This window comes from Sturnira hondurensis, unplaced genomic scaffold (assembly GCF_014824575.4).
Source record: "Sturnira hondurensis isolate 20B ecotype Veracruz unplaced genomic scaffold, ASM1482457v3 Scaffold0017436, whole genome shotgun sequence".
In the NCBI taxonomy this organism is placed as follows: Eukaryota; Metazoa; Chordata; class Mammalia; order Chiroptera; family Phyllostomidae; genus Sturnira; species Sturnira hondurensis.
In genome coordinates, this window is record NW_028090067.1 from 2,334,304 (window position 1) to 2,608,885 (window position 274,582).

The following is a 274,582-nucleotide window of genomic DNA, read 5'->3' on the forward strand; positions in this document are numbered from 1 at the left end:
TCCATAGTTTATGTTTATGTCTTGTTGCACGTATCTTTATGTATTGTATTTCACAGTAAAAATGCATTTTAAAAAGTGTCTACTTCAATACCCATACATGACAAAACTCTTAGCAAACTAGGAATGAAAGGGTCTTCCTTAACTTGACAAAAGTTATTTTAAAAAACTACAGCAAATACCACTCTTCTTGGGAAAACAATGGAAGTGTTTCCTTTAAAGCCAGAACCAAAAGAAAGATGCCAGCTATCACTGCTTGTATTCGCATTGTACTAAAGGTGCTAGCCAGCACAAGAAAAATAAATTAAAGCCATGATATTGGAAAGGAAAAAGCAAACTGCCAGCATCTGCAGATAATATGACTGTAATTGAAAAAGTCTAAAAGAGCGAGGGTATCCAACCTTTGGCATCTCTGGGCCACACTGGAAGAAGAAGAGTTGTCTTGGGCCACATATTAAATACATTGTGACACATAATCACAAAAAATCTCATAATGCTTTAGTTTATGATTTGGGTTGAGCTGCATGTGGCCTGCAGGCCATAGGTTGGATACCCCTGCTATAAATTATTATACAGAAGAGAGAGCTCATCAAGGTGGTTGGCTCTAAAATCAGTATTGCAAATCAACTGCACTTCTATAAACCAGCAAAAACAATTTGAAATGTAATCTTAAAATATAACTTTTATCCTAACAGAAAAGCAATAAAGTACCTAGAAGAAATAAAACAGGAGATGTACATTATCTGTAGGCAGAGTATTATACAACTTCACTGAAAGACATTGAAGACCTAAATAAATGAAGAGATATCCCAAATCCATGATAGGAAGTTTCAATATCAAAAAGATGTCAATTTGTCTTGAGTTGGACTTTGGGTTCAATGCAACTCCAACCAAAATCCCATTGAACTTGACAAGCTGATTCTCAAGTAGAGCAATGGCCAAGAAGTGGCAAAATACTCCTGAAGAAGAGTATATTGGCAAGGTGATGTTTGCTCCAGGAGATAACTAGATTTATTTTAAATCTATATGATTTAAGAAAGTGTGTTATTGGTGCAGGTTTTTAAAAGCTGACAGAAAAAGATTCACATATATAAAGAACTTTGATATAAAACAATTAGCGAGGCAGATCAGGCAGAAAGGAAGGACTTTAATAAATGAGGCTGGGAAAACTGATTTTCTCTATTAAAAATGAAAAAAAACAAATAAAACTGAAATGAAAAATAGATCCTTATAGCACACCCTACACAAAAATGAATTCAAGATAGACTTAGGACTTAAGTATAAAGACCAAAAATTTTAAATCTTTTGAAGAATATATAAGAAAATATTTTTCTGACTAGAAGGGTAGAGAGTGATTCTTTTAAAAAATAATTTTATTTATTTATTTTTTAGATTTTATTTATCTTTAGAAGGGAAGAGAAAGAGAGAGGGAGAGAAATATCAATGTATGGTTGCTTCTCGTGTGTCCCCTGCTGGGAACTGGCCCCTGCTGGGGACTGGCTTGCAACCCAGGCATGTGCCCTGACTGGGAATTGAACCGCAATCCTTTGGAGAGTGATTCTTTTACACAAGAAATAAAAAGCACAATCATAAACTGCAGGGTTGGTAAGTATGCCTGCATTAGAATGAAGAACTTCTGGCCCTGACTGGTGTGGCTCCGTTGGTTGGGCACCGTATTGCCAGCGAAGGGTCGCTGATTCGATTCTCAGTCACAGAATCAGTGTTGCGAGAGGCAACTGACCGATGTTTCTCTCTCACACTGATGCTTCCCTCTCTTCCTCCCTCCCTGTCCCTCTCTCTAAAAACTGAATCAATAAAATTGTTAAAATTAAGAACTTCTGATAATCAAAATACAGATGGTCCCCAACTTACAACGATTCAATTTTTGATTTTTTAACTTTATGATCATGTGAAGGTGATATGCATTCAGTGGAAACTGCACCTGGAGTTATGATCTCTTCCATGGCCAGCAATGTGCAGTATAGCACTTCCTCATGATGCCGATGGCAGCAGCGACGGGCCGCAGCTCCCGGGCAGTCCAGGATCACGGGGGTAAACAACCAGTACTCCACTGTGTACTTACTGTGTTGCCTGTGTTTTTGGATATTGTGTTTTCACACTCCATCATATGTACAAAATGCCCATCTGTGTCTCTTGCTTCTGGTGAAAAGAGGGAGACAATTATTCTTGAGATGAAACCCAAGGTATTTGTCCCATTGCAGGCTAATGTAAGTGTTCTGAGCACCTTTAAAACTAGACTAGGCTAAGCAATGACATGCAGTAGGGTAGGTGTATTAAATGCATTTTCGACTTAACAAATATTTTCAACTTACAATGGGTTTATTAGGATATAACCCCATTGTAAGTCGAGGAGCATCTGTACATCATGAAAAAAGGCAGAGGACAGGTCCCAAATATCTCACAATGAAAAAAATATTTGCAGTACATAGAACTGACAAAAGACTGGTATCCAGAATATATAAAGAACTCCTGCGAATCAATAAGGAAAGCTCAAATAACACAAATAATTAGGCATTCCCAGAAGAGAAAATTCAAAAGCCTAATAAGCATTTGAAAAGATGCTCAGCTGCATTAGTAATTAGAGATATGCCAAATAAAACCAAATGAGATCCTATTATACATCTTTGGGGTTGGCAAAAATTAAGAAGTCTAAAAATACAAGTGTTGGAGAGAATGTAAATCAATGGGAACTCAAATATTGCTGGTAGGAGTGTACATTGAAAAAACAACTTGGTATTCTCTCTCAAAGATGATTTTTTCTTTTTTCTTTTTTAAAGATTTTATGTATTCATTTCTAAAGATAGGGGAAAGGAGGGAGAAAGAGAGGGAGAGAAACATAGATGTGTGAGAGAAACATCAATTCATTGCCTCTCACATGCCCCCAATCAGGGACCCAGCCCACAACCCAGGCATGTGCCCTGACTGGGAACTGAACCAGTGACCTTTTGGTTCATAGGCCAGCACTCAACCCACTGAGTCACACCAGCCAGGACTCTAAGGTAATTTTTTTTCATTCAATATTATTTTGTATTAGTTTCAGGTGTATAGCATAGTAGACAATCATATATTTTATAAAAAATGCTTATTCTTTTTTTTAATTTTAAGAAGGTTTTATTTATTTATTTTTAGAGGGGGGAAAGGAGGGAGAAAGAGAGGGAGGGAGATATTGATTGGTTGCTTCTTCCAAGCTCCCAACTGGGGACCAGGCCAGAGACCCAGTCATGTGTCCTGACTAGGGATCAAACTGGCAACCTTTAGGTTCACAGGCTAGTGCTCAATCCACTGAGCCACACCAGCCAGGGCAAGGTGTTTATTCTTATATTCCACAACCGAAAAGTCTCACTCCTCGATACATACTCTAGAAAAACTCACACATGTACAGGAGACAAATAAAATAATATTCATAGCAACAATGTTTATAATAGCAAAAAAACATAAATCCATCAACAGAATAGATAAATTATGATATATTCACACAGTGGCACATTATATTACAGTGAAAGTGTATGAATTCCAGTTACCTGCCACAATATGGATAAATCTTGGCAATATTATATTGAGTGAAAAAACAAACATGTACCAAGGGCTACTATAATATTATATAGCATATTGCATAATGTAATACAATATAATTTTTATTATATTGAAAATAAGCAAGACTAAACAACATATTTATTGTTCAAGCTCATACTCATTTGTGATAAAACTATATTTAAAAACAATGGAGGAAAAATACAATAAAAATTTTTTAAAGATTTATTTATTTATTTATTTATTTATTTATACACAGAGGGGAAGGGAAGGAGAAAGAGGGAGAGAAACATCAGTGTGTGGTTGACTCCTTGTACAGCCCACTGGGGACCTGGCCTGCAACCCAGGAATGTGCCCTGACTGGGAATCGAACCAGTGACCCTGTGGTTCACAGGTCGGGAGTCAACCCATGGTACCACACCAGCCAAGGCAAATTTTTTAAAAATAAAATAAAAACAATGGAATAATTTTGCTCTGGCTGGTATGGCTCAGTTGGAGCATTACTCCATAACCAAAAGATTGCAGGTTCAATTCCTGATCAGGGCACATACCTAGTTTTCATGTATAATCACTGATGTGGGCACGTCTGGGAGGCAACTAATTGATGTTTCTCTCCTTCTGATCCTCTCTCTAAAGCAATGAAAAAATGTCTTTGGGTGAAGATAAAAAACCCCACAATGGAATATTTTTAAAAATTGGGGAGGTAGTCATTCTAGGAAAAGGAGTCAGCAGGATGGTAGGCTGGGGACCACGTAGATGCAAGTTATTTGTAACTTTCTAGTCCTTGGGCTGGATGGTGGGTTTATAGATACTCATTTTAATTTCCTACTTTATAACTATCATATACATTAGTATCTTATGCATCACATTTTATATGTAAATCATATTTACATGTAACATAAATACATATTATATTTGTGTACATATATTTAAAGATATCAATGTTAAATAAAATGCCATACTAGCCAGATGTAGACATTAAAAAAAAAGATGACTTCAGGGTTTCCTCCCTGATCAAAGGGAAGAACTGAGATGCCATTTGTCAAGAGAGGAAGTGTGAAGGGAAGGGCAGGTTTGCAAGTCTGGGATAAGGGAAGGGGCTAAGCTAGAGATAAACATTTAGAAGTCATCTGTAAAAATAATATTCAAAGCCCAGACACTGAATGAGATCCCCTGGGGTATGACTGTAGATAGAGAAGAGAGCCGGGATGCGGCAGTTAGGGAGAAGGGGAACTGGCAAAGGAGGAGGATCCAGTGTGGGAGAAAACAATTCAGGGCCAGATAGCATGATAAAAGTCAGGTAAGAAAGTGTTTCTAGCTCCGGATGTTGTGGTTCAGTGGATGGAGTACCAGCCTGCGAACTAAAAGGTTGCTAGTTTGATTTCCAGTCAGGGCACACGGTCCCCAGTTTGGGGCATGCAAAAGGCAACTGATAATCAATGTATCAATCACATTGATGTTTCTCTCCCTCTCTTTCTCCCTCCCTTCCCCTTTCTCTAAAAGTAAATAAATAAAATAGTTTTTTAAGAAAGTGTTTCTAGAAGGAGATGTGATCACCTGTATCAAAGACTTCTGATCACCAAGTAAAATGACACTGACATTTGACCTTTGGACTTGGAAATATGAAAGTCACGTGTAGCCTTGAGAAAAGGGATTTCAGCAGGGTAGTTTGGGCTCAAGAGAGATTTGGGAGCACATCCATATGTCGGAATATAATGAGGCTGTATGAAAGAATGAAGAAGCTCCGTATTTATCGATATGGGAAGATGGCAAAGATACATTGTTAAGTCAAAAAGAAAAATGTAGAACAGTATACAGGATATACCAACTTTTACATAAAATATCTGGGCGAATAACATTGTATGTTACAGAGACTTCTGGCCAAGATGGAGGTGTAGATAGATACACTTTAACTCCTCACACAACAAAAGAAGGACAAGAACAAATTTAAAACAAAAAAATAGCCAGAACTGCCAGAAAATCGAACTGTATGGAAGTCTCACAACCAAGGAATTCGAGAAGAAACTGAATTCATTCAGACTGGTAAGAGGGGCAGAGATGGGCAGCCAGGGTAGAGAGGACTGGAGGCAAGGTGGCAGCTGGCAGACTGGGTGGTCCCACATTTGCCTGCAGAGAAACTGAGAGGGACAACTGGGGAGCAAGACAGACTGTGCAACCCAGGGCTTCAATGGGGGGAATAAAGCCTTAAAACCTCTGGCTGTAAAAACCTGTGGGGGCTGCAATGGCAGGAGAAACTCCCTGTCTCAAAGGATAGTTTGTTGGAGAGACTCACAGGGTCCTGGAATGTACACAAGCCCACTCACCCAGGAGTCAACCCCAAAAGGATGCAATCTGCTTGTGGGTAGTGGGGGAAGTGACTGAAAGCCTGTGGAGAGCCAAGCAAGCAGCACCCTCCAAGAGGGATCCAGTTCTCTCTTGGATCCCTCCCTTACATCCAGCGCCACATTGCAGTGACATGGGTTGCCCTGCTATGGCAAATTCCTAAGACTCTGCCCCTTACAACGTTACAGATGCTCCAAGACAAAAAATATGACCCAAATGAAAGAACAGATCAAAGCTCCAAAAATAGAACTAAGCAATGAAGAGATAGCCAACCTATCAGATGTACAGTACAAAACACTAGTAATCAGAATGCTCACAGAAATGGTTGAGTATAGTCACAAAATAGAGGAGAAAGTAAGGGCTATGCAAAGCAAAATAAAGAAAAATATACAGGGAACCAACAGTTAAGGGAAAGAAACCAGGGCTCAAACCAACAATATGGAGCAAAAGGAAGAAATAAACATTCAACCAGAACAGAACAAAGAAATAAGATTTCAAAAAAGTGAGAAGAGGCTTAGCAAGCTCTGGGACAACTTTAAACATTCCAACATCCAAATCATAGGGGTGCCAGAGGAGAAGAGGAAGAACAAGAAATTGAAAACTTATTTGAAAAAATAATGAAAGAGAACTTCCCCAGTCTGGCAATGGAAATAAACGTCCAGGAAGTCCAGGAAGCTCAGAGAATGACAAGAAGGTGGACCCAAGGAAGCACACACGAAGGCACATCATAATTACATTACACAAAATTAAAAATAAAGAGAGAATCTTAAAAACAGCAAGAGAAAAGGAGACAGTTACCTTCAAAGGAGTTCCCATAAGATTATCAGCTGATTTCTCAAAACAAAACTTTCAAGCAAGAAGGGGCTGGGAAGAACTATTTGAAGTAATGAAAGGCAAGGACCTACATCCAAGATGACTCTATCCAGTAAAGCTATCATTTAGAATGGAAGGGCAGATAAAGTGCTTCCCAGATAAGGCCAAGTTAAAGGAGTTCATCATCACCAAGTCCTTATTATAGGAAATGTTAAAGAGACTTATCTAAGGAAAAGAAGATGATCTAAAATGGGAACAGTAAAATGACAACAAACTCACAACTATCAACAACTGAACCTAAAAAACCCCCGAAAACCAAATTAATCAAACAACTAGAACAGGAACAGAATCACAGAAATAGAGATCACATGGAGGGTAATCAGTGGGGAGGAGGAAAGGGGAGAATGGGGGAAAAGGTTCAGAGAATAAGAAGCAAAAATGGGTGAGGATAAGGAAAAAAAGAATGTATATTTCAGCCCTGGCTGGTGTAGCTCAGTGGATTGAGTGCGGGCCTGAGAACCACACGATTGCGGTTTGATTCCCAGTCAGGGCACATGCCTGGGTTGCAGGCCAGTTCCCAGGAGGGGACTCATGAGAGGCAACCATACATTGATATTTCTCTCCCTCTCTCTTTCTCTTCCCCTCTGTCTGAAAATAAATTTAAAAAATATTTAAAAAAGAAGGTATATTTCTATTGGCTTGTGTATGCATAAAGAAACTCTGGAAGAGTACACAGAAGTTAGTCACACTGAGTGCAGGGATAGGAAAGATGGTGGGCGGTGGTGAGAATGAGAACTTTCATTATACCCAGGGTCTGGCACAAATAACGCTCCTACTTTATTACAAAAATTTTTATTACAAAATCATGAGCGTGTAATTTTGTAACATAACAATAATACACTCAAGCACACCATATGATATTTTAGGTGAACTGTTCAAGTTAAAACTATAAATTATTACATCCATATTATTACCCTACCAGCCCCACTCAAGCAGATGTTACTTCTGCCAGACTCTGTACATGTTAATATTGAAAACTGTTTTTGCGCCTGTGAATGTATTACCCATTCATACAATGAATTACAAAAATTAAATAGTTTACATTAATAAAAGAGAAAGAGAAGAAGTGGGAGGAGAAGTGGACGAGGTGGTGCATGGAGACCATCATCTGAGACGTGTTCCTGTAAAGGTGAACAGAGGAGGGCGGAGGCTGGAGGGGGACCTGGAGCTGAGAAGAGCTTTTTTTAAGCTATGAGAAATTACAGCGTGCCTAACTGGGCTGCTGGGGACCACCAGGTAGAGAGGAGCGATGCTGATGCTGCGGGAGAGGGAAGGGCAGTCCCTGGAGTGAAGCCGCTGGTGATTCAAAAGGCCTGGTATCTGCCCCCAGAAGGAGTGGTGGGGATGAGACGTGGTGGTGGAAGTGGGAAGTTCTAGCCCCGTCTGCTTCTATTTTCTCAGGAAAGCAGAAAGCACGAGCGTCAGCTGAGAGTGAGAAGAGTTCAGAAGGACGTTGGACATCGGAGGACAGGAAGCAGACAGAAGTCTACCCTGACAAAGACTGGCACCCCTCAGTGAGCGCAGAGATAATGAATGATAGAGACCACAGAGCCAGGCCCAGGGGATTTATGGACTGTGGAGTGTGGGAAGGTCCTCAGATTATCTGAAGACTCATTTATCACTGTATTTCATTGTCTCCCTCACTAGTCTAAATCACAAGAGACTGCGATAGCTTTGTTCTTGCTCTCCACTGTATCCCCAGGCCCTGGTTTAGTACCCAGCATGTAGTAGGTGTTGAATGAAGGAATAAAAATACTAGAAATAGTTGATAATGGCTCAAAGTTCTCAGTGTAAAAGACACTTATGCTGACAGTAAATGACCCACGCCCGTCACATAATGAGTCCTCTTACTGCACATCCTCAGGATGCACTGGGACTCACTGAGGCCCAGGATTTGGTGTGATTTGTGCGCCCTGGCTTACATGGCCCAGTTCACATCCGATGTGCACTGTTTCCCACTGGGAGACACGAGGCTCACTGCCTGCTGTTCTGACCTCAGAATGAAGGACTATCAGGGACAGGCAAGGTGGGGAGCAGCCACTGCAGATGCTAGTCAGAACAGCAGGCTTCCTTCCGGGAGGCGGGAGTGCAAGGCTAATGATAGTAATAGTGCAGGGGATGAAGGGTGACTGTCTGGAGGGGCGTGGGTGTGAGCCGACTCAGCCACAAAAGCATTGTGCACAGATGACAGGGCAGAGATCAGGGAGGCCAGGAAGACAGAGGAAAGGCGGGTGGAGGGCAGAGGAGAGAATGAAGAGTTCCACTGGGGAGGGGTCCCAGGTGAAGCTCACTAAGCAATGAATATTGTGCATATATATATATATATATATATATATATATATATATGTATATATGTATATATGCTAAGCCCTGAAGTAGATTACAGGGGAACAAAACAAATGAGATCTTTGTTTCTAGTATACGTGGGGTGGGGGGACAGACAGTAACCAGGAAACAAATACAAGATCATTTCAGAGAGTGAGAAGAGTTGGAAAGAATGAAACATATTGATGAAATAGAGTGGGTGGTTTAGTGAGAGGAAGGAGCCAACCTAGCAAAAGTGAGACTGAAGGGGGCCCAAAGGCTTCCAGAAACAGGGAATCAAAAGTGCAGGGGTGCTAAGAGAATGCTTTGGGGTGTTCTAGAACAGCAAGCAATCCAGTCTGGCAGGAACATTGTTTGAGCATTGAGGAGGAATACAAGTTGAAAGGCTTCTCCGAACAAGGAGTTCAGATTTACTCCAAGAACAGTGAAAAGGCACTCAAATATTTTAAGCAGGGAAGAGCATTCTGAAGACAAGTTTGTAAAGGGCAAGGGCAGGATCAAGGGGGCGGCTGGGAAGCTACAGCACCATTCCAGCCATCGTCTCATGTGGGGAGGATGTGAGCGACATACATAGTCGGAGAGAAGTGGATGGATTCAGGATATATGTGGGATGCAGAGCTCATGGGACTTGCTGGTGAAGTAGATACAGGGTGGGAATTGGTCAGAAAAGGGAAAGGGAAGAAGGACATTTCCTAGGTTTTTAGCCTGGACAAGTGGGGTGGGGAATACTGGGGGAGAAATGAACTGGCCAGGAGAGAATTCAAGACATGCATTTCAACTGCATTAGCGTCGCGTGGCTATTAGGCATCCAAGCGGCGATGTCAAGTAGGCTGTCGGATAAATGAGTCTGGAGCTCTGCACATAAATTTAGGACTCTCTGACATTTACATAGTGTTTAAGCCCTGGGACTGGATGACATCACTGGACAGAGAATGTGGAAAGACTCTGAGGGCTAAGGACTAAGTTCTCAGAAGCTGAAACATTTAGAGGTCGAGCAGAAAAAGACTGGGAAGGAAAAGCTAGTGAGGTTGGAAGGAAACAAGGAGAGTACGGTGCCCTAGAAGTACAACCCCAATAAAACCGGGCTGTGATAGAGAGGACTGGGGTGGGATGGGGTGAGTGTGGGGCAGGGGAAGCTGCTTCTGATAGAGAGGTTAGAGAAGAAGGCCTCCTAAAAGGTGACATTGGATGTGAGTGAAATATCAATGAAGAGTGAGTCATTGGTAAAAGCCAGGGGGAAAATGGTCCAGGCACAAGGAGTATCAAGTGCAAAGACCTTATGGCTGGTTAAAAGCGCCTCTAGTTCTAGAAAGATAGACCAGGTAGAGTGCCCCTGGGGCATAAGTGTTAGGAAAAGAAGTCGGAGAGTTACCCAGGGGCTAGGTCCCGTAGGGCCCTGTAAGTCACAGTAAAGAGTCTGGATCCCTGAGTGCTAGATAAACTGAGTGATGTGACTTGAACTACTTATTTTAAAGATAATCGGGTTGCTTTGGAGACAACGCATTGAAGCAGGGTCAGAGTAGAATCGGGGGATCCAGTTATCGGGATAATCCAAGGATGGTGCGAGGTCTTCGCTGCCACCCCCACCTTGCTCCCCACTCCTCACTCTCCACCAGGGATGAAGCAGAGTTGGAGACACAGAATTTCAGAAGCTACCTAAGGTAACCATAGCGTTGGGGTGACAGGGTGGAGAAGCCCGCCATCAAAACGCGGGGAATCAGACGGTCGCTCACCCTCCGTCGCCCTCTCCAACCTTCCACCTGGGACACAGCTGAGCGTGCCTCCCGTGGTGCGGCAGCCGGAGGGTTAAACCGTGTGGCCTACCGGCGGGAGGGGGAGAGGCGGAGACCGAGCGCTCGGAGGTGCCGCGCCGAGCCCCGCCGAGCCGAGCGCAGCGCGAGCCGAGCCGAGCCGAGCCGAGCCGAGCGGAGCATCTCCCGCCGCCGCCACCGCCGCCGCCGCCCCGCGCCCCAGGCGCCCGCCCCCACCCTCTCCAGCACCCCGCTGCCGGCCAACCCCCCCTGACCATGCCCCGTGCCCCACCTGCTCCCGCGACCCCCCAGCCCCGCTCATCCCTGAGCACCCGCAGCTGCCGCGCCGCCGCGCCGGGCTTGCAGGTGAGTGAAGGGGACCCCCACGCCCCCACCCGAGGGGGCCCGGCCCTGCCCTTCCGGACTCCGAGTCTTTCGCCCCCGCCTCTCCCCGCGCGCGGTCCCTCACCCGAGCTCCAGCTTCCAGCCCAGAAGCGCTCCTTCCCTGCCCTGCTCTTCATCCCTCCTTCGTTCCCAGCTCCATCCTGCCCTTCTAGCGCAGTGGTCACCGTCCCCGCGGCTGCCTCCGTCCTGCCTTCGGCTTGGGCTCCTGGCATCCTCCCGCTTTGGGCTCCCTGTCTGCTTTGGGTGCTCCCTCCCTCCGAATCCCTTCGCCGACCTCCTGGTCTTCGTCTTCTCCCCCACTCTCGCTGCTTTCCAACCCTGTGCGGGAAGCACGAGCTCGTGAGAAGGGTGGGCTGGGGCAACGCGGGAGACGGGGCCGGGATCCCCCACCCCAAGGTTCCCACCCCACCCCCCGCTCGTCTCCTGCGCACAACAGGTCCGTGAGGCGCGAGGAGAGGGAGGGGGTGGCGCGCCAGCCTGGGGACTGCGGGCTTCCTGGAAGGGGTAGCAAAAGGGGGTTCGGGCCCTGAGACTGGAGTTGATGTCAGGGGAAAGGGGTGATGCACAAGGCGGACAGGCAAGTGGGTCCGGGGTCAACTGGCCACAGATGTCCCTGTGAGCCCTTCTCCGCTTCACTGCTTCGCTCCCACACTCCCTCCCTCCAGCTTCGTTCCGTTCCCATCCCTCTCTCTCTCTTCTTCCCACCATGCCCCAATCCCTATCTCCTCCCGTAGCTCCACATCCCTTTACATCAAAAGAAACAATTTCCAACTCCTCCATCTTTGCTGTTCCAGTCTTCAGTGCCATCCCTTCCTGTTCTCGTGTTGTCCACGGTATTATGCGCCTTCCTTTCCCATTCCCTTTCTCCCCATCCCTGCTCTTCTCCACCCCTTTCTCCCTTCCCCTGTCTGATGAGACTCCTTTCCTGCCTGGACCTTTTCTTTCCTCTCCTGCCCTTCCCCCTTCTTCCCCTGTTCCCGTGACCCCCTTCACCCCCTGTTTTCCTCCCTGACCTTTTTAATTCATGGTGTTCTCCCTTCAGCATCCTCCACGCTTCCAGTCTTCTGTACCAACCCCTCTTCTGTTCTCTTGGGGGACTGACTCCTGCCCCTCACCCTGTGCCCTATGCTGGCTTCCTCTTCACCCTTCTCCCTTGTCACTCCCAATCCACCTTCGCTCTCTGGGCCCTTCACGAACCCTTCACATCTGTGCCCACTGCCCACTTCCCCATTTCCTTCCTCAGACTTTACAATCATATTCCCGTTATTCTCTGAGAGTACTTAATGTACAGATTTAGACCTAGAATCCAGAGGAGACAGGGTGTCATATCCTCATTCACTCTGGGGAGACTGCCCCCCACCCAGAACCCTCATCCCTGAAAACATGTCCTTCCTCTTTCAAAACCAACCATCCTGATTCTCCCGGGATTCTTTACCCAGGAGAGCTACATTTAAGGAGGTGGGTTTTCCCTATTTCTGTCTCCCTTCATAGGGCACCTATGCTTTTGGATGCTTAAACACTGAGCAAAAATTAGCCCTTCCTGGTGTAGCTCAGTGGATTGAGTGCCGGCCTGTGAACCAAAAGGTCACCAGTTTGATTCCCAGTCAGGGCACATGTTTGGGTTGTAGGCTAGGTTCCCAGTTGGGGGCATGTGATCTCTCACACACTGATGTTTCTCTCCCTCTCTTTCTCCCTCCCTTTCTCTCTCTCTAAAAGCAAATAAATAAAATCTTTTAAAAAAACATTGAGCAAAAATTATATTCTCCCACTCACCTGTCTCTTTCTCTGTCTCTTTCCTTCCAACCCTCCATCTTCTCTTCCTCTTCTCCTAAAGATGCAGATTCCTGGGGCCAATCATAAGAGAAATGCCTGGGACTACAAGTGGGGTGGGCAGGCTGGGATGCTTCCACTGCGCACACACCACACACACGTTCACAGACTCACTCGGATTGACTTCCTCTTCCCTCCCCCACTCTCAGATTCCCTCCCTAGCGGTAGGTACACAAGGAATCACAAGGTTCTTTGCTCTAAATTAAGATTCAAGAAAAGCTTGGAGCTGTGGGCAGCGGAAGTGAGAAGGAAGCCTGAGAAGTGAGAGTAGACCCTGGGGTGGGGAGGTAACAGTGACCTGGGGCGTGGTAGAGAGGGGCTGGGGTCTGGACAGGGAGCCACTCTGGGGGTTTTCCCCCCAGAGGATGCTCAGCAGCAGTGACTCCTGGGTGGCAGCAGTATAGCTGGCAGCCAGCAGCCTGGGAGGGGAGATGGGGGTAGAACTGGTGATGAATGAGCTGGGGAAGTACACAGGGCGGGGAGGGTAGGGATGTGACAGCCCCTTCTCTCTCCCAGTAAAGGCTGGAAATCTGGGTCACAGCTGAGGAAGATCTCGAACATGGAGTCCAGGATGTGGTAAGTTTGGCACAGCAGCGGGAGCTTGGGGGCCACTTTCCCTGAGGCCTTGGCCCTTTCCCCCCTAGGCCCACCAAGGGCCCACCATCCTAAGAGCTAGACACTAGGAAGACAGAAAATGAGGCTGTCTTCCCAAGGCCCACCTGCTTTTGCAGAGAGACCTGGAGAGAGGCAGCTGGGGATCTCTGGTATGAGCCTGTCCTCCCCACACATAGGCCCAAGATGGGCTTCTGTCTCACCCTCTTTTCTCCCTTTTTGCAGGCCTGCACTGCTGCTGTCCCACCTCCTCCCTCTCTGGCCACTGCTGTTGCTGCCCCTCCCGCCGCCTGCTCAAGGCTCCTCCTCCCCTCGAACCCCACCAGCCCCAGCACGTCCCCCATGTGCCCGAGGAGGCCCCTCCGCCCCACGCCACGTGTGTGTGTGGGAGCGGGCACCGCCACCAAGCCGATCCCCTCGGGTCCCAAGATCTAGGCGGCAAGTCCTGCCGGGCACGGCTCCCCCGGCCACCCCATCAGGCTTTGAAGAGGGGCCACCCTCATCCCAGTACCCCTGGGCTATTGTGTGGGGCCCTACAGTTTCTCGAGAGGATGGGGGGGACCCCAACTCTGCCAATCCTGGATTTCTGCCTCTGGACTATGGTTTTGCAGCCCCCCATGGGCTTGCTACCCCACACCCCAATTCAGACTCCATGCGGGGTGATGGAGATGGGATCATCCTTAGAGAGGCACCGGCCACCCTGCGGCCATTCTTATTCGGGGGCCGTGGGGAAGGTGAGTGGGAGTGGGAGAGGCTGGCAGGGATATGAGGGTGGGGAGGCTGGTCAAAGACCCAAAGGGCAGGAAGAGAGGCCTTGTCTGTAAGCTCCTTCCACAAGTGTTGTGCTGGCACGGGAGGCAGGGATGAAGATGCCTCTGATCCCCCAAGCTCAGGTCCGTAGGAGAAGACAGATGTGTAAATACTTGGGGATGTCAATGTAATAAGTGCACAGGAGAGGCATGTACAGCATGTTTTTAAGAAAAAAGAAGGAAGAGACTTCCTCTGCCTGGGGCTCAGGACACTTTCCAAGAACTGACATTTGAACTGAACTTGGAAAACAGTAGGAGTCCATGCAGAGGAACACCATGGGTGACAGGAACTCAGGGTGACAGCTCAGCTCCGGGAGTACAGAGACAGGGCCAGCGGTTTGAGGGTGACGCCAGGGCAGATGTGGAGGTTTCCACCCCCTGGTTTCCTCACAAAGGCAGGTTCTCTCTGACCTTGCAGCTGCCTTCTCACCACATGTATCCAGGTTTGAGAAAGTGGAGAAGGATTTGGGAGGAAAGGAGCTAAAAGTTCTGGGTAAAGCTGATAAGCAGAATAAAGGGGGTGCTTTAGAAAGAGCTGGGCAATATGGATTCACACCGGTAGCCCTCCTTAAGCTTACTGAACCCGCAACCCAGCTCTGTTTTCACTGCCTCCTAGCTCCTCCCACCTTGAGCCTCCCTGAAACTTTCTTCCCACCCCATCCAGGTGTGGACCCCCAGCTCTATGTCACAATTACCATCTCCATCATCATCGTTCTCGTGGCCACTGGCATCATCTTCAAGTTCTGGTAAGCTGGGGTGAGGAGGGTGCTGGCAGATAAGGGCTGAATGTTTGGCTGGAAGGAAGGAAGGAGCAAGGGCATCAATTTTGCCGGGGGTGGAATAGGAAGTGATTGATTAAAGCAAGACCTTGGGGGAAGGTAGTTAAGGATTTGGGTTGGGGCAGACAGTGAGAAACCAGGGCAGATCCCTTCTCCCAGGGACGTAAAAGGATAATGGGAGAGGTGGGGGATTATTTATGTGCACTAGGGGCTTTGGTGGCTATCCCTTGTCCCCATTTCTTCCAGAGAAGGAAGACAGAAAACTGACCCAGTCTGTAGAGCCCCTCCTTAGGGCTGCCTGAGAAGGAGGGAGCAAATCTGGAGCTTTCTCTGCATGCATTTAATAATGGGTCACTCAGTCCTTCACACTTTACTAAGAGAGTCGTTAGACACAAGCGTCCAGGTCATTAGCTGACTTTGAACTAGAACTAAACCTGCCAAAGCACATGCTGAGGAGAGACATGGTTCTTCTGGATATGCATGGGGGAGAAGGCAATTCTGGGGGACTCTCCCTGTTGGTGGGAAGGAAGTACTATTCTGTGGATCTGGAGCAGGTTGGGAGGGTGGTTTAGATCCCAGAGCCCCAGGGAGACAGGGCAGGAGAGGTGGTTTTATGGACACATGGTCTTAGAGGCCAATTTCTCTGCTGTAGGGTGTTAGAGGTGCCTGAGGGAGGCTGGGGGTGACTGGCCCTGCAGGTCCAGGATGGGGGCTTCTTAAATTCATGAAAGAACCTCTTCCCTTATGGTGCACCAGCTGGGACCGCAGCCAGAAGCGGCGCAGGCCCTCAGGACAGCAAGGTGCCCTGAGGCAGGAGGAGAGCCAGCAGCCACTGACAGACCTGTCCCCAGCCGGGGTCACTGTGCTGGGGGCCTTCGGGGACTCACCTACCCCCACCCCTGACCATGAGGAGCCCAGAGGGGGACCCAGGCCTGGGATGCCCCAGCCCAAGGGGGCTCCAGCCTTCCAGTTGAACCGGTGAGGGCCAGGGCAAAAAGATGGGAGGGTGAGGAGGGGAGGCCCTTTAGGTCTCTGGAACTGTGGTTGGGGTACTCCTTCTGGGTGCGTGGGAAGGAGGTAGGCCTGGCCCTCCCAGAGCCTGTGGCTTTTCTTCCCAGCCTGGCTCCTGGCCCCTCCCAAGGAGTCTGAACCTCTCCTTTCTGGGGAGACCCTTCCCTCTCCCCTCTCTGTGGATCTGTGTCCTATTCTCATGCTGCCATTTAACTCCAGCTCTGCCCTCTTAACCTTGATTCCCTTTGTCTTGGATTCCCCTCTTGATTCTGACTTACCCCTTGTTTCCTGACTGTGCCCTTTCCCTCTTCCTCTCAGGATTCCCCTGGTGAATCTGTGATGCCCACCAATGTTGGGGTACCACCAAGCAGGAGGCCGAGGGGCCGGCATAGCCACCGCCCCCACTGAGGGTGGGGCGGCTGTGGGACCTGGGCCGCAGGTGCTCCTGGCCCCTGCCCTTGCCCCCCTGCCCTGGAACACTCACTGGCCCCACATTCAGTCCTACCTGCTCACCCTCCTTTAGGTGGGGACCTCCCATATTTGTGGTTTTTGGTCCCCCATGCCTACCCTTGCACACTCACATGAAAGCCTTGCACACTCACTTCCACCCTCATGGGCCATTGCACACACTCATGCTGTTGTGCAGCCAGGCTTCTGCACCTGCTCCCCATCCACCTCTCTCCTCTGCTGACCCCTCACATTCTTCCTTTTGCTTCACAGTTTTCACACTCTCCTCTTCCTGCAGTCCACGCTCACCTCAGTCACTCAGTGGTCAGTGGGCGACTTCAGCACTTCCTCTCACGTGTATGTCCTGGCCCCATGTTGTGATGTTGCAGGTCGTGCCTCTCACAGAAACACCCACTGACCTAGTTTCTGTGGCTCCTGCATGCTGCCCAGAGGTTGGTGGGAGGTGAGCTGGGGGCTCCTCGCGCCCCCGTCTGTCACGGTCCCATCCTGTTCCGTGTCATGTTCCTCACTGTCCTCATCACCCCACTCCATGGGCGATCTCATTACCCTGAGGGCTCCCCCACAAGAAAGGAGGTAGTGAGGCCCCACACTTTTGCCCACCCCACTGCTCACTTCTGTTGTCTGGGAGATGGGTTTGGGGGAGTCACCTGCTGCACTACATGAGAAAGGGGCTCCCATTTGCCCTTCCTTTCCTCCTAAGTCCCTTTTGTCTTATCTGTCCTGGCTGTCTGTATGTGTGTCACTCTCTGGAATTCAAAGCCCCCTGAGCCAGTCTTCCTCTTCCCAGCCTCCCTCAGCGCCTCCTCATTCCACTGAGGTTGGCAAGGACTGGAGGCAGTTGGTTCAAGGCCATTGGGAGCTTTACCTCCCAATCTACCCCTCCCCTTCCTGGGCTCTCTAACATCTCTCCCTCCCTCCCTCCTTTGTTCTTCCACTCACTCCTTTTGCCCCCCCACTCCGACCCCAGGTTTGTCCCTACTTCTCATAATTTTTTCCACCTTCCTTATTCCTCTCTTACCTGGCTCCTATGCTGTGATATATATTTTTGTATTATCTCTTCTTGTGGTGATAATCTTGAATTCTTGTGGGATGTAAGTTTCAAAATTTTCAAATAAAGCCTTTGCAAGATACCCGAGTCTTCTGGCTCTGTCTTATGAGCCCTGCAGAATGGACGGGAGGTAAGGTGACGGGCAGCCAAGAGGGAGAAAAAGAAGGATGAGCAGAGGAGCCCCTCCGAATGACTCAGTGTGACCTGTGCTGCTCTGACCTGGAGTTGGGTTCAGGGACTTCACCTGGGGACTAGATGGAAGGAAGAGAAACTAAGGAAGCAGTCCTGAGCAAGAGCAGCCAGAGCAAGAGAAACTGGAAGAGTGGCTTGCCTTTTACTTGCCAGTGAAGGTCAAGAGAGACCATGTGAAAGGAGACAGAAGAAAAGGGCAAATTCCACAGAAGGACCGGCAGAGGAGCAAGCAAGAAAAGGAAGAGAGAACTGATAAAGACAGACAGAGGGTGAAGGATGAAAGAAGAGAAAAATGGAGCAAAGGGAAAGAGGCTGCCTTGCTTGGTTTATTTTCAGCCATGCTCCCTAACCTGCCCCCACCCGTGGTTGCCCCCCAAAAAGGTGTGCAGCATTGGAAGTTCTGTGGTTAACACTCACCAGCTTTCCCCACTCTGCCTTCTCTGATAGGGCATGGGGGTGGAATCAAGGGGTGTGTTTTCAGGGAGGGAACCCAGTCTGCCCAGCTGGGATCAGTCACCTCTGAGCTCTCCATTCTAGGTTTGCCTCTTGTAACAGCCCTGCAAAAGCCCAGGGAACACATCAGCCTCTCAGCTGTTGCTAGGCTCTGTTGCCATGGTAACCACCCAGGTCTCATTTCTCCCCCCACCCCCCATCTGTGCCCCACTTGCTCCCTGGAAATGGGGAGCTCCAGGGAGGAGAGGAGACTAGAATGTGTGAAAAGGCAGCCTGGGCTGCCCTGGGCTGTGGACGCCTCCATGTGTTTATCTTTGCAGCTCCAATTAGGAAAGTACATGAATTGGTAGATGTGTGTTTTTAGGTGTTGGAGCGCTTGACTGTGTCCTTAGGGAAGTATGGCTGAGTCCATGCAACGCCCAAAGGTGAGAGGGGAGGAGGCGGCATATTTCTCAGAACCAGAGCAATTTGTACATTCGGGGCATCAGACTTCCTAAGAAAAGACAGACTGCTACAGAAGAAAGAAGCAGAGCCAGGCTAGGGAGTGATGAACCAAGCAAAAGCAGAGGTACAAGGCAAGCAAGCTGCTGAGGAAAGCTCAAAAGCAACCCAGGGGGTCCTGAAGAGACCCCAGTGGGCAGTTGGTGGACTGGATGGAACCCGAGGGTGCAGGAAGAGGTGCTGACTGGCGAGGGCAGTGTTGGGGGCGGTGAGGGAGGGATCCAGGAGGATAGGAGAAGAAGACTCAGTAACCTTTCCCTTCTTTCCCCACAGGAATCTAGTCCTTGTTCTGGGTGGGGGAGGGAAGGGGAAGAAGCTCAAGTGCCTGGAGAGCATACCCCAGCTCTTTCACCTTCAGCAACTGTCTGCAAAGGGACAGTGTGACTCTGCAGCTCATCCATATGCAAAAGGCACACGTGAAGGCCCCGAATGAAGAGGAAATTAATTATTGCCTGATTAGACTGCTGTTTCTCTAAATTTAAATAGATTAAAATACATCAGCAGGACACTGGAAATCCTCACCTGTTCCCTCTCCCTAAATGCCCTCCTGCCCGTAGAAAGTCAGATGGGAGAGGCAGAGGAGAAAGGAGACATCTTAGTCTTCTGAGTTTTCTGAAAGGCATTACCCCATACTAAATCACATGGTCACACTAACGGGGAAGCGTCCTGAGGCCACAGGGAATGGATCCTAACCTTTTTCTCTCTGGGAGCTGAAACTGAAAATGGGGGCCTTGGGGGTGCTCAGAAAGCTGCAAGGAAGTGGTAGAGCATAGAGTCATTGCAAAGTGACCGACCCAGAGCACAAACAATGGCCATACTACTGTCTTGGTTTTTTGGAGGCCACACATCACAGACACTATTGGGACGAGTCTCTCTCATCACTATGCATCACACTGTCTTCGCCTCCTGAGTTGTGTAGCAAATGACTCAGCCAGGCTTCTCTTAAACATTTTCCTGGAATGCTTACCACTGTGGCTCAGACCAAACCAGGGAATGGGGAAGCCCCCCGGAGGAGGGATCTCCTGGGCAGAGCTCCGGGTGTGGAAGTGATTCAAGATGGTAACAGTGTGCCAGCTGGAAAGCCCCGGGCTAAAATTAACAGCCTTCCTCCCCCTACACCCCACATTTATCTCTCTAAAGCTATTCTCTAAGGAGTTCAAGGAACTTAAAACTTGCTTCTTATGGCAAGGGCAGGAGCAGGACTCAGCCAGAGACAATGAGGCCCAGAAGTGCCAGTTAATGTAAAGAGGAAAAGCACTAGAGGAGAGCCAGGACTTATAGTGATGACTACTGTTTTGCTCTCACTTTTCTACTTTAGCCCCAAAGTCAAGGTTTCTTGAATCATGGTTCTTCACCTCATATGAGGTAACTGGGTCTGGTCACATCTGAGCCCTTAAGACCTTTATCCTGCCTGCTGTTGCTACTGGGTTAACACAGACTGAGCGCAGAGCCCAAAAATATGATAAAAAGAGTAGATACTTAAAACAATAAAAAGATACAAACAAGCTCTGTTCTGGGGTGGGTAAAAAGTTTGTGGGTTCAATCCCTGGTCAAGGGCACATAACCTAGGTTTTGTGTTTGGTCAAGAGGCGACCAATCATGTTTCTCTCTCACTTGGATGTTTCTCTGTCTCCCTTCCTCTCTCTCTAAAATCCATAAATATATCTTAGGGTAGGGATTTAAAAAAAGATATGAATGATTACAAGCCAAAAACACGTATCTTCTTAAACATTTAATTTAAATGCTTATTTTTAGCTGCTCTTCACTACTTCCTTGCTGTGGCCTTGGGAAAAATCACTTAAATCTTCAGTCTTATTTTCATTATTGTAAAATGGGCATTATAGTTATTTCTACTAGGTTTATTTTGCTCTGTAAGCATGGGGCTGTTACTGTTGGTAGGAGGGGCTTCAATTCTGCTTCAGTCAAAACAGCTGCTCTGGCCCTATCAGGGTGCAGGGTAGTGGCGGCATTCATTTAATCAAGTAACGCATAGTAGTGCCTCCTCATCTGCTGGTGATAAGTTCCAAGACCCCCAAGGGGTGCCTGAAATATCAGATAGTCTGAACTCTATATATACTATGTTTTTTTCCTACACACACATACCTTTTTACTTAAAGGAAGCACTTCCTGGTTTTTCAATTGCCTATCTGAATTGCCAGCATCACTACGGTTGTGCTTTGGGGCCATTATTAAATAAAATAAGGGTTCCTTGAACACAAACACTCAATACCTCCACAGTCAATCTCATAACTGAGATGGCTACTAAGTATCTTGGGCAGGGACAGTGTACACCTTGGAGACATTGGACAAAGGGATGAGTCATTACCAGACTCAGCCCTCAGCAGGACAGCTGGAGATTTCATCATGCTATTAAGAATGGCACATAATTTAAAAGTTATGAATTGTTGATTTCTGGAACTTTCCATTTACTGTTTTTGGACCACGGTTGACTAAGAGTAACAGCAACAGCAGAAAGCGAACCTGTGGATAAGGGGACTGTTGTATAGTTATTTAGCATGTACTAGATGTTAAGCACAACAGTGGGAAGGATACTGTGTATGAGACAGTTTCTTCCCTGAGGAGCTGACAAGCTTGCTGAGGAGTCACATATATGAAATAGTTAAAATAGCAACAAAAGGTATAGACTAAATGCTGTGGGAATTAAGACATAGGGACCATTATGGTTTGGAACAATCGGGGAAGGCTTCCTAAAATAGTTCATATTAAATGTTCATAAACGTTTACTGATCACTAACTAAATCCCAGCTCTGAGGGCAAATACACAACTCAAAGTCGTTGCCCTCATGAAGCTGATATTCTCATGGGAAGAAATGGAAACAGTATGTCACGTAGTGATGAGGGTGAGGAGACAGAGATGTGGAGGAGGGCAACAAGACTGTAGCAGAGACCAAAGCAAAAGAGGCTAAGGGGTGTGATCAGGGAGGGATGGATTTTCATGGCTTCGAGAGGTTAACAGTTACTCTTTGGGCTTAAGTAGGAACCTCAGAAAACTGACACATCCTGTCCTTACCCGCATATTCAAAGCATTGAGAAATTCTTGAGAGTACAGTATAAGAAAAAAGAACAGCAACTTTTTTTTTACAATTTTTATTTTATTTATCTTTAGAAGGGAAGGGGAGGAGAGAAATATCAATGTATGGTTGCTTCTGGTGCATCCCCTGCTGGGAACTGGTCCCTACTGGGAACTGGCCTGCAGCCCAGGCATGTGCCCTGATGGGAATCAAACCCGATGGTGTGGTTCGCAAGCCCATAAGAACAGCAACTTTCTATATCAGCTTATTCCCCGGCTGCGGGAAGGGAAACGGGACCCTAGTCTTTTAAAATCCATACCTCCGCTGGTACCTTGATGCATAATTCATGAACTTGCCGGGATCCCACCCTCCTACTTCCCCAAAAGTCGCTTCCGGAAGCCCGAGGCCCGCAGTTCTGAAGACTCGGCTTCTGCCCTTAGCAGAACCCGCCTTCACTTCCGTTGCGGCGTCACATCCACAGAGGGTTCTACCGGGTCCCTGGGCAGAAGCCACTTCCGCCCCTCCTTGGCGTAACTTGCGGCCTGAGTATTCCTGGCGCTAGCGGCGCCGGATATGCTGTATCGCCTCCGGAAGTGACTCGACCTTTGCATTTACCCCCCCCTTCCCCATTGCCGCCCCCCAACATTGCCATTTCCCTCCCTCCCCCCTTTTTTCGTTTCCGGCGCTCCCGCCTTCTCTCCGCGGCGGACCAACTTGGAGCGTGTTTGGGGGGGAGGGAGGGAGGGAGGGGCCGTGGAGTAATTGGGGTTCTTGGGAGCACAAGCGGCAGCACCACTTCCGGGTGAGTGTTAGGGGAGGGAGGGCGGTAGAAAGGGGGCCACCCACTGCTTGGAGCCCCCGCCCTGCGGGTGTCTCGCACGCATTCTGTGCGTGTGAGAGTGTGGTCTCTGTCGCGCCTAAAGTGCGTGCTCGCGCGCCCGCAGTGCGCTCCCCCTCCCCTCGGCCCCTGAGGTCCTCCCACCCCAACCAGCTCCCTCCTCTCCCAGCCAACGCCGCCCCTCCCGCGCTCTGGCTCTGGCGCCGCCGCAGCCGTCGCCGCTGGGTGAGTCTCGCGCCGCTGCAGCCGGCGCGCGCCAAGCTCTCTGCTCCTCCCCCTCCCCTTTTCCCTGGGGGGGTGGGGAAGGGGGTGCTCCACGGTGTGACTGTACGTGTGTCCGTCCCGGAACCGGAAGTGGTTGTGGAGGAGCGGGCGATGGGGAGGAATGGGGGGGCTTAGGGGGCGGGTGTCTCTCTGGTGGGTGGCAGAGTTCAGCTCCCTGGTGGAGAAGGAGGGGCGTCCCAAGGAAGGGCCTTTGAGGAAGGGGTTGAGGGGGTGACATCAAGTGAAGGCTCCCAGGAGCTGTCTCAAGGGAGCAAAGGTTTTGGGGGACACCTGGGGTCTCCAGTAGATAGACTGCTGTGCAGACTGAGGGAGGTACTTCTTGGCTCAAGGCCTTGGGTAGGCAGGGACGAAGTCCTCCCAGAAGTGGGGAGGGGAGACCAGAGGAAGTGGCTGGGCCTGAACTGGCCCTGTGCCTGACACAAGGGTTTGTGCATCCCTCTAGTCCTCAGTTTTGCTCTCTGAGCCAGTCCTGGGGGCAGGGACCCTTCTCTTCCAACTCTTCTGTTCTCTGACCTCTTGCTACCTGTCGCCCTGTGGAAAGAAGAAGAATCAGTGTCTGAGGGCAAGAGTAGATAGAACCCAAACACTGGTGGTAGAGTTCATCTTAGTTTCTGAGACTTAGATTTATTTCCTTTGTCGCTACACTGGGGTGGCACTGCACTCCTGTGATCATAACCGTGCACCTTTGCATTCTTGGTTGGGGGTCCAGCCACCTTCCTGACAACTGACAGTCAAAGAATTCCTCCACAGTTCTCTGGTGTCTGCATCTTTACTGGCCCCTGTAACCCAGACAATTTGTTTACAGAAAGTTCAGGAGCCCTGGAAAGGAGAAAGAATAAAACGACAGGAGGAAGAGAGAGAGAGGGTAAGACAATTTTGGCTTAATGGTTTTTCGTGTTTGGGGGGATAAGGGGTCATAATAAAATAGGTTTTGGGGGAGACAATATAACAATTCTTCAGGTAATAGCGATTGTAATACTGGTGTTTGCTGTGGGAGAAAAATCAGCCTTTTCCTACTATCTCGTGGGGGCTCTTAGGAAGTTTTTGTGCAGAAAGTTGGCTTTGTACCCCGTCACCTTCCATTCCCACCAGTGCTCATCAGGAATGAATTATGAAATGTGCAGGTGAAATCACAAAGTGTTTCATTGTGTCCAAAGCAGAAACTTACATCTACTTTGGAGACAGAGGGGCCCTAATTGCTACTATATTCCTTGTGACATAGCTTTTGGAATTGCTTTCCTGTGTTTGGAACCAGTAGAGTTGAGTTTACAGTAGGGTATGTATCCTCGATATTACAGCTTGGTGTTTGGAATGAATCTGTTGAGTGATTGAATCTATGACACAGTTATTTGAATTCGATGTGGCAGGGTGAAGTTTTCAGGAAAAACTGGGTCATAGGTAGTTTGAAGTAAAGTAGATAAAACTGTATAAAGTAGGTCTGGAAGAATGGAAAATATAGACTTGATGGTGATAGAATTTTAGGTAGGCTGAAAACGACAATGTGTTGATCCAAAAAAATTTTAAATTCAGACCTTATAATCCTAGATCTCCTAGGAACCCATTCTGGGCTGGTTTATAATATGTATTCCCCATAAATTTATGAGCCAAATTGATGATTAAATATTAGGTACATATCCCCTCTTCTCCAGCCTTCCCCCCCCACCCCATGCCTCACATTGCCTAGGTCCATTATTTATCGTGGAACGGGCAGAGCAAGGGGAACCGCTTTGTTGTTCTTCCCACCAGAGACAGGGTATGATGGTCCAGACTGCCATCTGTGTGGTGGTAGTGGTCCAGTTGGCCTCAAACATGTGTGGTGTGATGGTCTGTACCAGTAAAATTGGGATAAACCTGTTTTGAGTTATTTTGTACTTGAAAGAGTTTAACAGGGTAAGAAGGCTCTAAATTCTATTGGGATGGTCCTTCTTGAATGTCCTTAGTAACTGAGAAAAAAACTTCTTTTTTTAAAAAAAAATATTTTATTTATTTATCTTTAGAGGGGAAGGGAAGGAGAGAAGAGAAATATCAATGTATGGTTGCCTCTCGTGAGTCCCCTGCTGAGAACTGGCCTGCAACCCAGGCATGTGAGTCCTCTGCTGGGAACTGGCCTGCAACCTGGGCATGTGCCCTGACTGGGAATTGAACCGCAATCGTGTGATTCGCAGGCCTGAGCTCAACCCACTGAGGTACACCAGCCAGGGCGAAAAAAACTTCTTACTGAGTAAAAAATAGTCTTCTGTTTTTTGATTTGTTTTGTTTTGTTCCTCAAATTCTTAACTAATATTGCAACTTTTCTGTAGTTGTGCATTGTGGAACAGTTTTGCTCAATAGAGTGTCTGAGATCCGTGGGTCAAGTTCTTTCTGTAGTTGGATTTGAGTTGATCTTTGCATCTCTCTTGTAAATGTTTCTAGTTGGTGATTACTAAGCTGGAGGCTATAGAACTGATACTTTGGGGTAGTTCCTTTGTAATTATGTGGTCTTTATGTAATTTTCACTAATTGTCACTAATAGGCCTCATCACATGGAAGTACTTCTCTTTGTTTCTTTCAGGAGCGCTTTGAGCATTTTATTCTGGTTTTTTTTGCTGCCTTCATCCCATCACACTATGCCTCATATATTTGTTTTAAGGGGTTTATTTTGCTCCATTGCTTACCCAAATAAAAACTTAGTAGAGTTTCAAGTTACTCATTTATCCACTGATGTAGGAGCTAAAATTAGATTCCAAAAATCTTGATTCCTAAGTCCATTTTCTAGCTACTTGATGTGGTTGGTGTATTTCATGATTTTCTAAAGGTAGGCTGTTAAGAGAATGTTATTTTCCTGAGGAAAAAAGTTACGCTTCATTTTAAAAAGAACAAAAAATTGTAGTAAGTACTGAGAGAGAGGTGGTTGTCTTCATCATGTATACAAAAACCACATGCTGGGGGCAGTGACATTATCATTTCTTGATGGCTGGTAGCACTGTGAAAGAATGGACAGAGCTCTAGTGCAAGAGTTCAAGTCCTACTATGTGTTTATGGATATTATGTAATACTGTCTTTGTTCACCTCTTCAGTGCTTCCAAGATTTCTTTGGAGATTGAAAAGGAAATAAGGCTTTGGCTGGTGTGGTTCAGTTGGTTGATGCATTGTCCCGTAGTCCAAAAGGTCATGGGTTCGATTCCCGATCAGGGCACATATGCAGGTTGTAGGTTCAATCCCTGGTCAGGGTGCCTATGAGAAAGCATCCAGTCCATGTTTCTCTCCCCCAGCCCCCCAAAAGCAATGAAAAAAAATATTCTTGGGTAAGGATCAAAAAAAGACCAATAATTAAATAGATAAGTAGTTCTTTAGAACTCTTGAAAGAAAAGAACTGCCTGATTGAATTATAGCAAACCTCCCTCCTTATTAACAATTGAGGCACAGTGCAGTGGCAAAGTTGAAATTAGAACCCAGATTTTCAATCTGCCAGTATACTTCTTTCTACTTACTGTGTTTTTCCTTTTCTGTTCTTCGGGGCTATAATAGAAACCTCAGTCTGGGTAAACCACTGCTTTTTTAGTGTATTAGCATTATTATCAAAACTGGTACTCTGTGTACAGATGAGATCTCCCCATAATATCATTGGGCTTCTCCAGGTTTCAAAATGTTGGTACATGCCTGCTTGGATGTCAGGGTGGTTTGGTGAGAATTCCTCCATGAAAGAGAGCTAAGAGGGTAAGTGGTGAAATGGACAGTGAACAGGTATTCTAGTGATCCCATCCCAGTGGCACCTGTTAACACCGCTCCGAGGGTGCCATTTGCCTGTATTTCTGGCAAGATCTTTCCTTGACTCTCCACAGTGGTATAGCATTTCTCAGGTGTTATTTTGCAGGCAAACATTGCTTCTAATTGGCCTACCGGTACTGCCCGTGTTCCCCCGTTTTGGGCTGACACATTTGTCAGGCGCCCACAAAGCACACTTACCACTGTGTCTTAAGACCAGCTGTAGTTCTGATCTTCAGCTTTGTTCTCTTAAAAACCAACGCAGAGTGACAGACTAGGTGTCCGTGGAAATAGAGAGGCCTGTTACTCAGTTTATCCCCTCTGGATAGTCTGGCCTTTTACTCAGAATCCGTGATTCTAAAATCAGTTATCTTGGTGGCCAAGTGAAGTGTTACAGAGAATATTATCTTTAACTACTGCCATCAGAATTTCAGTTTTGAAAACATTGGTGAGAACTACCCGAAAAATGTATAACCCATTCCTGGAAATACTCTAAATTGTGTGTTGTAAATCAAGCCACAACGTCAGAGAGTATGTACTTCATTTATATGGCTTCGCTCTCTTGTAGAACCACTTTCTCTAACTTGCTCTGCTGTTTACTGTTTGCCTTCAGTTTCCTCATTTAAAAAATGGAATTACGGTATCGAACTTCAGAGAATTATTGTAGGTATTAAATGACGTGGTAGTTGTAAAGTGCTTAGAACAGGACCTTGAACACAGTAAGGACATAATAGATGTTAATGGCGGTGGTGGCGGTGGCGATGCCCCCTTTATAGGACCCTACAGAAACTGCTTTGCCTGTGCCACCTGTAGGACAGTGAGAATAGATAACAATCTTGGGGGGGGGAGGAACGGGCCTTGTCACAGGAATATTATCTGAGGGCATTGCTATTTTCAGGCTCTCAGTTTCTCCTTAATTTTCACGTCCAGGATGCATTTACTTCCTTGACTCTTGAGGGGGTGTTGTCTTCTAGACCCTTTCTTCTCCTCTCCAGTACTACATTTCTGTCGTATATCACCACTCTTGTCTGTTTCATTTTCTCAGCTCGAAGGTTGGGCAACGTGAGGTCATGGGTTAAGGTTTGAACTCCTCACAATGTTTTCAAAATTTGTGTGTGGAGTCCACTGTCATTCATTCCGTTCATTCAATATGGAGTTGCTTCGGTGGTGATAAGTCCTGTCTTAGAGACCGTGGAGAGGTGCAAGATGTGATCTCTGCCTCCTAAAAAGCTTGGCAAGATTGGATCCCCATAAACTGCAGTTTGGTTGTTTCTCGATTTCTCTTGCCTGGGGAGGCCCCAAGACCCCTAATGCTGAAAGGCAAAGGTTAGCACCTGCTTTGGAGACTGTCTGGTTTGACTGTAACTTATAAGTCAGGGAGCAGAACGTACCTGCAGTTGCCCCCGGTCATTTAATACTGAGCCTCATTTGTGTGGAGCTGCTGTAGTCACAGATCTGGTTTGTTGCCTCTCTCCTTTGCTACTTTTTAGGAGAAAGGTTGAAATTCAGTTCTGCTTCCCTTTTTAGGATTTATGAAAATCGAGGGTGCTCGTTAATGGAGAAAAAAAATGTGATGAGACTTCCAGAGAAGGATAAGGGACAGGGTTGTGTTTAGAGAGAGACTCTTTCTGCTTGAACTCCTTTGTTGAAGCTCTTTTCTAGTTTCCTTAGTCATTACTTGAAACCGAGTTTCTGTGCTCAGTTTACCCTCCATCTCTTGGTATCTCTGGTGTCTGCTGCCAGTGTATCCTCAGTGGGACCTGTGGCTGTAGGTCTCAGGTCCTTCTTCCCCACCCGAATCTTGACTGCTCTTGGCTCAGAGTAACAACGTGGTGACCATGTTTACTTCCTGCTGTTCCTTGTTTCCCCATTCTACCAGTCCCATACTCCCTCTTCACCTGTTTTCTGCTGGGCTGGATCTTTCCTGGTCCACGATTTTGGGAAGCTACTCTTGACCAACATACTGCCAATTAAGCCTTTCTAGAAGTAATCAGAATGTAGAAAAAAGTGAGTGGTAAGATGCCTTGGTTCGTAGTCATCTGTGACTTGCTGTGTGATTCTGAGGGATTAATTTTTCTTGCTTATTCTTTACTCCCAAAGTTTTAAGTTTAATTATCATCTGTGTACAGAGAAGAACTCAAGTTCTCAAGTTCAAACTCTCAGAAGCCTGGTGTTTGGGAACTATAAAGCAGGAATCTAGTAATGTGGATGAGTTCCGGCCCTCTGTGGCCCTATTCTGAATCCCTTTGGGTGGAAGTCTGTGGTGCTGCAGCTTCTGCTGGTGCTAGAACCCTTTTTTTTAAAATATTTTATTTATTTATTCCCAGAGAGAAGGGAAGGGAAGGAGAAAGTGGGAGAGAAACATCAATGTGTGGTTGCCTCTCATATATCCCCTACTGGGGAACCTGGCCTGCAACCCAGGCATGTGCCCTGACTGGGAATCGAACCAGCGACCCTTTGCTTCACAGGCCCGCGCTCAATCCACTGAGCTACACCAGCCAGGGCCTAGAACCCTTTTTTAAACTGGTAACTCTTGGGTTCTCACTGCTCAGCCCAGTGTGTGTGGTAACCACTGTAGCACCATAGATGTTCTTTGACCTTGGGATCACTGGGATTTGGTCTCCAGATACAATATGGCACCAGAAAATACCTTGATTTTGCCCTGACTGGTATGGCTTGGTGAGTCGGGCATCCTCCTGCAAACCGAAAATTGCTGGTTTGATTCCTGGTCTGGGCACATACCTGGGTTACAGGCCAGATCCCTGTTTTGGGGGTGTGGTAGGCAACCGATTGATGTTTCTCTTGAGCATTGATGTTTCTCTTCCCTCCCTTCCCCTCTCTCTAAACATAAATAAAATAAAATCTGTAGGAAAAAACCCTTGATTTTGATTCCTGCCAATTTCATTCTTTAATATTCCTGGGCATTTCGTCTACTGGCCTATAACCTTTCCAAGCTGCATAGAACTATAGATGTATCATTTAGAACTCTTGGGGTTTTTTATTTCAAGGAAGGAGGATTTGAGGAATAAAGGAAAAGAGGAGCAGTGTTAGAAGGTGCCCTGCTGTTTGAAGCCAGTCAGGAGTGTATTTTGTGGGACTTCGGGCACGTCCCTTCCCCTCTCATGACTTTAGTTTCTTTTCTTGTCAGTAAAGGAAAGTAATACCAGTTCTGTTTCCTGGGGTATGGAAAGCATTCTGAGGGTAAATGAGATGTGTATGTGTTCTTTCAGCAGCCTCTTAACTAGGACTGCCTTTGTTGGGTGGGGATAGAGTGCTGAGTGGCTCTGACCTGGGACTAATAGGCTAGATCCTAAAGTCTTTTTTAAATTTTTTATTTGTAAAGATTTTATTTACTTTTAAGCAGAGGGGAAGGGGGAGAGAGAGAGAGAGACAGAGAGAGGAAGAGAAATATCAATGTGTGGTTGCCTTTTGCACAGCCCTTAGAGGGGACCTGGCTCACAACCCAGGCATGTGCCCTGACTGGGAATTGAATGGGTGACCCTTTGGTTTGCAGGCTGGTGCTCAATCTACTGAACCACACCAACCAAGGATAAATTCTAAGGTCTTGACCGCTGATTCCCAGCCATGTGGTCAAAGAAGAAATCAGGAACTCCTCAACTCCCCTTCTCCATTGCTAAGGTTCAGGTCTATTCCTGAGTGTGACGTGGTCTCTCTTTCTTCAGGTAGAATGGAAGAATCTCACTTCAATTCTAACCCGTACTTCTGGCCTTCTATCCCCACAGTCTCAGGACAGGTATGTGGGGTTTGCTTTTCTGCTCCTCTACCATGGCATGCTTTTTTCAACTCTGTATAGTAAGTTCTGTTACTGTGAAGACTCATGCAAGACAAACCACATGCTTTTTCACCAGGTCCCCGTCACTCAGAATTATATAGTGTTTCTGTTTAGCTTCTTTCTGGAAGCACAAAGATATTAACTACTCACTCCTTGATATCCAAGGAGGAGGACGGACAATGCTAAGAAAAGGCCACTCCCCTCCCCCTTCCTTTTAATTATTTATTTTTTAAATTACAGTTGACATATATTAGTTTCAGATATATATCACAGTGATTAGACACTCATATACATTAAGAAGTGATCACTACAATGTGTTTCTAGACCTACCTGGCATCATGCATAGTTATGGTATTATTGACTATATTCCTTCCGCTATACTATACATTCCTATAACTATAACTGACAGTTTGTTCTTTTTAGTGCCCTTCACCTATTCTGCTTATCTCTCACCCTTTCCCATCTGGTGACCATAAGTTTGTTCTCTGGCCATTCCATTTCTTCCAGATTGAAAACACGATGTTCATCAACAAGATGAAGGATCAGCTGTTGCCAGAGAAGGGCTGTGGGCTGGCTCCACCCCACTACCCCACCTTGCTGACAGTGCCTGCCTCAGTGTCCCTGCCCTCAGGCATCAGTATGGACACAGAGTCCAAGTCAGACCAGCTGACCCCACATAGCCAGGCATCCGTTACCCAGAATATCACGGTGGTCCCTGTGGCGTCTACAGGACTAATGACTGCTGGTGAGCAACTCTGCTCTTCTCCAATCTGAGGTGTTGATCTTCCATGATCAGTACCCCAGGCTGGAGGGCTCCAACAACATGGGGAGTGGGAAATGTGTTTGATTACTCAATCAGATTTTTATTAAGTGCCTACTGTGTGCCTAGCAATGTGCTAGGCATTGTGGGGGATACAAAGAAGTAGAAGATGCGGTCCCTGCCTTTGAGGAGGTGACATTCTTTCCTTCTCTGAATCAAGGAGTCTCCTGTTCTCAGAGGTGGAGAAGAGAAGGGAGTCAATCAAGGGGTAAATCTCACTGTTACCAGGGTTGGGGTGGGGACAGGGGTTAGGAGACCATTTTTTTTTCCTACAGGGTTTGGGGTATCCTATGTACTCTGGGCTGGGGGGTGGTGGTAAGGGGTTAATTAGACAATTATCTGGGGGAAGTTAAATAGGATTCAGATCAGGACTGGGCAGCATGACACCATCTCCTTTTTTTTCCAATCCTAGGTCCTGGTTTGGTAATCACGTCCCCCTCAGGCTCCCTTGTGACTACAGCCTCATCAGCTCAGACCTTCCCCATTTCGGCTCCCATGATTGTCTCAGCTCTTCCCCCTGGCTCACAAGCCCTGCAGGTGGTCCCTGACCTTTCCAAGAAGGTGTCATCATCCCTAACAGAGGAAGGAGGCGGAGGTGGAGGTGGAGGTGGCAATGTGGCTCCTAAGCCCCCCCGGGGCCGAAAGAAGAAGCGGATGTTGGAATCAGGGCTGCCTGAGATGAATGACCCTTATGTCCTCTCCCCTGAGGATGATGATGACCATCAGAAAGATGGAAAGACCTATAGGTATGAGCCATCCTGGGGCAGGATGGGGTGAGGATCCCTGTCTCAACTTCCCTACCCTCTCTCTGTCTTGTCCCTGATCAGGCTGTATGCTCTGCCAGCTTTCCATCTCAGATCCATGTGCATGTCAGGTATTCTGTTACGGGGCAGGAAGGTGGAGCTTCTAGCACTTTGCTGGTGCCTCTTCCCCCAGGATGCAGACCCATTTCACCCAGAGTCATCAGCACTGACTTATTTTTGCGTGGCATAATGGAGTTCTTTCTTATTAAGAGGCTTTAGACTGGGTTTGAGTCTCTGTCTCCAGCACCTTTTTGCTTTCTGCATTTTCCATTCCTATTTTTCCAAGAAACCTTTCTGGTAAGCGCCTCGCCAGTGTGCTGTCCACTGGTTCTTGGGTCATATTTGAGCATTGAGCCTGCCTGACCGACCCTGCATGGTTGGGATAACGGGAGGGATCTCTATAAAAAGGTGGGAGGAATAGGATACCTCCCTTACCCCCCGTGGAATATATGCTTCTAAAATGACTGCTCACTTTCTAATTCATGGAAGTCATTTTGATTCTATACTGTCTTTAAGTTGTCCATTGCCAAAAAGCATATTTGCATGTGGTACTGTACAAAAATAATTACATAAGTAAACTTCCCTGCCCTTCGAACATTGCAAATCTTTTTTGTTCCCTTGAGAACTATCAAGGGCCCTAGTGGGTTTGGGGAACTTGGCCCCATTATACAGAGTGGGATAACTACTGTCACAGCTTTGACACAGACAAGGGCAGATGTGCATGGCTGGGAGATTGGGTCTGTCCTTAGTGTACCGAGATGGGCAATGTTGTTCCCATTTTAGGAGCGAAGGGAACTGCGGCACAGGAAATGGACAGAGCCTTGGGCTCATGGATTCAGTTCCCGGCTCCACCACGAACTTGCTGTGTGACCCTGGGCAAGTCCTTTTCCCCTCTCTGGGCCTCAGTTTCCTCATCTGTAAAATGGGGAGAATTCTGTTTCTGCCTCCCATTTGTTGGGGGTACATATCAGATAAGATTTGAAATGTTGAGAACTTCAAAAGAGATAAAAAATAGCCATCACTTAGCATTTATTGTTTGTATTGTACACTTCTGTAGAGAGCAGCTACAGCTCTAGAGCATTGAAATCCCTCTCTGGGATTTCTGAGGGGAGTGTTGCTAAATGCAAAGTGTTGAGCACTGCAGAATTCAGTGTTTAGTCCGAAAGCTCATTGCAGCTTTATTATTACAGGTGTACCCCACTCTATACAATAAAAGTGTTCCGGGAAAATGTTTACATCATATCGTATTATAAAGGTACCTGACAAATTTGATTCATTTAAAGGCATTCATTTATATGTCATTTTGTGAATGAAAATCCCTCTTCGATGACTGTGTTGTAGAAATCTGGATTTTTATGTATTTGCTTAAAGTGAGGCCCTGGTGACATGGGGATGCGCCTACACAAACCTTGCTGTGGCGGGCGCGGTGGGAGGTTTCCCGACAGCCTGCGGAGCGCTGCACATGGGTCAGGGTCCTCTGGGTCTGCCAACATTTTCTTGTTCATTAGTGTTTTCAACCCACACGAAAGCTATCTCTGGACTTCCCAAACTGAATGTGGAAAGAAATGTTTATATACAGTTAGAAGGAAGCTCTGATGGGATTTTCCACAATCTCGATGTTTTTTGGAATTCTTGATAGGCCCCACGCCTAGGTGACTAAAGAGAACTCTGAAATTTAAGGGGGACTGATTACATACTAGGTGAATGGAATTTATTCAGAAACTCAGAACTCGGAAGTTCTAATGGAATCTTTTTCATCACAAAGACTCCCTCTTTCAATGCATGTGTGGGTCAACCACATCCATTCCTGTGGCGAGTGGTATTTGACTGTATATTGGGGGAATTGGGTTCTGTTGCTCTGGGCAAGTCCACTTATTTCTGACTCTTTGTTCCCTTCCGTAAAATGAGAAGATCAGTTGTGGCCCTCATCTGTCTTGTGGAAATGTTTTGATGGGAAAATCAGAGTATTTGAAATGGTTTTTGAGCATCTTAGGAAAACAATGGGATTGTAATTCATTGTGGTTATTGTAAGCAAGGTTATTGCACTGTTGCCCTGCACGCTTCCAAAGGAGCACTGTTCTCATGTGGATGTGAATGGTGCCCCCTCGAGCTGTGTACCCAGTGATAAAGGAGTGCTGGCTTTTCTGTCCCCCACTAACTGCTCCCTGCCACAGGTTCCTGCCATAAATCAGATCCCTTTTCAACCACACAACTCTTTGTATGAAAGAACTTACACTCCTCTCTCTGGCTTCATAAGGTTTCAGAGTTGGAGATACCCTAAGGGTCACCTAAGCTGCTGCTTCTCTATAGTTTTAGTCCCCTAAAAATTCCTGGAAGATGACTGTCTAGCCTCTCCTTGAATACCTCTAGTGTGAGGAATCTTAGGCTAGAATCACAGCTTTGTACTGAATAACTGTTTGTCCTTTGGCAAAGTACTTAACCTTTCTGAGCCTTCCTGTTTCTTTCTGTAAAACAGGGATAATACTTGCTAGCTTGTTGTGAGGGGTGGAAACACTGTGTTCAAAGTTCCTTGGCAATATGAGGCACAACAACAAATGGCAAACTTACTGGCCTCATTTTTGTACCTAGTACTTTTTGAGACTGCCAGTTTTGTTGCCAGTCCATTATTGATAACTTTAAGTTTTGTAGAGTCTTCTCTAGTTGAAAACTTTGATGAAGTTTTCCTCTTTTATAATTAATTAATTGCACTCATACACTAAATGCAATTTTGTTTGAGTTAAAATGAATGTGTTGTTCCATCTCTGAGAAATTTTAGCAACCAAGGGAAATTATTTTGTAACTTTAGTGCAGTTCCCCGTCCAAGTAACAATGTGTCCAGTTTCTTCTTTTTTTTTCCATCCTCATCAGAGGATATATAGGGACCAACACAAATAACACCCCTTTTTTATTACAAACTCTTTTATTATAAAATCCTAGGCATCTGCCCTGACTGGTGTAGCTCAGTGGATTGAGCACAGGCCTGCAAACCCAAGGATCGCAGTTCGATTCCCAGTCAGGGCACATATCTGGGTTGCAGGCCAGTTCCCAGCAGGGGACACACAAGAAGCAACCATACATTGATATTTCTCTCCCTGTCTCCTTTCCTTCCCTTCTAAAGATAAATAAATAAACTCTTTTAAAAAATAAATAAAAATAAAATAAAATCCTAAGCATCTAATTTTGTAACACAGTATCATACTTAAACACACTACATGGCATTTTAGGTGAAATGGTCAAATTAAAACTATAAATTATTACACCTATATTATTACCCTACTAACCACATTCAAGTGGGCATTACTTCTGCTGGACCCTGTATTTATTGATTTTAGAAAGAGAGGAAGGGAGTTGGGGGTGAGAGAGACACACATCGATGTCAGAGAGAAACATTGATTGGCTGCTTCCCATACATGCCCCAACAAAGGAACATCCCGTAACCTAGTTACGTGCCCTGTGCCCTGACCGGGAATCGAACCTGTGATCTTTTGGTGTACAGCACAGTGCTCCAGTCAACTGGCCCACCTGGCCAGGGCCAACATGTCCAGTTTCTAACTTCAGTCTTGGTGACTCATCCATGCTGATGCTGTTAACATTAATGCAGTTTTATTATTAGAGAATACTGGCTTACTTTAGACTGCCCTAGATATTTGCTGGCCTTTCTAGGGGCAGATATTTATCTGTTTATTTTATAAACCAGAAAATTGAGGTCTGGATTGATGCGCAAGCCTGTAACTGAACCCTGAGTAGAGCCCAGGTGTCTAGACTTCCTGTTGGCTATGTCCTTTGGACTCTGCTACCTATGAACAGAACCTCCTCACCTCCCATACAGTGGTTGGGCATCCTAGACAATAGCAATTGGTAGACAGGTGATTGCGTTTCTTCCAGAGTTATCCAGTAACTAGAGAAATAAAAATTGGTTTTAATGATTAGAATTTTAATAGAAGTGTTAATAGAGGGACCATACCCCGGCCAATAGTAATACGTTTTTCTCTGAGGAGCTCAGAGTTCTTGGTAGTCTTGCAGTCAGTTATTCTCTAAAAGTTCTCCTGGGATCAGAAAAAAAGTAGAAATCACCCCTCACGCAATCCCAATCACCTTTTATAGAGATAAGTAGGGAAACTCAAGAGATATTTGTCCCAGTTACCTGGCTTCTAGGCTGTTGCCCTTTCTACCAGCCTACACTGTACACTAGTGATTTGTTTAGGAATGCTAGGGTTCTGGCCCACATATAAATGGCTTTTACCTGATAAAGTCTGAATAGGTATGGTTTGTCCTGCTCAGAGGCCTTCTTAGTATTGTTGGGCAGTGTCGGAGTAGGAAGACTACCAACTCAGATGATGAGTGAAAGTGTATTCAGATGCTTTTGGTGTCAACCCAGGGTGCTGACATTGGCTCCATGTGCGAGGAAAGAGGAAAGTTTTAGCAGGGAAGCCCAGTGTTTTGCAAGTCTTTTTTTCTCCTAAATATTTGAGGGACACAACCTACTTTTAACAGATACCTTAGCTTGTTTGCAGAAATGGCTCTCACGTAATTGCCTGGGGGGTAGAGGTGGCTGGTGGAACTTCAGATACAGCTCGGAGGGCGGACATAATGTGATTTGGAAAAGCCCCTCCGAGTATTATAATTCTGGTACTTCCCCACCCCATCCCTCTAGGAATCCCTGGCAGAAAGGAGGTAGGAGAAAATCTGAGAGAAGGCAATTATCTGTGGAGACAGGCGAGAAGTCCTTCTGGGTAATCTAGTCAGTTTGTCTTCATTGTCGTTTCACAAGTTCGAGGAATACCTGAGTGATGTGCTTATATGTGGGAAATTGGAGGAAGGAGTTCTGTAAAAGTGTGAAATTAAGTTATAGGCAGAAGGAAAACAGAAGTTAGCTGATAATCCTAGCCCAGTGAGAGTCACATTAGCTCAGAGCCTGTAATAAGATGTTCCTGTCTTACCTCCTTGAGTTCTTGTTTTTGTGTACCCTTAGGGAGTGCAGTTATTCAGCAAACCTGTATTGAGTATTTATATTGTACTGGGCTGTGTTAGAAGCTTTAGCTATAAAAATAAATAAAACAGAACCTCTTCTTTCATGGGCCTTACAATGTAGTTGGAATAGGAAAGAGATTAGAGAGGTTGACTTCTTTGGAAGTAGAGGGGAGGGTTCAGCAGTGCCTTCTTGGTGGGAAGGATTTTAACCGCTGCCCTCACTTGGCCTAGGTGCCGGATGTGCTCACTGACATTCTACTCAAAGTCGGAGATGCAGATCCACTCCAAGTCACACACCGAGACCAAGCCCCACAAGTGCCCACATTGTTCCAAGACCTTCGCCAACAGCTCCTACCTGGCCCAGCACATCCGTATCCACTCAGGGGCTAAGCCCTACAGTTGTAACTTCTGTGAGAAATCCTTCCGCCAGCTCTCGCACCTCCAGCAGCACACCCGGTAAGGCTGCTCTTGGTTTTCTCCCACTACCTGGCCGTACTCTCCATGTTTCCTTTCCAACTTTGCCCTTTGGGAGCCTCAGTTCTCTCCCATTACTGTCTGTGAAAATTAAACTCTTATGTCATAGGAATTTGGGGGGCCTGGAAAATTGTGGTCTTCAATCCCAAAGTCTGGAACGATTTTTGTGGTTTCTCTCTGTGTCTGTGTTTGGAAATCTTCTGCAGAGCAGGCCCTGCTTTTTACTATATGCTTCAGTTCAGAGCCAAGGTGTGCGTTCAACTTCGGGTCCATGGGGAACAGGCGGTATTGGTCTTTGTTCAAATTACAGTTTGGAAACAGGGTGTCTGTGGTGAGTGTGTAACCTTAGAGCCAACGGAGGGTTGATGAAACAAATCTTTAAGGTTACCAGGAGCCAGGGGTTCCAGCTCTTCATCATCTCACTGCCATTTTAGCCACCGACTTAGGATCAGCAACACCTAGACCTTGGTGTCCTCTTCATTAGCCTCTCCAGGCCGGAGTGTGTTTGGGAGGAGGGAGGAGGGGGTGTTCTCATCCGTCAAGCAACGTCATTTCACCCAGCAGAGAGCTGAGCCCATGGTATCGAACTGCTTCCTCCTCCCCCCTTCCCTCCTCTCCTCTCCGGCAGGATCCACTCGAAGATGCACACGGAGACCATCAAGCCCCACAAGTGCCCGCACTGCTCCAAGACCTTCGCCAACACCTCCTACCTGGCTCAGCACCTCCGTATCCACTCGGGGGCCAAGCCCTACAACTGTTCCTACTGCCAGAAGGCCTTCCGCCAGCTCTCCCACCTCCAGCAGCACACACGGTAAGGGAGAGTGGCAGGCTACTGCCCCCGCCCCGCTGGCATGCCCTCCCCACCCCCGCCCCGGACACACACAACAACCCGCATGCGGGGGGCGGGGGAGAAACCTGGCTGGAGGAGAGACCTGGCTGGAGGAGAACACAACTTTCATCTGGGAAAAAGAACAAGTGACAACGTGGAGACACAAGTGGATACTCAGAGAGAGCCTTTCTGGGGCAGAAGCTGCATTGGGGAGATGCAATGACTGTGTGATGTTCCCAGATGCATGGGAGGAAGAGATTGACCTGGAGCAGAGACAACCCTTATTTCCCTCGTTGGCTTCCTTGAAAACACCTATGTACACATCTTGCAAGATTTTCTCCTTGATGCCAAAGCCAGAGCATTTGAACATGATACCTCTAGCCCTTAGGGCACCACTTACGAAGGGGAGATACAGACTAGCTGGGTACCAGCCTGCTAACACCTTCAGCAACAAGCAAGGCTCCCAAAGGATGCCAGGAGTAGAAAACAAAACCAAACATGTCCTAAACCTCAAAGAGCCAGCAAAAAAATGAAAAAAGCTCATACTTCATAAGGATGCCTACTGTTTGTCCCATGAATCTGGAATGACTAGGAGGAAGTGAATCTGCCAACCTGGAGAATTGATGTCCTTCAATGGTATCTCAAGTTGAACTAGAATCCACACTCTTACCAAACACCTGGCTGCTTCTGGATGTGGTGATATTCTTAAAGTGGTCAGACATTGTGCTTTGTGAAGAGGAAGAGTTGAGTTGGGCTTTCCTCATAAGGAGACATCCTGTGATGTTTTCAAGATTTTATGCCAGCGGTCCAGAAAACCAACCTGGTCTCAAAGATGGTCCTGAAGTTCCTGATAAGAAGCAGGTGTCCGTGCACCCTCAAGTCCTTGGCTCATCTCAGTGGAGGGCCCTGTAGAGTTTGGGAAACAGGTCAAATTGGTACTAAACTAGGCATTTCCTGCCATTAGGGGGCTGGACTGGGAAAAGTCTGAAGGAATTTCTGCAAGTATTCATATCACTGCTACTTTCCATAGTTAGCGTAACTCTGTGCTTTTCTTTGACACAAGAACTTTTTCTGGGAGTGGTACTCGAGGCAGTGGGTATAGTTTCTGGCTGGTTAGTGGGGGCCAAGGAAGAAGTGTAATGTATTTTTTCTTTTCCTTACTATTGTGTTTACCTTATGTTTCTGAGCATTCATCAGGGATAATTACTATAGGAGCTTACTTGTATTCCTAGTAATGTGACCTGCCTGTCCCTGGGCTGCTGAGCTACCAGCCCCTCCTTCCCCAGCAGGAGGAGCCCATCTTGAACTGAGAGGTGCAGGCAGTGAGCAGCAGTTGGGCACTACCGCCTGATGATCCGTGTCAGAGAGGAGCTGAGACGTCCTGGAGACCCGTTTCACACTCCCACTCCCGTGGGAGGACAGGAGTGGCCTTGAGGCTCGTTTAAGAGTCAGTCCCCAAGTGGCCTTGCTGACAGCCTTTCCCTTTCTTGTTTTCTCATCCCATGCAGAATCCACACCGGTGATAGACCATATAAATGTGCACACCCAGGCTGTGAGAAAGCCTTCACACAGCTCTCTAATCTGCAGGTAAATGTTCCTCTTTCCACATGGGGCCTTGACTCCAAGACTTGAGTCACAGTGCCATTTAATTAGTAAAGTAGTTCTTAAACTTTTTCAAGACCCCTTAATGTTTTTAATAATTATCGGGGAACCCAAAATGCTTTTGTTGATGTGGGTAATGTTTATCTATATAGAAATTGTAAACTGTTGTTTAAAAAACAACAAACCCATTATGTTAACACAAATAACATATTCCCCACTCTGGCTAGAGTGGCTTAGTGGATTAAGTGCAGGCCTGCGGACCAAAGCGTCACAGGTTCAATTCCCAATCAGGGCATATGCGTGGGTTGCCACGTCCCTCCCAGTAGGGGGCGTGTGAGAGGTAATCGCACATTGTTGTTTCTCTCCCTCTCTTTCGCCCTTCTTTCCCCTTTCTCTAAAAATGAATAAATAAAATATTTTTAGTAACATATCCCAAAACACATACCCACCAAAAAATTTAGTGAGAAAGATGGCATTGTTTTACATTTTTTCACATTTCTTTAAATTATGGCTTACCAGAAGATGGCTAGATCTTGTGTCTACTGTGTTCGGTCTGTTGCAGTATTGTGCATCATTTAATCTCTGTACAGTCATGAGAGAATGAAAAGGCAGACATTGTCTTACTACTATTTTGGAAATAGTTTTGATCTTGTGGACCCCTTGAAAAGGTCTTGGTATCCCCTGGTGATCCCCATGTCTCACTCGGAGAACCACTGGACGGGTGAGACAAGCACAGCCGTCATTCTTTCTTTCAGAATCTGGTCTGTGCTGCATGAGGTGTGCTTCTTCCCTTAGCCCGTGGTTCTTGAAGTTTCATTTGAAGCAATTTCTACTGCCTTTAGATGGAAAGAGAACCTGGGAGACCTAATACCCTGTTTAGGGCTTTCTGTTAAGGAGGCAGGAGGGAAAAGTTTAATATACTCATCCTTATTTGTACCACTTTTATCAGTCTCACAGACGGCAGCACAACAAAGATAAACCGTTCAAGTGCCACAACTGTCATCGGGCTTACACGGACGCAGCCTCGCTAGAGGTGCACCTATCCACGCATACGGTGAAGCACGCCAAGGTGTACACCTGCACTATCTGTAGTCGGGCGTACACGTCGGTGAGTGCTCGATACTTTCTCTCTCTTTCTTCATAGGCTCAAAGACTACAGTCCATTTTACCCCACTTTCTGGGTAAAGATGTGTTACAGTGAATTTCTTGCCTCCCTCGCTCCAACTTATAGTGTCAAGAAGAAGATAATCTAAATAGACCCATAGCTGAGGAATTTCGGGGATGTCTGATCCCTTAATCCTATAGAGATTGCTAAACAATGATTCCTCATTTTACTTGAACATAATGCAAAATAAAGCAACCTGAGAATTTGGGAAAAGAAAGATTTCAGTTAGGTGTTTTCCATTAGACTCCAGAAAAAGATTGTAAAGCTGTTCCATTCAAAGATCTTTCAGAAAATGACAGCTTTTCCTGTGCTGTCGAATGCCCATGGTGACTCTAAAGGTCCCCCTTCTCTCGAGCCAGGAGTGAGCCCTGGAAGTGGCACAGGGCGAACCTGCCGATGACTTCAGGACATTTTTGTAAAAGTATTGTTCTATTTAAAGCAAAGTAAGCCCAGGATGCTACTTACAAGTAACCTCTTTCCTTCTCTTTCCTCCCTCAACTCCTTTTCACTATCTCCCTCAGGAAACGTACCTTATGAAACATATGCGCAAACACAACCCTCCTGATCTCCAGCAACAAGTACAGGCGGCAGCGGCGGCAGTGGCCCAGGCTCAAGCTCAGGCTCAAGCTCAGGCTCAAGCTCAAGCCCAAGCTCAAGCCCAAGCTCAAGCTCAGGCCCAGGCCCAGGCCCAGGCCCAGGCCCAAGCCCAAGCCCAAGCCCAAGCCCAAGCCCAAGCTTCCCAAGCATCACAGCAGCAGCAGCAGCAGCCACAGCCACCACACTTCCAATCCCCTGGGGCAGCCCCCCAGGGTGGGGGTGGTGGGGACAGCAACCCCAACCCTCCACCCCAGTGTTCCTTTGACCTGACCCCCTATAAGACGGCCGAGCATCATAAGGACATCTGCCTCACTGTCACCACCAGCACCATCCAGGTGGAGCACCTGGCCAGCTCCTAGAGACCTGTGCTGCCACCCACTGGGAAGAGGGGAAAGAAATTCTGGTCTCTTCTTTCTCCAACTCCTTGGTGGGGGAAAAAGTCCTCTTCTTCCTTGACATGCCTTGGCTCCATCTCCTTGGACCTCAGGCGCGGACTTCCTTCACAGGATACCATCCTTATTTCCAGCTCCTCCTCAAAAAAGAACATCAGCCCTTCTGATTGGCAGAGGAATACTGAGCTGGTAGTGTAATCCAGCAGCCTCCCCTCCTAAGCATAGCTTTTAAAAATTGGGAGTTGGTGCTCAAGGGAGGGATTTGCTATGACCTCATAGGAACTTTCCCATTGTGGGCACTTATTCTCTCCTTACCCTCATAATCCTCAAAGTTCAGGCTGGCAGAAGACTAGAGGCTGGCCCTCCCAGACGCCAGAGAGTTGGGAGCCCTAAATGCAACCAGCCTCCTGTTCTGATCTTACCTGTGAAAGAACAGAGGTTTCTCAACGTGCCCTGACCCCTTGGGAGTCTTTTTCTTCCCCTCATGATCTCACTTCAGTTCTTTACCTAATGCTGGAGGAAGGGGATCTGGATGGGGGGAGTGGTCAGACTCCCTTTATTTGTAAAAGGGCATGGGCTGAGATGTGGTCCCCAAGGGGCCGGGAATCCCCATAATGGCTGAGGGTGGCTTAGAAGTGTGGGTTATGGTTTTCCTCGGAGCCCCTCCCCTTCTCTGCTAACCAAAATCCTGTACTGTCTCCCCGTCCCTTGGGAAGACGTAAGGAGGTGTGAGAGCTTTGTGTTCTTTATGAAATCCCGTAACAGTGGGGTTTTTGCAGAGAAGGGAGGGCTCAGGGTAAACATAAGGACTGGACTTAGCTCCCTAGGTGCCACGGTCAGTTGCCGGATATGGATTTATATATAAATATATATATATAAATATATATATACCCACTCATCACGGCCATCTTTGTTGTAACCATTTCTGTGTTTATAAATGCATTATATCTCAGAATTTTCATATTGATGTTTTGTTTATTTTTGTCTTCCCACCCTGTCTTCTGGCCAGTGACATTTTTATTTTCTTTTTTTTTATCATGACAGATTTTAGAGAAAAAATGAAAAAAAATCAGGAAATCAGTTGTTATAAAGCAATTTAAAATGAAGAAAAAACTTATGTACAAACCAAGGGGTGTTTTTAGAACCTTGTATAGAAATAAATTCATGTAAAAGGATCAGAGGCAGTGGAGCTGCTGATGTGAGCATGGGAAAAGCTATCTGGAGAGCTGTCCAAGGCGAGTGCTAAGGATTTACACTAGAGTTTGTATATGTAAAGAATGAATGTTGTGTGACAAGACTCGGTGTTTGTCTCCAGCCATAGAAGGGTACAGCTTTGATATTTCTGAAGTGGAATCTTGGTTGATAAGGATTTCTACACACAAATCTTGCCATGGGGACTGCATTGCCTGAACATGTGACAACAAGGTTCCAGTCATGTTAAAACCAATAAGCTTATCAAAGTATTGTAAGCATGGCCTCTTGAAAGGACCTGTGCTCTTGCCTGAGCATCAGTGGGCTCAGTGCTAATTTAACTGGCATGTGTGGACATACATGTATCTTCATTATACTGTGGCACCTAAGGTAGGTTTCCCGTGGTGGAAACCATAACCAGGATTGAGTAACATTGCAGGACAGTTGTGCAGAGGAGTAGAGGGCGGTCAGAAAACCTAGACATCAGCCCTGGCTCTACTATCAAACAGTGTTGGCTGAGATGCGTTTTCAGGTGTTAAATGAAGGGGTTGGGCTAGATCACCTCCAAGATTCCTTTTTGAGAATTTAAAAACAAATTTAAGCACTGAAAAAGTTACGACAAAGCTCCCATATCAGATAACATGTCTGTCCTCTGGGACTGCTGGGCCAGTGCTCATCACCCAGTGGAGTGTGGATAGTCAATGCAATAATGCCCCTTTGTGAGTGTTATACAAGAATCATCTGTGATATGGCACTAATGGAATACCACATGACCAAAAAATATGCTGGTGTTTGTTAGCTTCCCGAATGTTTAGTGCATTTCCCCCCTGTGTTCACCATCAATCTAGAAGGTGCTGACAGCCCTACCTTCATCACAGGTATTAAAACCGGAATCATTTTTTTATTACTTATATATCTTTAGAGGGGAAGGGAACGAGAGTGGGAGAGAAATATCAATGTAAGGTTGCCTCTGCCAAGGCAAGGACGACACAATGTATCGTGTGTCCCCTGCCAGGAACTGGCCTGCAACCCAGGCATGTGCCCTGACTGGGAATCGAACTGCAATCCTCTGGTTCACAGGTCTGCGCTCAATCCACTGAGCTACACCAGCCAGCCCGGAATCACTTAAAAAAAATTTTTTTTAAGTTTATTTTTAGGGGCAGGGAGAGAAACAGATGGGCTGTGCCTCGCTGGGGATGTGGCCCACAACCCAGGCGTGTGTCCTGATTGGAAATTGAACCTGCCACCTTTTGGCTTGCAGGAGATTGATTGTCCAATCCACTGAGCCACACCAGTCAGGGCTACTTTTTTTAAAAAATGGTATTCTCAAGGCCCTGGCTGGTGTAGCTCAGTGGATTGAGTGCGGGCCTGCAAACCAGATGATCTTGGTTTGATTCCCAGTTAGGGTACATACCTGGGTTGCAGGCCAGTTCCCAGCAGGGGATGCACGAGAAGCAACCATACATTGATGTTTCTCTTCCTCTCTCCTTCCCTTCCCCTCTAGAGATAAGTATTTTTAAAATATATATTTTAAAAAATAAAAATAAATAAAATGGTACGCTCGACTCATCAACAACCCTGTGAAGTAGGTACTGTTCTCATTTTATATGAAATAGGCGTAGAGCTTAAATTACTTACCAAGGGACATGGCACTTTAGAGTTGAAGCTTAGGTTCTATTATCTTAACGCTTGCTCAGTATACGTGGGGTTTCGCATTGTATTTCACATATTTGTTCTAAATTACGTGTTTGAAAACCTGTATCAAGAATGTGTGTTATGAGTGACAATGCTCTCCAAAACACTGCCTTACACCATGGTTAGGTTATGAGCTTTGCGTTGTTTTACCAATATGACGGCAGTCTGTCATGCACTCAATGGTATCCATCCTGGTGAAAAGCATAGTTTCTATGGTACTGTAGCTGAGGAGGGGGACAGTGAGCATCTAACTGGCAGAGTTGTGGCAACTTCAGTTACACGTCCTGGTGCTAGTTTACGTCATACATAAACTCTAATAAAAAGGGAGACAAAAACATGAGGGGATGGACAGAAGTACAGTGTCATTTTATGCAAGAATATATTGAATGTAAAAGGATAAGAATGCTGACAAAAGGTGTGTAGAATTATACTTACTGTGAAGATTACAAATTTATATTTATAAGCAAAGATGATAAACAATCCACTATTTCCATGTTAAAAAAATAATCCTGGGGCTTTGGTGTTCGTGTGAGTGAACAGAAATGCCGATGGTTTAAATCTTACAACACTAAGTTTGCCTCCCCAACTTCCTTAAGAAACTAGCTACCTTACATAAAGTCTTAATTCAGCTGGGATCAACTCTAGACATATTTATATTCGGCAAAAGAAAGATTCCTCAGTTGCTGAAAAGGGATATTTATGGGCTACAATCCAAGAGTCAGGTTTTGTTAAGGATTTTTAACATCATTACCGCACATTCCCGTTTTGGAGGGGAAAAAAGTTTGATAGAGAATGCAAAATGGCGACCTCCACTGACATCATGACTGCCGCTGTGGATTGCGTATGGGGTCTCAGTAAGGGCGGAAGTGGGGTCAACTCGCTTCAAGGCATCTCTACGGACGGTCGTGGACACTTCCGCAAAAGGATAAGGGTCAACATCATTGGCGGATGTGTCCCGGTGAAAAATTTACTGAGGGCGGAAGTTCTCATCTTAAGGGCAGAAAAGCCGTAACCCAAGAATAATAGCTTCAGCATCTGTCGCGTTTCAGCCACTTCCGGGGCGGATCGGAAGTTGCTTTGTTTTGCTTCAAGATGGCTGCGGGGATGTATTTGGAACATTATCTGGACAGTAAGAGCAGGCTGGAGGAGGGGGTCAGGGGTCACAGAATGGTGGTGGGTGGGGGTCGAGGCTGAAGAGATCTATGGCTCCGAAGTCCCGGTGGTTGGAAGGTTACAATTTTGAAGAGGTTCCGGGGAAGATAATATTGGAGGGTATGAAAAAAGAGGGGGCGGGGCAGCAGGATGAAGCCTCGCTTTTAGGGGTAGATGAGGGAGGGGCTGCGCGATGGGGCTCAGAGATGTTGCTTGAAGGGCTTGATGGGCATCCCCATATACATATCTATATCTATATCTATATCTTTACTATATATATAGTAAAGATCTCCATCTTTATATGTGTGTGTATGTATATATATGTAAATATATATATAACTAGGTAATTAATATATATATAGTTTTTCCCTCTCAAAAATCATTCCGAATCGGTCATTTTAGTATATCCCTCACTGCCATTTGGAGCAGCTTCAGAGAGATCTCGCAGCTTCTCTGCTTATTCTTTCTCAGAAGCGGCTTCTTGTAATGATGGGGGCTTTTAAGTAACCACTGTCAAATCATGACTTGGAACGCTTCTCTTCTTGCAGTAATGATCCGGTTCCCTTCAGATGTAAAGCTGGTGTTTTGTTTTGTTTATGCCTCTTTACATAACCCAGCCCTTCACAAAGCCTGTCACCCTATGTGCTGACATTAGTCTTAGTGTTGGGAGTCATTCATTCATTCACTCATTCATTTATTGAGGGTCTGCTATGTGTCAGACACAATGGTAGATAAGGATATAAAAACAAAAAATAAGACATAGCCCTTGGACTCAAGTGCTCAGTCTAGTAGGATTGCAACAGATTTTGCTAATAAATATAAAACAATGTGACAAGTGAAATACTAAAAATAGCTTAAAAGGACAATTGGTAACACTGGAGATACAGAAGCTAATTACCTGGGGATGTAGGTAAAGCTTTACAGAGGATGTGATGTTTGAATAGAGTTTTGAAGGTTGAGTGTTTGCCAGTGTGGAAAGAGGGAATTGCAGGCTGGGGAAGGCATGAAAAAAGTATTATGATGGGTTCGGGGCAACCTCAGGGGAAAAGTAAGGTCAGGGTATTTGATGAATGGGAATGAGAGAGAGAGGAAGAGGCTGGACCTAGACAGTGCAAGGTCTTTTTTTAAATTTTATTTGATTATAGATTGCTGATTTCTTTTTTTTAAAGACTTTATGTATTTATTTTTGAAGAGAAACAAAGGGAGGGAGAAAGAGAGGGAGAGAAACATTGATCAGTTGCCTCTCACATACCCCCAACTAGGGACCTGGCCTGAAATCCAGGAATGTGCCTTGACCAGTGATCAAACTGGTGACCTCTCAGTTTGCAAGGTGATGCTCAATCTGCTGAGCTGCATCAATCAGCCAGGGCAGTGCAAGGTCTTTTTTTTTTCAGATTTTTTAAACAATTTATTTACCTTTAGAGGGGAAGGGAAGGAGAGAAGGAGAGAAATATCAATGTATGGTTGCCTCTTGTGTTTCCGCTGCTGGGAACTGGCCTGCAACCCAGGCATGTGCCCTGACTGGGAATCAAACTGCAATCATGTGGTTCACAGGCCCGTGCTCAATCCACTGAGCTACACCAGCCAGGGCAGTGCAAGGTCTTTCAAAGCCAAGCTAAGAAGCTTGAACTTTAGTGAGGAACCAACACATTTTTTAAATAGGATGATTTTTGTAAAGGAAAATGACTGATGGGTGATAAATTGGAGCATGATAACCTTTGAAATAGATCAGTTAGTGGTAACAGTCCAGCTCAGAGATGAGGACCTTATCTCAGGGAATGACAGAAATTTTTGAGAGTTAAATATGACAGAACTGACTGACTGACTAAAGGGTTGAGACAGAAGGAAGGGTCCAAGGTGATTTCTTGATTCCCTGCTTGGGAAGTGAGGTAGACAGTATGTCATCAACAAGATAAGAAATTCAGGAGTAACAGAAATATCTTTAATTCAACTTAAACTTAAGGATAGAAATGGTAATTGTGCCCTGGCTGGTGTGGCTCAGTGGATTGCACACAGGCCTGTGAATCAAGGGGTCACTGGTTCGGTTCCTGGTCAGGGCACGTGCCTGGGTTGCCGGCCAGTTCCCCAGTGGGGGATGCACAAGAGGGAGCCATTCATTGATGTTTCTCTCCCTGTCTTTCTCCTTCCCTTCCCCTCTCTCTAAAAATAAATAAATAAAATCTTTTAAAAAAAGAAGTGGTAATTTTATCCATGAGAATGAATGAGATCGAGATCATTCAGAGAAAACAAGTGAGAAAATGAGAAGGTTAAAGAATAATCTCAAGAAAACATTCACATTGAAGGGACAGACTATGGAAATGTTAATGTGGGAACTACCAGTAAGTGATTCAGAATCCAAAGGGAAGAAAGTTACTCAAAGGAGAGACGATGTCTCCAGCTAGACAGTGAGACTTATGTTTTAGGATAGGACTGATAAGATAATTTGCTTTGATAAATCATTGGTGACAAGGTGATCTGAATAAACCGGTGGTAGCAGATCTGAGGTTATAGGTTAAAGCAGTGGAAGCATTTTAAAATTTGAAGTGTAGTCATGCAAAGAAGGTTTTTTAAAAATATTTTATTTATTTTTTTTAGAGAGGAAGAGAAGGAGAGAAATATCAATGTATGGTTGCTTCTCGTGAGTCCCCTGCTGGGAACTGGCCTGCAACCCAGGCATGTGCCCTGACTGGGAATCGAACCACGATCGTGTGGTTCGCAGGCCCGCACTTAATCCACTAAGCTACACCAGCCAGGGCAAGAAGGGTTTTTTTTAATGGGAGAGACTTATGTATTCATGCATTTGTTCAAGTATTTATTGAAGATCCTTGTATGCAAATCATAGTTTTGAACACTAGAGAAACAGAACAGAAGACAGGCATGCCCCACCCTTCTGGAAGGCTGGGGAGACATACCAAAAATACTGTTACTAATTACACAATTATTTAATTATAGTTGGATAAGTGCAAAGAAGCGTAGAGATAGAACAATTTGACAGCAAACTCCAGGGCACTTATTGGAGTCTGGAGAAATCAGGGTTGAGTTAAACGTTGAAGAATACACTGGAATTTAGTAGGCCAAGAGGTGTGTTGGCGGTGGGATGAGGAAGACCAGGTGGTGCATTCTCGGCACAGAGAGCAGCATGTGGAAAGCCAAGTAGCAGGAAGATTGCTCTCAAGTTCCAGATGCTCAGAGAAGGCCAGTGTAATCAGAGCAGACAGCACAAAGGGAGACTGACGTGCATTAAGGCTACTGTGAGGTAAGCAAGGGCCAGAAAGTGCAGGACAACATGAGAAATAGTGCTATAGGTTACTGGAGGGTGATAAGCAGGATAGTGATATGTTTTACTTTTTTTATTTTAAAATCCTCACCTGAGGATTATGTTTATTGATTTAAGGGAGAGAGAAAGAAACATCGATGTGAGAGAAACATCGAGTGGTTGTTTCCATACGCACCCTGACTGGGGATCAAACCTGCAACCTAGCTATGTGCCCTGACTGGATCAGACCCAGGACCTGTTGGTGTATTGGACAGTGCTCCAACCAACTGAGCCACCTGACCAGGGCCAGATTTGCATTTTTTAAAAAACATTCTGGCTGCTATATGGAGTGCAGATTAGAAGTTTATATGCGATGAGTGGTGAAGGATACCAGGAGGGTATTTGTAAGTCGAGAGCAAGGGGCTTAGAGGCAGAGATTGACTATAAAGGGAAGGGAAGAGCTGATTGGTAAAGTTTCTGAAGGGGGCAAGGTGGGGAAGCTGTGCAGAGATAGAGAGGCTAGTTGTGAAGAGAAGCAGACACTGGCACTTCTGAGGAAGGAATGATTGCTGTTCCAGATGCATCCAGCGGTTCAAAGGAGGGAAGTTTGCGACCCATTTAGGACCTGCACTTGAAAAGCAGCTGCAAGGCCTATGAAGTCCAGTTGGTCTCAGTTACTCCTCTTCTCCCTAGGTATTGAAAACCTCCCCTTTGAACTGCAGAGAAACTTTCAGCTCATGAGGGACCTGGACCAAAGAACAGAGGGTATGTACAGAATAAGGAGTCCCATGTGTATATTGGGTGTCTGTGGTCATTTCTTTTTCCGTTTGGTGTTACTGTATCATCTGATCTGATCTGGAGAACTTTGGCTTCTTTCTCTTTTTCACTCTCTTGCATTTCTTAAAAGGAAAGTAGTGATGATCTGCATTTCACTATCATCTTTCCATAATAAATGGAGTATGGCAACAGTACCTCAAGAATTCAGAGATGCTATGTTCTGTATATCTTCCTCAAGAATTCAACGAACCAAAGTCAGCATCAGAGTCATGTCTGTTCTCCATGTTCAATATATTTGTAGGAAGGCTAGAATTCTTCTCTGGATTAACCCTACACTGGATTGTTAATGCTACTGTCACCAAATTCAGCATGGCTTTAGACTGCACCTCACGCTGGTAGACAGGAACTTTGCTGTATGAGAAGTTCTTAGGAAAAAAGAAGGAAAAGCAGCAATTAACATCAGGATCTCTACACTGTACTCTTCAGCCTTACAGCAGCACTAGATACCATCTGTGGCCTTCCTTGGAAGTTGAACAAGTTTGGCTGCATTGAGGCATTCACTTGGAGCCTGAGGCTGCACTGCAATGGTCAGGTTGGTCTCTTCAAAGTCAGAGATGTCTGTTGGAGCTATCCCCCATACCTGCTGAAGGATATGTAGGTCCTACCTTCCATCCTTATACAACCATGCTCAAGACTGTAGTAAGATGGTAATGGAATACCTAAAATTGTGATTTAAGTTACTCTGGATAAGTTTACTCTTGAAAAGGAGATCACCTAAAACCCTGGACGTAGGCCATTGAGAACTGTGTGCTGAATTCTGAGAACCAGCTTGCTTTCTTTGTAATACAGTTCCAACTCGAGTTTATGCACAGAAAGGCCAGTTGGAGTTAATCAAACTACCTGCTTTTCCAGCTTCCTTCAAGGGCCTTGAAGAAGTGGAACGTAAGCATAGTGTGCTCACAGTCCTTCCTGTCACCTGTCACTGCACTGTGATACAGTCATGCTTCTGTCTCTTTCTGTCGATGTGTTTTATGATCCCTACTAAGTACTAGGCAGTAGACATCTGTAGTCTGAGTATCTTGGGACATTGCCAGCCTTCCAATATTAAAATGTTTGGAGCTATATATAAGATAGCAAACAGAAAAAAGTGCAGGAAGTTACCAGCAAATTGCAGATAATAAGCAAAATAGGGTGGGCAGTAAGTTGAAGAGTTACTTTGTCTCATTTTAAATGATGAGTTACAGATGCAGAGCCAGCAGCAGTGGATGACCCAGCCTTGTTTACACACTCAGAGCTGCTGTGGGATGTTTTTGCCACAAGAAACCAGGTGATTTTGAAACAAAATTCATCATTCAAGAAGCAGCAGCAAGCCCTGCAAAGAAGCATCTTTAGACAGCACAAAATCATACTTTGTATTAGTGCAGTGTGCAAAGGATCTATCATTATGTTTCAATAATTTAAGTTGCAACTCTGATAGCCACGTTTTCAGCACCTGAAGGAAACTTTAAAACAAATATTATGTATTACTTGAGTACATGGCACAATACCTATGAACATTCAGTACGTTTTAGTTCAGAGGTTGTCATGGTCGATGGAAAAGGTCCAAGCAACAAGAGGAAGAAACATATATCACCTAGCCACTCAGGGGCCATTGTGACCAGGCCTCTCTCTGTTGTAGACCTGAAGGCTGAAATTGACAAGTTGGCCACTGAGTATATGAGTAGCGCCCGCAACCTGAGCTCGGAGGAAAAATTGGCCCTTCTCAAACAGATCCAGGAAGCCTATGGCAAGTGCAAGGAATTTGGTGATGACAAGGTGCAGCTTGCCATGCAGACCTATGAGATGGTATGGCCCTGTTCATGGCTCCCCACCTACCTCCCATCTATTCCTCAGGGTCCTAGACCCCTCCTTCAGCTGTGTTGGGATCTGTTTTGGGTCTGGGAGATCTATAGAATCTCACTTAACCAATCTTTCTTTTACTGGCACTAACCTTGTACCTCTCCCTTCTTCCTTTCCACCCAGGTGGACAAACACATTCGGAGGCTGGACACAGACCTGGCCCGTTTTGAGGCTGATTTGAAGGAGAAACAAATCGAGTCCAGTGACTATGACAGCTCTTCCAGCAAAGGCAAAAAGAGTGAGGAGGAGGGTGGGCTGTGAGAAGCGGGTTGAGGAATCCAGGAGAAGAAGCCGGCTCTTCAGCTGTGAGGGAGGGGCACCAGGTTGGAAAGGGGGGGAAGCAGGAGGACTTAACCTGTCTTTCTCCCTGCCTTTGGGCTTTCCCCCTCATTCCTAGAAGGCCGGACTCAGAAGGAGAAAAAAGCTGCCCGTGCTCGTTCTAAAGGGAAAAACTCAGATGAAGAAGCCCCCAAGGCTGCTCAGAAGAAGTTAAAACTTGTGCGCACGTGAGTGTGTCAGGGAGCACTTTGCCAGATGACACACTCTTCTCTCCCATGGCCCCACTCCCACCCACACTGCCCCTTGCCACTTTCTCTGTCTTCTGTGCCATATTTCCTCTCCTTACCATCTTGGTACCTGCTGGACAGAGAAGAGAAGCCCCAGATCATTTGCCCCACCAAGATCTCCTTCAACCACCTCCAAGAGTCTCAAGTTCTAGCTTCCTTTTCTGCAGATGACACTTTCTCTTCCTCTTGGTACACAGAAGTCCTGAGTATGGGATGCCCTCAGTGACCTTTGGCAGTGTCCACCCCTCTGATGTGTTGGATATGCCTGTGGATCCCAACGAACCCACCTATTGCCTTTGTCACCAGGTTTCCTATGGAGAAATGATTGGCTGTGACAACCCTGATGTGAGAATCATTTTAACTAAGGGTGCTGGGTTCTGAGGACATGAAGTAGAAAATGAGACGAAGTAGAAATGAGATGCGGGGAGGGGGTGATGGTTGAATAGTGGGACTTCAGAGTAGGAGGAAGGTGACTGGAGCTGTTTGGCCTTGGGGCCTCAAAGAATTCTCCAAAGGGCTGGGATAAAAGAATACTCCTAAGGAATCTTGGGTGGGGGTGGGGGTGATTCTTTTCTTTCCTCTGCCCCACCCTGGTCTCACTTCTGCTTCTTCCATCTTTTCTAGTGTTCCATCGAGTGGTTCCACTTTGCCTGTGTGGGGCTGACAACCAAGCCTCGGGGGAAATGGTGAGTGAGAGAGCTGTGGTAGGAGCTGGACTGCCCCTACACTGAATGGCAGAGGGCATTCTCCCTATCACTCACTTTCTCTCTTCTCTGCTCTATCAAGTTGTTTATTTCTTTTTAGGTTTTGCCCACGCTGCTCCCAAGAACGGAAGAAGAAATAGATAAGGGCCTCATATTCTAACACAGTTTCTTCCACATCTCCTGACCTGGGCTAGTGGGGAGAGGAAAGCCGGTGCTGGGGCGAGGGGTTTCAGGGAGAAGTGAATGGTGCAGTGTTGTCATCCCTTCTCCTGCCTTGTGTCCACTCCTGGTGCTGAGGCTGCACCCAAATCCCGCAGGGAGGGGTGCCGCAGCCACTAAGGGTAGTGCTCTCATTTGGCCCACCCCCTTCGGAAGGAAGTGGTCTTACCCACTGTCCTTTTGCCTCCATGCTGAGGTTGGTGCTGTATTTCCAAGGGATGGTCCTCTTTATTCCCCTTGCTTTGTATTTAAGGACTGGGGCAGTAGCATGGGGGCACTCCCCCAACCCTCCTAATTCCCTCCACCCTGTGGTGGGGCTATGGTGTAACAAACTTTCATTGTTCTATTCCTGCTTTTCCCATGGAGGGGGCTCCCCTTCCTCTGTGCCAAGAGGATTCGCCCTGGCCTTGTGAATGGAAGAGAGGTCAAGGTGGAACGCAGATAAGCCACGTGTAAAAGGACTTGGGTAGGTGAATAAAAGCTATACCTGTTGGCCTGCTGTGTTTTTATAGAGACACCATTTTAGTACATGTGCTTAGCATTTTTTCCCCATCCTTTGGGTTCGATAAGAGGTGGGAGGATGACATGTCAAAAGTAAGACAAGACATGGAACCAGACGTGCACCAGAACTCCAGCTTCTCCATTTAGGAAGGACAAAACTGGCTGGTGGGGTTGGCGTGCCTCAGACCAAGGGTTTCCAGAACTTTTTAAATTGTACATCTTTTCTCCATAAAACATCTTCCACTTAATTTCCAATAAATACATATTTGTGTTTTATACATGTACTATTATAGTAAATGTTAGCTTGATTTCTTATTTAAACACAAACCAGAAAAACCCTACACCTGTGCATTGTCTTGCTCACTCCCACTGGGAAACCACTTTCCTAGACTGAGCCGTGTTTACACCTGAACTCCCCTGGTCGTTTCCCTTTTGGCTCATTTCTTACTGGGACAATTCCTCTCCGGTTCCTACCTAGGTAGCCCCTGACTTTGTTTTGTATATTCCGTGTCTGTCACTCGCCCCAGAGTCCTGCCTATACTCACATCTAGGCCTCACTGCCTTTTGGGCAGTTGGTTTCTTCAAAGCCAGTTTCCTCATCTGCAAAATAGGGATAATAATAATATCCAATATGGGATTCCCTTGGAAAAGAAGTAAGGTGATGCACATAGAAAATAATACATAGCCTACTCCATCGAAGGTAATCAAAAGCTTCCAACAAAAGTCATGGACTGGGTGGCTTCACAGATGAATTTTACCAAACATTCAAAGAACTAACACCTGTAATTCGCAAACTATTCCAAAAAACTAAAGAGGAGGCAGGACTCCCAAGCTTGTTTTATGAGGCCAACATTATTCTAATTCCTAAACCAGATAAAGACACTACAAAGTAGGAAAATCATAGGCCAATATCCCTGACGAACATAGATGCAAAAAATTTCAACAAAATATTAGCAAACCGGATCCAGCAATACAGTAAAAAGATCACACACCATGATCAAGTGGGATTTATTTTGGGGATGCAAACTTGGTACAGTATCTGCAAATTAATTGACATACGTCACATGAAATGAAGGGTAATCACGTGATATTAATAGATGCAGAAAAAGCATTTGATACGCCAGCACCTATTTATGATTAAAAACTCAGCAACATGATAAACCCATAGCCAGCATAATAATGGACAAAAGCTAACTGAGTTTCCCTTAAGACCAGGAACAAGATGAGGATGTCTGCTTCCATCATCCTTATTCAACACAGTACTGGAAGTCCTAGCCACAGCGATCACACAAGAAGTAAAAGGCACCCAAACTGGAAATGAGTCTCTATATAGAGAACTCATTTCCATATGAGTCTCTCTGTATATAGAGAACCCTAAAGATCCTACCAAAACTACTAGAACTGATAAGTGAATTCAGTAAAGTAGTAGGATACAACATAAATATCCACAAATGGGTTGCATTTTTATACATGAATAATGAACTATTAGGGAAACTAAGAAAACAATCTCGTTTACAGTTGCACCAAAAAAACACAAAATATCTGGGAATAAATTTAACTGAAGACGTAAAAGACCTATACTTGAAAATTATAAGACTGAAAAAATTGAAGAAGATACAAGTAAGTGGAAGCATATATTGTTTTCATGGATAGGAGCAATTAACATTAAAATGTCCATACTACCCAAAGTAATCTATCAATTCAATGTAATTCCTATCAACATACCAGTGACATTTCACAGAACTAGAATGAATATTCCAGCCCTGGCTGGCATGGCTCAGTAGACTGAGTGCCAGACTGCAAACCAAAGGGTTCAATTCTCAGTCAGCGTACATGCCTGGGTTGCTGGCCAGGGCCTCAGTTGGGGACGTGTGAGAGGTAATGGAGTCACATTGATGTTTCTCTCCCTCTCTTTCTCCTTCCCTTTCTCTAAAAATAAATAAGTAAAATCTTTTAAAAAATATTCCAAATTTACATGGAGCCAAAAAAGGACCCTGAATAGCAACAGATATCAAACTATCAATCATAGTACTGGCATAAAAGAGACATATAGATCAATAGAAAATAGAGAACCCAGAAATAAACCCATGCTTTTATGGTCAATCAATATTTGACAAAGGAGGCAAGAACATACAATGGGGTACAGTCTTCAGTAAATGGTGTTGGGAAAATTAAACAGATACATGCAAAAAAAAAAAAAGAAACAAGACTGACCACCTTCTTACACCATGCAGAAGAATAAACTCAAAATGGATTAAAGACTTAAATGTAAAACTCAAAACCATACAAATTCTAGAAGAAAACATAGCCAGTAAAATCTCACACACATCATGTAGCAATATTTTTTCTCCTCAGACAAGGGAAACAAAAAAATAAACAAATGGGACTATATCAAACTAAAATCTTTTTTGCACAGAAAAGGAAACCATCAACAAAATGAAAAGACAACTCACTGAATGGGAGAACATATTTGTCAATGATACATTTGATAAGGGGTTAATATCCAAAGTTTATAAAGTATTTATACAACTCAACACCTCAAAATATCCTAACCCAATTAAAAAATGGGCAAAGGACCTGAAGAGACACTTCTCCAAAAAAAAAACCATACAGATGGCCAATAAACATGAAAAGATACTCAATGTCACTAATCACCAGAAAAATGAAAAATTAAAACAACATGAGATATCACCTCACACCTGTCAGAATGGCTGTCCTCAATAAATTAACAAACAATAAGTGTTTATGGAGAAAAAGGAATCTTTGTACACTGCTGTTGGGAATGCAGATTGCTGCAGCCTCTGTGGAGAGCAGTATGGGCTTTCCTCAAAAAATTAAAAATGGAACTTCCTTATGACCCAGTGATTCCACTTCTTGGAATATCTGAAAAAAACCAAAACACTAATTTGAAAGGATATATGCACCCCCATATCCGTTGCAGTGTTATTTGCAATAGCCAAGATTTGGAAGCAGCCCAAGTGCCCATCAGTACATGAGTGGATAAAAAAGATTTGGTACATTTAAACAATGGAATACTACTGGGCCAAAAAAAAAAAAAAAAGAAGAAGAAGAAGAAGAAGAAGGAAATATTACCTTTTGAAACGGCATGGATGGGCCTGAAGAGTGTTATGCTAAATGAAATAAGCCTATGAGAGAAAGATAAGTATGATATGATTTCACTCACATGTGGAATCTAGTGAACAAAACAGAGACAGACTCATAGAACAGAGAACAGACTTACAGCTGACAGAAGAGAGGAGGATGGTGAAAAAAGTGAAGGGATTAAGGAAAAAGCTCATTGAAACAGTATGTGAACACAACAGGGAAAGTTGGGTGGGGGCTAGAAGAGGGTAAAGGGTAGATAAATGGGGGTGGAAAGGTAAACACACCGTACAATATACAGATGATATATACTTGTACACTTGAAGCCTATATACTTTTTCCCAATTTTTTATGTAATTATTTTTCAAGTACAGTTTTCTGTCTATTACTCCCATCCCATTCCACCCCCCTCCGTGCTCCCCCTCCCATTTCCACCCTTCTCAGTTGTTGTCCATGTATCCTTTATATATGTTCCTCTAAATCCCTCCCCTATTTCCCCTGAAATTCCCTCCCCTCTGGTCACTGACAGCTTGTTCTCTATTTCAGTGTCTTTGGTTATATTTTGCTTGCTTCATTGTTTTGTTGTTTAGCTTCCTGTTAAAGGTGAGATCATATGGTATTTGTCCTTCAACACCTGGCTTATTTCACTCAGCATAATGCTTTCCAGTTCCATCCATGATGTTGCAAAAGATAGAAGCTCCTTTCTTTCTGCAGCATAAAATTCCATTGTGTATATGTACCATAGTTTTTTGATCCATTCATTTACTGATGGGCACCTAGGTTGCTTCCAACTCTTAGCTATTGTAACTTGTGCTGCTATGAACATTGGGGTGCATATGTTCTTTGGGATTGGTGTTTTAGGGTTCTTAGGATACAATCCTAGCAGTGGAATTGCTGGGTCAAAAGGCAGGTCCAATTTTAGTTTTCTGAGAAAATTCCATACTGTTTTCCATAATGGTTGTACCAGTCTGCAATCCCACCAACAGTGGACCAGAGTCCCCTTTTCCCCACACCCCCTCCAACATTTGTTGTTTATTGCTTTGTTTATGATAGCCATTCTCACCGGTATAAAGTGGTATCTCATTGTAGTTTTAATTCGCATCTCTCTGATAGCTAGCGATATTGAGCATCTCTTCATGTGTCTCTGGATCCTCTGTATGTCCTCCTTGGAGAAGAGTCGTTCAAGTCCTTTCCCCATTTTTTAATTGGGTTAGTTGTCTTCTTAGAGTGAAGTCGTGTGAGTTCTTTGTATATTTTGGAGATTAAACCTTTGTCTGAGGTAAGGCCTATATAATTTTATTAGCCAATGTCAACCCAATAAATTCAATAAAAATTTTAAAAGATATTTGAGAAAATATATAAAACCTAGTTTCCCCCAAGACCAAGATAAGCACAATCTCTCTAAGACATTAGAACTCAACAGGCTGTCCAGCTTCATTTGTTCATCTCACTGCCATTTACTGAATGCCAGCCATGTGTCTGAATAGTAAGATCCGTCACCCCTGCCATCCCAAATCCCACAGTCCAGGAAGGAAAGACAACGTGTAAACAAAAAAGTGCAATAATATGTTGGTAGTACTGCAATACAAGTGAAAATAAAATGTATAGGAACATGGAGGAGAACGTGATCCTTTTTTAATGTTCCTGGAGACATTTAAGTTCACTCCTTTGGGGTCTCTTTTATTCACTGATATATCTGATACCTAAAAGAAAATGCCAAGCATTCATAATTAGTAGATACCTTGTAAATATTTGGTTTTTGTACTTACAAAAAAAAAAGAACAGGTCAATGCTACCACCATCAAGCTGCACCTGGCCGCGAGGACCCCCGCGTCAGTTTCCGAGGCCCCGCCCCGCTCCCTGTGACGTCCTTGGTCCCTCTGGTCCTCGGAGGTCGCCCGCACCCGCCCGCTCTCTCTGGCTCGGCCCGTTGGAAGCCGCTCTGGTCCGGGCAACGCGGCGGACCGTCTGGGGCCATGAGGAAGCTAGCTGCTGGCTTCCTTCTCTCACTCCTGAAGGGTGAGAGATTCCCACCTGCTCGGTGTCCCCGCCGCCCCCACCCCGCCCCGGCTGGGTCCTCCACCTCGCGAAACCGCCCCCTACCGTTTCGGAAAGGTTTCTCGGGGTGGCCATGACGGGCGTGATCCCTGGCTTCGGACTTGAACCCCTCCCGGACCTCCTTTAGGCTCGCCTTCGTCTCTGTCCCTGGCGTCCCCACCGGCCAACACCCTCGTGCCTGATCTACACGAGGCCCCGCTGGCCAGTCTGGGCCGGTCCCGGGCGCCGGGAGGCGGTTTTGGAGCTCGGCCCCGCCATCTGTCTGTTCCCCGCCCGCAGTGCTGCTCTTGCCTTCGTCGGCTGCCCCAGCCCAGGATTCAGCTTTGACCTCCACTCCTGGCAGCCCTCTCTCCACCACCGAATATGAACACTTCTTTGAACTACTGACCCCTACCTGGAAAGCAGAGACCACCTGCCGTCTCCGTGCAACCCACGGCTGCCGGAACCCCACCCTTGTCCAGCTGGACCAATATGAGAATCACGGCTTGGTGCCGGATGGTGAGGGCCCACCTAGCGGGGCAGCTTTGTACTCACTGGAGACGGGAAGGGTATGGCTGGCCCCTTAGGCTGCACCCATACTTTCCACTCTCCAGACCCAATGCTCCCAGTATCCCCCTGGGAGGGAGCTCCCCTTGGGTGTTCACCTTCTCCACCCCTGTCCCTTCTCAGGCGCTGTTTGCTCCGACCTCCCCTATGCCTCCTGGTTTGAGTCCTTCTGTCAGTTTACTCAGTACCGTTGCTCCAACCACATCTACTATGCAAAGGTGAGGCCCAGGAAAACGTGAATCTGGTGTCTCAGGACAAAGGCAGAGGCAGTGGCTGTAAGGAGCCAAGGAAGGGCTCCAGGAGGAGCATCCTTAGGTCCTCCCTCCATGCCACTTTGCCAGTTATGTACTCGGGTTGTGTATGCATACAGCCTCACCTTGGGCATTCGGACTATCAGAACACTTCTGTTCCTGCAAGAAGAGGAGGGAAGGGGCCAAGAGATAAGCCCTTCCCTGTCTTCTGTCAGTGCTTTCATTCAAATCAAACGCTAAAGACTGAAGGCAGGGTTGTGGCCAAGACCCAGAGTTTTATCTTGCAAGAATCCTTTCTCAGGGCTAGAGAGTTTCACCAGGGACCACATCACCTCGCCCTGCCCAGGAACTGTGAGAGAGGAGGCATGCTGGAAAAGCATAAATTGAAGTAAAAGTTCACCCTTCAGGAAAGGCATCCCCACATTTCTTCTCTTCTTGCAGAGGGTCCGATGCTCCCAGCCAGTCCCAATTCTCTCACCTAACACTGTCAAGGAGATAGACTCTTCCACTGAAGCCCCGCCCAGCACGATGATCTCCCCCGTGTCATCCCACATCACAGGTGAGACCCTCCCAGCACCTGGGAGACTACCAGCAACTCCTTTCATAAATCTCAGAGCCCAGGGTTTAAGGAATCAGTGGTAGAGAAATGGGAAGAATGTTGAGCGAGGGTGAGAGGTGTGGACACTCAGCTCCTTTTAGGTAAGGGAGGGCCTGTTTTTTAGGAATGCAAGTTAGAACCTTCCTGTCCCAGAATATTTTCTGGCATGACTTAGATGTCTGAATTCATTTTTTTATAGCTCCCCTAAACATTCCTGTGTTTGGAAGTTTTCTGGGACTACTGTAAGATAACATTTTCAGTCTAGAAAGGATTAGTTGCCAGCTGTTCAGAGTACATGCTGTTTTCTAAGTGAGAGGAACAACAGGTGGTATTTGAGGTGGTGGTTAGGGAAGAGGAGCGCTTGAAAGGGAGGTGGAAAGACCTGGTCCTTCCCCCAGGACCACAATTGCCATGGTAATACTATTTTGATATTTGTATTCCTCTCTGTGTCTTCTATACTTGAATGTGTGAATAATTATGATTTAGGCTGTTTTCTTTCTCCTTGGAGCTTTTACGTGTGTCCCTCTGTGAACAAAGACACTCATAGTTCAGAAAGTTAACTGTCCCTTTTCTTCTCTTTCTCGGTGCCTCCCCAGACCCTGCTGCAGCCACAGAACGGCAGGCGTTCCAGCCCTGGCCCGAGCTGCTCAACAACAACGTGGAGGAGCTGCTGCAAGCCTCCATGTCCCTGGGAGGCCCGGAGCAAGGGTCCGAACACAAGCAGGATCAAGGGAAGGAGCACAAAGCAGAGCAAAAACAAGGGCATAAACAGGAGGAAGGGCAGGAGCAAGAGGAAGAAGAAGAGGAGGAGGAAGAGGAGGCAGAGGAAGAAGAGGAAGAGGAAGAGGAGAAGGAGAAGGAAGGACAGGGATCCGAGGAGGGACTGAGGGCTATGTCTCGGCTGCAGACAGACTCAGAGCCAAAGCTCCAGGCCGATTCTTTATTTTCCAACCCTTTCTCCTTCACTGCCCGGGTGCGGGAGGCTAAGTCTACGCCTATGATGATGGAGAACATCCAGGAGCTCATTCGGTCTCCCTTGGAAATGGAAGAAATGAGTGATATGTATGATGATGACTCTGCTTGGAAAAGCCAAAGTGCTGGCAGGTACAGGAAGTTCTGACTCCCCTACTGGCCCTGCCCTTCCTGCTGCCTTCTCTGGGAACGAGAAGCCCACTTCCCAACTTTGGCCTGCAGACCCACTCTGACCTGAGTGGGCTTCATGTGCTCCTAGCAACTGCCTGCCTCACCTGTTCTGTGGCCATCAGGGATTTAAGTCCTGCCCATTTCCTATATGACATACTGAAATGAGCCCTGTACCTGGAGCTACCAGGCTTGGGTTCTGGTCTTGTCTCTGGCTTTAATGAGCATTGCAACTTTGAGGAAATTACTTCCCCTTTTCTGGACCTCCGTTCCTCATTTTTTAAAGGAAGCAGTTGGTCCAGAGGTCTCTAAGGCCCCCATCCAGTATGCTGAATGTGTGTGAGAGGAGGGGAAGAGAATGGATGAGTATTTCTGCCCCAGCCTTCTGGCCCATCCGCACCAACCAGGGGTGTCTCCTTGTAGCCTCTTGCAGCTGCCCCATGTGGAAGCCTTACTGGTGATGTGCTACTCCATTGTGGAGAACATCTGCATCATGACCCCCACAGCCAAGGCCTGGCGGCACTTGGAGGATGAAACCCTTGGCTTCGGGAGGAAGGTAGGCCCACTATGCTCTTTAATGGATACATGCTCACTGAGCACCCCCTGGGCCTGGTGCTGCACTACTAGGCCTTGGGGGTGGGGCATGGGCAGGGTACAGAAAGCATGAGGCATTGGTCGACATGCTCTCTTCACCTGAGAGGGAATCCCTTCTTTAGAAGGACGTCTCCATGCCCTGGCTGGTGCAGCTCAGTGGATTGAGTGCTGGCCTGCAAACTGAAAGGTTGCAGGTTTGATTCCCAATCAGGACACATGCCTGGGTTTCAGGCCAGGTCCCCAGTTGGGGGCATGTAAGAGGCAGCTGATCGATGTTTCTCTCACATTGATGTTTGTCTCCCTCTCTTCCCCTCCCTCTAAAAATAAATAAATAAAATTGTAAAAAGGAAAAAAGGACATCTCCAGCTCACCTTGAAGGAGGAAGGCTCAAGGCTAGTCTGGAATCCATTCAATCCTGAATTCATTTCTCAGATCTCTGAGTTGTTAGGCTTGACTCACCTCCTGATCCAGTTCACCATCTTCAATGCTTGGACCTGAGATGCAGCTCTCCTGTTCCAGGGATCTGTAGAGATACTCCAGTTTCAGTGTGTCCTCAGTACCCAGCAAATCCTATTCCAAGGAAAATATCCTTTAGGTTTTCAAATAATACAAGTTTAGCAAGAGTTGGTATGCTATCCATTCACCCATTTGTTCAAAAACCAGCAATTCTGAACCTGGTATTTGAGATATTAGCAATGAGTATGATAGATTGAATCATCTTGGAGCTCTTGAAGCTCAGTGGGAGAGATGGATGCAGAAACAGGCAGACCTGTGCAACAGGATAAACGCTGCGATGATAAGTACAAAGTGCAGAGAGAGTAGAAGGGGACAGCTGTCTGTTCTGGAGGATCAGAGAATGCTTAGACAAACTTGGAGAACCTCTTAGGAGAGAGGAGAAGTTAACCAAGCAAAAGAAGGGACTTAGTAGAAGTTTCCTGCTAGAAGGAATAGTATGTGCAAAGGCTGTGAGGCAAGGAAGAGATTTTATGAGGGACCAAGAATGAGCATATTGCTCCTGCCCTTAAAGGGCCTACGGTCCACAAGGGGTGGACAGTAATGCCGTGGCATCACCAAAGGGGTATGGTAGGTGTCAAAGGGAGGTTTTTAAGAGTAGGAAGTTTGGGAGTCATGGGGAGCCCACCAGAGTTTAGGGCTTGGTTAAGGGAACAGTAAGGAGTTCATTTTGCCTGGAGCAAAGCAAGAGAGAGAGTCAAACAGATAGTAAGGGTCATAATGTGAAACATCACAAATGGCAGTCTGAAGCATTTGTATTTAATTTGGGAGGAAAAGGAATTTAGTAACCACTGTTGAACAGGGACGTGGCAGTGCCTCCCTTAGGCGCTGTTGTATGAGCAACCCAGGTGACGTGGGAGATTCTGTGCACTGCAGTGTGCCATGCTCATAGGTGCAGCAGGAGGGGGGTGGGAGTGACTGCAGACCCTCCTGAGAAGGCTGAGGGAGCTCGGTCAGGGCGGAGAGTCTGGCCAGGAGGACGTCATCCAGGAACTTGGAGGCTTTGAACCTAGGTGCTCAGGTGACGTATAGGGTTTGAAGTTGGAAGAACTGAATCTAATCCCAGCTCCACCATCTATTAAGACATTTGGTTTTGAGCAACTTAGCCTCACTGAGCTTGTTCTCTGTCAACTAAATGGAGATATTTGGGGAGCTACATAGGAGCTGGTGTAGGGCTCCTATGAGGACTAAATGAGATGTAGCATTTATAGCCATGGTTCTTAGCCTTGTATCAAGTCTTTGTAAATGTTAGCATTATCATCAGCAGGGGAGAGAGAAAGTTAGGACCTAGTCAAATAGTCTAAGTTAGAGGTGGTTGTAGGTCACTGGGTCCCATGATGGATATCTGTCAGGCACTTGACAACTGAGGATTCGGAGTTTGGGAAAGAGATCAGAACCGATGATAAAGACCCGGTGTCACCTGCAGAAACGTTGATGACCTGGGAGTAGATAAATCGTCCAGGAAGAGGGTGAAGAAAGAGAAAGCTGAGATGAGGTCCTTGTGGAACCTTGGGGAAGGGGCAGGGAGAAAAGCCAGAGAAGTCTTTGGAAGAGCCTGAATGCAAAGGCAGCTCTGGAGGGCTGAGGAGTGGGACAGGTCTCAGCCTCAGCTCCTTAACTACACTCCTGTCCTAGGTCTGTGACAGCCTTGGACGGTACCATGTACCTCTGTGTCCCCTCTGTGACTTCTGCTCCCTGAAGCTGGAGCAGTGCCAGTCAGAGGGTAACCTGCAGCGGCAGCACTGTGACAGCTCCCACAAAACACCCTTCCTGAGCCTTTTCCTCTCATCGCAGAGCATGTCCATTGGCATTCAGGTACCTAGCTAGCTGGGCAGCCTGCAGTGGGGGAGGCCTCAGGCTCTAGGCCGATCTGGGCATCTGGAAGGGAGGCCTACAGGGGAAGCAGAGACGCACACTTCTCCCCTGTCCACTGTGCCACAGGTGGGGACTATAAAAGCGGGACGCTATTATGGGCTGGATTTTTACGGTGGGCTCCGCATGGACTTCTGGTGTGCCCGGCTAGCCACAAAAGGCTGTGATGATCATCGAGTCACTGGCTGGCTCCAGACTGAGTTCCTTAGCTTCCAGGATGGGGATTTCCCCACCAAGGTCAGAGCCTTTCCCCAAAGCTCAGCCCCACCTCACTCACTCTAGTTTCTTCCAGTTACTTACTCCAGGCAACCCTAGGATGTGGAAGGGGGCTTGGGCCTATAGCTTCTGAGAACCAGTCCTCACTGAACCTGCTGCCTGTCTCCAATAGACCACCCCCCCACCCCCGACACACACACACACAGTAGAGCGGGATTGTATTGTCAAAGAAGTAGGAACTAGAAAAGGTAGGGGAGCACAGGACTGGGTTGCAAGAGACAGAGGTGGTTCTGGTCCCAGCTTGGCCAGTTATTTCCAAGGGACTTTGGCCAGGTCACTTCTCAGAGGAGGTTGGGTGTGCTCAAGGTGGTGTGGCTGTAGACTGGGCAGGTCACTTCTCACTGTAGGCCAAAGTTATACTTATCTCTATAACAAATGACTCAGTGATGCCTGAGAGGCCACCCCTCTCCCCGCCATCCAGTACTTCCCTACCTCAGTCTGACGTTTTCCTTCCCTGACTCTTCTGGTGCTTTCCCTGCTCAGGGGCATCATTGTTACCCCTCTCTCCAAAGTCACCTCCTCTGTGGAACTACCTGTTGTACCTAAGTGCCAGTCCCCTCCTGTCTGTGGTTTAACAGGGAAAATCAAGACAAAGAAAAGTAGGGGAGCTAAGAAAGGGCTGGACACTGAGCGGAGGGCCCCCTGCCCAGGTCTTATCTCTGGGCCCCTAGATCTGGAAGGGGTCTCAGAAATCACCTCTGCTGTTCCCCTGAATTTATAGATGGGAGACAAGTTCCACCGTGGGAAGTGATTCACCCAAGGCCACACATTCTACCCTCCCTCTCACTTACCCGTCACTAGAAGGCTCCCCAAGGTGGACCAGGGCATGAAGGCCCAGTTCTGCACCCTTAGTGCCCCCCTGCCCCACTCCCCATTCCTCAGCCACTTTTCCAGCAAGCTGAATAGCAGGACAGCCATTTCCTATTCTCTGGCTCCTTGCTTCTTCCTGACTGAGGGTGGGACAGGAAAGGCAGAGGGGACAAAGGCTTTTTCCTTGGGGGGGAGGGTACCCAGCAGTGGAAGGTCTGGTTCTCAAGGGCCACACCCCTGCCCCTGGTTCTGCCACCTTGGGCACTAATATCTCCCTCCCTGCCCATCCCTGGCTCCTGGTTTAGATTTGTGACACAGACTATGTGCAGTACCCGAACTACTGTGCCTTCAAAAGCCAACAGTGTCTGATGAGAAACCGGGAAAAGAAGGTGAGCCCCTCACCATGCCCCTCCTCTTCCCATCAGCCCCTCCATCAGTCACCTTGGTTGGGTGTCCTTTCTGGGCCCCACCACCGCCCCTGTTCCAAACAGCAGGGATGTTTGCCTCTCAGAGCAGAGGCCTCCCTCAGAGCACTCACTCTCCTCCACTCGGGCAGTCTTAGAGTGAGCGGCCCCCCAGTCCCCCACCCTGCCAGAGGGGGTTGAGGACAGCGATGCTGCAGATGAGAGGCAGGGCCCTTGAGGGCACCCCAGGAAGAACCCCAGCTGGATTGGGAATTGGAGGTTGAGGCTGCAGTGTTGCCTCCCTGCTCTTACTCACCGAGAAGTCTGGTAAAAGTCACTTCCTCCCCCAGGCTCAGCCTCTGGATTTCTGAAAGGAGGGGGTTGGGCTACTTGGTTTCTCTTGCAGCTTGAAAAACCCACATCTGTTTCCTCCTTCCCTCTGCTGCCCTGTGCCCATGCCTCCCAGTCTCTGGTTCTTGTGGGACTTCTGACATCCCCCCACCTCCCCGCCTCTGGCTCCTTGCTCTGTAACTCGGACTGTGTGTGCCCAATCCCGGTGTAGGTGTCCCGGATGAGATGTCTGCAGAACGAGAGTTACAGCGTCTTGTCTCCAGCCAAAAGCGAGGAGCTCGTGCTTCGATGGAGCCAGGAGTTTAGCACCTTGACTCTAGGCCAAGCCGGATGAGCTGGAGTTTGTCCTGTCTCCACCCTACCTGACCCGTCCCCATTTTCCATTACTTTTAGACCCCATTTGTCATCAGTTTGCCTCCAGGCTGCCCCTTTTGGGTCTCTTACCTGGTCCCTACTTATGGTTTCCTTGGGTTGGGTCAGCAGTCCCGCAGAGGTCTGCTATGGGAACTCCACCCTCTTTAAAGAATGTCTTTACATAAAGTGTTTATTTTCAACCTGTGTGACCTATTTTGGTTATGATCCCATCCTCAGCACTGCCGCAGTGCCCCATGGGAATCGACTCTCCACCCTTCCTGCACCCCAGGGCTTATGGATCCATCTGCAGGTGAGATGATTTCATGGGAATGAAATTGTCAGGCAAGCAACCATCTGCTGAGAGAAGAAACCCTAAGAGATCAGGGACCAGGGACTTGGACTGAAGAAGGACTCAGCTGGGGCCGAGGGGTCCTGTGGGCCAGGAGGGTGTATGTGTCTTCACCTCTGAGGCCCTGGGCCCCAGGAGCTCAGATGTGAGTGTAGAATTGTCCCTCTGGACAGTGAAGGCCAGAGCCTGACTGAGGTCATGCCCAGGGGCACCAATACCAGGGAAAGAGGGCAGGGCTTGCCCTTTATCAAGAAGATGGAAAAAGCTGGGGCCTGGAGCTCAGGAAACCCTTGATTTGACATCCAGTTAAGGGCAGATGGCCTGAATGTTGAGGTGATTGTGTCTTGACAACATACATTGAGATGTGACTTCAGTATTGGCCTTTAATAACTTGGGATCTCCCAGAGTGTATTCTGGGGACACATATGTTTAGGAAGCTGTACAGTCTCTCTCTCTCTATAGGTTCATGGTGATCAACAACATTTTTTAAAGACACGGAAAAGTTAAAGCATGCACAAAAATAGAACAGTGTGATGCAACCGCATGCACCCTTTACCCCAATTCAGTTATCAGCTCATGGCCAGTCTTTTACTGGCACGTTCAAGGCTCTGAGAAGTGCTGTAATAGTTTTCTGTTTCAGCAAACATGTTTCAAACTCCTTTAACCACACTATCTTTTTTTACTCACCACTCAAAGACTTGAACTTGCTTTTGTGTATTGAGCAAGGACCACAAGCCCACCCCGGTTGATACAGAAGATGAAGGGCTTGGTCCAAGAGTACAGAAAAGCAGGGCTGTCATCGGAACTCTCTGTGAGCCCAGTGCCCCCAACCTCCAGCTCACAGCCTAGGGAAGAGAGAGGAGCAAGAAGGTAACTGCTGTGATGGAGAGGCTGGGCAGGCTCTGCAGTGAGAGTGGGCCCAGCAGCAGCCCTGGCATGCAGCAGGGCGCTAGGCAGGGTGAGGTGTACAGCTGGGAGTGGCAAGACCAAAATCACCTGAGGGACCTTAAAGAGAGACACCCAGGGGGAACTGGTGAGAAAATGGTGAGGCTGGTGGGTTAGTCATCACTTTAGTGGGTGGGTGTGCCTGTTAAGGTTCCCGGAAACTGTGGGGAGTGTGTGAGCAATGGGCGGGAGGAATCATTAGTGGGGCCAGAGTTGGGGCTGGATTAAGTGCCATTATCTGCTGGGGTTTCTTCTCTGGCCAGTCTGTGAAGACCGCTGAGGGTAACTGCTTCCTCCTTTCCCCCTGCGCTTGTGGGGTTGGGTGAGTGCAAGGAGCTGGAATCTGCTGAGATCTGCCCAGGTGGGTGTGTCTGTACCCGCCCCAGGAGCAGGTCCTTCCAGCCCAGCCCAGAACAGGCAGCAGAAGCCAGCTTGGGGCAGCGGCAGAGCTCAACAGGGACACAGGTATGGGGGCACAAGGGGCAGTACCCCTCTTTTAGAAATGAGGGACCTGGGTGGGGATGGAGGTGAGGGTGGGCCATGGGTCCTGGAAAATCTGTGTGAACAGTGTAAAAGCTACAAGGGGTTGCCTCAGGCAGAAGGATTTTACCAGACGGAGGTCACACCTGGGAACGCCCCTCTGAAGCTTGAAGCACCACATGGGGGAGCCTCGGGAGGCTGTATGCTCCCCTTCACTCTTTAGGCCCCACTGTCATGCTGCGCCCTGGGCTTCCCAAGGCCACCATGGAGGGTCCCCTGGGGATGATTTTCAGCCTTTCCTTCCTCTCAGCTAATCCTTAACCCCCCATAGCCACTCGCCTCCCAGGGCCAAGCCCTCTGCTAGACGACAGTGAACGTATCTGATGAAACACCATGAACGGGCTCACTGGTGCAAATGTGTTCTTATGGTGCTTCTTCCCGGCTAACCGGGAAGACCTAACCTAGTGTGTTCATCTATATAAGAGGATTAATTAGACTTAGACAAGGTGATTTCTAATGTCTCTATAGCTCTGGTAGGGTGTGTGGCTCCTGGGTGACAAGAGGAAGATGACATTTCAGATATTGAACGCGGGGGGGATATTTGAGGATGGGCAAGGCCTTGTGGTACCTTTGCATCACACCAATGAGGGGGGGCTCCCTATCACCTATGTCGATGGGGGCTTCCCTGAAAGAAGGGGATCTCCTACCTGATTGTACATCCAGCGGAAATTGTAGCCCTAAGGGGAGATGGAGGCAGGGATTGAGGGGGAAACAGAAACTTGTACCTCCAAACCTCACTTCTTGGCCACTCAGAGACACTGGAGACCAACTCTGTGTGTCTGTGCCTGATGCCGTCAGCTCTCCCCACCTTGCTGACCCCAGCACATGCTTCAAAATGGAAGCCTTGTGTACCCAGGCCCACAGGGAAGGAGACAACGGAAGGGTGAGGGCAGAAGCCAGCAGTACACACACAGTGCTGCCAGGGTTCACGGCAAGACCAACAAAGTCAAAAGGTTGCAGGAGACTCTCCCAGGCGGGCCTCAGCCAGGCCCCCCAGCGAGGTAAGAGGTGTGCAGACCTCTTGGAGCACAGGGCCAGGACAGCTCTGTCTGAGTGAGTTCTCTTGCTGGGAGTTTTATTTCCTGTTTTGCCAGCTCTTACACGCAAGACGAAGGGAAATGTTCAGGTGGGGTGATGTCATACCCACACTGGGGAAACTAATTATTGAGCTGCAGGCTGCCTTTGCTTTCTGCCTTTTCCCAGAAAAAAATAAATGGGAGAGATGAGATCAGAATACCTAGGGCAGGAGAAGACATGGCTGGGGATGATGTGGGAAAGGCAGCAGGAGACAGGCTCAGGTGGAGGGTGGAGACTGGAGTAGGAATTTTGGCTGGAGCAAGCACAGCAGGCCCGTATGACCTGGGATGACCTCTGGGGGCTTGCGCCAGAGAGATACCTCGCTTCGGAAAGAACATGGTCCCTGGAGCAGGACGAGGCCATCTGCTCACCAGGGTGACTTCACACTGTCTCCACACCACCACAGACTCCTCAGCCCCAGCACAAGCTGATGAGCAGGGTTTATCTACATCCCCAAAACAGGTGTGGGACAGAGCCTTTCACAAAGCCTTCACACCATGTTAAGCTTCTGCCAGAGGCTCAGCACAGTTCGAATCTGTTTGGGGAGTCCGAATATACAGGTATCAGGAGGTCTTTGTGAGTAGGCCGCCTGTGCACCCAGGGTGCACCCTCCTGGCAAGCGCAGCCGCAGAGGGAGTGGGCTCAGAGCGCGGCCTGGTGGGGACTCCAGAATCTAAAACGAGGTGGTTAATTGAACAACAATGAAGGAATTCATAAAATAAAATAAAATAAAATGAAGTAGCGATTATTCTAGAGCCGATCTCCTGGGGCAAGAAGGATATCTGAGATTCCTTTTTTTCAAACCTCTGAAAAATGTGAATTACTAAAAAGAGGAGGTGAGGAGCCCTGGCTGGTGTAGCTCAGTGGATTGAGCGCAGGCCTGTGAACCACACGATCATGGTTTGATTCCCAGTCAGGGCACATGCCTGGGTTGCAGGCCAGTTCCTGGCAGGGGACCCACAAGAGGCAACCATACATTGGTATTTCTCTCCTCTCCTTCCCTTCCTCTCTAGAGATAAATAAAATATTTTTTTTAAAAAGAGGTAGTGAGGAGAGAGCAAGGCATTTGATGACTGTGTAGAGGGGAAAAGGGAGGAGTTTGAGGAGAGGGTGGCCGAAGGAAAAGATAGGCAAAAAGCGGGCATTTCTCCTCCCTTCCTGCCCCCATTGTCCCAAATCACCCATTTCTTTGTCTTCAGCTCCCATCTGTACTGTTGGTCAGACGCCAGAAGTGTGGGCATTGCTGGCAGGTTGGACGGAGCAGAGAGGGAGTGATCATGAGCTAGCTTCCTGCCCACTTTTACTCTCTCATTCTCACTTCCCGCCTGTGGTAGAAGATTGTCCCGTCCCTGCAGCTTGTGTCAGCAAAGAACAGTGCCCAGTCCCGCTCAGAGGGCAATGGGACAGGTCTGAGAGGCTGTACAGACGTAAGGAGCCTAGGCCTGGACACTGAAGGACAGGGATGCGGGAGGAGGAAGGTGGCTGCACTCACTCCGGCGTGAGCGATGGGGTGGGCAGGTGATGTGGAGTGGCACAGCCCCGGTGCCCTGTGTGCTCGGTGCCTTCTCTGCCCTTATGGCTGCGTTTGCCCTTCCTCCTGGGCTGGTAGTCCATGCCTCCGTGCATCTTGTGTGTTACAGGGTGTGCAGCAACGTTGATTGACAGGTTACTAGGAGTCTGGTGTGCACATCACATACGGTGCCTACCTCTACCTCTGTGTCCCTGCATGGCCACATGTGTGGAGTTGGTATGCTTATGTTACCCCCTCTGTGTGTGTTGAGGTGACTAAGCCTATGCAGGCCTCCATGTCATGTCCCTCATCCTCCCTGGTGACATGAAACCCCAGCATCCATTATTTTCTGGGGTGGCTGCTGTTTCCTTACTTCCTACGTTTCCTCCACAACCTGACCTCTCCCTCAAGGCAGGGTTGGGGAGAGGCTAGGCTGCCCCTTCCCAACACCTAGAACCCTCCTTCCATTTCCTGTTTGCCTCCTTTTTGGCAGCTTTTTCCATCTTGCCATCTGGCCTGGCACTCTGCCTATTCAGCTCCACTGACGGGAGCCTCAGGGAACAGCGGATGGGGTGGGGACCAGGGCAGGGGCCTGGCAGCTCTCAGCGCTCAGCTTGGGCTGCTCTGTGTAAGGCTGTCAGAAACGGATGACTTTTTGACAAATAGGCCCTGCTATAAAGAAACTCAAGGACTTTAGTTTGGAATGAGAGCATTGCCATCTGCTTTCTGAAAAGATTCTTAACTTTACCTTCAAGTGACAGCTCATGTAATACATTTATACATTTTGGTCTATTTAACATTGTAACTTTGTGAACTGAAAAACTTGAAATTCTTGGAAAATAATTTTTCATTCACTCATTCAAAGTCTAGTATGTATGTGCCCCTTAGTTGTAACGTGTATTGATTTTCCAAGTAATGGTTAAGAAAGATAAAGTGTTACTGTAATTATAGTGTGAACTGTTAATGAAATTTTAATGCAGGCTGTTTCTAAATAGGCCTTTTTAAGGTACAGGATCTTTTACTAAATGAGTCATACATAGTCAGAAATGTGATAAGAAGTGGTTAGTTGTTGTTTTCCCTTATCACTAGTCCTGGGGGGAAGGTGATGGACTTGTGGTGAGAAGCCCTGTGGAGGAGCACAGGGCAAGGAAAGGAGGCCTCCTGCCGACAGACACACATTGTGGGGGGCAGAAGCCCCGCCCCTCATGCAGCCCTCAGATGACTGCAGCCACACAGGACTGCAACCCCGCAGAGTCATCCCCAGATTCCTATCACTCAGAAACTGTGGAGATGCTTATTGTTTTAAGCTGCTAAATTTTGAGGTATTTTTATACAGCAACATGTAACTAATACAGATCTCGATCTTTGAAGCATAAAATAAATAGATCAAAAATTACCTGTTCTACAAAATATTGAAAAGCACCCTGTCCTGATATGCCAAGGTTGTGGGTTTGATCTCCAGTCAGGGCACGTGTAAGAAGCAACCAGTGAATGCATTAAAATTTAAAAAAAAAAGAAAAGAAGAAGTGGTTAGCTGTAAAAAAAAAAACCCAAAATGTGGTTAGCTGACTGCATTGATACGAGATGTTGTAGCAGAACAGACTGGATGAGCATGGGGGGAGGGGCAGATATCCTGCCCCACAGCCAAGGAACACCACAGGGCCTGCTGAGCAGAGAGACTGGAGTGTGCATGAGCTTGGGAAAGAAAGCAGTGAGAGACGTGGTCCCCACCCCAGGATCCTACCATCTAGTAGGGGAAATGGAACAGACATAAAACAATCTGAGGAGTGTGAAGCAGCAAGCTAAGTGCTTACATAGGTAAGGTGAGCGGAACTCGTGAGGAGGGGTATAGTTGTGTGCATGAAAGGGAGATGAGCCTGTGTTACCAGTGTCTGAAGTGGGAGGAAGAAGTGAATTATTAAAAAGCATATGTTTCCATGAGACTAATGAGGAAGTAAAATGATTTCCCTATTAGCACAGGTTTCATACAGGTACCTGTAAAAAACAGGGGCTCTGGGCAGTGTCTGTCCTCATCTCCAGCCATCCACTCTTACTGGAAGTGGCACCAGACAGCTTGGACATTGGAGCCAGGAGGTCCTGGGTTTGAATCCTGACTTCACTCCTCACTGACTGAGCTCTTAAGCAGTTTCCTTTCCTGTGAGAATGAACATAAACACTGACCTCAAAGGGCTGTTGGGAGGATTAAAGATTATGCATATAAAATACCCTGGGATATGGCGAGTGATCAGTAAATAACAGCTATTTCACTCAACATTTATTGCCACTGACGTAGATGCTGGTGATACAAAGATGAGTAAGTCACAGTCCTTAGCCTCTCCCACAGTCTAGGTGGGGGGTGCAGATGAAGAACAGCTAATTACAATACAGGTGGGAACAGCTATGATAAATAAACCTGCGCACCAAGTGGGAGCGTCAGTGAGGGGACCACATCTGCCTTGGAGGGAGAGAGGGAGGGAGCTAGCAAAGGCTTCACATAGTCCTGAGAGATGACTGAGTTTGCCAGCTGGGGAATGAGAAGAAGTTCATTACAAATTGAGGAAACAGCAGGTGCAAAGGCAGAGTCCTGAGAACATAAGGTATGTGCAAAATTATTATTTTGGTGTAATTGGAGCAAAGGAGCATGGGAAGCGGGGCATGTGTCGGGAAAAGAGCCTGGTTTTATTCGCGTTTCAGCGTGCTTAAACCTCGTTTAGTGTCACTTTCACTGCTGACTTTGGTATTTTGCAGAGGCACTGTTTCTGTATTCCCTTTAACCGTTCTACCCCTTACAAGTCTCAAATTGCTGAGAGTTTTGGCTGTATGGAGGACAAATGAACAAAAAACCCACAGGAAAACTTGTTGCAGCCAGGTTCACAACTTGGTTCCATGTAAGAATTCAAGCAGTTTCTTTTGCATGGAAGAAGTCCAGTGTCTTAGGATAATTGCTCAGGGTCTCCGGACAACTTTGCTCTCTGAGGTGGTGTGGGTGTCACAATAGCCAACAGGTAGAAAAACCCAAGCAACCAGTGACAGAGGAATGGGTAACTGAAATGTGACATAGGAGTATATGTTATTCAGCTATAAAAAATGCCTGCTGTTTGATACGTGCTACACCATGGATGGACTTTGAAGCTTGGGAAATAAGCCAGATACAAAGGGACAGATATTACATGACTCCACCCATATGAGGCATCTGGAATGGGTAAATTCATAGAGACAAAGTAGAATAGAGGTTACCAGTGGCTGGCGGGTGGGGGTGGTGATAGAATGCAGTTATTGTTTCATGGGTATAACATCATCATTTGGGGTGGTGAAGAAGTTCTGGAAATAGTGGTGGCCGCCACATAACATTGTTAACACACTTAATGCCACAGTACATTTCAGGATGGTTACCATGGTAAATATTAAGTTAGATGTATTTCACCACATACGCACAAAATAAATGGCACCTGGGTAGCTCCTGTAGCCTTGTGGCATCAAGGAAGGTGGGCTTCTGAGACCATGTCCTGCTGTCTGGCTGCTCTACCTCCTAGCCATACCCTCCGTCTGCCAGTGGTTGCCTGAGGACTGCAGCTGCTGCAGTCTGCTCTCTCCAGAAGCCTCATCAGCATCCCTGGTACTTTCTCACCTCATGGCCTTGCTCTCTTGGCTTAGGGTCCCCTTGGAACCTTCACTCCCAAACCATCATCTCCCCTCTATCACAGAACCCCACCTGGGGAGTTCTCTAGTAGCTCAACCCACAGGTTTGCCCTGGTAGAACTCTGCTGCTTGTTTGATCAGCCTACAAGAGCCCTGTTATATTATCATCCCCACTTTACAGCTGTGGAAACTTAAGAGGTCAAACCAGCATGGTGAACTCAGGGCACTTTGAGCACAAACCCAGCTCACACAGGAGCAACAGTGGATGTGATGAGCGAGGCTGGGATATTGTACTGCACTTGGAGCTTGAACTTCATTCTTAGATAATGGGGAGTCAGCAGAGTGCCTGTTCCAGGGGAGGTGCTGTAAAGCACTTGTCACCACCTGACGTAATATCTTCTTTCTTGTACTTTATTACCTGTCACCCTCCAGGGGAATGAAAGTATGTGGGGGCAAGGCTTTTGTTTTGTTCATTGCTGTGAACATACCTGTGAAAGCCCAAATACTTTTCATATACCATGTCATTTAACCTAAAAACCTCATGAAGGAGCCCCCTTCTTCTTCCACCCCTCCCCCCAGGTAAGGAAAATTAAGTTCAGAGCAATTAAGTCACTCTTCTGAGGACAAAATCTAGGCAAATCGGCAGAGCCAGGATTTAAACCCAAGCAGTCCGGTACTGTGCTCTGCAGCCTTGCTGCAGAAAGCCACTCTGGCCAAATGAAAGGTGGGGAAAAGACTTGAGACTGAGAAAAGACTCAATAGGCCAGGTTTGGCTAGATAAGCATTGGCGTCTTAGGCCTTGCCCTTGCATAATTTTTACTTTGGGCTTGCCTTCCTATTCCAGGTCTGCAGATGATGAAGCTCTGACCAAAGGCATCCACCCGCCCTGGCAGCCATCTGCCCTGCAGCCATAGCCCACATTCTCATGCCCTGCCTCAGCTTGCTTTGGGACTGTCTCCGTGCAGCCTCCAGGGCTCCTGTTCTGGAGATAAAAGTGATGCCAGGACCCTGATGTGCTCCATAATGCCCCGAGCCTAGCTCCTCGGCACACTTAGGCACGATGTTGGCCAACTCCTTTGCCAACACTTCTACCAACAACTCTGAGGTCCCATGCCCTGACTACCGGAACACCCACCGCCTGCACATGGTGGTCTACAGCCTAGTTCTGGCCGCAGGGCTCCCGCTCAACGCGCTGGCCCTCTGGGTCTTCTTGCGTGCTCTGCGCATCCACTCAGTGGTGAGCGTGTACATGTGCAACCTGGCGGCCAGTGACCTGCTCTTCACCCTATCATTGCCAGTGCGCCTCTCCTACTATGCGCTGCACTACTGGCCCTTCCCGGATCTCTTGTGCCAGACGGCAGGCGCCATCTTCCAGATGAACATGTACGGCAGCTGTATCTTCCTGACCCTCATCAACATTGACCGCTATGCTGCAGTCGTGCACCCACTGCGGCTGCGCCACCTGCGGCGGCCCCGCGTGGCGCGGCGGCTGTGTCTGGGCGTGTGGGTGCTCATCCTGGTGTTCACAGTGCCCACTATGCTCGTGCACAAGCCTTCGCCCTGCAGCTCCCATGGCCTCCCTGTGCGCCTGTGCTTTGAGAGCTTCAGCGAAGAGCTGTGGAAAGGGGGACTGCTACCGCTCGTGCTGCTGGCTGAGGCGCTGGGCTTCCTGCTGCCACTGGCGGCCGTGGTCTATTCATCCGGTAGGGTCTTCTGGACCTTGGCGAGGCCGGACGCCACGCAGAGCCTGCGGCGGCGGAAGACGGTGCACCTCCTGCTGGCCAACCTGGTCATCTTCCTTCTGTGCTTCGTGCCCTACAACACCACGCTGGCCGTCTATGGGCTGCTGCGGAGCAACCTGGTGGTGGGGAGCCAGGCGGCCCGTGATAAGGTGCGCGGGGTGCTGATGGTGATGGTGCTGCTGGCCGGCGCCAACTGCGTTCTGGACCCGCTGGTGTACTACTTTAGTGCCGAGGGTTTCCGCAACACCCTGCGCGGCCTGGCCTCTCCTTTCAGGCCTGGCACCTCGGCCACCAACGGGATTGGAGGGACACTTGCCCAAAGGCCCTCTGAGAATACCAACACCACGAGGCCTGCTGCCGCCAACCAAGGACTGCTCCGGCCTTCCAAACCCCGGTCTCCCTTCACCCAATGCCCTGAGGATTCTGTCCTCTGAACGCACAAAGGGCCCTAGCTCGGTTACATCCATCTCTATCCCTTCACGCTTCTCACATTCGGAAGACTTGCAGGGTGTGCATACTTGCAGGGCGCATACATGATCAGACACATGTGTTTCTGCATAGCAACTTCAGCTCATAAATGCAGAAGGAGCAAAGTGTGGGAACAAGGGCCACAAGGAAGGAAGAGTGCTGGTGGAAATGTCTTTAAATTGGTGGTGAGCGGAGGGAAGACCTCTTTTCCAGTCCTTAGAAGTGACGCCGTGAGCCTGCCAATACAAAGAGAGGCAGAACCCTGGATGAAGTGCCCTTGGTGGAACTTGAAACACTGCTGAGAGCTGGCAGGTGGAGCAGAAAACCAGTGTCCTGGATTTAGACTGACCACAGGAATCTTAAGGCCATAGACGCTGCCCACATTCCATTTTCGCCTCAGCTTCCCCTGCCTGGCATTGAGGCCATAATATGAGAGTGTATTGAATACACAGAACTGGTTTCCTTTTTGTTTAGAGGATTGTAACAAGTTAGACCTGACCCCCAACACGAGGGGGTTGGTGGCAGGGCAAAACCATGAGAAGGTTGTTTTCCTCCAAAATCTTGGTCTCTCTTCCCTTTTCTAAGTCTTATCCTTAAACTTTAACCCCCTTCCAAGACCTCCTCCAATCTAGGTCCTAAGTCTCCCCGTCTCCCCCCACCCCTGCTTCATCTACAATAAGGAAACAATTGTTTGTACTAACGTGGCAGTTCTCAAGCTTTTTGGTCTCAGACCCTTTTAAAACCTAGGGTTCTAAAGAGCTTTTGCTTATACTTTACCACATTAGATATTAGATACTTACCATATTAGAAATTAAAACAAAGCTTTTAAAAAGAAATTCATAAGCACACATTTCATTAGTGCTGAGCGCAACGATATCATCGTTTGTATTTCATGAAGCCTCTGGAAAACCCCACTGTATCTTTGCGGGAGAACGAGAGTGAAAAGAACGAGTGACTGGCACAGTCCTACTGCTGTCCTCATTGGCTGCAGACCTCATCAAACCCTGTACTCATCGCATTTTGACGAGAAACAAAAACGCTTCAGCACTCAGCACTTGCTCCGCAGGACTCGTCGGTTTCGGCACTGTCACAGAGTTTTGGAAGGCATTACCGACGAGTACCAAGGTACAGTTGCATTATGAAAACAGTTTTGACCTTGTGGATTCCTCAAAAAGTTGGTCTCCATATCACACTTTGAGAACCATACCTGCACTAAATTAGAGTGATACAGTGTTAGAGCTCAGGAGTAGCTTGTTGCTAGGGCATTATGTATCCATTATCTTTCATGGGAGAGAGCAGTGCTCACCAAATCAATTGCTAAGTGTAGTCCTTAAGGCTTGGGGTTTGAGGGTGGGTGGGGGACAGTAGGAGCTGCACATAGAAAGGAACACTACTACCTTGGGCTTCCTGGAGCAGCAGCCCGAAGGCGGGGATGGAACTAATCACGCAAACACTCAAGAAGAGGGGTGGAGCTTCTCCTGGGAGGGAAAAGGGACTGTGCCACAGCTGGAAAACAAGGCTTCACAGGGCAGAGTGCCATGGGAGCACAGGAATAGCTGTTCCTAGCAAGCTAGAGGCAAGGGAAATGGAAAACTGGTTTAATGAGCCACATACTGCTTTCTTTCCTCTTTTTTCCCCCCTTAGGATTTTATTTATTTAGCCCTGGCTGGTGTGGCTCGGATTGAGTGCAGGCCTGTGAACCAAAGGGCTGCCCATCAGTTCCATTCCCAGTCAGGGCACATGCCTGGGTTGCGGGTCAGGTCCCCAGTTGGGGGCAGGCGAGAGGCAACCACTCATTGATGTTTCTCTCCCTCTCTTTCTATCTCCCTTCCCGCCTCTTGAAAAATAAGCTTTTAGAGAGGCAGGAAGGAAGGGAGAAAGAGAAGGTGAGAAACATTGATGTGAGAGAGAAATATCAATTGGTTGCCTCTTGTACGTGCCTCAAAGGGGACCCAAAACTGAAACCCAGGCAGGTGCCCTGACCAGGAATCAAACTGGTGACCTTTCTCTTTGGGGGACGATGCCCAACCAACTGAGTCACACCAGTCAAAGCCCTCTTTATTTATTTATTTATTATTTTTTTTAATAAGAGAAAGTTTATTTAGGAGATCACAGAGGTAGAAGAAATGGGCTCAGGAAACAAGTCACAGAGGCAAAAGAAGGGGCCCTTGGAGCTTAGGAGAGAGGCAGGTAAAGGTAACAGTGGCAGGGGGGAGAAGAGGTGGAGGGGAAGGGTGAAGGTGTGCTCCTAGGAGGGAGAGTGCCTGTTTTCTTCCGTCTTTACAGGAGTTAGGAGCTGGGAGGGGTTGCAGAGTTGGCACTGTGACATCTTGAGGCCCTGACATCAGTGAAGGAGTTATTGCCATTAATGTATCTTGTACGAATTTCTGTGCCTGTCCCTCTCAATATTGTATGCTTGTGTGTGTGCGTGTGCACACACACAGCAGTGCCAGGGTTCTCCTGTGGGTATCTCTGTTTTAGTTTGGAGTAAGCCTTTTGTGTGTCTTTATGTCACCTGTCCAGATGGTGATTTACAGGGATAATATGACCTCTGGTGGCCAAAGCGAGAACTGACCCAGATTCCTTAGAGACAGCCTTGAAGTCTGGGCCTTCCACCACCTGGCTGGAGGTTAGAGTCCTGGGCCTGGCCCTTACCTCCGGCTTCTCCAGAAGAGGACCGGCTCCATCGTGCTTCATCCTTAGAGTTTAGGACTCATGCCCTTCTAACCCTGGGAGCGCCAAACATCACTTAGTCCAAAGTCTCAGCACATTGCCCTATCCACACAGAACTGAACACAATTTTTAAAAATTACTTGACTATTTTTATATGCTGATACGTGAATGAATTCCAATTAAAACTCATGTAGCAAGTATCTTCTACATACTATATAATTTACTTATTCACTATAGTGTATAGTGTCTCCTCTGCCTCCCTAGGTAGAATGTGAGCTCCCTGGGGGCAGGGATTTTGGGTTGGTTCTCTGATGTACCCCTGACATCTAGAATGGCCCTTAGCACAAAAGAAGTGCTCAATAAATGTTTGCTGAATGATGAGTTGGGTCTTCCTATGAAATAGTTTACTATCTAGTGGGGACCAAAGAACAAATCAACAGTAATTACCATTTAAGACAGAGGATACAAGAATGCAGGATGAGGTGCTGGCAGTTAATTTACTGGGCAATGGCGCCTAAAGGTTTAAAAATTTTTTATTAATTGATTGATTTTTAGAGAGGGAGGAAGGGAAAGAGAGAGAGAGAAACATCAACCTGAAAAATCAACCTCAGTTGGTTGATTTCCGTATGTGCCCCAAATGGGGATTGAACCCACAACCTTAGCATATTGGGACAATACTCTAACCAACTGAGCCACCTGGTAAGGGTCCCTGCAGGTTCTTGAGTGAGGTTTTGCTCACCCTGACATACTGTGTGGGATAAACGATAGGAAGTCAGGGGAAGAGAGTCTAAGAAGAAAGGAAGACTGGTCAGGGAGCTACTAAAATAGTCCAGGCACAGCGTGATCATGGCCTGTGGAGGTGGATGGAGGTGGGTTGTCTCTGATGGGAAATCTCGGATATTTAAGTTCAGGTGGACTGTGTCTGCACATTCAGTACAGCCGCCCCTAGAATTTCCATCACAGGAAGAGAGAGGCAAAAATAGGTTAAGGACATGTGGCAGGCAGAGGAGCAATGACCAGAACCTGTCAAGTAACAGGCTGGGGAAGTTTAAGAAAACCTGTAGCCGGGGCTGTTATCACAGGATTCCCCAATTACTGAGTGGGCTGTATGATGGAGACAAGACATTGGGAATCTAAAGTCCATGTCCTTGAGTCACTCCAACTGAGGTTTAGAAAAATCCAAAGGAGGAAAACAAGAAAATCTTAAATGCAGGGAGAAGAGCATTAGCAAGTTTTTAAAATGCACTCTGGCCATGGCTGGTGTGGCTCAGTGGATTGAGTGCTGGCCTGCAAACTGGAAGACCACAGGTTCAATTCCTGGTCAGGGCGCACACCTGGGTTGTGAGCCAGGTCCCTAGTTGGGGGTGTGAGTGAGAAGCAACCGATCAATGTTTCTCTCATACATATTTCTATCCCTGTCTTCCTCCCTCCCTCCCCTTCTCTCTGAAAATAAAAAGTCTTAGAAATAAAATAAAATATACTTTGTATAGGATCTCAAGAAGGAGCTGCTCTTCATGAAGAACCCCGAGAAGGAAATAAAGGGTCTACAAAACCAGATTGCCACCTCTGGGTTGATAGTGGAGTTGGATGCCCCCAAATCTCAGGACCTCGGCAAGACCACTGCAGACATCCGGGCCCAGTATGATGACTGACTGGCTTGGGAGAACTGATAGGATCTAGACAAGTACTGGTCTCAGCAGATTGAGGAGAGCACCACAGTGGTCACCTCGCAGACCTCTAAGATGGGAGCCGCTGAGATGATACTCACAGAGCTGAGACATATGGTCCAGTCCTTCCAGATCGACCTGGACTTGGTGAGAAAGGCCAGTTTGGAGCACAGCCTGAGGGAGGTGGAGCCACACTACACCTTGCAGATGGGATGGCTCACCGGGCTCCTGCTGCACCTGGAGTCAGAGCTGGCCCAGACTTGGGCAGAAGGGCAGCGCCAAGCCCAAGAGTATCAGGCTCTGCTGAACATCAAGGTCAAAATGGAGGCTGAGATCGCCATCTACTGTGGCCTGCTGGAAGAAGGGGAGGACTTCAGTCTTGGTGATGCCCCGGACAACAGCCAGTCCATCCCAAAGACCACCACCTGCAGGGTTGTGGGTAGCAAAGTGATGTCTGAGGTCAACGACAGCCAAGTTGAGGTGTTAAGGCAGCAGAAGTGGGGCAACCCTTGAGCAGGAGGCCAACAAAAAGTTCAGAGATCAAAATAAAATATAATAATAAAAACACTTTCTGTGTGCCTGGATCTCAATCTAGTGCCTAGAACACATTATCTCATTTATTAAAATAACTCCCTAAGTTAGGAATGAGTATTACCCCATTTCACAGATGAACAGCCTGGAGAAGCTGAGCTCTTCAGGCTACACAGCCACTGAGTGGTGAGGCGCCCCTTTGGCTCCTAGACTTCTCCTGGATCTCCCCTTCCTGGCACTTCCCGTCTTTGCGTCACTGCCTCTTCGACATCCACCCTTCCCTCCTTTCCTTGCCCTTTTTCTGCCTTCCCCATGTAAGTCACCTCTCTCGAATGCCCCTCTCACCTTGGGTCTGTTCTCCCTTCTCGGTCCCCTTTCCCAGTTCTTCCCTCAGATTTTGCTCTAACCCTCTCAGCCTACAGCACCCGTCCCTTCCCTCTCCATTTGCCTCAAGCCCCCGTGCAGACCTCACTTGCTAGCAGAGTTCTGTCTGGGTGAGGACTCACCTGGCTCCTTTGCTGTCTTCCAAAGGAAGGCAGGACAGCTCAGCCTTCGTGCAGCTGGCGGTGGCTCCCCTACCCCAGTGAGGACGTGCCCAACATCTCCAAGACACAGCGCTCTTGACTGTCCACCAACTAAACAGAAGAGGAGACCCCCCCCCCCCAAGGTTCTCCACAAAGCCTGTCTCCTCTGTAGGATGGTCCTGCCATGCCTGGTGTATTCAGGGTGGTCGCAATCATTGGTCTTAAAGTCAAGTCAGGAGAACCAGGGCACAGATAAGGGGCCCCAAAGGGGCAGAGATGCTTTTCTCTTGGCCCTGAAGCATCCTGGGGAAGTCCTTGCAGGTCCCTACCTGGGGTTCTGTGGAAGAAATGGGGAGGGGCAGTTAATCTCACACCAGGCCCTCTTTTTCTTTCTTTTAGGAGACCCTGGTGACAAAGGAGGCTAGGTAACTCTCAGCCTGCTGAAAACATCCAGGGGCACACTGCAAGCATTAAGAAGTGAAGTTCCTCACATGGGTCTTGGAGAACCCCAAAGGCTTTCTGAACTTTGGCATCAGACAAACCTAGGCATTCATTTCAGACCTGACACCTCTCAGCAATGTGACCTTAGCAATTAAGTAACCTCTGAACCTCTGTTTTCTCCTCTGTGAAATGGGGAGCATGATACCTACTTCTGGATTGCTGTGAGGGTCAATGAGCTCACCTTTGAAAGCACCCGAGAGGCATCTGCAAAGGGGAGCTCTTTCCCACAAGAATGTGAGGAGAAAGTGCCATTGGCAAAGTCTGTTTGTGATGCCCAAGCAGAGGGCTTTTGGAAGACAGCAAAGGAGCCAGGTGAATCCTCACCCAGACAGAACTCTGCTAGCAAGGGAGGGCCAGAGGATGGGTGAACAGGGCAGGCTGGGCGAGTTTCCATAGTACCAGGTCAAGTCGACAGTTTTCAGGGGCAGTGACTGGCTCGTTGCCCTCTGGGGGCACTCTCTCCCCACTGGACCCAAGTCTACCCACTGACAGAGGAGTGGGTGGGAAGTGCCTGAAAGGGAGAGGAGAGGGGCCAGGGGATGAAGCATCAAGCAAAGGAGAAAGGCAACAGAGGAGGCAGGAGGGGAAGTCAGGGCCCTGGCAGGCACAGGGTGGGGCCCGGAGAGGGGCCCGGGGCAGGAGGGCGGGAGAGAGCCCGGGAGGCTGAGCGGCGAAGAGGGCGGAGGGAGGGACAGGGAGGGACAGGCAGACTGGCGGCGCTGACACAGCCTCGATATGTGGAACGGGCTGGGGTTTGGCCCACAGGTCAGGCGTCTGGCAATATTATGGGATGGAGAGGCCTTAGGAGACAGGGAGAGTATTATGGGCTGGAACAGCCTTAGGAGACTGGGGAGTATTATGGGCTGGTGAGGCCCGGCTCCAACTGGAGGCGGGAGGAAGGGGTGCGGGGCGGGAAGGGGGTGGTGGTGGTGGAAGGGAATATTATGGGCTGGAGGCCTCCTGCGACCAGAGGCTAGAGTATTATGGGTTGGCAAGGCCTTCGGTGGCCAGAGGGGGGAGCTGCGGGGGATGGCACCGGCTGCATGTGACTGAGGGGGGGCCAAGTTGGGGGGGTGGCGAGTGGGGGTGGGGAAGCATATTATGGGATAGCTCTTTGTACCTACTGCGGGGACTGCTTCTCCAGAAGATATTATGGGATGTTGTGTGTGGGAGGGGGAGGGGGCCTGGGGGGATTATTATGGGATGGTGGTGCAGAATGGGGAGGGCCTGAGAAGCTCTTCTCCACCCCCCAACCCCTTACTCTCTTGCCATCCTCTCTAAGGTCTGCCTTCTCTCTCAAACGACCCAAGAGGAACACCTGAAATCCACGCCCCTTACACACACACTTTAGGCACCTCAACCCATCCTAGACATCTCCCCTAACCAGCAGCCACCTCCGGGGACCTGAGGGGAAAAGGCAGCCCCTAGGGATGGGGAGAAAGCCCCAAAGCAGGGTTGTGGTGGCCAGTGGACCACACCTTCCACCTCCGCGGGGTCCCCGTGTCTTCTTACTTCCTTGGACCACTCTCCTTCCCCTTCTCCCTCCGTTCCCCAAAATGGGGGCCTTAGGTCCCCCTCCCCTCCCCCTCCCCTCTATTTCCTCTTCTGCTCCCTTCACAGCCTTAACCAGTAAAACAGGCGGCCAGCTATTATGGGATGGCTGCTCCCAGCAGCTCTGCAAGGAGGGGGCGGTCACCGCGGAATGTCTTTTGTGGGTGGCTATTATGGGATGGCCGCCTCTCTTTTTTGGGGGGGTGGGGGCTAGCAAGGAGAAGGATTATTATGGGATGTGTCCTGCACAGCTGGGTGTGGCTGTCCTGGGTAGGTGAAGCTCTGGGGAGTGGGGGAGGGGAAAGGGAAGGAAGAGGGCAGGAGCTGGGGAGGGTGGATGAGCCGTGGAGCCAGACCTGAGGCCTGGCAAGAGTAACTGGCTGGAGAGGTTCTTTAGTGACAGCTGTTTGAAGGGGCCCCTGGGGCAGACTAGAGCTAACCAACTCTGAACCCTGGACACCTGGGTCCTTGTAGCTCACGCAGCTTGTGAGCTGCAAGGTTGCTGAGTCCTGGGCCTGCAAGTGCTGCCCTGGCAGTGAAAACGCCTGGGTTACAACTGTATGGCAAACCAAAAGGAGCCGTGCTCCTGGGTGACCACCGTACCCAAGTACTCCTCTCCGTTTTTGCCTTCCTGGATTTGACCCTTGGAACCATAGCCGAGGTAGGGGGGTGATGCCACCTTGCAGTCACATCCAGGGAACAGAGGCTGGGTTGGGTCCTGAAGGACAAATGCCTAGCCCATCACTCCTTCCACCCCCACCCCCACTCCCCACCCCCAAAACTGCAGGACTGGCATCCTGTCTAGCCATCAGAATGCACTGTCACTGTGGCTTTTCTTCCCTGTGTTGTCTTCCCAAATCCTTTTTTCCAATAGAGGAGGAGAGCACTGGTCCCTTAGATCTCTTATAAGCAGAGTTTCTAGGGCTCACCGAGAGCAGAGATGTAGAAGGAGGAACTACGTACACAGCATGTGCCTAAAACTCCATGGACAATCACTCTTGAGTGTTATTCGAGGTTCTTCTGTACCACGGATGGAAATAGAACTCTAAGGTAACTGGCTAGAGAGGCTGTCCCCCTGGATGCATTAATCAGGAGATTATCCCACCCCTTAGTCCCTGTGGGCCAATCATGCTAGTGGTTTATTTATAATTTATCTGGGAGGGTAGCTTGGAGCCAGGGTAGGGAGGTGGAGCATAGATGCACAAAGACCACAGAAGCAATGTAGAACACACGCACATCCTAGCCCTCACTGGAACTTTCACCTAGAGGTGGGGAGGCAGAGGAGCAAGAGGGTACATGGGTAGAACCTGCAGAGATGGGAACCTGCATGAAAGGTACCAGTGTTTGTCATCACAAGCAAGAGGCTGTGACCACCCAGTTATAAAACTCTCTTCTTGGTTTATATTAGCAATCATTGTACTAATGTGGTATGTATAGTAGAAGAAAAGGGGCAGATGGAGATTTACGGAAGGAAATTTGAGGCCCAGAGGCGGACTAGATCCCCTGGAGAAATGGGAATAGAGGAAGACATAATAGGTGTCTGTCAGCTCTATGTAGGAAGGAGAAACTTCTTGAAAGGAGGTATGACCACACTATATCTTAAAGAAAAACTGCCTCATTTCCCCCAGGTGAGAAGCACAAGGCCCCTTCTTAGTACTCAGAATAAGCATGGGGGAAGGTTTGCACAAATGAATGGGGCCCAATCTTGAAGTTAAGAGGATTTAAATGAGGAAGACCATGGCAGCCTTGTGGAATGGGGGAAACAGCCTGCATGTCACAATGGATGTGGCAAAAAGGTGGACCAGGGAGTTAAGTTGGGCAGGAGCCACTAGAAAGACTTATCAGCATCACCGATACTCTGCTTAGAAGCAAAGGGATGGTGATTTCCAGAAGCAAGTCTTGTGTCTTCTGAACGCTTCTCCCTGCCAGTGCTCCATTCCTATGGCTCCCAGAGGAGAAGCGAGTCATTGGGCCAGGCCCTTTCTGTAGGGAAGTGAGATCAGAAGGGCAATGCAGAGATGGTAAGAGGTTCATCCCACCCACTTCTGGTCAGGAGGGGGCCCTCCTAGGGGAAAGTTCCGGTTTCTCTTCAACCTTTCCCACTGCCATAGGTCTTGGACTTGTGTGAAGACCTTGGGTTGGAGGGTGGCAAGGTGACAGTGCTGGGACATCGGTTTTCACTCAGGCCCTGGTTCTCTAGGGATCAGGAAAAGGGGGAAAAAGTGACAGCTTTATGGGCTCAGGTTCTCTGAGGGCCAAAGGATTTTAGGGTTGAGCTCTCCAGCTTTCTCAGCCCGGGTCCCCAAGGTGGCTGCAGGGTAAGGCACAACTAGGGAAGGGTGTGGATATGTTGAGAGACTATCTTGTTACTATAATGGAATGAAGGCATCCTGGAACGTTGGCTTGTATGTGTCGAGGGGAAGATGGTGAATATTATACAACACAGGGTTTTTTGGTTGGTGGAAAATGGGGCCTCAGTGAGGTGCACATGGGGCACTTGGAAGTATTATAAAACTTCAGGATACAAAATGAGAAAGAGGCTGAAAAATAGGAGACATTGAGGGTGAGCAGAACTTGGTGTTCAAGAATGAGGATAACAATCCTGGCATGTTGATGAATCACTCAAGAAGGAAGCATACAATGATATTATAGAATTTTAGTTTTAGAAATGCTGGATGGATGAACATTGCTTTTCAATCAAAATCCCTTAGTATGTAGGGAACAGATAGATTACCTTGACATTGATCCATTTTGGAATACCTTCTAACCTCTAGGAGAACCACTGAGGACCTCTACTGGGATGTGAACTCTCCTGAGGCCAGTTGAGATTTGTTTTATTCCCTGTAACAGGAAATTGGGAACTAGCACTCTATTGTTCTCCCTTGGTACCTGATATTCTTTCTGGTCTTGTAGTTTATTTGGTTGTTTATACTTGGAAGGAGGTACCTATGGTCCTTGCATTTCCAATGGTTCCCAGCTCTCTGCCTTGCTAGGTACTCTGTTAACATCTGTTAAATGAACTGGTAGCAGTGAGTAGAGGAAGAGTTAGGTCTAGGCTCTTGGTGTGTATGTAGCAGGATCCCCAGTTGACCTCATGATGGGATGTTCATCCATGGAAGTGGCCCAGGGGTGTTGATGAAGAGAACACCTGGCCTGGGAAGGTGGGCTAGAGTGGGGGGAGTACTGCTGGAATGTTGAGAAATAGTCTTTAGATGGAAGTTTGTACTTATTGTGGGGTGCTGGCTGGGGTGTGGGAGTGTGCGGATTAAACTTTATGTAAATAGCTTATCTGGCCAGCATGGTATTTGGTTGGTCTTACTTAAAATTTAAGATTTAGAGGTAAGTGTCTGGAGATAATCTGGATTATGGTGGCCTTGGGTGGGGCCCTAGATTGACTCTAAGTTTCTGAGTGTCTAGAAATGATGGGATGAGGGAAGCTAGGTTCTGTCCTAGACATCAAGAGGCTTTATTTATGCCAGGGTATTGCTTTGGCCCAGAAAGGGATGAAGTGTGTATGAGTTGGGGTGGGGACAGGGCAATGTGGGTAGCCTACTTTACTCTGGCTGCTCTAAGTGTTAGAATACACTGACAGCATCTGGAGATGGGGGAGGTATGAATATGAATATTATGGGATGCTGGATGGAAAAGTATAGGGGTGGTGAAGTGGAGATGAAGCATTATGGGATGTGATGCATTATGGTTTGTGCTGGGAATATTATGGTATGTTTGATTGACCATGGGCTCCTTGCAGTTATGTGTTGTGGTGGGGGAGTGGATATATTTCCAGTGTTAAAGGAGATTTGATGTCCATCTGCAGGGTGACGGTAAGGCTGCTGATCATTATGGGATATCTGTTTGACAGGATAGGGGTGATTATTATGGGCTATGGAGCTGGAGGGAGTGTGTAAGGTTGAAGGTGGAGGTGTGAGGATCTAGACCCTGGCCTGCAGGGGATGAGGGCAGCTTCAGGGGGTTGGTTATTATGGGATGTCAGTATAGAAAGTGGGAGAGTGATTATTACGGGATTTGTGTGGGAGGAGGCCGAAGTGTCCGTTGTTGTAGTTGTGTGGGGGGGTGAGTTTCTGACTATTATGGGATATCAAACTGGGGGTGGATGAAGTGTGGTTATTATGGGATGTCTGTGGGGGCTGGGGATGAGTATTATGGGATGTGAGGCTGAAGTGCTGGGCGGGGTGCTTATTATGGGATGTCCATGAGGAGGGAAAGGTGACAGAATTATTATGGGATGTTAGCATTAAGGCCAACAGTGAAGAAGTTGGCAAAGAATGGCTATTATGGGATGTCTGGGGGGGGCAGGGTTAGTTGCAAAAGGTCTGCAGCATTAGATGTCAGAAGCCCTGGATATGTGTGTATGGAGCGTGTGTGTATACGTGTATGTTGTGTTGGTGGTGGTGGTGGTAGGGGTGTCCGAGTGTATTATGGGATGGCCAGGAGGTGGGTGGTTGCCCGGGTGACAAGCGCGCGCGCTCAAAGGGGGCGTGGCCAATTGTTGCCTGAGCGACGAGGGGGCGGGGGTTGCCCGGGAGACCTAGGGAGGAGGGTGGCGGTAGTGGAGGGGGGGTTGGAGTTGGTTGAGGTTATTATGGGCTGTCCGTGGGGGGGCGGGGCCTGTGCGGTGGGATTTCCCGGCCGGTGTTTCGGGCCCTTTAAGAGGCGACGCCGGAGCAGGAGCCATTTTCCCCCCTTCGGCCGCGGCGAGGAGGAGCCGGAGCGGGAGTGACACCGGCCGGACCCTGCGAGACCTGCGGCGGCTCCGGGGTGAGGAGAGCGCGGGGTTCCCAAAGAGATGCACCTTTCAGCCGAGCCAGCCCCGAGGGTCATCCCACCACCCGCGGGTTCTTCAGGGTTCCCCAGACCCGCGGACCGCCCCTTCCCCAGACCCGGAGGAGCCGACCCTTCCTCTCCCTTCCCTGCAGGGCGCAACTCCCTTACCCCCCCGGCCTAACCCAGCCGGAGTCTGGCTCCCCTGAGACTCCCACCTCGGGCTTGGTCTCCCACAATGCCCGGCGCCTGCCCCGTGGCCCTCTGTTCACTTGCCCCCCGGGACACGTGGCCCGACCCCCTGCCGGGTGAGAGCCTCTTGCCCCCAAGTTCCTGCGTGCAGCCCCCCCAGAGCGTCCGAGCCTCCACGCCCCCTTGTCCCCCGCTGCTCCTCTGGAGAACCTGAGTTGTCCCAGAGGACAGCCTTTGGAGAGCTGCCCTGACTAGGGACTGGCCCCTCCCTAGGCGCAGGGAGGCGCCCCCCCACCCCCAAGTGACCTTGTGTCCCCGAGCGCTTCGCCGCCAGCCGCCTCCCTCGGCCCCCCCGCGCCGCGGCCACTCGGACCCTCCTCCCCCTGTCACACCCCACTCGGTGCAGCCCAGCTTCCCTCCTCTCCGAGCCTGCATCAGTCCACCCTCGGGGGCATCGCTGCCTTTCATCTGGGGGACTCCAGTGGGGGAGCCGGCTTCCGGGCTGCCCCGGAGGAGTGTGGAACTAAGTTCAGCCTGAGTGGTTCGGGTGCCCCGCTAGGGTGGCTGGGGTGGGGGGGGCGGTGGTGGTGGTGGGCGGAAAGAGCGGGTGGGGTGGGGGGAGGGGGACAGTGCACGTCACTGACTGTTCTCTCTCCCCCCCCCCCCCTCCCCCGCACAGTGACTCGGGCCAGTGTAGAGGGCCCCAGGCCGCAGGCAGGAGCAGCTGGGCCAATTCCCTGGCCGGGAGCGGAAGGGGATGGCGTCGGGCCTGGGCTCCCCGTCCCTCTGCTCAGCGGGCAGCGAGGAGGAGGATATGGATGCACTTTTGAACAACAGCCTGCCCCCACCCCACCCAGGTAACATCTTCCCCAAGGGCCCAGGGCAGGAAGGAGGCATTTGGGCCCTCCCCAGTGATTCCGGTGAGACCGGGCTTAGTTTCTCTCTGTGCAGAGTCGGAGGTAGAGGGCATCCGAAGGGAGTGGTTCCCTTCTGCGAAGCTCTTGTGGGAGTGGGGTGGAAGCCATGTGCCTCCTGGGCTCCTGGACAGAGATGGCAAGCTTGCTGCACTGCCTTCAGGAATGCTATGCAGTTTCCAGTTGAGGGAGCTCGCTGGGCTGGCAGGCATTACCTTGTGTGGGTCTTCGGAGGAATGCAGGTAGTTGGGACCCCTGGAGGCCGAGTGGTGGTGGTGGTGGGAGGAGGGGGTTGAGGATTGCCTTTTGATGAGACCAGCTGGGCATCTATGGTAGTTAGGATCCCGTGGTTGCTTCTGTGGGAGTGCTGGTTACTCTCTATCTAATTATTTTTAGCTTTTGATCGGTAACTGGTTTTCTGTGATTTTGGAAATTGTGTGAAGTTTGAATTGCACTCCTTGTTTAGCTGGAATCTGGAGTGCTTTTAGCCGGGCAGATGGCTCTGGACCGTTTTGAGCTGGGGAATGGTAGAGGCTAAGGGTAGGATATTATAGCCTGAATGATGTACTAAGAGGTGTGAAAGAAGGGAGATGACACCCTTCTTCCCAGGCAAACCCCTCCCCTCCTTCCCAGGCAAACGAATGTAATCCTGGCTTTTTTTTTTTGAGGTTTCTGCCCCTGGGCAGGTAGCCTTGGGTTTGGGCTGATGGTGTGAAGTGTTTGTGTAGGTGTGTTGGGGGTTGCACTGTGTTTTGGGGTGGCTCCTTGAACTGGCCAAACCTGTATGGTTATAATTACCCTGCTTTATTGGAGTAACCCTTGTCTACCCCCAAGTGATTGATGTCATGCTTCTAAGCAGATATCTCTTCTGCCTGCCTCTCCTTCAGAGCCCTCACCTAAGTCATCTTGTTTCCTTGACCTTTTTTAGTTATATTTTTTTCTGCATGCCATTTCTTCATTCTCTCCACTTATATTTTTCTTTTCGTTTTGGAGCCTGCCAGTCCTGTTTTTGTTGCCCACGGAACATCTTTCAGTTCTTCCTTCTTTCTCCTCAGCTCTAGTGGCAAGTTGAGGTGGTAAGGGAGAGAGTTGTTTCCACATTTGGTGTTTTCTAAGTTGGAAGTCTTCACTTCAACCTGAGGCCACTTAGGTCAATCTTTTTACTGAGTCTTCAGCTGTTGGGATAAGGAACTTAGGCTTGAGTCTCTTCGTTGTTGCCCCGGGTGGGAGGTGGGGTGGTGGTGGTGATAATGTGATCCCATCCTTTCCGTGAGGGGCATGAGAAGTGGTTGTGTTGTCCAGCCAATGTTGGTTGCACATCTTAGCTTCCCTCTGGCCCCTTGCTCAGCGTGAGGCTCTCCCCATGTTTGTTGGAAGCTGTGCAGGCTCCCCAGGTAAGCTCTGCCCCAAGCTGTAGTGTGACCCAGTTTCCTCACTTGCCATATCCTATTCTTGCCCTTTTCCCAAATCCCTGTTCCTCTATGTCTCAGCCAGTTTGCCGTTTGCCGTGTCAGTACCTTATCTGCCTGAGAGGTTTGGGGGGGGGTCTTAGGTAGATGGGAGGGTGTCTTCTCTGCCTTCATGGGTTTGTCCTTGTCTCCAGTTCCAGCATTTATGGAGGTTGTGAAGAAGAAGACCCCAGAGGTTGGCATGGAGGTGGAGATAAGGGGCTGGGAACATAGGGACCTAGGGATTGCTGGGAAGAAGCCCTTAAAGAAAATTATTTTTTTCTAGTGAGATCCAGACTGGTGTTCCATTCCCAAGGGAATGGGAGGGGCTTTCTTGTGCCTGGCCTGATCTGGGCAGCCAGGGGTGGGGGTTGGGGGGGTGCTGATAGTGCTTTGTCCAGCCTAATGTCTCATGTTCCCTAGTATCTGTCTTGCTCAGGAAGGGCGGAACCAGAGGCATTTTAGGGCTGGTTCTGGGGGTCAGGAGCTGAGAGCATGTGTAGGATTGAAGGAAACATTATTGTCCACTACTGTTGAGGTGCTATTCCTTTTTTTTACTGTGGACATGACTCCCAAGTGCTGGGTAGGTGGCAGGAGGTGGTTTACGATCTGTGGCCTGGACTCTGGGTGGGGAATCCGATGAGGGAACGGAGTTTCAGAGACATTTTGTGGGCTCCCATTCCTCATGATAAATCGTTTGGGTATCAAATTTGAGAAAGTTGTATGCTCTGACCACAGCTCCACTGAGTGTTTGTTAAAATCTTAGTTCTGGTGATTGAAAAAATGATTATGACTGAAGGAGTAAAGCAGTCCCTTCTCATAGTATTGCCTTCACGTTTGTCTTGGGTTTCCTTGCCTTGGATGTCAGGGTGCCCTCTTGAGAACTGTGTCATCCTTGAGGAGGTGTTAGGAGAGGTGACATTTGGACTTGGGGCTAGGTAATAATTTGGGAAGTCTTCTGTGAAGGTAGCCTTTCCCCAGCTACCTCTCTCAACCCTCCACCCCCTCCCCTGCCACTTCCTGTCTGTCCTATGTTGGCAGCTGGGTGCCCTGGGCTGGCTTCTGCGGTCAGGAGCCATTTTCCCTCTCCTTAGCGGGTGAGGCACTCCCTCCTCTCCACTCCCTTCTCCACTACCCCCCTCCTTGGGCGGGGGTGGCTTGGGAAGAAGGAGAAAGAGGAGGGAGGAGGGAGCTGGTGTGCTGGTGTGAATGTCTGTTACAAAGGAAGCTGCCTCCTGGCCTTCTCCTCCCCCTCTGTGCCCCTTCCCACCTATCCCTGCCCAGGAGCGCTCAGCATTACCCCAGGCTTTGTGTGTGCTCCCAGCCAGGGGAGGAGGTGGAGCCAGATGGAAGGAGGATTGGGGGGTGGAGGAGATGTGACAGCTGGGCTGATTTGGGCCCCTGGGGAAAAGAGGCTACTGACCCAGGAGAAGCTAGGGAGGAACAGTAGAGCTGGAGATGGAGAAAGGAAATTATGTTTGGGATTGGGCTAGCAACAGAACCTGGGACTTGGAGATTCTGGTTGTTTTGAGCTGGAATGTCTTAAAAGGGTGGGTGAAAGGTGAGGTTTCTGGGACCCTGAACTGATATTCTTCGGGGACTATGGTGAGGTGTATGGTGTAGTTTTTGTCATCTGGATAGGATATTTCATTCTCATTCCCTGATTTATAGTGTACTTGGTAGTCAGTTCTAGGAAGACTAGACTTTTATTACTCTGTTAACTAAAAGCAGCTTGATTTAGCTCATTGGAGATGAGCATGGAGAAGATTCCTGTTAGGAGTGAGGGAGAGGAGGCAGGGGTCTGGACAGCTGCCCGTGGTGGGTCTGGGCTAGCCTGGCAGTCCTAATTTGGATCTATACAGCTCTCTCATTGTCTGATTTTGTCCTGAGTCTCAGTTTCCTTCTGTGGAGAGGATAGCAGTCTCTTCAGTGGAATCTGGGACAAGAGGTGGGAGAATAATGTCTAAAGCCTCTAGATTAGGCTCTAACCTTTTGCTATTGATCTTTTCCCTGCTTTCCTGTCTTTGCCAAATTATATGTAGAAAACGAGGATGACCCAGAAGAGGATTTGTCGGAAGCAGAGACTCCAAAGCTGAAGAAAAAGAAAAAACCCAAGAAACCTCGGGACCCTAAAATCCCTAAGAGCAAGCGCCAAAAAAAGGAGGTGAGCTAGTGACTGGATGCTGTGAGGAGCCGGAGGAAGCAGGGAGGAGCTCTGAAAAGGATGGAAGGGCTGGGGGTGTCTGTTTCTTCCTCTGGAGTGGCGGGCCAGGTCCTGGGGACAAGCCTTAGGGCTGTCCTGAGGTCAGCATGTGTGTAGCATGTGTGTGTCTCCCTCTCCCCCCCTTCCCTGCTCCAGCGTGTGCTCTTATGCCGGCAGCTGGGGGACAGCTCTGGGGAGGGGCCGGAGTTTGTGGAAGAAGAGGAAGAGGTGGCTCTGCGCTCAGACAGTGAGGGTAGCGACTATACCCCTGGCAAGAAGAAGAAAAAGAAGCTTGGACCTAAAAAAGAAAAGAAGAGCAAATCCAAGCGGAAGGAGGAAGAGGAGGAAGAGGAGGATGATGATGATTCAAAGGTATCTAGATCTCCATTCTCCATTCATTAGTGTTTGTTAACACCTGTTCTTTGTTTCCTGGACACTCTGCTGCCCTTTAGAACATTTTATCCCCACCTATTTCTGAAGATTTCCTTTTAGCTCTCTTCCTTGGGTCTTGCAAGCCTTTGTTACAACTCAGTTCCTTTAGCTGGTATAGGCATTAGGAGTCAGGTCTTTGACCTTGCTCTCTCTGCAGGAGCCTAAATCATCTGCTCAGCTTCTGGAAGACTGGGGCATGGAAGACATTGACCATGTGTTCTCAGAGGAGGATTATCGCACCCTCACCAACTACAAGGCTTTTAGCCAGTTTGTCCGGTAAATAGGCGGGTCTTGAGGGCAAGGGAAGGAGAGGGCATCATTAATCTCTTCTCACTTCTCTTTCCCTCTCTTATTCTTAAACTTCCTGCTTTTTTCTGTTCTCATCCATTTCCCTACCAGACCCCTCATTGCTGCCAAAAACCCCAAGATTGCTGTCTCCAAGATGATGATGGTTTTGGGCGCAAAGTGGCGGGAGTTCAGCACCAACAACCCCTTCAAAGGCAGTTCTGGGGCTTCAGTGGCAGCAGCAGCAGCAGCAGCAGTGGCTGTGGTGGAGAGCATGGTGACAGCCACTGAAGTTGCACCACCTCCTCCCCCTGTGGAGGTTCCTATCCGCAAGGCAAAGACGAAGGAGGGCAAAGGTAAAGTGGGCCTTGATGAGACGGGTGACTAGTGTGGGCTTAGGATGGCGAAGACAGACAAAGCGTGGAAATGCTGTTCTGTCAGCCTGAAGATAGAAGGTAGGAGGGACGAATGAGTATTAGATTGAGGAGGGAAATTTGGGAAGTTGATCATGGGGAAGCCAGCTTTGGTGGAGGAAATTTTCATTATTGAGTTGGCCAAAAAGTTCGTTTGGTTTCCCCGTAAGATGGCTCTAGTAACACTTAGTTGTCTTTAACTTCATTTGAAACAGTTTTGTTAGCTGTCTCATCAATGCACATTAAAAAAAAATCTTATCAAAATTGGTGAATTTTTGTGCAGCCATTATAATATTGAAGATGGAAGAAAATAAGCAACATTTTGGGGATATTATGCTTTGTTATTTAAAGAAAGGTAAAAACACAACTGAAATGCAAAATGATTTGTGCAGTGTATGGAGAAGGTGCTGTGACTGATCGAACGTGTCAGAAGTGGTTTGTGAAGTTCCGTGCTGGAGATTTCTCGCTGGATGATGATCCACGAAATGGTAGACCAGTTGAAGTTGATAGTGATCAAATCGAGACATTAATTGAGAACAATCAACCTTATACCACGCGGGAGATACCCGACATACTCAAAATATCCAAATCAAGCCTCGAAATCATGTGCACCAGCTTGGTTATGTTAAATGTTTGATATTTGAGTTACACATAAATTGAGCAAAAAAACCTTGACCCTATTTCCACGTGTGATTCTCTACTTAAACATAACAAAAATGTTCCATTTTTAGAACAAATTGTGACGGGCAGTGAAAAATGGATACTTTACAATAATGTGGAACAGAAGAGATCGTGGGGCAAGCGAAATGAACCACCACCAACCACACCAAAGACCAGTCTTCACCCCAAGAAGATGATGTGTATATGGTGGGATTGGAAGGGAGTCCTCTATTATGAACTCCTTCCGGAAAACCAAATGATTAATTCCAACAAGTACTGCTCCCAATTAGACCAGCCGAAAGCAGCACTCAACAAAAAGTATCCAGAATTAGTCAACAGAAAACACATAATCTTCCAGGATAACGCAAGACAGCGTGTTTCTTTGATGACCGGACAAAAACTGGTTACAGCTTGGCTGGGAAGTTCCGATTCCTCCAACATATTCATCAGACATTGGCACCTTGAGGTTTCCATTTGTTTCAGTCTTTACAAAATTCTCTCAGTGGGAAAAATTTCAATTCCCTGGAAGACTGTGAAAGGCACCCGGAACAGTTCTTTGCTTAAAAAGATAAAAAGTTTTGGGAAGATGGAATTATGAAGTTGCCTGAAAGATGGTAGAAGGTAGTGGAACAAAACGGTGAATATGTTGTTCAATAAAATTATCAGTGAAAATGAAAAACGTGTCTTTTCTTCATACTTTAAAACCAAATGAACTTTTTGGCCATCTAGGTGGTATAAAGTTTTTCCCCATTTTCTACCCAGTGATATGTATTTGGTTTATATGGTCTAACTTGCTTGCTCTGTCCTGAATTTAGGTCCCAATGCTCGGAGGAAGCCCAAGGGCAGCCCTCGTATACCTGATGCCAAGAAGCCTAAACCCAAGAAAGTGGCTCCCTTGAAAATCAAGCTGGGAGGTTTTGGTTCTAAGCGTAAGAGATCCTCGGTGAGAGCCCAGCCCATCCCTTTGGTGGGGGTGTGATATCTGATAGAGAGGATGTTATTACCTTATTTCAGATCTATCTAGCCTATGCGGTAGATGCATAGAATGTGGGGAGATTGGCTGCAGAACACATGAGTAGGCTCTGTGTACAACAGTCCCTTTTCGAATACCAGTGCCCCCAGTAAGAGAGGGATTCCTTCTCTACCACTCTCTTTCCCCTTGGCTTGAACCTCTAACCTTATTCCTTTTCATTCTTCCAGAGTGAGGATGACGACTTAGATGTAGAATCTGACTTCGATGATGCCAGTATCAATAGCTATTCTGTTTCCGATGGTTCCACCAGCCGTAGTAGTCGCAGCCGCAAGAAACTTCGAACCACTAAAAAGAAAAAGAAAGGTGTGTTTCTTTTCTGAATCTATATGTAATTGGGTGGGATGGGAATCACTGGGGAATAATCTCTCTAAGGAGGTAGGGGCCAGGTTATTTTAGGGTGGGGTGGGGGGAGGTAGTTTTTTTCTAATAATTGGGCTTTCCCTCTTCCTTGCCCAGGCGAGGAGGAGGTGACTGCTATGGATGGTTATGAGACAGACCACCAGGACTATTGCGAGGTGTGCCAGCAAGGCGGTGAGATCATCCTGTGTGATACCTGTCCCCGAGCTTACCACATGGTCTGCCTGGATCCAGATATGGAGAAGGCTCCTGAGGGCAAGTGGAGCTGCCCACACTGTGTGAGTACCTGGCCTCTGTGGCCCCTTTGGGACCCTTGAGAGGAAGGGCGGGATGATAAAGCTCTCTTGGGCCTGGGTGGGAGTAATGGTGGTATTGCTGGTGTGGGCTCTGGGAAGTCTTCAGTAGAAAGATGAGTGTGGTTTAGCCTTGGGGGGGGGGGGATAATCTGACTGTTTCTTTACTGCAGGAGAAGGAAGGCATTCAGTGGGAGGCCAAAGAAGACAATTCTGAGGGTGAGGAGATCCTGGAAGAGGTTGGGGGAGACCCCGAAGAGGAAGATGACCACCATATGGAATTCTGTCGGGTCTGCAAGGATGGCGGGGAGCTTCTCTGCTGTGACACTTGTCCTTCCTCTTACCATATCCACTGCCTGAACCCTCCACTTCCAGAGATCCCCAATGGCGAGTGGCTCTGTCCCCGTTGTACGGTGAGTGACTTCAACCAGGGTGAGGGATGTGGGAAGGGTTTGGAGAACGATAAACCTTTAAGCCCTGAGACAGGCATTTTCCTTCTTCTTGTAATCTTGGGATACCTTTGTTCTGAGAAAATGTATGACTGACTTCAAAGAGGAGTTGATGCTTCGCCAGCTCTCTTGGGAGTGATGGAGTAGAGTAGTATTCTAGTCCACAATATCCATCCCTGTCTTGCCACCCAGACTTGGGGTCTAGCTAGTTTAGAATGGTGTAAAAGGGTCACTTATTGCTTTGTATTGCATAAGAGAGGAATTCTGGGCTCTAGGTCTGGAAATTTTCTGGAATTTATTGTTGTGGGTTATTTTTTTTAATTGGTAAGTGAGGGGAGAGACACACAGACATTGATTTGTTGTTACACTTACTATTATGCATTCATAGATTGCTTTTAGCATATGCCCTGACCTGGGATTGAACCTGCAACTTTGGAATATTGAGATGATGCTCTAACCAACTGAGCTACCCAGTCAAGGCTATTCTGGGTTATTGTTGAAGTCTAGCTGTTAGCCCTGTTAAGTAGATGGGAGTGATCATGTCACACAAGTCCTGGATGAAGTCTGGAAATGGAGAGGGAATGCTATTATTCTTTTCCTAGAAGGGTCGTGGGATTAGCTTGCTCTTGCAGTGAGATTTTAATAATTCTTGGGTGAGGTTGAGGCTGTGGGGGCTGTACTACTTCTGCTCCATGGTAAAATTTAGTGTTGGATTATTTTTTTTCTCTTAGTGTCCAGCTCTTAAGGGCAAGGTCCAGAAGATCCTAATCTGGAAGTGGGGTCAGCCACCATCTCCCACACCGGTGCCCCGGCCTCCAGATGCTGATCCCAATACTCCCTCTCCCAAGCCCTTGGAGGGGCGGCCAGAGCGGCAGTTCTTTGTGAAATGGCAAGGCATGTCTTATTGGCACTGCTCCTGGGTGTCTGAACTACAGGTAAACCTGGAGAGGCTAGAGATGTGGGGGTTACAACAAAGAGGCTAGTGAGAACACCGTCTCACAGGTGGAAGGGGTGACTCCAGCTGCTTGATGGCTTCTTTCTTTCTGCTTGCAGCTGGAACTGCACTGTCAGGTGATGTTCCGTAACTATCAGCGGAAGAATGATATGGATGAGCCACCTTCTGGGGACTTTGGTGGTGATGAAGAGAAGAGCCGAAAGCGGAAGAACAAGGACCCTAAATTTGCAGAGATGGAGGAACGCTTCTATCGCTACGGGATAAAGCCTGAGTGGATGATGATCCACCGAATTCTCAATCACAGGTACCGGTGGAGATGGGCCAGACTGTGGTTATCTTGGGCATACAGAGGGAGACCATTGCCAAAGGTATTATGAAAATGGACGTCACCAGTAACTTATACTTGGAGGAGACATTCACTGTTGTTGTTAACTGACTAAATCTTGGTATTTGAGCCATAGGAGACTGTAGATTAGAGATAATTTTTGGTCCAAAGATGGGTATAGTAGAGGCTCTAACTACATGTCTGGCCTACCTAGAGGTTCGGTTTGGAACATATGTTATCAGCAGTTTTTGAAAGCAAAGCTGACTTGGGAGGACATGAGGTGGCCTTCTGGCTCTGAGGGTTTTCTCCTCTTAATCCTATAGTGTGGACAAGAAGGGCCATGTCCACTACCTGATCAAGTGGCGAGACTTGCCCTATGATCAGGCATCCTGGGAGAGTGAGGATGTGGAGATACAGGACTATGACTTATTCAAGCAGAGCTATTGGAATCACAGGTGAGTGACTTTCATGAGGAGTAGAGTTGCTTCTTACTGAGAAGGATCACAGACAGTGACGTGATATCTGTCTCTTTCAGGGAGTTAATGAGGGGTGAAGAAGGACGACCAGGCAAGAAGCTCAAGAAGGTGAAACTGAGGAAGCTGGAGAGGCCTCCTGAAACTCCAACCGTTGATGTGAGTTGGGCAGAAAAGGGAGAACACCAGTTACTGCGTAGACAGTGTCTCGTGTGCTGCAGTCTAGTGACGGTATGAGTAATAACTTGATCACTGAGGCTGCTTCATGAAGTCTGCTTGCTCGCCACATCTCCATAAGTCAGAGAAAACACTGGGATTACTTTCTCTTCTCATTATCAAAAACAAAAGCACAGGAGGTGGTGTTTTATGTGATGGAGGAAGTGTTACCTAAGGAGGGGAGAATCATACAATCAAACTTGTATGAAAAATTGGAACCTGGGTTTTCTGAACCATAATTCATACAATTTATGGCTCAGTTCCTCTTTTTTTTGTCTGTATGTGTAATATAAGGATGGTTAATGTTAAAAAGATGAATCTTGGGGGCAGCAGTGGGATGAGGAACATAGGATTATCTACCTGATAGATCGTGACCAGCAGAATTGATGTATTGCTGGTGAGGCTGTGATGTGTCTTTCCTTAGAACCTTGAAACCACAAGACCTCTGGCTGATAGGTTGTTAGTTGCCTTGCTTCTTGGAGGATCCCTAGTCAAACGCAGTTAGAATAACCAGCGAGGACCTTTCCCCCACAATTTCTTGTGGCTCTCCCAAGGGGGATCTAGTGGAAATGTGTGAGGAGGAGGCCACCGCTCAGTAATGAAGGGAAGGGAATTCCTTGCCAGCTCCTGACTTCCTTACTTCATCCTTCAGCCAACAGTGAAGTATGAGCGACAGCCAGAATACCTGGATGCCACCGGTGGAACCCTGCACCCGTATCAAATGGAGGGCCTTAATTGGTTGCGCTTCTCTTGGGCTCAGGGCACAGACACCATCCTGGCTGATGAGATGGGCCTCGGGAAGACTGTCCAGACAGCAGTCTTCCTCTATTCCCTCTACAAGGAGGTAGGGAAGCTGGGGCTGTTGGTTTTTGTGGGCTTATTTTGTGTTCATGGTCTTCTCTTACACTCTGAGGAGAGAGGCGGGGGTGGGTAGGGGGGGAAAAATTGATTGCTAACCTTGAATGACACTGATTGATACACGTATACAGAGGAAGATTTGGGGGAATGGAGCCAGGAGTAGGATTAGTGGTGGGTGCATAGAGCCTTAGTGTTGTGGGATGGATTTGTGTTGAGATCAGTGAACTCTGGGTGGAATTGGTATGAGAAGACTTAATGGAAGAAGTAAGGTTTTGAGTTCCCTGCAGTGTTGGGGATGGCTTTGTGGGAAGGACTGGGCAGGGTGTTTTCATGTGCAGAAAAGGTCAGGGTGGGGATGCCAGTGCATATGCCAGTCCTCAAATAGCTGTTGGCAGCGGGTAGAGGTGGGACCTGGGGTTGTAGCAGAATGGGCTCGTAGTCTTTACTCTGCTGCTTCTCATCTTCCTCAAAGGGTCACTCCAAAGGCCCCTTCCTAGTGAGCGCCCCTCTCTCTACCATCATCAACTGGGAACGGGAATTTGAAATGTGGGCTCCAGATATGTATGTGGTGACTTATGTGGGTGACAAAGACAGCCGGGCCATCATCCGAGAGAATGAGTTCTCCTTTGAAGACAATGCCATTCGTGGTGGCAAGAAGGCCTCTCGCATGAAGGTATCTTAGTGCAAGGGAGACTGCTCTCGAGGGGGAGTTGTTGCTATGGGCTTGTTTGCCTCCTTGTGACTGGGTCCCTGGGGTGAGGCAAAACGATGCCAGATGGATGGAGGGAAAAGCCCCGTAAGTCCCTTGGGTTTACTGACGCTGGAGAAGTTGAACATTAGTGACCAGGGTGCTGTCTTCTGCAGAAAGAGGCATCTGTGAAGTTCCACGTGCTGCTGACATCCTATGAGTTGATCACCATTGACATGGCTATCTTGGGCTCTATCGACTGGGCCTGCCTCATCGTGGATGAGGCCCATCGGCTGAAGAACAATCAGTCAAAGGTGAGGGGAAAGGAGGGAAACTGGCCTCCAGTGTTAGCTCTTAGTATCGTCCACTCATTAAGCGGAGACTTAGGAGGAGAGGAAGGGGAGAGTGGTCTTTGCTTTTTTTGTTGGCCAGGCTTTAAAAGAGAGATGGAGTTGGGCGGGGGGGGGGGGGTGGTACCTAAGTGTTGGGCAGTGAAACACTTGGAGTTCTGCAGAGGTGTACTGGAGCCCTGTTTTCATTGCATTTAAACTCTCTCTCTCTGCTTCACCAGTTCTTCCGGGTCCTAAATGGTTATTCACTGCAGCATAAGCTATTGCTGACTGGGACTCCGTTACAAAACAATCTAGAAGAGCTGTTTCATCTGCTCAACTTTCTCACCCCTGAGAGGTTCCAGTAAGTTTGTTTATGTATAATCTCATAATTCTGCTGCTGTTTTTCCGGCTGTCCACTTACATCCCTTTCCTTTCTCCATCTCCAACAATGTTTCCCTTTCTCTTTCTGAAGCAATTTGGAAGGCTTCTTGGAGGAGTTTGCTGACATTGCCAAGGAGGACCAGATTAAAAAACTGCATGACATGCTGGGGCCTCATATGTTGCGGCGTCTCAAAGCCGATGTGTTCAAGAACATGCCATCCAAGACAGAACTGATTGTCCGTGTGGAGCTGAGCCCTATGCAGAAGTACGTTGGGAGGGACAGAGGTTGACTCCATTTTGCAAATACTGTTAGATATCTCAGTGGAAGGGAGCCAGTCTGTGAACTGTTTCTTAACTCCTCTCCACACTCTGCCTCAAGGCATCTGGTGTCAGGAGCAAGCAAGGCCTAGAGACACCTGATGCCCAGGAGCTGGAGCTCTTGGTGGTTACGGAGTCAGTCATACCTTACCTTATTTAAAATGGCGGTGGTAGTTGTTCAGCTTTAGTCCCAAAGTGAGATATGTTGGAAGGGAGGGTTCAGATCTTAGGACTGCATTTTGAGTCAGTGTGAAGACTCTTGAGGCTGACTTACCTTCCTCCCTTGCCCATGCAGGAAATACTACAAGTATATCCTCACTCGAAATTTTGAAGCACTTAATGCTCGAGGTGGTGGCAATCAGGTCTCTCTGCTGAATGTGGTGATGGATCTTAAGAAGTGCTGCAACCATCCATATCTCTTTCCCGTGGCTGCAATGGTATGTGTGCCTCCTCTGGTTCGTCCTGAGTTAGAACTGCTCTGTTAGGCTTGCTTTCAGTTATTTTTTTCTTCTTCCCTCAGGAAGCCCCTAAGATGCCGAATGGCATGTATGATGGCAGTGCCCTAATCAGAGCATCTGGGAAATTATTGCTGCTACAGAAGATGCTCAAGAACCTTAAGGAGGGTGGGCACCGTGTACTCATCTTCTCCCAGGTATCATGTGGGCTGGGAGCTTTAGGGGATAGCAGCAGACAGCCCTCAGTGACATGAGGGAAGGGAATATCACCTGACTTTCCCGTAGTTAAACTTTCTCCTTTTTCAGATGACCAAGATGCTGGACCTGCTAGAGGATTTCTTGGAACATGAAGGTTATAAATATGAGCGAATTGATGGTGGAATCACTGGGAACATGCGTCAGGAGGCCATTGACCGTTTCAATGGTATGTGAGGGGAAGTGGCTCCCATCCAGGGAGCCACTCCGTCTTCATTGGTTGTGTCTTTGGGTCAGGTGCCTGTTCTGCTGGTGCGTCTGCTTTTCTTCATCGTTCTTGTGGGTCTTTGTCAATTGATAATGGAAGAGTAAAGCTCCAGAATGCCTCCATTGGAAGAATGTATTAGACTGTTTCTGGGAGATTTTTTTCTTTGAAGTCTTCGTTCTTTTGCTAGAAAGAAGACCATTTTCTTTACTGCTCCCCATCCTGTATCTTGAGGCCCAGGAGGGACCAGAACTTACTCAAGTGCATATCACAAGTTAGTGGCAGACTTGTCTCAGTAGCCATTACCTTTTCTTTTTAAAAAAAAAATACTAATTTTGGCCCTGGCTGGTGTGGCTGAGTGGACTGAGCACTGGCCTGTAAAGCAAAAGGTCACCACTTGGATTCCCAGTTGGGGCACATGCCTGGATTGCAGGCCAGGTCCCCAGTTGGGGGTATGCGAGAGGCAAGCAGTTAGTGTTTCTCTCAGACATAGATATTTCTCTTAGAAAAAGAGAAAAGAGTTTTCTGCCTTCCTGCTCCTCTGTAAAAATAAATATCTTAAAAAAATAATTTTGGATTGAACAAAAAGTTGCAAAAATAATGCAGAGAGTTCATGTATTATATTCTTCACCCAGCTCCTCAACACTTTTTATAACCATGGTACAGTGATCATAACCACGAAATCAGCACTGGCGTCATACTGTTAACTAAACTGTAGGCCTTAATTGAGATGTTACCCCTAGAGTCCTTTTACTACTTTAGGGTCCAGGCCCAGATCCCACATTGATTGAGTTGTTGAGTCTCTTCCTATCTGTGACAGTTCTTCATTCTTCCCCTTCATTCTTCCCCTTTTTTTCATGACACTGATACTTTTGATGATTACTGGTCAACGTGTACTGTCTCTAAGTTTGTCAGTTTTCTCATTATTAGATTGAGATTAGGCATTTTGGGCAAGAATACCAGAAAGTGACGCTGTGTCCTTTTCAGTGCGTCATTGTTCTTGATGTTAACCTTGACTACTTATACAGGTAGTATCTGTTGAGTTTCTCCACTGAATGGGAAGAAAGTTATTTTCTACTGTAATAGATAAGTATCTTAAGAGATATTTGAGACTACGGTGATACCCGTGTTCTTCTTAAACTTTCACATTGATTCCAGTCTCCACAGATGGACCTTGCTTACAACGATTATTACTATGGTATAACTCGTGAGGTTTTATATTTCTAACATTCCTTCTACATTTACTAATTGGAATTCAGAAGACACTTCTAATGGTGTTTCTGATTCTTTTCCTAGCACCGGGTGCTCAACAGTTCTGCTTCTTGCTTTCCACTCGAGCTGGGGGCCTTGGAATCAATCTGGCCACTGCTGACACAGTTATTATCTATGACTCTGACTGGAACCCCCATAATGACATCCAGGTGAGCAGAGATAGCAGCCTATTACTGAACTTACTAGAAGTGAGGGCTCCACCATCTGGAATTAGTTCTTTTCAGGGGAATACAATTGATTTTTTTTTTTTTTACGTCTTTCACTATATTGTAAGCCAGAGAGTTTGGGTTATCTGTGGTTCTACTTTGGATAACATGATAAATGTGTTGGTGGGCAGGGATGCAAAAGGAAGTTTTGTATGAAGACAGGTTGCAGCTCCTGTATAGTGCTGGATATTTGCCTCTAATGTGGAAGTTTAGGCAAGAGTGAAAGCAGGAAAATATGTTATTACATCAATTTCCGGCTTCATTTTGTGCTCACCTCCAGGCCTTTAGCAGAGCTCACCGTATTGGACAAAATAAGAAGGTCATGATCTATCGGTTTGTGACCCGTGCATCAGTGGAGGAGCGTATCACACAGGTGGCAAAAAAGAAGATGATGCTGACGCATCTAGTGGTTCGGCCTGGGCTGGGCTCCAAGACTGGATCCATGTCTAAACAGGAGCTTGATGACATCCTCAAGTTTGGCACTGAGGAACTATTCAAGGATGAAGCCACAGATGGAGGTGAGCTGGTCTAGAGCTTGTTTTGGTGTACAGCCTGGCCTCTCTAAAGGGAATCTTTGATCCCTGGGGTCCTGTAGAACTTGCTTTTTCTGCTGCAGCTGCCAAAGCTGACTTTGTGTTTATGGACCCCTGATTCTTTATAGGAGGAGACAACAAAGAGGGAGAGGATAGCAGTGTTATCCACTATGATGATAAGGCCATTGAACGACTGCTGGACCGTAACCAGGATGAAACTGAAGACACAGAATTGCAGGGCATGAATGAATATTTGAGCTCATTCAAAGTGGCCCAGTATGTGGTGCGGGAAGAAGAAATGGGGGTGAGTATGGGTCTAAGGCATTACTTTGCTTGGTGATTGGTTCAAAAATTGGAACTGAGACTAAGATGGTATTTAAGACAGGAGGAAACTATCTCTAGGCAAATGAGTAGGTTGATGAGTTGATGTGTGTCTTTTTGAAAATAAATACTGTAACATATGACTCATCACATTTTCTTTGCCATGGCTGTCAGGAAACCCACAGCAAAATTTCACACTCAGAACAGTTATATTCTTTATCAGAATTTCATTTTCTCTTAGGTATTTTAGTAAACTTTGTTTGCTAGTTCAGGTCTCCTTTGGGGAAAGATAGGAAATAAGATATATACCTAGAGAGCCTGTTTCCCTATACTTTTTAAAACAGAGTGGTTGTTTTTTCTTTTTTCCTCTTCCCTTCCTTTTTTTGGTCTTTTTTTAGTAAAGAAATAGAAAAAACACTGAAACAGTGATAAAATATGTGGCTTCTGTAATAATTTTTTCTCCAAATGATAAAGTTCGGTATAAAATTTTAAAAAATTGTTTTCATGTTTGTTTTTTTAAAGATTTTATTTATTTACTTTTTAGAGAGGGGGAGGGAGAAGAGAGAGAGGGAAACATTAATGTGTGGTTGTCTTGTGCATGCCCCCTCCTGGGGACCTGGTTGTGGGCCTTGACTGGGAATTGAACCAGCAATCCTTTGGTTCACAGGCCAGCACTTAGTCCACTGAGCCATACCAGCCAGGGCTAAAATTTGCTTTCTCTTTTGGTCTTCTTTAAACTACTCAGCTAAGAGTTCTTTGAATTGACTTAAGTTACTGGTGGTTTTTACCATCTTTTCTCATCTTTCCAACTTAGAACCATCTCTCTCACTGTGTTTTTTCTGATATGTATCTATTACCTTTGTTCTTGAAGGTGATGCTACTAACCTCAGTGATGTATAACTGGCTGGAAAGTCTGACATAGGTCGCTAGACTAGATTTCAATCAAAACTGCTCTTTTGAAGGTGCTCCCTGTTCCTGTCAAGGCAGTGACTGTATGTAGAAGTGACTGACTGGCAGCATGTGCTTAGAGTGTGTGAAGGGAGGGCTGGTACCCCCCCCCCCCCCCCGCCTTGATAACCTCTGCTAAGGATTACACAGGTATAGAAATGGCCCTCTTATTAGTGGCTGTAGCTGCTGTTTATAATATTTTAAAATTGTATGTTTTTGAGTAGATAATTCACATGGTTCAAGATTCAAAAGATACAAAGGTAATCTCTTCCACCTCTGTCTGCTTACTGAGTGCCCTCCCTGCAGATGACCAGTGTTTTCAGTTTGTTGTATATCTTCCTAAAAGTATTTTATGTATGTACAAATTACTTTCTATCCATACACAGACACACATGAACATACACACAAACGTGTGTTTTTCCTACTTTTTAAACCCGAAAGTAGTTTCTTATATATAATGTTCTCTACCTTGCTTTTACCTACCTAATAAATCTTGGAGATACAGTCTAAATCAGCACGTAAAGAGCTCCCCAATTTTTTTTCTGTATAGTATGTCCTTGTTTGGAAGTACCATGATTGATTGATTTTTATTTTTTTAAAGCTTTTGTTTATTTATCTTTAGAGGGAAAGGAGAGAGGGAGAGAAACATCAATATATGGTTGCCTCTAGTGCGTCCCCTGCTGGGAACTGGCCTACACTCAATCCATGATTTATTTTAAAAAATTGAGATATAATTGACATATATCATAATGTTAGTTTCAGATGTATAGCATCATGATTTGATAATTTGTATTTTTATTATAAAATGATCACAGTAAGTCGAGTTAACATCTATCACCATATAGTTACAAGTTTTTTTCTTAAGATCTACTTTATTAGCAATTTCCTGTATATGTAATACAGTATCATTAACTGTAGTCACCGTGCTGTACATTATATTCCCATGACTTATTTCTTTTATAATTGGGAGTTTGTACTTTTTAAGCCCCTTCATCCATTTTGCCTACCCCCAATCCCCAACATTTATTTAATTAGTTTAATAATGATGGACATTTAGGTTGTTTTTAATATTGGCTGTTAGAAGCAGTTTAATTCTAATATAAGGGAGTTAGAATCAGTTACTGGTTCTGAAATGTCTGAAAACAGTAGGAAGACTTTCAGAGGAGCATAAACATTATAGGAACATAAGGTGTATGTGTGTGAATACACACACATGTAAGGTTTTTTCCACACAAGGGCTTATGGCCCTTCTACTTCGTCTGTTTTGTAGGGTGTCAGAAGCGGCTCCATTGTGCCTTGCTAAGGCTCTGACCTCTGTCTTGTACATTTGTTGTTTTCCAACTGTGTATGCATCAGTACAAGGGGGTAGAAGAAAACACACTATCTCTTCATCCGCCTCTTGTGATAATGGCTCTCTCCCATATTTTTCTTTAGTTATGTTGACTGCTGATCGATACGGAATTACGAAGAGCCATGTTAATGTTGATTGAGTTTCTTTCAAGTTCTTAGGTCCAAGCAGGCACACCAAGTATATGAGTCCCATCATGAAAAGGAGCTAGTAGAATGGGAACTGTGAGGACCAGGGGTAGCTGGTGGTGCTGAATTCAGCACCCCTGAGTCCTGGCCCTCCCTCTGTCCCAGGAGGAAGAGGAGGTAGAACGGGAAATCATAAAACAGGAAGAAAGTGTGGATCCTGACTACTGGGAGAAATTGCTGCGGCACCATTATGAGCAGCAGCAAGAAGATTTGGCCCGAAATCTGGGCAAAGGAAAAAGAATCCGTAAACAGGTCAACTACAATGATGGCTCCCAGGAGGACCGAGGTGTGTGTGGCCGGCCCCGCCCCCCACCCATGGGCCGTTCCACTAGAGCAGTGGGCCCCGCTCATCTGCCCTCTCTCCCTCCAGATTGGCAGGACGACCAGTCCGACAACCAGTCCGATTATTCGGTGGCCTCAGAGGAAGGTGATGAAGACTTCGATGAACGTTCAGAAGGTGAGGGCTATGCCTTTCTGCTGGTTGTTTAAATATTTCTTTGTCTAGTACCTTTACTTGTGTCACTCATGCATTCCTTTTTCTTGCAGCTCCCCGCAGGCCCAGTCGCAAGGGCCTGCGGAATGATAAAGATAAACCATTGCCTCCTCTGTTGGCCCGTGTTGGGGGGAATATTGAAGTAAGTGCCATATGATTCTTAAGAGATGTGGGTGAGTGCCAGTGTTGGGTCTTTGGAAAAATTAGACCTGCTCCTTCTCACCTAGGTTCCTTCTCCCCCTAGGTACTTGGTTTTAATGCTCGGCAGCGAAAAGCTTTTCTTAATGCAATCATGCGATATGGGATGCCACCTCAGGATGCTTTTACCACCCAGTGGCTTGTGAGAGATCTACGAGGCAAATCAGAGAAAGAGTTCAAGTAAGTTGAGAGATGGAATGGGACTGATGTAGAGCAAGGGCTGCTTCTCATCACTGGGCATTTCATTGCACTAGTCCAGGCTGAGCTGGGACTAGTGGGTTCTTTCCTCTGATGAAATTGGCAGATGAAGCTCCTAGTAGTAGGGTTCTTTGTGTGAGGACCTTGGGCATGGCGTGGGGTCCGGAGACCAGTCTTCACTGCAGTGGTGGGCCTTACCTCAGGGTGGAGCCATAGTAGTCTGGGATATACTTGACTGGGGGTGAGAACGAATCTGATCTAGGAATTGGCATGACTTCTGTTGAACTCATTTCTCTATTTCTTAACTTACAGGGCTTACGTCTCTCTTTTTATGCGGCATTTATGTGAGCCAGGAGCAGATGGGGCTGAGACCTTTGCTGATGGTGTCCCCCGAGAAGGCCTGTCTCGCCAGCATGTCCTCACTAGGATTGGCGTCATGTCCTTGATTCGAAAGAAGGTGAGCCCTGAGCCTCTCTCCATTGTTCAGGTTTTAGAGAAAACTGGAGAGCCATGGGAAAGGAACCTCGAGCTGGAATTGGTCTTCAACATCTTGTCCTGTTGCTGTAGGTTCAGGAGTTTGAGCATGTTAATGGGCGCTGGAGTATGCCTGAACTTGCTGAAGTAGAGGAAAACAAGAAAATGTCCCAGCCAGGGTCCCCTTCCCCAAAGACACCTACACCCTCTACTCCAGGGGACACACAACCCAATACTCCTGCACCTGCCCCACCTGTTGGTAAGTCTGCCTGGCACTGTCATTTCTGCCCCTTTCTTTGTCCTGGCCTATGCTTTCTTTGCTCCCCTGTGCTCAGTTGTGTAACAGGGGAGTCTGGCAGGACACACAGCAATCTCCCTCTCAGTTTAGGAGGGCCGTCCTGAGTATAGGGCTGGCTCTTAAAGGCACGAGAGGACAATGAGATGAGACAGATTGAGGAGGCATGACCTTCTTTCTGATCCAGGAACTTTTTCCTAATCATTAGTCTTCTATTGTTTGCAGAGGATGGGATAAAAATAGAGGAAAATAGCCTCAAAGAAGAAGAGAATTCAGAAGCAGAAAAGGAGGTTAAATCTGCAGCCCCTGAGGCCACTGTTGAGGTAAGTCATGGAGGTGACTGGATGCCATACCAAAGGCAGATGGGTAAACCTGTTCTTCCTTTTTGATGCCAGCCTCTCTGCTTCAACTTTTTTTTTTTTCCCCTTTGAAGTGTCCACAGCCCCCTGCCCCTGCCCCAGAGGATGAAAAGGTGGTTGTTGAACCTCCTGAGGGAGAGGAGAAAGTAGAAAAGGCAGAGGTGAAGGAGAGGACAGAAGAACCTATGGAGACAGAGTCCAAAGGTATCCACATTTTCAAGCACTGCAGATCCCTGTGTAAACCAGATACTCTTGGACCTCCAGCCAGGCTGTAGAGATGATCAGGAAGAAGTGACACACTAAAGAATCCTATACCCTTGTTTAAAATTGTGGGTGTGGGTGTGGGCCCCATCCCACCCCCGCCACTCCCTACCCCTACTCCACTTTAAGACATCTTTTGAGACTTGAATCATAAAGATTTCGGTTTAGGATTGTTCCAGTTGGATATAGTCTGGAACAGAGGAGGCCATTTTTCTTTAGATACACTCTTAGTGTGATCTGTTCCCTCCAGGTGTTGCTGATGTGGAGAAGGTAGAGGAGAAGTCAGCAATGGACCTGACTCCCATTGTGGTGGAGGATAAAGGTGGGTGTTTGGAGAAGCTGACTGTGGTTTAGAAAGATTCTAAAACTAGAAGCAAGGACTTTATCTCTGGGACACCCCCCTTCCAACCCCCAACCTTCATATCCACACTCATATAGCCATTATAGCAAGTTAAGACTCCTATTTGTCCCCACACTTAGTTGTCACTGGGCTGGTGGCACCTTTTCTGGGTTTGAGAAACACCTGTGTGGAAAAAGGGTGGAAGTGGCCCTGGCTGGTGTAGCTCAGTGGATTGAGCATGGGCCTGTGAAGCAAAGGTTGCTGGTTCGGTTCCCAGTCAGGGCACATGCCTGGGTTGCAGGCCAGGTGCCCCAGTGGGGGGCACATAAGAGGCAACCACACATTGATGTTTCTCCCCCACTCTTTCTCCTTCCCTTCCCCTTTCTAAAAAATAAAACATTTTTTAAAAAATTTTTTTAAAAGGGTGGAAGTGGATACCTTATAGCACATAGTGCTGCGGATAAGGGCCACAGTGTCTGGAGCTGAGATTTTTCTTTTGCATATCCTGTAGAAGAGAAGAAAGAGGAAGAAGAAAAAAAAGAGGTGATGCTTCAGAATGGAGAAACCCCCAAGGAGCTGAACGATGAGAAGCAGAAAAAAAATATTAAACAGCGTTTCATGTTCAACATTGCAGATGGTGGTTTTACTGGTATGAAAATGAGGGGCCCATTGGGGTTAGAAGGACCTGAGGTAAAGTTACAGGAGTTGTTAGAAACCAGAGTACAGAGACCTCAGCTAGAGGAGGGAATGCCAGGCTGACTGCATAGTCCTCTGGGCTCCACGTTAAAAAGCCACAGGCATACTGTTAAAGTGGTATTGAGGGGCAAGAATGAACAGCATGTTGAATTCTCACAGTTGTTTGCCTTTCTTTTTCTCTTCAATCTTCCCGAAATTCCTCTTTAGAGTTGCACTCCCTTTGGCAGAATGAGGAGCGGGCAGCCACAGTCACCAAGAAGACTTACGAGATCTGGCATCGACGACACGACTACTGGCTGCTGGCTGGCATCATAAAGTATCCTTTGCCTCCGTCTGGGTTGTGATTCTTGGTGAAAGTTTCTGAAGGTTGCACAGATTGAGGCTTTTACTTTCCTTGTTTTGTTTTTCCTGAGCAATTTTCCAATAGTCATGGCTATGCCCGGTGGCAGGACATCCAGAATGACCCACGCTATGCCATCCTCAATGAGCCTTTCAAGGGTGAAATGAACCGTGGAAATTTCTTAGAGATCAAGAATAAGTTTCTAGCACGAAGGTTCAAGGTGAGCAGGGTCAGAGGGGATACCATGTTGAAGTAACAGCTCTTAAAGTACAGAAGGGTCTACAAAGGAAGGAGTCTGTGCATTCAGTGTTTTATTTATTGTGTTCTTCTGTGTACTTAATTTTTTGTGTTCCATGAAAGGTTTTGTTCCCAAGTATCTTCATTATTAAAGGTCAAGACATACAGACTTGGAAATTAACCAGCTGTTCAAGGGGCTGAAGATGACTGACTGATGAATGACACAGGCTCTAGTTTGGGTGTGTTGGGAGAACATTGTAGGTTAGACTTCAGAAAGATACAGAGGTGGGCTGAATTGGATCTCTGAGATGGTAGGGGTGCCAGTGGGCTAGTGATACTTTTTCCTGAGTCTGAGAATCTGTGTGGATAAGGGGTGGAGTGGATGCAAAAAGGACATGCAAAGGTAGAGTTTCATTTTCAGAATAACTAGGGCTAAGAAGCCCAGAGCTGAAGGGACTCTTTCTCAGAAGTTCAGCAGGTATGTATTGAGGGCACTTTGTTTGCAGACCATCAAAATAGGAAAATGGGATGCCATGAAGGGGAGACAGACATGTGGCTCTAAAGCCAGATGCAATCGGGGGAGTAAAGATTGTACACTAATAAACCTTCAAACACTATGTGCCAAGCGCTGGGTGGCACAAAGATACAAAGACAAATAAGGCATAGTGCCTGTTCTCAAGGAGCTTTCAGTTTAGAGGCAGATGTGTGATAAAATGAATGCCATTCTGACTGCTGAATCCATAAGAACGTTCTCCAAAGGGAATCTTAGAAGCTGGGAGAGAGTTCAAAAATGGCTGCGTAGGGAAGGTGGCATTGGAATTAAGTTTTTATGAATGTAATGAAGATTGTTGAATAGAAACAGAATGCTGTTTGAACTAACAGGGATTAAATTGGGCAAAGACATAAAGGCAGCAGAGCTTAGGGTGTTTGGAAACAGCAAGTTAGCCCAGTTGGGTTATAGAAAACACTTATGAGAGATTGGAGAGTTAAGAGCTAGAGGGTAGTAGTTGGTTTCTTGGCACCAGATAAGAGCATGGACTTCACCTTATAGTTAATGGGTACTATTGAAAGTTTATGAAGAGTTTTGATGTGATCAAGGGGAATGGGAACAACACTCATGAAATTAGAACTGTCAAGTAGGCAGTCATGAGGTAGTCAGGGTTGGGCTGTGATGCTGGTTGGGGAAAATGAAAAGGATAAAGGAAAGGAAATAAAACACCAAAGAGTTTAAAGAATTTACTTACTTATTGTAGGGGTCAGCAAACCTTTTAAAAGGCCAGATAGTAACTATTTCAGGCTTTGTGGGATATATGGTCTCTGTTACATATAGTCAGCTCTGTCACGTGAAAGCAGTCATAGGTGATAAATGAATAAGCACGAATGTGTTCCAGTAAAACTTGATTTATCAACACTAAAGTATGAACCTTGTAATTTTTTTTAATCCTCACCTGAGGACACTTTTTTGTTGCTTTTAGAGAGAGAGGAAGGGAGAGAAAGAAACAATTTGAGAGAGAAACATAGATTGGTGGACCAAACCCACAATATAGGCTTGTGCCCTGATGGTATTGAACCCATAATCTTATGGTTATGGGACAAGACTCCAACCACCTGAGGTATGCTGGCCAGGGGTATATAATTTTTATTAAGTGTTACACACTATTCTTATTTTGACTTTTTTAAACCATTTTAAAAACCATTCTTAGCTCTTTGGCCATACAAGAACCGGGAGCAGGCCAGATTTGGCCCTTAGGCCATAGTTTGCCAACTGGACTTCTGGATTTGAGATGCAAAGGAGTAAGACTTCATTGAAGCTTTGAGCCTGAATCACTGAGAAAATTTAATTACCACTGGCAGATCAGGGGAGCGAGGAGAGGGAACAGTTTGTAGAAAAGAGCAAATTCAGTTTAAGGCAAGTCATTTGGTGTTTCTCACAAATAAACAAACTTCCCAGTATCTCTGTCACCATAAACAAGTGAGATCAAAGAAATGATCATACATGAGTGGAATCAGAACAATCAGTGCTTGATCTGCAGGTTTGAAAAGCATCAAATTGTTTGCATATAGGTTCTGGCTGACCTAGAAGAGGAAAGATCTTTTGGGAGAATGCTTTCAAAGATTAGCAGCTCAAGCCAAGGTCTGATCCAGGAGAAGGCTCATAGTTTAGGGCAGGAGGGAGTTGGTGAAGGAGATGGTGTCTTGAAAGTAGATTTTTGGTCTGTTTGGGGGTAAAGTAGTAGGCTACAATGGAGCCAGATCTTGTGGAAGAAGCAACAGCCCATTGTCCTCACACCGTTCTTTTTCATGCCCCCCTTCATAGATTCTTTTTAAGAACCAGTGGATACTTGAGCAAAGTAAGTCTCATAACTTGTGAGTCAGCATTCTCCCTTTTGAAATCTATTTCAAAGAACTTTTTGCACAGTTCTATCAGACAATAGTAGAAGAGTTTGTTGCAATATAATTTGTGGTGTTGGGGCCTAGAGGCAACCTAGATGATTGGCATTGGGAGTGTAGATAGATAAATTGTGATTCACATCGTGGAGCACTGAGCAACCACTGAAGAAACAAAATACATGTGATACAACAACATAAATGGATCTTTAAGAAGATAGGTAGTAGGGAAAGGAAGAAAATTTTATATAAAGACTCAGTAAACACACATTAGAAGGGTCACTTATTGGTGAAGGAAGGGAATGGGAGTGAGATAAGGAGACAGGGGAAACAAAATAATTTTAAAGAGTAAAACAACTTAAATGATAATGATACCGTAGGTATAGCCACAGGATGGACTACTGTGCAGCCATTAAGAATTGGTACGCCCTGGCTGGTGTGGCTTAGTGGTTGAGTGGTAGTCTGCGAATCAAACGGCCACCCGCTGGTTCCATTCCCAGTCAGGGCACAGGCCTGGTTGCCGGCCAGATGTTTCCAATAGGGGGTGAAACGAGGCAACCACACATTAATGTTTCCCTCTCCTTCACTTCCTCTTGAAAAAAATAAGTAAAATTCTAAAAAATATAAAAAATTTGTAATAGCTCTGGCTGAGTGGCTAAACTGGAGTGCTGTGCCATATACCAGACTGGGTTCAATTCCTGGTCAGGGCACATACCTAGGTTAAGAGTTCAATGCCTGGTTGTGGTTGAGGCAACTGATGGATGTCTGTCTCTCATTCATTGTTTCTGTCTCTGTCCCGCCCCCCTGCCCGTCTGTATCACCCTCTCTTCCTCCATCCTTTCAAAATCAATAAAGATATCCTCAGGTGAAGGTTACAAAGTTTTTTAAAAAGTGCAGTTAATAAGATGCTTACTGTGTAACTTTGAGTGAAAATATCTGTACATGTAACTTCAATTATATAAAACATCTATGGACAGAAAAACTTCAGAATGTTAACAGTATCTCTAGGAGGTAGGTTTATTTGTAATTTTAATTTTTTATATTCTTTATTTTCTGAATTGAGTTTTTATCACTTTTGTATAAGGGAATCAATAAAGAGTAGTTTTAAAAACATGGACCTGTGAAAGAGTAAAAAAAAAAAAAAGGAATATGCAGTGGTGAACTGCTTGGGTGTGAAGGAGCAGTCAGTAAGATTTTTAATAGGTTCTGAGGGGCCCATCAGAAGTAAGTGAAGTATTAGTCCAACTCCCGTCTCCTTTTTATCCCTTGTCCAGCTCCTAGAACAAGCCCTGGTGATTGAGGAGCAGCTGCGGCGAGCAGCTTACCTGAACATGTCAGAGGACCCCTCTCACCCTTCCATGGCCCTAAACACCCGCTTTGCTGAGGTGGAGTGTTTGGCAGAGAGTCATCAGCACCTGTCCAAGGAGTCAATGGCAGGAAACAAGCCTGCCAATGCGGTCCTGCACAAAGGTAGCCAGTGGCTCCCCTGCCTCCTGCTGACTCCTTTCTCCTTTGCCCCTCCCCAACACACATTTCTTGTTCCAAAACCTTTTTCAGAATTGTTTGGGAGTTTAAGATGTCCTGGGGATCTGTACCTTCCTTCTTAGAGGCAATCAAAGACAGTTTTCTTTGCTTCTTTTAACTCTTAATATATTCAAGTTCTTAGAAGTGGAAAGCAAACCATAATAATATAGTGTCATCTGGGATACTTTAGAGAGGTGATTTAAGATCCAGTCAAATTCTAGACCCCTTTCATTATTTTGTTTCTAATTAAAGTTGAAACATTGTGAGGGAGGTGGAGGTTGAAATGTGGAAAGGAAAGCTGTTTTAAAGGAGAGGAAGATAAATCCAAAAGGTGGAAAGATAATGAGAAAGAAAACAAAGGAATAGGCTGCTTTCAAGAAAGTAGAGACATAGAGACAAAAGGACATTGAGAGTAGGTGACTTTAAAAAGCATAGATAAAACATGGTCATGGGGGTGTGAACTACAGCACAGGGAATAGTCAGTTATACTATAACAACTATGTATGGTGTTAGTTGGGTACTATACTTACCAAGGGGTTAGCTTTGTAAAGTATTATTGTTTAACTACTACACTGTATACCTGAAACTAACAATATTGAATGTCCACTGTAGTTGAAAAATTAAAAATAAGGCATAGAATGGGCAGTTGCAACTACAATGTGAGGAACAGAAATTTGAGGAATAGGAATTTGAGCATGGTAGAGGCCAGGTCAGTTGACTCTGATAAAGGACCATACTCTAGCACTCCAGTACCTCAGTCAGCTTGGTCACTGAGAAATCACAGGCAGGGCACAGGTCGACTGTGGTAAAGAGGAGCTTGGTCCTGACCACCACACTCACCACGTTTTTTTCTTCCCTCTGCAGTTCTGAAACAGCTAGAAGAACTGCTGAGTGACATGAAAGCTGATGTGACTCGACTCCCAGCTACCATTGCCCGAATTCCCCCAGTTGCTGTGAGGCTACAGATGTCAGAGCGTAACATTCTCAGCCGCCTGGCAAACCGAGCACCTGAACCTACTCCACAGCAGGTGGGATCATTGTCTTCTGGCCCCCATTCCAGCAGAGCCATTCTGGAACTTGTAACTCTTTCTCTAACTGGGCAGGTGGGGCTGACTTAACAGAGTTCTCTTGGGATCTGGTGAATACTTTCAGTCTGCAATTCTGACTCTCATGGCTCTCTTTTTCCATAGGTAGCCCAGCAGCAGTGAAGATCCAGATTGAGGATTACCACCTCCACCACTGAGCAGTGACCTTCCTCACTTTCCCTCGCCCAGCTTCTCCCCTGGGGGCCTGAGAGACCCTTTTCTTCCTTCTGCCCATCTTCCACGTTGTAAAGGAACAGCCCCCAGTGTACTGGGGGAGGCGGGTAGTGAGGGGCAGTGGTGCCCTTCCTGCTGGAGAGACATGCAGCAGTAGCGCCGGCGCCATCTGCAGGGAGCTGGCGGGCTGGCTGGCCTTCTTCTGGGCCCTGGCTTTCCCCACCGTAACAGCTGTTACACAAAAACTGTTGTGGGTTCCTGCCAGGCTTGAAGAAAACGATCTGAATTTCTTTGTTCTTTTGGTTTTGTTTTGTTGATTTATTTTGTGTTTTCTTTTCTCCTTTTTTGGGGTATTCAGAGTGGGCTGGGCCCCTGGGTGAGACACAGCTACCTCTGTTGGCATCTTTTTAATACCAGGAACCCAGCGGCTCCAGTCACGGCTAGAATTAAATAAAGTGGAAAGAAAAAAAAAATAGAAAAGAACCAAAAGCATAAAAATAAATCCACAGCAAAATTTCTTGATGAAAATTGAAAATAAAAGTTTCCTTGTATTTTAGTGCTCTGGTTCAGTGTGGGTGTAGGTGCAGGTGGATGAATGTGTATGACTGGAGTTCTGGGAAATGTGTAACTGAAAACTAAAGGTTTCCTTATGTTCTGAGAATCGACAAAAGAGCCATCCAGTATGTGCATGCCCTACGTGCTCTGGACCAAGGAAGACGGCTAGTTTTCCTCCTGTGGAAAATAAGAGGTTCAAAAAATTACCTGGCTTTATATTGTATACTACCATTTAATGGCTGAGGAAGTGGACTTTTCTGGGCTGTGGATTTCTCATAAAAATATCTGCCTTCTAGAGTGAGTCAGAAAGGTAAATCCAATAAAGGGCTTGGAACAGTTTTTAAACAGCTACTAGGCACTACCTTAGTATTTACCTGAAGGCTGAAAATTTTTTCTTGGTCACTTGGGTGAAGTCAGGATGCAAGATGTCCTTCCGGCCGTCCAGATCTGAACCTAGGCAGAGAGAAACCTTACCTGACAGGCTGAGCAGGGGTGTTCGGGGTCAAGAAAGGGTTCTCTAATCAAAGAGTTGGGAGTTATTGGTAAGGGGTCCCGGGATTCCGTGGTCAGAGATTGGAAGAAGGGTGGAGGGTGCCACGAGGAGGGCCCTGCCAATACGCCTTGTTTTCAGGTGAGGGGGTGACTTTCAAGTACAGTTCCCCTACTGAAAGCTGCACTGAGGCCAAACGCCAAGGCTACGAAGTATGGGCGAGGAAGCTGAAAACGCCTCCCCCATTGCCTTTGTCCTCTCCAATTTCGAGTAGAGCGGTCCGCACCGGAATTTTCCCCGGCCGCACCGCAGGCAGCTCCACACAGGTTCCCAAGGAAGTTATGTTCCGCTTACTGCCGCGGGCCGGAAGAGGCGGGGCTACAAGGATTTCTTGGCGCCTGCGTAAAACGTTTCCCGTGGGAGGGTGGTATCCGAAAGCTAGTGTTGGACTGCACGTGGAGTGGTTCCGGTGGTACGGAGGGAGCGTCTTGGGCCTGGGCCTGTTCTCAGGTGAGCTGAGGCTTCGGAGGTTTGTGGAGGACATTTGAGAAGGGAGCACTAACTTGGGCCATATGTCCCTCCCTATGTCCCATTGGGACGTTGTACAAATGGCGTGGGGTCCGAGTCTCTTCCTAGAATGGAGTTTGGTCAGGCCTGGAGGGCATGTTGGGGTTGCTGAGTTGAGGTTCTGGTCGAGGTGATACCTTTTTCCACTCTAATACGCCAAGACTGCGGTCTTCCTTTCCATTTCCAACACGCGCGGCTCACTTCATCCCGTTTTTGTTTTACCCCAGTACCATGGGGCGCAAGTTGGATCCTACAAAGAAGGAGAAGCGCGGGCCGGGCCGAAAAGCCCGGAAACAGAAGGGCGCGGAGACTGAACTCACCAGATTCTTGCCTGCAGGTAAGGGTCAGGCATGCTTTCTGATTTCTCCAGCGTTTATGCCGCTTTTTAAATTTGTATTCATAACCCCTTCAGTTTTTTAGTCTCTGTTCACTTACTGTTGTTTGGAATTTTCCCTTTATGAGGTATTACTAGTAAGTATGAATGAAACACTGTCATCAGCGTTTAGAATTTAGGGAAGATGCGACAGGGACACAAGTACCCATACAGGAAGAGGTGTGGTTTAGCATTGAGTTTAAAGAAAGGGAGGAATCCCGTGCAGCTAAGGTCACTAGAACGTAGATTAAATTTTAAGAAACTGGGTTTTGAAAAACGGGTGGTACTTAAGCAAGTGGAAGTTGGGAAGGAGATAGTCCAGTCACTGAACTGCATTGTGGAGGAGATGGAGCTGAGAATGCATAGATCTGTTTCCCACATGGCGTGTAGCCAGTCTATTGCATGGAAGACTGGGTGGGAGAGAAGAGTGGACAGGTAGTTTGCAGTGCATATTGGATAAAAGATGCAGTTCATTGAGGTACACATTGTATTCAACCTTTTGGACACATTGTACCACTTTATTCTCTTAATGCCCTCTGAGAAAAGCACTGTTAAGGAAATAGATGCTGAGAGGGTAAGTTGCACATAGTTACTAAATGATGGGGCTAAGATTTAAACCTTTTATTTCTTGGAGAATGTATGAAAAATAGCAGTTGTAGAGGTAAAATCTGCACTGGTTGGTAACCAATTAAATCGAGAGTAAAGGGCCGTGGCTGGTGTGGCTCAGTGGATTGAGTGCTGGCCTGTGAACCAAAGGGTTCGAACCAAAGGGCCGTGGCTGGTTCGATTCCCAGTCAGGGCACATGCCTGGGTTGCAAGTCAATTGAGAGTAAAGGAAAAGACAGACAAAAAGGTAACTTTTGAATATGTATTATCGGAATGGTGATGATGTTGTTTATTGAAATCAGAAGTCTTGCCCTGGCCAGGTAGCTCGGTTGATTAGAGCTTTGTCCCAAAATGTAAGGTTGCAGGTTCCATTCTGGGTTAGGGCACATACAAGAATCAACCCATGAATGCATAAATAAGTGTAACAACAAATCGAGGTTTCTCCCTCCATCCTTTCTCCCCCCCCCCAAATCAATTTTAAAGAGGAAGCAAGAAAAAAAATCAGAACTTTGGAGGGAGGCCTATTTTGGATTTGGTTGCTGAACAACCAGGTGGAGATCATCTCCTTTACATTTCTTATCCATCTCCTGGTAAAGCACAGTGCAGTGAACTAGAATCAACTCCCTTTCATTAATGTGCTCACTCCTTCCCCCCTTTTTTGGGGGGGCATTTATTTATTTATTTATTTATTTATTTTAGAGGGAAGGGAAGGGAGAGAGACATTGGTCAGTTGCCTCTTATATACACTTCAACCAAGGATTGAACCCACAACCCAGATATGTGCCCTGAACTTTCATTTTGTGGAATGATGCCCAACCAATTGAGCCACACAGGTCAGGGCCCTACTTTTTCTTTTTTAATCCTCACCAGAGGATACATTATTGTTGATTTTAGAGAGAGGATGGGAGAGATAGAGAGTAAAAGAAAAATTGATCAGTTTCCTCTTATAACTGCCCCCAGACCCAGGATCCAACCTGCATCTTAGGTGTGTGCCCTTGACTGGAGATTGAACCCACAATCTTTTGGTGTATGGGACAATGTTTTAACCAACAGAGCCACCCAGCTAGGGCTCTTTCCCGCTTTTATTTCCTTTTCCCTTGCTTTTTTTTTTCCATGTCCCCTATAATCTGGTTTTGCCTCTTTTTTTTTTTTTACAGCTGATGATGAAAATTCTAAGAGGCTGTCTAGTCGTGCTCGAAAGAGGTGAGTGTGCCTGTCCAGACTTATGTAGATTAAATTAATACTTTTTTGTCTTCAGCCACGTGGTGTTATATGATCATGCTGATAAAAAGGGCTGTTTGGGAACTGTCAGGTTTCCTTGTGATGGGAAGTGGCAGAACCTGGGAGTATGCTCCATTCCTTCACTCCTTGTATCTTTTCAGGGCCGCCAAGAGGAGGTTGAGCTCTGCTGTAGCCCTTGAGATGAATAAGTGTCCTGGGGCCAAACCATTGCCTGGAAAGCTACCAAAAGGTCAGTGAAAATAGGAGCTGGATGCTTCTTGAAGAGTCCTGTGGGTTCTGGGTAGGGAAGGGTTTGTTGAACATGTCTGGAGTGGAAAGAACACTAAAGGACATTCCTAGGGGTAGAAAGTACTGGCTCCATCAGTGTGTGACTGCCATCAGTCCAGGATTCTTTAAATTCTTAGGGATCTCTGCAGGAGCTGTCCAGGCACCTGGTAAGAAAGGAGCCCAGTCCTTATTTAATAGTGCTCAAGGCAAGAAGCGCCCAGCACCAGCCCATAACAGTGAGGAGGAAGAGGAGGAGGAAGACTCTGAAGAAGATGGTGTGGGAAACCAGGAGGACTTCTGGGGCTCTGAGGACAGTGATGCTGATATGGTTGATGACTATGGAGCAGGCTCCAACTCAGAGGATGAAGGTGAAGAGGTGAGTTATCTTTCTGGGTATTCAGGAAGGGATCTTTGCCTTATAGACTTTCCAGATCCTCAAGACAGGGATAAGCCTGAGTGGAGAAAAGGGATTTCAGTGTTCCATCACTGTTTTTCTCTTACCTTATGTCCTTTCAGGGTACAAGGAAGTTTAAAAGAGCTGTAGAATAGAGCATTTTAAAACACAAGAATACTCAGTGCTGATAAGGATGTGGTAAGGTGGACACTTGTTTGCCAGCTGATGGGAATAGAAACGCACACGTGTTTTTTATAAGGCATTTGGTATCTGAGAACTTTAGAAACTTTTTCTTAAAAAAAATAAAGATTGTATTGATTTATTTGGGGGGGGGGGGCGAGAAGGGAGGGAGAGAGAGAGAAACATCAATATGTGGTTGCTTCTCACACACCCCCTACTTGGGACCTGGCCTGCGACCCAGGCTTGTGCCCTGACTGGGAATTGAACCAGTGACTGTTCGGTTCACAGGCTCCCACTCAGTCCACTGAGCTACATCAGCCAGGGTGAAACTTTTTCTTAATCTCGCAGTTCCATTTAGGATGTGATCCAAAATGTGGGCAGATTTGTGTATGGGGGTGTAAGAAGTTACTTACGTATTCCACAATTTGTATATGAGTATGTTATTAGAAAAGTTTAAGGCATGCTCCCAGGAGCATGCCCATGGACCTTCCCCCTCCCCCTCTTCCCTGCCAGGTGCATAACTTTCCCTTTCTCCCCAGCTCCAAGGGCCTTTCTTCTGCCTGTGTAACTTGTTTACTGAGCCTGTGCAGGCTGACTGGCCCAATTCTGTTACCTCCGTAACTTTGTAAATGAACTTTCTTTTATAATTTGAAAAAAATTCAAGTAATATAGAGTTGTGTAGAATAAAAAGGGGTGCAAATCTTCCATTTGCACCCCTCTCCCACAACCCCCCTTCTCTCTGCAGAGCTCCTCTTAGGAGATTTTCAGCCACTGTGTGAACTTGAATACCAAAAACTCTGGAAAATTCCAAAACACCGAATAGGCATAAGTAAACTATGATTTATTCATATGTTAACATTTGGCCATTATGTCTGAATATGCTTGTGGTCTATGAATGAGAAAAGGCAAGAAACAAATTTGGAAATGCATCATGATTTTAACTATGAAAAATAGAGTAAGTCTGGAATATGGCAGAAAAGGTGTCCAAGGGCAGTTTTTGTCCTTTGTGTATACATGTGGGTGTATACACCTACATGTTTCAAACAACCCTTGGCTTTGTAGGATTCCCAGCCAACTGAGTCATGCCAGTTAGGGCTGTTTTAACTTTTTGATAGAAAGAGGAATACAAAAATAAATAGAGCAGTATAATAAACATTTAAACTCATTATTTAGTTTCAACAGTGGTCAATATTGTGCTAGTTTTATATTTACTTCGGGTCTGTGTCACCTTTTGAGAGCAAGTGGTACATTTTATTTGGGGGGAAAATAAAGATAGAAAGTGCTAGTGGGTTGGTGGGAGGGCAAGCTTTGCATCACCAGCTCCTTGTATCTTTTTTCAGTTGCTGCCCATTGAAAGGGCTGCTCGGAGGCAGAAGGCCCAGGAAGCTGTTGCTGGGTGAGTTTTGGAAATTTCAGGATGGAAAGTAAGTTAGTAGCTGAAATGGTGAGGGAGAAAGGAGGTGTGTGTTTTGTTCTTTGAATCACTCTGTTTCTGAACCTGTTTCTAGGGGCCAGTGGAGTGAGGAGGAGACTGATGAAGAGGAGGAAGAGGAGGAAATGTCCCCTGAGTCAGGACCCCAAAAAGACAAGATAGATGAGGATCTGCAGATCAATGTGGATGAAGAGGAGCTTTTTGTGCTGCCCCCTGATGGAGAGATGGAGCAGGATATCCTTCCAGTGCAGTGGGATAAAGGCTGGGGAAAGGTGCTTGCTAATGGAGAATACCAGGCCCTGGGACATCATGGGACAGATCCTTGACAGGTTCACATGCCCAGACTCCAGACTTGCAACGAGTTCACAAGCGCATCCAAGATATAGTGGGAGTGCTGCGTGATTTTAAGACTCAGCGGGAGGAAGGTCGGTCTCGAGCTGAATATGTGCACCGGCTTCAGAGGGATCTGGCCACTTACTACTCCTATGGGGACTTTTTGCTTGGCAAGCTCATGGACCTCTTCCCGCTGTCTGAGGTACTGAATTGCTGGTTTAATGCCCCTTGTGCTTTCCTTTCGTCACTTCTCTTTTACGCTGTATAGGGGAGGCAGGCAGCTCCCTTGTGCTTTTCAGGTTGAACTCCTTGGCCAGCCTGACTTGCTCCCTGCCATTTTGCTTTCCCAGCTGGTGGAGTTCTTAGAAGCTAATGAGGTGCCTCGGCCCATCACCCTCAGGACCAACACCTTGAAAACCCGGCGCCGAGACCTTGCTCAGGTGAGGGGTGGATTTTGAGGTTTGCTTATCTCTGGGAGGTACTGACTTCTGTCGACCACAGAAGCTCCCTTATCCCACCCTGACTGCGTGGGGTCTTAGTACCTTGTTGGTATAGTGTGATCCCAGGAGGCAAACGGGTATAGGCCTAGCATCATGCTGGGTGTGTCTGACTGGCTCAGGCCCTAGGGTTTCTGTGAAGTGGGAAACTAGTTGAGACATCTGGATCAGCATAAAAATGCCACGTCAGAAATCAGAAGGAGTTGTTTGCCATTTAGATTATTGAGAAGCTGGTGAATCATTGAGAAACTGTGATTCCTGCTTCCAGAGAAAGACACCGCAGGTCCTGACGGGGTAGCTCAGTTGGTTGCAGTGTTCTCCCGATGCGGTGAGGTTATGGGTTTGATCCCCAGTCGGGGCACATACAAGAATCAACCAGTGAAGCCCTGACTGGAGTGGTCAGTTGGTCAGGAGTTGTCCCACAAAGCAAAAGGTGGCTGGTTTTGGTCCTTGGTTGGAATGCGTACCCAAGGCAACTGATTGATTTTTCTCTCTCACCCTCACTTCTCTCCCTCTCTTTATCCCTCCCTTCTCCTCTCTAAAAATAAGTTAAATCTTAAAAAAAAAATCAACCAGTCAATATGTAAGTGGAATAACACATCGATGTGCCTGTCTCGCTCTCCCCCCTTCCTGTCCCCCTCCCTTCTCTTCCAAAAATCAATAAAGAAATTTTTAAAAATACACCATACACGCACAAAAAGTGGTTTAATGTCACTCTTTCCAAGGGTTCAGGGCCCCTAGTTAAAAGACCCCTGTGTCTAAAATTCAGTTCATCCATGTGTTTTGTATCTCCTGGTGCAAAGATAAGCTGGTAATTATCTTTATTATTACTATTTTTTTAAAGACTTTATTTATCTTTAGAGGGGAAGGGAAGGAGAGAGGGAGAGAAGTATCAATGTATGGTTGCCTCTGGTGTGTCCCCTGCCGAGAACTGGCCTGCAACCCAGGCATGTGCCCTGACTGGGAATCGAACCGCGATCGTGTGGTTCGCAGGCCCGCGCTCAGTCCACTGAGCTACACCAGCCAGGTATTATTACTATTTTTAATCCTCACCCAAGAACACGTTTTTATTGATTTTAGAGAGTGGAAGTGGAGGGAGAGAAGCATTGATGTGAAAGAGAAACATCGATTTGTTGCCTCCTATATGCGCCCCAAGTAGGATTTGAATCTGCAACCTTTTGGTGTATGGGGCAATGCTCCAATCAGTTGAACCACCTGGCCAGGGCTTGATCATTATCTCTAATGTATTCTAACCAATAGGATTAAGTTTTGGTTTTGTAAGGGGACTAAGTCTCTTGGAAAATCAGCATCCACTTCTAGGAAATAACAGAACAGGTGCTGGCAGTCTGTGTTATTGGAATGGAGTTCAGACCTCGAGTTAGAGTCTAAGGCTAAAGCAAAGGACACCAGGTGGGGTGGGAGAAGGGAAGTTGCATTCAGTGAGTCTGTGATGACTCTGTTCTGAGAGCTCTAGGAGTTGTGCCATGGACTTCCTGGTAGGACTGGGTTTCGTATTTCCATTTGTTTTCTGGGTATGGTAACCTACAAGGTTTTAAAAGTCTTCATTCTTCTTATCTTAAGGCACTAATCAATCGTGGGGTTAACCTGGATCCCCTGGGCAAGTGGTCAAAGACTGGATTAGTGGTATATGATTCCTCAGTGCCCATTGGTGAGTGTTCCTTGCCCAGTAGTCCTTGCGCCCCTGCCCTGGTCCCAGCTTGTCATGGACAGGTCCTCTTCTACAGGTGCTACTCCCGAGTACCTGGCTGGGCACTATATGCTGCAAGGAGCCTCCAGCATGTTACCTGTTATGGCCTTGGCGCCCCAGGAACATGAGCGGATCCTGGACATGTGTTGTGCCCCTGGAGGAAAGACCAGCTATATAGGTATGAGGAAGACAGGCAAGGGTAGGGTTTGTTTGGGTCTTAGCTTTTGGAAGTAAGTGGGGTTGGTGACTGGCTAGCACTCAGGAGACAGTGAGCAGACAGCTAGCAGAGTGGTGAGGAGCACAGACTCTGGAGTTGGCTGAGGTCCAGCCCTGTGGGTACCACTTAGGACCTTGGGCAAGCTCTTGATTTTCTAGTCACCTGTAAAATGGCATGGTGATTGTGCGTGGGTTGACTGTTACATTATATTTGGGTTGTGGGGGTTGAGGTGCGTATATCAAGGTCCTTGGCATAGTAATCAGCCACAGCAATAACCATTTTTGATTAAGCTGTTATCACTTGAAAACAATAATCTGAAGGACCAGAGGAAAACACATGTTCATGAGCTTGCTCATTACCAGGGGTCAGTGCAGAGTGGGGAGACCCCTGCAGTAGGCAGTAGGCAGAGCTTATTAGGAGTGAAGTTTTTCTTGAGGTGCTGAGGCTTTACCTGTGGATTCCTGGACAAGAGCGTGGCTAGCAAGTGTAGGGGCAGAGGAGCTGGCTGCTGAGCACTGTACCCTCCCTCCCCTCAGCCCAGCTGATGAAGAACACGGGTGTGATCCTTGCCAATGATGCCAGTGCTGAGCGCCTCAAGAGTGTTGTGGGAAACCTGCACCGGTTGGGAGTCACCAACACCATTATCAGCCACTACGACGGGCGTCAGTTCCCCAAGGTGAGACTCCCCTCTGTGCATCTCTCCTGAGGTGTCTTCCAGTTCACCTGCCCTCTACCTGACACAGCATGTTTAGACTTGATGCAATATAGGTGACCATAAAAGCTGATTAACCTTTCCTTTTTCCCCAGGTGATAGGGGGTTTTGACCGAGTACTGCTGGACGCTCCCTGCAGTGGCACCGGAGTCATCTCCAAGGACCCAGCTGTGAAGACCAACAAGGTGAGGAGCTGGGGTTGGGGTGGGGTGGCTGAGAGGCCTTGGCTGGGCCTTGTGGACCTGGAGGGGCGGTGGAGGGGCACTCTGGGCAACCAGTAGGTCACTTGTCTTTCTGAGGCTACTTTCTGAAAATCTGACCCCCTTGTGTCTCCTACCTGGAACAGGATGAGAAGGACGTCCTGCGCTGTGCTCACCTTCAGAAGGAGTTGCTCCTGAGTGCTATTGATTCTGTCAATGCCACTTCCAAGACGGGAGGCTACCTCGTCTACTGCACCTGTTCCATCATGGTGAGGCCTCTGCTGTGGCAGAGCTTCGGGAGAGAGGGGCTGGAAGACGGTTTGCCCCTCTCAGGGAGCTCCCTTCACCTGCAACTCTGCTTTTCCTTCTGTTGTTGTCCCTGACATATCCAGGTGGAAGAGAACGAGTGGGTGGTAGACTATGCTCTGAAAAAGAGGAACGTGCGGCTGGTGCCCACAGGTCTAGACTTCGGCCAGGAGGGTTTTACCCGCTTTCGAGAAAGGCGCTTCCACCCTACTCTGCGCTCTACCCGCCGCTTCTACCCTCACACCCACAATATGGATGGTTTCTTTATTGCCAAGTTCAAGAAATTCTCTAATTCTATTCCCCAGTCTCAGACAGGTACGTAATCTACTGTCCACCCATCATCCCTGCCTTTGCTCTTTTTTTGCCTTTCAAGAGACCTTTGTAGTGTGACTCCAGGGAAGGGAAGAATTTCTGCCTTCCTTGTCTCCGCCTTTGTCTGCTTGGGTATGAGAAGAGCCTCCTCACATCCCAGCTAGACTTGTTCCTGAGCTTGGACCCCGTTGGAGTGTGATGGAGCGTTCCTGGGGATGGGGCCTTTCCCTTCCTTCTCCCGTGTTTGAGCTTGTTTGGCACTGAATGTGTGCCCAGTGTGGGTTGTGGTTTCTCTTTCTTCTTGGCCCAGGGTTGTCTCGCTGTTAATGCATCTCTGCTGTTCCAACATTGTCAGCACAGGGTTGGCATAAGACTCCTCAGAACAATCAGTTCTCTGAGCCCATCACACTAATTACAGATGGTTTTCTCAGCCATCTTGAGGAGTCTGCCCTGGGTCTCAAGGGGAAGGGTGCAGTTTTCTGAAACAGGCTTAGAGCTCTGTATGCTGGGAATGTGACCTGGGTGTAGTTGGGAGAGGGAGCAGTGAGTGTGTCTGGATGCAAACTGCATGATTTATTGAGTTGACTTTTTCCTTTATAAGGAATGCTCCTTACAAAAGTCACATCTGAATGTTAACAAGAACCTGAATAGTTAAAGTTTGTTGTGACTTTATTTATGTTTTTAAAGATTTATTTATTGATTTTAGAGACAGAGAGAATGAGGGGGAGAGAAACATTGATTTATTGTTCCACTTATGTATGCATCCATTGGTTGCTTCTTTTATGTGCCCTGATCAGGGATTGAACCCACAATTGCCATGTTTCAGGACAGTTTAGACCAATTTAGCTGCCTGGCCAGGGCTGTTGTAACTTTGAAAGTACACATTTAATATGTCAGTACTCATTAATGTCTTACTAGCTTGTTTCTAGTTGTGTGAGCCTTCTTATTTTCCTGTATCTCATCAAAGTCCACCAGGAAAAAAGTCCTTGATTTAAAAAAACAAAAACCAAAAAACCTACCAAAAACCAGTGCTTCAGATTTACTCAGGATTTATCTCAGAGTGTCTGGCTACCTGCTGTCCTCAAGGGGGCACAGCTTCCTCTGAAACCTTTTGGCCCAAGGATGGGTAGTAAACCCTTCTCTTTACTGCAGGGTTCAGACAGGACTTGAGTGAAGGTCTGGCCATGTTAGACCATGTGAACCCAGGTAGTCTGCTCTGAGGCACTGCTGTAGTTGTATGGAGCGCCGGCAGTGCCCAGTGTTCCCAGGCAGTTTGCTTATTTTAATGCCTCTACTCGTCTCTACCACTAATGATCAAAATCCAGTGATGAGGCCCTTTTTCACAAAACAGTCTTTAATTTTGGCCCCAGGAAATTCTGCAGCATCCACCCCTACAAACCCAGACTTGCGTGACCTGAAAGGTCGAGTGACCCCTGAGCCTGAGAGCAGCAGCCAGCCTGCCACGAAGGCCGAAGTGGCTGTGAAAGCAGAGCGGCACTTGCAGAAGCGGCAACGCCCCAAGAAGGCCTCTTTCCAGAAGCAGAATGGCATCCCCAAAGGGGCAGACTCTGAATTGTCCACTGTACCTTCTAGCACAAAGGCCCCAGCTTCCTCCAAGCTCCAGGGTAGTAGGCAGCCAGCTGAAAAGGCCGAAGTGACAGTAGTGGCCAGGAAACCAAAGGTGACTGGGATAAAAAAGCAACAGTCACCCAAATTGCAGGCTTCCAAGAAAGTTCCCTCCCTGAAGCAGAATGCTCCTCCCAAGGGAACAGATGCAGAGATACCTGCTGGTTTTCGTCTCTCCCAGACTCTGGCCACTCAGAAGGCTGAGAACTGTGTTCAGCCCTTTGGGAAGACCCAGGGGGCTAAGAAGGAAAAGCAGCAGTTGCCACAGAAGACTTCCAAGAAAGTTGCCTTCCCAAAACAGAATGGTACCCCCAAGGGACCGAAGACTCCTGCCATGTCCTCCCTTGGTTCCAGCCAGCCCCCACCAGCAAAGAGGAGAAAATCTTAGTCCAGGTGGATGGTTAAAACTAGACTGGGCTGGCTCCTTGCTGTTGTCACTGGGTCAGAAACCTTACCTCTGTGAGGATGGCTTTCCCACTATGCCTGTGAAATTTAATATACATTTTGCAATCTCTGGTCACTTGTATTTTTTTTGAGGGGACTGGGTACTGGCTTTGCTGCTTTAAAGGTAGAGATGGGAGGGTGGGACAGGGATCCTCTTAAGGGGGAACAGTGTGGTATACTGAGAAGCCAGGTCGGTTTTAGGTTCCTGGGATCTCTGGGACTCCCGGGGGACTCAGGAAAGGAGAGGGTGAGTTGGAGGTAGGGTGGGGAGTGGAGGGCAATAGGTATACAGGGAAGATGGGCTACCCACCACCGGGATCCATGGCGCACTGGAGAGCCTGTACTTTCTGCCACCCTGACTGGATTCTGGGCACAGGCTGGGGTCCGGCCTACTTAGAAGAGCTCACTGCGGCTTCACTCAGCTCAGGATTCTGCCCCAAACCCGGGAAAGTCCACTTGGCAGCCTCAAATTGAGCCATTCATTGGCTTCCTCTCTGCCCTCCCCCGCCCCCCTGACCTCTGCCCGTCTTGTCGAGCTGTTTGATTGGTTCTCCCACATCCCCCGGGCGCTCCATTGGTTCTTCTCATCCGCCCTGCATCCCTGCTCCTGCACCGGTCTCCATCTCCCAGCAGAAGGCGCAGCCATGAATCCGTTATTCGGCCCCAACCTCTTCCTCCTACAGCAGGAGCAGCAGGGCCTGGCTGGGCCGCTGGGGGACCCCTTGGGAGGTGACCATTTCGCCGGCGCAGGAGACGTGTCCTCGCCACACGCCCCTCCCGGTCCTGCTTACTCGCCGCCTGGGCCGGCCCCAGCGCCCCCCGCCGCCATGGCCCTCCGCAACGACCTGGGCTCCAACATCAATGTGCTCAAGACCCTGAATCTCCGCTTTCGCTGCTTCCTGGCCAAGGTGCACGAGTTGGAGCGCCGTAACCGGCTGCTGGAGAAGCAGTTGCAGCAGGCGCTGGAGGAGGGTAAGCACGGCCGGCGGGGCCTGGCTCGCCGGGACCAGGCTGTGCAGACCGGCTTCGTCAGCCCCATTCGGCCCCTGGGGCTGCCGCTGGGCGCCCGGCCGGCCGCCGTCTGCACCCCATCGGCACGCGTGCTGGGCTCCCCTTCGCGCTCGACAGCCGGCTCCCTCGCTCCCTCCACCGCTTGCCACTCGTCACCCTCCACCTCCACCTCTGCCGCCTGCTCTTCCACCTCCACCGCCTTCTCCTCGTCGGCCCGCTTCATGCCGGGCACCATCTGGTCCTTCTCTCATGCCCGCCGGCTCGGGCCGGGACTGGAGCCCATGCTGGTGCAGGGGCCTGGCCTGTCATGGGTGCACCCTGACGGGGTGGGCGTCCAGATCGACACCATCACCCCCGAGATCCGCGCTCTCTACAACGTGCTGGCCAAGGTGAAGCGTGAGCGGGACGAATACAAGCGGAGGTAGGGATAGGGACCTGGCAGGTGGGGACATGGCTCAGTGTCCCCCCACACTCAGGGCCATGATGAGTTGTGGAGAGGAGGGCAGCTGGGCCCCAAGAATCAGGGAGAAATAAAGTTCTTGCTGTGTAAGGAGGACCTCGGAAGTGCAATAATGGAATTGGGTCCTGCAAGACGGAATCAACAGAAAATGCAGAAGTCAGACCCGTGATGGGAAGGAGACTGGCAATGGAATACTGTGGGCAATTCACAGCTTTCCTCTGGCTTGTCTTTCTGTCTCGTGTAGGTTTCAGTGTTTGGATAAAAGTGTAACTGGGTTTTGTGAGGTGTGAAAGGGGCAAGGGTCACCTCTCGTATCTCCACCTGTCTCAGTCCTCCGGCTGTTTTGTGATACAAGCTCCACCTGCTGATCAGAAGTGAAAGAGAGATGTACAACTTTAACTGGGGAATCAAGTGAAATTAGAAGAGAGTGGTGAGAGAGGGCCACATTGGGGGGTGGTTAACCCACCGCTGCATAGAGCTTCCCCAGGCAATGTTGGGGATGGAAGCTGGGTATCCACTCTAGTTTCAAATGAGGGGCTCTTGGGACCACAGGGCATTTTTGGAGTAGGTCAAAAACATGGGAGAAGAAAGAGTAAAGGGAATTCCCTAGGGAATGGGGAGGGGGGCCTGGTAGTTATCATACGGCCAGTGGGAGTGGGGAATATGTGAAGGTGCAAAGAGCCAAGGGTGGAGGCCTTGTGATGGGAGCCAGCAGCGGGGCCCAGTAGGAGAAAGTTGGGAATGTGGACACACCCTGTGAGTAGGAGGCAGCTGGGGGACAGGTTCAGTGCATGCTGAGACTGCAGATTCAGATTTTTGTGGGGCACCTGGCAGGGCAGCACAGAAGGCCCTGTGAAGGGATATAATGCAGGCGTGCCGGCTGCAGACCAAGTGGATGCCTTGTAGGGTTGGTCAGCAGGCTGTTAGGACATGAGCAGGGCACAGCCAGCACTCTGCAGACTCTGTGCTGGATGCCATGGTCCAAGAGGAAGATGGCAGGTCAGAGGGAGAATTTGGCTTGGGGGGCCTTCAGGTTTAACCTCTTAATTAGCTACTCTGACCCCTTGTGGGCAGGCCTGGGAATTACCCTTGCAGCTCAGTATAGCTGAGATTTGTGTGGTGGGGCTTGGCTGAATGTCCTGGTAAGTTACTGCGTGTCTGGGATGACCTTCAGGTATTTGTAACCTGCCAGAGTCTAGCAGATCACAGATCAGCAGGTTTTCTGAAGTTAAGTTCTGTCCTCATGCCAGCTTCTCTAGGCGTAGTCTGTGTTATGACTGTCTTTGGGAATCCTGGTTATCCCGAAATTATCATTCACATGCCACCCAGCCCCACCCCCAGTCAGAGTTAATTTGCACAGTTAACAGTGGAACATGGACACCTCTGGAGTACATTCATAACCACAGGAACAACTGCTGTTCTTGGGGCCATTTTTTTTTAAACGGAGAGTGTGTTTGTCCTTGGCCCAGCTGTCCAGGGCAGCAAAGAGTTATTCCTCGGGGACTGATGAGCTCATCCTGCTGCAGCACACTGCTGTGCAGGGGGCCCCGCAGCTTGGGCTGGATGGTACGTGACACTGGCAGTCGCTCATCCTTCCACACCACATCCCCTGCCCTCGTTCTGCTCCCTTTCGAGCAGCACTGTAGCTCCTGTGTGCAGCCCAGAAGGCCCGGGCCCAGCCTGAGCACCGAACTGGGAAGGTGCTCCCGGGGAGCCTCCCGGGGTCTGTTCTCAGTTCCCCTTCCTTGTGTGACCTTGGGTGGTTCTCTTTCCTGGCCTCAGTTTTTCCCGCATAGGAAGGGCCTCCGCTTCCTCACTTCACTCAAGGATACCGTTTATTTGGAAGAGAGGTGGTTGGTAAACGTAGAATACACAGAAATTGCTAAAATGCTACATGTTCAGGGAATCTCCTAAATGGGACCAGATTTGAACGGAGGTCAAAATGAACCTATTTGTGGAAAAGTCTGACTGGAGTACAAATAGAATTCCAGTGAGCTTCCAGATGATTTCTTTTCATACTTTTTTTACCCTGTAAGATTTTATTAGTCTTAATCCTGACATAACTTCCTTCCTTAAGTTTCTACCTGAATTTGTTGGGTGTACTGTCAAACGGTGCTTCCTACCTTCCTGATGCCTCGTGTCCAGGGTTATTGTCCCCTTTCAGTCTTGCCCTCTTCCCCTAGGGACCCATGGGCTCCAGGGACACGAAGGTACCACGTCTCAAGCCTTCACGTTGTAGATGAAGAAAACAAGGCCTAGAAAGATAATGATCTTGCATAAGAAAATATATAACTTGATGCCACTAGGGCCCGTCACTGGCCCTGGTAGTCTGAATGGGAAGGCCAGAGAAAAGGGGAAGGACATGGGGCAGTAGGGAGGGGTGGGCAGGGAGCCAGGAAGGCTTGGCACTGGGCTGCGTGATGAGCCATCGGGGTGGTGGCTGGGCTGGCTGCCTCCTCGCTGCCCAACTGGGAGGGGCAGCCTCGGTGATGTAGAGGAGTTATTCTTAGGAATACTGCAGTGCGGCTGTGAGGGAGGGACAGGAGAGCGAGGAGAGAGGAGACTGGAGGGAGAGCCAGGGAAAGGTGCGGGGCGAGATGGGACAAAAGGTGGAGGGAAAGGGAAGGGAGGATTGAATCCTGCGTCTACAGAATCTGTTCCCTTGGGTTTTCATTTTCTTGCTGTCCTCTTTGCTACTTCCTAACCACCTTTTTGATATTGAAGTTTCTTTCTTGGTGCAGTTCCCCTCCTTTCTCAGACTGGAAGAAGCCTTTCCAGGATGTAGCAAAAAGTGATAATAGGCTGTGTGAGTGGGATTTGAGAAGTTTCGCTGTTCCAGCCAACCTTGTAGTAGAGTGCGGTATTGCACCCCCCACCCCGCAACTATCTTCCATCTCTGTGGTGTACCAGACCATGCCCCGGCATGCCATGGAGTACCCTGTGTGAGAAGCCGGGCCCTGGGACAGAGACCCCGCCTGTGGCCCAGAGTGTTTGTTAGCCTGCTCCTGGGCTTGGTCTCTGAATTCTGCGTCCCAAGAGATGCCACCTCTGGTTCTCACCCCCCAGTTCTCAATATACTTTTTCATATTCTGGTTTCCCTTTCCCCCTGGGTTTGAGTGCCTAGCAGTCCCAGGCTCCTGCTTTCCACTGTCACCTCCCTGGCTCACTTAGCAGGGGCCCTGGGTGGGCAGTTTCTGGAGCTTGTGAGGGTGGACTTTGAGTGTCTCCTCCCAGTTCTTGAGCAGCTCCCTGGACACGGTATGTGTCCTGCAGCTGCTTTTACAGGGTTAAATGGCACCACACGAGGCAGGGCAGCAGGCTAGAGGAGGGCTGCTCTGATGCAGGCAGCAGGCGGTGGACCGGATCTGTGCCGCTGAAGGTGGGGGACTGGGCCGGTGTGGGCAGGACATGGGGGACAAGGCCAGCCAGCCAGGCAGCTGCTGGGGCTGGGACCTGAGCTGGATGGGCACTGTAAAGGACCAGAGCAGCTGCAGTCCTCTTAAATATAACTGCTGGTTGAGGCCTGGAGGTTCTGGGAAGGCAGCTGGTGAGCTCAGCACTGGCCAGGAAGCGTGGAGCCACCGACAGCTGCAGCTGGCCAGACATTCCTGTCCACAGCTCCTCCCAGTGCAGGGAGCCAGACCCAGGGGCTTAGGCCTGAGCCAGACAGGTGGGGAGCAGGAAGCCTTAGGGGCAGGGAAGGACTTTGCACCTATGTTCTTTCCCTTCTTCCCGTGTCTGCCAGGTGGGAAGAGGAGTACACGGTGCGGGTACAGCTGCAAGAGCGAGTGAATGAGCTCCAGGAGGTGAGGGCGCCCCACTGCCTGGGCTTCCCTCAGTCCTCCCTGTCGCCCTTCAGCCCTGGAGCTGGCTCCTTGTCCCTCCTTGTCTTGTCTCCCTCCCACACTGGTGTTGCCACTAATATCAGGGTTTTCTGCTTGGTTGTAGGAAGCCCAGGAGGCTGACGCCTGCCAAGAGGAGCTGGCAATGAAGGTGGAGCAGTTGAAAGCTGAGCTAGTGGTCTTCAAAGGGCTGATGAGCAACGTGAGTAGCATCGGCGCACCCCTCAGGCTCTGCCCCCGCGGGCGTATGTGCAGGCTGTCTGCAGCCCCAAAACCAGGCAGAGCAGGCCTTGCTAGGTGTGGCCTGTTGATTTCCTGTCTACCACCCCTCCCCCTCCTTGGCTCTGCTTCCATTTTTTTCCTTTGCCACCCTCTAGTTGAGGAGAAAAAGAAGGAGGACAGGTCCCTTGTGTTTGAGAGGCAGCGTACCTCCATCCGCAGTCAGTGAAGAACACAGGTCCCAGCCCCACCCCTCCCAGCGGTGTGGCCTCGGGCAGATTCCTTAACCACTCTGCCCCCACGTGCTCCCGGGGAAAGAAAGAGTGAAGGCGTATACTTTGCAGGATGATTAGGAAGATCCTAATGTACTGAGGGTGGTGCTGGCACATACTTTGTGCTACATAAGTGTTCGCTATTGTCGTCCTTGTTACACCACGCTCTCCACTCTAGTAACTCCCAGTGGTCTCTGTCGCTCTCTGGGAGTGTAAGTTCCGAGAGTTACCCCTCCTGTCAGAGGCACTGGGCCACGCCCCGTGGGGGCTCCCCACCTGACCAGCAGCCAGGTGTATGAGCGGGGCGCTGTGGGGAGGGCACGCAGGAGGGACACACGCTGCTTGGAGGAGTTGGCGACAGCTTCATGGGGGAAGCGACGGTGACCAGAAGGGTGAGGAGGATCTTGCTAGGGCCTGTGGACCCTTATGTGGAGTGCGGGTGCCTCCTCACTGTTCCCCGTGTTCCCCGGACAGAACCTGACAGAGCTGGACACGAAGATCCAGGAGAAGGCCATGAAGGTGGACATGGACATCTGCCGCCGCATTGACATCACCGCCAAACTCTGCGATGTGGCTCAGCAGCGCAACTGCGAGGACATGATCCAGATGTTCCAGGTGAGGGCCGAGGGCAGGCTTGGGCCCGGCCCCCCGCCCACGTTTCCCCCTGCCCGAGCGCCTCAGGAGGGTTGGGGCAGGCGAAGAACCTTCCGTCATCGCTGGCCTGGAACCAGAGCCCGTCTTCCTTCTTGGGGGACTCATTTAGCACCCAGGGGCCCTCAGTGGGACTAGCTGGGGGGCCAGGAGGAGCCTCTGAAGAGAAGTTCTGGAAGCTGTCTCTAACCCATCTCTCCCCCCTCTCTCCTCTGTCTGCTTCTTCTTCTCTCTCTTCCTCTCATCTTCTCTGGCTTTCTCCACAGAAGAAACTGGTTAGTTTTGCTCTCACGCAAGCTTATTAATGTCCCCAGTGCCTGTTTCTAAACGACCCAGGCCTCGGCCATCGGTTCTGATCTGCTGGGCTTTTCAGCGCAGATTTCTCCCCCTTTTCTAGTTTTCTTGCTGTTTCCCCCCTTTTTCCTCTCTCTTTTCCTCTCTGCTTCACTTTTTCCTGTCCCTTCTCCTTCCGGCTTCCCAGACCTGGGTGTGTGACTCAGGCGCTCCTTTGTGAACACCGTGCCCTCCTTGCAACCTGAAGCTTGCTTTTTTGTTCAGTCGTTTCATTAGAAAGACCTTCTTTAGAACAAAAATCTTGGTTAGCCGTTCTGCACATCTTCATGTGGTCGCAGCAGGCCACTGCCCCCCTCACCTCACAGCTTTGTTTTCCATGTTTCTCCCTGTTCTCCCCTCTCAGTCTGCAGCCTGTCCCCATCTGTGTCTGTCTGCCTGTCCCTCGGTAACTCCGGGGTTCTGTCCCTGTCATCGTAACTGTGTCTTCTCTCTCTGCCCGCCCCACCCTTCTGCTGGTTCCTGCTTCTCCTCCCTCCCGGCCCACTGCCCGCTGCCCCTCCTCCTCACGCACCCGGCCTCGTCTCTGTAGTCTTTGCACTTGTCTCCCATTAAGGTCCCATCCATGGGGGGGCGGAAGCGGGAGCGCAAGGCTGCCGTCGAGGAGGATACCTCCCTGTCGGAGAGTGACGGGCCCCGCCAGCCCGATGGGGATGAGGAGGAGAGCACAGCCCTCAGCATCAACGAGGAGATGCAGCGTATGCTCAACCAGCTGTGAGTCCCGCAGGCCCACCCTCAGCAGCACCCCCACAGAGGCCGGAGCTCCCACCCCGACCAGTCCCCTCTGCCAGGAGGCAGGCCCCACCCTCCTTGACACCTGGGCTCCCTGTCTCTAGGAGGGAGTATGATTTTGAGGACGACTGTGACAGCCTGACTTGGGAGGAGACTGAGGAGACCCTGCTGCTTTGGGAGGATTTCTCAGGCTATGCCATGGCAGCTGCAGAGGCCCAGGGCGAGGTAACCGCCCCTCCCGGCCTCAGGGCCCCAGGGCCCCAGTTCTGCCTCTCCAGCTCACTGCCGGTGCCCTCCCCTCCTTGCTGCCTCCCTCCCCTCCCTGCTCTGTTTTCCCTCTGTGGCCATCATCCTTTACCTGCTTCTCCCCTTCTACTTTGTCCCTTTTCTTTTCTTTCTTTGATTTCCTTTAATACAACTTTCGGTCTCTCTCTCTCTCTCTCTCTCTCTGCCCCTCCTTGGCCCCGTGGAATGTCCCCATCCCATCCCTTCCCTGGCCCCCTCCCCCAATCCTTGCTTCTCTTTCTACTGCAGCAGCAGGAAGATAGTTTGGAGAAGGTGATTAAAGATACCGAGTCCCTGTTCAAGACCCGGGAGAAAGAATATCAGGAAACCATCGACCAGATAGAGGTAAGGATGAGAGGAAGCTGAGGAGCCCGGGTCCCAGTGGGGCCGTAGATGGAGCGGTCCTGTCCTGCACACGGGCCCTGTGGATGGGGAGGAGTGGTCGCCCAGCGGTTGTACCTCCGGTGGGTTCTTAAGATCTCAGGCTCTGGAGGGAGGCAGAGAGATGTGGGTCTGCTTCTCAGCCCTGGCACTTAGTTACTACTCTGACTTTCCACGTGCTTCCTACTCTTTCTGAGCCTGGAGGTGGGAGTCTGAATACCGCCCTCACAGAGTTGTTTGAAGATGAAATGAAGTAGCACCCATGGAGCTCAGGGCAGTGTCTGTCTCACAGTAAGCATAAGCATGCCATCTGAGAGTAATTGTCGTTATCGTCATTATTGTCGGTGCTATAGCGAGGCCACTCAGAGGTGGACTTGAACTTTATTTCTTCTTCAGCTCAGCCTTTGAACATTGATGTGTGAGTGAAACGCCTATCGGTTGCCTCTTGTGCGCTCCCAACTGGGGACCTGGCCCAAAACCCAGGCATGTGCCCTGACTGGCATTGAACCAGCGACATTTCAGCTTTCAGGGCAGTGCCCAACCCACTGAGCCACACCAGACAGGGCAGGATTTCTATTCTTAGCTCCTAGTCTTGAGGAACCTTCTAGACACAGCAGGTGGTGCTGGTGCTTCAACTTCAACTGTAGACTGTCAGGGGCTTCAGGAAGGATTTGGGGCACCCTGGATGGAGGGAACTGCGGGGGTGGGGCAGGGAGGGGTTGGAGGTGGTCCCCGTGAGGCGGCCCTTCCCTGAGCACCCTGACTTGGGGATGAGAGGCAGACTTCCATAATCCTCAGCCTCCCTCCAAGTCCACGGGGTACGTCGATGCCTTCCCTGCTCCCCCACATCAAATCCTCCTGCACATCCAAGCTAAGCCTGCTTTTGGTCTTTGCCTCGGCAGACAAACGCCAAGTTCTAGAGGCACGGGCAGATTGATGCTGCTCGCTGAGGAGCCGGGAACGGGGAGCTAGAACTGACCTCTTTCCCATGTACACCGGGCTCACTGCCTTCTGTCTCCTTCTCTGCCCTCTTCCCTGACTCGCCTCCCTCTTTCCAATGGTGGATTTAAGGTTCGATGTTTTCATGGTACCTTCAACCAAGCAGTGGCCTTGGAGTAGTGATCTGGGGCTGCGGTCTCTGCCTGGTTCTTCCCTGGGACAAGAGGGGCTTAGTTTAAAACATGATGTGAGCCCTGGCTGGGCAGCTCGGTTGGGTAGAGTGTCATCCTGATAGGCCAAGGTTGTGGGTTTGATCCCCAGTCAAGGCACATTAAAGAAATAACCAGGGGAGGGGGCATATAAGGGGACTAAATGGTAATGGGGAAAAATATAATGGAGATTATATATTTAAAAAAGAAATAACCAGTGAATGTGTAAATAAGTAGGACAATAAAGTGGTGTTTCTCTCTCTCTCCCTTCCTCTGTTTCTAAAAAGCACTACAAATTTTTAAAAATGATTCTATTATAAAAAAAGAAGTAAAACATAATGTGAAAAGAAAGTCCTAAATGGAAACATGCTTCTTAAGGTTGTTGGTGAGCCATCCGATCCTTCTTCTGTCCCAGTGGAGTGACACTGAGGATGTTGGGAGAGCTGACACGGTGGCTCTGGTGGCTCTGTTGCTCCTGGTGACCCATCTGGGCCACCCAGGGTCCTTCTGTCTTTGCGACCTTTGGTCCCTCAGGCTCACTGAGATGGAGGCAAGGACCATGTCCCATTATTGGATGGTCAAGCCGAGGCCCGGGGTGGAGGGTGGGAAGGAATGCCTGCGCCCCACCTCCCTTCCTGTCTCCGTGCATCCCCAGCCTGAACTGCCCCCCATCCCGCTCACCCAGTGAGGCTCGGGTTTCAGTGGAGGCGGTGTGGCTGTCTCCATTATAGTGTGTGTTCGTCTCTGCTCGAGTGTGTGAATTCGGGGGCACATGCGAACATGTAGAGACAACTGGTGGCAGTCCTAGCCTTCTGCTGTGACAGAATATGTACTGGGGATGGAATGTACAGGGGTGGACAAAAGTAGGTTTATAGTCATGAGAACATGGGGCAGAGTTTATTCTTGTACTATTACTTACGAATTATTGTATCATTTTCCATAAACAACTGTAAACCTGCTTTTGCCCACCCCTGTATTTATTTATTTTTAACCTGAGATATCTTTTATTAGGCAAAGGGAAGCAGAGGAACTTGCTTCCATTTTTTTAAAGTATATTTTATTGATTATGCTATTACAGTTGTCCCAATATTTTTCTCCCCTTTATCCTTCTCTGCCCTGTACCCCCCACCCCCACCCAACCCTCCTCTATTCCACCCTCCCCTTAGTTCATGTCCATGGGTCGTACATGTAAATTCTTTGGCTTCTCCATTTCCCATACTATTCTTAACCTCCCCCTGCCTATTTTGTGCCTACCATTTATTCTTCTTATTACCTGCACCCTTTCCCCCCCTTCTCCTCCTCCCTGTCCCCACTGATAACCCTCCATGTGATCGCCATATCTGTGATTCTGTTCCTGTTCTAGTTGTTTGCTTAGTTCTTGTTTTTGTTTTTTAGGTTCAGTTGTTGATAGTTGTGAGTTTGTTATCATCTTACTGTTCATAATTTTGATCTTCTTTTTCTTAGATAAGTCTTTTTTAACATTTCATATAATAAGGGCTTGGTGATGATGAACTCCTTTAACTTGACCTTATCTGGGAAGCACTTTATCTGACCTCTTCTAAATGATAGCTTTGCTGGATAGAGTAATCTTGGATGCAGGTCTCTGCCTCTCATGACTTCAAATACTTTTTCCAGTCCCTTCTTGCCTATAATGTTTCTTTTGAGAAATCAGCTGACAGTCTTATGGGAACTCCTTTGTAGGTAACTGTGTTCTTTTCTCTTGCTGCTTTTAAAATTCTCTCTTTGCCTTTAATCTTGGATAGTTTAATTATGATGTGTCTTGGTGTGTTTCTTCTTGGATCCAATCTCTTTGGGACTCTCTAAGCTTCTTGGACTTCCTGGAAGTCTGTTTCCTTCAACAGATTGGGGAGATTTTCTTTCATTATTTGTTCAAATAAGTTTTCAATTTCTTGCTTTTCCTCTTCTCCTCCTGGCACCCCTCTGATTCAGATGTTGGAGCATTTAAAGTTGTCCTGGAGGTTCCTCAGCCTCTTCTCATTTTTTTTGAATTCTTGTTTCTTCGTTCTGTTCTGGTTGAATGTTTATTTCTACCTTCTGCTCCAGACTGTTGATTTGAGACCTGGTTTTCTTCCTGTCGCTGTTGGTTCCCTATGGATTTTCCTTCATTTCACTTTGTATAGCCTTCATTTCTTCCTTCATTTTATGACCATACTCAATCAGTACTGTGAGCATCCTGATTACCAGTGTTTTGATCTCTGCATCAGATAGATTTTCTATCTCCTTGTCGCTTAGCTCTTTTTCTGGAGTTTTTTAATTTTTTAAATATTATTATTATTTTATTTTTAAAAGATTTTATTTATTTTTAGAGGGAGGAAGAGAGGGAGAGAAATATCAGTGTGTGGTTATCTCTCACATGTCCCTCAGAGGGGATCTGGCCTGCAACCCAGGCACATGCCCTAGACTGGGAATCGAACCAGTGACCCTTTGGTTCACAGGCTGGTGCTCAATCCACTGAGCCACACAAGCCAGGGTTTTTCTGGAGTTTTGATCTGTTCTTTCATTTGGGCCATATTTCTGTCTCAGTGCCTCACCCCTGTATTTGGTGCTGGGATACATTCCTCCTTGTCCTGCTGAGTGATGGGCTCCAGAAGCAGCCCTCTCCACCCTGAGTCTCCCGAGGTGGAGAAATTGGGGCACAGATGGCATCACGTTCCCTTCCTAGACTGAGCAGGCAGCATGTCCCGCTCCTCTGGCTCGCCGCTGTGGCGCACCAGCTGGAATCCCAGCTCTGGAACCAAGGCTGCCACGTGAGCCGCACTCACCCACGCCACCCTCTCTCCCACATGTCAGTGTCGTGACCATTTCTTTTGTCTGCCCTGTGACCCACTTCTTTCTGTCCAGTTCAGATTAATTATGGGTGGTTTCCTCTGTCCAGTTCAGATTATTCACAGCTAGTTTCCTCCCTTTTTGCTTTGCTCTCAGGCAGTCAAGCATATCACCTCCAAGCAGTTTTGTTCTGCCTTCGCTTCTGGCCCCTGTCCTTTGCACCCAAAGCAAAGGGAGGCAGCAGATGGTCTCTGGCCAAGACCTTTTACCACCTCTGCACCACTTCTCAGCTCTGCCTCAAAGCCTTTTTCGCAGAGGCGGGCTCTAGGAGGGAGACCGTATTTCCCTGACTCTGAGGCCTGGCACAGTCTTGGCACAGGGCCCATTTAGCAGTGCCAAATTGGGATACATCTTATAACCAGTAGGACATTTATTATGGCAAGAGGTCCTTCTGTTAGTGTCTGAAATGGCTTCCAAGGGAGAAAGTGAAATAACAAGGAGAAAATGGATGGTAAGAGAATCGAGCCCCTTTCAACAGTGCAGACAGGTGCCCTGCTTTATGCCGAGTCTTGTAGATAGATACCTCACAAAGTTAACAGTCCATTTCCCATCCAGGTGCCTGGCATGCACACGGGTAGGTGAACAAGGCCTGTGGCCAGTGCCTGCAGGAGTTCCCACTTTAGTGAGGGATGCAGACTGGGTGCTGTGTTGTGGGGGTGTAGGGGTGAGCCAGCCATGCGGGAACCCCGGGCAGTGCGTGTGCAGACAGTGCCCCTGCTCCGGGATGCCGTCCTCTCCCTCCTGCCCCAGTAAGCGTTCCTCTCCTGGATGCTCTCACCAGCCTGTGGAAAGAACGCAGGCCTGGGCAGATACATTGGCATTCCTCTGTGATACTGTTCCAGGCAAAGATTGCCAGGAAAGCCAGAAGGAATGGTAGGATATCAAGTGCCTTCCGCCTTATTCTGATTTATTTTTAAATCTGAGCCCTTGGCCATACTGCCTGGGCCACCTGCCCAGCAGTGCTCTCGGGGTGTTTTCCTCCTGGGGGTTGGGAGCAGGGTCCCTGCTGATTCGGCAGCCTGGCCCTGTTCTTGCCACAGCTGGAGCTGGCCACGGCCAAGAATGACATGAACCGGCACCTGCACGAGTACATGGAGATGTGCAGCATGAAGCGGGGCCTGGACGTGCAGATGGAGACCTGTCGCCGGCTCATCACCCAGTCTGGGGACCGGTAAGAGCCTCCCCAGAGTGTAGGGCGCTGCCCACCTCCCTCCCTGCTTCCTCCAAGGGCGCATGCAGGGAGGGAGGGGTGGACTAGAGCCCCTTGACCAGCAAGCCCTGGAGACCCCTCACAGTGACTTAGTCACATCTGGATGTGGGGCTCTCATTGGAGGTCACCTGGTACGTGTGGCCCAGCTGCATGTGCATTCGTGGCTGGACAGCTTGCACCTCCCAATGCCACCAACTCTGGTGGTTCCTCTGGTGAGAGGCAGCTAAAAACTGACAAGGAACAGAAGGGGTGTGGGCGCCGATTTTTATCTAAAATCAGAGCCGCCATTTGTGCATTTGACCAGGAAAGCAGCACTGCAACAAAAAATAAATTTTAAAAAACCACAGAAGTGCTCAAATAGACATAAAGCCGGGCCCTCCAGTGGTGCGCTCGGGTTCACCTGGCGTCTCTTCAGAGCCTTCAGATGTTTCTGAACTCTGAGCCTCCCAAAGGCCTCGAGAGATAAGGTGGGGTCGTCTCCCCATTGGTGTGAGGACAGGGAGGTTTCCTTCTCCCCACTCCTTCAGCCAGCACCCTCCTCACCCCATGGTCCTCCTGCCCTTGCCTGAGAAGTCGTTCATCCGCCCGCCAGAGAATAAGGCCAAGGGAGAGGATTGCCTGCCTCATCAGGACTCCTGTCTGTCCCAAGGTGACAGGTGGTGTTTTTTTCTAGAAAGTCTCCTGCTTTCACTGCGGTCCCGCTTAGCGACCCGCCGCCGCCACCGAGCGAGACTGAAGACTCTGATCGGGATGTCTCATCTGATAGCTCCATGAGATAGGGACCTGCTCTGGTCCCACCCTGGTGGGAACTCACCTTTCACCTCAGCAGAGTGGGGGGTTCGCAGAAGGGGCGCTTCATTTGTCCTGCTGTGCCAAGCCTGGCCACTGGGGACAGGGCTGCTCCCTCTCGGGCCTCCTCCCTCGGCCTCTCCAGAGTTCTCGGGCGTCTGGAGCAAGGCTTGGCCTGTCTTTCCCAGCTGGGGCTCCTGCCTTCATGCGTGGGTGTTTGCCACCCCCCATCTTTAAAGTGCTGCCAGTGTGCTCATGGCCCTGTAACTTCTCCATTGAATGAAGGATGTGATTGTCACATCGTCCTTGCCCCCCTGCGGCCTAGAGCCCGCTTGTGTCTGATTTTGAACTGGTGCTAACTGGCTTGTGCAGCGGGGGAGCATGAGAGGCCCCTCCGTGCTGCAGGTGGAGGGGAGCAGGACTGGGCAGGGCACTGTGTCCTCCCTCCGTTGTCCAAGGGCTCTGGTCACCTGCCTGTGGACAGTAAGGATTGGCTGAGACCCCTTCCCTCGGGGAAATGCCATGCACCGAAGGTGCCCCAGTACCTTGGTCTAGGTGGCTTCTGGCTCTGACTGGGTGCAGTATCATGGAGGGAGATCGGAAGCTCATCTCCCAGTCACCGCTGAGGAACACAGAAAAAGGCGAAGCTACTTGGGTGTGTGCACATGGATGTGTACGCATGTGTGCTCAGGGTCTCCGTCTCTTCAAGTGTCAGCTGAAGATGTGCCTCCTGTGTGTCGTGTCTGTCGTACACTGAGACCAGCAGGCTGAAAAGATGTCTTAACTTGGGAACCTTGGAGAGACTGGGGAGATGTGATCGAGACCTCGGCTTAACTGCCTGGGGGTGGATGTGTGGAATCTTTAACAATGAAACTGGCGAGTGTTTATTGAATCCTTTGTGTCACTGTCTGAAGCACTTCATTGTGGCAGCTACACAACCTTGAGGCGTGCATTATTTCCTCTTCGTTTTACAGACACATCAGGTACAAGGTGAGGCCCAGGAAGCTAGAACTTGCCCTGTCTCAACCCTGGTGATGGGTACCAAGCCTGTGCCACCCAAGCCCTGGTGCATCACCTCCTGTCCCCTTCACGTCCCAGGTCAAATGGTGCTCACTGTGCCCTGGGTGAGGTGTGAAGCCGTGTGCAACCCACCTGGTGGCTGGACTGCAGGGAGAAAAAGGCCTGGTCCTCTGGACACTTAACAGCTGGAAACTTGGTGGGGAAGAGCCAAGAACATGTGTTCTTCACACTATTAGCGTGTAGGCACATATGCTTTGTTCTTTAAGCCTATGGGAGTTTTAGTACCAGCCCAGCTGCTTTCCCCTTTGTCCTTGACCCCAAAATAAGATAAAGCAGATTTGGCTGGGTGCAGTGAACTTTATTGATGGCGTGTGACAAGGCAGGGCTCCCTCAGCCCCTCCCCTCTTTAGGGGCTCTAGGATGGAAACTGGAGGTCAGGAGATTCTCAGTGTGTTGGGGGATCGATTTGGGGCAAGGACTCCCCAGCAGCTGAGGGTCTCTTCCTGTCGCTGGGGCTGGTGGTCCATGAGGCTCTTACTCCTTGGAGGCCATGTGGACCACAAGGTCCACCACCCTGTTGCTGTAGCCAAATTCATTGTCATACCTGGAAGGGGAGACATAGTTAGGGTTATATTTCTGATCTAGCCACCAGGTGGCGCTATACCCCCCAATCAGTTTAAACCCTGTCCCCCAGGGCAGCCACACACCAGGAAATGAGCTTGACAAAGTGGTCATTGAGGGCAATGCCAGCCCCAGCATCGAAGGTAGAGGAGTGGGTGTCACTGTTAAAGTCGCAGGAGACAACCTGAGGAAAAGAGAAGGGCAAGTGTGGGAATCCAGTTTTGTTCAGTGGGGCTATGTGGACACCAAGCTCCCCATCCTATTAGTACCTGGTCCTCAGTATAGCCCAGGATGCCCTTGAGGGGGCCCTCGGATGCCTGCTTCACTACCTTCTTGATGTCATCGTATTTGGCCTAACAAGGTGAAATCAACATGGTTACTGAAGTTCTGGTATTGCCACCATCCTACTGGAGACAAGCCCCCAGCCACCAAAGCTGTTCAAACCCACACTTACAGCTTTCTCCAGGCGGCAGGTCAGATCCACAACTGACACATTGGGGGTGGGGACACGGAAGGCCATGCCAGTGAGCTTCCTGCAGACAGAGAAACAGGGTCAGCACTAGCTCTCGGCTCCCCTACTCCCCTAGTCCCCTAGTCTAGAAATGCAGCAAAAAGCCTCACCCATTCAGCTCAGGAATGACCTTGCCCACAGCCTTGGCAGCGCCAGTGGAAGCAGGGATGATGTTCTGGGCAGCCCCTCGGCCATCACGCCACAGCTTACCAGAGGGCCCATCCACGGTCTTCTGGGTGGCAGTGATGGCGTGGACTGTCGTCTGGGGACATGGAGGACGGAATGAAGGCCTTGCACAGTGCTCATTGCCTGTCCTTCAACCTCCCTCCCCACCTCCGGGAGACATAAAGGGGATGCCATGACCTGAGCCAATCTTTAGGGACCCACGTTTCCCACAGCCAGCCCCGCCCAGGGCCGTGTTGTGAGGAGGGGTGAGAAATGAATGTGCTCTGGTCACTTCCCCCACCTTACCATGAGTCCTTCCACGATGCCAAAGTTGTCATGGATGACCTTGGCCAGGGGGGCCAAGCAGTTGGTGGTGCAGGAGGCATTGCTGAAAAGGGAGAGGCAGGTGAGGGGCAAACAGGCCCTCTACCTGTGGCACCAGCCAACCTCATCTCCCTCCCTCTGCCATGCTCACCTGACAATCTTCATGGAATTGTCATACTTGTCCTGGTTCACACCCATCACAAACATGGGGGCATCCGCAGAAGGGGCAGAGATGATGACCCTCTTGGCTCCACCCTTCAAGTGAGCCCCAGCCTTCTCCATGGTGGTGAAGACACCAGTGGACTCCACAACATATTCAGCACCAGCATCACCCCATTTGATGTTGGCGGGATCTCGCCTGCAGGGAAGATAGGACAAAGTTCAAGGACATGAGTACCGTGTACCCTACAGTGGTCACCCCATCTTAGCACCTCCCCCCAAACAAATTTCTTCCTCTCCTTCCACTTACTCCTGGAAGATGGAGATGGACTTTCCATTGATGACAAGCTTCCCGTTCTCAGCCTTGACTGTGCCTTTGAACTTGCCGTGAGTAGAATCATACTGGAACATGTAGACCTGGAGGGACAAATGAGGGCATCAAAGGACTGCTCACCAGCCAGCCTCTGCCTCCCACACCCGCCATGAAGGCAACACACACTCACCATGTAGTTGAGGTCAATGAAAGGGTCATTGATGGCGACAACGTCCACTTTGCCAGAGTAAAAAGCAGCCCTGGTGACCAGGCGCCCAATACGGCCAAATCTGAGGGATAGAGAGGCAAGAAGGTGTTGATAATTCTCCTGGGTCTGTAAGTAGCCTGTGGCCCACTCACCCTCTTTCAGGGGGAAGATGGCACATCCCTGCCATCAGAAAGTCCCCAAAGATCTACTTTATCGTCCTCCAGCAACCCTACCGGGCCACCCTGAGTTTTCAAGAGGCAGCAATCCATAGCACGGCCAAAAAAAACAAAGGCTATAGTGTCTGAATAGTGATTAAGCCCAAAGATTTGTCTGACCTCCTAGTCCTCTGAAATGTTTCAAGTGACAGTGCAGGGCACTGCTACAGCCACCCACATAGTAGGCGCATGCCATTCATCACCCCCACTCTGTGCCCCAGGAATGCTTGCTCCTATTTTACCCAGCTTCAGGCCACACCCCTTATGGAGCAAAGGCGTGTACACTCAGCAACGCGGAGCTCAAAGGGCAGAGAGTAAAGGTCAGAAGACAACTGAATGGGGAAAGCCCATCCCTTTTCTAACTCCCTCCTACAAAAGGGAAGGTGATGGGGGAAACTAGCTGTTTCCACCCTCTAACCCCAGGGGGTTCTAGTTGCCAAGCCATCTGTCCTTCCTAGTTTCCTTCCAGAAATGTGTAGGAGCCACACTTGTGTGTGTACAGGGAAGGAGGTGGGAGCATGGAAGCCAGGCCCCCAGCTGCAGAAAGGTCAGGTGCTATATTTAACCCCAGATTAGGGTAGAGTCGGGATCTGGTTTCTGGTAGACGGAATAGGGAGAAGGGCAGGGATCCCAAGGCTCCCCCGGACATCTAATCCTCCCAGTGACCTTTACAACCCAGTCTTTAGGGGTTGGGTGAGTTCTAGGCACCCACGGAAGGCGTTTCAAGGGAAGCTGGTGTGGAGGGGCTGCTGCTACAGGAACCATTTTATGGTGAAAATTTCTAACTACCATGACTCAGCTCCCCAAGCCACAGCTACCATACCACCCCAGGAAAAGAAAAAAAACCCCAAAACCCATAAAGCCACGTTGTTTGATTCATTAGAGGATCACCTATGAAAAACAACCCCTCCGAGGGGGAATCTGGATGGCGGGTTAAGGATGGCCTTGTCTAGAGTGAATGTGGCCCGGTTCTGAGGTCCTGCTCTTGGGAGAGCAACACCGGGAAAGCCTCGCCTCACCAGGTTTACCGGATAAAGGCGACTCCACCCCACTGAGGCAGGAGGAGGATTAGTCATAGTTCAGGAGGGAGGAAGGCTGGAGAGCTAAGTAAGTGAGGTTACCTAACGGTGGTTCATTCATTTCCTTCCCGGTTGCAACATGGCGGCTAGGTTACCGCAGAGCAGCCCTCCCGGCTGCGTGCGCCTGTGCGCAGCTGTGCCTCTTGCAGCCCCTACGCTGTGGGGCCAGGTGGGGCAAAGGGGGCTGGGGGAGGGGCTCCTCCCCAGCACGTGACCCCGCGGGGCGCGAAAGGAAAGAAAGAAGCCCCAGCTAGGGGACTGAGGGGATGGATCCAAAGCCAGAACTGGGGACTCTCTTGCTTATCTGGGGCGGGTGGAGAAGGCTCCGGGTGAATCGTCCCCGCAGGGGCGGAGTTATAGGAGACGCAACAGCTGGGGGTGAGGGACTAGAGGCCCTCTGAGAGCCTCCGCCGGGTCACAACTCTCTCTGACCTTGAGTTCTCCTTGGGGGAAGGGTACGATCATCCCCACCCACGTCCCTCCAGCGCTCACAGAGGCCCTGTCAGGGTAAGACCTGCAGACCCCTAACTCACCCGTTCACTCCGATCTTCACCATCGTGTCTCAGGGTTGAGGCTTCTGGGAAAGGAGGGTGAGCATCAGGGTACCAGGCTCGAATGCGGTCCTCTCCTCCCCTCTCCCCACCTTCCCCCGTTCTTCTCCTCACCCCCCCTCATATCTTGGCCACCATCCCTTCCCTCGGTCTCTGCACGTCTCCCTCCGCCTGAGGCCCCAGCCCCAGAGGACCGCATCCCGCAGCTGCGCCCCCCGGCCCGCACGCGCCCGCAGCTCCTTTGTAATGTCTCCGAGGCCCTCGTGGCGCCTGCCTGTTTTCACTTTTACCTGGCACTGCGCAGTAAGACGCGGCTGTCTGTTGAACAGGAGGAGCAGAGAGCGCTAGGGGAAGGCTGCAGTCGCAATTTATAGAAACCGGGCGTGGCCGGGGCGTGGGGAGGCGGGAGCACCTCCTTCCCGCTTGCCCAGTCCCAGCCCAAGGGCGCGGAGGCCTGAGCTACGTGCGCCCGTAAAACCTCGAATAGCCGTGTCCCTCTTTTTCTTTTGGACCCGCCTGATTCTTCGACTGTGCACGCCCCGCGCGTGCGGGCTAGGGACGGAGGTGGGGGTTGGACTGAGTGATCGGTATGGTGCGGGGGGACGTGCCTGTAGTCACGCTGCAGACGGTGGGCTCGAGGACCGGGAGCCCTTGTGAGAATTGAGGACGTGCAAGAGCTAGGAGCGTTAGGTTCGCAGCACGGATGACACGGGAGAACTGGGAGCACGTGGGATGTGGAATTGGAGCTGGAGCCCGGGGTGGCGGGCGGCTGCTCGCAGCCGCCCCTTCCCTTTTTCTTTTACAAGCTGAGAGGCGGGAAGGCTGAGGAACTTCTTGAGGCTCTTTGGTAGTGACACAGGAAGAGCCGAGAAAAAGGCCGGGGGGAGGGGCCCGTGCGCCTCCGGGGAGGGGGGCCCTTCCTCAGACCCCTTCCCCCGCCCCCTCTCCCGGCTTCGGGCCTCTCTGGCTTGGGGGCCTGTGCTGGGAAGGCCCCACTGAGCAGTGGGGCCGGGAAAGAAAGGAAGTTAAGGCGGAGGCGTCTGCTCTGAAGGTCAGTCACGCTGTCCTGCAGCTCGGGACGCCGGGAGACCCGGTAACTGGGGCAGAGAGGCCGGGCCCTGTGCGCCCCAGTGGCTCTCCCCCAGGCCTGGCCCGGGCCCCAGAGGGAGGATGGGATCACTGCTGGGAGCCTCCCACAAAGTCGCTCCTGAGAAACTTGAGGGCAGCACCACCCAAGCTGGGAGACAATGTCCCTTTCATCCCCTCCAGCTCAGGGCAGAGAGCGGGACGTGAGGGCGGAAGTCCCTCCCCATCCGGGGTCCTGCTGGCCAGCCCGGGAGCCAGGGACTCGCCTTCACTGGCTGTGCACAGATGTCGGGGGCAGGGCGAAGAGTCCAGAAGAGGGAAAAGATTGGGAGGTCTTGGGTACCTGGTGGGAACAGGCCCTCAGCCCCTTCCCACATGTGAGGCAGAGGGAGGGATCCACAGCTGTGCCATGTTTGCGAGCTGAGGATGGAGGGAGGGCTGATTCTTGGAAGAAAGAGGGGTTTAGAGAGGGGTGGAGTGAAATGGACATTGCCTATCAGCAGGTGCGCCAGCCGGGGATCTGGGGCCTGTTTGCTGGCCCAGCGTAACCTGACACCAGCCCCCTTTTCTAGCTGAAAAGCCTGTGGCTAAGTTTAGCTGGTGATAACCTTTGCTTAAAAGGCAGAGAGCAGGCTGTCCTGCACCCCGACTCCAGCCTCAGTCCCTTCCCTTTCTGGGATAGCCCTCCCTTGTTGGTGCGGACTTTTCACAAACAGCAAGAGCAGGACCAGAGGGCACCTAATGTTGAGAGGAGGTGGGAGGTGCCCACCCTGCGGAGTGGGCTGGGGAAGTGGAGGACAGGTGCAGCTGCTAGCGGCCCATTAACCCTCTCCCTGACCAGGGCTGTAGGAGCCCCTCCAAACTTTTGCATTACCCAGAGCATGTGTTCGAAGTACTGGCTGCCTCTTTGCCTCATGCTTGTTATTTTTCATTACTGTCCTCTCACAGTCAAAACAAAAAACTGCCCCCCAAAACCTTAGCTCCCACTGATGCAGTCTACTGTTGTCAGGACAGCAGGCTGGTCTCTCCTGTTTCAGGTGACTCAGCAGAGAGGACTGGGAGAGGTGGAAGGGGTGATGGGCTTCAGGTGGCTGCACACTAGCAGCCCCTGCACCTGAGGGGCTGGACTCCCTGCAGCCCCCATAACATGGTGGAGAGACCCTGGTAGACAGACACTGTCTAGAGCCAGAGGGGATCATGGCCTGAGCTTCCATCAGGCAGGCCAGTCACCTGTCCAGAAGCACAAGTAGGGTGAAGCTAGGACAGTGGAAACCAGCTTTTGGTCTACAGCGGGGTTTTTTCAAGCTCATACTACTTGGCATTTGGGATTGAATAATAATGTTGGGAGGCCTGTCCTGTACATTGTAGATTATTTAGCGACCTCCCTGCCTCTGCCCAGTAGATGCTGGTAGCATCCCTCCCCTCTAGGTTGTGACAACAAAAAAAGGTCTCCACAGGTTTCCAGATGCCCACTAGAGGGCAAAATTGCCTGCAGGTTAAGAAGCACAGATCTGGAGACTCGACACTGCATAATTCTCCACAGTGGAGCAATCTTGTCATGAGCAGGGTGGGGCAGGGGGAGGCTGAGAAGGATGAAGCACTGAGTGTGCAGTTATCGTTCTGAGATGGGTCCCAGTTCTTATGGGCTCATCCTCTCTTTCTGGATTAATAACACTATCTGCCACCTGCATCTGGGCTAACGTGAAAGATGGACAAAGATAAGCTTAGGTAAGATATCTAAAAATAGATAAAACATTTATTCATTAGAAAACAAGCAGAAAATTGGGACATCTATAAGAGTGTCAACAAAAAAAAAAAACAAGGACTGGCAAACATTCTAGTAAAAGCTCAATTCAGTTCAGTTAGGTTGGTTTAAAACAAATGTCTTCCATTGTACAGACAACTTGTATATTAAAAACCCAGGGAGACAGGCAAACTAGTATTTTACAAGGGGAGTGGAATTCAAGGTCACCCCACGAGATGCCCTGCACAGCAGGGACGGGAACAGGCAAGCCGAACTCCTAGGACCTGTGCCTACGAGTAGATGCTCGGCGGATGGGAGTGATTTTCTTCGGTGTCTCATCTTCTGTCATCTCTGCTGAAAGCTCTATAAAGAATTCGAGGAGTGAGAAAAAGCTGAGTCACAACGATGGGGGACAATAGATCTCAGAGAACAAATGGGACAGGCCCAGACCACACTGCAGAAATAAAGCCCAAACTGTATAGGGAGGAAGATGACTGGGGGCGGGGGGGGGGGGGAGTTAGTGCAGAGAATCTGCACAGCAGGATCCCATCAAAACCAGCCCCCCACCCCCCGGGCTGCATTCCTTCTGGGCCCGCCATACCTCCCTCACTGGACTCATCACTTGAGAAGACAATTTGGGGTTTCTTTTTCTTAACCAGCTGCTGGGTGTTTGGATGTCGACGGGCAGTGCGGCGGGGCTCTGGTGTGACAAAGTCACTGTCCGAGGCTGTAGAAGCCATGTGCTGGTGCCTAGAGACTAGAAAAGGCAGAGGACATGAGTCCAAAAGGAAGAAAAGAACCTATTTCTGACAGGAGGGCTGGTCTGGTCAGTCCACCCATGGGGCTGCCTCACATACCAGAGGACTGTTTCCTGGCTGATGGCGTTTTCAGGCTATCTCCTTGGCCAAGCTCAAGTTCCTCTATTGCATCCAACCCTCTTGTGTGACAGGCCCGAAGCTTCTGCTCAAATTCATCTATTAGAGCCTGGCGGAAAAAGAGACCAAGACAAGGCTTGGAAATACAGTTATTTCTATGATTAAAAAGAAAACAGGCCATGAAAAGACACGGTGGAAACTTAAGTGCACATCACCAAGTACAAGAAGCCCATCTGAGAAGGTACATGCTTTATGACTCCAACTATATGACATTCAGGAAAAGGCAAAACTGTGGAAACAGTAAAATGATCAGTGGCAGCTGCCAGGGTTTGGGGGGAGAAACGGGTGAATGGGGAGCACAGAGAATTTTAGGGCAGTGAGACTATTCTGCATGGTACTATAAGGCACACAGGTCATTACACATTTGCCCAAACCCATAGAATGTACAGCAGCAAGTGAACCCCCATGTAAACTATGGACTTTGGGTGACAATGATGTGCCCATGGAGGTTCATCGATGGTAACAATGTGTCTGTCACCTTAGTGGGGATGCTGATAATGGGGAAGGCCATGCACGTGTGGGGGCAGAGGGGACCAACTATATACTTCCCACTCAGTTTTGCTTTGAACCTAAACCCGTTCAGAAAGGTCTGGTCTTAGGTCCTGGCTCCGTGATGCTGTTAGGCTGGGGATGAGTAGGGCGGGAATGTGGATGTGGAGCCTCAGAACACTGCAGACTGCAGACTGAGAGAAGCGGTGTGGAACCCAGAAGGCGCCGCTCACCTTGCCCTCGGGCTTGGCTCCCCGCCGCAGCTTGCCCACAACTGACAAAAAAGCATCGAGGATGGACTCATCTGACAGTTTATCTCCAAAGCATTCGAAATTGTCCAGCATCTTACGGAGGCCTCGCTCTGTCAGAGGCAGCTGTGACATACAGTAGGCCAGGTCCCGATACTGCCGCTCAGTTCTGCAGATTGGAAGGCTTTGTGAGGAGTAGCAAGAGACAGGAAGTAAAGGCCCATCTTCCCTTAGTCTCCTCCAGCCCCAGGATGCTTTCCCCTGCAGGCCCCTCAACACAAGGAACCCGCAAGGCAGGCAGCATACCGGGCTGTTCGGAACCGCTGACACAGCTTCTCCACCAGGCTCTCGGTCTGCTTGTCCTTGGTGATGTAGGAGAGCAGCTGCCTGCAAGGAGGTGGGGTGCGACACGCCATGGCTTGGGGCAGCTCCAAACCCACTACCACCAGCCCCCGACCCTCCCCTAGCACCAGGCTTCTGTCGATCTCGTGACTTAGAAGCATCTTCTCTGCCGTGGCCCATGGCTGCCTCACTATTCCTCTATGTCTCCCACACGCCAGAGAAGGGCCCACCCACTCTCCTGGGGTATTTCCACTGTGAATGGAAATTTGTAACAAAAACAGCTATCATCTAGAGAATACTATGTGCCTGCCACCATGTCAGGAACTTTGACCATATTGAATCTTCTCCAGAACTAAGGGGTATACATTATTGGCCTAATTTTATTCTATTTTAAATTTTTTTAAAAGATTTTATATATTTTTAGAGAGAGGAGACGGCGAGGAGAAAGGGAGAGAAACACCGATGTGTGAGATACATTGATCCGTTGCCTCTCGCACACCCCCAGTTGGGGACCCATACCGCAACCCAGGTGTGTGCCCTGAGTGGGAATTGAACCAGTGACCTTTTGGTTTGCAGGCTGGCACTCAATCCACTGAGCTACACCAGCCAGGGCTTGCTTCATTTCATACAGGGGAAAAGGCAGAGAGAAGTTTAGTTATTGCTGAAGGCCATACAGGTAAAAAGTAGCAGAGCCGAAGGGTGGCTAGTTTAGTTTCCAGTCAGGGCACATGTCTGGGTTGTGGGCCGGGTCTTCAGTTGTGGGTGAGAGAGGCAACAGAACAATGTATCTCTCACACATTGACATTTCTCTCTTCTTTCTCCCTCCCTTCCTCTCTCTCTAAAAATAAATAAATAAAATATGAAAAAGCAGCAGTTAGAATTTCAGTACCGTTGTGACATTCTGGTGGACTGCATGTATGGTGGTGATCCTGAGTGATTATAATGGAGCTGAAAACTTCCTGACACCCAGTGAAGTCACAGCTTTTCCTAACGTTGAAGTGCAATGTGTTACCCGTGAGTGTGAGTGTGTGTGTGTGATGGCGCTGGTGTAAGCCAACCCACTGTGCTGCCACTCGTATACAGTACAGGCCATATAATTGTGTTCAGTGCGTTTTACTTGATAATGGCAATAAACCGACTGGTTTATGTATTGAGTGTATTATACTTCTTATCATTATTTTAAAGTGTACACTTTTCATTTACTAAAAAAAGTTTGCTGTACAACATTGTGCGGTGTTGCCTTGGCAGCAGCCTCGCCCTCTCGTGGGCACCACGTGTCTTGACTGCGCCCTTTTCACTTGTGCCTTATGTCCCCTCCTGTGGTTCTGCTCGACAACGTGCTATACAGGCTGTGGCCAGGGAGCAGTGGGCTGTCCCGCACGGCCTAGGTTTGTGTAAGTGTGCCCTGTGGTGGTCGCATGGCGATAAAGTTGCCCAGCAACACATTTCTCAGATAGTGTCCCTGGTGAGCAGTGCGTGACTGTACATGTTCATTTGACTGCTAAGCCTGTGCCAGGTGAAAAACATGCCCCAAGGCCCAGGGAGCCATACTTCATGATGATGTGAAAAGGCTGTTCCTCCACCCCTCCCTCGGGGTCTGACAGGCGGCTGATGATATCTGGAAGGAGGTTATAGACGGCATTGCCCTGTAAGACAGAATTATGTTGAAGACACGTGGTGACCCACATCCTCCCTTGGCAGCAAACCCTAAGCTGCCTCTCTGCCTCTCACCTTGTGGGAAAGCTCATTGAAGAAGGTCTTGGCCAGGGCAGCGATCTGCGGCACGGGGTCAATGAGCAGCACGGCCATCTCGCTAACCTGGCCTTTCACCTTCACCATGTCCTTTAGGATCAGGTGGGTCATCACTAGCCCTGCTGTTTTCCGCACTTGCTGAGCTGGGTCGCGAAGGCTAGGAATAAAATCTCAAGTCATTGGGACCAAGGCCACGGGCTGTACCCTGACACTAGCAGGAAAGGTCCTCGGCAGGAACTAGCACCCTTCTTATATGCCATTTCAGAGGCGGTTAGAAGCGGAGATTGAGTACAGAGGCCACGCTTTATCCAAAGTTTAGACAGTTTGGCAATAGCTTTGGGGTCATACCTAGCCAGGGCCTATACAGGTCAAGTACTAAGCAGATGTACAAAGGTAATCCTCAAGAGTGGGAAAATACGACCTCAGTAATTCTCAGAGTGACTTAGTGAGACTCTCCCTGAGCTGGCAGGGACTGCTAAAGCATTGTGGAGGATCTCTTACCGAGCATAGAGATGGGGTGTCCAGGGGTCCACCAGGTTGGGGAATCGGATGGCCAGATCCCCGATAACTATCATGATGTTAGACCGGAGAATGGGGAGTGAGGACTTCTCTAGCATGGTGAAGAGAAGACGAAGCTGGGAGTCACAGAAAGTGGCACTAAGGGCAAGGAGAGGATCGTCAGGGAAATCACACTGTCTCCCTCCTTGAGAAGGTGGTACCGACCCCAGGGCCTACCTGATCATGCAGAACTTGCCAAGGGTAAGCGATGCAGCAGCACACAGCTCTGGGTTGCTATAGAGTCCAGGGTTGTTGCAGACTTTAAGCAGCAGGGGAACAAAGGCAGCTAGTATCTGTTCACCTGTTGGAAGAACAACTCTAGATTTGCGACAGGTAACCTCAGTTGGGGAGAAGGTCACTGAGCAATTCTTACCACCTAACAGTTCCACCTCACAGATGCCTCGGATCAGCTCTGCCTCTGTGTCATCAGCAGTGGCCCCGACCAGCCCCATCTCCTCCTCCATGGTGGCCTCAGTGCTCGTGTTCTAATGGGAAGGGAGCCAGAGATCAGGTGTGATCAGAGACAACTGTTCTGATTCCAGCCTATCCTTCACTTGAAATGAATGGATCTGGGGAAAGGCGAATTCTGCAAAACCATTCATAGAACTGTTAAATGTGTCCTGTAGAAAGGAAGGACTCCTGAATTAAAGAGGAAGAGAACTAGGTAATATATTTGTTTTTAAGTTGCAAAGCATAGTCCTACATCTCTTAACTCATCCTCACAGAAGTAAATAATTTCCTGTATATGGTAGATTGATCACGCCAGACAATGGTTCAAGATCATAGAAAAGGCTGAACCTTATCCCATTGCTGTTAGGCTCTGTGTCTCACATACCTGCAAGACACCAGCACCCCTGGTGGAGAGAGCACCAGGTCCTGTCAGGTGGCAGGCCCAGTCCCGAACGCTGATGGGTGTGTGCGTGTTCTAACAAACGCTGCCTCAGGCAGAGCCTCTTTTTTATGTGGAGGTCTTTAACTAAAAGCTCTGTATTTACCTAAAACTTTCCTTCTTGGGTGACCATGGACAGACTGTTCCATCTTTGTTCTTGCTAATCTTTCCCAGAGCAGTAGCAGCAAGGAGGCAGAGTGTCGTCTTCATGTCATTTAATGGTCGGGAAGAAGCACAGATCCCCAGAAGGAAATGTGAATGACCGGAAACAACTACGGGACACGCCTGGGACACAAACCCAAGTGCCCAGCACCCCATTCACCTTCTCCTTGGGCTCCTTAGTTTTATTCTCCTGTTCTTCCCGAAGAATGCGGCGCCGACAAAGCTCTCCACTCACGGCCTGTTCCAAATGCACCAGCTGCTGCAGAGCCACATCCCCAGCCAGGGACAGCAGGTTCATCAACAGGAAGGTGGAGAGCATGGGGGTCTCCTCTGGAGGGAGAGGCAAGGCAAGGAGAGAAAGACACAGGCAAGTCTCACAGGACCTGTGATCTGTTTCCACTGATCTCTTTGCTCGGGGACTACACAAACAACCGAAGAAGCCAGAGACAGGGCTGGGGGAATGGCAGTGGCGACTGCCCAACCTCAGTGACAAAAATGTGACAGTGTGGGTTGGCGGGGGGTGGGGGGTGGGGGCGGCAGGGATGTTGCAGGAAGTGGTGGTGGCAGTAGCTTCTGGCCTGGCTGATGCCCACTGGTCCCCTCAACCCTCTCGCCCACGTACTTGGGTCACCCTGGGGGGTGCTCTTCTCCACTATCTTCTCTAGGGCCTGCTTCGCACATCCCTGCAACATCTGGGCACAGATCACCTCGGGGCCCTCTGCCAGTTGGTAAATGAGGGTCACGGCCACCTCTTTGAAGGGGATCCAGAGTGGGTCTGGGTGGACAAAGCCTGCGTAGGAGAGAGAAGTTGCCCACTGCAGACAAAGGACTCACTTCTGCCCAAGGCCCTTCCCGAGAGCTCACCTTTTGTGACCATCTCCTGTAGTCGCTCAAACAACCTATGTTCCTGAGGCAGCCGAAAGGGAGGGTGACGTTTGCCCAGAGAAGGCTGTCAAAAACAGGAGAGACAGCATGTGGGTGTGTGGAGGGGGGATCAAAGGACCCCTACCTACTCTCCTTCGTTTTAATGGAATCATCCCACATACCTTTCTCCGGTCAGAGAGGTTGGCAATGGCGTGGCACACCTGCTGGGCAAGCCTGTAGTCCTGCAGAAACTTTTCATCCAGCCCTATGCTCACCAGTGTGTCTAAGTTGCTTCCCACAATTTCTGGTTTTCCTCTAGGGGAAGGAAGCCAGGGAGTTAAAGCACATTCTGGGCAGGACTCTGTGTGGGGATGACTCTAAGGGGGTCGGTAGGTGCCTACACCCAACACGGGGCTCCCAGAGCCTTGGAATACTCCACACAGGCTCTGACACAGGGACGCCCCTTGGAATCCCTCTTTCTCTTTTGCTTCCACTATTTTTTTCCCACAATGGTTACATTATTTATTTTTACCTGTATTCGAGGACATGCTTATTGATTTTTTTCCAGAGGGAAGAGAAGGGAGGGAGGGAGAGAGAAACATTGATTCATTGCCTCTCATATGTGCCCCAACGGGGACCAAACCTGCAACCCTGGCATGTGCCCTGACCGGGAACTGAACCCGCAAACTTCTGGTCTGTGGGATGATGCTGCAACCAACTGAGCCACACTGGCTACAGCTTGATTCTACTCTTACTCTAGGCAAGGGGTCCTGGTACTTTCATGTTTCATCTCCCGTGTAGGTAGCCCGCTCAAACACAGGGCTCAGCTGGGTCTGACGGCTATTATTGAAGGACAGGGAACCTTCTCAGAACCTTCCTTTCCTCTCATCCTACTGCCCGTCTGGGTTTGGGCCTCACCCTGCCATCATTCCCAGAAGCATGACGGAGGAACAGCGCTCCAGAGGGGAGCAGGGGACCTTCTCAGTTGCCCGCTCCCAAAGCAGCTGGGTCACTGCTGGTTTCAATTCATCCTTCTGCACGAACTCACAGAGCTGGAGAAAAAAGAAAAAAAGAAAAACAGGCTAGGACTTCCGCCAAGATGGAGGCGTAGGTAGAAACACTGTGCCTTCTCCCACAACCAATTTTGAATACAACAAAGGTTTGGAGAACAAAGACACAGCCAAAGAACAGAAAATTGAACTATACGAAGTCCCACAACAATGAACCATTCAACCAGACAAGTAAGAGGGGCGGAGCCAGCAGCATAGCGGGAGACAGGCAAGAAAGATCTCCCGACCCCAGGCGCCCAGGCAGCGGTCACACATTCACGCGCAGATAAATCAGCAGGGGAGTGAGCAGTGAGACCGACTGAGGCTGCACATTTGCGCGCAGTGGGATGGACCGAGCGGGCCAGTGGTGGCCCGGGAGGCAGCAGAGGGGCCCCGCCCCTACATACAGTGTCACAACCCAGCAAGCAACCTGGGTTACCCTGCCCTAGTGAACACCTAAGGCTCTGCACCTCATACATAACAGGCACGAACAGTCCAAAATATTATGGCTCAAGAACTCAAAGCCCCAGAGCCGATAATTCTAAGTGACCAGGAAATAGCGAACCTCTCAGATGCACAATTCAAGACACTGGTGATCAGGATGCTTACAGAACTGGATGATTTTAGCCACAAATCAGAGGAACATATGAAGGCTAAACTAATTGAAATGAAGGGAAATGCACAGGAAACCAATAGTGATGGAAAGGAAACTGGGACTCAAATCAAGGGAGTGGACCAGAAGGAAGGAAGAAATAACCAAACAGAAAAGGAGGAAGAAACAAGAATTCAAAAAAATGAGGAGAGGCTCAGGAACCTCCAGGACATCTTTAAACGTTCCAACATCCCAATTATAGGGGTACCAGAAGGGGAAAAGAAACAGCCACGAGTGGAAAACTTATTTGAACAAATAATAAAGAACTTCCCCCATCTGGCAAAGGAAATAGACTTCCAGGAAATCCAGGAAGCTCAGAGAGTCCCAAAGAAGTTGGACCCAAGAAGGAACACACCAAGGTACATCATAATTACATTAGCCAAGATTAAAATGAAGGAGAGAATTCTAGAAGCAGCAAGAGATAAGGGGATAGTTACCTACCAAGGAGTTCCCGTCAGACTGTCAGCTGATTTCTCAAAAGAGACCTTACAGGCAAGAAGGGGCTGGACAGAAGTATTCCAAGTCATGAAATCCAAAGACCTACATCCAAGATTGCTTTATCCAGCAAAGCTTTCATTTAGAATGGAAGAGCAGATAAAGTGCTTCTCAGATAAGACCAAATTCAAGGAGTTCATCATCACCAAGCCCTTATTATATGAAATGTTAAAGGGACTTATCTAAGAAAAAGAAGATAAAAAATATGAACAGTGAAAGGACAGCAAACTCACAGTTACTAACAACCACACCTAAAACAAAAGCAAAACAAGAGGACAGCTAGATCAGGAGTGGAACCATACAAATGAAGATCACATGGAGGGTTAGCAACAGGGGAGTGGGAGGAGGAGAAGGGAGGAGAAGATACAGAAAATAAGTAGCATAGCCCTGGCTGGTATAGCTCAGTGGATTGAGCTCAGGCCTGCAAACCACATGATCGCGGTTCAATTCCCAGTCAGGGCACATGCCTGGGTTGCAGGCCAGTTCCCAGCAGGGGACTCACGAGAAGCAACCATACATTGATTTCTCTCCCTCTCTCCTTCTCTCCCCCTCTAAGGATAAATAAATAAAATCTTAAAAAAAAAAAGAAAATAAGTAGCATAGATGGTAGGTAAAAAGTAGGGCGGAGGGCAAGAATAGTAGGGGAAATATAGAATCTAAAGAACTTGAGACCTGTGGTCATAAACTAAAGGGGGGGAAGGGTAGGGGAGGGGGTATGCAGGGTGGAGGGGAATGAAGGGGGGAATAGAACAACTGTAATGGTATAATCAATAAAATATATTTTTAAAAAAAGAAAAAGAAAAGCAGGCTGAGGCTAAAAGTTAACAACTGCCCTGATCCTGGGCCCACTTCTCACAACAGACTATTGAGAATCTGAAATAGGTCAAAGCAATACCTGGGAATGGGAAAGAAAGGAGGCTTAAAATGTAAAGTAGGGTTTGGGGAGCCACTCCATCCCTGCTGCTGTTCTCCTCTCATGCCTTCAGAAGTACGCTCACTAAGGTTACGAACCGAAACTGACCTTGCTTAGCTCCATGTGGCGCTCCAGTTCTGACCACATTCTGGAGCTTTCTAGTATGTTTCCTTGCTGTTACCACAAACCTAACAGTTCTCAAATGGAAGTCATCGGCCTCCCTTGCCTTTTAATTTAGCCAACGGTAGATACCAACAGTCTCTTAGTCACATGTGCTTAAAATTTCACTGTTACCTATTTTTCTATGAATCAGTCACTTAGTCCTACCTCTTCTTCCTTTAACACTTGTCGTCCATTAAGCGAAATTCTATAGCTTTCACTTCCATCCCGAGTCCAGCCCCATCCCATCGTGGCACACCTACAGCAGCCTCCAGGGTCTTTCCTGTCCCTAGCCTCTGCTCCTACGAATTTGTACGCTACTGCGGAATCAGTTTCCCAGATACCTACTTTCTCATGCCACACCGTGGCTCATCAGTTAGAAACCTCTCTCATTTTTCTACTACAGGAGCGTGGACCAAAAGGTAGAATATGGGATCTTGTGGTCAGTCACCACACCAGGCTCTTCTCTTGCCCAGCCCGGAAAAAACTGGCTGACAGGAATGTTCCTGCCGGTGGAAGCTCGTGGTCAGCGCCACCACCTTTGCCTCCATAACCCAAATGCTTCATTCAGTGCAGATCTGCCTAAAATGCTGGCGTCCCTGGATAACAGTTAAAGTCCTACACTTCTGAAAGGCACCCAGGGACTTCCCAGTTTAGTTCCAACTAAATCTGGGAGAATACTCCCTGGTTAATTATCTTTTCCAGATAACAATTTTGAGCCAGACATGAATCTGCCTCCTTCTGTAACATGGGCTATGCTCCTTCTTGAAGTCCCGTCTGAAATGCTTTCCCTCCTCTCTTGAATTCTCTAAACCCTACTCATCAAGACCTATCGTAAGTCCTCCCACCTTCGGGAAGCATTCCTTGCCCATTACACCTCGCACTGCTCTTTCTCCCACCCTGTGCTCACCAGTATAACATACAAGGTAAGAGTGTGTTTTCTGAGCTCTTCTGAGTTCAAATCTCAAACTCTGCCACTGTCTGTAACTAGCCGACTTTTTAAACTTTTCTGTGCCTCTGATTTCTCATTATAAAATGTTTATAATAGAATTACCCACTGCACAGGGTTGTTGTGAGGATTAAACACATCGATATGAAGAAGTGCTAAGAACAGTGCCCCGCATACGCAGTGTCATTACATTACTGTTGCTATTATAACCATCACCTGGGCCCCTTATTCCGGCACCGAATCATCTATCTCGTGCATTGTTCGATGTTTTGGTTTTTTTGGTTACGAACTAGACTGCTGGTTTCTTTTAAGATGGTAAATAACCTTACCCTTTGTGAGGCTGAGTAAATTGCTGACCACAGAGTAGTCAAGAATACTTGTTGAATGAATGAAAAAAGAGAAAGTGAAGACACTTACAATTTCCTGAAGACACTGAATAGTCCCAACTGAGGCATCCACTAGCAGCAAGGAGAGATTCTGAATCAAAACATGGGCCTTGGCTCTGTGGGAAGAGCAGAGAACGGGGGTCATCAGGGGACTGACATGGTGAGGCCAGCAAACAGGTGGTCAGGGCTATCCCCACAGGGTCAGACGCTGCTTAGGGCGGGTTTTACCCAAAGTCCAGCTCCACATGAGCACCCTATAGACCTACTACCTACAGGTTCACAACTCCTCTAGAAGGATGCCCCCCAATTCTTTCAGGAGACTAGAAACGTCCTAAGAGAAGCTGACCTCAGAACAGTCAGCAAAGGCAAAAGTACCCCACCTACCTGGCAGAGTCCCCTTTGGGGTTGAGGTAAAGTTGGCGGTAGGCATTAAGCACAGCTTCCCTGACACCATGCTCCTTAGACCAGATGAGAGGCAGCATGCGGCGTACCCCGTGCAGGGCCTGAGGTACCCCGAATTGGAATGCCATCACAAAGAATTCAATCACCTCCTGTACCACTGAGAGGACAGACACAAACATCACCTGTCTGCTTGGCAAACTGCCCCCTCCCAACTCAAAGACAGAACCTTTCTTGACACAGCAACATGCCAGAGGCCCTTCTGATTTCCTCTGAGTCTGTTGCCTCCTATAATGCCCTGCCAGGAAATACTATGTACATTGAAATAGGTGAGCTCCACGGGGCTATACAGAGCAAGCAGAAAAAAAGGATTCCTCCCTTTTAAAGGAGCAGCTAGACATCAATAAAATATGGACAAGACTGGTTTCCCAACCCTGAGACCCAGTCCTTACAGAAAGGGACTGTGGCACACCACACCTGTGCTTGTGTTTTCATACATCATCTTGCTGATCATCCCGATGGCCTCTGTAATCTTTAGCGAAAAGCTATAGGCGTCCTGCAGATACTGCACCAGCATCTCCTGCTTCACCAGCGCGTCGTTTCCCCCGGACTGCTCAGGCGGTGGCACACTGGGCTTGTCTTTGCAGCCCGTCTGTCCTGGGCCCATGTTCTCTGCGGACCCCTGGGGATTCTTCTCCTGTGTGGAAGCTCCTGGACCTAGGAGTTAGAGAGTGTCCAGGATGGGGAAATCCAACACTTACAACATCCCTGCATATTTCTTTCCACAAATAAAGATATAAATTTAGAACCTGTTCTAAAATATCCTGGTTCATTTCTCAAGAAAGATTCCTAAAGTTCTCGGCGGTTTGGAAATACCCTGTCACACCCTGTGACTATCAGTCTTAAGGCCCGTGGGCCGCTTCCATTCCAGCACAGAAGCGCTGCCTCCTCCCCTCTGGCCTCTTTTGGCACCAGGCTCTGTTAGCCAGGCCAGGGTCTGGCATAAAGCAAATGGTCCATAAGGACTAGCTGAAATGTTTTGTTTGTTGACTGAAGAAGGAAAAATAATTACCTTTGAAGATAGTTCCTAAGAGATTCAGGAACCTGGTTTCCTCCACCTCCTCCAGGTCGGTCTGACTGAAGGGTTCTGATTGTTGGAAATGGCCCAGGGCTTCTCGAGTGAGAATGATGGCTTGCCTAAAAGAACATCAGCCCGTCACCAATTCAACACCCAGAGAAGTGTCGCCACAGACTTTAAAAAAAATTGTGACGGACATACCAGGGTGTCACAGTAGACTTAAGCGAGGATACCCAATAACCCCACCAAGTACCCAGACCGCTGGTCCCAAGGAAAAGGTGCGCTTCTCCCGCTGAAGCACCAGCCAAGGGTGGAGCTCAGGTACTTTTCCTACTTACAAGGCTTAACTATAGTTTTTTTAAAAAAAATATTTATTTATTTTTAGAGAGAGGGGAAGGGAAGGAGAAAGTGGGAGAGAAACATCAATGTGTGGCTGCCTCCCAGGCATCCCCCACTGGGGACCTGGCCTGCAGCCCAGGCATGTGTCCTGACTGGGAATCGAACCAGCGACACCTTGCTTCACAGGCCCGTGCCCAATCCACCGAGCCACACCAGCCAGGGCTTAACTGTAGTTTTCAGAGCACTCAAATAAGGCTTTTAAATTTTTAAAATCACAATCCCATTCCAAACATTTGTTTAAAAACTTTGCCAAGTGAAAGTTTCAAAAAACTAAACTTTGAATAACTGATTAGTTCATGGTACAGCCATCCAATGGGACCCTATGTAGTCATAAAAAATACTGAGGCAGTATATATTATATACAAATATCAAGAAACACTCAGATACACAGCTGAGTGAAAACCGCAAGGCGGCAGATCAGTGGTAGAAACTTCTATCACTTGTGTAAAAAGAGGGGACAAGAAGAACATGTGTTTGGCTGTATGTCTCCGTGCTATCTCTAGAAGGACAATCAATAAACTGTGCACTGCTTCCCCCTGTGGCCAAGTGGCCGGGGACAGGTTCCGAAGGCACTTTTCGCAGCATGTCCTTGTTGAAATTTAAAATTCCACACCATGTGAATTATTAGGTATTGTCTAATTTTTTAAAAAGTAAATTTCTGCTTAAAAAATCCCCAAAAGCTTATTAAAGCCCCGCCTGGGTAACTCAGTTGGTTAGAGCATCATTCCAATACACCAAGTTTGAGAGTTCAATCCTTGGTCAGGGCACATACAGGAAGCAACCAATGAATGCATAAATAAGTGGAACAACAAATCAGTGTTTCTCTTTCTCTCAAAATCAATTAGAAATAATTTAAAAAACTAGTTAAAGTTATTTTTAAAAGTTTTAGCAAACAACGTCAGTCACTAAGACCTAAACCCAGCATTGACTGCTGAGGATTTCTAAAAGATGAGGTGACATCTTTAACATGAGATGAAACCTCTGAAGTAAATAATTGTGGCTGAGTTTTAAGAGTACCTGATGACAGCTCTAAGGGAATTTTTTGCCAAGCTGCTCCAAAGTTTTTGAGTCACAAAAACACTGGGAGAAACCTATTTTCTAAGATCAGAATTTATACTAGGTTAATTTAAAGATTAAGGTAGCATTGATACTATTTATTAGTTCACAGAATTTAGAATTAAAAGCCATTATGAATCATATAATCTAATCAACTTAATATTGAGAGGAAAGAGGGGATGGAAGGAGGGAGAGAGAGAGAGACAGATAGACACTGATTTGTTGCTCCACTTATTTATGCGTCACTGATTGATTCTGTACATGTGCTGACTGGGGATCAAACCCACAGCCGTGGTATATCAGTACAATGCTCAAAACAACTGAGCTACCTGGCCAGGGCCTAATCAACTCTTTCTTTTACAAATAATGAAACTGAGGCCCAGAATAATTAAGCAATTTACTTAAGGTTATACAACTAGAATTATACTAATGGGCTTTCTCCTTCAATAGAGGACTTTTACCATCTTTAACATAATACAATTTACACTTAGTTGTTTTAATAATTTCTTTAAACATCTGTAGCCCTCACTGGTGTGGCTCAGTGGGTTGGGCATCATCCCACAAACTGAAAGGGTGCTGGTTCTATTCCCGGTCAGGGCACATGCCTGGGTTGTAGGCCAGGTCCCCAGTTGGGGGTGTGCAAGAGGCAACCACACATTGATGTTTCTCTCCCTCTCTTCCCCTCTTTCTAAAAATAAATAAAAGGACTCATGGACATGGACAACACTGTGGTGATTGCTGGTGGGAGAGGGAGTGTAAGGGGACTAAAAAGTAATGTTAAAAAATACAATAAAGATGAAATAAAATACAAAAATAAAAATAAATAAAATCTTTAAAAAATCTGTAAAAGCAGAAAAGCGTGTTTAATTGTGGACTGTTCCTTTGGCATCAATCTGGCGTTCAGACGGTTATTACAGTGAAAACACCCCCCATCACCTGGTGGCAGCACACTCTTGTTTCCCAAAGGTTAAAGTCTGAGCCTAAACAGGTCGTTATAGAATACCTCATTCTTCCACATACTTGTAACTAGCTTTGGCAAGCAACCGACGGATGCGTCCTTTCACCACTTCAGTGGTCTCTGTAGAAGCAATTTCCTCAGGAATCTCTTCCTCCGGGGGAAGTTTCAGCAGCTGTTGCAAGGTAGACTTCAACTCTGGCAGCATGGCTTCCCACTCCTCCTCTGGGTCCAGCACTGCGGCTGAATGAGAAAGTCTCAGACTCTTTCACTTGAGTTTCTGCTGCAGGGAGACGACTGTCTGGGGCGGGGATTCCTACACAGTCACTACTCACAAGCAGCTGCAGGTTGCCTCTCAGCCCTCATCTCTTGTAATTTCTGAGTTTCCTTCTGCAGCAGTCCGGCAAAGTCGGCATCACTGAGCTACCAAGGTAAAATGAGAGTCAGGGTCGCTAAGTCACATTACTCCATCCCAGTTTCCATTTAATTCCTTTTTTTTTGGATGGCCCAAGTCTACTTACCTTGCAGGAAAAGGGATTGTTGGCAAGAAAACTGGCCAGCAGCTGGATAGCATTTTTACACACCAGCACCGACTTGTCTGCCAGACGTCCCACTGCTAAGGCCACCACTGCCTGGAAACGTGTCAGGGGGAGAGCCTGTGCAGGACAGAAAGAGAAGAATCCGCTCACAGTCCACATCATCCTTTCTGCTCAAGATGATCTTGAAGTAAACTCTAAATGATCTACCCATTCATTCCAAAGAAACTTTTCTATGGGACATAAATTAGTTAAGGAGGCCCTGGCTGGTATAGCTCAGTGGATTGAGCGCAGGCTGCAAACCAAAGGGGTGCCAGTTCGATTCCCAGTCCTGGCACATGCCTGGGTTGTGGACCAGGTCCTCAGTGGGGGCCACGTGAGAGGCAACCACACATTGATGTTTCTCTCTCTTTCTCCCTCCCTTCCCCTCTCTCTAAAAATAAATAAAATCTTAAAAAAAAAAACAGTTAAGGAGTACTCTGTAGTGGTTAGGACATGGTATAGTCCTTTGGAAGATGAAGACCATTATTACTGGTAGTAGCAACCTGAATTCTAGGTTGTTTCTTCTTTGGGACATTTATTTATTTCTTTTTAAAGATTTTATTTATTTATCTTTAGAGGGGAAGGGAAGGAGAGAAGGAGAGAAATATCAATGTATGGTTGCTTCTTGTAAGCCCCCTGCTGAGAACTGGCCTGCAACCCAGGCATATGCCCTGACTGGGAATCGAACTGCAATCGTGTGGTTTGCAGGCCCGCGCTCAATCCACTGAGCTACACCAGCCAGGGCCGGGACATTTATTTTTGACAATGGATATCTCTTTTCTTCAGTCTGTACTTAGAATGGTACCAATGTCTATCACGTAGAAGGCTGTTCACCTTCTGCTGGACGATCCGGGTGAAGAGTTGCAAAACACGGCTCCGCACAAAGGAGTTGACATCATGGCCATGGGCCTGCAGGGTGTCCAAGAACTGGTCTCTGGTGTCTCGGGCTGCTTCCTCCAGCTGATCACCATTCAGAACCTGGAGTACCATCTCTGCCATGGCTGCGAGCACAGCATTGCGCATCATGTAATTCTGAAAGAGAGAGAGAGATGAAGTTGGTGCAAGTCTCTGCTCTCTAATACTAACTGTCCCTTTCTTAAGTTCTTACACTGGTCCAAGCACAAAGAAGGGGCAAGACCTTTTGTTAAAGTGTTTGTCTTAGCTATACTTTTCCTGGTCAACTGCCTAGGTGTTCACCCCTGAGGTCATTGAAAAGAGCTGAATCTCAGAGGGGCCTTTACTCAGAGGAGAATGCAGAGTCAAAATAAACAAGAGCCAAAATCCGTTTTGCTCCTAAGGTTCACGCAGGTAATCGTGGTAGCTGAATGTGAAATCATACCTATCCACCAATATACATTTGAAAAGCATTAATTACTACCTTTTACCTGAGGTCTCAACACCTTTGATCCGTACTAATAAACACCCTCTTCCTTCCCACTCCCCTATTTTACTGACAGAAAATGAAACACAAAGAAACAGATATCAGTTCTATAGTCTCAGCAAGTCCATTGCGGGATCTCATGAAGAGGGTTTGGGGTTTTTCCTAGGCCAAGAGCCAGAGAATGGGGTCTTGCACAAGAGGTTAAAGTAAATTAGATGAATGAGTGGCTTGTCTTTGTCCTTGATATTCACCTAGGAGTGCCCTGCATCAGTCTGGGATATGGCCAGGCTAGCATTCAGGCATACTAGAGAACTGAGAGATGACACAGGTTGATTTTGGAAAGCTTATTGTATGGAGGAAGCAAGGTGAGTCAGACGGTAGGAAGAAGCTTTATCCTAAGAAATGGGTGAGACTCAGAATCACAGCAGAGTCACCCTCACTGAGCTTAAGCTGTAGAATTGTCATCTCCCTTACCAGACATGGATAAAACCAATGTGATATTGAAACAGGCTCTTCTGGCTCAGTGGATTGAGCGCTAGCCTGCGAAGCAAAAAGTTGCTGGTTTGATCCCCGGTTAGGGAACATGCCTGGGTTATGGGCCGGGACCCAGTTCGGGGCGTGAGAAAGGCGACTGATTAATGTTGTTCTCCCTCTCTCTTTAAAAATACAATAAAATATCTTTAAAAAAAAGAAAGAAATAGGCTCTTTATCCAATAAACTTCATCTGCTTCTCTACAGGAAGGAACTGCCACAGTGACAAGTCCAGACAACCTGCCTCCAGGTGAAAGCTTCCTTCTTGTTAGGAAAGAGCCTCTCAACAATGGACTTACAGCCCCCAGGGGGCCACCTACCTCTCCGTCAAGGTGGTCGAACAAGATGCACATGCTGCACATCAGAATGTCTGGGACGCGCTCTGCCAGTTCTGTCAAGAAGGCGGCAAAGCCCTTTGCCGCCGAAGTGTCCCGACTCAGCTCCAAGGGGCACTTCTGTCCAATCTCTCTGTGCAGGAAGAAAACACAGCCAAGCAAGATAATTCAGTTCTCAGCAAGAGAAAGTCAGACTGGTACCTAATAGCTGAAGGAACCCAGTGCTACACAGAGAATATACCGTATTTCCAATCTTTCTTTATCCTCTCCCTGAGAGAAATGAGAATTAGAAACTCAGAGGTGGATGAGTTACCTCACAATCTCTCCCACTATGCTCTTCATTCCATAATCAGTCGCCCATAGACTCACAGCCGCCACCAGCACAGGAGCCAGGTGTTCAAAGTGCTGCAGCATCTGGATGATCTTCACAGTGGCACCTGGGGAAGTTCTGAACATGAGACATTATGGGCAAAATGAAAAAGTCGGGGCAAAGCAAAGGACTGACTTACTGAGCATATGGTTATAACGTGTCAAGGCTACACCAAGCAGGTGTGTTATGGCTTCTCGGGTAGGACGGTTCTTCTGGTGACTAATGGTGGGGTTCTCCAGAAGGCGGTAACAGCACCCAGTAACCAAACTGAGAAAGGAAGAAAGTGAGATGCTGAAATCAGTCGTCTGGACTCAGTCACACTGGGACGCTGCCTCACTCATTCTATTTCTACTGCCCCCAAGGCGACAGTCTTCTAGTTTTCTTGGTTTTATCTACCACCTTCTACACCAACTCGCTTTGCTGACCTCAGATGGGTACGTGGGTCTTTAAGGTTACCAACTTTCAACCAGTTATGGTCCTGGTACAGAACCTGAATACATGGTTGGGCAAAAGAAGGTTTAGAGTCATGAGCATGCAGAACAGAGTTTACTCTTGTGTTACTTATTAATTATTGTATTATTAATCTTATGAACAACTGTAAACCTACTTTTGCCCCACCTCTGTATATAAGAGGTAGGACAAAGTCACCAATGACTTCTCATTGTTCTTTTTTTTTTTTTTTTTAAAGATGTTATTTCTTTATTTTCAGAGAGAGGGAGGGAGAAAGAAAGGGAGAGAAAAACGTCAATGTATGGTTGCTTCTCATGCACCCTCCACTGGGGATCCGGCCTGCAACCCAGGCATGTGCCCTGACTGGGCATTGAACCAGTGCCTTTGGTTCACAGACTGGCGTGCAGTCCACTGAGCCTCACCAGCCAGGGCTCATTGTTAAATATACTGGTCAATTCAGTCCTCATGACTTTTCAGCTCCATTTGACATAACCGATTACTCCTTTCTCTTTGAAACATGCTTTGTTTGGCTTGCAGAATGCCAGACTCTCCTCTCAGTTTCTTTGTCTGGTCCTTCCTCATCACCCCACCTTCTTAATGCTGGAGTGCCCCAGAAATTTCTTTATCTTTGGATTTCTGCTCATTTTGTTTGAGTGCTGGCCTGAGAACTGAAAGGTCACCGGTTTGATTCCCAGTCAGGGTACATGCCTGGGTTGTGGGCCAGGTCCCCAGTGAGGGGCATGGGAGAGGCAACAGATTGATGTATCTCTTGTACATTGCTGTTTCTCTCCTTCTCTCTCTCCCTCCCTTCTCATCTCTAAAAGTAAATAAATAAAATCTTTAAAAAAAAAAAGGCAAATCTAGCAAGAGAGCCCTCATTCCTCAAAGCTCAATATTACCTGTAGTCATTTTAACTGCCCACCTGACAAATTCCTCTTCAATTATTGAGTGGTTCCACAGGTGACGAATGTCCAGCTGGAGCAGCTGTATTAAAAGCTGAAGGACTGGTTGCCTCTTTTCTTCCCACTCAAAGCCATGGGCTGACTTGGCCCGAGCTTTCTTGCTCTAAAAAAAGATCACATATACATTTAGGAAAAAATAAGAAAAAAAGTGAGTCAAAATCTGCTAGTCTGAGTGGCTAAACTACTCAATATGGAGACAAGGCAGACGGTCATACAGAAGTATGACAAATTCCAAAACATAAAGGAACTGCTTGTCATGGAAGGGTACGTTGTGATACCTGTGGGCACTTCCTCATAAACCCTAAATAAGAACAGAAAGGAGTCTCGGAATCGTTGGATCCCCCTCTTTCCTACCAATTCCTCCACCCTTCCGGGCCCCATGTCAAGTGAGCCAGGCACTCCCACTCACCTTCCCCGCAAGGTCCAGGTCCATGAGACCCGTCTGGCTGGTCATGGTCTCAAAGGATTCCAAGAGGCGTATCAGAGCATAGCAGTTCATTTTGAGGGCATTTAGGTGGGCGCATCTATCTGCTACACTTGAAGCTGCATCATCCAGGATAGCCGGAAGCTCCTGAGCGTGGCGGGATACCACTGCGAGGGGCAGAATCTGGGGTTGGTTTCATTCACTTTCCTCAAAATACCCCGACTTCAAAACACCCCGCACTAGCAGCCATCAGATTACCAAAGATCTGTGTTTCATCTCTCAGTGGCCACAGTACAAGCTAAGTCCTTTGGGACCTCTGACTCTGATTCCACGCACATGCCCTGTCCCTACTCTCTCACTCCAGTTACCATAATTTCTTCTTGGCAACTGGACAGAATCACCTCTATGAAAGAGAGGTAGTTCAAAAGCAGGAAGAATTTCTTGTCGGTCTGCCCTTACAGTGAACACACACAACTCTGTATTGCCCACCAAGATTACAGACCTTAATAGGTCAAAGGTCCCCGGGCTTAGCCAAACCAACTGAATCACCACAGCCTTGATATCATCATGTGGCCGGTAAAATGTAGTAAACAAACAACAAACACCTTCCATCCCCTACCCCCCCGCGGCCCATAAACACCTTTTATCAAGAATTCCAGGGCATCTTCCTTGAGGTCAGGATCTATATTTCGAAAGTGACTACGAGGGAAAGAAAAGTGCAGGGGTGAGACAGGAACCTGCAGAGCCCATTCTAACAGGTCAGATCCAACTTGAGTCTAATGGCTAAAAAGGCACGTGAAATTGCTCAACTGAATGAATATGGTGGCAAATTGGTGTAAATGCTCATCAGTGGAGATATCAGCACCCAGAACCATTTATTGGTGAACTATAATTTGGAATTTCAGGGCTAAAGTACAAAGTTAGGTCAAATAGCCACCAGTTCTTTCTAAAGTGGCAGCGGGCACTTTACTTACTGTAGAATGCTGTAGATAGTATCAAAGTGCTCCAGCATAGCCAAGGGCCCCTTAGCTCGGAAGGCAGCCTGAAATGCTACAGAGATGAAAGAAAGAAACTGATCAATACAAAGGGGAAAGGCCTTTTTGGTCAATTCTATTCATGGCAGAAAATTGAGTTATTTGCTTTTATGGGTAGAATCACAAAAGAAATAGCTGGTTTCAGTGTAACCTACACAGCACCTTACACTTTGTCCTATATTTACAGTGAAAGCCTTACTAGAGTTTTACCATGTCTCTGAGTTAGGCAAGGCAGACAGTATCATGCCTATTTGATGGGAAAAGAAATGAAGTCTCAGAGTAGTTATGTGGCTTGCCCAATTTAGAGCAGTAGTGAACGCAAACTCAGATCTTTTATTTTTTAATTTTGAAATTACAGAAGTGGCAAAACTAGTACAGAGTTCCTGTACTTTCCTCCCAGATAATGTTGACATCATAATAACATAGTATAAAGACCTATTCTAAATCAAGAAAATTAACATTAATTAATCCGATGCTATTAACTAATCTACAGACCGTACTTGAATCCTGCCAGCTGTTCCACCTGTGCCCCTTTCTGGCTCACAGTCCAGTCTAGCGACCACAAAGCATTCAGTTGTCGTGTCTCCTTGGTCTCCTCCAATCTTTCTGTCTTTCATGATCTTAGCACTTTCGAAGTGCTAAGTTACTAGCCAGTTACTGTATGGAATGTCCCTCAATTTGGGACTGTCTGATATTTCCTAATGGTTAGATTGAGGTTATTCATTTTTGGCAAATTACCATGGAAGGGAGGTTGAGTCCATCAGATGTGTCACACAAAGAAGTATGTGATGTCGATATCTTATTACTGATGATGTTCACTCTGATTACTTGACAGTGTTTGCCAGGTGTTCTATACAGTCACTATTTTACACTTCACAATTAATAAGTACCTTGCAGGGAAATACTTTGAAACTGTGCAAATATCCTGTTTGTCCTCACCTTTGCCCACTAACCTAAGCATCTATTAGTGATTCTTACCTGCCACAATTATTACTGTGGTACTCATTACATGGGGACCCTCCTGTCTCCATCTTTCCTTGTACACTTACTAGTGGGAATGCCACTATGAGGATGAGCTGTCCTGTTCCCCTCATTTATTTATTCAATTATTTTTATATCAGAATGGATGCTTGGATATCTCTTTTGTTCTGCCTTAAGCTGCTCCTATTGAATCAAATCATTCCAAGAACTTGATCACTGGGACCTCCTTCAACTTGGCCTGTCCTAATACACCCCCTTCACTTGTATTATCTTAATTTCTTGGACCACAAGATGTCCCCGCTCATCTATCCTTTCCCTGACTGTGTCCTGGCACCAGCATTCTCCGTGGAGCCCTGGCTCCTTTTATGGGAGAATGGTGTGTAGAAACCAAGTTCTAGGCACTAGTTAGGGTTACTGCTATTGGAGTATCATTGCTTTCAGGCCCTCTCAGGAGAGAAAAGTATGATATAAATGTATGAATACACACACCCACACCCACACACCTGTATCTACTTTATATATTAAACACGAGTTCATAGTTCATTTATGTACTTGCTTCATCCTAGTATACTCATAAAACAGTTTCAGAATTGCTAACCCACACCCCTATAAAAATAAATTCACTACCTACCTTGCAATAATTGCGTAAAGATCTTTTGTATATAGTATATAGTCAAACTATGCTTTTTGAAGTTACTTAGGTTAGTTCCTTCCTTCTCTATTCTTTTGGGGTGATTATGCCAAACATTTGCAATACATTTAGGTTTGTTACTACCTGTATTTATATTTTGAAAATCTAGCATCTTTTGATTCTCAAACTCAGTGCTCTTTTCATCCTGATTATCTAGATAAAAACTTCGGCATAGAGGTGAGTAGAGTCTAATTATGTCTTACAACATGCAAGAGTGGCAAGGAAGTATGGGAGTTGGGATCAATTTTTGAACCAGGTTGTATACCTAACTCTTTCTGTGTGGGAAAGAAGTCCACTAAACTCTGCAAAACTGATTGGTTTGCCTGGAAAATACAGCTTGAACTTGAACCTTGTACGCCATTATCACTTTTGGTGTTGACCTGATACAATACAGTGCTGTGTTGTACACCTGGTTCTCTGCGATTTTAATAAGGTATTTTAAAATTTCCTCCAACTTTAGCCCTGACCAGTGGGGCTCAGTTGGTTGAAGTGCCATCCCGTAGACTGAAAGGTCAGTTCCCAGTCATGGCACATACCTAGGTTATAGGTTTGGTCCCCCGGTTGGGGTGCATTAAGAGGCAATCTCCCCCCACCTCTCTAAAATCAATAACATGTCCTCGGGTGAGGGCTAAAAAAAAAAAATCCCTCCAATTCCAAAATAAATTAAAAAAACAAAACTTCCTCCAATTCCTACTACTCCCTAGTACTATACTTGAACCATCTTCTTTCTTTTGGCTTTTTCTTACCCTTTGCCTCCCTTCCTCTAGCAGATTGATTGCTTTCTACTCTACCAAAAAGAATGAGACCTAAAGCATGGGATCCCTCATGTTACCTACAAATCACTTTGCCAACATCTTCCCATTCTTCACCGGAGACAAGTGAAAAGATTTTCTTTTCTAAAGCTAACCTAACCCATCTTGCTGACCCAAAGATTTATCTCCTCTCTTTCACTTTTGGTTTTATCCTCTCGGGGGAGCTCTGCTCTTGTCCTGCCAACATGCTCAGGTCTCTCTTCTTTAAAACAAAGAAAAAAACTCAATGCCTTTTATTTGACCTTATTTTTATATCCTTATTAATTTTTGCCTAATCTTTCTGCAATCTAGTTTTTAAGATTTACCAATCCAACAATGATTTTCTCAAACATTATCAATCACCTAATTTATTTTATTTTATTTTAGTTTTTCATGAAAAAAATCTATTTAATTCTTGTTCAAGTAGTTTTCTGTCTTATATTCCCAGCCCTGCCCTACCAGTGCCCCCCACCTCCCTCCCATTTCCGCCCCCCACCTTAGTTATTGTCCATGTGTCTTTTATACTTGTTCATGTGAGTCCTTCCCCTTTTCTCAATCACCTAATTTTTAAATTTTATTTTATTACAACCAGTGATTCTCTTGAACCATATCCCTCCTCTTTACTTCTCTGAAGCATTACCCACTGATCTACTCTAGGGTCATACTCCTTTAGGCTTACATTTGGCCTGAACATTTACTAGGCCAGGTTACTCAGCGTACTAAGTCTCAGTTTCCTCTTCTGTAAATAAATTGGGAATAGTAACAGATCACACCTCACAGAACTTTTCAAAGTTTTTGGTAAAGATTTAGTGAGATAACCCATGTGAAGCAATAAGAATAATACTCAGCACATGAAGTAAATCAGTATAGGTATGCTTTTACCACTCTTATAAACCACCATCTGTAATCTAGAAAATACAGAAAAATGGAAAAGAAACAAGTACTGCTAACATTCGGCTAATTTTCTTCATTCTGTTTTCTATGCACAGTATTTCTATTGTTGAGGTCATCTCACATTCACTCCTGTTATGCTTTTAAGACTTAATATTGCAGTAAGATTATAAAACATTTATAAACAATTTTAATGACCATATAACATTCCACTGAATGTATGTATCTGAATCAACAAACTATTCTGCTATTGTTAGACATTATGATATTTCTAATTTTTTCCCACTAACACATTTACACCCCTGGCAAATCTGGATTAAGTCCAGCTGACTGCTTACTCCACTTATGTAACCACACAATTAAAAACGGCTTTAAAAAACACATGGCCATGCTGACTATTCTCACTTTAAATTTATGATTTAGTATTTTCTGGTAAGCCTATTACAAATTCCTAGGCCTGTTTACTTTCTTGTAGGCAATTTTCCACACCTTTCCTCTGCTCATTACATCAAGACCTTCTTGCCCAAGTCACCCTCAGTTAAAGGCATCGCTTCTTATCTCACTGAGAAAACAGAGCTGGGCAGAAAAAGAACTTCCAGCTGCCCCAAGTTCTGTATTTACCTGCACTACCTGCATCTTTGCGCATACATTGACTTCTCTCTACCTCTGCAGATAACTTGTCCACACTCGAACAAAACCATTTCCTCCCCCTCTGCCCCACATCACACACTCTCACCTACTTACTGAAGGATGCTGCTTCAACAAGTTTCCTCTTCGTTCTGCATCATCAGCTTTTCCCTCTCTGATCATTCCCATTCATATAACAAAATCCCCCCTTGAATCTACTTATCACCCCATTTCTGATACTTCTTAAAGCAAACCAGACCACCATCTCTAATCTCCCCTCTCATTTCCTTGAAAGCCTATTTCATCACTCCCCTGAGACAGTTTATATCATGGTTGCCAGCAATTGTCACATTGCTAAATCCAGTAATCTTAATTTGCAGTTGGTCTCTCCCTTCCTTTTTCAAATACTCTCTTACTTTAGCTTCTTCATCCACTTTCTGTCTCAATGACTGATTGGTCCTTAGTTTCTTTTACTGGATCTTTTTTTTTTTAATTTATATAATTTTTATTTAATTCTTGTTCAAGTACAGGTTTCTGTCTTATATTCCCAACCCTGCCCCATTCTTTTACTGGATCTTTCTCTCTCCAGCCTTTAAATGCTGGACTTGTCTCGTCCTGGCTGGTGTAGCTCAGTGGATTGAGCACAGGCCTGCGAACCAGAGGATCGAGGTTCAATTTCCAGCCAGGGCACATGCCTGGGTTGCAGGCCGGTTCCCTGCAGGCCAACTCCCAGCAGGGGACGCACAAAAGGCAACCATACATTGATGTTTCTCTCCCTCTCCCCTTCCCCTCTAAAGGTAAATAAATAAATTAAAAAAAATAAATGCTGGACTTGTCTCAGGTCTTACGACTTCAAATTGCTTTTCTTCTTTATCTACATTCACTCCAATCTCATGGCTTTACATGTTCTATATATGCTGAATATCACATCTCAAATATCTCTAGCTGGGACCTCTCCCCTGAACTGCAGTCTAAACCTGCTCCTCTCATATCTTCGACTCAGTAATGACAACCCCATTCTTCTAGTAGCTCAAGGTCAAAAAGCCCTGAAATCCCAGATTCTTCTTTTTCTAGCCTTATAAATCCAATCTGATCCAACAACAATGGCTCAACTGTTGGCTCAATTTTCAAAATACATTCAGAATCTAACCTTTCACAATCCTCTCCATTGCTATTACCCCAGGCAAGCTACCTGGTATTGCTGTATTAGCCTCTTACAGTCTCTTCAACAGAGTAGACAGTGATCCTTTTAAAAGGTTAAACCACGTCACCATCATGCTCAACACCCAATGGCTTTCAGACTCACTCACATTGAAACTAAAGTCTTTTCCACGACTTACGAGACTGTGGACCAGTGCTTCTCCAACTTGATGTGTATCTGAGTTACCTGGGGATCTTAAAAAATGAACTTTGATTCTGTAGTTCTGGGATGTCTTCATCCAGCATTTCTAATTTGCTCTTGAATTTTGATACTAATGCTGCAAGTCCTGAAGACCACACTTTGAGGACAGACCCTGGAATGATCTGTACTACTTGCCACCTGACCACTTTCTTCCTAGCTTACTCCACACTCCAACCATATTGGCGTTTTTCCACCTTAGGGCCTTGGCACTGGCTTTTCTGTCAGCTTGGTATGTCCTTCCTTGAGATCTACATAGGTTGCCCCCTAATTTTTAAGGTCTCTGCTCAAATATCACCTATCAGCAAGCTTTCTCTGATCATCCAACATAAATTGCCAGACCTTACCTTGGTACACTGTATCTTTTTTTATATTGTTTTATTTTTCTTGCTGATACAACTCCATATTTATTTATTACTTGTTGAAAGCCTTGAGAGCACTTTGTCATCTTGTCTGTTTTGTTTGCTGTTGTGTTGCCAGGACCTAGAACGGTGCCTGGCACATAGCTTATCAACAGCACACACTTGTTGAACAAATAAATGATTTGATCTTATATGTTTATATAACTTGTATGTAGGACTTTAAACACCAAAAGCAATGCAACTGTTATAAAAAAAAGACTCTTAAACAGAGTGATCATCCATTAAAAGAAATAATGCACTACAATAACTGAAGAACAGTTTGCTCCAAGGTGTGGCATGTGCAATTGGCAGTGTGTCAACCCGTACAATAAAGGAGAGAACAGTCCACCTATGACATTGTTGGCTGGCCACTGATCACTTGATCTCCACACTCCACCTTATTCTTTGTTTACCAAATGGTAAACAGGTTTAGGGAGTGCAGGTTTAGGGAAGCTCCTAGATAATAATTTTAATCAATTTAGCCAATCAGGGTAGTTCTATTTCCCTTACTAGTAACTAGTTAGGGAAATAGCACACAATCCAATTCTGGCTAAATCTGTCGAGAAGCTTCTGGTAAAATTTTTAAAGAAAAAGTACAAGATAGAAAATCCCTTTTCTACCTCTGGACATGAGAGCAAGGAGTTGCCATCTGGCAACCACGATGGGAAGGCTAAGAAGAGACAAGCTGGAGTGAGATTAACAAGCTGCTGTGTTAACTAACCCTTTTTGCTGTAGGAGACTGGTTATTATTCTTATCTTTGTAATATGAGGAAACTGAAGCACCAAGAGACTAAGTGACTCGTTCAAGGTCAGAGTGGTAGAGTCAGGATTCAAATCTAGGGAGCTTGCCTCAGAGTCTTCGTGTATCTCTCCAAAGCAATGCAACCGATATAAGACCACTTTCAATAAGTACAGTGACATTATGGGGTCTTGCTTAATACTAATAATGCATAAATTGTCCTTGCCTATCTATAGGTTTGAATGGGTAACTGCATTGTACATATTTTACAGTGTTGCAGCTGTACATATATATTTTTTTCATTATTGCACACTCTTGGAAACAAGAATTCTAGACTAAAAAAAAGTGTTATTTGAAGCAAGTCAGGAAAATCCCAGGCACTCTGAGAAAGCTGTCTTCTGTAACTCTTAAATCCACCAAGGCTTTATTTCGGCATATGGTAAGAGGTAATAATTTTTCCCCATGTACACTAAGACTGTTCGCTGAATAACAGAGATAAGGTGGTCAGTGAGCACACTCCTCCCGTCATGCATCCTACTATGCAATGTAGGGTGACAACATTAGGGAACACAAAGGACATGTCCCTTGTCCTCGTGGAATTTAGTGGGGTAGTGGAACAGACAGACAATAGAATTATGTGTGAGATGGTTGTTTTGAAGGGCTCAGCTCAGTGGCAGCTATGGAGTCTTACCTTTAAGCTGTGATGGAAGATTTCTGATGGACAGTACCTCTTGCACAACATACTGATTCACCCCTCCACTTTTCAACAATTCTTCTGGGGCTAAGGGCAGATGGAACTCATACAGTTGGGAAGACATCCTTCTCCCACTGGCTCACAGGGCTGGAAATCAAACAGAATATAGGTCACCACCTATATCTAAGGTTTGTCTTTTCTTCTGGTTCTATTATTTCCCCCTTCCAATATATATAATGCTTTTTAGTCTTACATCAAGCTGATAACATTATTTTAGAAGATATGAGATCAACCCTGGAGTAGAATCTAGTTTTACTCATGACTCTGCCACTTGGTCATGCCATAGGCCTCATCTGTAAAAGGGGGTTACTAGTTTCTGATTACTTTACATTGTTGCTCTGAGGACCTAAGAGCCAAGGGGTATTAAAGTGTGTAAAGAACTGCAAAGTGGCATATTAATGTCTTATGTTTGCATTATTATTTGCTTTTATGGGCAAACCTTCTTGTCTCACCTAAGGACAGAACAGTGGCCTGGCAAGAGCAAGCGGGTTTCCTGGCTCCAGAATGGAAAACATTAATATTTATTGCCTGCTTACTGTGTGCCAGGTTCTGTTAGGCTATTTGAATATATCATATCTGATCTATTTCTCCAAATCCCACTCTCAAGGAGCGCATAATACTGCCCAATTTACATATGAGGAAAATGAAGCTAAGAAAGCTTAAGCGATTTGCCCAAATTCTGCTGACCTATCAGACTTGTTTCTTCCACATCGTACCCCAGGGATATACCCACTAGACATCCCTGCCTCTCCTATGCTGTCTAACACCGCCTCATATAACCCCGCACCCTATTTCCCCAGTCTTTCAATATCTGCTCTCCCTTAACACCACATCTTCCTTACCCGAGAATCTCACCGGGCCGTTCCTGGGACTCGGGTTGTGGACCAGAAATGAGGAAAAAACAGGGCGTGCGCAATACTCACCAATCAGCGGTGCAGAATTCAAGCGGGTAGAGAAACCGGCCAATCCTTGGCAAAAGAAGGTAAAAACGTGCCCGCGCGTGGCGCGGGCAAAGCAACAATTGTGAAATTTAAATTCCAACGGCCGAAAAGGGGCCAATCGCGACTTCCGCTGATGAAACCGGCCAATCACAGCGGATGACCCGGAAAGCCGCACCTAGAGAGGGGCGGAGCCTAGATTTAGGATCTCGTCCCCGGCCCCCCCCCCAACCCGGTCCCCCCAGCCCTGCGGTACCCGCATTCTCTATGTGATCCTTTACTCCTAGTCGGTGGGGATAAGTCCCAGACAATGTCGTCCAGAGATACCGAGTTTTTACCTGGGCAGTGGTAGCGTCCCTGGGCTAGTGACCCACTCAATCAACCCCAGGACAGGAGGCAAGTCCGAGCCGAGATTTAGAAGGTTTAGACTCCAGTCCAAGTTCCGCCATTTCTTAGCTAAGTGACGTCCAGCAGATCACTTCACTCTCTGATCCCAATTTCCTCCACTGTACAATAGGGGTGATTTTAAAAAGAAAAAAAAACAACAACAAAAGCAGGCGGCAGCGTAAAATTAGCGTGAGGAATAGAGAAAGGACGCTCCGGGTTCCGGGATCTGGACCTCCATCTCCCTCACAGTCGAGGGACCACTAAAGAAATGAAAGAGTGCGTTTTTTTGAAGCTCAGTTTTAGGACACCCTAGACACGAAGTGAGTGCCTCAGCTGTTCTGGCTCCCCAAGGATTCCCGTCCGCTCAGCGGAAGCGCCTAGGAGGGGCGGGGTGTGAGTGACACCCGGTGGCCTCAGTGCGCCAGATCCGGAAGGCGGAGCTTGTGGCTGGGGAAGGAGGAGCCTAGGAGGTCTCTGAACGCAGAGCTACCTGGGTAAGGCCCAAGACGGCTTTCTCCAGGTAGTACCCATGTGAGGCTCCCGAGGGCTGTTCTGGTCATCCCCTTGACAGTCACGTCTGGTCAGCACTTTGTGCTAGGGGGTGTGCTATTTAGAGGAGAGACGAGAACAATGGCAGGGAGCCTCGCTCTGGGTGCAGGAAGGCGCCTATGGAGCTGGGTGCCCCTGGCCTGCAGAAGCTTCTCTCTGGGTAAGTGGCGAATGTAGAGAGACGCTCTGGGAACTGCTTCTCAGTAAAGCGGCCCCGGATTCAATCTTTTTCTTCCTCATCCCTAGGTGTCCCTGGAATGTATTTTGTAAGGGTCACGGTCCCGCCCCGCAAAGTGGTTGATCGTTGGAACGAGAAGAGGGCCATGTTCGGGGTGTATGATAACATCGGGATCCTGGGTAAGACTCGACTCCACCGTACAACGTGTAAGAATGGCAGTTATGCCGCAACGACTGCTTTTTCTCACCTGTGGAGGAGTGGTACCCTGCTCAATAGAAGAGCAAACACTTACGTGGCTATTTACGCTATGCTGGGTATTGTTCTGAGTGTCCTACATGCATATAACTCGTTTAACCCGCTTTATAACCTTTTCACTTTACAAGTGAGGAAACAGGCACAAAGAGGTTAAGTAATTTTTCCGACGCTGGTAAATGGCAGTGCCAGAATTTAAACCCCAAGAAATCCGTGCTCTTGATGCGGTAGTGTGATGTGTCTTGTCTGTAGGTGCTGCTCAGAAAGACGCAACTGTATGCTGATGGCTTAGCTGGTCAAGACTGTTGTCGTGGAACTAATACGTTCTCTCACATTACACAGGAAATTTTGAAATGCACCCCAAAGAACTAATCAGGGGGCCCAGGTGGCTTCGAGGCTGGAAAGGGAATGAATTGCAGCGTTGTATCCGAAAGAAGAGAATGGTCGGAAATCGAATGTTCTTTGATGACCTGCACAACCTTAACAAACGCATCAGCTATCTCTACAAACACTTTAACCGACGTGGAAAGTTCCGGTAGAGGAGAAAGCTGGGGACCGTGGAAAAGGCATATCTATTAGAGAAGGGAAACAGCACTTTTCATTGCGTGGAAGGGGATTTGTGTGCTCTCCATAATAAAATGGGGCTTCTTTAAAATCTGTTATCCACACACTTTATTTTTCTTTTTTTTATTTGTTTATCCTTAGAGGGGAAGGGAAGGAGAGAAACATCAATATATGGTTGCCTCTTGTGGGTCCCTGGCTGGGAACTGGCCCATAACCCAGGCATGTGCCCTGACTGGGAATCAAACTGGGATACCCTGGCTCACAGTCTGGCACTCAATCCACTGAGCCACACCAGCCAGGGCCACACACTTTGTTTTTCTCTAGATGCTAGGTTTACTCATTCATGTAGACTTATCCCATGTAGTCTTAGATTTGGACTTTACCACTTGCCCTTTGCAGTCTAGCCGTACCTATGGCCTTTAAAAAATAAAAATTATTGTTGGCACTTTTTGACATAGAGATTTCATGTATTGAATGTGGTAATTTTTAGTTGCCCCATAATACTGAACGTTAAATATATTTTTGAAAACCCTTTCACACTAGAGTTAAATGCAACAAAAATGGAATTATTTTCTGTACTAGTCTCATCAAAAATATTTATTGGGTACTTTTTCTGAAATGAGTATTGTAGAAGAAAGAAAAAAGTGTATTATATCCTTCACCCACTTCCTACAAATGCTTTTCTAGTTAGGATATAAAGTTAATGGTCTCACATGTACACTTTAATATGAGGCATTAAGTACCATATGAATGCTTTGCCTGACTGATCATCAGAATCATCTCGGTAATTTAACAATTTCCAAAGCCTGGTCCCTGTCCCCCCAAATCTGTGATCTGTGGAGCTGAGCTGAGTCTTATGCATCTGTGTGTGTGTTCAATAAGGAAAAAATGCAAATTTAGAAATTACAAAAGGGTAATCAGAGGAAACGTTCTCATCTGATTTTTTGTTGTTGTTCCTTCACGAGGGCAACCACTCTTAAAAGATTCTTATTCTTTCACATATACTCTGCATGTACAAGTTTGTATTAAAAATTATCTTTTTTAAAAAATTGGATTTTATACACAGTTCTGTGCCTTGCTTTTTTACTTAATATAACTTGGATATTATTTTATATCTTCACATTCTATACCACAGTGATTTAGTCAGTCCCATTTTGATAGACCATTTTTTCTGTGCTTCTGTTTTTTTCAAAGTATGACTCTAATTTTAGGTAATTGTAATCTTAAAAGCCCTTCGGTGATTTTAATTACATATATTTGGAAAACACTGATGTGGATGGTAAGTGACTTAGATAAAAATGTATTATACCTAATCAGGAGAGGTTTTATAGAAGAGGTTGGGTTTTAGTAAGGAGAGAAAAAAGTGGTAGAACATTTCAGGGGGGGGGAAGAAAAACGATAAGGTGCACCATGAGAGAACAGTATGTTGAAAGATGGCAAACTAGGTCTAGCTGTAATGAACTGTATGACACTAGGGAAAGCATTTGCAGTGTTGCTCTTAAAGAAATCTATGTGAATTAAAAGTACTACTGTGTTTCCAGGAGGGGTTTTGGGTTGATTAGCATAAGGTCTCTGGTATAGACTATTGATTAAGGTCATAAGATTTGGAGTCAGACAGGTCTGGATCTAAACTCTACCATTCTATTTGTGTGGCCCTAGATAAAGTAGTCAACTTCTGTTAGGCTAGTTTTGTTTTTAAGCCTGTCAAGTGGGAGTAATATAATACTTTCTTCATAGGGTTGTGTGAGGAATGCAAGTATGCATGTAAAATATTTAGTACAGAGTTTGGCAAGTGTAAATGGTAATGATAGTCCTCTGAAATGTATGCATTTGTCAATTAGAAAAACCTGAAGAAATGAAGGAAATATGTTTTAAAAAATTACAGATAAAAGTTTGGATTTGAAGATAGAGAAATTAGGATATTAGGTCTCTTATTTGATCCAAATCCTTTCAAGTAAGTACTTGCTTCAATTATCATAAATAACAATCCACTCCAAAACGTAGTGACTGAAAACAACAATTTACTAATTCATACTCTCTAGGTTGGTTGGGATCGGTAGGGTCATTCTACTCCATTTGGTGTGGGTTGAGGCCAGTTATGTTGCATTTGGCTGGGAGCTTGGTCAGAGCTAGAATGTCTGAGATGTCTTCACTGGTAAGTCTGGTGACTCAGCTAGGGTGGCCGAGATGGTTTTTCCACGTGATCTCCTTATTCTGTAGTCAAGCCCAAACTTCTTTACATGGAGGCTTGATCCCAAAGTTAAAGATGGAAACTGCAAGACTTGATAGGCACAGGCCAAGAAGTTTCATGATCACTTGTGTTCCATTTTAATGGTCGAAAGAAGTCACAGGCTAGCCCAGATTCAAGGCTCTCAGTGATTGCACTCCGTATTTAGATTGGGAGCGGCATGTACTTATACAGGGGTTTGAAGAATTGTCAACAGCCTTGTTTGCAGTCTACCTCAGTAAGCTTTCATGTCTTTCTTGGCACTTTTTCTTTTGGTAGGCTCAACAGAAGTGAAACTAGATTAACAACTGCTTGTTAAGTGAAAAGTGGGTTTCAGAGAAATGGATTAATGGGTATGTGTGAACATACAACGCTGGGTCTTATGGAAGAGTTTTCAAAAGGATGACTGGAGAGAAGCTAGATACAAGAATGGAGAGGTTGGTGTGAAATATGAGTGGCTCTGGAATACTTTATGTGGTTTGGTGGGATTGGAGAAGAGAAAGTCAAATATTTGATGCTGTTGAGTGCAGGGTGCTCTGAAGAATTACATGTACATGTTTTATCAGAATATGTGATTATTATTGAAGAGAAAATAGATAGTTCAGCTCAATGGGCTAAACTGAATGCTTCCTGCTGTGAAACTACAAAAGGTCTTGTTTTCAAGGACAGAACAGTCTTGTTTTAGGTGTGAACAGTATGTAACATTTTCATTCAATAAATACTGAACCATTATGTGCAAGGTTATTTAGAGTACCTAAATCCCTAAGTCAGGATTGATTCCTAACTCAGTAGCTTTCATTCTAGTCGAGATATGTATGTAAACTATGAATTTGAATATGGTAATTACATAAGAAAATTAGAGACTTCTATGAGAGTTCTTTTTTGGCTGGGGGTGGGGAGTAGTCAGAAAAGGTATCTGTTGAAAAGATGATGTTTAAACTGAGTCTTGGAAGAGTTCAGCTGATGAACATGGGAAATGAATGTTAAGTATGAACAAAAACATCTGTGGGCAGGAGATTTGATGGATAGAAAATAAGTCACGTTGGTGAGGGAATGGGGGGGCAGCCTTGTCATGGGAACATAGATGTGTGAACAAAGGTGGGAACTATTGACATAGGTTCATAGAACTAAATTCTCATAAGTTAATGACCATTAACACATAACTAATCTTTTACTAATAACAGGAAATAAGTTTGATATATATATATATATATATATATATATATATATATATATATATGGGGTTTTTTAAACCCTGTAGGCCAGAGCTGTTCACTCTTGGCTACATGTTAGAAACTTCTCAGAGCCTTTAAACTTTTTTAAAAAATATTTTACTTATTTATTTTTAGAGAGGGGGAAGGTAGAAAGAGAGAGAAATATCAATGTGTGGTTGTCTCTTGTGTGCCCCCAACTGGGCACCCATTTCACAACCCAGGCATGTGCCTTGACTGGGAGTGGAACTGGCCACCCCTTGGTTAACACTCCAGCCCTCAGTCCACTGAGCCACACAAGCCAGGGATCAGAGCCTTTTAAAAAATGAATAAAAGAAAATAAAAGACTAGGACCCATCCTAGACCAATGAAATCAATCTGAGGTACGGTCGTAAGCATTCATATTTTTAAAAGCTCCCAAGAGGTTTTATATTGGGGTTGAGTTTCACTGCTTTGGAAAATGGAAGGAGGCAAGGGATCGTTTTTCTAAGGTCCTTTTACTTTGATTTGTCTAAGTCTCAGGACTCAATATTTTTGCTTTTTTTAAAAAAGATTTTATTTATTTATCTTTAGAGGGGAAGGGAAGGAGAGAAATATCCATGTATGTTTGCCTCTCGTGAGTGCCCCGCTGGTAACTGGCCTGCAACCCAGGCATGTGCCCAGACTGGGAATCTAACCGCAATCGTGTGGTTCGCAGGCCCGGCTCAATTCACTGAGCTACATCAGCCAGGGCATATTTTTGCTTTTTGACTTTGCTTGGTTTAATGTGTAATCGTGTCTGTCTTCCCCATGAGCTAAGCCTCATCCCCACTGAGGGCAGGGCCTGTCTTGCACATACTCGATTACTGCAGTTAAGTCTAATATCTGGAATATTAGGTAGGTAACTTTTTATATGGGCCATTCTGCCTTGATGGATTCGACCTCCTCAAAGCGGGCCAGGCAGGCAGGTGGCGGGGAACGCCGGCAGGTCTGGACGACAGGGATGTGCATAGACGGACCACCACTACCTTCCCTAGGAGTCCAGAATCCCGGCCACTGTGAGCCGGGACCCACTCGCAGCTCTTGGCGGAAGCAGCACGATTGCCGGCAGCTGCAGGCGCTAGGGTCTGGGGCAAGCCCGGACTTCGGAAACAGTTCAGCGATTGGCTGGGAGACACCAAAAAAAGGCCTAACCCAAACTGTTGGAGTCGCCCTTCCAGAGGGCAGGCGCGTATTTCCTCTATGCCGGGTCCTTGGTTAGACAGAGAAGCCAGCTCTAGTTTTGGTCAGTGAATGAGCTTCCCAACCGCTCCTTTCCGGAGTGCAGAGGAGAGGAAAGCTTTGATTGGCTAGTTTGCTCGGGCTTCGCTTCGGACTGGCGCTTGTCCTGGGCGTGGATTGGGCCGCAGTGTTGTCAACCTTTTCGGGAAGGCGTGGCCGGCACTAATAAAGACAGGACCTGCACGACAGCCGCAGTAAATTCCATCGCAGCTAGACCTCCGGGTGGTCATCTGGACGCGGAGGTCTGCAGTTCCGTCAACTTCAGCCTCAGCGTTCCCTTCGCTGGGTGTCTTGCCGCTTCTTCCAGAGAGAAGACCGACCCTCCCCCTGTCAGAGAAATGTGAGTTGACTCTCGTGTGGGGGGCTTGACATTCCTTGCCAACTCTCACTGATAGCGCCAGACTCTGCGCGATGGAAAATGACGCATTGCAGCAGCTGCAACGACGCGGGGAACCACCACTGCGCGTGGACCCCAGACCTGACCGCCCGCAGGGAGGGCGGCAGTACCCTTCTCCTTGAACCAGCCATAGCCAGCATCCCACGGACGGGGCAGGGGCGCGGGGGTCTCACATTCATTGCATCCTCTCTTCTTGCCTGAGGGGCGCCTCATTCAAGTCTCAGTATAGTGGAGCCCGGGAGAGGGCGAAGGTGGGGCATGGAGTCATTGGGTAGGGGGCTCGAGGCTCGTCCATGTCTGATGAATCTGTAGGTAGGGCCTCTGGAAAGACAGTCATGGGCGCACCTGCCAGTTAGTAACTTGGGTTGCCCTGAAATCTCTGGATTTGTATATGCCCCTCACCCCAACTGTGATGCGTTACCCCACTCCCACCTTGGCAGTGAGAAAAGCTTAGAAACTTATTTGCTAGTTCTCTGGCTCCAGGTGAGCAGCTCAGAAAAGCTAGAGGGGTAGTGCCATGTGATTTCAAGCATCCGTTCATCCCAGGACCACACTGAGGTGTTTTTCTGTCATTGAGTCTTAGCCAAGTATTTGGAAGAGACATAGAGGCGTCTTCCTCCAACACATTAAGTTTAGTCGCTGACCATCTTCAACATCACCCCATCCTAAGATCCTGAAGGAGAACCATGGCTATGCGAAATCCGTCCGTCAAGACCACATATGTTTGATAGAAAAATTTTTTCTTATTGCGTGAAGTCCTGGTAAGGTTCAAGATATATTTGTGTTGCTTCTCCTAGTAACACACACACACACACACACACACACACAGAAGACATTTAATTATAATACATAAGGGTTGTAACTGTTTCGGATATTTTACTGTTGAGCATTCCCAACTTCTAACAACTAATAAGTGGAATGGTCCCTTCAAATGCTTTATAACCATTTTACTTTTTCTCTATTTGATTTCTGCAGTTTTAACTATGTGACATTCTGTGCATTTTGGCCGAGTCCTACGATTCCATTTGTTTTCATTTTGGTAAGGAGGATCCTTTTCATCTGACTGGTTTCCAGTAGCACCCATGTGGGATGAACAGGAGATGGAGAAAGTGTGGTGACTAGCAGGGCATCACAAGGTCTCTGACTTAATCTTGTCATTGGTGCCAACATTCTGGACTGTTTCCAAGACCAAACAGTGGCTTCTGTGTACTCATTGATTTTTTTCCATCTTCAGTCAGAGAACTGGATTGCTTAGTTCAGTAGTCTTGTGGCTTCCATGGCTTTGTATCTTTCCTTTGCTACCTTTGTGCCTTAGAAATTGGAAAGCGAATCCTTAAATGGGGATAAATTGGGTGTAATCTGCTAGTATAGCCTTGCTGAGGTGGTGTTCTCTAACTTTTTAGACTGGAAGAAATTCACTTAGGGAGGAAGAACTTCTGGGTATTAGTTCTATTGTAAGTAGTCAAGGCATTTCCTTTGTGGTGCTTTTGTGATAGTTTAATCCCTAGATCATTTATTCTTAGACTACTTCTATGAGGTATGTTTTTGTGAGATTAGGTCTCTGTTTGAGGAGTTCTTATTGTAATTTCTATTCTCTGTCAAATTTGAGAGATCTCCCTCCTGCCGGTGGATTTTTCCTTGGGAGAGAAAATCTCATGCCTTAGGTTAGACTTCTGGGAATACTTTAGGAGGTGAATTTAGCCTGCATGTTTTGGGACATAAAAAGGAGTTTACTTTTAAACTTCATACTAGGTAAATCCCTTCCAAGGCTAAGAGAAAGAGAATAATCATTGTAGTAGTGTGAGCCAAGATTTCTCTTTGGGACATAAGGAACTACAGTAGGCTCCGGAGACATGTTGCCAAATCTAGAAAAGGAAGGGACCGACTGTCTACAATGCATGTACATTGAGGTCCATCTCCCTTATTTTTGCCTCCTGTCTATGCTCTTGGAACAGTTTGATAATTAACATAATTGCTGCTGGCCTCAATTCTATCTAAGCGAAACCCCCATCTTCTCTGCCAAAGCAAGCAGACTGTCCTGACTCACTCCACTTTGGTGATTCTCCAAGTTGTCCTTACAGCAGTCCCAAGGTACTAATTATTGTGTGGAATATAACCAGTAAGTGGAACCCCTTAAGCAGAGTCTGTCAGTTTGCTCTTTCTTTTTAGATTTAGGTTTGGGAAAAAAGGGGGGTGCGGCTCTTCTGTCCATAGCTTTGTCCTGAGGGTTTAGTCTTTCATACAAACTTCTTCTAACCTGGATTAGAGGTTTCCAGTTTGACTTCATATGAAAGGCTTCTTGACAGTCAGGGACATGCCATTTAGGTCAAAGCTGGCACATTATCCCCTGTAACCATTGTGTCAGAGGATATGCTTGAGATTGGGCAGAGGGTGGCCCAAATAAGATCTTTTGATGCCACCCCAGATGTCCCTAAGCCCCATCTAAATCTTGTTACAGAATCTTTCATCTTTTGCTTCTTGACCCTGTGCTGCATCTCCTTACTTGGTATTTACCAAGGAGCTGGAACTCCTAATTGCATATAGTAACCTAATTGCTGTGAATTTGATGGTGTGGGATGAGAATGCATGTGATTCCTTTCCTGTTTTGGATACTTTGTGCACTCTGTCCACTTCTCTCCATAGGTCTGCTCCAGCTCAGCCGCCTGCTGAAGGGGCAGAAGGGACCACCCCAGGTGGGGGTCCCCCTGGCCCTCCCCCTAATACAACCAGTAACAGACGACTACAGCAAACCCAGGCACAAGTAGATGAGGTAGGTGGAGAGTTTTTTTCTCTGAGAGTTTCTAAATCACAGAAGCTTAGAAACTTTTATTTTTTTCTAGACAGATAGCTAAAGGCTTTGGAAGGCAAGGCATCCATTAGAGCTTCACAGGGCAAACCTGTGATCTGGTTGGTTGATCTTTCCCCTGTCTCTAGTGGGGAGCTTAGTGGTTTTGCTTCTGTGCCCCCTGCAGGTAGTAGACCTCATGCGTGAGAATATGGACAAGGTCCTGAAGAGGGACGAGATACTGTCACAGCTGGATGACCGAGCTGATGCCTTGCAGATGGGAGCATCACAATTTGAGAGCAGTGCTGCCAAGCTAAAGAGGAAGTATTGGTGGAAAAACTGCAAGGTGAATTTTCTTGTCCTTTCCCCCTTGTTTTTCTTGAGCTGCAACTCATAGAAGGTAAGAAAACCCCGAGGTTCTACATTCCTTCCCTTTAGCGGTATAGGGTTTTTGCCTGGCAGAACTCTTCTTGGGAGGAAGTCTTGAGAGCCGCCTTGAGCTGCATTACCCTGAATTGGCCACCAGAGTAGGCCAGAGTATTCAGACCCTCCACCCTGGAGCCAGTAATACCCTGAGGCCCCTAGAAATGGTTAGTCAGGCTGCTTCCCCCACCCAGCTGCTGCCCCCAAAGGACCTCTGGAAAAATTCTCACCTGGCCCTTTCTCAGACACTCCCGACATTTACACAATCACTTGGGTGGGTAGATATTTAAATACCTGCAGCTTTTAGGAATGAACCGAACACTTCACAATGAAACATGAATCAGCTGACTAAAGATTTAAAGTCTGCACCTCCATTGCAGTTCCTTTCAAAGCAACAGGAACTAAGGAAAAAGGAGCAAGCTGCAAAGTGTCTGATGGTTCTGAGGAGCTTTGGCTGTGGAGCAGGGGTTATTTTCTGAGGGGGAGCATGAAGGTTGCACCCTCCCCAAGAGGCCTGCAGATCTCCTGGGTGATGTGTAGTTTCTTGCACCGTCTCAAGGACAGAGGAAGCTTTGTTCCCGTATCTCTAGTCCTACCCCCTTCTTTCCCAAGTCCAACGACCCATTTTTTGTCAATGTTTCCCCAGATGATGATCATGCTGGGAGCTATCTGTGCCATCATCGTGGTAGTTATTGTAAGTAAGTATCGCTGAGGTTGCTGGTGGGGTGAAGAGGTGGGAAAGTCCTGGAATCTTCTCCCAGCCCTGCCTGCCTGCCTGCCTGCCTGGGGAGTGGGGCTGCTCTGACTGAGGTATGGAGATCACTGCTGTGGGGTCATCACCTGGTTCGGGAGGGCAGGGTGTCAAAGACAAAAGACTTTCTTGGTGGACAAGGCTTCCCTCTGCAAGATGTGGTGGGAAGATGGTCCCTCCCGTTCTGAGGAAGTGGGGCTGTGCTGTTTGTCACTGTCTTGAGTCACAGGGAGACATGGGGATGGGACGCCTACAACGGAAAGACCTGGATGTCTAGTAACTTGATGTAATTTGTCCTCTTGTTTTCTCCTGTCTCTCTCTTTTCCATTTGGAACTTCCTGATTCCTGTGTCCAGTCTACTTTTTTACTTGAGAATGTGCCACCCCTTCCCTATTCTCCATTGCCATCCAAACTCATGTTCCTCTCCTTGTTTGCTCTCTCAACAAACTTTCCCATCTACCTTCTTCCATCCCAGCCCAGGCTTCTCCATCGGCCATTCCTCCTTTTCTGTTGCTTCATTTGCACTCTGTCCCTCAACACTAGAAATGCTGCTCGTGGTGCAGTCTTGAGTAACTTCCTGAAGAGCAACCGCTGGCACCTTCTCCCTATCTGCTTCTTCTATACTAGCAAATTCCTCTAAAGCCAAAAAGAGTTGGAGGCTAAGGGAAGGGGTCGGAGCATAGCTGTAGTGACATGTCCAAGAAAGTGTCAAGACTGGGGGAGGAAAAGGGTATCGGTGTCCATGGTGCCTCCAGGGAAATCCAGGCCACTGGCAGGAGGAAGCCACGAACACCTGCAGAAATGGTGGCTCACTCAGGCCTGCCCTGGTGGCTTGGAGCTCATCTATGCCAGGCCCGAAGAGAATCCTGGGTGGGCCCAAAGTCCAACTTGGTCCTGGTGCAATACCCTCTTACATAGTAGAACTTGTTTTTTGGAGTTATTTCTAATCTGTTAGTCCAAGATTTTCTACGTCTTCAGGGATCTTAGAGCCTTTTACGTGGTTCTCCAGAGACCTGGAGAACACATGTTAATTGTGAATATACCAGAACTCTCATTGCCATCCTTAGAAGCAGTCTCAAGCTCATGAGTGGAATGAGTGGAAGGGTCTGTCTCTTGTCCACATTTTCTGCAGCATTCTGTACTGTTCATGAGAGCACCAAATAATTTTACGTAGCCCAAGTCTGGGACTCTCAGTTATTTTAATTGTTGGCACAGATAAAGAGAAAATGCCTATTAGAAACCGTGAGGACCTAATTTGAAAAGAACAAGCTCAGAGGAAGTCACTTCTTGCCCTCTCGTTAAGGAGGGTCCTGCTCCTCCCTTCCTGTTGATTAAAGAGTTTGAGGGTCCTTGGACTTTCAGGGACTTCCCTCCTTACACCACATCTATGTACTTGCCAAAGACAGGGATGAGGCAAGACGTCCTTCTGAGGCCTGGCCGATTCTGCGTATTTAGAGAGGTCCAGTGTACCCAACTCGGTCTCAGGGTGGGAGGCGGAACATTCTGTAGACAGTCTGTGCTGTCATGGGCCCTCTCATCTAGAGCCACCTCTCTGTTCTTCTTGCAGTATATGCCCCTTCTGAAAATCCCACCTGAATTCCACTTTGCCTCCTTTCCTTTTTTCCTCTTTGCATGGTTTATGGGTACAGACAGTGGAATCCGAGGATGGGAGCTACTCAGCCTGTCTTGGGCGCCACTGCTGGACTCAGGGTAGTGTATTGAGTGGGTTAGACTCAGGTGTGAGGGGAGGCTGGCAGGCTGGGAACAGAAGGGGACACACCTCTGCTCCTATATTCTGTCATCTGGTGCATAAGCTGCAGGAGGCTGAGGCTGGGCTGGGCTGGGTCTGGATGCTCACTTTCCATGCAGCAGCATTTCATTGCGCAAAACCATCTTTCCTCTCCCTTTGCCCCTGTTGCCCATGTACCCTTCGTCCCACCCCAGGGTGGGACTGAAGAGCTGGACGAAAGCAGTCATTGTACCCTCCCAACGATTCCCCTGGAAGGTCTCCACTCTCCTCTGGGCTCCTCCTTGCCTAATGCAGGGGGTCACCGCTGGACAAGAACCACCACTGTCCTCGATGTGTCCCAAGCCTGGAGCAAATTCACCCCTTAGCCCGCCCATCCATGCCACGGGAATTGTTTCCTGGGTTTATTTGAGGCTCACCAGATAGAGTTGGCTTTGTCTGTCAGAGATGTTAGCCCTTCTACTTTCTTTCTCATCCCACCCCGTATGCCCTTTTGTGTCTTTGCTGTCCCCCTCCCTTCCTACCACCCATGTGCATGAGCAGTTACGCAACCAAACCCTGGGACTTCGCAGTCAAATGAAGCCGAGCTTCCCACATCCCCTTCAGTTTGCCATGAGATGATGTGGGGTTTCCACTGCGTGTCTGTCGTCACCTCTTTGTCTTTTTTTCCTAACCCTGGTCTCATACTTGTATACAATAATACCAGTTGTACTTCACCAAAGGCATGTGGCGTATTTACCAATTTCATGTATTCTGAACGAAGGCAAAAAAATACAAATTTCTACCACTACACTGACTTGGTTGTTGTTTGGGTTGGAGGACCTGAGGAGAGGGGGAGGGGAGGAGAGGAGTGCTGTTTATTTCTAGTTGTCTGATGTTGCTTTTGGGTGGAGGGGGCGCTTCTGTGTGTTGGATGGTCTCCTCGAGATTAAAGATCTGTGTGTCGGCAAAGGAAGTGGTCTCCGCTCTCAGCATTCATGTTTGAAGCAGCCCCACTCTTCCAGGTGCTCGTGGGAGGAAGTGACAACAGGAAATTGAGTGGGCATCTCACACTGGCAAACAGCTGCAGGTTCCTCAGAGACCTGTCTGCCTGCTTTCCTTGTGCCGAGTTCCACTGGGTTGATTAGGCAGAGTTTAGAAAAGAAGGACAAGAGAAATCTCTCCCTTGCAGCTGAGGGAGTGAGGAGTTTGTAGGTATCCTGAAACACCCAGCACTGTCTAAAGGAGTAGAACCTTAATCAAGCTCCAGGTTACACAGAGCAGCTTGGACGGAGCCCCGTGGCTGCCTTTGAGGGCCTTTGGATCATACCTTGAACACCTAGGCTTGGGGATACAACTCTGTTGGGTCCAGCGTGGGGAAAGACAAGAAAGGGGAAAAGCATTGCCTCCAAGGACACAAGGGGCTTTTATTTGGACAGAGTTCAGTGTCTGTGTGTGGTGGCCCAACCCTGACCCCTTGTCCCTCTGTCCTGCACTTGCTTCCTTCTCCGTTTCTTCCCATTTTCTTTTCCTACCACTGCACCTCAAATCTGGCTCCAGTTTGAACCTCCACCCAAACTTCCTGCTGCCCTCTCACCTCTTCGCTTTACTCTGTGTAGCCAAGGGACACGATGAAGGAAGGCATAGTCCTGCACATATTCAGAGCCAGTGGCCCCATGCTCTGTGCTTTCTTCATGCTTTTCTTGGGGTCTTTTTGGGCTCTGGGTCTTGGCTTTGAGTCCTTCTGGGAGAACGTGACTACTCTTTCTTTTTACTCTGAGGCAGTAGACTGGTTACCAAGAGGGCCTTGCAGTCTTGGGTGACTTTGGGTGAGGTAGCTAGGAGAGAACAAGAGGAAGATTGGTTTCAGCTGGGGTAACCTCAAAAGCTGGGGATTGTAGTGGGGGGCTGGCTGGAACTTGGATGCTTGGGCTTCATCCCTGGTCTGGGTGGGGAGGTGGTTAGTGGGGGCTGGTCTGTGAGTGAGGCGGGTTCAGGGGCAGAGCCGAGGGTGGCCGGGCTCCTACCTTTCCATCTCTGAAGCCCCAGGTACAACAGTGCAAGAAGGAAGAGACTGCTGGCAAAAAGGATTTTAAAGGCCGTCCTCTGCTCTGTGGGTGAGAAGGGTGGAGGCAGGAATGTGTGTGTGTGTGAGTTCCTCATCCAGGAGCTCACATCAAGTGTTCCGCTCTCACGCAGGAACTGGGCACACAACGGCGTTCTACCTGCTTAAGGCTGTTGGATGCTTGTATGACAATTACACTAGAATTTTATAAATATTGGGGAAGTGACATGAGCTGAAAGAAAACCCTGGTTTGGGGGAACCTTACTGCTTAGTGAACCTTACTATAATACCCAGTGCTCCTGAATGTTTGCATCCTAGATATGGATTCTTCCTGTTTAAAAACTTTTAATAACACTCTCTGGCTTCAGGATGAAATTCCAGCTTGAAGGCCCATCGGGATTGGCCACTAATACAGTGGAGAGTTTGAAGCTCTAGGGTAACCGGGCTATTTTTCACATTTTACCTTTTACCTTTTATTACGTAGGTGACTTTGGGCAAATCACTTAACACCTGTCAGTGCCAGGGCACTCATCAACGCAATGGGAGTCATGATTATACATGAGATCATACATTTAAGTGCTTCCTATAGTGCTCGATTCATGTAAATGCTCAGTACATGTAGTCACCTCTCAAGCTTTAGGCTGCTTCCCCCTTTTCCTACATGCCCTGGGCTCTAACTGTGCAGCCCCCAAAATCCTCCTTAGGCTGCTTTATATTTGGCCTTCATGCATGCTGTTCTTTCTGTCATGGTGTTTCCTTCCCCCCTTGAGCTAGCTAACTTGGTTTGCATCCCCCTTACCCTTCCCAGGTCACCTTGCCTGCCTGGCTAATCGGTCCCTCCAGCTGGACCAAACTCAAGGGCAGGATCAGGAATTGTTCAACCTTGATCTCCAGCACATTGCCGGGTGACCCGGCACCTGGGTGCACTGAAGTCTCAGCATGTGTGGTAGCAGCTATGGAGGCTGCTACCTTGGGGAAGAAGAAGCTGGGACTGTGAGCAAAGCCTGGTGGGAAGCAGCACAGGACCAAAGATGAGCCGGGGGTAGGAGAGCCATGTGCCCAGGATAGAGGTGGAGAGAGAAGGGTACCCCAGTACCTGGTGGGGCAACCCAGACCCTGGCCTCAGTGGGCTTGTCCAGGGAGACGTGGGTGACCTGACAGGTGTAAGTGGCACCTGCAGAGCCAGGTTCTGCTGTCAGGGAGGAGGAGATGCTGTAGGTGCCTCCTGGGCTCTCCCGGAGGCTGGAGAAGGAGGCACCAGAGACTGGGATTGGGGCTCCATCTAGCTCCTCTCGGGTCCACGTCACAGTCACATCCAGAGGATAATAGCCCACTATGCTGCAGATAAGGGTGGGTGGCAGAGCTTCATTTGCCAAACGCAGTCGTACTTTGGGGGAAGCTGGAAGAAAGAATGAGGAAGATTCCAGAGGGATCAATGGGACAGCACAGGAGCCTGAAGTCTCCTGTTCTTGCTGAGAGTGAGACAGGTTATGGAGGCTGAAGTTTCATCAGTGGAGTGCCAAGGGATAAGTGACGGGTCCACCCTGGATGCAGGCCATAAAGGGGTACATCTTCCACAGGTAACTGAACAATGGTAAAACCAACTAAAGGTTGGCTTGCTTCTTATCACTGCAAGCCAGTGATTTCAAAGGGTCTCAGTGAGGGAGTTCTCGTCTGGATCAGGACCAGCCCCGCTGCCCCTCCTTGGTTTGCTGCTGCTCCTTTAGTGTATGCGATCCAGGCAGCCAGCCAGGGCAGGGCCACCGGAGTCCGGGCTGGGGAGGCTCTCGGTGGACTTCCATAGTGTGACAGGAGACAGTCTGATGCTGTCTGCACTTACAGGATGGAGGTGGCCTTTAGGTTGTGGGGACGTGGCTGCCTCTCGGGAAGTACCCTTATATTTGGATTCTACTCTGGACAACTCCCCCAGGAAGCATATCCTTTCCCCTCTTTCCCAGCTCAGCGAGTTCTGGCCTCACCTTGGATGTGGAGCTGGATGATTTGTTGAGCCTGATGCAGAGAGGTGGTGACCTGGCAAATGTAGGCCCCCTCGTCCTTCAGAGTGAGGCTGGGTAGGTTGAGGGAGGCATCCCCGGCCATGAGGAGCTGCTCAGTCTCCAGGGTAGCACCCTCTCGCTTGGCCTGCCCCTGCCCCGTGGTCCAGCTATATACCAGCTGGCCATTGCCCCTATGCTGTAGCCGCCACTCCACTCTGGTGAGGTCCAAGCCTGGTGCCATGGAGAAGCCGCAGTGCAGGGAGGCTGAGGACCCCAGCAGGAAATTCAGGGATGGGGTATGAGTTGACACTTGCAGCTCCACTGTGGTGAGAGAAAGAGGGATGATGGCAGACAGCTTCTGCCTGAGGCCACCCGATCTCTCAGTGGTGGCATACATCCACTCCTGCCACCTTTCCTGGACAGTGAGGCCAGGTGAGCTCATTTCCCATTAGATGGAACCCCAATGACATGGGGCTTTGGAAAGGCAGCGTGGCACATGTGGTAACGTTAGCTATTTTGGAGTTGCCTCTGGATAATCTGATGAAAGCTATGGACTGCTCGCCAGGAACGTACACATGCAAAATTATGGGTTACTATCACTCTCGGGCAAGAACCACTGGAGTAGCAGAAAAAAATCTGGATCCCTGGCTTTTTCATTTTATAGTTCTGTGACCTTGGACAAGTCACTTAGTGTTGCCAGGTTCACCTACTGAAGGCAAGGCTGCTGGGAAGACTAAGGAGTAAGAGTGTAAAAAAGCACGCAGTCAGAGTATTTGCGCCGGCCATGCTGAACCTAAATCTAGTGAGGAAAACAATCAGACAAATCCAAATGGTGGGGGCCTGGGCTCTTCAAAAATGTCAGGACCATGAAAGACTGTTCTGGGGTAAAGGAGCTAAAGATACAAGACACCTAAATGCAAGGCATGATCCTTGTTTGAATCCTGGACTTTAAAAAAAACAGCCCCCAAAATAGAAGGCTATAATGAACATTATTGGAGCAGTTGGAGAATTTTGAATTTGGACTTTATATTTGACAATATTAATGTATTAATTTTAAAATATTGATACTTGAGTATGATGCCCAGTAGTGTAACAAGCAGTAGGTTGGGGGAGATGGGAAGAGGCTGCCCTAGCAAATATGTTCTTCAATTCTCCATACACTGCACCCCCTTACTGTCTGTACCATGGGAGACCACTCCCCACCTTGGTCTGCTGAGGTGATGGTTCTGTGATTATGAAGGAGAATAATCTTGCCTTTGGTTGTAAGCCAAATGCTATACACCACATGCTGTACATGACAGTGTTTGGGGGTGAAGTGTTGGTATTTTTGCAACTTTCAATGAGTTCAGGGGATATGTCTATCTAGAGAGAATGTGGCAGAATATTAATAATGGTGGACCTGGCTGAATGCTCCATGGGTGTTAATTATATTACTCTTTCACCTTTTGTAGGTTCAACCTACCCAAAATAAAAAGGGAGTATCAGGTTGTACCAGGGTCCTGGTTTACACTGGACAGACATGAGGCCTTCTCTTTTCTGACGTAGCAAAGTTAATTTAGGTTGGACCACAGAAAGGTCAAGTGTTCTGGGGCTTTCTGATGATAGGTGGGTAGTTCCCTAATCTTTGGATTTGGTTGTCTCTTTTTGGAGATAAAATACTGGATTCAGTGAACCCTGGAGAAACCTATCATGTGTTCTCAATTTCCTGTGCCCTCTGGGGTGTAGCGTGTTGAAGAGGGCAAGAACTGGGTTTTACTAATAACGGGTCATGAACAAATTCTGTGTCCCTGTGCTTTGCTCTAGTCAAACACCAGACCAGACTGGAGTTGCACTGGGAGGAAACTGGTGTCTGCTATGAATGGTGCACATGAGTAGAGCACCACAGGTCTTATTCCTCAGGCAACGCAGAGAGGAGAAAATCATCCCCATTTTGGGTCTTTCAGAAGAAAGGACCAAGGCCAAGGGGACACCCTGAGATGACTGATTGGGATGGAGGTGGGCTTGTTCCCTTCCTCCTATCCTTCCATCTCCGGATACTCAACAAAACAAAACTTTCTGCTATTTTTTTCATTTTCTCACCTGCAGTCAGCACAGTCCCCTGGGGGCTCTGGGGTAGGTGCACTGTGGGGTGCAAGACAGCCACATTCTCAGCATCCCTGAGAGTCCTCATCACTATGGAGACACTGGGTCCCCCTCCAGACACCTGCATGTTGGTGATGAACCAAGCTGCTGTCTCCACAGCGGCCTCTTGTCTGGCCTGGGGAAAATAGCGGGAGATCTCACAGGTCACCTCCATCTCGCTGCAGTCGGCGTGGAGCAAGGCCTCTGCATGGGGAATCTGTACCAGGTTTGCTGGGTGGGAAGGGTGACACAGAGGTTGGACCAGATTGAGCCCACGGGAAGCAGATGTAGGTGGGTGTGCTGAGAACTGGGCTGTTCCAGTGGAGGGAGCCCAGAGGACTGGGACACTGGGTGGAAGCTCTTACCTGAGGCCTCAAAGGTAACAGGTGGGCTGTCTTTGGCCAGTGTGCTCAGTTGGAAATCAGTGAAGCCTTCCAGGGAGCCATCATCCAGCACTGGCACCTGTCTCAGCACCAGCAGGGCCCTCACCATGTCCTTTCTGCTGGCAAACCCTCCATGGTGCTTGCCCTCCTCTCCCAAGAAGCAGTCCAAGACCACGTCCACTGCCTGCCATTGCTTTTCTGCTGCAGGGCAAAGACTGGGTTGAAGCCACACCTTCCTACCCAGAAAGCTATTTTCTGTGCTAGCTCCCTGTGCCCACCTATGGAGCCAACAAGGGTGCAAACTGTCCTCCAGGGTCCCAGCTATCTCATCTCTTGTGACCCTCCAATCAGCTTTCTGGGAAGCACCTGCCATTCCAGGTACACACTTCTCGGTGTGAATTATTTAGAGTCCTGGATTTGCCTTGCTCAGACAGGTTTATGTTTTTACTTTTATCTCCAACCATCGAATGAGAAACTATCTTTAAGCAAAGGAATTCTCCCCAAAGCATATAAGTGAGCAAAATTGCCACTGGGAGAGAAGTAGGACATTTGTGTTGTCCCAGGGTGCTGGCGGCCATCTTCTCAATCTCCAAGCACACCCACAGGTACTCTGCTTTCTGCCATCACCTGTGGCCTCCCCCTCTCCTGCCTCCGGGTCACCTTCCTGGTGATTTCCTAGCTGGGGAGCCCCTTCCTCTTCTGAAGCTATTCCCTCTCCTGTAGGTCAGCCGCTCCCACCGCATTTGCTATGAAAGGCCCCCCTTTTCTTCAGTTGACCTTATCCCCATGGTTCTCAGTCTCCCTCCCCAAAGTGGTTCCTTTGTCAGCCACACAGCCTTTCCCCCATTGGGCTGGGAAGCGATTGGCACCTTTCCCCTTCTGGTGCTTCCCCAGCCCACCCTTTCCCTCCTGCCTGCTCCCCACTCACCAGTGTCTGCCGCTCGGGACAGAGCCACGCAGAGCAGCAGGCACCACCCCTTGGCGCCCATGGGGGCTGCTCTGAGGCCCCTCCTCCTGCTGCTCCTCTCCACAGCTGCTCCCCACCGGAGAAGAGGGGTCTTTCCAAATACACCTTGGTGGCCGACAGCCTGTGGGTTTCTCTTCTGTCCTCGGCCTACTTTCACTTTCTCTTTGAGGAAGCAGCACTGCTGCCACCTCTGCCTCTGGGTGAAGCCATTTCTTGCTGGTGCCAGAGTGCTGTTCACTGTTCTCCTTTCCACCCCGCCCCCAGAAATCCCCGGGTGGTTTCAAGACCTGACTTCACTGCATACACCCTTTTGCTTCCCAGCAGCCCCAAGAAAGCAAGAGGTGCAGGGAAAAGGAGGTGGGGAGAGGAAGGGAGAGACCGAAGCTAGGAGCAGGAACCCCCATAGTGTGAAAGCCTTTTTTGATAATCTATTAGTACCACACCTCTCCCTGCTCCCCCGCTGGGCATGCCCCAACACCAGTCTGCAGGGGAGGAAGCTCCTCCCACAGATCCCTGGTCCAAGGGGAGGCTGAGCGTGGCCCGTGTAGTAAGCTTGGAATTTCAGAGGGAGGCAGTGTGCATCAGTTGTCACTTTATTTTGCAGAGGTTCCAAATACAGCATGTGGGGCTGTTGTAGGCTTAAGTGTGCTTTACAACTGGAACCCCAGGCCCCCTCCAGCACCGAGAGGAAGCTGGCTGGGCCAGGACACATCCTGCTTCCCACCCTGGTCCTGTCATGGGTCCTCATCACTGCCAGTCTCAAAGGCGCTTTCTCAAGTCTGCACACAGGAAAGAGTCCTCATGAGAGCATGCTACTGAGATTGGGAGTGCCAGGTGTCACTGCTTCTGGATGGTCAGTTCGCTGTGCTGGAAACTAGGCCTTTGTTGCTATGGCGACCCCTCTCTGGGGACTGCTGGCTCAGAGGTAGGAGGCAGGCTCAGGTTTTCGGTAATCCTCCTGGATAGGGATGGCTTCACCTTCCTCTTCCCTGGGACAGCTGTAAGGACAGGGCTCAGCAGGCACCCCCGGATTTTCTCCTTTGTCTGCAGAAACAGAAGCAGATGAATCTTGGCCTATGGTCAGGATGGGGTGAAGGGAGGAGAGACGAGCAAAGGAGGTAAGCTGGGGGAGGGCTGTCAGGAGGGCCTCGGCGGAGAGGAAGACTAGGAGGGAACGAACCAGGATTGGTAAAGACGGAGCTAAGGAGGCTTCCATGAGGTCCCAGGCGTGGGTGGCAGGGCTGAGAAGGTGGGGTAGGGTCAGGGACAGGACTGGAGACCTGTATTTTGTCTCTTACTTAGTCCATATTTTCTTTGTTGATGGAGGAACAGGGCTCCGACCACGGTGAAAACAAGCAACATTCCAGACAGGATCACAAAGACGCGGATGCATTCTGAGCTGCACTGGGACCTCTGGGCTGTGGTTGGCAGGGGCCACATGAGAGTTTTGGGGGAGGCCTACCCTTTGACTCCCCTCAGCACAGCCCTTCCATCATCCCTGCCTCTTTCCTTCCCCCCTTTTTCTGCCCTCTCCCCCACCATTGCGCCAAGCCCTTTCCTCATCCCCAGACTCTGCTCTTCCTCTTCTTATCTGCACTCCTAGTTGCTGTCTGGCTGGCTTCTCTCTTGGACTCTCCTGTATGCATTCTCTCCTGGGGTGGGGAATGTGGAGAAAACTCACGTGGCCAATGAGTGGAGAGAGCTGGAGCAGGTGGGCTGAAGTCAACCAGAGTCTGTGCATGCCTGTCTGTCCTGGCCTCCAGCACTTCTGGGAAAACAGAGACTGGGTGAGTCAGGAAAAGACCGGGCTGAAGGTCGAAGAGGCCTGAGAAGCACTGGGTGTGATAGAAAGGCAGAGATAGGCCAACCAGGCAACTCATGGGGGTGGGCACCGAAGTGGGGGTGCTCCTGAGGGTTACCCTTACCCCAAGTGACTGGACTTACTTTTCTTGGAACTTACTTTTGGCATAAGGTAAGTGGGTGGGTTGTGGGTGTGGGTCTGGGGGCCGTGATAGACGAGGGGTCAGTGAGGGGCCCGGAGCGGGGTCACAGTCGGTGCACTCCTTGTCCCTGCACTCCTGGCCCTTGGGGCAGGCACACACGGTGTTGGCGGTGAGGGTGCAGTTTCGAATGACATGACCTGGGGATAGAGGAGGCCAGAGGAACACAGACACTCAGGCCTCAGAGACCTGCAAGGTCTACTTGCTCAATCTTCTCTCCCAGTCTCCACCTAGGCCCACCCCAGCCTTGCAAAGGCAGGCCCTCCCTCACCATCACCCAGCACCTTTGCCATTAGTATTACTGTTATTAAGGGAAAAACTTGGGCCATTTAGAAAATTCATGGTTCAGAAATAGACACCATGAAAAGTAGAAACAATTTACATGATTTTTCTCTTACTTAGACTTTTACCATTGAATTCTAGTATAGAGAGCTAGACTCATTGCAAGTGTGAAGTTTGGGAAATTGGTACCAGTCAAGTGTAACCAGTGCCAGGTCAGACGGAAGGTCCGTAACCAGTAGTGTGATCCCTTTCCAAGGACAGCCAGTAGCCTGATTTCCTAGCACCGCAAATTCGCTTTGCCTGTTTCGTTTTGTAGTGTATACGTGGAATCATGCACATGTACCCCTTTGTGTCTGGCTGCTTTTACTCAGCTCTTTTGAGACTAACCCATATTAGTGAGTGTAACTGCAGGTCGTTCATTCTCATTACTGTGTAGTGTGAATGTTGTATGAATATACCACATTTATTCCTTCTCTGTTCTACTGTACTTAAAGGGTTTTTTGTTTTTTTTTAAATTTAAAGAGAGAGGAAGAGAAGGAGAATGAGGGGGAGAGAAACATCAATGTGAGAGAGAAATGTTGATTGGTTGCCTCTCCTACTCACATCAGCTGGGGACTGAACCCACAACCCAGGCATGTGTCCTGACCGGGAATTGAACTGCTGGTTTTTTCTCTACAGGGTGACACCCAACTGAGTCACAGCAGTCAGGGCTCTTCTCTTCTACTGTTAATGTGCATTTGGGTAGTTTCCGGTTTTTTAGCAATTAGAAATAGTGTTTCTATGGTCCCTGATAGGTTTTTTTCAACTTCACTAGAGAATAACTTGATTACTGACATCCATTGCCTTTAAGCATGCATTTTATTCAAGTGTAGAGGTCAGGTGCTGGGTGGTTCAATTATACTGTGGGGGTTGGTGTCGGGGTGCTGGGCTGGGTTGGGCTCACAGGGGGTCAGGGTTGAGAAGAGGAAGGTGATCTGGAGGAGACAACGACACTTGGGCAGGAGCCTGGTGGGGCCTTAGAGCAGCGCATTCGTGGGGACCCAGGGAAAGGATCCCTGACAGATGGAAGAGGGGTGCTGAAAGGGAGGTTGGGGGGTGCCAAAGACGGCCACCAGCTCTAACAATCTGCCTTAGTGTTTGCCTTTTATCAGGAAAGAGAGAGGGACACAAATTCCTTCTTGTCATCCTTATGCCCTGCTGGCTTCTTTTTTCTAAATTCTGAATCATTGCTTCTAAAATTTGGTTTCCTGTGGCTTGCCAGGAATGGTGAGCCCCCCTGGACAAGGATCTGCAAGGGGAGAACAGGAACAGGGCAGTGGGGTGGTGGTGGAGAGGGAAAGAGGCAGGCAGAAGAGTAGAGAACTGAGGAGGGGGTGGTCACGAGGGTGTCTGCCAAAGGGAGAGGAATGGCTAAAGAAGGGGCTGGGATTGGGTAAAAGTGGACGAAGTGCCATTGTTTCCAGTGATGAGTGTCCAGAGACCTGAGAGTTCTTTACACCATGTATAACCTGTGCACAAAATTCCAAGGCTGATATCTGGTGCGTCTCCATCTTACAGATGGGAATACCGAGGTGGAAGAGAATCAAACTCATTCAGTCTCCTCCCAGTCTACCCGCTCAACCCTGCAGCCAGGTGCTGCCTGAGTGCTCTGGGGAACCTGTGGGCTGTGTCTCACAGAGAAGGGTCATGGATCGGGCTGCTTGGAACACACCGAAGGGGGTATAGACTGGCTCAGTACTGGGAAAAGTCTTTCTGGTGGAGCCTGCAGAGTGAGTGGGGCAGGTTTCGAAAAAAAAATTTTTTCCAACCCTGCTGGGCTTGCTGTCAAGAAGGGAAAAACATCCGTTAACTATCATTTTTTAAGTTAAGTAGACTGAAGAATACTTCTTGTACATTGAAGATGTTGCGGTTTGATCTGCAATGCTAAAACCTTTTTTGCTAGTTAGTTTTTTAAAGCATACAGTACTAAACGCCTACTGAGACCAAACATTTTACAGCCAAGGACTGAAGTAGTTCTGTTAAGTAGTCCTCAGGTGTGTCCAGCTGCCGGATGTTTGTTCAAAGGGTCCACTTTAAAGTCTGCTCTGTACACTGGCACATCATTTCTGAAATTCTAGCTAAAATGGGGAACTAATAAAAGGATTCATGACACAGCCCAGATTTTATACTTCTTTTAAAAAATGAAAGTACAAAATAAGAAAAATACAAGCCACATGCACATGCATTTTCCTCAGTTGACTTTTGTGCAAGTAAAGGTTGTTATGCACTGGCTAGTATATCCCTAGAAAGATGTATTCAAAGTTCCAAACAAATGTCCACTGCAAACCCAGCCAGTTCAAGTGTGTGGGGGGGGGGGAGGAGGGGGGCAGGGTGGGATGGGTTGTTGCTTGGCTGAAATCTGGGATCCTAAACCTACTTCCCCCTTTTTATTGCCTTCATGCCAGCCTTGGACTCGTTCTCAGTAGTCCCTCAACTTTTGCTCACCCCTTCCATGAACACTAGAGTTCTCCCCACCACATCAACATACCTGCTCCCAGGGCACTCCATTTCCCAGTATTGGCTCCGCTTGTAGCCTTGAGGCAACTGACACTCTGACTCCCCCCCCCACACACACACACTTTGCTCCTCTGCACCCAGCTCTGCCACCTGGCTCCCCAGGTGCTCTCCCATCTCACCAGAGTTACAGTGCCGACAGTTTTCACAGTGGGGCCGGGAGTTGTGGTCTGGTGAGTAGGAGATCCCTGGCACACACGGATGACACTGAGCAGCCTTTCTGTCCCCATCACAGTGCTTCTTGAGGAACATTCCTGTGAGCAGAGGTCCAAGGTCAAGGCTTAAGGGAGGCTGCTTTTCACCCTCTGCAAAAGTGGTGCCTCAGGCACTGCAGGATTCCTTGTGGAGCTAAGACTCACTTTCTGCTCCCCTTCCCCCAAACCCAGTCCTCTCCCACACTCAGCCGGCCCCTGGCAAGGCCTCCTCTCTTACCTGGCCCACACATCTGGCAGCACCATTTTCCCTGAGCCCAGTAGTGCTTCTTCGGGCAGCCCTGAGAGGTTAGGGTAGCAGAGAGCCCCGCCAGGGTCACCAGAACCCACAGCCAGCAGGAAGGCAGCCAGGTCATGGCTCCTGCCCAGGGAGCGCTTTCTGTCACTGACTGCTGGCCTCAGTGCTGGGTGCTGTTTCCTCCTCTTTCACCCACTGGGCAGCAGCTACAGGTTGTTGCTGTTGCTGTGCTTTAAGTGGCAAGCTAACCTTTGATGGCAGTTGAAGCTCTACTGTGGCTCTTTTTTTTTTTTTTTCGCAACAACTTCTTACTCCCCCACCCTTTCCGCGTGCTGGGTGCTGGGTGCTGGGTGCTGGGGAGAGTTGTTAGAGGCCAACGCTGTCAGACGACCTGCTGCTCTTCGAAGTCGGCCCCTCCAAGGCGCAGCTTCTCTGTTGCTGTCTCTGGTGCTCATGAAGAATTTAATTCTCTATGCCTGCCTCTTTTATAAAGTGTTGTGTGCGGTCACCCACCTCTCCTGTTCATGCACTTGTACACGAGATGCCCACACTACCACCATGTTCACAGTGTCTAAGTTCATTGGTGTGTCCCCTCTTTCAGTCACCACAGAGATAAGCTTCTTATTTCACAGGGACAAGCAGTTTAGAGAAGGAAGGGAAACCAGAACTGACTGCCTGAAACAGGGTCAGGTTTTATTTTTTTTATCCTCATCAGAGAACTTTTTTTTTTCATTGCTTGTAGAGAGAGAGGAAGGGAGAGAGAGTAACATCGATGCAAGAGAGAAGCATCCATTGGTTGCCTCCTGTGCTCACCCAGACCAGGCATCATAGGCGCCCAGTCCTGGGATCATATGCGTCCAAACCGGGGGTTGAACTCGCAACCTAGGTATGTGCCCTGACTGGGAATTGAGCCCACAACCCTTCGGTTATGGACGATGCTCCAACCAACTGAACCATATTGGCCAGGGCCTGGGTCTGGTTTTAGAATTTTTCAGATTTGGGGAAGAAACTAGCACCACAAGACACCTTCATAGGGCTGGGGTAGCAGTCACAGTCCAAGCACATCTCTGCAGCAAAACTATTGGATATTTCAACTACGTGGAGTGAGCAGTGACTATAATGAGCCTTACTTTGCATCAGGTGAGGTCTGGTTTTACAGCCAAAAGAGCTTGCTAAGTCTCTTGTTAGAATGGTAGACAAGGGACTTAAACGTGTGGCACGCTCTGCGCTAGGAGATCACGTATGGTCTCATTTAGTCTCCCTGCCAGTCTATGATACAGGTACTACCCTCTGCCCATCTGTCCTTCCCTCCCCACCCCACTGTCACCTTTATTTTCCCCTTCCTGCCTCTGGCTGTGTCAGTCACTGATGTCCTGGAGCCCCCAGGGCATCTCCCCTACAAGACTTGGGCACTGGGATTAAAGGTCAATGCCAGTGGGTCATCTCTTTCCTGTTTCTATTCTTTTATTTATTTAATTTTATTTTTTATGCTTACCCAAGGACATGCTTGTTGATTTTAGAGAGAGAGAGAGAGACGAAAGGAGGGGGAGAGAGAGGGAGAGAAACATCAATGTGAGAGAGAAACATTGATCGGTTGCCTCTCATATGTGCCCCAACCAGGGACCAAACCCACAACCCAGGCATGTGCCCTGATCAGGAATCGAACTGGCGACCTTTCTGTCCATGGGCCGATGCTCCAGCCAACTGAGCCACACTGACCAGGGCTCATTTCTTCCCTATTTCTATGGTGTTGAGAAGAGTGGAAATAACTGGACTTTCCCCTCTTTGAGTTCTGGAACACATGGGTCAGATGGCCTCCCCCTCCTCTTTCCCTGAGGATTGAGGTGTGAGGTGGCTTACCTCTTGGGGCTATTTTTCGTTCAGGGGTTTTGCAGTTGTTTCCACAGGGCTCATAAAATGTCACACCCCGTGATCTCACATGTCAGATCTGTTCTCTATCTCACTCTTCAGTTTCCTTTCTCTTCATTTTTTCCACCCTTCTGCCTTAACCTGACCCCCTCTAGTCTTCAGGTGGGTCCTCTCAAGTGGGAAGCCACACATGGGTGTGATTTGAATAGTTATTTAAGCAAAACCATCCTTTTCACTGTTGGTCAGGGTGCCCGAGTTCCCACCTCAGAGTGTTAACTTTGGGATTTGAGCATCTTGCTGTCACTGACAGTCTGCCCCATTCCCAGGTCGTGGTCATGTCTCCGCTGTTAATCTTAAACATCAAGGAGGCCATGGAGAGATGGGCTCCCCTGGGGATGGATGGGACCCTAGAGGAATGATGGGGAGTTAGGGACCTTTAAGGAGAAACTTGCTGAAGCGGGAATTGGAGGATTCAGAGACCTAAACCTTGACTAGACCCTGAGCTGCTCACCCACATGAGGCCTGTGTCCTCTGTCCCATGTCCCCTCTTCTACTCATCACTCGCCCATGGGGGAGAGGGTAGGAGCAGGGTAGGCCTGGCTCTCCCTCTGATCAAGAGGAGGAAAGCCAGGTTCCTGGGCATTACTATTCTCCCACCTTCTGTGCTGTTTGCATCAACTTATGGTGAGTGTTGGACTCAAGGCTGGCTTACTGGACAGTGCCGTCCTCTTGTGTATAGGCCCTGTGAGAGCAACCTGTTGACCTCTCCCTCAAAATCTTCCATCACCTCTTTCTCTTTGAGGCTCAGCTTCTCCCCATACTTGTCTGGCACAGATATGAGGTGTTTTCTCAACAGTTCCCTCCTTTTCTTGCATCTCCAGAGACAGGCCCACAGAAGCTTTTCTTTTGACAACTTCCATTACTTTTGACAGGCCCTGACCAACCCTGAGTCTGGAGCAGTGACTGTAGCCTGAAAGTCAGCTGGGGTCACCTGACTCCTTAATACCTGCATAAGATACTCCTCATTCTCCAATGAGGGCAGGGCCTGGGAAGTTTGGAGGAGATGGGGCTGTTGAATGGTGCAAATCCCAATGGGTCCAGTGTTATGGTAGCCTCTAGTTCTGCTTCTTCTATCAGCTGAAATCTTATTTTTCCTTCTCTGCTCCTGGCTGTTCCCTTACCTTTGCCCTGCCACAGGCCCCAAATTTTGGACACAGGCTTGGGTTTTCTGAATTTTCCTCCAAACCAACTGTAAATAGAAGGCTGTTAAGTATGACAAAATTTTTACTGAAACTTTATATATCATAAGAATACAACTTAACATTGCATTTTGCATATTCTTGTTCTTTAAAAAAATTTTTTATTGTTCAATTACAATTGTCCCCATTTTCTCCCCATTACTCTCCCCTGCCCCCTCCACCCCACATTGTCTTTGTCCATGGGTCCTTTATACATGTTCCTTGATTCTTCCCTTTCTTTCCCTCTCCCTCCTCTCCTCTGGCCACTGTCAGTTTTTTCTTTATTTCCATGTCTCTGGTTCTATTTTGCTAGCTTATTTTGTTGATTAGGCTCCACTTACAGGTGAGATCATATGGTGTTTTTCTTTCACTGCCTTGCTCATTTCACTTAGCATAATGCTCTCCAGTTCCATTCATGCTGTCATGAAGGATAGGAGCTCCTTCTGTTTTTCTGCTCTGTAATATTCCATTGTGTAAATGTACCACAGTTTTTTGATCCACTCATTTACTGATTGGCACTTAGGCTGTTTCTAGCACTTGGCTACTGTAAATAATGCTGCTATGAACATTGCAGGGCACAGGTTCTTTTGAATTGGTATTTAAGGATTCTTAGGGTGTAATCCCAGCAGTGGAATTGCCAGATCAAAAGGAAGTTCCATTTTTAGTTTTTTGAGGAAATTCCATACTGTTTTCCAGTGGCTGCACTAGTCTGCATTCTCATCAACAGTGTACTAGGGTTCCTTTTTCTCCGCAACCTCGCCAGTACTTGTTGTTTGTTGATTTATTTATGATGGCCATTCTGACCAGTGAGAAGTGGTATCTCATTGTGGTTTTAATGTGTATCTCTCTGATGGCTTAAGATGCTGAGCATCCTTTTGTATGTCCCTGGGCCCTTTGTATGTCATCCTTGGATGACATACAAAGGGTCTGTTCAGGTCCTTTGACCATTTTTTTAGTTGAATTGTTTGTCTTCTTGGAGTGGTGTTGTGTGAGTTCTTATTATATTTTGGAGATCAAACCCTTGTCTGAGGTATCATTGGCAAATGTATTTTCCCATATGGTCGGTCCCCTTTTCATTTTGCTGATGTTTTCTTTAGCCATGCAGAAGCTTTTTATTTTGATGAGATCCCATTTGTTTATTCTTTCTTTTACATGCCTTACTCTAGGGGACATATCAGTGAAAATATTGCTGTGTGGGGTATCTGAGATTTTCCTGCCTATGTTCTCCTTTAGGACTTTTATGGTGTCACAACTTATATTTAAATCTTTTATCCATCTGAGGTTTATTTTTGTGTATGGTGTGAGTTGGTGGTAGAGTTTCCTTTTTTTCCCTGTAGCTGTCCAGATCTCCTAACACCATTTGTTGAAGAGTCTATTTTTTACTCCATTTTATGCTCCTGCCCCCTCTGTTGAATATTAATTGACCATAGAGACATGGGTTTATTTCTGGGCTCTCTATTCTATTCCATTGATCTATGAGTCTGTTCTTAAGTCAGGACCAGACTGTTTTGATTATAGTAGCCTTGTGATACAGTTTGATGTCAGGTATTGTGATCCCTCCCATCTGTTCTTCTTTCTCAAAACTGCTGAGGCTATTTGGGGTCATTTATGGTTTCATATAAATTTTTGAAATGTTTGTTCTGTATCTGTGATATATGTCATTGATATTTTAATAAGGATTTTGTTGAATCTGTAAACTGATTTGGGTAATATGGACATTTTGATGATGTTAATTATTCCAATCCATGAACATGATGCATGCTTCCATTTAGTTGTCTTCCTTAATTTCTTTCTTCAGTATTGTGTAGTTTTCTAAGTACAGGTCTTTTAACTCCTTGATTAGGTTTCTTCCTAGGTACTTTATTTTTCTTGTTGCTATAGCAAATGGGTTTTTTCCCTAATTTCTGTTTTTCATATTTCATTGTTAGTGTACAAAAATGCCTTCTACTTCTGAATATTGACTTTGGACCCTGCCATTTTGCCAGATTCACTTATTAGGTCTGATAGTTTTTTTGTGGAGTCTATAGGGTTTTCTAGGTATACTATCATATCGTCTGCAAACAGTGGCAGCTTTACTTCTTCCTTTTCAATTTGGATGCCTTTTATTTATTTTTCTTGTCTGCTTGCTGTGGCTAGTACTTCCAATACTATGTTGAATAGAAGTGGTGAAAGCGGACACCCTTGTCTTGCTCCTGACCTTAGTGGGAAAGTGTTTAGTTTTTGCTGGTTGAGTATGATGTTGGCTGTAGGTTTCTTGTATATGTCTTTTATATGTTGAGGCATGCTCCCTCTACTCCCATTTTGCTGAGTGTTTTTATCATAAATGAGTGCTGTACTTTATCACAAAGTGTTGCTTGACACTTGTTCCTTGACAGTTCTAGCCTGTACTTTATGATCATGTGATTTTTGTCTTACCTTTTGTTTATGTGATGTATTATGTTTATTGATTTGTGAATAGTGTACCATCCTTGCATCTCTGGGATGAATCCCACTTGATCATGGTGTATGATCTTTTTAATGTATTTCTGGATGCAATTGCATATTCTTGTTCTTAATGGTCCTTCCCACCCCTGGGATTGATCAGTGGTCTGGCTACCCTACAAAAGCAGTGAAGGCATTGACCATCTTGCTGACGCCTCTCTCCCCTTCACCCCTATTTTTCTGTCACAGATTGACTTTCAGAAATATGGCAGGTATTATATCTCATCTCTCTTTAGCCCCTAACCCCAAAATTAATCTTGGTTCTTTATGAATCTATAACCAGGGTCAAAGTACTCCATGGAACTAAACTCTCTCCAAAATTTTTTCTTAGAAGGAAATTCTCTTATATTACCTAGATGTCAGAAATCACTGTTTGTGATTCTATCAACTAAACCCCTTGTTTTTCTAGCCATTTTGTCTCTCACTCCATTTCTTTTCTTTCTTTTTTAAAAAAAGATTTTATTCCTTTCTTTTTAGAGAGGGGGGATGGGAAGGAGGGAGAGAAGGAGAAAATCATCAATGTGAGAGAGAAACATCAATTGGTTGTCTCTTGCACACACCCTGCTGAGGGACCGAACCCATAACCCAGGCATGTGCCCTGACCTTGAATCGAATGGGCAAACTTTTGCTTTGTGGAATGATGCCTAACCAGCTGAGCCACACTGGTCAGGGCTCCCACTCCATTTCTTATTCTTCTGCTCCTACTTGGATGACACCCACCTACTCCTGGTCCCCCACTGCTTTAGATCTTCCTTCCCAGGGAGACTTTAGAGAGCAGCTGAGCAGGACAGTGGGTGGGTTGATTGACAAGGGACTGGGTATTCACATCCTCATTCTGTAATTTGCATTCCTGGGTCCCAGGGGGCTCACTAGCTGTGGGCATTTCTTCCCACCTCTGATTTTTTTAGTATTGCAGCCCCAGTCCTAGTGTTTCCTACCATATAAGGTACTCACTAAATATTAGATGGTCCAGCTTCAGCCTTGTTCCTTGACAGTTCTAGCCACAATTATAAAATCGAAATTTCAGGGAGTCCAAGGCCACATTGACCTTCTAAATTCTACTCCTCATTCATTTGACAAGTATTTTGTTGCATGTCCATTCTGTCCCAGATACAAATTAAGTAATAGGACACAAAGATGAAAAAATAAACATGTGTTCTGGCCCACATGCCTTGGTTGGTTTGATTGTTGTCCCTGCACCAAAAAGTCATGGGTTCAATTCCCAGTCAGGGCACGTACCTAAGTGTCTGGCTCAGTCCCTGATTGGGGCATGCATAGGAGGCAACTGATTAATGTTTCTCTCTCACCTTGGTGTTATCTTTTTTTCCCCCTCTCTCTCCCTCCCCCACCTCTCTCAAATTAATAAATGTATCCTCAGGTTAAGATTTAAAAAAAAAAAAGAAAAAGAAAACAAAAAAATAAACATGTGCTTTCTCCCCTCATGGAGTTGACCCACCAGTGAGAGTTAGACATTGAGCAAATAACCTCAAAGACGAATGTGAACTTATTAGTAATGGTCATTATTGCAGCACCATGAAGGGGAGTCAGGGTGCGATGCAGGTGTCTGTCCACTAGTAGGGGAATTTGGGGGGGCGGCAGTGCATCTACCAGGAAGCACAGTTTGGCTGAAATGTACGGGGTCTGACAGAATTTAGGTCCTTTGGCAATTTGTTACAGCAGCCATAGAAGACTAATACATATAGGTCCTCTGGCATTTGTTTGAGATTTACTATGTGGCCTACATAGTATGTGGCTGTAAATGTTTTATGTGTGCTTGAAAAAAACATGTAATACTGATTCAGTGGTCTCTCAATGTCTTTGATTTGGTATTGTTCTTGATTGACAAAATGATTTTGAACATGTATCCCCAAATACATACAACATTTTAAAATAAATTATATTTATAGATTATATATTCAAATATAAATTCTGTGTATGTATATATAGACATTAAAAAGGACAAGCTACAAGTACATAGTCACATAAAAATATAGAAAGGATGAGAAAAAGTTGGGGAAACAGTTTTTAAAAATAACATTATTTTTACTTATTTACAACATAAAAGATCATTTTGCTCTCACTAAAATAATATATAACAACATTTTGTACAATATAACAATATACTAGTAATAATAAATTTAGTAACAGCAATGAGCAATATAATTTAATGTTTTATTATTTTTAAAAAATCTTGCTTCAGTCTTTTATTTGTAGTGACTAGTAGATTTAGGTCTGAGTGCAAATATTTGGTTTTAATGGCTGACTTAGATGAAAAAGGTGCTCTGGGTCAAACCATTTCTGGGATGTTTTCTTTTCTTTTTTTCTTTAAGATTTTATTTATTTATCTTTAGAGGGAAAGGGAAGGAGAGAAGGAAAGAAATATCAATGTATGGTTGCCTCTTGTGAGTCCCCTGCCAGGAACTAGCCTGCAACCCAGGCATGTGCCCTGACTGGGAATCGAACTGGGATCCTCTGGTTCACGGGCCCACGCTCAATACATTGAGCTACACCAGCCAGGGCTGGGATGTTTTCTAATTTGGAATTGCAAGCCCATCTTCAACAAGGCTTGCATTTCTGGCTTCTAGATAGAACTAGTCATTGTGAGCCTCTGTCTTACTAACTCTAACCAGCATGGGATCCAAAACTAGCAGAGCTGGAAAGAAAGTTTCTGATCCTGTGGGTCTCTCCCCTCATTTTACAAATGTCGTAACCCCTGGTGAGGAGGTGAAATGACTTGCTCTTTGTGGCAGAGTTGGGAGAGAAGCCAGGTCTCCCAAATCCCAGCCCACTGCTGACTAGAGCACTTTCAGAGCCACACATATCAGGCACTCAGTGCGTGCCTCGAACCGAGTTTACACATGACAATACCTCCTGAGCTCAGCCTGCAGACTTGTCTTCCTGTAGGCTTGTCTTGCCTACAGGCTGCTCTTCCTGTGTCTTTTTGCTGCCTGTCTCACACAGACTGTTCCCTGAACTTTCACGCTATGAAACCATCTCAATGTTTATCTTTGCTTTTCTTTTTCTAAATTGAAATTTAATTATTCAACTAATATATTTATATCATCTCTTTATGAAAAATTCAACCAGTGAACTCCATCATTTCCGCCACCAGCTATATACACTAAGAATTCTTGCATGTGTGCCCCAGGAGCATTGTCCTGACCTGTCTAGGTCGTGGGTTTGATCACTGATCAGGGCACATGAAAGGATCAGCCAAGGAGTGCATAAATAAAGGGAGCAACAAATTGATGTTTCTTTCTCTCTTTCTCTCCCCATCTCTCTCTCTAAAAATCAATTTAACAAATTTAGAAAAAAATAAAGTCTATTTTTTCTATTTGCCTAGGACTTCAGTCTGGCAGGCAGAATTCTCCAAGGGCTCCAGCACACATGTGTTTTGGATTTTTGTTTTTCTTTGTTTCCTTTCATAAGTAATATCTGTCCTGAAACTGTTCTTTTGCACAAAGAACAGTTTGCGTGATATCGATGTAACCTGGTAGCCAAGGAGAATGGACTGGAATGTGCATGCATTCCACATTCATCATGAATAATGACGGTTTCACTGTGCTAGTCAGTGGGGGTGGTACATGCCATTGAGTGAGCATGTGTACTGTGTGGGTGTTGCTTTCAAAATGACTGAGCAAATAGAGCAATGAATCTGCATCGAATTTTGCCTTAAGCTTGAACATTCCTCCATGGAAACTATTTGGATGATTCAGTAGGCTTTCAGTGGTGATGCGATGAGTGAAGCACAAGTAAAAATGTGGCACAAACACTTCAAAGATGGTCGAGAATCTGTTGAAAGTTATCCACGTTCTGGAAGGCCTGCAACAAGCAGAACACCTTAGAATGTTGAACATGTAAGGGCTTCAATCAACAAAGATTGGTGACTGACAGTGTGAGAACTAGAAGCTTATCTGGGGATTCTAGAAACTACTGTGTCTGAGATTTTGACACATGATCTTGGCATGAAACATGTCATGGCAAAATTTCTTCCATAGCCTCTGTTAACCAGAGCAGAAGGAACATCGTGCTGCAGTTGCTAGTGACTTGATTCAAACCTCTTCCACTGAACCAGATTTCCTCAAGGAGGACATAACTGGAGATGAATCATGGGTCTGTGGCTGTGATCCCAAAATGAAGGCTGAGTAGTCCCAATGGAGGTCACCTGGTTCTCCATGCCCAAAGACGGCACGGCAAAGTCACAGCAAGATCAAGACCATGTTCACTGTGTTTTTTGATTGGGAAGGTGTTGTCCATCATGAGTATGCTCCTTCAGTCCAAACAATTAATAAGGAGCACTGCCTCGATGTTCTTCATCAGTTGAGAAATGCAATATAATGAAAACAGCCCCAGCTATGGGCAACTGGTGCTTGGCAGCTTCATCACAACGGCCCGCACACTCACACATCACGTCTTATGCTGAGTTTTTTTGTGAAACATCAAATCACGCAGATGACTCAGCCTCTCTACTGCCTAGATTTGGTGCTCTTTGACTTCTGACTTTTCCCAAAACTAAAATCACCTTTGAACAAGAAGAGATTTCAGACCCTTAATGAGATTCAGGAACATATGGTGGGGCAGCTGATAGCAACTGGGAGAACTAGGTGAGGTCCCAAGGTGCCTACTTTGAAGGGGACTAAAGCATCATTGTCCGTGTACAAAGTTTCTTGTATCTTGTATCTTGTTCAATAAATGTCTCTATTTTTCATATTATATGGCTAGATACTTTCTGGACAGACCTTGTATATCCTTCTAGAATTTGCTTTTTAAATCCAATAATATGTCTTGGACATCATTTTATGTCATGCAGCTAAAAGTAGTCATTTTGTTAAACACAGAATGAATTAACATAGTTTTTTAGCCAGTCCCCTATTCACAAATTTATGAATAATTAGGTTTTTTCTAACATTTCATTATTACACATGCTATCACATAAATATATTTCCCCGTGCATGTGGGAGTGTCACTTTAGAATATATACTGGGCATTGGAATTGCTGAGTCATAGGATATGCATATTTTTCACTTTGTTAGATGCTGGTGAGCTGCTCTCCAAAGTGGCTCTACCAGTTCACACATGTACCAGCAGTGGAAAGAGAGCACCTGTTTTCTCACATCTTGCCAACCTCTAACCATTTTTGACAATCTGTTGAGGGAAACTGCTTTCTCATTGTTGTTTCGGCTTCCATTTCTCTGGTGACCAGTGAGGTCGAGCATCTTTCCATGATCACCGGCTGTTTGTATTTGTTCCTTTGTGACAAATGTCTTTCTATCCTTGGGTCACCACCAGTGTTCTAAAATCCACTCTTACAAAAATCCTCTGTCTTGTGACCCAGCCTGCAGGGCCTGGGCCAAGCCTGTGGATCCCTACACGTGTTTGCCATCTGCTCTAGGGGCTGAGAAAACCCTCATTACGGCAGGAGAGGTATCCTGTCACCCTTTTACAGACCTCAGGAGACTTCATACCTGTGGGGGGTGTCCCTCACCTCATTTGTAAAATGGCATTTGGGACTTGAGAGACCCCTAAACCCCTCTGCTTCAGACCTGGATGCCTCCTTAAAACTACACCAACCTCCAGCCCTGATTGAAGGGATCTTTTGTACATGTTGACTTTTTAAATTGAGATAAAATCCAACATTTTAGCCATTTTATAATGTGTAATTTATTGGTTTTTAGTATTTTCACAATGTTGTGCAAATATCAGCCACCATCTAATTCTAGAACATTATGATCTGCCCTAAAAAACATCCTCATACCTAAGGACTTCTGGTCAAGATGGAGGTGTAGGTAAATACACTTCACCTCCATACACAATTACAGCAAAAATTGCAACTAGACTATAACACAGATATCACCCAGATTCATCAGGAAATCAATCAGTATGGAAGCCCAACAACCAAGAATTTAAAGAAGTCACATTCATTCAAACAGGTAGGAGGAGTGTAGACACAGAGAGGTGCAGAGAGGTGGCAGAATGGGTGGTCCTGCAATCTTGTGCAGTAGATAAAAATTGGGAGGGATACCTCAGGAGAGAGAGATCCCAGCCCCAGACCAGACCACACAGCGCAAGATTCTAGTGCCAGCAGGATAAGTCCCCATAACTTCTTGCTATGAAACCAGGTGGGGGGTGGAGTGGTAGAAGAAACTGTAGGTTTCTCAGGGGACTCTTCTTAAAGGTGCTGCAAAAGTCTCAGGACTTATTACCCAGACCCACCCCCTCTAGGATTCAGCACCAGGGCAACGGTTGGAAGGACACAAGTGGCATATGGGGAAAAGGGGAGAAAATGAAGTGACTGGCAACATGGCAAGTGCCAGGAGATACCTTCCTCCTGGGCAATCTCCAGAGGCCAGGCAGTGGTGGTGTCCTCTTTCTGAGTGTTCTTCCACAAAGAGCTAGTCACAAAGCAGAGAAATGGGTTGCCCTGCCCTGGTGATTATTTAAGCCTCTGCCCCACATGATTTGCAGGTGCCTTTCCTACATTAGACCATGCTACTAAGACAGGGAGTCAAAGCAGCACTACCTAACACACAGAAACAAACAGGGGACTGCCAAATTGAGGAGACAAAGAAATATGGCACAAATGAAAGAACAAAGCAAAACCCCAGAAAAAGAACTAAGTGAAATGGAGATAAGCAACCTATCAAATGCAGAGTTCAAAACTCTGGTTATCAGGATGCTCAAAGAACTCATTGGGTATTACAATGGCATAAAAAGGACCCAGGCAGGGCCCTGGCTGGCGTAGCTCAGTGGATTGAGCGCGGGCCTGCGAACCAGACAATCGCGGTTCGATTCCCAGTCAGGGCACATGCCTGGGTTGCAGGCCGGTTCCTTGCAGGCTAACTACCAGCATGGGAGGCACAAAAGGCAACCATACACTGATATTTCTCTCCCTCTCTCCTTCCCCTCTAAAAAATAAATAAATAAATAAATAATAATAATAATAAAAAAAAAAGGACCCAGGCAGAAATGAAGGTTGAGTTAAGTGAAATAAAGAAAAATCTACAGGGAACCAACAGTGGAGGGGGTGAAGCTGAACAATTTGGAACATAAGAAGAAAAAACTTTTCAATGAACAATTTGGAATATAAGAAGAAAAAAGTTTTCAATCAGAACAGAAAGAAGCAAAAAGAATTAAAAAAAAAACAAGGATAGTATAAGGAGCCTCTGAGACATCTTCAAATGTACTAACATCTGGATCATAGGGGTGCCAGAAGTAGGAGAGGAAGAGCAAACTTATTTGAAATTTTATTTGAAAAAATAGTGGGAGAAAACTTCCCTAATTTGGTGAAGGAAATATACATACAAGTTCAGGAAGCACAGAGAGTCCCAAACAAATTGGACCCAAAGAGGACCACAACAAAAAACATCATCATTAATATGCCAAAGGTGAAAGATAAAGAGAGATCTTAAAAGCAGCGAGAGAAAAAGAGTTACTTATAAAGGGGTTCCCATAAGACTGTCAGCTGATTTCTCAAAAGATGCTTTGGAGGCTAGAAAGAACTGGCAAGAAGTATTCAAAATGATGAAAAGCAAGGATTTACAATCTAGATTACTCTATTAGCAAAGATATAATTTAGAATGGAAGGGGAGATAAAGTGCTTCTCAGCAAGGTAAAGCTAAAGGAGTTCATCATCACCATGCCATTACCATATGAAATGTTAAAGGGAATTATATAAGGAAAAGATCAAAACTATGAACATTAAAATGGCAACAAATTCACAACTATCAACAACTGAATATGAAAAACAAACTAAGCAAACAAGCAGAACAGAAACAGAATCAGATACGGAGATCGTTTGAAGGGTTATCAGGTGGGAGGGAGAAAGGGGAGAAATGGGGGGAAAGGTGCAGGGATTAACAAGTACAAATTGGCCCTGGCTGGTGTAGCTCAGTGGATTGAGCACAGGCCTGTGAAGCAAAGGGTTGCCGGTTCAATTCCCAGTCAGGGCACATGCCTGGGTTGCAGGCCAAGTTCCCAGTAGGGGATACATAAGAGGCAGCCACACACTGATGTTTCTCTCCCACTTTCTCCTTCCCTTCCCCTCTCTCTAAAAATAAATAAAGTATTTTTTTTAAATTTAAAATACTTTAAAATACTTTAAAATTTTTTAAAAGTATTTTCTTAAAAAAGAACTACAGATTGGTAGGTACTAAATAGACAAGGGGATAAAAATAGTATGGGAAATGGAGAAGCCAAAGAACTTTCATGTATAACCCTTGGACATGAACTAAAGGAGGAGATTGCTAGAGGAAATGGGGATACCAGGCAGAGGCGGGGAGTTGGGACAACTGTAATAGCATAATCAATAACATCTACTTTATTTTATTTTATTTATTTATTTTTAGAGAAGGGAAGGGAGGGAGAAAGAGAGGGAGAGAAACATCAATGTGCGGCCGCCTCTCACACACTCCCCACGGGAGACCTGGCCCACAACCCAGGCACGTACCCTAGACTGGGAATCAAACCAATGATCCTTTGGCTCACAGATAAGCACTCGATCTACTGATCCACACCAGCCAGGGCAATAAAATCTATTTTTTAAAAAAGAGACCTCATAACTAAAAGTTAGCAGTCAATCACTTCCCCACTCTCCATTCCCCCTTGCCCAACCCCACTAATGTATTTTCTGTCTCTATGGACTTGCCTCTTCTGGACATTTCCTATAAATGGAGTCACATAGTATGTGGTCATTTTTGTCTGGCTTCTTTCACTTTAGTGTAATATTTTCAAAGTTTATCCATGTTGCAACACATATTATCAGCATTTCTGTTCTTTTAATGGCTGAATAATATTCTGTTGTATGGGTATACATTTTGTTATCCCTTTATCAATTGATGGATGTTTGGGTTGTTTCCACTTTTTGGCTATTATGAATAATCCTATTAACATTCATAAGTTTTATGTGAACATATATTTTAAATTTTCTTGGGTACACTCATACTAACCAGTGGAATTGCTGGCTTGATGTTTAACTTCTTGAGGAACTGAAAACTGTTTTCTACAACTGAACAATTTTGCTGCCCGTGGTACATGGAGGTTCCGGTTTCTTTGTGTGCTTACCACTATTTGTTAATTTCTATTAAAAGATTACAGCCACGTGAGTTGATATAAAGTGGTGTTTCACTGTGGGTTTTTAAAAAAAATATTTTATTTATTTATTTTTAGAGGGAGGGGATGGGAAGGAGAAAGAGTGGGAGAGAAACATCATCGTGTGGCTCCCTCTCATGTGTCCCCTACTGGGGACCTGGCCTGCAACCCAGGCATGTGCCCTGACTGGGAATCCAACAGCGACCCTTTGCTTCAACAGGCCTGTGCTCAATCCACTGAGCTACCCCAGCCAGGGCTCACTGTGGTTTTGATTTGCACTTTCCTAGACTAATGATGCTGCACATTTATCTTTTCATGTGCACAGTGGCCATTTGTATATCTTCTTTGAGAGAGGTCTGTTCAAATCCTTTGCCCATATTTAAATTGCATTATTTATCTTTTTTGTTGATTTCTAAGAGTTCTTTATATACTCTGGATACTAGAGCCTTAGCAGATACATGATTTGCAAACATTTCCCCATTCTATGGGTTATTTTTTAAAAATTTTAAAAACATATTTTATTGATTATGCCATTACAGTTGTCCCATTCCCCCCTTCACTCCCCTCCACCCTGCACACCCCTCCCCCACCATTCACCCCCTTTTCATTCGTGTCTATATGTCACAAGTTCTTTAGATTCTGTATTTCCTATAGTATTCCTGCCCTCCGCCCCTGTCTATTTTCTACCTACCGTCTATGCTACTTATTCTCTGTACCTTCTCCCCCTTCTCCTCCTTCTCCTCCTCCCATGCCCCTGTTGCTAACCCTCCATGTGATCTCCATTTCTATGTTTCCACTCCTAATCTAGCTGTCCTCTTAGTTTGCTTTTGTTTTAGGTGTGGTTGTTAATAACTGTGAGATTACTGTCCTTTCACTGTTCATATTTTTTATCTTGTTTTTCTTAGATAAGTCCCTTTAACATTTTATATAATAAGGGCTTGGTGATGATGAACTCCTTGAATTTGATCTTATCTGAGAAGCACTTTATCTGCCCTTCCATTCTAAATGAAAGCTTTGCTGGATAGAGCAATCTTGGATGTAGGTCTTTGGATTTCATGACTTGGAATACTTCTTTCCAGCCTCTTCTTGCCTGTAAGGTCTCTTTTGAGAAACCAGCTGACAGTCTGATGGGAGCTCCTTTGTAGGTGACTGTCCCCTTATCTCTTGCTGCTTCTAGAATTCTCTCCTTTTTTTAAAAAATATTTTATTTATTTATTTATTTATCTTTTTAGAGGGGAAGGAGAGAGGGAGAGAAACATCAATGTATGGTTGCCTTTTGTGTATCCCCTGCTGGGAGTTGGCCTGCAGGGAACTGGACTACAACCCAGGCATGTGCCCTGACTGGGAATCGAACCGCGATTCTCTGGTCCGCAGGCCCGCGCTCAATCCACTGAGCTACACCAGCCAGGGCTCTCTCCTTCATTTTAATCTTGGCTAATGTAATTATGATGTGCCTTGGTGTGTTCCTCCTTGGGTCCAACTTCTTTGGGACTCTCTGAGCTTCCTGGATTTCCTGGAAGTCTATTTCCTTTGCCAGACTGGGGAAGTTCTCCTTTATTATTTATTCAAATAAGTATTCCACTTGTGGCTGTTGCTCTTCCCCTTCTGGTACCTCTATAATTGGGATGTTGGAACATTTAAAGATGTCCTGGAGGTTCCTAAGCCTCTCCTCATTTTTTTGAATTCTTGTTTCTTCCTCCTTTTCTGTTTGGTCATTTCTTCCTTCCTTCTGGTCCACTCCCTTGATTTGAGTCCCAGTTTCCTTTCCATCACTATTGGTTTCCTGTGCATTTCCCTTCATTTCAATTAGTTTAGCCTTCATATGTTCCTCTAATTTGTGGCTAAAATCAACCAATTCTGTGAGCATCCTGATCACCAATATTTTGAAATATGCATCTGAAAGGCTGGCTATTTCTTGGTCACTTAGAATTATAGGCTCTGGGGCTTTGAGCTGTTTTTGAGTAATATTGTTTTGTCTGTTCACACCTGTTATGTATGGGGGGCGGAGCCTTAGGTGTTTGTCAGGGCCGGGAGACCCAGTTGCTGGGTTGTGACACTGTATGTGGGGGCGGGGTCAGAGGGGGAAAAAATGGTGCTTTGCTCTGCTCCATTCTCTCTCAGATTTCTGTGTCCTCTGCTGCTTCCCACAAGCAAATTGGGCCCTTCTGGTGCTGGCTCCCAGGTGTGTGGGCCCATGTACTCTCCAGGACCCTGTTGGTCTCTCCAACAAACTGTCTGTGAGCCTGGGAGCCTCTCCCGGCCCCTCGACCCCTAGAGAGTCTTTCCAGTTGGTGCTTTCAGGCTCTAATTCCCGTCACTGAGGCCCTAGCCTGTGTGGTCTGTCTCACTGTTCGCTCCTTCTCTTGGTTTATCTGCGTGCAAATGTATGATCGCAGTCAGCCAGCCACCCTACACCCTCACTGGGTCTGACAGTTGCCACCCCATGTCTGGGATCCACCAACCGCCTCTGCTCCTGGGTCGGTCAGACCGAAAGGTCTTTCCAGCCCGACCCCACTCCGCCACTCACTCCGCCACTGACTCTGCCCCTCTTACCGGGCTGGCTGAGAGGTTTGTTGTTGTTGGACTTCCATACAGTTCAATTTTCACTGTTTTGGCTGTGTTTTTGTTTCTAAAACTTCGCTGTCTTTAAATTTAGTTGTGGGAGGGGGCACAGTGTTTCCACCTATACGTCCATCTTGGCCAGAAGTCCTCTATGGGTTATTTTTTAAATTTTCTTGATAGTGTCCTTTAATACAGGAAAGTTTAAAATAAAAAAAACCTTCACCTGAGAATATATCCATTGATTCCAGAGAAAGAAAGGAAGAGAGAAAGGAAGGGAGAGAGAGAGGGAGGGATGGAGAAAGGGAGAGGTGTGGGGGAGAGAGAGAGAGATACATTGATGTGAGAGAAATATTGATCAATTGCCTCCCATATGCATCCTGACCAGGGACTGAACCTGTAACCTAGGCATGTGCCCTGACTGGGAATCAAACCTGCAACCTTTTGGTTTATAGGACAGTGCTCCAATCAACTGTGACACACCAGTCAGGTCAAATTCTTCCTTCCTTCTCCCTCCCTCCCTCCCTCCCTCCCTCCCTCCCTCCCTCCCTTCCCTTTTCTCTCTTTCCTTTCTTTCATCTTTCCTTTTTTCTTTTAAAGAAACCTTTTGCTTATTCTTTTTTTTTAAATTTTTGTTTTATTTATCTTTAGAAGGGAAGGGAAGGAGAGAAGGAGAGAAATATCAATGTATGGTTGCTTTTGGTGCATCCTCTGCTGGGAACTGGACCCTGCTGGCAACTGGCCTGCAACCCAGGCATGTGCCCTGATGGGGAATCGAACCGCGATCTTCTGGTTCGCAGGCCGGTGCTCAATCCACTGAGCTACACCAGCCAGGGCCCTTTTTTCTTTCTTTCCTTTTCTGCTTGTGATTTTGTTGTCATATTTAAGAAATTGTTGCCTAATCCAAGGTATCACAGATTTACACCTGTTTCTTTCTAGTAGTTTTGTAGTTTTACCTCTTAGATTTATTTCTTTGATCTATTTTAAGTTAACTTTTGTATATGGTTTGAGGTAGGGGTCCAATATTGTTAGGCCAGTACCACACTATTTTGAGTACTGTAGCTTTGTAGTAAGCTTTAAAATCAGGAAGTATGAGTAGTCCAACTTTCTTATTTGTCAAGATAATTTTGGCTATGCTGTGTCCCTGGCATTTCCATATCAATTTTAGGATTAGCATGTCTGTTTCTGTGAAATATGGCAGTTGGAATTTTGATAGGGATTGCATTGGATATGCAGATGCATTGGATATGTAGAGCTCTGGATGGGCGTTGTGGAGGCCCTGGGGCTGAGGAGACCCCGTCAGGTTCATGCCAAAGTAATGGGACAGGCTGGCTGGGGACAGCTACAAGAAGCAGGCGATTGCCATGCGTCTTGGCAATCGGTTTGATATTTGAAGGCACAGGGAAAAAAAGGTCTATGCATAGTTACTGACATTTTAAATATTAGTTGATTGAAATAATCAATGTAAAAATCTAGTTTCCTTTATGTTTTTAAGTTCAAATTATAAATTGTTATTCTATTTAGAATCCAATAAAGTTTTAAAAATATTAGTTATTGTTTCTCTTTCATTTCAACCTATAGATTTTGTTTGACTACTTATAATATGGTAAAACAAAGAAAATGATCTTCAAGTTTTGGGGGGGGCATTTTTTATTGTGGTAAGGCACGCATAAACTTTGTCTATTCCCTTAACCATTCAGTTCAGTGGTAACAAATAGTCACATTTTTGCGCAACCATCACCACCACCCATATCCACAACTCTTTTCACCTTGGAAAACTGGAACCCCACGCCCATGAAACAGGATTCCCCCGTTTTCTGTTCTCCCCAGCTTCTTGTACCTGCCATTCTGCTGCCTGTCTTTGTGATTGGACTGCTCTGAGGGCTGCGTGTAAGTAGGGTCACCCAGTATGTGTCTTGTGATCGATGACTTCGCTGAGTGTTCTCAAGGGTCATCCATGCGGTAGCATATTGTAGAGTTTCTTCCTCTGCAAGGGTGAATAACATTCTGTTATGGGTGCATACCACATTTTGCTTATCTGTTCTCTGTCAGAGGACGCTTGGGTTGCTTCCATATTTTAGCTATTGTGAATAAAGCTGCTGTGATCATTGGTGTAAAAATATCTCTTTGAGACCCCACTTTAGTTATTTTGGGTGGATATCCGGAAGTGGGATTGCTGGATCATGTGGTAGTTCTATTTTTAATTTTTTGAGGAGCTGCCATACTGGTTTCCTTAGTGGTGGCAGCATTTTACATTCTCATCAACAGTGCACAAGGTTCTAATTTCTCTGCATTCTCACCAATACTTTGGTTTTCTGTTTTTTTTTCTTTTTATAGTAATTGAAGATTTCTTATTTGATCCACTGGTTGTTTAAAAGTATGTTGTTTAATTTCACAATTGCATGAATTGTCCAGTTTTTTTTGTTATTGATTTATAACAAAAATGATTTATAGCTTCATCCTGTTGTAGTCAGAGAAGATACTTGTGTATGAAATCTATCTTTTAAAATTTACTGAGACTTCATTTGTGACCTAACATATGGTCTATCCTAAAGAATGTTTTCATGTGCACTTGAGAAGAATGTATCTTCTGGGTTTTTTCAAAGATTTTATTTATTTATCTTTTAGAGGGGAAGGGAAGGACAGAGGGAGAGAAACATCAATGTATGGTTGCCTCTCATGTGTCCCCTGCTGGGAACTGGTCTGCAACCCAGGCATGTGCCTGACTGGGAATTGAACCACGATCCTCTGGTTCGCAGGCCCATGCTCAATCCACTGAGCTACACCAGCCAGGGCTATATTCTGGTTTTGTTGGGTAGAGTGTTCTGTGTATATCTATTATTTGGCTTATTGTGTTAAGTCCTCTATTTCCTTACTTTTGTCTGGTTGTTCTACCCATTATTTTCAGTGGAATATTGAAGTCACCAACTACTATTGTAGAACTGCATATTTCTCCCTTCAATTTCATCAGTTTTTGCTTCATATATTTTGATGGTCTGTCAGTAGGTGTAAATGTTTATAATTGTTAAGTCTTCTTGCTATATTGAAACTTTTATTTATCTATAATGTCCATTGACTCTTGTAACCTTTTTTTGATTTAAAGTCTATTTTGTCTCATATTAGTACAGCAACTCTTGCTCTCTTTTCATTAATCTTTTGCATGGAATATACTTTACATTTAACATCTTAAAGTTATAATATTCTGGTTTGAATTTATACCAGCTTAACTTAAATAATATACAAAAATTCTGCTTCTTTACAGCTCCATCTTCTTCCCCTTTCAGTTGTCGATATCACTGAATTACATTTTATACATTGTGAGCCCTGAAACATAAATTAATAATTATTTTAAATGCATTAATTCCTTCAAATATGTAGACAACAAGATTTGGAGTTAGAAATTTAAAAAAATATTTTATTTATTTTTAGAGAGAAGGGAAGGGAGGGAGAAAGAGAGGGAGAGAAGCATCAATGTGTGGTTGCCTGTCATGTGGCCCCCAAATGGAGACCTGGCCCACAACCCAGGCATGTGCCCTGACTGGGAACTGAACCAATGAACTTTCAGTTTGCAGTCCAGTGTTCAGTGCACTGAGTCACACCAGCCAGGGCACACATTGTGTTCTCGACTTTCTCCACATCTTCCTTTTGCCATGGAGATGCACACAGGACTTGCTTTTGCTTCAATTCTGGCTTTCAACCTTTCAAATCTCATACACATTTCTCTGTGGTCAGCCCTAACCTGGAACCATAAAGGGAGGGAATTCCAAGATGTAGTTTCATCTCAGCTAAGCTAGCAAAGTAAAAAGCCACCATGATAATTCCAAACCTTCCTGGAGTTAAAAGGATACTTGTCCACTATGGAAACAGTTTTACTATCTCAAGTGGACAATGTATGACCATGACCAGTGATTGTCATTTCAGGAAGGCTGAAATTCTCTATTTGCCAGAGATTTGATACTAAGATGCCAGGCCTGGGGTCCACATATGAGTCTTCTTGATTGAGTAAGTTCCTATAAATGTTCTGGACTCTATAAATTTGATGTTTTTGGTTTTGTCTAAGTCCATACCCTTCTGATGGGTGTAGACTTGCACCCTGACTTCTGGATCTAAGTTGCACCCCCACTAGAGTACAAGGCAGTCTGGGATCCCCAGCCAAGATGTAGCTACTCTTAGTGACTCGGTCTAAGTGAATACCGAATCCTTTCCTTATTCTTATCTGAGTGGATCGCAACTCTAGAGATATTCCTATGACATCCTCTGCGTACCTCTGCAGGGCTCTGCTCACAATCCTGAAATCATGCTAGTGACTCCGAACAATGGGTGAGGACACTGCAGGGCCCCAGAGTAACTCCCGCAGTGGAGACCAGTTGTGTATGTGCTACATGTGTGTGCTGGGGCCAGAATCTTCGCAATTTAAATTACATTCAGGGCAGACTCTAAGGAGGAATGTGGGGTTCAGGTACCCTCCAGCAAGAGGACTGGATCTAGCAAAAACCATATACAAACTTTGGACTAAAAAGAGCATTGAGGCCCCTTACAGGGCACTGGGTATGGGGTAGAAGGGCTTTGGGGCCAGGCAATACCAGGTTCTTCAAGTTTTGGCTCAGTGTGGGGTGGCGGGGAGGAGCTTCTCGGCTCTCCAGTCACGTGCTTAATTCCAGTGGAGGCAGGATGCTCAGTGCACTGTCTGGGCTTTGGGTGCCCTCTGGTGGCAGAATAGTGATTCCGGTTTTCAGAAGATCTGCACTCTCTGGAACCCAATTTTCAGTCTCCAAGGCCATTACAACTTTTGAAACATAAAAGGGTGAGATTCCAGACGTCCAACATCCCCTCAAAGCTTTCCCGTATCTGCAGAACAGGTTAGATTTCAGTCAGTCCAGGGACTGGCCTCTGATATGGGCAGAGGGACTCAGTCCTAAGGACTCCAGTCTGGCCTTTGAGCAGTCTGTCTTTCGGATAATCCAAAAGAATGCACCACAGCCTTATCTGATCTTAGCTCCTGTACTTTCCAGGTTATTTTAGCCCAGACTCTAGACCAGTGGTTCTTACTTAGCTTTTGGGGGTCAAGTGGCTGTTCTGAGGATCCGAAGAAAACTGGTTTTCCTTTAGAAAAGATACATGTACACAATGCTGTGAATAGGAGTTCAGGAAAATAGCAGAACTCTTTGGGGACCCAGGGACCCATGTAGTTTGTAAAAACCTCCCACTCTAGGTCTCTACTTCTATTAGTGTCTCAGAAACTTGTCCTTTGGAAGATATGCTGCCATTCTAAAGGGATTGACAATGTCCACTTAGGGACAAGATTTCCAAGGCGGGCAGAAGCACCCAGGGTACAATTTCTCTTCATGAGAGAAGTAACTTTAGCCTCTTTGAGGGTAAAAAGCTTTCTTTCATTGAAAACAGTCATTCCTTTGGGGAAAATACCTAAGAAAGACAAATAACAGAAATAGGTAATCCACACAATGAGGCCAAAGGCGAGCCATTCTCCGGAAGGCTTCCCTAAAGCAATTCTTCTTAAACTCTATTTCAGGTGGTCTGAAATGTCTCTGAGAAGTTTCCAGAGGCAAGGCAAAATATCAGTATAAGAGATTCAAAAAACTCCTACTGGCCTGCTTCCAGAAGAAAACAAACAAATTGATTTGTTTAAAGGTATCTTGTGGTTGGGTGCATATTGTTTGTTCACCAAATATTGACTTAACGTATGTTGGAAAATAGAATTTTAAAGTTGTTAGGAACTTCAGGAATCTCGTCATCTGATTTCTTTATTCTCAGGCAAGCAACATGAGGACCAGAGAGTTAAAATGTCACTCACTCACTCACTCACTCATTCATTCATTCATCCATTCATTCATTCAAGCTTCTCAATTACTTCTTATGTGTCAGGCACTGGGCTCTGTTTGAGGAATAAAAAAAGAAAAACACTGAAAATAATCTAATGTGGTAGAGAGGTATGTAAGCAAACAACCATAATTCAATAAAGATAATTGCTTTAATGGAGGCTATTCAAAAAATAGGGGGAGCTTAGCGGGAAGGCCAAATACATCTGCTAGAGCAAGGTGTCTTAGCAGAGGAGGTAGCATCTGAGCTGTGACATGATGGATGAGAAGGAGTTTGCTGGGAGGGCTAGCTGTTTTTGTTCCAGGTTTTGGAAGTGGTATGCAGGCTGGTCAATGCAGTATGGTGCTAAGCCAATGGAAGAGTAAGGCCAGAAATTTAGCTGCCCCTCACTGGGAGGAAAAGGCATCTTTACCTAATTTGCATGAAGGCACACTATAGGCTACCAGTCCTGAATGTGGGCAAATGCATAAAAATGTACAAGAGCAAGATGTGTTCTGAAAACTATTAGGTCTGACCACCATTAGCTCAGAATTGCTAGTGTAAAAGCACAGAATGAGAGGTGACACACATGGACAGGTGAGGCCAGGTCATGAAGAGCTTAGTCTGTGACCATAATGCCAGTAGTGGTAACGTTGGGGATGGAACCCTGGTGTCTTTCTTCCATACCGTTACTCTTTCTGCATCACCAAATTGCCTCTAACTGGGTTCTGAGCTCTGTGCTGGGTGCTGATGAGGATACAGTGAGGAATGCACACAGTCCTTGCCCTGGGGTTTACAATCAGGGAAGAGTGTGCCACCTATGGACAAAGAGTAATAATAGTACAATAAAATGTGACAAATAGCAAATAAAGAAGGAGCACAGGGCAAGAACTCAGCATGCAAAATGGTATAGCCGCTTTGGAAGACAGTTTTGGAAATTGCAGATGTGATTTGCGTCAGGCCCCATGTCCTAGGCCAGGATTCAAGGTCAGGGCTGTCTGACTTCAAAGCCTTAAAAATGTCCACACTTTTTAATTCAACAATTCCACTAGGAATCTATCCTAGAGAACGAAAATGAAGGTATGTGCAAAGCTTAAGCTATAAAGATCTGTAAAAAAATTTTTATAACCAATTTTTTTAAAGAAAAGGAAACAATCTAAAAGTCCAACAAAAGAGATCGGATAGGTGTATTGTATTAAAAATGATGGGATATAAAATACATATTAAAATAATGTTTTAAAAGTATACTTATTAATAGGGGGAAGATATATTATTGGATGAGATGAGCAGATTAAACCACATACTGCACAGTGCTATTTTTTTATCCTCACCAAAGGGTATGTTTATTGATTTTTTAAACAAATACTTTTAAAAGTATATATATATATATATATATGTGTGTGTGTGTGTGTGTGTGTATGTATGTATGTATTTATTAGAGAGAGAATGAGAGAGAGAGAAACAATGATGTGAGAGAAAAACATTGATTGGACAAACCTCCACCGGAAACGGAACTTGTAACCTTTCACTTTGCAAGAACTGCCCAACCAACTGAACAACACTGATCGCGGCTATTTATTGATACTCTAGAGAGAGAAGGAGACAAACGTTATCAGTCATCTCCCATATGTGCCCAGGAAGCACGAAGCTATGTTTGCTGAGATAGCTCCTGCTTGTATAACCCGATAAGGTCCAGTGGCAGCCTGAGCGGATGTTGCTCTGGGAGACATTCTGCTCATATGATCTGACAGTGAATTGCACCAACTGTTGATGACTAAACAGAGCCCTAGTAATGTGCCAGTATCTTTTAACATGTAACTTTCAGGCTAAATCTGTTACATGGGATATCATTTGGGAAGCAATTTCTGAGAACTGATTTCTCCTGGGACTTCAAACCATGTGGAGTCCAACTCCCCAAGGCTGATGACTGTGTAACTGCCTTGTTGATCAAATGCTTAGAGAAGTCCCTGGTCATAATTGACAAAATATAATGGCAGCATGCCCAACACACCACAGTGTGCTGTGCACAAATACACATCACCCTTGTTTTTGTGGATGGAAAGCTATTAACAAAATGTGGAAAAACAATGGGTCCCTGATGGGAGTAAAGCAGTGGGCATCACATGGTGGATGCCAGTTCCCTGTAGAGCGGTCCCAGCCCAAGACAAGGAAGGCTATGCAAGGCCTGTGGCCTACTCAGACTAACTTATACGTAGGTGTGACTACCACTCATCTGACCCCACTATGAGGGACCCAAGATCTTTGGGTACAAAACATGTGCCCTAACTGCACTTGGGCCATGAGTACCCAATGGCAGTGTCACACATGGTGGGTTGGACAACTGGCCCACTAGACAGAAAAGGTGCTTAGGGGAGATAGGTGCCAGTCTAGGTATCCTGGGACAAGAGCAGTTTACCTTTAAGGAAAAACAGCATTCAGAGGAAAAGATTTATTACTGGACTACGCAGATTAGAGGGAGTTCTCTTCAGGAGGAGGGCAAATGGTGGGAGTTAAGCTGGAAAGATAATGGGTCAGGCTGAGTCAACAAGTAATTCCGAACAATTCGAGGACCCAGTGCTGGGAAGGGGCTCGCCCTCTAGCCCAACAGAGTTGCTCAACCACGTCAATACAGATGGGGGTTAAGGCAGCCCTCAGTCCTAACTGTTAAGGCTCAAGAGGCACGCCTACGGGGGTGCTACGGGCTTGTAAACTTACGGAAGTTCTCTGGAGTGCTTGTCTCACTCTGAGTAGGTCTAAGCAAAACATACCCTGTGGTCTAGTTAGTAGGGATAGAGACTATTCTAAATACCACTGGTGGAGTGGGAACCCTCTTAGACAAGCCTGGGAGATGAGGTGGAATGATTGGTTTCGTCCCCAATTAACTTGGAACCCGGAAATAATGAGTCATGGCCAGTTTTAACGACGCCTGTTCTTAGTGATACCTGGTAAATGGGCAAAGGTAGACTGTTATCAGAAGACAAAGCAGATACCTGTAACTCTTACTGAATTGTACCATGATCATATTGCAATAAAGTGTAATATTGGTGTTGTTAGTAAGATTTGACTACCTTATGTAAATAAGTCTCATGATAATATACATAGTGATGATTAAATGTGTTAGGAATTGCATTAAAACCTCCTCAAGCTGTAATACCTATGGAAAATTACTGACCTGAGCAAGAACTGGATCTACCTCAACATCAGCTAATTTCTGTACTAAATATTTTTGCACAGGCTTACTATAAGGTACAAACAGCAGTAGATCAAGGTGGGAAAAGAATAATCAAATTAGTACAAGAATATAAAAATATATGTAATGACTACCAGTTATGCTTCTTATTCATTGTACCTTCCCCCCTCCATTCTTCCCTTCCCCCTCCCCACTGAAAACCCTCCATGTGATGTCCATTTCTCTGGTTCTGTTCCTATTCTGGTTGTTTGCTGAGTTTTTGTTTTCGTTTTTTTAGGTTCAGTTGTTGATAGTTGTGAGTTTGTTGTCATTTTACTGTTTATAGTTTTTGTTCTTCTATTTCTTAGATAAGTCCATTTAACATTTCATATAATATGGGTTTGGTAATGATGAACTCCTTTAACTTTACCTTATCTTGTAAGCACTTTATCTGCCCTTCTATTCTAAATGGTAGCTTTGCTGGATAGAGTAATCTTGGATGTAGGTCCTTGCCTTTTATGACTTTGAATACTTGTTTCTAGCCCCTTCTTCCCTGCAAGGTTTCTTTTGAGAAATCAGCTGACAGTCTTATGGGAATTCCTTTGTAGGCAACTGTCTCCTTTTCTCTTGCTGATTTTAAGGTTCTCTGCTTATCTTTGATCTTGGGTAATGCAATTATGATGTGCCTTGGTGTGTGCTTCCTTGGGTCCAACTTCTTTTGTAGTCTCTGAGCTTCCTGGACTTCCTGGAAGTTTATTTCTTTTGCCAGCTTGGGGAATTTCTCCTTCATTGTTTTTTCAAATAAGTTTTCAATTTCTTGCTCTTCCTCTTCTCCTTCTGGCACCTGTATAATTTGGATGTTGGAACATTTAAAGTTGTCCTGGAGGTTCCTAAGCCTCTCCTCACTTTTCTGAATTCTTTTTTTCTTCATTCTGTTCTAGTGGAATGTTTATTTCTTCCTTCTGCTCCAAATCATTGGTTTGAGTCCTAGTTTCCTTCCCTTCACTGTTGGTTCCCTGTACATTTTCCTTTATTTCACTTTGCATAGCCTTCGCTTCTTCCTCTATTTTGCAACCATACTCAACCATTTCTGTGAGAATCCTGATTACCAGTGTTTTGAACTATGCATCTGATAGGCTGGCTATCTCTTCATTGGTTAGTTATATTTTTTTCTGAAGTTTTGATCTGTTCTTTCATTCGGGCCATATTTTTTGTTTCAGCGTGCCTGTTACATAGTAAGGGATAGAGCCTTAGGTATCTATCCCCTGGTGGAGCAACCCAGGTCGCTGTATTGTGGTACTATATATAGGGGAGGGATTTGAGAGGGGACAATGCTGCTTGCTCTCAGCTGGCTTTCAGTCACTTCCCCCACTACCCACAAGTAAATTGGGCCCTTCTGGTGCTGATTCCCAGTTTGGTGGGTTTGTGTACATTCTAGGACCCTATGGGTCTCTCCAACAAATTCTCCTGTGAGGCTGGGAGTTTCTCCCACCATTGCAACCCCCACAGGTTTTTTCAGTTAGGTTTTGAGACTTTATTTCCCTGCACTGGAACCCTGGTTTGTGTGGTCTGTTGCACTCCCCAGTTGTTCCTCCCAGTTTATCCGCATGCAAGTGTGGGATCACCTGGTCCACCAGGTGCTGTCTTGCTGCAAGTGCTCTCCACCCTGGCTGCCCGTCTCCATCCCTCCTACTGGTCTGGATGAATGTTTCTTCAACTCCTTGGTTGTTGGACTTCCATACAGTTCTATTTTCTAGCAGTTTTGGTTATTTTTTGTTGTTGTCCTTCTTTTGGTTGTGCGAGGAGGCAAAGTGTATCTACCTCTGCCTCCATCTTGGCCAGAAGTCTATTTATTTGTTTTTATAGAGTGGGAAAGGGAGGGAGAAAGAGATGGAAAGAAACATCAATGTGTGGTTGCCTCTCACATGCCCCCTACTGGGTGCTGGCCCACAACTCAGGCATGTGCCTTGACTGGGAATTGAACTGGTGACCCTTTGGTTCTCAGGCCAGCACTCAGTCCACTTAGCCACACCAGCCAGGGCTAAGGGTGCAAACTTTCAATGAGTACTAAATAAGTCCTAGAGATCTAAAGCACAGTACAATGAATATAGACAGTAATGTTGTGTTATCATCATCAAACTTGCCAAGAGACTCAAACTCAGTTCCTCCAACCACTTAAAAGAAAGGATATGTATGTGACATAACAGAAGTGTGAAATGTCACTGCAATGGCAATCATATGTATCCATTCATATGCTGTACATCTAATGTTTACACGTGATATATGTCAAATATTTTTCAACTAAAAATATGTTAGCAGCATTTCCTAAAACTTTATATATTCCTGCCTTACGATTTAGCAATTCCACTTCTAGGTATATGCTCAAGAGAAGTGAGTACAAATATCCACAAAAAGACATGTACAAGAATGTAATAACTTTATTCATAACTGCTGAAAATTTGAAACGACCCTTAAATCGGAGGAACCAATAAATGAATTTCGGTCTATTCTTACAGTGGAACACTACATAGCAACATTTTTAAAGGAGAGCAAACTACTGATACACCTAACCAGGTGACAATCAGGATCCATCTAAAAATGACATTGGTCCTGGCTGACGTGTCTCAGTGGGTTGAGTGCTAGCCTGTGAGCAGGAGGGTTCATTGGGTTGATTTCTGGTTGGGGCACGTGCTTGGGTTGCGAGCCAGGTCCCTGGATGGAGGCGTGCGAGAGTCAAACAGTTGATGTATCTCTTTCACATCAGTGTTTCTCTTCCTTACTTTCTCCCTCCCTTCCCCTCTCTCTAAAAATAAATTAATTAACTTTTTCAAAAATAATTAAAAAAAAGAAACTTAATGCAATCTCAATACAAATATCAATAGGAGTTCTTTGGTGGGGGGGTTCTGGATAAGTTGATCTTAAAGTTCATGTGGAATAAGAAATAAGAAAATATACTTAGGAAAACTTTGAAAAAGGAGATTAAAAGGAGCCCTAATAGATATTAAAATATAAAGCTAAAATAGTTGAAAGACTTTTGCTAGCAAATTAAAAAGACAGAGGGAAAATAGTTGAAAATCCAAAAGTAAATTCAAATTCATACACAAATTTGATTTATAATGGTAGCATTTCAAATTAGTGAAGAAAAATTTATTATTGAATAAATGATTTGGGATAACAAGATAACATTAGGAAATTATCCAGTAGAAAAATAGTAAGAGATACAAAGAATTATTGGAGAATAAATTACAAATGACTCTTTAACATAGGAAAATGTTTGCTTTTTAAAAAAACATTTATTTACTTTTAAAGATTTTATTTATTTATCTTTACAGGGGAAGGGAAGGAGAGAGGGAGAGAAATATCAATGCATGGTTGCGTCTTATGTGTCCCTTGCTGGGAACTGGCCTGCAACCCAGGCATGTGCCCTGACTGGGAATTGAACTGCGATCCTTTGGTTCACAGGCCAGCGCTCAATCCATATTTATTTATTTTTAGAGAGAGGGAAGGGAAGGATGAAGAGAGGGAGAGAAACATCAATGTGTGGTTGCCTCTTATGTGCCCCCTACTGGGGACCTGGCCTGCAACCCAGGCATGTGCCCTAACTGGGTATTGAACCAGCAACCCTTTGGTTTGTCATCTGGTTCTCAATCCACTGAGCCACTCCAGCCAGGGTGGAAAATGTTTACTTACAGAGAAATAAAAAACTTCCCTCACAATAAGAGTTACAAAGAATAATTACATCGATGTAACATTTTTCACCTTTCAGATTGGCAAAGATCAACATGTTTAATAGCACAGCAATGCTGGCATTTGTATGTGATGATGGATACTTAAATGTTGCTGACATTCAATCTATTTGGAGGGCAATTTGGTAATATTTATCAAAATAACATACATCTATCTTTGACCCACAATTTTATTTCTAGCAAAGTTTTTGATAACAACACTCTCACATATGCAAAACCACATAGGTTATTTATTACAGAATGTTTGTAATAGATTGGAATTGAATTTAAAATCTTCAGAGGGATCTAGTTAAATGATGCAGCCATATAAAATGAGATATATGCAGATATGAAAATTAAGGAGGAAGTTTTGTGATACTGGTATGGAATTTTGGCCAAGCTACTTTGACAAATGAAAAGGGCAAGGGGAAGAATAGGCAGAGAACATGCTACCACTGGCAAGAAAAAAAAGAGGAATGAAATATATGTTTCATATATTTTTGAATATGCATAAGTTACGTCTGGGAAAGCATCAGAAGCGGTCGCACCGGTTGCTTCTGGGGCAGGAGGGACCATGGTGGCTGAAGGACAGGAGTGAAAAGAGACATGTCACTGTTTACTCTTTGATGCTTTTTGAATGTTGAACCACATGAATAAATCACTTGCCCCAAAAGAGGAAACAGAGAAAATTAAAACCAAAAAAAAGAGAGGAAAAGCTGACTTACTGTGATTTACACAAGTGGGGGTTTGTTTTTCTCTCATAAAATGAAGCCCACACTGACGGTAGATTCAGCTATTCAAGGATGCCTCATGAACCAGGTTCTTGTTTTTCTTCCGGGACCTCCACCCTCAGAGAATTGGCTTTTTATCTCCAGGGCTGTTTCCTCGTGATAGTAAGATGGCTGCCACAGCTCAGGCTCATGTTCTCAAACAGACATCCCCCAAACAAGGAAGGAAAACACAAGCTTTTTCCTAATGATGCTTTTTGCCCCAGGAATGAGACTTCTCAGTACATGTCTTTGGCCTGAAAAGGATCCCGGGCTCTGCCCTAAACCAATTTCTGGCAAAGGGCAACAGGTTTTACTGCCTCCTGGGACCAGAGGAAGGTCCTCCTGATATCATGCAGTGCCTGCCTTAGTACGGAAGTGGGATTCTGTTCCCAGGAAAGGTGTGGAAGTTTGTTGGGTAGGTCACAGAAAGAGTTCATCACAGCTGTCAATGTGAACCACTCTATCTTTCAAAAAAGAGAAATCCTTCGTTATCCCAGGCCTACCTACCCGCCTCGTCCCACTGCCGCTGCTCTGTCCACAGTTACGTCCATCTCTCTTCTGGATTGCTGCCTTAGCCTCCCCACTGGCCTCCCCACGTCCATGTTGACATTGGGTAGATGCAGTATTGGCTTTTTCCTCCGTGTGGTATGGGAGTGAGATTCTCAGAAACGACCACCTAGATTCAGGCTTAATTATCCTATTAACTACTATTGCATCTGGTTCTGTCTTTTGAAGACAACTGTCAAGAGTCTGTCTTCATTGACTTTTCTGTCAGCTTTCCTTCTAGACAGGAGCTCCCCTCGATATAAAGTGTGCTCCCAGGGCCTGTATTAACTCAACACTGGCAAGATGAGCATGGGCAGCGTTATGGGCTGAACTGTGTCTCCCACAATTCATGTGTTAAAGGTCTAACCCTTCGTGCCTCAGAACATGACCTGTTTGTGGAGATAGGGTCTTTAGAGAGATAGTTAAATTACAGTGAGGTCCTTAGGGTGGGCCCTAACCCAGTAGGACTGGTGTCCTTAGAAGAAGAGAAGGTTAGGACACAGACAGACACACACGGGCACATGTGGAAGGAAGACCTTATGAGGGTACAGGGAGATGGCCATCAGCCAGCCAAGGAGAGAGGCCTCCTCAGGAGAAGCCAGCTCTATCGACACCTTGATCTTGGACTTCCAGCCTCCAGAACTGTGAGAAAATACTTTTTTGTTGTGTAAGCCCCCAGTCTGCAGTACATTGTTAGGGAGACCCTAGCCAGTTCACACAGGCAGATGTAATCCTACATTTGAATGGTGTCACGCAGAACTGTGCCTTAGCACCACTTCTTTAAAACGTTTTTCCTTTTATTTTGCTGCAAATTATGTAAAATCTGTTTTGTATCTAAACACACTGGAACAATTACTAAGGATTCTTGTTGTCTGCCTCTAGCATACTGCCAGTCAGGAGCATTTAACTATCGAGACTAGATACAGCTCGCCATCGTTTACTTCTCAACCAAGGAAATTGGACTGAATCCTTTCGTGGTCGACCTTAAATAACCTCTCCCTTCACTTGGATCGGACGACTCCTGGAGTATGTGTTTTATGGCCACACCATCAGGACAAGCCCCAGCAACAGAGTTCTCCACATTGGACCCAGATGGTGGCCTTTTATGGAAGGAGTGGTAAGCTGGCAGCTGTTCTCCTCACAATCCTTCAAGCTAAGATCGTCTCCACCAGGCAGCATGGTAAATAAATTCTGGGGGCCCGGGCATTTACTAATAAGAGACCTTGAGAGGATTTAAAGTCCCTTGGGGTAAAAAAATAAAACAAAAATAAGTAGACAAAGTTAAAACCACGAGTGCTCCTTCTGGACGAAAGGAGTCCCGCCTGGGTCTCTGTGCTGGCAGGGCGGGGACTTGGCCTCGCGCATTTACGACTCAAGTCGTACTTTCCCCGTCCATCAGCCCTGCAGAGCACCTTTTCACTCACTCTGCATTGTGGCTGTGAGACTCCGTGCCTGCGGAACATGCAGGAGGTCTGGTTCTTTAAGAAAACTAGCCCATTTTGCTTGTGCAAAGAAATCCTGGAAGGGTGTGGTATGTGGCGATTTTACCCGAGGCCTCTGGAGCCAGGCTAACAGGGCGCAAATCCCAACTTTGCCATTTGCAGTTGACTTGGGAGCGTGCTTACCCTTTCTGGGCCTCAGTTTCCTCGACCGTTAAATGGGGGCACTGATAGGATCTAGCTCATGGGGGTGTTGTGAGGATTAAATAAAGTATTATTGTCAAGGATTTAAACGCTGCCTGGCACGTTGTCAGTGATCACTGGCTAATATTGTCATTGACTGGATTGCGTGCACCAGTCCCACACAGAAATACCTGTGTGGGATTACACTGCAATGTTTTGACTTTTGCCCTGACATTGTCCAATGGAATAGTATTTTCGTGTGAATCCCCAGAGAAGAAACGATCTAGGTCTCAATCTCCACTTTATTTGCATGTGGTTACAGTTTATAAATACATTTGCCATTTGCTTCCCCCTCTGAGACTCCTCTCCCTTCACCTAGAAACCCTAGGCTAAAACGCAGTTTTTAACGACTCCCTTTCTTTTCTGGGCGGGGAGGGGTGATCCTCCATGTAACTTTATCCTCATACAGGCTCTACCTCAGTCCGTGTGAAGTGCGGGTCCTCACAGCGCCTCTGAAGCTTGGGGATGAGCACCACGGATCTGTTAGAGGTCCCAGTGATGTCCTTGCAAGTGACCGTGCGGCTGGCCCCCTTCTGTGCCATGCTCTGAGTGCAGTGCCAGGACGGGCAGCAGCAGGCACCGTGTGCTCTGTCTGTGCCTGAAGCTGAGCTGGTGCAGCCCCGGTGGCCGGGAGGGTCTGCAGTGAAGTCCCAGGCCTGCTCAGGCGGTGGTGAGAGTCCTGTGGTGAGCACTGTACCCAGCCAGTGCCCAGCCCGCTCTCGAGGACGTGTCTGAGGCCCAGCCCCTTGGGGTTTGCCTCTCAGGGGCTCCACCCAGGCCCTGTGTCAGTCCTGTGCGGGTAGGGCAGCCACCGTGAGGAGGTGCTCTTATGCCTCCCTTCTTCTGGCTTCTTACAGACGCCATGAGGCATGGGTGACAAATTGGGTCCTTGGCCCTGTTAGAGGGCATGGCACCCCAGTGTCTCTGTCTCGGCTAGGTGCCAAGCTTTGCCATCTTCCTGGTAGGGTGTAGAGAGCCCGGGAGGACCAGGGGTACCCTCTTCAGGGATGGGGTATGGAGGCTCTTGGGGAGCAGGGGGGTCTCCAGGGCCCCGTGCTCCTCCCAGTACTGGCCCATTGTAGATGTAGATGTTGCCAGTGACAGTCACAGACCCGCCGGTGACATGAATGCCATTGGTACCTGTGGGCAGGGAACAGAGTGAGAGGGGCTGGGGGCGCACTGCTGAGGGAGGAAGGCCCGTGTGCCCCCTGCATCGGTTCCCCTGCTTCCCGAAGGCCTTCCCTCTGCCTTCTCCCTTTCCCCTCTGTTCCCCCTCCCATTTGCTATTGGTCTCTTGAGCTCTACATTCACATCTGTTTGCGAGTTTTTCAGTCTCTTCCTTTCTAGTTGGGACACTCTGGCTGACTGTCCGAGTCTCGGTTTTGCCTGTTTTAGTCTTCTCATTTCTGTCTGCTTCCCACTTTCTCTCCCCGCCCACCATCCTTCCCACCCATCTCCCCGACCCATTCCTCTCCCTGCAGCCTGCTCACCGTGGGCCTTCTGGCCATGCTCTGGTAGCTCAGCCTCCAGCTTCCTGGCCTGGCTCAGGGGACTCTGTTGCTGTACAGCATCTTCCTCCAAAGCCGGGGTCGTTGGGGGCCAGGCCGGGGCTGGAGGTAAGTCTCCAGGGATGGGCAGAAGTGGCTTTACGAGGTCAGGAAAATGTGGGTTGACACTTGGAGGCTCCCAGTTTCCATCAGTAATATTGGGTTCCTCTCCCTGCAGAAGAGAAGCAGGGAGTCAACCAATGGCGTGCGTCTCAGACCCCATCTATCTTTAATTCCCATGCCCTACCCCAGCTTAGGCAGCCCGGGGTTCCCCTCTGCTCCTTCTCCTGCTCCTTGCCACAGGCCTTTGCACTGGCTGGTCTTGCTTCCTGGAGCACCTTCCCTGGATACCCCAATGCCTTCATTTCTTTAGTGCTCCGATCAAATACCGGCTCATCAAAGAGGCCCTCTCTGAGCCCTGGCTGGTGTAGCTCAGTGGATTGAGCACAGGCCTGTGAACCAGAGGATCGTAGTTCAATTCCCCGCCAGGGCACATGCTTTAGTTGCAGGCCAGTTCCCAGCAGGGGACACACGATACACTGTGTGTCCCTGGCAGAGGCAGCCATACATTGATATTTCTCTCTCTCTCTCCTTCCCTTCCCCTCTAAAGATAAATAAATAAAATCTTAAAAGAAAGAGGCCCTCTCTGTCTGCTAAGATAATATAGCCCCATCCTCTACCACTGTCAGTCACTGCCTCTGTCCTGCTTTATTTATCAGTTATCGTCTTTATGTCGCTTCATCCCTGCTCCGTTGGCATGCAGCTCCAGGAGGGCAGTTACTTTGTTTTACGCACTGCTGTGTCCACATGCTGAGAGCAGTGCGTATGATATGCTAAAAAGTTACTCGTTGAGTGAGTGAGTGAATGGATGGATGGTGAAGCCTGCACACTCTTTTCCTGCCTACCCCTACATTGTTCACTCTCCCTTTCTGCCCCTCCTCAGCCTCCCTCGTTACCTCTGGACGCCTCTTCAGCAGGAATCCTGCAATGAAGACGAGATGGGTGTCAGGCCTCTGGCAGACCTCAGACCCCCAGCCCTTTACCCTCCACAACCCACCACAATGTGTCGCTGCCCAGCCTGGGGTCCCACAAGGAATAGGCTATCGTTACTGTTATCCCCAGCCTCAGAGTGGGGCGCTGGATGGAGACGATGTCTGTGCTGGGGACAGGCACTGGGAGTCTTGAGGGTGTGGAAGGGCAGGTAGGTTGTACGGGGGGAAGCTGACGATACCCTCCCACAACCCGCCCCATCCATGTGGGACTGACGACTGCCCTGCATCCCTGCCTGCATCCGACCCCTTCCTACCCAGCTTTCTGCAGAGAGAGGGGTGGCTCTTCCAGGTGCAGGCGAGGGTGAAGGCGATAAGCAGCAAGAAGACCAGCGGCAGCACGATGGCCAGCACCAGCATAGTTCCTGCCAGGACAGCAAGCAGGAGGCATCACCATGGGGGAAGAAGGGCAGAGGGAAAGGGAGCAGCTTTCCCCTCTTAGTCCTGTTGGAGTTCCTACAGGCAGAGCTAGAGACACTTCCCTGGGCTGCAGAGAAGGGGAACTCAGTCAGACTTGGGGGGGACCTCCTGATAGCCAGGAGAAACCCATGGATGGAGATGCGTGGGGCGGTGCAGGTCCCTGCTGCGTGAGGACAGGAGCCTGGGCGGTTGATTTTCAAGGGCTGGAAGTGGAGGTGGGAGGCAGTTCAGGGAGAGTGAGTCTTGGGGCTGTGCACAGACTCAGGCCACTGGGTAGAACCACGTTGCCATGGCCTTGCCCATCTTACAGACAGGCCACTGTAGGAGCTGAGCGGGCCCCTCTGTACCTGTGGGGTGTTTACAGAGGCGGGAGAGTGGGAGACCAGGAATTGCAAGGTCTCCCCCCCTTTGCAGATTCTAGGAAGGAGTGGGAACAGGAAGCTAGGGGCTTGGCTCCTCAGGACCCAGTGTGGGGCAGGGGATAATTTCTGTCTTTCCGTGGGTCTCAGTGCACCCATAGCATGGAATCTGCGGTGAGGAAGCTCAGGAAGACTTGGACATTTGCTTCCTGGGCGTTGGCCCTCTCCAGTCCACCTAAAGCTGTGGCTGAAGGGAGTACAGAATGGGACGCATGGGAAGAAATCGGACCGAGAGTCTTGGACACCTGGGTTCCTGCCCAGCTGTGTGACTTTTTATGTCATTTCACCTCTTGGAGCATCCATTTTTTTCATATATAAAATGAGGGGGCTAGACTCTCTAAAATGCCAATCGTATCTGATACATAGTTAAACATTAATACGAGGACATGGAAATATTTATGATATAGACGAATGAAAAATGAAGTTACAATATATTCAAATAACACCATTTTAAGAAAAAATGTAAATGGATGGACATACGAAGAAAAATGTTTGTGAGGATGTATTTAAAAACGTTTAAAGAGTGGCTATACTAGGTGATGGTTCTGAGGGTGATGTTTCGTTTACGCACCTGACTTTTCTTAAGATTCTACAGTGCGCATGCGTTACAAAGTGAAAAGACCCGAGGACAGGCTACCACATGGGTGACCCTGGGCAAGTCACGTAGCTTCTGACCCTCATTTTCCGTGTCCTGTCAGGGAGGATGAGAGTGGAACTACTTCAGAGGATCAGTGGGAGGATTCAGTGAATTGGTGAGTGTCAGGTATTCGCAGAGTGCCTGATGTACTTGCTCTGAGTAAATGAGAGCTAGGATTGTATATTTTTGCTAATTTAAAAAGTTAATAAAATAAACTCTCCTCCCATTAATAATGATTATAATCATTAGAAACATCCTGTAATTGTCTGTTAGGCTAGGAAATCAGTATTCCACATAAAAACAAAACCAAAAAAAAAGAGTCAAATGTGGAATTATCTCTCTAACAAGAAAGCGTGTAACCTAATAAGGAGGTATTCAGCCTAGTAAATGGATTGTATGGTGGTGGTATGTCCCAAAAGGTGATGTCAGTTACACTCAGTGTGGGAGTGTTTCTGGGCATAATGTTATATTGTATGTATAATACATAACTTAAAACGTGTGGTGTGCATGTGTGTGCAAAGTAAGCTAGCCTGGGAACCTCTGATTTCTCTTGAAGGAACTTTTCTTCTTGCCCCCATTCTGAGAGGGAAGAACTCACCTTTCCCCCACTTTTTCAGATAGGAGGAATTAAGGCATTTTCCCAGATCCCTCCCCGCATTCCCCTCAGCCCTGGCCCCTCACCTGGCACCTCGGGGGTCTCTGAGGGATCTCTGCATCTGGTATCAGACTGGTTGGTGCCTGGTGCTGTCTCTACCAGGCCCTGGTCTTCACACCTGTGGAGGAAAGAACAGCCCAACGCACGAGGGCACACAGTTGGAAGGGGCAAGCGGCAAGGGGGACCCTGCAGAGCTGAGCACGGGGGCGGGGTTGTCAGCAGCCGGGGCTCCTGGAGGGTGGGAGGAACCCGGCCACACTCACCTGGTGTGGGGCTGGCAGCGGGCGCTGGGGGAGGAGGTGTTCTGGAAGTGCCCCTTTTTACAGGGCACGCAGTTGTTTCTAGCCTCCCCGACTTCACCTGGCAAGAGAGAGGCGAGGCCAGCCAGGGTGAGTGGGCAAAAGGAGCCTCTTGCCCAGCTGTGCGCTCCCTTTATGCCCACTGGATGGCCCCTCCCTGCACACCCAGCCCATTCTGTATCTGGCACCTTTCCTCATCTCCCCCTTTGCTCAGTTTCCTCAGGGCTGAGGGGGCCCCCCACACTGTCCCTGCCCCTGTCCCGGTTCCATTTCTCTGCATATAGATCCCTTCTGTGCGCCTTTCACAGGGAGGGAGAAGAGGCTTTTTATGCCAAAGAGAACTACCTGGAGGCCCCCCATGCACACAGTACCCTCTGTGGGCTCCCTGCCCCCATTCAAGATCACCTGGCACCCAGCTTCCTCCCTACCTTTTGCCCTTGGTGACCTCTGACCTCTGAGCTCAGCTTCGGTGCCTGGTGGACAGTCAGACAGTGGCTCGCAGTGTATACACTCCCTGTCCCAGAGGCTGCAGAACATTCCTGGCTGGCAGTGGCACTGGGTTTTCTGTTTGCTAGTGCAAGGTGCAGTCTCCTCAAAGCCCAGCACTTGTGGGGAGACAAGAGCTCAGTGGAGGGGCTGCCCTCCAGGGGATCCCAGCCCTCCCCAGGGACACCCCACTCACTCACCCTGGTCACAGGGGCGGCACAGCTGGCAGGAGAGGAGATGGTTCCAGTGCTCGTTGTAGGAATTTTCAGGGCACCTGGCACAGACCGTGTCCTGGCCGTGGTCACATTCAGCTGAGACATGAGTGCCTAGAATGTGAGGGGGCAGTTGGAGTGTCAGGGGAGCAGGGTTCCACCTTACTCCTGCCGCCGGCTGTGTGACCCTGGGCCTGTCTTCTCGGTGCCTGCATATGAGGGATGGCCAGTGTCTCTCACTCAGTCTCCGCCGGCTGGGTTTCCTGGGAGATGGTGTCTGCCTTCTTCCTGAGGCAGCGAGGTGGACTGGAGTCCCCTGTAACACACCACCCGGTCCCAGGCTTCCTCTCTCCATTGCCTCTCACCTGGGGGGCAGCGGGAGCAGCAGGCCTGGTGCTTGGGTTCGTAGTACTCCTTCTCCTGGTCCTGGCAGGTTTGGTTCTCCATGTAGTACGGGGGCGCCTTCAGGGGGAGATGAATGTAGGGGAAGAATTATTCAGGGGGCTAGTTGGGGAAGGCAGAGACACCAGAGAAGGAGCTGCCCAGACACCTCTTCCCTATCCAAGCCTGCCCCCACCCACCTGCATGACCCCTCCCTCACCAGTCGGGGCTGGGATGCTGCCAGGAGACTGAAGAGGCCTACTATGAGTAGCCCCCAGGCCAGGCCACAGTGGGAGGCAGCCCAAGGCCGGCGCATGGCGGCCAGTCGACCAGATAGGTGGAGGGCCTAGGAGTAAGATGGGAGGCCTGGACCTCCTGGGCAGTGGTGGCAGCAGGCTCCGGAGCCCTGGGGCTGGGACAGGACTCAGGCTGGTGTCCCCCCGGGGGCCAGAGCGGCCGGGCCTGGCCTGGCCTCCAGGGCTCCAGCGGCCAGGCTCAGGAAGTGGGAGTGGAGTTCGCCAGCTACGGGGCGGGGACAGGGAGCGCTGGGAGCTGAGGCCGCGCCTGTTGCAATCGGGAAGAGGAACAGGCTTGGCTGCTCTGATGCGGAGTGGGAGGGGGCCGCCGGGAAAGCACGTGAGGGCAGTGGGGCCGGAACCGGGCCTCCTCCCTTCTTCGGAAGCCTGTTTGGGAGAGGAGGACTGCAGGGACGTGCCAAGCTGGTGGGAGAGGGGCAGCAGAGCCAGTGGACAATCCTCAGATAAGCCTCAAGAGTCCAGCTGGGGGAGAAGAGATGGAGTTCGAGACAGAGCCCCGTCCGGATGGATGCCAGATCTGAAAAATGGGGGGCCTGGGACTGCCAAACTGGAGAGGGTAGAGACTAGTGACAGTCAGGGAGGCGCAACATCTGGAAACCGGAAGTCCTGGATGGCAGACTATCTGGACTTCTGTGTTCCTGCCCTGTTGTGTGACTTTTTAAGATAAATTGCAAAGGAATAACAAACCAGCCAGTCCTCCCCCTCCCCTGACCCAGCCAGTCCACACATTAATGGGCACGGGTCACCTACAAGACACTCCAGAGGGGGCAGCCCCTGCTCCCCTGTCCTTAGAGAAGGAGGAGGATGAATAGACTGAGTTTCCAACGAGTAGGACCACCGCAGCCCTCCAGCCCTCCGTCCCAGCTTCCTCACACAGGAGCCTGTGAATCCCTTTGACCTGGGGGGAGCTGAGAGCACATCCAATCTAGCCCCCTCACCTACAGGATGAAGAGACGGAGGCTCAGATAGAAGAGACCAGGCCCTGGCTGGTGTACCTCAGTGGATTGAGTGCCAGCCTGCAAACCAAAGGGTCACTGGCTTGATTCCCAGTCAGGGCATGTGCCTGGGTTGCAGGCCAGGTCCCTGGTATGGGGCACACAGGAGGCAACCACACATTGATGTTTCACTCCTTCTTTCTCTTTCCCATTCTCTCTAAAAATAAATACAATTGTGAAAAAGAAGAGACCAGGATTCCAATGGGGCTTAGTCTAGTGGCTGTCTCTTTCTTTCTTACGATTTTCCTAGAGCCCATTCACGGTGCTCCTGGAGTGACTTGCAGTTGCCTATTCCCTCCCCTCTTATGTCAGGCATGCTGGTCTCTAAGATTCTGTGCTCATGGCTAAGTCCCACCTGTTCTCGAAGTTCAACGGGCATACTCACCCCAGGCTGCACAGACAGCTCTCTGGCACCTGCTACTTACTGGCTCATGGTCTTACTGTGAGCTCTGCGATGGCCTGGGCTGAATCTTTAAGTGTGGGTTCCCAGGATTTAGCACAGAGTCTGACACATACCTCGTGTCCAGTACATATTCATGGAACAAAGGAATGGTGCCTTGGTGTCAGATGGCCAGTGCAGGGCTACCAATTTCTGGGTTCCAGCTCATTCCAGCAACCACACTGACTCCTTGTGATTCAGGGGCTCCTCCCATAGTGTGAGGGGCTGACTTACTCTCTTGAGATATGTCACCTGGGCACTATCCCTGCCCCCCACCCCAGAGAGCCCAGTTCAGTGCTCATCCTTACCCTGGTTGGTCTGACTGGCTGGGCAGGCTCCAGGTGGTGGATCTGGGAAGTCCTGGTGCAGGAGTGTGCCTGGGAAGGAGGGCTCACGCAGGGTGGAGGGGCCTGCCTGCACTTGAGACATTTCACTGTCCCCCCTGGGCAGGCGTAGGACCTGCACTCTGCTGCATTTATACAACAGTCCAAGGCTTCCTGGAAAGAGAAGAAACATCAGAACAGCATGGACTCTTCAGGGTTGCAGCTCTTTTCAGGTCAAGGGAATTGGGGGCGGGGACTGGACTATCACCGTGCTCTTAAGTGCGTAAAGGTACATGTGCTTGCATGTGTGCAGTGGGCTTAGATCTTTTTTCCTCCTTTTTTCCATTTTATTTTTTACTGTGGAGACTTACACATAAATATACATACACAAAAGGAGACAAAATAGTGTTGCCAATTTCTGGCTTCAACTCTTATTCTTTCATACAATCCTCCCTCAATTATCTAATCTCCCTTAATTATTTTGAAGCAAATCCCAGACATATGCCATTTCATTTGAAAATATTTGAGGACTTTAAATGGCAGCAGCTCGTTTTCTTCTGAGGTACAGCATATAAATAAAGGATTGCAGAAAGCTCACTCATTTGATGTACACAAATCGGTGACTTTCACTTTTCTATATCCCGTGTACCCCCCCCCCAAAACATTTCCCACACCCCAGAGTGTTCCTGCATGCCCTTCCTAGTCCAAGCTCCCTGCTTTGCAGTATGCATTGCCTTGGGCCCTTCTCAAGCCCAGCTGGCTGGACTACCATGTATCCTTCCTTCTGCTACGGTCTCATGCTCTCCCTTCAGCCTGCAATGACTCTCTGGGTCCTAAGGAAAGAGCCCTAAGATAGGGACTTTAATCCTGGCCCTCTCACTTCACTTATGTGGGGCGTTTTTATTTGTGCCGGTCAATGGCTTGTTTTCTTGCAGATCTGTTCTCCACCCTTCCCCTGTTCTGAGTTGTGTCACTACTGGAAACTACATTCCCCAGACTTCTTTTCACTCTGGCTGCTGGTTAGGTCCAGCCAATAGGAAGACAGGTAGGTGGAGGGTAGGTGGGTGGAAAGGAAGAAGCCAGACTGTTTCTCCACCACCTCCCAACTAAGGGACCACAACGCCCCCCCCCCGCCCCCCAACCCACCGCACCCCCCTTTGCTTCCTAATATCACCTGCAGTTGGTTGTGTTTCTTCCTTATCTCCTTCCATAATCCCATATCCTACCAGGCAGCCCCTGCTGTTTAGTTCCTAGCAAATAGCTCTGGAGGCTTTGGGTCTACAATGTGACATTACTGTGCTGCCTTTCCAGCCCTAGAGATGGTAGCTGCTTCCTGCTTTGCTGTTTTCTGGGTTGCCTCATTGTCTCCTGCTGCCTTCTCCATCAGCTGTGTACTAATTCTCTGTGTTAAATTTCCCCTGTTCGAAAGACTTAGTGTTTCCTGTTTCCCAGCTGGACCATGATTGACAATCTTACCCATAAGTGGTTATGATGCCTACTCAGCCTTCTCCAAGAGGATGAAGGGAGACTCACAGGAGAGAGGAATCCGTGAGTTCTTTGTCACTAGGGCATTGCCTCTGCTTCTTTCCTTTCGTGCTCTTCGCCAGCTTCATTAAAGTGTTACTGGTTTCCACTGGGCAACACCAGACCAGGACTAAGTGCCCCATGGACCCTCAGAATGTGTGTGGTGGTGAGGGGGTCTTCTCCCAAGCATCGTTCAGAGGGGATTGCTGGGGGAACCTTCTTCCCACAGATCCATGAAGAATCCAAAAGGGGGTCAGTGAGAAAGAATTCTAAACACCCTTCCCCTCCACTCTCCCCCATGCTGATCGTAGCCAACGGGTGCCCTTGGAAAGGGCCTGGTAAGCACCGAGGAGTGTGTAACTAGTGAGGGTCGTCCTTCTCCAGAGCATTTCTATTATAACTGGTGACAGTTCTCAGCCCAGTGGTCTCAACTGAGGTGACTTTTTCCCTCAGAAGGTATTTGGCAACATCTGGAGGAGTTTTTGATAGTCACAGCTCAGGAGGTAATATTGGCGTCTAGTAGGTGGAAGCCCAGGGTGCTGCTCCACAGCCTCTAGTGCACAGGACAGCACTCCCCACGGCAGCGACCTGTCTGAGTGGCACCAGCGCCAGGGTTGATGATTCCTGCCTTCGCCCAGAGGAGTAAACTTCTAATGGTGAACTTCTAAGCCTCCTGCCAGGTGGCTGGGCAAGGGGTGGCTGGGAGAGATGTTCTGGGACACCATTTTAAAGAGAAATTCATACTGTATAAGTACAGATAAAAGGACCAGTGTTTTCCACACTGGGCTGGCCACTGTGAGAGGCTAATGATCTCTAAGCAGTCAAAGTAAAGAGTTGCATTTCAACAAGTGACTCATTTTTTAAAAAATTTTTATTTAACTCTTTTTTAAAAAAATATTTTATTTATTTATCTTTAGAGGGGAAGGGAAGGAGAAAGGAAGGAAACATCAATGTATGGTTGCTTCTTGTGCATCCCCTGCAGGGAACTGGCCCCTGCCGGAAACTGGCCTGCAACCCAAGCATGTGCCCTGACTGGGAATCGAACCGCGATAGTCTGGTTCGCAGGCCCGCTCTCAATCCACTGAGCTACACCAGCCAGGGCAAATTTTTATTTAACTCTTGTTCAAGTACAGTTTTCTTTCTTGTACTCCCAGCCCTGCCCACCCCCAGTGCTCCCCACCTCCCTCCCATCTCCGCCCCCTTAGTTATTGTCCATGTGTCCTTTATAACAAGTGACTCATTTTTACTCTATAAAGGATAGAGGCTGAAACAGAAAAGGTGAATAAAATTTAAATAAATGAATAGACCACAAATTAATGGGTGACTAAAAACTAGGAGGTTTGGTGTATTGGGGATGCTTTCTCACACACGTCACTCTCTGCCAAAGACAAACCTTGGGTCTTACCTGGAATGCTAATTCTTCTGGTTTTTGCGCAGTGGGGCCTCCATGATGAATATGCCTGGTGCCTGTCTTCAGAGAGCCCTAGCAGGACCTGAGCACACGTAGATACACAGATACACAATGCACACATGCACTCACCAGGATAATAATAATATACAGATGTAAGAGCCACCATAGCGTCCTAAACAAGGCTGTGTCTGGAAGTGTGGTAGAGAAAATGATTACTTCTGTTGTCTTTTATTGCCCAGAGAGTGAGAAGCAGGAAAACCCTTTGAACTCGTAACCCTCATCCCACTGTAGACCCTCTTGTTTCACTTCTCTCCCCGTAGCCACTGCACATTTTACGGCCACACCACAGGGCTAGAGGGTGGCTGGTGTTGGGAGGGGGAAGGCAGCCAGGCAGGGAAGGAAGGGCTGGAGCTCTGGGGGAGGCTGGGGGGGCTTCCAAGACACAGTCTGCAAGGCCCTGGGTCCCTGGGTCCCCCAGAGAATGAGAGTCTAACCTCTAACTTCTCTAGAGGTTGGGAGAGCGACAGTGAGCTTGGAAGGGGGAAGCTCAGCCCTCAACCTGGCTGCACCTGTAACTCCTGGGTGACTGTGGGCAAGTCACTTTGCATCTCGGGGCTTTTCAGTTCCCTTTCATGTGTTAAGCAAGGGGCTAGATGCAGAGTCAGCTGGAAAGGATCTTTGTCACCATCTGAGCTACCTTTTCTACCCCCTTTTGCAATTGTTTTTCGGAAAAGTAAAGTGCCATTTTCAAAGTCACATACAGAGTTTAAAGGCAAAAAGGGAACTCATAGAACAAACCTATAACATCTCATTTATGAAAAAAAACTATGTTTTGCTGTTTTTTAAAAATACATGTAAGTCTATCCAAGCAAGCACACAAAAAGATATAGATGGATATGCAAATTACAACGGCTCCCCTTGGGCTGAGAGGTGGGAGAGAACGGGACAAAGAAAAGCTTTTGTTATTGTGTATACTTCTGTGTTGTTGGAAAATTGTACTGCCACAAAAATGTGTTTGGGTATTATTTCCGCACTTCAAAAGAAAATATTTAAAATGGGGCTATGACAAAAGTGAAGGTTTCAGATTTCTGTTTTTCTCACAACAACAAGCTTGCTCTGGCCGATCCCAGATCCACAGGGCTGTGTCTCGGTGTCTCACACGCTGCCACCCTGTTCCCTGGCAGGCCGCTGCAGGGACACCGCACTCCCAAACCAGGCCCTTGTGATTCTTTTCCCAGAGCCCTTGCAATGAACTCACTGATTTGCTTGTGCTGCCTTAAGCCAGCAGCGGGGCTTCAGGCACCGGGGAGCAAATGGAAAAGGCAGGGAGGAGTCTCTCAGAACCTTTGAGATCAAACAGGCAGGGTGCTGCGATCCCATTTGTAAGTAGGATTTCCCTAGTTTAAGGATTCCCATCGAGGGGGCATGGAGCTTCTAGGGGTGTCTCAGCCTCATGGGAAGGCGGGGACAGTACAGAGAGCTTTTTACAGAGCCTGGAAAATAATCCAGGACCAGGTTGCTGAGAGTTCATGGACTCTGTGTGAGTGTGTAAACCTTCCTGGCTTTCAAAACCGGGTCCGGGGGAGCCCTGATTCCCCAGGATTCTGTGGCTAGTCTATCTCAGGAAGTAAATGGCAAAAGCCCTAAGGAGACAACCCCAGAGAAGAAGAATTCTGATTCTATTTTCACTTGTCCGCTGTTTTGTTTTATGTCCTCATAAAACTGGCTTATCTCTGTGCAGGGTCAGTTTATTCATCTGGAAAGTGAAGGAAAAGCCAGCCCTTCCCTTCCCAGGTGGGTGTCCCCAGCAGGCATCACAGGAAGCCACGGGACTGGGTTTGGCCTGGTTGACAGTAGCTCTCACTTTAAGAGGCCACAAGAGACTGTCCAGACAGAAAACAACCAGGTTGTACTGTGAGCTTGGAGTTCCCTGCTTCCCTCTTCTTTGCCTGCTGAAGTCTTTGTTGTTCCTCACGAGACCTAACTGAGATGCCACCTCCTCCAGGAAGTCTTCCTGAGTCTCTCCAGGTTAGTATCTCTCCCTCCTTCCCTGGTCTCTCTGAGCACTGGGCTTTTATTTCCGCCAGTGCAGTCCCTGCCTCACTCTATCGCAGGCCTGTCTTCTTCCATCAGTCTGTATCAGAGCCTATGCTGGGCTCATCGTAGGAACACCTGTGTCTGTTCCTCTGCAGAGGCCACTCTGGCCTGCCTGTTGAGGGTCTGCAAGTGTCCAACCTCTGGCTTTCACGAGGCGCCTGAGCCGTGTGGACCCTGTTTGGGGGCCTGATTCTCAGATCCTTCCTCTCTGCTTGCTCCCTGCTTGGCCCTTCACTCTTTATGCTGGATTAAGTTTGGGGAAGAGACTTTGGAGGCAAAGCCCCTACCCATGAGTTTTTCCTTCCTTCCAGGACTGGTGCAGACTTGGCCCTGCCTACCCTCTTCCTCCTGGACACCCAGTGCTGCCCACATCCATCCCTGCCCCTCGGTGCCTGCTGTCCCTGGGCTCCCGTTCTGTGCCCAAGTGCCCCTGCCCGTCCCCTGCCTGCCTCTCAGTGCCCACATTCCTGCAACCCCGTGACCACAACAGGGGACATTACACCACATTCCTGGCCTGGCAGCCAATGGTGTAAAAAAGAACAGAATGTCCTAGGGCCCCGCCTAGCCCCCAGCTTCACCTGGGCCCCTCCCTGGCCTGGACAAGGTAGCGGGTGATGGTGACGTGTCAGCAAGGAAGAGGATGAAACCAGGAGAGAGAGACAGAAGGGTGCTTCGTGCTGAGTATCAGGAGGTACTCCCACTAAAATCCTCTCTACGACCTGTGGGGTGAGGCTGACCTTTGGGTGCCCTTGCCCTGCCCTTCCAGGGAGGGGACCTAGCTCCTCCTGGAAGCCCAGTTGAGGCTCCCTCTGCTTGCTGTCCTGTAGGGGAGGGGAAAGTCCCTTTGGGGCTGGCCCCCTCCTCTTCACCTTCCCTTCACTCTCTCCTCTGTTCACCTTCCCAGGCCTTCATTCTGTCTTCCTCCATCTATCTCCCTTTTTCCACCTTTCCTGTTCTCCTGGTCTTCCCACCTTAGTCTCACTCATTCTGGCTTGTCCTTTTTCCTTGTTTTGCCCTCCTGGCTTTGTGTTCAGGATTCTTCTCCCTGGTCACGCTTTCTGGCTCTCACCTGCCATTCTGTTTCCCAAGTTCCTTGCCTGTCAGCTTCTTATCACTCCCCAGGCGCCCCTGCCATCCTCTCCAGTCCCAGAACTCCCGGAGTTCTGTCCTCAGGAGAGGACAGAACTGTCCTCTGAGAACCTGTCCTCAGGAGCCCTCCTCCTTTCCGGGAACTTTCAGCTCAGACTCCTCCTCTGACCCTATCCCTACCCTGCTCAGCTTTAATTGAGATGCTAATGAGGCTTCTGTTGCTTCCACCCCAGGCCGGCCTCTGCACCTGTCAGGTGAGGGGGAGGAGAGGTTCAGCTGCCAGATTCAACTGGAAAGGAACCAGTCCCAGTCCAGCCGCAACTTGGTAGTGGGGAGCAGGTGGCAGCCAGGACTTCTGGAGCCCTAGAGTCCCCGGGACTGAGGGAGTCAAGAGACAGCCCAGGACCAGGGCCTGAGACTGGAGGAGACAGCCCAGACTGAGAAGAGAAAAGTGGGGAGGAAGAAGAGAGGCAGGGTAGGAGAGCCTGGCACACAGAGGAGCCAGGCAGGGAAGAGGAGTGCCCAGAAAGAGACCCAAGAGAAAGAAGCAGAAGGCAGGGAGAGAGGGAGGAAGGGTGGAGAGAGAGCGAGGGTGCTAAGACACAGGGATACCAAGAACAAGACTGACTACTAAACAGAGGCTGATGGCTGTGGAGACAAAAAGGGAGGCGCTGGGACTGAAACCAAAAGGTGACCTTACCAGAGAAGCAGAGGAGAGGCCACTCCAGGGAAGCCCAGCCCCAGCTCTGGTCCTGACTCCAGCAGGTCAGCTGGCTCCTGGGCGGGGGAGGGAGGGAGGACTGGGAGAAAGTGAGCTCAGGGTGGGATGTGGGCGTGGTCCGGAGCAGCCTCTCTCTGGGGTCAGACTGATGGGTGAGGGCACTTGCACCCCAGAGCTCTGCCCTGACCCTGACCCTCACCCTCTACAACCCACTCAAGGGCTCATGAAGGGAGACAAGTGTGAGGAGCCCGGGCCGGGTTCCCAACCCGAGGGGCCCCAGCAGCCCACGGAGGAGGAGGCCCTGATCGAGTTCTACCGCTCCTACCGAGACCTCTTCCAGTTCTTCTGCAGCAACACCACCATCCATGGTGCCATCCGCCTGGTGTGCTCCCAGCACAACCGCATGAAGACGGCCTTCTGGGCTGTGCTCTGGCTGTGCACCTTTGGCATGATGTACTGGCAGTTCGCCCTGCTGTTCGGAGAGTATTTTAGCTACCCCGTCAGCCTCAACATCAACATCAACTCTGACAAGCTTGTCTTCCCTGCTGTGACCGTCTGCACCCTCAATCCCTACAGGTCAGTTGGGCCCTCCGCCACTTCCTGGTACCTGGAAGGGTGGTGCAGAGGGTATGGAGGTGCCCACTGGGCAGGCAGAGCCTCAGACCTAGGGGTAGAAGGCAATGCTGTGCCAAGGCAGGCCTCCCTTTGGGCCACATTGGGAGTTCCCACTCTATGGGCTGGCAGCGCAGTCCAGTGGAGTCCTCCTGGTGCTCACGGCTTACCCAGAGTGTGGTTGTTGGACTCACAGTGACTTTTTCCTCCCTTCCTTCCGCAAGTGGGAGCGGGTGCTGATGAGGTCAGCTGGTCACTTCCTAAAGGGCAGGGTGGAGTTCGTCCATCCCCGCCTTCCCCTGGAGTGAGAGGAGAGCACAGAACAGAGCCTTCTTCTTCTCCACAGAAGAACCTATCTCAGGTGCTGTGGTGACGGGTGGTGGCAGCTGGCAGGCAGCTGGCAGGCGACCCTGCTGTGTCAGCCTTGGGTTAGCAGGGGATTTTGTTTGGAGAAAGCAAAGTGAGGGGCGTTGGCAAAGCCATGGGGAGCCTTGAGGCTGGGGGGGGGGAGGGTTACAGGACTGGAAGGAGAATGGGAGAGGGTAGCTGTTCCCCTGTTCCCTTGTCCAGTTGGCCCCCAAAGACCCAGGTGAAAATGGGGAGGTGACCCTTGCTGGGCTGCACAGTTCACCTGCCCAGGAGCCTTACTTTCAAGTGCTTGAGTGTGTCCTGAAGTTTTGGTCCAGAAGCCAGAAGGGGTGATAAACTATGGAGAAGAAAGGAGGATGGGGCTGGGTGTTTGTCTGTCCTTTGTACTTGTGGTCACTCAGTCACGCAGCACCGTGAGAACCTGTGCTGCAAGCAAGACACAGTGCTAGGCACCTGGCAGATGGGCTTATTAATAATTCATATGGTCTTCACTGAAGGCCAGGTGATTTGCCAGGTGCTGGGGGAGAAAAAATAAGATGGAAGAGTTAGGCATATATACAAATGCCCGCAGTACACTGTGCTAATTATAATAAAATATCCTGTGATGTACAGTCTCTGTTTTCAAGAAGTGTAAGATCTATGAGTGGACGCATTTGTGATTGTGTGAGTATGTGTGCGGGTGAGCAAACACATTGGGTGTGCGTGCAGTGGAGGATTGGGATTGGTCACATATTAGGGGTGTAGGTCCCCCTTATATTCTCTTGTGTCCAAAGATGCGTCTTGGGCTAGTAAGTGTCAGAACGTCCTGTCCTGTAGAGAAAAAACGGCCAGGCCATTGCACTGATTAGCCTCCATATAATGTCCAGGGTAAGGGACCATTTACACACCCACAGGCCTCTCTTTTAATTCTTCCCATTAATATCCCATTTTGCACTTGAGGAAACTGAGGCAAAAAGAGACAAGTCACAAGGTCACAGATAGAGAGACTGAGCCGTGACTTACCCTCTGTCTGCCTGATCACAAACCTCTGCCTCCTCTTAATACCAAAGGAGATGTGGGATGTGGAAAAACGAAGTGTCCTACAAGGTGTTTACATCTCCTTTCCTGGTTCTCTTTTATTCCTCCCTTTGGCCTCCCTTCTCTTCCCTGGGTGGCTCCTGGCTTTGCTCCTCTTCTTCCTGAACCCCTGTAGCTCTCCTGCCCTAACCTCTCCCCCATTTTCCCCATCCCTCCTCCTCTCTGGCCTTAGTGGAGAGGAAGGACACTGAGATACCCTGAGCCAGCAGGGAGGGAGGGACTGGCAGGCAAGAGGGACAATAGGCAGGATAGTAGACGCTCAAAAGGTATTGCAGTTGAAAGATGTGGGTGAGAAACGGAGACAGCAGGCGTGACTCTGTTGAGGCCTTTTCAAAGGTTCCGCTGAGTGCAGGCCCTGGACAGTCCAGGAAAAAGCCGCAGAGGATGGAAACCAGAGCGCCTGCCTCCAGGTGCCTGAAGGCTAGGAGTTAGGCACCCACAAAGGAAGACTCGCTCCTGCATGACAGGCTGCTGCTGCATTTAGTGGAGAGCACCCAGGAAGGAAGGAGAGCCAGGGAAAGCGGCTTAGTGTAGGGGAAGGTTATGGAACACCTACTATGAGATGGACCCTGCTCTGGGTGCTTAATAAGCACTATCTCATTTAATCCTGACAAGTCCATGAAGGCAGGCTTTTTTATTTCCAAATGGCAGGCGAGGAAATGGAGGTGGAATAATTGAGCAAGGTCACGCAGCAAATAAAACAATAGCAGCAACAACAATAGCTAAAACTTAGATAGTCTTGCTATGTGCCGGGCAAATTCTACGTTAATGGGATTACCTAATCCTCACAACAGACCTCTGAAGTAGGTACCAGTTCACCCCCATTTTACAGTTGAGGAAACTGAGGCTCAGAGAGGTTATTTGCCCAAGTTCACACAGGTAGCGGGTGGTTACCTTGGGGTTAAAAAACAACCCCCTACCCCCAGAAGCCAGTGCCTCCCAGGTCAGCAGCTGAGTAACAAACCAAGTGTGTTTTATTTCAAAGCCCTTTCTCCCATTGTGCTTTAAGGTGGGGCCAGGTAGAGGCATCTAGTATTGGGGGGGGGGAGGCTGGTGAGAGCCCCTGGGGAAGAGCAGCAGTAACAGGAGGGGATACTTGTCAGGACTGCAGGAGGGAGGGGTCCAGGGCTGTTGGTCTCTGTTCAAGGAGAGAGGCAGGGGTAGGTGGTAGGTTAATGCAGCCTGGTGGGTAATAACCCAGGTGTGAATCTCGAGGGTGCAGGAGGCAGAAGTGAGGTGAATGACTTCCATGGGGGAAGCAGGGAGGAGGTGGACATCAGTGGTCAAAATGACTGGAATGAGGCAAAGTCAGACCAGGGATGCCCACTTAGTGGCAGCTGGGCGGGGCCAGCTCAGGGGGAGGGAGGAGAAGGTGTCGGGTTCTGGGCTGGCTGCTCTGTAACTTCAGGGATAAAGGCTAAAGACCCACCACACTAAACAAGCAAGTTCTAAGAATCCAGTATGAAGGGCCAGCCACTGTCCCTTTCTTTCTGGCCAACAGAGGGCTTTGTTTACCCAAGAGAGAGGGCCAGTCATATTCACATCTACAGAAAACAGAGCCCAAGAACATAATTTTCATCCAATTCTGGGAAGGATTTAGGCTTGATCTACAGAAGGACTTGAGGTTCTTGACAACGACGAAGGCAATGGAATCCTCCTTCCCAGAGATGGCAGAGCAGGAGGTCTGGCAGCAGGACGGGGTGAGGAGAGGGGCAGTTTCCCCGAGAGAGAGGCAGCAGGGAGGGAGGGAAGGGATCTGAGCTAGGCCTTCCGGTCAGTAACCCTGGTGGGTTGGCCCTGCGCCTCCTGCAGGATCTGAGGTGGCAGGCCGAACAGGGACAGGAAACCCAGACCCTTAGAGCTGACTCCTCCCGCTGTCCCCACAGCGACGAACTCGTTTTTGTGCCAGGAACCTCACTACCTCTGGGGAAACCGCTGTTAGAAAGTTCTTCCTTAGTTAAAGCTGCAGTCGACCTCATGGTAGTGTCCCCCCTCTGGTCCTGGCTCTGTCTCTTTGAAGCCGCCCTAAAGACCTCTCCTCCTCCAGCCCACGGCTATCCACGCGGTGCGTCCAGGAGGGCAGTAACTGTGCTGCACCCTGCGAAGTCCACTCTCGTATTCTGATCCTAGTACCCAGCTTGTTAGATAAGGAGGGAAATATCACCCCAGGGTCAGATGAGAAAACGGAGGCTACGAGAGCCCAAAGGCTTTGCAAAGGTCACCCAGCTGGTAAGTGGAGGGGTCAGAATTGGAATCTGGTCTTGGGCTCCGCTTTTGTTAAGACCAGAGTCCCATGATAGTTGAGTGGCTGGCAGGGCTCCTGTGTTTCCTTAGCTTCTTCTCCCCCAATCATATAATGATAATAAAAACAACAGCAGCAGCTACCTACCCTGCCAGGCAGGTGTTTTTTGCACTCATTTCACCTCATGCCCATCCGATGCAGCAGGTACTATTAATACTCCCATTTTGTAGATGGTGAAACAGAGGCCCAGAGGGTAAGTAACTTCTCCAAGGTTAACTGTCTAACAAGAGGCAAGACTATGAGCCTGAGATGGTGATTAGAACTTAGTTCCTGTGTCTTTCCCTGGATAAAATGGTTTCTATAGCTCTCACCACCCTGACCTTCCATCTTTTGAATAATCATTGGTTTATGAACATCTATTGCTTTTAAAATGTCACAGCCAGGGCTGACTTCCACATGTGGTCTGAGAGATCACAGCCAACTCTAGAGGGGCCATTGTGGAGGGAGTGTGTCTCCCAACCTGGGAGACTGGTTAGAGGTGCTGAGATGTGGAGGAGAATGGAACTGGGGAAGGGGCCAAAGAAAGGGAAGTCAAGACTTCTGGGTGATCCCTGGAGGAAGGAGGGAGTGGGCTAAGTCCCCAGGCGCACATGGGCAGGGGAGGAAGCTGGTGAGTTTCCAGCGGCGAGCTCTGTTGAGTGCTTCCAGCATGCTGGTGGAAGGTGCTCATCTAGGGGCTTTCTGGTGGGTGGGTGTGTGGGATGAGGGTTCGGGCAAATCCCAAGGCTGCCTGGTGAGCAGGGCTCTCCTGTTCGAGGAGGCCATCGAGGGGAGAGAGGGAGGAAGCAGGAGGAGACACAGATAGAGAACAGGGTATCAGTCCCCAAGTTTCCCAGTGCCCCCGACCCTGCCAGTCTGTCCTTATCAGAGAAAATGGGGTGGAGGGGAGGTGGCCAGTGGCGGGAAAAGGTCTTGCCCCCCAGTCTCACGTGTTTCTGAGCCCAGAGGCAGAGTGGTGAAAAAAATTGGGGCTGTGGAGTTGGAAAAGCCTGGGTTCACATCTTGTTTCTGGTACTTCCTAGCTGAGTGACCGTGGAGGAAACCACCAAGTTGATGAGCCTGTTCCCTTAACAATAAAATGGAGATAGTAATGCCTGCCTGATCGAATTGTGTAGGGGTTCACTCCGCCCATCCCCAGTATAGAGCTTCCTGCCAGAGCAGGATGACAGTGAGGGTAGTGACCATGACCTGGGTAGGAGGTGAAGGTTAGAAGGGCTGGACTGTCTGGCTGAAGCCCCCTTGTCAGCATTCTACCCTCTCAGCCCTGACCCCCTGTTTGCCAGAGTCCTTCTGCTTGCAGGACGGGATCCGATATAATCAGTGGGTTTTACTCATGGGCAGTTTTTTAGCTCTAGGTGTCAACTGAAAGGGCAGGAGAGGTTTCTTCATTGAAGGGGTGTTATGGGAATACTTCTTTCTGCCTCAAGCCAAAAAAAAGGGGAGAGAAGTAGATGTTGGGGAGCGATGGCATTCTGTACGGAGCCTGGCCTCTTCTGGGGGCCTTGTCGCAGGTGGGAGTCGAGAGGGTGATCACCAAAGGCCTCTCTGGGAGAAGCAGGAGGGAGCTGAATATGAGAAGGGCCACTGAAGGGAGAGCCTGGCATAGGAACAACCTGGGACTCAATGGAGAAGAGACATGTGGCTAGAGAAGTGATGGGCAGCTTGGAGTTGGTGATGAGAACGAGGGAGGTGTAGGAGGCAGAAGAGGGGCACAGAGGGACATGAGACAACTTGGGATGGGGCGGGGGCAGGCGAAAAGAGAGGCCTGGCCAGAGATGTGGTAGCTTGTGTTGTGGAGATAACTCAAGCCAAGTTGGGGCACCCAAATTCTTACAAGGTGGTTGTGAGAAAGATACTCCAGTTTCTTGGGCTTCAGCGTCCTGTCTGTGTCAGCCTGATATTTGGGAGACGCTTCACCTTGTGTCACCAACTGCTTTCTCATTTAACCCTCTGGGAGCTTCATGTGTAGGCAAATCTAGTGTTGGGCCCATTTTACAGACGAGGAAATAGGTTGGATTCAGAAAATTTACCTACCAACATCACACAGCTAGAAAGTGTGCGACCAGAACACCAGGACCTGGATCCAGCCAGCTAACTCTGGCGTTCTTTTTGGGGCACCTTGCCAACTTCCTAAAATAACCAGAGCTAGCAGGAACACGGGGGGGGGGGTGTTGTGGGGGTTTAGAGTGCTTTCTGACCCACTTCCTGATTGCATGGCCTTGAACAAGTCACCTGCCTCAGGATTTTTACCTGTAAGGGGTGTAGCAATAGTATTAGCTAACGATGGCTAATAGTATGCTGAATTACACTGAAGGTTCAATTAAATAATGTACATTCTAATATCACAATGTCTGGCTATAGTAAGTGCTCAGTAAATACTAGCTATTACAGCCATTCTTTTATTTTTTATTTTTATACATTTTATTTCTTTTTTTATTTTTAGAGAGAGGGGAAGGGAAGGAGAAAGAGAGGGAGAGAAACATCAATGTGTGGTTGCCTCTCACATGACCCCCACTGTGGGGTCATGGTTGTGAACCAGGCCCATAACCCAGGCATCTGCCCTGACTGGGAATTGAACTGTGACCCTCTGGCTCACAGCCCATGCTCAATCCACTGAGCTACACCAGCCAGGGCTTATTACAGCCATTCTTTTAATTACCAATAACAAACAGATCTCTCCCACTATCAAACACACACCTTCCACCCGAGCTACCCTTTCTGCTGTGAGGGGATGAGCGTTGTTGGAGCTGCTGCCTGAGGCCCAGCCAGCTGGACCTTTGTGAAGGAGGGAGAGACGGAGCCAAGGGGAGGAGGATGTGAGGATGTGGACTAGACAGTGTTAATAGTGGCACATTAGGACCCCCTGGGGCTCTTGAAAACAAACAAACAACTTGTTTGGGTTCTACCCCTTCCCATTAAACCTGAAAACCAAACCTCTGGCGAGTGGAGCCCTGCCTTGGTATTTGACTTCTTTGAGGTATAACTCACATATGATAAAATGCACAGCTCTTAAGTGCTCATTGAGGCTTGACAATTTAGATATTGGACATTTCCATTACCTGGTGTCCCTTTGCAGTCAATTCTTTTCCCTTTCCATGTTCATTTTCTGATTTTTATCACCATAAGCTGGTTTGATCTGTTCTTAGACGTCATATAAATGGAATAACAATGTGAATTTTCTTGTTTGTGTGTCTGGCTTATTTTGCTCAACTTAATGTGTCTGAAGTTCTCCCAGGGTTTTTTTTTTTTTTTCCTGTATCAGTCTCTCTCTCTCTCTTTTCTTTTCTTTTTTTTTGTTGGCTGAGTGGTATTCATGGACATTAGTGGTGTTTAAAGCATTTGGCTGTTATACATAAAAATGTTATGAACATTCATCACAAGTCTTTCTGTTTTCATTGCTCTTGGGTAAATAGCTAGGAGTGGAATTGGGTAAAATATCCAAAAGAGAAATTGCCGGGTCATAAGGTAGATTCATGTGTAACTTTATAAGTAACCACCAAACAGTCCTTCAATCAGTTGTGCCTGTTTAGACTCCCACCAGCAGCAATCCCAGGGCTCCACATTCTCGCCGACGTTTGATGTTGGCAGTCTTTTAGTTTCAGCCTTTCTAATGCCTGTTGACTTGTATCTTATTATGGTTTTAATTTGCATTTCCCTGAGGACTGATTGTGTTGAGCAAGTGTTCATGTGGTATGACCATTTATTTATTTTGGGGAGTTCATTTTAAACATGATTTGTCTCTTTATTGGTAAGAGGTCTTTACATATTCAGGAGTTCTTCCTTAGACATTCATTCCAAAAAAGCTTTACCTACCCGAAGGTCATGAAGCTATGCTCTAGGTTTTCTTTTTGGGTCTTGGTGGTTCTGAAGTTTATGTTTAGATCTATGGTTCTTCTGGACTTAATTTTTGTATATGGACTGAGGCAGACGTTGAGGTTCATTTTTTTTCCAGTACAGCATACAAACTGTTCCAGCACCATCTGTGAAAAAAATTATTTCCCTCATTGAATTGAATTGGTGCTTTGGTAAAAAAATCAGTTGGTCATACATGTGTGAGTTTATTTCTGGACTTAATTCTGTTCAATCGATCTACTATCTATTCTTAATCATGACACTGTTTTGGTTACTGTGGCTGTGTAGAAAGTTGTCAGGTCAGGTAGAATAAGTTCTCCAACTTTGCTCTTCTTTTCTAAAATGGTTTTGGCCATTCTAAAGTCTTTCCATTTCCATATAAATCTTAGGACCAACTTGTCGATTTCTTTAAAAAAATGTTTGCTGAAATTTTGATGGAAATTGTGTTGAATCTAAACATCAATCTGGGAGACACATGAACACCACCGAGTTTTTGACCCATAACCATATATAGCTCTCCATTTATTCTGGTCTTTGATTTCACTCAGCAGGGTTTTCAGTTTAGTGGTCTTGCACATCTTTCATAAGTTTATTCCTAGTTTTTGATGTTGTTTATGCTATTTAGTATGATGTCTCCGTGATTTCATTTCCCAATTTTTTGTTGCTAGTGTGTATAAATAGAATTAATTTCTGTATATTGTAATTGTATCCTGCAACCTTATTAATCAGTTCTAGGTTGTGTGTGTGTACGTGTGCACGCATGCACGTGCACACGTGTGTGTGTGTGTGTGTGTGTGTGTGTTTTGGTGGGTTCTATCAAGGCCCTGCTACTCTACAATTTCATGATGGAGATTGTAAGTGGACCGGTATTAAGAAGTCGGAATGTGAAGATACTAGACAGTGTTTAACTTAGAGAGTTTGGGCCCCTCCCAAAACTCATTAAAATGGAATCCTGGTTGGGGGGAGGGTAGTGTGCTGTATTGGTATTTTTTTGAAGTTCCACGGTAGAAGTACAGATGAGAACCCCTGATTTAGAAGGTGTCGGTGGCAGACAGGCCCAAAGGCCACGCTCCCCCGAAGAGATCAAGGCGGATGACCTGCACACCGCGGGTCCGTGGGAGTATACGGGCCCAGGTCAAGGCCACCCCTTCTGTGTCTTGGGAAAGGGCATACAGGTTCCGGGTTCCCGTCTAGGCCAGGGCGAGTGGGAGGGGAGCGCCTGACTGACAGGCGCCTCCTGCCTCTCCCTTTTGATAAACAGGCCACAACACGCAATAAATGTCGTCACCGCCGGGGCTCACTGTCGCCTCCACTAACCTCCAAGAACACACCTATCTCCCCCTACCCACAGCCCCTCCTGCTTCACCAGTTTCAAACGAGAAAACTGAGGCCCACAGGGGGCAGACATTCACACGAGGCTGCCCCCTAGTCTGACCCTTTTCCCATCCACCCTTCCAGGTACACGCAAATTAAAGGGGAGCTGGAGGAACTGGACCGCATCGCCGAACAGACCCTCTACGACTTGTACAAATACAACAGCACCCTCGTGACCCACCCCCGCGGCCGTCGAGACCTTCGGGGGCCCCTGTTGCATCCCTTGCAACGCCTGCGGGAGCCAGCCTCACCCCCGGGGGCCCGCAGAGCCCGCAGCGGGGCCTCCAGCATGCACGACAACAACCCCCAAGTGAACTGGAAGGACTGGAAGATCGGCTTCCAGCTGGTAAGGCCACGCCCACCGGCCCGAGGGGCGCAGCCGCGGCCTTTCCGGTTCCGCCCACGACCTGGACCCCGCTCCCTTTCCTGACCGGCTCCCGACCCCTGCCCCCCGCTGCGTTGCCTGCTTCTGAGGCGGGACCTCGTCCGCTTGCTGGCATAATTAATTAATTAATTATTACACTTTGAAAAATGAAATGAAATAACAGCCCTCTGTGCATCAGCTTGTGGGGGGGTCCCTCTTCTCTGGAGGCTGCTGTGGGAGTGGTTAAGTGGCCAGAAGTCAAATCTGTGGAAAAGGCACCTTTCTGAGTCATAGTTCCCGCTGGTGGGACACATTTGGAAATCTCCAGTGCGATGGGGGACCGGGGTTCTGCAAGCCTAAGACAGAGAATAAGGAGACAGTGGAGAGGGAGACCTGAACGTTGTTTTAATAAAAAAAAGAGAGAGTAAGAGGAAGTGGGAAAGCAGCAGAGGGAAGAGAAGCCCTGTCTGGTGAGAGTGGGCCACACTCGCAGGAGACCAAGAGTTCTCACTCCAGCTCTGTTGCTGGGACAGACCTCTTGCTCCCCCACTCAGTCTTCCCATCAGTGAAATGAGGAGAAGAATCCTTGCTCCACCCTCCTGCAGAGACTGTAGAAATGAGAGCTCATGGTCTCAGCCTCCCACTTTCTTAATTCCATTCCCTCCTGGTCCACTCTGCATCCGGCCTCTGCTTCTCTCTGTCTTCTGTTCTTGTCAACTCCTGGTTCCCCACCCATGCCTATCAGTCCTCAGGACCCCAGACCACTCATTCCTTGATCTTGACCCTGCCCTGCTGCCTGACCCTGCAGTTGGCCCTCTGACGCTCTGGTCCCTGTGTGCAGTGTAACCACAACAAATCCGACTGCTTCTATCAGACCTACTCATCCGGGGTGGATGCTGTGAGGGAGTGGTACCGCTTCCACTACATCAACATTCTGTCGCGACTGCCAAACAACTTCACATCCCTGGAGGAGGACAATAAGCTGGGCAACTTCATCTTCAGCTGCCGCTTCAACCAGGCCTCCTGCAGCCAGGCGTGAGTGTGTCCTGCCTGGCTTTGGGCTCCCCACGGGGTCTCCTTCTCAGAGCCAGCCTGAGGCCCAGCAGGAGTGGCACCCAGGAGATGCTTGTTGACTAAATAAATGCCTGCACAGAGAAGGGGATGCATGGAGCTCAGGTCCAGACCTCTGCTCCATGGATCATTCTGCAGGACTTCTGCTGCTCCCTGCAGGGCTGGGTCTGACTGAGGTAGTCTCATATGGCTGCCCTGGGAAGGTTGGGGTTGAGGTCCACCTTGAGAAACCAAGGGCTGGAAGCATAGTTCCCTGTCTGTCTAAGGCCCTTTTCTCACTAGAATCAAACTCAGAAGTGCCTGGAAGTGCATCCATCCTCCGCTTTCTCAGATGAGGGGGCCAGTAGTGGGGTGGAAATAGCATGGCTTGAGTGAGGGATTAAACCTGAGTTCCTGCCCCAGCTCTGTTACCTCCTAGCTGGATGATTCTGGGCATTTTATATCTCCCTTTTTTTAATTTTTAAATATTTTATTTATTTATCTTTAGAGGAGGAGAAAAAGAGAGAAATGTCAGTGTATGGTTGCCTTTCATGAGTCCCCTGCTGGGAACTGGCCTGCAAGCCAGGCATGTGCCCTGACTGGGGATTGAACCGCGATCGTGTGGTTCACAGGCCCATGCTCAGTCCACTGAGCTACACCAGCCAGGGCTCAAATCATTCTTCAGAGACTTTTTCTTTCTTTGTAAAATGGGCTGAAAATGAGATTTATTCAAGTTCACTCAACATGTTTTTGTCTGTCTAGGCTATGTGCCAGTCACTGGTCTAGGCATTTGGGACAGATACATCAAAGAAAATATGCCCTGCCCTTGCTGGTGTGGCTCAGTGGACTGAGCACCAGCCTGTGAACCGGCAACCAAAGGGTGCCAGTTGGCAAAGGTGCCAACGCTTTTGTTGCCAGTTCAGTTCCCAGTCAGGGCTCATGCCTGGGTTGTAGGCCAGGTCCCCAATAGGGGGAGCTCAAGAGGCAACCACACACTGATGTTTCTTTCCCTTTCTCCCTCCCTTCCCCACTCTAAACAGAAATAAATAAAAGCTTAAAAAAAAATATGCCCTTGTGGCACTTTTACTCCAGTGATGAAGATGGTGATAACGTTCATCTCCAAGTGCCTGAGATGACAAATTTGGGGGCATGTTGTAAACTGCAAAGACTGAAGGGTTTTATTACTCTGTATTCAAACAGGAGAAGTGACTTGTCCTAGGCCACCAGGTCAGTCCTAGCTTAAGAATTCTTTCTGCCAGGTAGTCTTTCTGTTATGATTCCTGTTACAATGTCCTTGCAGAAAGGTCACAGCAGCTGCCAGCTCTCTGAGGGCTGGGAGAGGCTAAGAGTAAGGGAGGTTTCCTTCTGTAGCCTCCGGCCCTCCCTGATATTCAGGTGCCATCTCCCTGCCTGTGCCTGGCTGAGGAAGGGAGTTGAGGCAGCCTGTCCACTCTACAGGGAGCCCTTCCCTGCCATGTTGATGCTAAATGGCAGCAGAGCCATGTGTCACCTGCTTCTGCCTCCACCTGTCACCTGGCACACACACTCTGCCGAGCACACGATTTTGTTCTCTATTTTTTGTGTTTGTTTAAGGACAGGATCTGCCAGCTGGGAAGTGAGACAGTAACAATACCTGAGCCTGGGTCAGCTCACATTTGCCACCAAGTCTCTGTCACCTTCCCACTGAACCTTTCACTCTGCCTGCCCCATGCCCCTACCTCCTAGCAATGGACCGTCCGCATTCATCTCAGTCCTGATGCTTAGGTTAGTTCCTTATCTCAGAGCCTCGTTATTTCTCACCGGGGTTATTACTTCACCCCCGCCGCCCCAAGTTGGCTTTCTGCCTCAAAATACTCTCTTCATTCTGTAGTCATAGGAAGCTTCATACTTCACTGTTCTTACTTCATTTCACTGGACTTAACTGTTGCAATTAGTCCTGTTTAATACCCTTCAACATCTATTGTGGCCTTCAGAATCAAGTTGAAGCTCTTTATCATGTCTTTCTTACCCAACTCTTCTTTCTTATATCCAACACCATTTCCTCTTCTTTCTATAATCTTTCCTTTAAAAACGAATGTATTGAGATATAATTTATATACTGTAAAACTCATCCTTTTAATATATACCATTCAGTGGGTTTTTTTTTGTATATTCACAGAATTGTACATTCATTACCACTAATTTAAGGACATTTTCCTCATTCCAGAAAGAAACCTGTATCCATCAGCAGTCACTTCCTAGTGCCTCCCCTCCTCCAAGCCCTGGGAATCACCAGTCTCCTTTCTGTCTCTATAGGTTTTCCTACTGTGGACATTTCATATACACGTAGCATATAATATGTGTGCTTTTGCATCTGGCTCCTTTCACTTAGCACAGTGTCTTCAGACCGGATCCACGTTGCAGCATGTATCAGTACTTCACTCCTTTCTGTGGCTAAATAATACTCCATTAGGTGGTACACCACGTTTTGTTTATCTGTTCCTCAGTCAATGGACTTTTCGGTCCTTTTTATTTTTTGGTGGATATAAATAATGCTGCTATGAGTATTCCTGTACAAGTTTTTGTACAGATGTGGTTTTATTTCTCTTAGGTATACACCTAGAAGTGGAATTGCTGGGTCACATGGTAATTCTACGTTTAACATTTTGAGGAACTTCCAGGCTGTTTCCAAGTGGCTGTGCCATTTTTCATTTCCACCTGCAGTGTATGAGGGTTCTGAATTCTTTACATTGTCCATTTGTTATGGTCTGTCTTTTACTTTAGCCATTTTAATGAATCCCTGTAATCCTTTTTTTTAAATGAGGAAATAGTGTTTTTTTTTTAATTTTTTATTTATTTATCTTTAGAGGGGAAGGAGAGAGGGAGAGAAACATCAATGTATGGCTGCCTTTCGTGTGTCCCCTGCTGGGAGTTAGCCTGCAGGGAACCAGCCTGCAACCCAGGCATGTGCCCTGACTGGGAATTGAACCTCGATCCTCTGGTTCGCAGGCTTGTGCTCAATCCACTGAGCTACGCCAGCCAGGGCCTTGAATTCCTGTAATCTTAATAGTAAACTTACAGAGCTCTTACTAAGTGCTAAGCACTGTTCTAAGTGTCATTTAACCCTCACAACAGCCCTGTGAGGTAAGTGGTATTAGTATCCCCATTTGACAGGTAAGGATATTGCAACACAGAGAGGTACAGTGACTGCGTTGGTCCCACAGCTGATGCTTGTTAGGAATGAAACGCAAGTATTTTACTTCTGGAGTCCACTCTTCACCATCATGTCATACTGCTGCTCATATATTCTTATACCGTGCTTAGTGTGTATCTCTTTGTATCTGTTTTTGCAAAACGTGTATGTAATACAGTGTTGTGTTACATATTTCATTTCACCAAGAGGTGTCTTGTGTTATTGTTGTTGTTTTTTTTTTTGCTAAGCTCTCTTTTCAAGATCCATCCATGTTGCTCCATCTGCTCTAGAGCTGCGTGCTGCATAGAGTCCCCAGTCTGCATCCATCACAGCACCTGTCCCCTCTCCCACTGAGCAGGACTCACAGGCCCTTCGGGGTGTCCTCTCCTTACTTTCATAGCCTCCTCTTTGGTCCCTCCCTGAATCCAGCCTTCGCTCTGGCGATGTTGTCTTTCTAGCACATCCCAGAATGTACACCAATATTCTCCACCTCTGCATCTTTGTTCTCCAGGGACAATGGAATATTCTAGCTCATTTAGTTCCAATCTCCTTATTTTACAGGCAAGGAGAATAGCGTAGAAAAAATGACTTTCTCAGAGCCATGAGACCAGAACCTTACCCATTTCTGTCCTGGGATCTAATCTTCCTCCTCTCAGCGCCATGTTCACCACATGTCTTACTCCCGCCTCTAACCCTGTTCCCTTCCATTTCTTTCATTCATTCATTAGCAGCTATTTACTGTCTCCTGTGTGCCAAGAACTATGCAGTTAACCCAGAGATGATACAGAGATGAATGGGATGTGGCTCCAGCCCTCAAGGAGATCACAATCCAAATGGGGAAATGTGAGAAGCAAGGGGCGCTGCACAAGCCTTCATAATGCAACACGGTGACCTAGGGAGGTCACGAGGCCAGTTAGGTCAGGTGGCCTTCTGGGAGGAACCTGGGCTAGAAGGTGGGTGACTTGAGACTGAGCCCCGAGTTTGTCATTGCTGTTTGTACTCTAGCTTCCTCTTTTGTGACGGAAGAATGATGCCTTTGCAGGCTGTTGGTTAGCACATAGTAGGTGATCAAGGAACAAAGCGTGCTGCAAGTCCCTCTCTCTCTGACCCCTTATACTTTCCTCTGTGACCCTATTCTCTCTCTTGCTCCCAAATAGGAATTACTCTCACTTCCACCACCCAATATATGGAAACTGCTACACTTTCAACAGTGAGAACAACTCTAACCTCTGGATGTCCTCTATGCCTGGGATCAACAATGGTGAGCAACTCCCCATACCCTCAGTCCCTGACCTCTGCCTCAGCCCTTCCTATTGCCCCACCCACTCACCCACATTTACCCACCTTGAGCTCATATCCTAGAGATGCCGTGCACCTCTGAGCCTCAGCATAGCATGCCTACCTCAATCCTGGAAGGAGTCCTCACTGTTCTTTCTCCACTATGGGATCCACATTATCTATTCCAGGTGTGACAGGAATTTTGTCCCAGTCCTTCCAGCCTGCCCCCAGAATCCAGTTCAGGGGTTGCCACATCCATTTGTAGGTCTTTCTGTTTTGCTCTACGCGGAGCATTAGGAACTGGCGAGGGTGGGAGGGTGGGTTACCATCTCCTAATGCTTTTCCAAGATGTTCCTCCCACTCTGCTCCCCCTACATGTTCCAGGTCTGTCCCTGACTCTGCGCACAGAGCAGAATGACTTCATCCCACTGCTGTCCACAGTGACGGGGGCCAGGGTGATGGTACATGGGCAGGGTGAGCCTGCCTTTATGGACGACGGTGGCTTTAACTTGCGGCCCGGGATAGAGACCTCCATCAGCATGAGGAAGGCAAGAATGTTTATTGGGAAGCCTGGACGGAGAGCACTAGACTGACAAGGGGCAAGGGAGAGGGTATGGGAGATGGAGCAGACAGCCAGAAGGCTCAGGATGGGGATCATGCAGGCTGGCCCTTGAGCATGTGGAGGTCTACAGGAGCAGAAATTAGGGGGTCAAGGGAGCTGGCAGAGTGGCCCTCAGAAGGTAGGGACCAGAGAAGTGGACCTTGGATGAGAGTACAGAGAAGGGGTTTAGGACATGCTTAGGATTCCAGGGGATGCTGTGAGCCCAGTGTCCTCAAAGGTAGCACTGAGATGGACACTGGGGGACACTGCGAATGTGTTCGGAAATGGGGAGGCAGACAGGAGAGGCTGGCAGGGTAGGAGATGCAACCTGAGACTGAGGGAAGACACAGAATTCGGGAATAGGTCTGGGCCACTTTCTCTGGCCTCTGACCTTTGGCTTCTTGGTGTGCGTGCATTCACAGGAAGCCCTGGACAGACTTGGGGGCAACTATGGTGACTGCACCAAAGATGGCAGTGACGTCCAAGTCAAGAACCTTTATAATTCTAAGTACACACAGCAGGTGAGGCCATTCTGTTTCTATAGCAACCATCTACCAGGCCTGCACTATTGGTCAGTCAAAATCAGAGTGAGAGTGTGTGTGTGTGGACCAGTGGAAAGAGGGATGGAAGTACAGTGCAGGGAATTTTGTCCTTCCCTTCCCTGCCTCCTCTGGGCTATCATGGGGGAGATCAAGCCTGAACCTCCTTCCCCTCCCCTCTCCTTTCCTCCAGGTGTGCATTCGCTCTTGCTTCCAGGAGAGCATGATCAAGGAGTGTGGCTGTGCCTACATCTTCTATCCAGGGCCCGACAATGTGGAGTACTGTGACTACAGGAAGCATGATTCCTGGGGTGAGAGTCCAGGAGGGCACCCCTGGCCTGCCCCAGGGACCCAGGACTCCCCCAAGAGCCCTCTGCTCTCAGCGCGCTCTGTCTGTGGGCTGCTTCTAGCTCCCGCTGGCCCTGATTCATTTTCGCTGCCTCTTGTCTTCCAGTCCTTAGGCTCGCCTTTCTGCAGTTCCCCTCACTATCTCTGTTCCTCCCTCATAGTTTCTCTCTTTCTGTTCTGACTTCTGTGTGTTTGTAAAGGAATGGCCCCATTTAAAAATAACTCGCAGCATAAGGAAGGAAGAGCACGTGAGAAAAATCTCCCGTTCTGTAGCAGGCCTGCTGAGGTTTCAGCGCACGCACTGCCTGCAGCTCCCTGGTCTCCCTCCTCAAGGCCCTGGGCCAGGTGCGGGATAACTCACTGCCTGCAAGGAGAAAATACTGGGAGTTAAATATATCTCTATCATTTCCTTATGTCTTCCATTCATGTAGGTTTTATAATGTCCACAATGTATCAATTCAATAGTAGCCAGTAGATACTTTATAAACCAAATACGTATATTAGAGTTGCTTATTTAAGAAGTTTTTACTGTCAGGAGGAAACAAGCAAAAAACTCTGGAGAGCCCTGGAATCTCCTCCTTATCGGAGTCTAGGAGTAGACAAATCCCTTTTTCTTTCATTACAGCTGTGTTATTCAGCAGGGAAGCTATGTGCTAGGAAGCTGGGAGAGAGAAAATTTTGAACAAGAAACTATGGAAAACAGAAGGCTGGCCTTCCTGGTGCACATGCTCTGAAGTGGCCCAGCTGACTAATCCTCGGGAGTCCCTTTCTCCTGGTTCCCTGGCACCAGCGCCCCCCTTCCACAGTGGGTGGGTGGCTGGCCATTGCTGGAGGACACAAGCCTTCACACCCCTCAGGGGACAAGGCAGGGGCACTGAGGACCCCAGAGTTTGGTGTCTGCCTCTGTCTTGGCTCTGCCTGTGTTGACCTTTCTGCCTTCTTCCTTCCCCAGGTCTGCTCCACACAGTTCTCTCCCCTGCCTGTACTTTTGCAGTCTGTGGCCTCCCTTCCTGTTTCTCTGAACTTAGAACATCATAGGGCATCAGAGCTGCAGGGAAACGCAGAGGCCTTCTGGCCTCGCCTTCTCCTTTCTCCTGTCAGATAAACAAGCTGACACCCAAAGGCGAGGTGTGACGTCCCAGGAAGCCCAGGCGTGACTCCCTGACCACTGCTCCCTCTGCCCCCAAACGATGATTTCTAAGTGGTTGTGAGTTTGAGGAAGAACCCTGAGAGAAAAAAAATACTGATTGTTGAGAAGCTGTGGGGGTGAGAGAGAGGAACTAGGCTGAAAACTCAGTGTGTTGAGTTTCCCAAGGACCGCTCACCCCTCAGAGAAAAGGGCCCCGCCGCTTCCCAGCCTTCCTGGCTAAAGACCCCCAGCCCTGGCTCACTGAGGAATTTGGTTCAGGAATGGAGGAGGACTCCCGGAGTGGGTGACTCAGGGTATCAGGAGTAACAGAATGAACCTACCTGGACCTCGGCAAAAGGCGGAGAGGGTGAATCTATAGGCCTCTTGTTCTTTTTTAAAAAAACAGCTTATTGAGATAATTCAACCCAATAAAGTGTACAGTTCAATCCCAGTATAGTTTAGGTTTTAGTGCAGTCCTTGAGTTGTGCCACAGGGCCTCAGTGGGGTTAGAACATCTCATTTGGAACATTTTATCACGGCAAACAGAAACTTTGTACCCGTTAGCACTTTTCAAGTTCCCCATTCCCTGGACCCGCAGTCCCCTGGTCCCACCCCGCCCCGCCCCACCCCACCCTTGGCCAAGCACTAGTCTCTTTCCATCTCTGTATTTACCTGTCCCCCACATCTCATACAAATGGAATCATGTGACATATGGTCCTTTGTGGTTTTCAGGGTTCACCCCGTTGTAGTGTGTATAAGAACTTCATTCCTCCTTATGGCTGAATAACGTTCCACTGTGTGGGAGTACCACCTTCGTTTCTCCCTCCATCGGCTGAGGGATGTTTGGGTTCTCCACCCCTCTTGACTGTTGTGCCTGTGAATATCTGTGTGCAAGTTTCTGTGTGAACGTAGGTTTTGAAGTCCCTTGGGTATATGCCTAGGGGTGGAATTTCTGGGTCAGACCATAGCTCTGTGTTTAAAATTTTGGGGAACTGCCAGACTGCTGTCCCGAGTGGCCACACCATTTCATGTTCTTGACAGCGATGTAGGAGGTTCCAGTTCCTCTATGGCCACGCTTGCTATTGTCTTTTTTTTCCTCAATGATTGCCATCTTAAGGGTATGAAGTGTTATCTCATGGTGGCTTAATCTCAATATTTTACAATTATTCCCATTTTTCTTTCTGACGGATTTTTGTCCAAATTCGACACATCTTTGCATAGGTATATCCTTTCCCCTCCATTTTTTGGTGCAACCATATAGTAGACATCACTGTAATCTATTTAATACTCTTGTGAAGGGGGCGCCCAGGGAGCTTGAGACACCTCTCAGCCGTGGGGTGGGGAAGGTGGAGGCGCTCCAGGAAGCGACACCTCTCTGCACCCACAGGTTACTGCTACTATAAGCTCCAGGACGCCTTCTCCTCGGATCGCCTGGGCTGTTTCAGCAAGTGCCGGAAGCCATGCAGGTGAGTGTCCCCTTCCCCTGGAGCCCAGGTCCAGCAGCTGGCTGCTTGCCTGAATAGAATACTCAGCCAAGCCTTTTCGTGGGAAGGCCCCGCCCCCACCACTGAGTGCCCTTCTCCATTCCCAGCGTGACCAGCTACAAGCTCTCTGCAGGTTACTCACGGTGGCCCTCGGTGACATCCCAGGTAAAGTGGGGAAAGGGAGCAAAAGGGGACATGTGTGTGTGACACTGTGGTCTTCTCCAGGTGTATGTGTGTG

At 47.6% G+C, this 274,582-nt stretch overlaps 16 protein-coding genes, 3 long non-coding RNA genes and 2 other non-coding genes across 61 annotated transcripts in view; 14 read left to right on the forward strand and 7 right to left on the reverse strand.

The window, feature by feature from the left end:
- The first annotated feature begins 11,063 nt into the window (after positions 1 to 11,063).
- PIANP (PILR alpha associated neural protein) lies at positions 11,064 to 16,979 on the forward strand. The gene is made up of 6 exons (XM_037068378.1): positions 11,064 to 11,207; positions 13,593 to 13,652; positions 13,914 to 14,422; positions 15,162 to 15,243; positions 16,033 to 16,254; positions 16,606 to 16,979. The coding sequence occupies exons 2-6, from the start codon at positions 13,636 to 13,638 to the stop codon at positions 16,625 to 16,627; spliced, it is 852 nt and encodes a 283-aa protein (XP_036924273.1). The 5' UTR covers positions 11,064 to 11,207; positions 13,593 to 13,635; the 3' UTR covers positions 16,628 to 16,979.
- A 5,597-nt stretch (positions 16,980 to 22,576) lies between these two features.
- ZNF384 (zinc finger protein 384) lies at positions 22,577 to 43,255 on the forward strand. Of its 10 annotated transcripts, none has more exons than XM_037067947.1 (13): positions 22,577 to 22,783; positions 22,989 to 23,044; positions 23,910 to 23,969; positions 30,532 to 30,602; positions 31,149 to 31,386; positions 31,622 to 31,669; positions 31,874 to 32,207; positions 33,048 to 33,140; positions 37,467 to 37,691; positions 38,338 to 38,520; positions 40,047 to 40,125; positions 41,090 to 41,248; positions 41,827 to 43,255. In XM_037067947.1, exons 4-13 carry the CDS (start codon positions 30,537 to 30,539, stop codon positions 42,259 to 42,261), a joined length of 1,860 nt encoding a protein of 619 aa, XP_036923842.1. In that variant the 5' UTR covers positions 22,577 to 22,783; positions 22,989 to 23,044; positions 23,910 to 23,969; positions 30,532 to 30,536; the 3' UTR covers positions 42,262 to 43,255. The 10 variants fall into 10 exon arrangements, with proteins under 10 accessions (XP_036923842.1, XP_036923843.1, XP_036923845.1 ...); XM_037067948.1 differs by lacking the exon at positions 22,577 to 22,783 and adding an exon at positions 26,722 to 26,800 and having other exon boundaries at positions 22,808 to 23,044; XM_037067949.1 differs by lacking the exons at positions 22,577 to 22,783; positions 22,989 to 23,044 and adding an exon at positions 26,722 to 26,800 and having other exon boundaries at positions 23,234 to 23,969.
- A 2,954-nt stretch (positions 43,256 to 46,209) lies between these two features.
- ING4 (inhibitor of growth family member 4) lies at positions 46,210 to 54,246 on the forward strand. 6 transcript variants are annotated; one of them, XM_037067887.1, is made up of 8 exons: positions 46,210 to 46,309; positions 50,282 to 50,353; positions 52,044 to 52,210; positions 52,388 to 52,502; positions 52,662 to 52,770; positions 53,028 to 53,175; positions 53,455 to 53,516; positions 53,635 to 54,246. In XM_037067887.1, exons 1-8 carry the CDS (start codon positions 46,273 to 46,275, stop codon positions 53,672 to 53,674), a joined length of 750 nt encoding a protein of 249 aa, XP_036923782.1. In that variant the 5' UTR covers positions 46,210 to 46,272; the 3' UTR covers positions 53,675 to 54,246. The 6 variants fall into 6 exon arrangements, with proteins under 6 accessions (XP_036923782.1, XP_036923783.1, XP_036923784.1 ...); XM_037067888.1 differs by having other exon boundaries at positions 52,665 to 52,770; XM_037067889.1 differs by having other exon boundaries at positions 52,388 to 52,493.
- Positions 54,247 to 59,192: 4,946 nt separating this feature from the next.
- ACRBP (acrosin binding protein) lies at positions 59,193 to 67,323 on the forward strand. Of its 2 annotated transcripts, none has more exons than XM_037067882.1 (10): positions 59,193 to 59,375; positions 59,694 to 59,912; positions 60,084 to 60,178; positions 60,653 to 60,770; positions 61,406 to 61,913; positions 62,373 to 62,505; positions 64,692 to 64,871; positions 64,998 to 65,165; positions 66,320 to 66,403; positions 66,981 to 67,323. In XM_037067882.1, exons 1-10 carry the CDS (start codon positions 59,333 to 59,335, stop codon positions 67,101 to 67,103), a joined length of 1,671 nt encoding a protein of 556 aa, XP_036923777.1. In that variant the 5' UTR covers positions 59,193 to 59,332; the 3' UTR covers positions 67,104 to 67,323. The 2 variants fall into 2 exon arrangements, with proteins under 2 accessions (XP_036923777.1, XP_036923778.1); XM_037067883.1 differs by having other exon boundaries at positions 59,195 to 59,375; positions 61,418 to 61,913.
- A 747-nt stretch (positions 67,324 to 68,070) lies between these two features.
- On the forward strand, positions 68,071 to 82,292 carry LPAR5 (lysophosphatidic acid receptor 5). 3 transcript variants are annotated; one of them, XM_037067884.1, is made up of 3 exons: positions 68,071 to 68,882; positions 76,028 to 78,518; positions 81,557 to 82,292. In XM_037067884.1, the coding sequence occupies exon 2, from the start codon at positions 76,244 to 76,246 to the stop codon at positions 77,357 to 77,359; it is 1,116 nt and encodes a 371-aa protein (XP_036923779.1). In that variant the 5' UTR covers positions 68,071 to 68,882; positions 76,028 to 76,243; the 3' UTR covers positions 77,360 to 78,518; positions 81,557 to 82,292. The 3 variants fall into 3 exon arrangements, with proteins under 3 accessions (XP_036923779.1, XP_036923780.1, XP_036923781.1); XM_037067885.1 differs by lacking the exon at positions 68,071 to 68,882 and adding an exon at positions 73,162 to 73,367; XM_037067886.1 differs by lacking the exon at positions 68,071 to 68,882 and adding an exon at positions 75,774 to 75,907.
- Positions 82,293 to 84,507: 2,215 nt separating this feature from the next.
- Positions 84,508 to 87,054, forward strand: LOC119002346 (uncharacterized). Its single transcript, XR_005069726.1, has 2 exons — positions 84,508 to 85,890; positions 86,770 to 87,054. It is a non-coding gene; the product is annotated as an uncharacterized LOC119002346 (long non-coding RNA).
- A 2,434-nt stretch (positions 87,055 to 89,488) lies between these two features.
- Positions 89,489 to 117,937, forward strand: CHD4 (chromodomain helicase DNA binding protein 4). Of its 7 annotated transcripts, none has more exons than XM_037068208.1 (40): positions 89,489 to 89,619; positions 90,494 to 90,671; positions 94,219 to 94,340; positions 94,536 to 94,751; positions 94,969 to 95,087; positions 95,211 to 95,452; positions 96,985 to 97,112; positions 97,370 to 97,505; positions 97,659 to 97,837; positions 98,026 to 98,265; positions 99,033 to 99,236; positions 99,355 to 99,560; positions 99,905 to 100,036; positions 100,117 to 100,213; positions 100,923 to 101,114; positions 101,601 to 101,801; positions 101,993 to 102,130; positions 102,388 to 102,509; positions 102,621 to 102,794; positions 103,143 to 103,284; positions 103,368 to 103,499; positions 103,609 to 103,726; positions 105,059 to 105,183; positions 105,521 to 105,758; positions 105,902 to 106,077; positions 108,684 to 108,864; positions 108,949 to 109,035; positions 109,125 to 109,213; positions 109,316 to 109,449; positions 109,780 to 109,924; positions 110,035 to 110,200; positions 110,462 to 110,559; positions 110,670 to 110,799; positions 111,107 to 111,178; positions 111,708 to 111,845; positions 112,100 to 112,208; positions 112,320 to 112,452; positions 116,132 to 116,330; positions 117,246 to 117,409; positions 117,572 to 117,937. In XM_037068208.1, the coding sequence occupies exons 2-40, from the start codon at positions 90,572 to 90,574 to the stop codon at positions 117,587 to 117,589; spliced, it is 5,742 nt and encodes a 1,913-aa protein (XP_036924103.1). In that variant the 5' UTR covers positions 89,489 to 89,619; positions 90,494 to 90,571; the 3' UTR covers positions 117,590 to 117,937. The 7 variants fall into 7 exon arrangements, with proteins under 7 accessions (XP_036924103.1, XP_036924105.1, XP_036924108.1 ...); XM_037068210.1 differs by having other exon boundaries at positions 108,687 to 108,864; XM_037068213.1 differs by having other exon boundaries at positions 97,698 to 97,837.
- On the forward strand, positions 110,238 to 110,379 carry LOC119002587 (small Cajal body-specific RNA 11). Its single transcript, XR_005069780.1, has one exon.
- A 56-nt stretch (positions 117,938 to 117,993) lies between the features above and the next one.
- Positions 117,994 to 119,015, reverse strand: LOC119002345 (uncharacterized). Its single transcript, XR_005069725.1, has 2 exons — positions 118,570 to 119,015; positions 117,994 to 118,372 (listed from the first exon to the last, which is right to left on the reverse strand). It is a non-coding gene; the product is annotated as an uncharacterized LOC119002345 (long non-coding RNA).
- A 62-nt stretch (positions 119,016 to 119,077) lies between these two features.
- NOP2 (NOP2 nucleolar protein) lies at positions 119,078 to 130,173 on the forward strand. 3 transcript variants are annotated; one of them, XM_037068215.1, is made up of 16 exons: positions 119,078 to 119,214; positions 119,480 to 119,589; positions 121,389 to 121,434; positions 121,614 to 121,702; positions 121,878 to 122,116; positions 123,655 to 123,710; positions 123,823 to 123,980; positions 124,082 to 124,281; positions 124,430 to 124,519; positions 126,158 to 126,245; positions 126,322 to 126,462; positions 127,038 to 127,177; positions 127,309 to 127,398; positions 127,560 to 127,682; positions 127,806 to 128,034; positions 129,402 to 130,173. In XM_037068215.1, exons 2-16 carry the CDS (start codon positions 119,484 to 119,486, stop codon positions 130,043 to 130,045), a joined length of 2,439 nt encoding a protein of 812 aa, XP_036924110.1. In that variant the 5' UTR covers positions 119,078 to 119,214; positions 119,480 to 119,483; the 3' UTR covers positions 130,046 to 130,173. The 3 variants fall into 3 exon arrangements, with proteins under 3 accessions (XP_036924110.1, XP_036924109.1, XP_036924111.1); XM_037068214.1 differs by having other exon boundaries at positions 119,080 to 119,214; positions 129,396 to 130,173; XM_037068216.1 differs by having other exon boundaries at positions 119,102 to 119,195; positions 129,396 to 130,173.
- A 517-nt stretch (positions 130,174 to 130,690) lies between these two features.
- Positions 130,691 to 145,885, forward strand: IFFO1 (intermediate filament family orphan 1). Of its 4 annotated transcripts, none has more exons than XM_037068323.1 (10): positions 130,691 to 131,533; positions 135,318 to 135,378; positions 135,521 to 135,616; positions 136,380 to 136,520; positions 136,823 to 136,831; positions 137,440 to 137,621; positions 137,744 to 137,864; positions 138,174 to 138,269; positions 143,341 to 143,471; positions 144,184 to 145,885. In XM_037068323.1, exons 1-10 carry the CDS (start codon positions 130,746 to 130,748, stop codon positions 144,287 to 144,289), a joined length of 1,731 nt encoding a protein of 576 aa, XP_036924218.1. In that variant the 5' UTR covers positions 130,691 to 130,745; the 3' UTR covers positions 144,290 to 145,885. The 4 variants fall into 4 exon arrangements, with proteins under 4 accessions (XP_036924218.1, XP_036924215.1, XP_036924216.1 ...); XM_037068320.1 differs by having other exon boundaries at positions 137,464 to 137,621; XM_037068321.1 differs by having other exon boundaries at positions 136,826 to 136,831; positions 137,464 to 137,621.
- On the reverse strand, positions 145,663 to 149,866 carry GAPDH (glyceraldehyde-3-phosphate dehydrogenase). 3 transcript variants are annotated; one of them, XM_037068325.1, is made up of 11 exons: positions 149,756 to 149,866; positions 149,448 to 149,491; positions 147,603 to 147,702; positions 147,410 to 147,516; positions 147,092 to 147,298; positions 146,923 to 147,004; positions 146,562 to 146,713; positions 146,395 to 146,473; positions 146,210 to 146,293; positions 146,027 to 146,124; positions 145,663 to 145,923 (listed from the first exon to the last, which is right to left on the reverse strand). In XM_037068325.1, the coding sequence occupies exons 2-11, from the start codon at positions 149,468 to 149,470 to the stop codon at positions 145,854 to 145,856; spliced, it is 1,002 nt and encodes a 333-aa protein (XP_036924220.1). In that variant the 5' UTR covers positions 149,471 to 149,491; positions 149,756 to 149,866; the 3' UTR covers positions 145,663 to 145,853. The 3 variants fall into 3 exon arrangements, with proteins under 3 accessions (XP_036924220.1, XP_036924222.1, XP_036924221.1); XM_037068327.1 differs by having other exon boundaries at positions 149,448 to 149,488; positions 149,756 to 149,842; XM_037068326.1 differs by having other exon boundaries at positions 149,740 to 149,835.
- A 419-nt stretch (positions 149,867 to 150,285) lies between these two features.
- Positions 150,286 to 169,822, forward strand: LOC119002398 (uncharacterized). The gene is made up of 2 exons (XR_005069732.1): positions 150,286 to 150,516; positions 169,722 to 169,822. It is a non-coding gene; the product is annotated as an uncharacterized LOC119002398 (long non-coding RNA).
- NCAPD2 (non-SMC condensin I complex subunit D2) lies at positions 152,338 to 182,100 on the reverse strand. 6 transcript variants are annotated; one of them, XM_037068316.1, is made up of 32 exons: positions 181,640 to 182,100; positions 180,301 to 180,450; positions 173,030 to 173,105; positions 172,696 to 172,754; positions 172,041 to 172,222; positions 171,592 to 171,734; positions 170,359 to 170,486; positions 170,163 to 170,286; positions 169,835 to 169,982; positions 168,437 to 168,634; positions 167,546 to 167,680; positions 167,360 to 167,447; positions 167,090 to 167,267; positions 164,609 to 164,733; positions 164,014 to 164,253; positions 163,522 to 163,696; positions 163,169 to 163,253; positions 159,453 to 159,586; positions 158,717 to 158,849; positions 158,535 to 158,619; positions 158,293 to 158,460; positions 157,831 to 158,000; positions 156,993 to 157,104; positions 156,797 to 156,920; positions 156,563 to 156,718; positions 156,041 to 156,218; positions 155,861 to 155,955; positions 154,274 to 154,354; positions 153,953 to 154,136; positions 153,153 to 153,279; positions 152,897 to 153,052; positions 152,338 to 152,658 (listed from the first exon to the last, which is right to left on the reverse strand). In XM_037068316.1, the coding sequence occupies exons 2-32, from the start codon at positions 180,425 to 180,427 to the stop codon at positions 152,573 to 152,575; spliced, it is 4,200 nt and encodes a 1,399-aa protein (XP_036924211.1). In that variant the 5' UTR covers positions 180,428 to 180,450; positions 181,640 to 182,100; the 3' UTR covers positions 152,338 to 152,572. The 6 variants fall into 6 exon arrangements, with proteins under 6 accessions (XP_036924211.1, XP_036924210.1, XP_036924212.1 ...); XM_037068315.1 differs by lacking the exon at positions 181,640 to 182,100 and adding an exon at positions 181,287 to 181,498; XM_037068317.1 differs by lacking the exon at positions 181,640 to 182,100 and adding an exon at positions 181,206 to 181,254 and having other exon boundaries at positions 164,014 to 164,247.
- Positions 172,300 to 172,629, reverse strand: LOC119002594 (small nucleolar RNA U85). The gene has a single exon (XR_005069787.1). It is a non-coding gene; the product is annotated as a small nucleolar RNA U85 (small nucleolar RNA).
- A 70-nt stretch (positions 182,101 to 182,170) lies between the features above and the next one.
- Positions 182,171 to 183,324, forward strand: MRPL51 (mitochondrial ribosomal protein L51). Its single transcript, XM_037068328.1, has 3 exons — positions 182,171 to 182,397; positions 182,484 to 182,594; positions 183,010 to 183,324. The coding sequence occupies exons 1-3, from the start codon at positions 182,319 to 182,321 to the stop codon at positions 183,204 to 183,206; spliced, it is 387 nt and encodes a 128-aa protein (XP_036924223.1). The 5' UTR covers positions 182,171 to 182,318; the 3' UTR covers positions 183,207 to 183,324.
- A 4,636-nt stretch (positions 183,325 to 187,960) lies between these two features.
- VAMP1 (vesicle associated membrane protein 1) lies at positions 187,961 to 252,678 on the forward strand. Of its 2 annotated transcripts, XR_005069704.1 has the most exons (6): positions 187,961 to 188,269; positions 190,970 to 191,096; positions 191,299 to 191,457; positions 192,181 to 192,232; positions 207,572 to 207,715; positions 252,628 to 252,678. XR_005069704.1 is itself a non-coding variant. In XM_037067934.1 (5 exons), coding segments are annotated over exons 1-5 (357 nt in total). In that variant the 5' UTR covers positions 187,961 to 188,267; the 3' UTR covers positions 192,658 to 194,824. The 2 variants fall into 2 exon arrangements, 1 of the variants encoding a protein (XP_036923829.1); XM_037067934.1 differs by lacking the exons at positions 207,572 to 207,715; positions 252,628 to 252,678 and adding an exon at positions 192,641 to 194,824.
- TAPBPL (TAP binding protein like) lies at positions 195,414 to 201,989 on the reverse strand. Of its 2 annotated transcripts, none has more exons than XM_037067928.1 (7): positions 201,506 to 201,989; positions 200,560 to 200,775; positions 200,153 to 200,425; positions 198,056 to 198,394; positions 197,173 to 197,475; positions 196,039 to 196,122; positions 195,414 to 195,849 (listed from the first exon to the last, which is right to left on the reverse strand). In XM_037067928.1, exons 1-7 carry the CDS (start codon positions 201,564 to 201,566, stop codon positions 195,770 to 195,772), a joined length of 1,356 nt encoding a protein of 451 aa, XP_036923823.1. In that variant the 5' UTR covers positions 201,567 to 201,989; the 3' UTR covers positions 195,414 to 195,769. The 2 variants fall into 2 exon arrangements, with proteins under 2 accessions (XP_036923823.1, XP_036923822.1); XM_037067927.1 differs by having other exon boundaries at positions 200,560 to 200,778; positions 201,506 to 201,987.
- Positions 202,120 to 207,455, reverse strand: CD27 (CD27 molecule). Of its 2 annotated transcripts, none has more exons than XM_037067933.1 (6): positions 206,812 to 207,455; positions 206,502 to 206,633; positions 203,505 to 203,684; positions 203,136 to 203,309; positions 202,843 to 202,962; positions 202,120 to 202,588 (listed from the first exon to the last, which is right to left on the reverse strand). In XM_037067933.1, exons 1-6 carry the CDS (start codon positions 206,945 to 206,947, stop codon positions 202,464 to 202,466), a joined length of 867 nt encoding a protein of 288 aa, XP_036923828.1. In that variant the 5' UTR covers positions 206,948 to 207,455; the 3' UTR covers positions 202,120 to 202,463. The 2 variants fall into 2 exon arrangements, with proteins under 2 accessions (XP_036923828.1, XP_036923827.1); XM_037067932.1 differs by having other exon boundaries at positions 203,136 to 203,312; positions 206,812 to 207,451.
- Positions 239,995 to 246,418, reverse strand: LTBR (lymphotoxin beta receptor). 2 transcript variants are annotated; one of them, XM_037067931.1, is made up of 10 exons: positions 246,098 to 246,418; positions 245,862 to 245,958; positions 245,485 to 245,610; positions 245,251 to 245,403; positions 244,763 to 244,859; positions 244,526 to 244,617; positions 242,626 to 242,733; positions 242,276 to 242,301; positions 241,263 to 241,491; positions 239,995 to 240,912 (listed from the first exon to the last, which is right to left on the reverse strand). In XM_037067931.1, the coding sequence occupies exons 1-10, from the start codon at positions 246,191 to 246,193 to the stop codon at positions 240,671 to 240,673; spliced, it is 1,266 nt and encodes a 421-aa protein (XP_036923826.1). In that variant the 5' UTR covers positions 246,194 to 246,418; the 3' UTR covers positions 239,995 to 240,670. The 2 variants fall into 2 exon arrangements, with proteins under 2 accessions (XP_036923826.1, XP_036923824.1); XM_037067929.1 differs by having other exon boundaries at positions 245,227 to 245,403; positions 246,098 to 246,417.
- Positions 252,679 to 253,593: 915 nt separating the features above from the next.
- The window catches only part of SCNN1A (sodium channel epithelial 1 subunit alpha), a 23,096-nt gene continuing 2,107 nt past the window's right edge, over positions 253,594 to 274,582 (forward strand). Inside the window, exons 1-12 of one of the 2 annotated variants that reach the window (XM_037067926.1) lie at positions 253,796 to 254,146; positions 254,182 to 254,326; positions 254,711 to 254,837; positions 255,012 to 255,369; positions 264,464 to 264,725; positions 265,585 to 265,778; positions 270,123 to 270,226; positions 270,628 to 270,791; positions 271,267 to 271,365; positions 271,577 to 271,694; positions 274,248 to 274,326; positions 274,452 to 274,509. In XM_037067926.1, the coding sequence (XP_036923821.1) occupies positions 254,273 to 254,326; positions 254,711 to 254,837; positions 255,012 to 255,369; positions 264,464 to 264,725; positions 265,585 to 265,778; positions 270,123 to 270,226; positions 270,628 to 270,791; positions 271,267 to 271,365; positions 271,577 to 271,694; positions 274,248 to 274,326; positions 274,452 to 274,509 (1,617 nt within the window). In that variant the 5' untranslated portion in view covers positions 253,796 to 254,146; positions 254,182 to 254,272. Of the gene's footprint in view, positions 253,675 to 253,795; positions 254,147 to 254,181; positions 254,327 to 254,710; positions 254,838 to 255,011; positions 255,370 to 264,463; positions 264,726 to 265,584; positions 265,779 to 270,122; positions 270,227 to 270,627; positions 270,792 to 271,266; positions 271,366 to 271,576; positions 271,695 to 274,247; positions 274,327 to 274,451; positions 274,510 to 274,582 lie in introns of those variants that run through there. The other variant, XM_037067924.1, reaches the window with a different exon arrangement.

Bases quoted from the DNA above. Each gene is read 5' to 3' on its own strand.
- PIANP (XM_037068378.1), top strand. The intron at 14,423-15,161 runs GTGAGTGGGAGT...CACCCCATCCAG, and splicing joins ATTCGGGGGCCGTGGGGAAG to GTGTGGACCCCCAGCTCTAT. The intron at 15,244-16,032 runs GTAAGCTGGGGT...ATGGTGCACCAG, and splicing joins GGCATCATCTTCAAGTTCTG to CTGGGACCGCAGCCAGAAGC.
- ZNF384 (XM_037067947.1), top strand. From the start codon at position 30,537: ATGGAAGAATCTCACTTCAATTCTAACCCGTACTTCTGGCCTTCTATC. The intron at 40,126-41,089 runs GTAAATGTTCCT...CACTTTTATCAG, and splicing joins CACAGCTCTCTAATCTGCAG to TCTCACAGACGGCAGCACAA. The intron at 41,249-41,826 runs GTGAGTGCTCGA...TATCTCCCTCAG, and splicing joins GTAGTCGGGCGTACACGTCG to GAAACGTACCTTATGAAACA.
- ING4 (XM_037067887.1), top strand. From the start codon at position 46,273: ATGGCTGCGGGGATGTATTTGGAACATTATCTGGACA. The intron at 50,354-52,043 runs GTATGTACAGAA...TCTCTGTTGTAG, and splicing joins CCTGGACCAAAGAACAGAGG to ACCTGAAGGCTGAAATTGAC. The intron at 52,771-53,027 runs GTGAGTGTGTCA...CTTGGTACACAG, and splicing joins AAGTTAAAACTTGTGCGCAC to AAGTCCTGAGTATGGGATGC.
- ACRBP (XM_037067882.1), top strand. From the start codon at position 59,333: ATGAGGAAGCTAGCTGCTGGCTTCCTTCTCTCACTCCTGAAGG. The intron at 60,771-61,405 runs GTGAGACCCTCC...GTGCCTCCCCAG, and splicing joins CGTGTCATCCCACATCACAG to ACCCTGCTGCAGCCACAGAA. The intron at 66,404-66,980 runs GTGAGCCCCTCA...ATCCCGGTGTAG, and splicing joins TGAGAAACCGGGAAAAGAAG to GTGTCCCGGATGAGATGTCT.
- LPAR5 (XM_037067884.1), top strand. From the start codon at position 76,244: ATGTTGGCCAACTCCTTTGCCAACACTTCTACCAACAACTCTGAGGTC.
- CHD4 (XM_037068207.1), top strand. From the start codon at position 90,572: ATGGCGTCGGGCCTGGGCTCCCCGTCCCTCTGCTCAGCGGGCAGCGAG. The intron at 99,561-99,904 runs GTACCGGTGGAG...TTAATCCTATAG, and splicing joins CACCGAATTCTCAATCACAG to TGTGGACAAGAAGGGCCATG. The intron at 106,078-108,683 runs GTGAGTATGGGT...CCTCTGTCCCAG, and splicing joins TGCGGGAAGAAGAAATGGGG to GAGGAAGAGGAGGTAGAACG.
- NOP2 (XM_037068214.1), top strand. From the start codon at position 119,484: ATGGGGCGCAAGTTGGATCCTACAAAGAAGGAGAAGCGCGGGCCGGGC. The intron at 124,520-126,157 runs GTGAGGGGTGGA...TCTTATCTTAAG, and splicing joins GGCGCCGAGACCTTGCTCAG to GCACTAATCAATCGTGGGGT. The intron at 127,683-127,805 runs GTGAGGCCTCTG...TGACATATCCAG, and splicing joins ACTGCACCTGTTCCATCATG to GTGGAAGAGAACGAGTGGGT.
- IFFO1 (XM_037068323.1), top strand. From the start codon at position 130,746: ATGAATCCGTTATTCGGCCCCAACCTCTTCCTCCTACAGCAGGAGCAG. The intron at 131,534-135,317 runs GTAGGGATAGGG...CGTGTCTGCCAG, and splicing joins CGGGACGAATACAAGCGGAG to GTGGGAAGAGGAGTACACGG. The intron at 135,379-135,520 runs GTGAGGGCGCCC...GCTTGGTTGTAG, and splicing joins GAGTGAATGAGCTCCAGGAG to GAAGCCCAGGAGGCTGACGC.
- GAPDH (XM_037068325.1), bottom strand. From the start codon at position 149,470: ATGGTGAAGATCGGAGTGAACGG. The intron at 146,714-146,922 runs GTAAGGTGGGGG...CCATGTCCCCAG, and splicing joins GCATCGTGGAAGGACTCATG to ACGACAGTCCACGCCATCAC. The intron at 145,924-146,026 runs GTGTGTGGCTGC...CTCCCCTTCCAG, and splicing joins TTTGTCAAGCTCATTTCCTG to GTATGACAATGAATTTGGCT.
- NCAPD2 (XM_037068316.1), bottom strand. From the start codon at position 180,427: ATGTCTTCCCAACTGTATGAGTTCCATCTGCCCTTAGCCCCAGAAGAA. The intron at 172,223-172,695 runs GTGTTTATGGGC...TGCCCCTCGCAG, and splicing joins CCTGGAATTCTTGATAAAAG to TGGTATCCCGCCACGCTCAG. The intron at 158,001-158,292 runs GTACGTGGGCGA...CTCTCCCTCCAG, and splicing joins CACCCCCCAGGGTGACCCAA to AGGAGACCCCCATGCTCTCC.
- MRPL51 (XM_037068328.1), top strand. From the start codon at position 182,319: ATGGCAGGGAGCCTCGCTCTGGGTGCAGGAAGGCGCCTATGGAGCTGG. The intron at 182,398-182,483 runs GTAAGTGGCGAA...CCTCATCCCTAG, and splicing joins CTGCAGAAGCTTCTCTCTGG to GTGTCCCTGGAATGTATTTT. The intron at 182,595-183,009 runs GTAAGACTCGAC...CACATTACACAG, and splicing joins TGATAACATCGGGATCCTGG to GAAATTTTGAAATGCACCCC.
- VAMP1 (XM_037067934.1), top strand. The intron at 191,097-191,298 runs GTAGGTGGAGAG...TGCCCCCTGCAG, and splicing joins CCCAGGCACAAGTAGATGAG to GTAGTAGACCTCATGCGTGA. The intron at 191,458-192,180 runs GTGAATTTTCTT...ATGTTTCCCCAG, and splicing joins ATTGGTGGAAAAACTGCAAG to ATGATGATCATGCTGGGAGC.
- TAPBPL (XM_037067927.1), bottom strand. From the start codon at position 201,566: ATGGGCGCCAAGGGGTGGTGCCTGCTGCTCTGCGTGGCTCTGTCCCGA. The intron at 197,476-198,055 runs GTGAGGCCAGAA...TCTTTCTTCCAG, and splicing joins CATCCAGCTCCACATCCAAG to CTTCCCCCAAAGTACGACTG. The intron at 196,123-197,172 runs GTACTGGGGTAC...TCTCACCCACAG, and splicing joins GGTCTGGGTTGCCCCACCAG to AGCAGAGGACGGCCTTTAAA.
- CD27 (XM_037067932.1), bottom strand. From the start codon at position 206,947: ATGACCTGGCTGCCTTCCTGCTGGCTGTGGGTTCTGGTGACCCTGGCG. The intron at 203,685-206,501 runs GTGAGATGGGAG...CTCTATCCCCAG, and splicing joins CTGTCGGCACTGTAACTCTG to GTCATGTCATTCGAAACTGC. The intron at 202,589-202,842 runs GTAAGAGACAAA...CTGTTTCTGCAG, and splicing joins ACAAAGAAAATATGGACTAA to ACAAAGGAGAAAATCCGGGG.
- LTBR (XM_037067929.1), bottom strand. From the start codon at position 246,193: ATGCGCCGGCCTTGGGCTGCCTCCCACTGTGGCCTGGCCTGGGGGCTA. The intron at 244,860-245,226 runs GTAGGGAGGAAG...CTCTCTTGCCAG, and splicing joins GAGGTCACCAAGGGCAAAAG to GTGAAGTCGGGGAGGCTAGA. The intron at 241,492-242,275 runs GTAACGAGGGAG...TCTCTTCTGCAG, and splicing joins TGCTGAAGAGGCGTCCAGAG to GGAGAGGAACCCAATATTAC.